Genomic DNA, 240,869 nt, shown 5'->3' on the forward strand with positions numbered 1-240,869 from the left:
CTCATGGTCTGACATATCCCCCACTCTACCATTACCACCAAGCCAGGGGATCAATCCTGGTTCAATGGAGAGTGCAGGTGGGTCTGGGTAAGGTGCTCTTTCGAAGAGTTGGGTGCAGACTCAAAGGGTTGAATAGCCTATTTTTGCAGTGTAGGGATTCTGTGGTTCTATGCTACTTGTGGGTCAAACATCATAAACAGCATGTAATAGACAGAGCAAGTGATTCCACAACCAACAGATCCCACACGAACTGCAGCAGTTCAGGGGCACTGAATGATGGCCCAGCCAGCGACACCCACATTCTCAAATAAATAATCCTCAATTTCTGTTGCAAGCATCTTTTTTCCTCCTTTATCCTCTCCTCTAAGCCCTTGACAGGAGCCTCTGGATTTATCAGATCTACGTTTTCGTGAAGGGAACATTCTTGTTCTGAAACCTCTCTTTGTTGAATGCCTTCCATTGAACTACCTTCAAATAGCTGTTCCTAGTTCACTTTAGCTGAATTATATCTCAGCTTTGTAACATTAGCCTTTCCTCAATTGAGAACTTTTATTCCTCCTCTGTCCTTATGTCCTTTTTTGTAAGTACCCTCAATTTAATTGAGTTACAACCGCTCCCATCAATGTGCTCCCCAACTGATAACCCTTCCATTTGCCCAATTTCAATCCCTAAAACTAAATCCAATCTCTTTTTTTATTAATTTAAGGAACAGGGGTATCACTGGCTGGCCAGCATTTATTGCCCATCCCTAGTCAGCCTTGAGCTGAGTGGCTTGCTATAGGCCATTTCAGAAGTAGTTGAGAATCATCCACATTGTTGCGGACCTGGCGTCACATGTAGGCCAAACCAAGTAAGGATGGCGGATCTCCTTCCCTACAGGACATTAGTGAACCAGATGGGCTTTTCTGACAATCAGCAATGGTTTCATGGTCATCAGTACATTCTTAATTCCAGATTTGTTTCATTGAATTCAAATTCCACCATCTGCCGTGGTGGGATTTGAACCCTGGTCCGCAGAACATTAGCTCAGTTTCTGGATTAAGTCTAGTGCTAATACCACTAGGCCATCGTCCTGAACCCTCTTGTTGGATTTCCTATTCACAGGCTAAAAACTGTTTGAATGCATTCTAAGAATTCTGCTCTGTGTGCCTATCACAATTCTATCCCAGGTTCAATTCCAGCCTCGGGTTACTGTCTGTGTGGAATTTGCATATTCTCCCCAAGCGTGCGTGGGTTTCCTCCGGGTGCTCCCGTTTCCTCCCACAATCCAAAGATGTGCAGGTTAGGTGGACTGGCCATGCGAAATGTGTGGGCTTACGGGGATAGGGCCTGGGTAAGATACTGTGTCGGAGAGTTGGTGCAGACTCAATAGGCTGAGTGGCCGCTTCTGCACTGTACAGGTTCGATGATTAGAAAACTGTTTCTATTTCTTATGTTGTGCCTTCCGCAATAGCTAACGAAGTACTTTCGAAAGGTGGTCACTGTCATGTTGTAGAAAACCTGGCAGCCAGTTAGCACTCAGCAAGATCCTGCACACCGAGTAATGGAATCATAACTGTTTCCCCCCACCATTCTCATTGATGATCAGGACATGGGGGGGGGTACTGTGTGTGTGGGGTGCTGGTGTTGGTGGTGTGCATATCTCCACGCTTTGTCAAGTTCTGCCACAGATTTTAATATACTCACCTGACAGGGCAGATAGTCTCAAACCTACCACCTTCTGCTTTAAGAATAGAGGGTGACCACTGAGGCATGGCAAGTATTCATAAAACCAAGGTGAAAGTTTGACAAAGTTAATGGAGGTGAATAGTCAAATGTCTATTGCACTGTTACACTCATCGATAAATCATATTCTTGATATTATTCAGTTAATGCTGATTTCTGACTGCAGCCAGTCAGTTAATTATTCGGATGGATAAGGATAGCACGATGGTTAGCACTGCTGCTTCACAGCACCAGGGACCCAGGTTCAATTCCAGCCTCAGGTCACTGCCTGTGTGGAGTTTGCATGCTCTCCCCGTGCCTGTATGGGTTTCCTCCAGGTGCTCTGGTTTCCTCCCACAGCCCAAAGATGTACTGGTTAGGTTCATTGGCCATGCTAAATTTTTTCTCAATGTACCCGAACAGGCACTGGAGTGTGGCGACTAGGGGATTTTCACAGTAACTTCAATGCAGTGTTAATGTAAGTCTACTTGTGACACTAATGAATAAACTTTAATTTTAAAAATTTAAACATTGGATAGTGTGCACATTATCAGTTTGTGTATCTCATAAAATATCTTGCTTTGAGTACTAAATCAAAAGTTAAAATGTAAATATTTGTTGAACAAGAGACATGCTGCCAAAGCTTTTTGTCTTTGATTCATCAGGACAGAGGCAAAAATACCAAATTTCAAAGGAAGCAACAATTAGTCCTGCATGAGAAAAGGGTGATTGTTTGCCAAATCAATTGTTTGCCAGGAAGTGATTGTCCCCACTCTTTTACTTCAAAAAGGGCACAATGCCTGGTCGTGTTCCTTTTGCCTGCAGATGACAGGATGAATATCTGTAGCTTCTGGTAAACTTAAGTGAGCTACATTGTAAACCTAACTGATAATCTTAAACTGTTTCTGAGTGTTAACTCTGAGCACACTTGAGGCAGCACTTACTGAATAATCAAGCCACCCCTGACAGTTGTGTGACTAATCAGAGCCTCTCCGTCACTGGAGGAAGAGAATCTGCTCATCTTCAATTTTTGATGGTTGCAAGGCATCCCACTGCAAAAGGATGACTTGGTAACTGAGTTAGTGAGATCTGCAGACATTCAGAGCACCGGGAAAATTGGATTGTTTCCTCCTGGGTCAAAAGACCCCCAGCTGAACAAGTTCACTCCTCAGTGTGAACATGCAGCATAGTTTCAGCTGGTTAGATTCCAGCATGAACCCTGCACAAAGCTGTAGCTCCTTGAACTTACAGGAATGAGGAGTGTGCATCTCGCATGCTAAACTGTATGTGTGGGGAGACTCCTCCCACCCTGCAGCCAGCTGATCAAACCTCCACATTCTTTAACCCTGTTGATAAATGTCCTTCCCATCTCATGTCCTGATTGATTAGGAGAGGCAGTCGACACGTTAGCTCCAGGGTAAAACACCCTCCTCCCTGCCCCTGTGCATTGTGGAACTCCAAAGCCACAAGAGTACAGTGTTCCTTGTGCACCATTTTCCACTGCCCACACCACTCACTCTGTAGTTTGGAATTGGACAGAGTCAGCAAGGAAAATGATACTAGCAACTGAGCAGGAGAAAGCACATGAAAATCCAGCATGGTGACTGCCTGAGAAACAATTCAGTTAGCACAGCTCTCACACTCACTCAAGCCAAACAGAGACATCAGTTTATGAAAAGAAAAGTGTTTATTAACAGCAAATCTTAAATTGGACATCACGTCATGCTACAGAATTATAAAATAACAAATACACAAAGCAACCAAGGACCTTCTTCTGCGTGATGGGGGAGGCAGAAACAGCCTCACCTCCTCTTCTGGAAGATGTTTCCACGGCCCATCCCACGGCCTCGCCCTCGGGCAGCCACTGGAAAGAACCACAGCTTGTTAATCATTTGGTCTTAGCAGCTTTACAAGGTTCCGGGAGCTCCCAGGAACAGATTTTCACTTTTGGCATTATTGTTTGCAAGGATGAGACATACTTGGATAAGCTCTCTCTACACTGTCACCACCAAAACTTTCAGGACAAGTACAGCACAGGCTTAGATACAGAGTAAAGATCCGTCTACGCTGTACCCCATCAAACAATCCCAGGACAGGTACAGCACAGGGTTAGATACAGAGTAAAGCTCCCTCTACACTGTCCCCAAACACTCCCAGGACAGGTACAGCATGGGCTTAGATACAGAGTAAAGCTCCCAGTCCACCATACACATCAAACACTCCCAGGACAGGAACAGCACATATTCAATATAGAGTAAAGCTTCCCCTATTGTCCCCATCAAATTCTCCCAGGACAGGTACAAATGTGATTAGATACAGAGGAAAGCTCCTTCTACACTGTCCTCATCAAACTCTCCCATGACAAGTGCAGCACGGGGTTAGATACAGAGTAAAACTCCCTCTACACCACCCACATCAAACACTCCCAGGACAGGAACAGCATAAGGTTAAATACAGAGTAAAACTCCCTCTACATTGTCCCCTATCAAACACTCCCAGGACAGGCAGACCAGACTTAGATATATTGTTCTATTATTTTCTAACCAGCCATCTCATCCTTCCAGATGTAAAGCTAATGCAAAAACAAAACATTGATGATTTGGACTGAAACGTCTTGTCCAATCTCTCCCCAAGAACCTTTTGCAGATTGAGGAGGATTTGATCCCTCAAGCGACTTCTTGCGTGCTGTGCCCAGCATAGCATCTAATTCTATCTTTTATTTTCGTTCTATACTTTTAAAACTCACTAATTCTTTTAAGTTCTAACACTCTAATTCAATTTCCCTGCTAACTTCTGAACGGACTTACCTCGCATTAAATTGATCTTTCTCTACACCCTAGCTACGATTGTAACACAACATTCTGCACCCTCTCTTTTCCTTCTCTATGAACGGTATGCTTTGTCTGTACAGCGCGCAAGAAACAATATTTTTCACTTTATACTAATACATTTACCAATTATAAAACAAATATATCCAGTGGTGACCCCAGCTGTAGCTGTAATGTGGAAACTGATTCTAGCTCAACCCATGGTCCCAGAACAGGATAGTTCAGCCACAGCATCACATCAGCTCATTGAAGGATTAGGGTTTAAGATGCAGATATACTGACCTTGAGCTTTGAGGATTGCAGCTTTCCCTCGGCCAGCCCCTGTACCCTGGTTTTTATTCTTCATGCTCTTTAACATGGGGGCATTTTTCAGCATGTCCGGCAAGATGAGGAAGCGAATCTTGCTGCCACGGATGTACACCTGCTCCAGCTGAGCCACACGCCCATCGCGGTAGGTGACGGTGATGTTGGACATCTGCAGAGGAAAGAGGAGCAGGGTTCACAGGACCAGCAAAACCCCAGAAGCTTATTAAATACCAAGGCTCCTTCAATAGCATCTTTCAAACTCGAACAGTAACTGCAGGGGGACTATTCATTCAACACTAGAAAGATATCTGTACTGTCAGCATTTATCAAATCAGTAGGTAAGGATCTGAAACCAATGGATTTGCATAACTCCAAACAGATATAAACATAAAATTAGGAGTATAAGTTGGCTTCTTATTGTTAAGCTGCATCTCCGAGTTCTAGTTTCCCCACCAAGGGGAAATACTCTCTCAGCGTGCATTCTGTCAAGCCCCCTCAGAATCTTATATGTTTCAATAAGATCAGCTAACAATATTGTAAGCTGCAGTGGATGCAGGAGCAGCCTGCTGAACCTTGAAGATAGCCCCAAATTACGCAGAGATCAAGACCAGTCCTCGAGACACTGAGGGAGAGTCTAACAGAATGAAACAGTAGAGGAACTGCACCCAATACCAGGAGGAACATGCAGTGAGCTTCTGGCTAAGTGGTGGAATCCTCACCTGAGAGTCAATTGTTCAGCTTTGAAAAGGTGGTGAGTGGGGAAATGTGAGAAGGAGTAAATTGAAAGCCTATAGGTCTCTCGAGTGGATTTTTGTAAAAGCTAAAGTGAAAGAGAAGGCTGCAAACATTGAACACCCCTGACAACAGGAGCCGATTGGCTGAAAGCAATGCGAACTGTGTAAACGTGGAGCAGACTGTGCCATTCTAAACCCTTTTGCCCCACCCCACCCCGGGTTAACACAGCCCGTCCAGACTAATCCATCCCATCGATCCTTGTGGGCTCCAAGGCAGAATCAGTTCCCATTCCAAGCAGCTGGAGAAGGAACCGGGCCTTTAAACATCCAGAGGCGAGATGGGATAGCCAGGAAAATGCAGCCCTCTCTGAACAATCTCCACTTTAATGATGGTAAGATCACCGGGCTGATAATCCAGAGGCCCTGAATAATGTCCCGTGGTCATGGGGTCAAGTCCCAATTTAAATTCAGCAAAGGAATCTGGAATGGAAAGCTGAGTAATGGTGACCATGATTGTTGTAAAAACCCCTCTGGTTCACTGATGCCCTCCAGATAGCACTGTCAGAGCCAAGCTCTGCCACCACAGCGGCCCGGCTGTACATGGAGGGAGAAATAGCGATAGTGGATTCATTAGTCAGTAGAGCAAACAGGTATTTCTGTGGCAGAAGACGTGACTCCAGGATGGTGTGTTGCCTCTCTGGTACCAAGGTCAGGGATCTCACTAAATGGCTGTAGAGCATCTTCAATGGAGGAGGGTGATCATGTTTTTATTAATTATATAGGTAGAATGAAGGATGAGGTCTTGCATCAAGAATTCAGCGAGTTAGTGGATTAAAAAACAGGATATCGAAGGTTGTAATCTCTGGATTATTTCCAGTGACATGTTAATGATTATATAAATAAGAAACTAGGGTAGACGAATGCATGGCTCAAGGATTGGTGCAGGAGGGAGGTTTTTGATTCCTGGATCACTGCACTATATCTGAATAAGTTGAGACATCCACAAGCATGACCATCTCCACCTTAACCAGACTGCGGCCAACATCGTTGTGGGCGGGTTTGCTTGTGCTGATGGGAGGAATTCAAACTAGTTCAGAAGATGGGGGGGGAGGACATAAGAGTTAGTGCACAGCATAACATCGTAAAAGAACTAAGACAGAGAGAGCTAGGCCATGTTCTAAAGGAGTAAGGCAAGCCCAGATGGCCTCTATACTGACACGTAATTGATATGACTGTTGGATATAACAGCATGGATGTTCGGGAACTTGGGGAAATAAATAGTGATGTCTTGAGGAGGGTACATATTACAGAGGAGGTGCTGGGAGCCTTAAAGTGCATCTAGGTAGATAAATCTCCAGGACCTGATGAAGTGTATCCAGGAAAGAAATTGCAGGTACCCTAGCAGAGACATTTGAAACATCGATAGTGAAGGGTGAGATGCCTGAAGATTGGAAAGTGGCAAATGTTGTGCCTTTGTTTAAAAAGGGCTGCAAGGAAAAGCCTGGGAACTACAGGCCAGTGAGCCTCACATCTGTGGTAGGTAAATTGTTGAAAGATATTTTGAGAGACAGAACCTACAGGCATTTAGAGAGGCAAGGACTGATTAGGGACAGTCAGCATGGCTTGTGAGTGGAAAATCATGTTTTACAAATTTAAGTTTTTTGAAAGGGTAGCCAAGAAGGTAAATGAGGACAGTGCAGTTGATGTTATCTACATGGACTTTAGCAAGGCCTCTGACAATGTACCGTGTGATAGGTTGTTGCATAAGGTTAAATCTCATAGGATCCAGGCTGAGGTATCTAAATGGATACAAAATTGACTTCTTCTACAAACACAGGGGGTGGTCATAGAGGGTTGTTTTTCAAACTGGAGGCCTGTGACTAGCAGTGTGCCTCAGGGATCAGTGCTGGGTCCACTGTTATTTGTCATTTATATTAAATGATTTGGATGAGAATATAGGAGGTATGGTTAGTAAGTTTGCAGATAACAAAGGACAAAGAACAACACAGCATGAAAAACAGGCCCTTCCGCCCAACGAGCCCGCGCCAACATTTCAACATTGAGAGTCCCCTCTTCCACCCATGACCCTTGTCTATGCTTATGGCACTCCACATAGGAAACCAGATTGAGGGGAGACTAATTTAGGGACAATTTGTTACACCAATCAGCCTAAGAGCACATCTTTGGGTGTGGGAGGAAACCGGAGCACCTGGAGAAAACCCACGCAAGCATGGGGAGAATGTGCAAACTCCCATAGACACCAGCCCAAATCCATGTATCTGCACAGCAAACAGTGATAGTCACCAAGATTGGTGGCATTGTGGACACTGAAGAACGTTATCTCCGATTGCAACAGATCTTGATCAATTGGGCCAGTGGGCTGACAAATGGCAGATGGAGTTTAATTAAGACAAATGCGAGTTGATGTATTTTGGTAGATTGAATTAGGGCAGGACTAATAGTAGGGCCTTGAGGAGAGTTACAGAACAAAGAGATCTAGGGGAAAATGTTCATAACTCCTTGAAAGTGAAGTCACAGGTGGACAGAGTGGCGAAGGAGGCATTTGGCACGCTTGGTTTCATTGGTCAGAACATTGAATACAGGAGTTGGAACGTCTTGTTGAAGTTGTACAAGACATTGGTAAGGCCACACTTGGAATACTGTGTGCAATTCTGGTCAACCTATCATAGAAAAGATATTATTAAACTAGAAAGAGCGCAGAAAAGATTTACTAGGATGCTACTGATACTTGATGGATTGAGTTAAGGAGAGGCTGGATAGACTGGGACATTTTTCTCTGGGGCGTAGGAGGCTGAGGGATGATCTTATAGAGATCTATACAATAATGAGGAGCACAGATCAGCTAGATAGTCGATATCTTTTAACACTAGAGGGCGTAGGTTTAAGGTGAGAGGGAAAAGATACAACAGTGTCCAGAGGGGCAATTTTTTCCACACAGAGGGTGGTGAGTGCCTGGAACAAGCTGCCAGAGGTAGTAGAGGCAGGTACAATTTTGTCTTTTAAAAAGCATTTTGACAGTTACATGGGTACGATGGGTTTAGAGGGATATGGGCCAAATGCAGGCAATTGGGACTAGCTTAGGGGTTTTAAAAAAAAGGGCAGCACGGACAAGTTGGGCCGAAGGGCCTGTTTCCATGCTGTAAACCTCTATGACTGATGAGTTAAAGATGTGGATTGACACATGGAAGTTTGATATTGTTGCCTTCACAAAAACATGGTTGAGGGAAGGGCAAGACTTGCAACTCAACCTTCCATGGTATAGGATCTTTAGGTGAGACAAGGGAGGTAAAAGAGGGGGTGGAATTGCATTATTAATTATGGAGTCAGTTATTACAGCAAGGAGGGATGATATCTTGTAAGGGTCTTCAAATGAAGTTTTATGGGTAGAGTTTAGGAATAACAAGGGGGCAGTCACATTGCTTGGGGTGTGTTAAAGGCCCCCAAAGAGTCAGCGGGAAATAGAGGAGCAGACTTGTAGACAGTTCACTGTGGTGTATAAAAAAAAATTGGGTCATTATACTAAGTGATTTCAACTTCCCAAACATGAACTGGGATGGTCACAGCGCACAGGGTTTAGAGGGGGCAGAATTCTTGTATCCAGGAGAGTTTTTTATGTCAATATGTAGAAAGTACAACAGACCCAATTGTATCCTTTAGGGTGAAATGTAGAAGCCACAAGCTCAGAGAAACCTGGACGTCTTGGAATATCCAGGGCTGGATAAGAAAGAAAAGGGAGGCTTTTAGCAGGTATAAAGGGAGCAAATCAGCAGAGCATTACTGGAGTAGAGAGCAAAGAGGGGGCATGAAAAAGCACTAGCATGTAAGATAAGGGAGAATTCCAAGAAATTCTATGAATATATTAAAAAGAGGAAAACCAGGGAAAGAGTAGGGCCCATTAGGGACCAAGGGGGCAATCTCAGTATGGATCCAGAGGACATTGGCATGGTGTTAAATGAGTACACTATATCTGTCTTTACTCAGGATGATGATTTAGGTACATAATTCAGGGAAAGGGATTGTAAGCTCCTTGAACAGTGTGGCATAGGGAGAAGGAGCTTTGAGGTACTGGCCAGCTTAAAAGTGGACAAATCCTGATGAGTTGTAACCCAGGCTGTTGTGGGAGACAAGGGAGGAAATTGCAGGGGCTCTAACCCACATTTTTAATTCCTCTCTGGCCACAGAGAGAAGTACAGTAAGTATTCTCACAACATCAGGTTAAAGTCCGACAGGTTTATTTGGTAATAAACGCCACAAGGTTTTGGAACACTGTGCCTTCGTCAGGTGAGTGGGGAGTTCTTACCACAAACAGGGTATATAAAGGCACACACAGTTTACAGAGTACTGATTAGAACGTGAGTCTTTACAACTAATCTGCTATTCAAGGCTTAAAGGTGCAGACGATGTGATCTGCACCTTTAAGACTTGAACAGCAGATTAGTTGTAAAGACTCACATTCTAATCAGTACTCTGTAAACTGTGTGTGCCTTTATATGTCCTGTTTGTGGTAAGAACTCCCCACTCACCTGACGAAGGCACAGCGTTCCGAAACCTTGCGGCGTTTACTACCAAATAAACCTGTCGGACTTTAATCTGGTGTTGTGAGACTTCTTACTGTGTTTACCCCAATCCAACACTGGCATCTCCACTTCAGAGAGAGAAGTACCAGAGGACTGGAGAACAGCTAATGTGGTTTCACTTTTCAAGGAAGATGGTAAAGATAAAGCAGGGAATTAGTGACCAGTAAGGATCACTCAGTGATAGGGAAATTATAGGAGAAAATTCTGAAGGCGAGCATCTGTCTGCACTTGGAGAAGCAAGGCTTGATCAGGAATAATCAGCAAGGGAGGTCATGCCAAATAAACGTGATTGAGTTTTTTGACGGGTTGATCTGTTGTGTAGATGAGGGTAATTTATCTGTGTCACAAGTAAGGCTTACATTAACACTGCAATGAAGTTACTGTCAAATTCCCCTAGTCGCCACAGTCCGGCACCTATTCGGGTCAATGCACCTAACCAGCACGTTTTTCAGAATGTGGGAAGAAACCAGAGCACCTGGAGGAAACCTACACAGACACGGGGAGAATGTGCAAACTCCACAGAGAGTCACCCAAGGCCAGAATTGAACCCGGATCTCTGGCGCTGAGAGGCAGCAGTTATAACCACTGTGCCGCCCTATAAATCTTCATTTCCTGTCTGGGAATCTAGAGATTATAAAGCGAAGGTTTATGGAGCTGGAACAGATGGGCTGTTTTTTAATTTATTCGTTCATGGGATGTGGGTGCCATGGCTGGGCCAGCATTTATTGCCCATTCCTGAGGGCAGTTAAGAGTCAACCACATTGCTGGAGTCTGCATGCGCTCCCGTTTCTGCAAGGATTTCCTCTGGGTGCTCTGGTTTCCCCCCACTCCAAAGATGTGTGGATTAGGTTGATTGATCACGCTAAATTGACCCTAGTGTCCCGGGTTGGGGGGAGAGGTTAGCAGGGTAAATAAGTGGGGTTACAGGAATAGGGCCTAGGTGGAATTGTGGTCAGTGAAGACTCGATGGGCTGAATGGCTTCCTTGATTAGTCAGTGAGGAAGATCTCAGGTTACAGGAAGATGTAGCAAGGTTAGTTAGAGGGACAGATCAGTAGCAGGTGGAACTTAATCCTGATGCACCTCAGAATGAGCAATGAGACAATGAATGTCAGAACGCTAGGAAGCTCAGGGGAATAGACTGCTTGCTCCAGAATCCCGAAAGGCAGCAGGACAGATGAATAGGGTAGTTAAACATAAGAACATAAGAAATAGGAGCAGGAGTAGGCCATCTAGCCCCTCGAGCCTGCCCCGCCATTCAATAAGATCATGGCTGATCTGAAGTGGCTCAGTTCCACTTTCCCGCTTTCTCCCCATAACCCTTAATCCCCTTGCCTATCAAAAACCTATCTACCCGTGTCTTAAATATATTTAGCAAGGTAGCCTCCACCACTTCAACGGGCAGAGAATTCCAGAGATTCACCACCCTTTGAGTGAAGAAGTTCCTCCTCAACTCCGTTCTAAACTGCTCCCCCCCCCCCCATCTTGAGGCTGTGCCCTCTAGTCCTGCTGTCCTTTCTGAGCGGGAAGAACCTCTCAACCTCTACCCTATCCACCCCCTTCATCATCTTATACGTCTCAATAAGATCCCCCCTCATCCTTCTAAACTCCAACGAGTACAAGCTCAGTCTATTCAGTCTCTCTTCATAGTCCAATCCCCTCATCTCTGGTATCAGCCTATTGAACCTCCTTTGCACTCCCTCCAAAGCCAAAATATCCTTGCGCAAGTGCGGCGACCAAAACTGCACACAGTACTCCAGCTGCGGCCTCACCAGTGCCCTGTACAGTTGCAGCAAGACCTCCCTACTTTTATATTCAATCCCCCTCGCTATGAAAGCCAGCATCCCATTTGCCTTCCTGATCACCTGCTGCACCTGTAGGTTGGGTTTTTGCGACTCATGCACAAGGACCCCCAGGTCCCTCTGCACCGCAGCATGCTGCAGCTTTTCACCCTTTAAATAGTAATCCCTCCTACTATTATTCCTGCCAAAGTGGATAACCTCACACTTGCCAACATTGTATTCCATCTGCCAGGTCCTCGCCCACTCGCTCAGCCTATCTAGATCCCTCTGCAGACTTTCTACACCCTCCGCACAATTTGCTTTTCCACTTATCTTTGTGTCATCAGCAAATTTTGACACCCTACACTCGGCTCCCTCCTCCAGATCATCTATATAAATGGTAAATAGCTGAGGCCCCAGCACCGATCCCTGGGGCACTCCACTAGTCACCAATAGCCAATCAGAATAGCACCCATTGACACCTACTCTCTGCCTCCTATTAGACAGCCAATCCTCTATCCACGCTAACACCTTACCCCCAACTCCATGCCCCCTAACCTTTTGTAACAACATTTTGTGCGGCACCTTATCAAATGCCTTCTGAAAATCAAGAAACACCACATCCACTGGTTCCCCTCTGTCTACCGCACTAGTCACATCCTCATAGAATTCCAATAAATTCGTCAGACACGACTTCCCCTTAACGAATCCGTGCTGCGTCTGCTCTATCAAACAATTCTTCTCGAGGTGCTTCGCTATGTCTTCTTTGATGACGGATTCAAGCATTTTTCCTACAACAGACGCTAAGCTAACCGGCCTATAATTCCCTGCCTTTTGCCTGCTACCTTTTTTAAACAGCGGCGTAACATTAGCTGTTTTCCAATCTTCCAGCACTTCCCCAGAATCCAGCGAGGTTTGGAAAATAATCACTAAGGCATCCACTATCACATCTGCCTTCAGAACCCTGGGATGCATTCCATCCGGTCCTGGGTCTATCGAGCACTACCTCTCTAGTGACAGTGATCGCATTCAGGTCCTCAATTCCTACCATCCTTCTATCTTTAAAACCTGGCAAACTATTCGCGTCCTCCTCCGTGAAGACCGAGGCAAAAAACTTATTTAAGGCCTCCGCCATTTCCTCATTCCCCCACCACTAAATCCCCCCACTCATCCTCTAAGGGTCCAACATTCACCCTAGCCAGCCTCCTCCTCTTTATATATTTATAAAAACTCTATCCTTTTTCATATTTAGTGCTAGTTTAGCTTCATAGTCTATCCTTCCCTTCTTTATCAACTTCTTCGTCATTCTTTGTTGATTTTTAAAACTCTTCCAATCCTCTACTCGCCCACTACTTTTAGCCACTCTAAACGCCTCAGCTTTTAATTTAATACTCCCCTTTATTTCCTTTGTTAACCACAGCTGATTATCCCTTCTCCTACAATCCTTCTTTACCATCAGAATAAGTTTCTGCTGAGCACCAAGAAAGATCTCCTTAAAGATCCTCCACTGTTCCTCAGCAGTCCTACCGACCAATCTGTGCCCCCAATCTACATTTGCCAATTCCTCTCTCATCCTATCATACTCCCCTCTGTTCTAACAGAGGACACAGGTCTGGGACCCTACTTTCTCATCCTCCATCTGCATCAAAAACTCAACCATACAATGATCAGTCTTCCCAAGAGGATCCCTCACAACAAGGTCCCTAATTCTACCTGCCTCATTACATAACACCAGATCTAAGATAGCTCGCTCCCTCGTCGGCTCCAGCACACACTGTTCAAGGAAACTATCCCGGCAGCATTCCAAGAACTCTTCCTCAAGCCCACCGCGTCCAACATAGGTCAACCAATGTGTAGATTGAAATCCCCCATAATTATCGCCGTTCCATTTCTGCACGCATCATTTATTTGTGTGTTTATAGCCCACCCCACCTCCAGCTCATTATTTGGGGGCCTATAGACCACACCCACCAGCGTCTTCCTCCCCTTACTGTTCCTTATCTCCACCCACAACGATTCCACGTTCTGCTCTTTGGCGCCTATATCTTCCCTTACTACCACCCTGATACTATCCTTAATCAGCAGAGCTACCCCTCCCCCTTTTTCCTCCCATCTATCCTTCCTAAACACTTGATAAACTCTTGCAACCACATCTTTGTAATGGCCACCAGATCATATCCATTTGTGCTGATCTGCGCCACCAGCTCATTCACTTTATTCTGAATGCTTCGTGCATTCAGATAAAGTGTCTTTATCCCAGCCTTAGGGAGGTTTATGGAACGCTTCCCTTTATCAGTCATGACATTGAGTATAAGAGTAAGGAGGTAACGTTAGAGTTGTACAGAGCATTGGTTAGGCCACTGCTGGAGTACAGTGTGCAGTTCTGGTCACCTCATTATAGGAAGAATGGGATAGCACTGGAGGAGGATACCAAGGAAGTTCACCAGGATGAAGCATTTGAGCTATGAAGGAGATTGGATAGTTTTCTCCAGAGCAATGAAGGCTGAGGGGGCACCATGGCTGAGGTGTATCAGATCATAAGGGGATATGGACAGGATGAATCGGGAGCAGCTGAGGGGTCAATCACGAGAGTTTATAGTTTTGGATATGGGGCAGAAGATTCAGAGGGTGTGGAAATCTGGAATGCACTGCCTGGGAGGAAAATGAGACGCCAGAATTTGTCAATAGGAGAAGATGCCAGAATATCTCATTGTGATCCAGGAGCCACCAGCGCCAAATGGGGAATCACTTCACACACACAATGGACCAAACGGCCTCCTCCTCAATCACTGAGAGTCAACATCAGGGAGAGGAAATCTCCACAATGGGGGGCATGGGGGGGTAAGATAGACACTGGAACCGTGGGGGTGAGAAAGAGGGTGGTGGGATGGGGGTGAAATGGAGCCGGTGGTCACTCCCCGCCGGGCCTCGACCTTCGGTTGGGTCCTTACCTGACAGTTCATGTTATCCTCGGCCTCGATTAGCTTTCCCCGGTAAACCTCTCCGGTGTTGGTCTCGCAGGTCACGACATGGCCCTCGGCCTCATGCAGCACTTTGATAGGAACTCCGATCGACATGATTCCGCCTCACAGCACCGCGCGCTTCAGCTCTAACTGCTCCTCCACTATCCCAGAGAGCACCGCGCGCTTCGGCTCTAACTGCTCCTCCACTATCCCAGAGAACACCGCGCGCTTCGGCTCCAACTGAGCCTCCGCTATCCCAGAGAACACCGCGCGCTTCGGCCCTCACTGATTCCCCCAGCGTCCCAGAGACACTGCGCGCTTCAGCTCTGACTACTCCTCCAGCATCCCAGAAATCACCGCGCGCTTCAGCTCTGACTATTCCCCCAGGATCCCGGAGATCACCGCGCGCTTCAGCTCTGACTACTCCTCCAGTAGTCATGATGTGGATGTGCCGGCGTTGGACTGGGGTAAACACAGTAAAAAGTCTGACAACACCAGGTTTAAGTCCAACCTGGTGTTGTCAGACTTTTTACTCCTCCAGTATCCCAGAGATCACCGCGCACTTCAAGCTCTGACTACTCCTCCAGTATCCCAGAGACCACCGCGCTGTCCCCGGACCGCCTTAAGCGGAAGCTCAGTTTGGTGCACCGCAGTCAGTCCCACCCTTATCTGTCTCCCCCGGTCACTGGCCTTTCAGCTGTTTACTGTTATCTCCCGGCAATGGCCGCCCGGGGTGATTGTTCCCCGGCGGCGCCGCCCTTTCGGCCGGTGAAGAAATAAAGCGGTCGTCGGGGCCTGGGTTGTCAGGGAGAGTGTAGCCGGGAGAGGGGTTCTCCCGGCCTGGGAGCGATCGCCACTATGAAACCCACCGAGAGGGAGAGGCTGAGGGGTAAGTGCGAGCCGGGGGGGGGGGGAGGTCTCCCTCTGCTGTACCCGGAGCCTGGGGCACTGAGTGAGGGTTTAAACACAGGAATTTCCCCGGGGGGGGGAGGGAAATCTTATTGGGCTGCTAACTCAGTCTGTTTCTCTCTGTGTCTCTCTAGATGATCTGGTTCAGTTAAATGTTCCTGTCATTCAGCAGTCCTTTCACTGGGATTGTGGACTCGCCTGTTCCAGGATGGTGCTGCAGTAAGTGAGAGAGAAAACCCATTCCTGTTTAAAGCCTAGTGTACAACCTTGCAGAAAGAATCACTCTCATATCCTAATGGAGGGAGAGGACAGGAGCTCTGGATAAATCCAGGTTAACACTGACAAATAGGGAGTAAAACATTTCCTAAACAGAAAAGTTTCTAAGTGTTAAGATGCTGGAATCTAAAATGAAAATGCTGGGGAATCTCAGCAGGCCTGACAGTATCTGTGAAGAGAGAATAGAGCCAACGTTTCAAGTCTGGATGACCCCAAAGGTCTATTCTCTCTGTACAATCACTGTCAGACCTGCTCAGTTTATCCAGCACTTTTTGTTTCCAAAAGTTTACTTTGTGGCAAGATCTGTAATGCAAGATGATGGGAGAGAGAAGCTGCATAAATAAATAAAGGAGATTGTTTGGTCCATCATAGACTTAATCTTTCTGATGTGACAGCAGGTTTCTTCTATGATTTCAAAAATATTGTCTTTCAAAGTCCAATCTAGATATCGATCAAAGTCCGTTTTGGATATCGATCACAGTTTATGTCAAGTTATGCTTCCTAAGTGTTCCCAAGCTTGCTTTGTATCTTTTGATGCATTGAAATAGTGCTGAATAATGTTTGTATACCTCATATTGTAATCCAGGACCCACTGGTTTACAATCTACCCCAACGCTACATCCTGACCAGCTCCCTACCATGTGTAACTGACGTCAGGAAGGGGGAAGGGTGGGGACCGGAGGAAGGAGGGTGGGGACCAAATGCCTCAGCCTTTCAATCTGCATAACAGGTTTGAGGTTCTTGCTTCCAGTGTGGACAAGAACGAGGGCTGTGAGGTTGGTGAGCAAACTGCACACGGTACAGTAATGCAGACACAGGACATAAGCAAAGAGAAGGTGAAAAGGAATGTAGTAGTAATTGGGGATAGTGTGGTTAAGGGTATTGACACTGTCCTTTGTCACAATGACAAAGTGGACAGAAGGGTGTGTTGTCTGCCTGCTGCTGGGGTCCAGGATGTCGCATCTGGGCTACAGAGGAACCTGGAGTGGGAGGGTGAGAATCCGGTCGTTGTGGTGCATGTCAGTGCCAACGACATAGGCAAAATGCGAACTGAGGATCTGGGGAGGGAGTATGAAAAGCTGGGTATGGAATTAAAAAGTAGAACCGACAAGGTGGTTATCTCCGGACTACTGCCTGAACCGAGTGCAGACGGGCGTAGGGTTGATAAGATTAAGGAAGCGAATGGGTGGCTCAGGGATTGGTGTGGGAGGAATGGGTTTGAATTTATGGGGCATTGGCGTCAGTATTGGGGCAGGTGGGAGCTGTTCAGGTGGAATGGGGTTGGTTTGAACCATGCTGGGACCAGAGTCCTGGCGAATCGTGTGGATAGGACTGTAGATAGGGCTTTAAACTAATTAGTGGGGGGAGGGTGCGAGGGTAGGTGAAATTATGGGGTCAAAAGTAAAGGAGAGGGTACAGGTAAGGGAAGAGGCCAAGGATGTCCCAGTAATAAAGGGAGTAGGGGGCGTGAGTAAGGTTGGTGGTGTTCTGGCAAATAGGGTCCAGGTGAAGGCTGGGATGAAGGCACTTTATCTGAATGCACGAAGCATTCGGAATAAAGTGAATGAGCTGGTGGCGCAGATCAGCACAAATGGATATGATCTGGTGGCCATTACAGAGACGTGGCTGCAAGGTGACAGGGACTGGGAGCTGAATGTCCAGGGGTATCAAGTGTTTAGGAAGGATAGGCGGGAGGAAAAAGCAGGGGGGGTGGGGGCGTAACTCTGCTGATTAAGGATAGCATCAGGGTGGTAGTAAGGGATGATATAGGAGCCAAAGAGCAGAACGTGGAATCGTTGTGGTTGGAGATTAGGAACAGCAAAGGGAGGAAGACGCTGGTGGGTGTCGTCTATAGGCCCCCAAATAATGATCTGGAGGTGGGGTGGGCTGTTAATGCGCAAACAAATGCGGCGTGCAAGAATGGAACGGCGATAATTATGGGGGATTTCAATCTATATATTGATTGGTCGACCCATGTTGGATGCGGTGGGCTTGAGGAAGAGTTCTTGGAATGCTGCCGGGATAGCTTCCTTGAACAGTGTGTGTTGGAGCCGACGAGGGAACGAGCTATCTTGGATCTGGTGTTATGTAATGAGGCGGGTAGAATTAGGGCTCTTGTGGTGAAGGATCCTCTTGGGAAGAGTGATCATTGTATGGTGGAGTTTCTGATGCAGATGGAGGAGGAGAAAGTGGGTTCCCGGACATGTCCTTTGTTTGAACAGAGGGGAGTACGGTAGGATGAGAGGAGTTGGCGAATATTGATTGGGGGAGCGCATTGGAAGGTAGGTCTGCTGAGGAACAGTGGAGGATCTTTAAGGAGATCTTTCTTGGTGCTCAGCAGAAATTTATTCCGATGGTTAAAAAGGATCGTAGGAGGAGAGATAATCAGCCATGGATAACGAAGGAGGTAAAGGAAGGTCTTAAATTAAAAGTGGATGCGTTTAGAGTAGCTAAGAGTAGTGGGCGAGAAGAGGATTGGTAGAGGTTTAAATATCAACAAAGAATGACGAAGAAGTTGATAAAGAAGGGTAGGATAAACTATGAAGCTGGGCTAGCGTTTAATATAAAAAAGGATAGTAAGAGTTTTTATAAATACATAAAAAGGAAGAGGCTGGCTAGGGTGAACGTTGGGCCCTTAGAGGATGAGAAGGGGGACTTGGTGGTAGGGGATGGAGAAATGACTGAGGCCCTGAATAACTTTTTTGTTTCGGTCTTCACGGAGGAGGACGTGAATAATTTGCCGGGTGTTAGCGATGGAAAGATGATAGGAGTAGAGGGCCTGAATGACATTATTGTTACTAGAGAGGCAGTGCTCAACAGACTGGAGGGACTGATTGTGGACAAGTCCCCAGGACCGGATGGAATGCATCCAAGGGTTCTGAAGGAAATGGCGGAGGTGATAATGGATGCCTTGATGATTATTTTCCAAACCTCGCTGGATTCCAGGGAACTGCCGGAAGATTGGAAAACGGCTAATGTTACGCCGTTGTTTAAGAAGGGTGGCAGGCAAAAGGCAGGGAATTATAGGCCGGTTAGTTTAACGTCTGTTGCGCCTCGAAGGGCTAGTTGGCCTACTCCTGCTCCTATTTCTTATGTTCTTAAAATGTTAGAATCCGTGATCAAGGAGAAAAAATAGCGAGGCATTTTGAGGAGAATTGTTTGATAGAGCAGACGCAGCACGGTTTCGTTAAGGGGAAGTCGTGTCTGACGAATTTATTGGAGTTCTATGAGGATGTGTCTGGGGCGGTGGATAGAGGAGAGCCGGTGGATGACGTGTTTCTTGATTTTCAGAAGGCATTTGATAAGGTGCCGCACAAGAGGTTATTACAGAAGGTCAGGGGGCATGGAGTTGGGGGTAGGGTGTTAGGGTGTTAGCGTGGATAGAGGATTGGTTGTCAAATAGGCAGAGAGTGGGGGTCAATGGGTGCTGTTCGGATTGGCGGTTGGTGACTAGTTGAGTGCCCCAGGGGTCGGTGCTGGGGCCTTAGCTATTTACCATTTATATAGATGATCTGGAGGAGGGAACTGAATGTATGGTGTTGAAATTTGCTGATGACATCAAGATTGGTGGAACGGCAAATTGTGCAGAGGAAGTGAAAAGTCTGCAGAAGGATCTAGATAGGCTGGGCGAATGGGCCAGGAACTGGCAAATGGAATTTAATGTTGGCAAGTGTGAAGTTGTCCACTTTGGTAGGAAGAATGGTAGGAAGGACTATTACTTACATGGCAAAAAACTGCAGCATGCGACGGTGCAGAGGGACCTCGGGGTCCTTGTGCATGAGTCGCAAAAACCCAGCCTGCAGGTGCAGCAGGTGGTCAGGAAGGCGAATGGGATGCTGGCCTTCATAGCGAGGGGGATTGAATATAAAAGTAGGGAGGTCCTGCTGCAACTGTACAGGGCACTGGTGAGGCCGCAGCTGGAGTACTGTGTGCAGTTATGGTCGCCGCACTTACGCAAGGATATTTTGGCCTTGGAGGGAGTGCAGAGGAGGTTTACTAGGCTGATACCGGAGTTGAGGGGGTTGAGCTATGAGGAGAGGCTGAATAAACTAGGCTTGTACTCGTTAGAGTTTAGAAGAATGAGGGGAGATCTCATTGAGACATATAAGATGTTGAATGGGATGGATAGGATAGAGGTGGAGAGGCTCTTCCCGCTCAGAAAGGACAGTAGGACTAGGGGGCACAGCCTCAAGATAAAAGGGGAGGGGGGGGCGCAGTTTAGAATGGAGTTGAGGAGGAACTTCTTCACTCAAAGGGTGGTGAATCTCTGGAATTCTCTGCCCGTTGAAGTGGTGGAGGCTACCTCGTTAAATATATTTAAGACGCAGGTCGATAGGTTTTTGATAGGCAAGGGGATTAAGGGTTATGGGGAGAGGGCGGGAATGTGGAACTGAGCCATGACAGATCAGCCATGATCTTATTGAATGGCGGGGCAGGCTCGAGGGGCTAGATGGCCTACTCCTGCTCCTATTTCTTATGTTCTTATGTCATTGCCCTGCGATAAAACGTAGGAGCAGAATTGAGCCACTCAGCCCATCAAGTATGCTCTGCCATTCAATCATGGTTGATATTTTTCTCATTCCCATTCTCTGCCTTTTCCCCATAATCCCTGAACCCCTTATTAATCAAAAACCTATCTATCTGCTTTGGCTGCCACGGCCTTCTACGGCAAAGAGTTCCACAGGTTCACCATTCTCTGGCCGAAGAAATTCCTCCTCATCTCTGTTTTAAAGGATCATTCTTTTAGCCTGAGCTTGTGCCCTCTGGTTCTAGTTTTTCCTACTAGTAGGTACATCCCCTCCTTATCCACTGTATTCAGGCCTCGCAGTATCCTGTAGGTTTCAATAAGATTCCCCCTCGTCCTTCTAAACTCTGAGTACAGACCTCAACCCTTCTTCATATGATAAGCTCTTCATTTCCAGAGATCATTCTTGTGAACCTGCTCTGGATCCTTTCCAAGGCCAGCACGCCCTTCCTTAGATATGGGGCCCAAAACTGCTCACAGTTCTCCAAATGGGGTCTGACCAGACTCTTATTCAGCCTCAGAAGTGCATCCCTAGTATATTCTAGCCCTCTCGAGATGAATGCTAACATTGCATTTGCCTTCCTAACTGCTTGTTAATCTTAAGAGAATCCCAAGTCCCTTTGTGTTTCTGATTTCCTAAGCATTTTGCCATTTAGAGAATAGTCTCTGCCTCCATTCCTCCTTCCAAAGTGCGTAACTTCATTACTTTTCACTTGATTTCCACCTTTTAAAATGGTCAAGTTCCATTTGAACCACAGCTGGCCAGTCCTAAGGGGTAACTACTGCAGTCTCAGCTGGGGGCCATTGAATAGTTGATAAACCATATCTCCCGAGTCCAAGTCCCTTGTGGACAGTGATATTGTGATTCCAATTTAGCTCAATAACTTAAAAAGGAAATTGAAATTCCATTCAGAAGGATAACACCAGAAGATTACACATTTACTGTAATTATGTTTGTAGACAGCTTACAAGCTACAAAAATGGTGCCTTTTAATTTGCACACAAATGAAAAGCCCACTTCCGAGGTACATGCTTTACACCATTCTTTAACTGCTCCATCAATCTTCCCAAACCCAGCCCAAAGTGCTGCTTAGTCCCTGAGTGTTTACTTGCTGTGATGTTGCAAGGAGCTGGAGAGAGGTAGAATTCACTCAGTTCAATCACTCGCAGGCTTTTCAAATACAGAAATAGTGAATGTTTGTTTATTTAAAGGTCTTCATATACTCAGCAAAACAGAAAATGAAAGGAAATTAAAACCCAGCTACCCTTTGGCCTAACTTCATGCACAATATATTTATTTTCAAATCTGGACAGCGAATCCGTTTCCCAGGGAAACCTCCACGCAGTATGTAACAGCGACAGCCCTTCAGGAGGGTGAGAAAGGTCGAAATGCCAGCGAGGGTTCTCATATAGGTCAAACTTCAACCCACACCAGGGTTTGTGTACAGTCTGAGGTCAGCCACAAACACAGCAAATTCTTCACCCTCCTCACATTCACTCAGCTGCCTTCCACTTTAACACAACTCAGTGCTCTGCTTATACAAAGAACAAAATCAGCCTGGGAAACAGGCCCTTCGGCCCAACGAGCCCACGCTGCCATCTCAACACCACCTCTCTACCCATGACCCCTATCTAATGTTTTATATAGTCTGCAAGGCTATACCGCTGATCGTCATTGCACTGATTTCTGAAAGAGGTTTTCCATCGGTCTGCCGTGTGACTCCCTGTTAGTCGGGGGAGTCAGCCTGTATCTGAGAGTTCCAGGGATCGCTTCCTCTCAACATCCAAATAAGTTTCAGTGCAAAACACGAGGACCTTGTATTCAGGTAGAAGAGCTGATTAGCCATCTGACACCCTCTTATTGTGGAACTAAATGGACAGTTTAAAGTACAGCTGACATTCTCAACACCTTCTTGGGAATTTGAAGAAACATGGATGTTGTTGCCATTGTCTGTTTCCAGTGAAACAATCCAGACATATCGTCAATCTTTAACAGACACACAGTCCTGGCCAAGTGTTGGGCAGGTGTCAGAACAGGTCTTGTGAATGCACCCCCCCCCCCGCGCCTTCACTTTCTCTCTAAATTAAAGGAACAGTCCCAAAAATGTAACATTCTTAACAGCGATCAAAGCGGGATAATGACTCATTTCATTACAACCAGCAGATGCCACCACTATCTCAGTTCATAGAAGGTTTGAGCAAAGTATGGCTGAACCAAGTAGATGTGGGACCCAGTCTGGGCTGAGTGAGTTAATCCCAGGCTGCAGCAACTAGCCTGAGTTAAGGATAATGAGTTAGGTACCCTGCTCCTTGAGGCTGTGCTGTGAGATCTTGGTGGGCCCTCCTGACGTTGAAGAATTGGGTGAATGTTCCTTCCCTTAACCATCTGTATATAACCTGCATCTGCGCCCAGCCTCAACCGCCCTCGCTCCCTGCGTCTGCGCCCAGCCCCAAACAGCAGAAAGACCCAGTGCCAATCCTGCACCCACTACTGAACAAGCTTCCCTCACTCGGGTCAACTCCCCAACATTAGGGAGGAGCAGAAATCAGCTGGGACTTTCATTCCTTTTAGTTATCCAGACATCACAGGCAGCAGTGTCTGGGAATAAGGATGGGATGGCACTGAGCTGCCACCTCTCCCAACCGCTGACTCTCTCATCCTCAAGACGATCCCATCATCTTCCGAATCAGTGTGGTGAGCCAGTGATGCACTCCCTCTAGGGCAAATATTTCCCTTCTTAAGGTGAGGAGACCTAAACTCTTCCAAGTACTGCACATGCAGTCTCATCTATATTACTTCAATAACACTCCTTTAATCCTCTACTCATCCTCTCGCAATAAAGGCCAAGAGAAGACCGGAGTGTGTATAACATTTGAGATTTAACTAGGCATTGTACAGTCACTAGTAACTCCCAACTTGTAACTCTCTCTCTCTCGGCCTCTCTTGTGTGTAAAGGTATCTCCATCCTGTGAGTGAGGAGGACTTCCAGACAGCCTGTTGGAGGTTGCAGCTCAATGAAAGTGTCTGGACGATAGACCTGGCTTATCTAATGCGACAGTTTGGGGTGATGCACAGGTTCTGCACACAGACACTGGGAGTGGACAAGGGTTATCGATACCAGGTGAGCTGACACCATAACCCTGGCAGCATCCAATGTTTTATAGAACGTTACAGCACAGTACAGGCCCTTCGGCCCTCAATGTTGCACCGACCTGTGTAACCAATTTAAAGCCCATCTAACCTACACTATTCCAAAAGCACCCCTATGTTTATCCAATGATCATTGAAATGCCCTTAATGATGGCGAATCCACTACTGCTGCAGGCAGGGCATTCCATGTCTTTACTACTCTCTGCATAAAGAGCTGCTCTCTTTGTAAAGTTTCATGGTCCCCTCCAGTCTGTTACATTTTCCACCCTTTCCTGCTGACAGTACATTATTATTTGAAAGCTGGCACACAAGCCTGTTCTTCTCCACTTGTAAACGCCGGCATCTCCACAGCATCACTCCTCCACGTGTACAGGAGTCTTGCTGGGGTTAGGGTTCACTGGCACTGTGGTACCTTGGCAACTTACCCAACTATCCGGAGCTTACCAGTGATGGTGGGGTAATATCCCCCATTCAAACAGACCCTGTCTCTGGTTGGATGTTTGTGTTACTGGGGCAGAAAGATGATTGGTTAAATTTGCTCTTGCCTCCCCAGGGCCACATTGCCTGCTCCATATGTTTCTTTCAGTGTTAATATCTTCAGCATTGTTACAATTAGTCTGAGATTACTGATTGCAGGCAGAGGGTGAGGGGGGGAATTCTTAATTTAACACTGATGTTTGTGAGATTGAACATAATCCTACCAGCTGCAGCAGTATTGCCCTGAGGCCTTGTCCCTCTCACTCACAGCCCCTTCTCTACATCCTCCTCTTCCTCCCCCCACTTTATAACATTCAGCCTGGCACTGGTCCTGCAATGGACAACACCTACACTGGTGTAGTGTTTGTCACTATTTGCTAATCCTTGTCAAACCCTTCATTTCAAACATGGTCTCTTGTACAGATTCACTTAGACTTTCCTGAATGACTGTTGTTTTGATTTCAGAGTTTCTGATCCAGGTCTTTCTGTCCCCTTGTCCTTCCCACGATCCTCCATTTTATTTGGGGCTGAGGGTTTATGCCTTTCTCTTGGGTGTAAGGTTGGACGTGTTTGTTTGATTGTAGTTATTAGTGAGGTGGCTTTTACTGTGTACAGGCAGCAGAGTGATTAGCATTGCTGCCTCACAGCACCAGGGACCTGGATTAATTCCAGCCTTGGGTAACTCTGTGTGGAGATCTTCCCACGTCTGGGTGGGTTTCCTCCGGGCGCTCCGGTTTCTTCCCACAGTCCAAGGATGTGTTGATTAGGTGGATTAGCCATGGTAAATTGACCTAATCACATCCATGAGGTGTCTGAACAGCCTATAAATTCTATTATTCCCATTATTGTCCCTCTGTCTGTGTGGGGAGAATCCAATGGTCTGATCAGTCATAATCAGGAATCCAGGTAATAATGATTGTAATTTCTTGCACATTGACCCCTTTATCTTGTCTGTAATTGAGTAACAGCTGAAAGAATTTACATTTATATTGTACCTTTTGAAACCTCCGGATGTTGTTTATGCTTCACAGCTAATGAAGTATTTTGGAGGTGTGGTCACGGGTAATGTGGCAGCTATAAGATGGCTACAGCAAACTCCCAACAGCAATAATGAAATGAAGAACAAGATAGTCTATTTCAGTGATGTTTGAAGGATTAGAAATATCCTGTTCTTCCACAAATACAGCCATGAGATCCTGTATGTCTAGCAAAGAGGTATAAAATCTTACCTGAATGTTAGCACCTCTGACAGTGTGGCACTCATAATTAGCTCAGGAATATTTGTTAGCGCAATTTCAAAGATTATAATTTAAAAAAAACTCCTGAATTTTACCTGAATTTTCAAGTGTAATAGGCAATTTAAAAAGGATTTATTTTTCAATAACAACCTGCTTTCTAATCTAAAAAAATCAATGATCGTGAGTGGTGCTGAATGCCCGGTGCCGGAGGATTTTCTAACCATCAACAATTAATCATGGCAGATAAGAAATGGGGGCAGATCCCTTGAGCCTGCTCTGCTGTTTCACACAGTCTGGGCTGGCATTTGTCTCAACTTCAATGTTTAAATAAATGTTATTATTGTCACAGCTAGGCTTACATTAACACTGCAATGAAGTTACTGTGAAAACCCCCTAGTTGCCACACTCTGGCATCTGAGGGAGAATTTAGCATGGCCAATGCACCCTAACCACGTCTTTTAGTAGAAACTGAAGCACCCGGAGGAAACCCACGCATACACGGGGAGAATGTGCAGACTCCACACGGACAGTGACCCAAGCTGGGAATCGAACCGGGGTCCCTGGTGCTGAGAGGCGGCAGTGTTAACCACTGTGCTGCTGTGCCGCCCAATGTCAGCACTTGTTGGAATAAATCCAGAGAATTGAATTTCTTTATTGAAGAAATAAGAATTGTCATTTGCTGCTGAGTGAGTGATTCCTGTTGTTACTTCGATTGTCTGGATGAAACTTTACAAATTTTACACGTTGCTGTGAACTGTGGCATTAAAGAAACGCAAAGCTGAATGGATTCTATTTATTTCATTTTATTTGAAACCTTGCTTTGACGTTAGTAAATTCACCACCTGAGAATTGGTGGGCTGTTTGTCGCAAAGGGAATTTTGAGTGATTTGATTGTATTATAGGCTTGTCAATGAACCAGTGTTTACCCATACAATCCTGTTACGTTAGAAATATCTAGTCAGAATGTTGATGTGTGTAACATTTCTGGGTGGTAGGGTGGACGATGTTTTGATAATGTGGATATACCTGTGCCACCTCAGGTCTGGTTATCTCACGAGTGCTGTTTGAAATATGATTTCTCTGTGAAAAGTGACCAGCTCTTTCCTTTCTTTTCCTCAGTCGTTCTATCGGAAGCATTTTGAGACAGAGGAAGACCGGGTGAATCAGCTGTTTGCTCGCGCAGAAGCAAATGGCGTTCAGGTAGAAAAGAGGTGAGAAGCTGGAGTGCTGTGTGCAACTTCAATCTGACTCCATCATCAGTGAGGGTGACTCAGAGCTCTGACAAAGGCTCATCCAGACTCAACACTGGACCTATTCTCCACACAGACTGTCAGACTTGCTGGGATTTTCCAGCATTTTCTGTTTGTGTGTGTGAGGTGGAGTCTAGGCCCTGGTTATTTACAAACGCACAAACTGGTGAAGGGTCCTGAGGGTGGATGGTGTGGGAAATGGGGAGTTTGGCCGATGAAGTTAAGGGAGTTTTTGGGCTAAAAGGACAGCTTTACTCATCACACTAAACTAATTCATTCAAATATCAGATCACTGATCGCTCCTTATTTTCTTTACCTGTATGTATGCTAACAAGGCTGGAAAATGAATGAACGTGAATAAATGGGAGAACATTAGGACTTTGAGTATACATCTGGGTTGAGGCAGGGTCGGGATGCAGTGGGAGCTGGGGGCTGGATCGGGGTGGGGACAAGGGTAAAGTTGCCATGAGCCAGTGTCACAAGAGATTCCTAGTAATATATGCAAGGTTTTGTGTACTGTATGCATTTCTGATAAGATACTTGTTATCCATTATATCGACATCCTGTTGCTGATTTATACATCCTCTAATCTCCTCTCTGCAACATCTCAATCTTCTAAACTGAAAATCCTAAAGTGAAAATAAATGTGTTCTAATTTTGACTATACCGTCTCCAGTTGAGATTGCCCATTTCCATTTCTTCCTCTTTGTGAGCCAGAGATAGAAACATGGCTGCCTCCCATCCATTGACTCCCTCTACACTTCCCGCTGCCTCAGCAAAGCAGCCGGCATAATTAAGGACCCCAGGCATTCTCTCTTCCACCTTCTTCCGTCGGGAAAAAGATAAAAAAGTCTGAGGTCATGTCCCAATCGACTCAAACAGCTTCTTCCCTGCTGCCGTCAGACTTTTGGATGGCCCTACCTTGCATTAAATTGATCTTTCTCTACACCCTAGCTCTGACTGTAACACTACATTCTGCACTCTCTCATTTCCTTCTCTATGAATGGTATGCTTTGTATAGCGTGCATGAAACAATTCTTTTCACTATATGTTAATACTTGTGACAATAATAAATCAAATCAAATCCTGAAGAGGGATAGCCCTGCGGCAGAGAAGGTTCCAAAGCAAGTGGCAGCTGCAAGCGCTGTAACTGTCCCAGTGTTTGTGCCCCCATTGCAGTTAACAATGTCTTGAATGACGGGGCTTTCAGAATTGTCAGGCCATGTAGCAGGTCCTGATGATCAGGGTGAAGTGAGGCTCTGGGGATTGGGAGTCCGTTTGTTGGTGGCTGTGGGATTCGATCGGTGTGTTGAATCATTTCTCTCTTTCTTTGTCCCACGCACAGGTCTGTCACCATCCAGGAGATTCAGCAACATCTGGCCAAGGATCATGTGGTGATCGTCCTGGTGAATGCGGTTCTGCTTGTCTGTGACCTCTGCTCAGCTCCAGTCAAGTTCTGTTGCCTCCTGCCCATTGGACAGAAATGTTTCTGCAGGAAGCCTGACTATCAGGGACACTTTATTGTGGTGTGCGGCTACAACAAGAACTCGGGTTGCATCTTCTACAATAACCCAGCGTATGCTGACAGTAAGTGGAGTTCAGTGATCCACGGAGGGAGGGAGGAGGAAGCTCTCTGAATCGTTCATCCGGACCAGACATGTGGATTTCCAACAAAATACCCTCTTCCCTCCAGTCTCCACTGGAGCCAACCAGAGAAGAGACAATTATCGATTTTTGTGTAATGAGGCAGCGTTAGTTAATCTCTTGGGGAAAGAATCCACTGCAGAAGATTGATCATAATATAGAACTCCACATTGAGTTACTGAGTGACATCATTAAAGTAAAGAAAGTCAACATAAAGTATTGGGGGAGAGTTGGCTGAGGCAGACGGGAAATTAAGTTAAAATGTAGGTAAGTGTTTGTGAGCCTTGAATTTCAATGAGAAATAAAAATCCCATAGGAATAGGAATCCATCTATGACTAGATATCAAAGTGAAGGATGGTATCAGATTAAAAGAAGGGATTTCTAATTTTGTCAAACAGAGGAGGAAGCCTGAGGGTTGGGAGAGTTTTAGAAACCAATAAAGGATGACCAAAAGTTTGCTAAAGGGGTGAAAACAGAAGAAGAGTAAGACAGAAAGAAAGTATAAAAATAGCATGCAAGAATGTAAAAAGGAGAGAATAGCCAAAATAAGTGTTGGCTTCTTGGCAGCAGACACAGGAGAAATTTATCATGGCAATGGAGTAATATATTAAACAAATATTTAGTGTCTTGTCTTGCAGTAGCAAAGACTGTAAGAATCCAAAAATGGGGAATTAAGGGTCCAATGAGAGTGAGGAGCTTAAAATAATATTCGTAGTAGAGAAATTAGAGGTTTTGTGGAGGAGGTGCCCCACCTCTCAGCCAGGAGGCCCAGTTAGAGGTGGTGTTCAATTTAAAAAAAAAACATACAAATTGGCAAGAAAAAGCAATAGACCCTGAGGATTAGGAACAGTTTGAAATTCAGCAAAGGTAAGCTAAGGGATTGATTAAATAGGGAAAATAGAGTATGAAAGTAAGCTAGCAGGGAACATAAAAAAACGGACTGTAAAAATGTCTAGTGGTGTGTAAAGAGAAAGATGACAAAATAAAAGTAGACCCCTTACAGTAGGAAAGGGAGAATTCGTAACGGGGAATTAAATTTGTACATTGCTTCTGTCTTCAAAGGGAGAGATGAATAATGTACCAGAAGTTCTGAGGAAAAACAAGTTTTAGTGAGGAGCTGAAGGAAATCAGTATTAGTAAATTAGTGGGATTGAAGGTGGATAATCTTCATCTCAGGTTGACCCTAGAAGTAATCATTTCCCAAAATTGTTTGGACTCTGGACAGTTCTTACAGATTGGAGGGTAGTAAATATAAGCCCACTATTCAGAAAGTGGGGTAGAGAGAAAACAGAACTATGGAATAGTGAGCCTAACGTTAATACTAGGGAAGTTGCTAGAGTCCATTATCAAGGATTTCATAGCTGAGCATTGGGAAAGCAATGATACAATCAGACAAAATCAGTATGGATTTATGATGTAAAGTTAACGTGCGTGGAATTGCAGCTAGTGTCTTGCGATGGATAGAAAGCTGGCTTGCAGACAGGAAGCAAAGAGTTGGAATAAATGGATCTTTTTCTGATTGGTATGTATGGTACTTTGTAGGTTCCTGGTCAGCCATTCTTTATACGGAATGCTGCCCCTCGAGCTGTAACCACTTGTCTCTGGGGAAGAGATGACTATGATCCCCAGTGAACAATACTGGGATTAAAGGCCAACGAGACCACCCAACCGAGCAGAGATAGAGTTGTAGAAATAGCGGATGTATTGGCTGTGATCTTCCAAATATCCTAGATTCTAAACAGGTCTGTGTGGATTGGAAGGTTCAAATGTAACCTTACAAAGGAGAAAGAGACCCTAACCTCTGACCTAGAAAATACTATTGTTATAGAAGTGGTTACAATGCTCTTAGAATATTATGAAATGGAAATTGCGTTTGACAATTGAATTTTCTTTAGAATCTAGTTAACAGGGTAGATAAGGGACACAGTGTGGTTCGATTTTCAAAAGCCATTCTGTAAGGTGCCGTTCTAAATGGTTCATGAGGTGGGGGCTGAATATTAACCTAGATTGAAGATTGGTTGGCAGACAGTAATGATTAGGGATAACGGATCATTCTCAGGCTGCTAGGCTAAGGGGGTCACCTGTTTGGAACGGAGGCAGTAGTTTAATCACCAGTGGGCTGTGCCAAGATCCATCGTTCACCATTTACAATCTGTATTGATGCTGCAGGTGAACACTGAGTGTAATGAAGCCAAAGATCAAACTAGGTGGGAAAGCCAGCTACAAATAGGTTATGTGAACAAGCTAGAAGGTGGCAGATGGAGTGTAAGGTGAAGAAATGCTTCAGCAGGAAAAATAGAAGAATAGATTTTAGTAAAATGGTGAGAAAATGTTAAATGTTAGTGCTGAGAAGTTTGGGTGTTGTTGTACACAATAGCGAAAGTTAGCACACGGGTAAGCAATCCGGGAATTCAGTGGTCTATTGGCCATAACTGCAGGCACCAGGGCTATGTTCATGCCACACTGTGTACTCCACTTTAGAGTCTGTATTTAAGGAAGGATATATCTGCTTTCAGAGGGGGTTCAAAGCCTGTTCCTTCGATTTAATTACTGGGAAGAGGGGTTTGTATTATGTGGTGAGATAGTGTTGAATGGGCCAATAGACTCTGGAGTGTAGAAGGATGAAAAGTGATTTCAATGAAACATTAAAATTGAGTAAATGAAACAGGGATGGGCGCCCAAGGTGGTGTTTGTGGTAGTGGTGTTGAGGGTGGGGGGGGGGGGGGGGGGGGGGGCGGGGGAGGTGGTGTGTGGCAGCGATGCCACTGATGGGGCAGGGCAGAGGAGGAGGGGCACAGCTCACGGGGTTCTTTTCCACAGGTTGGAGAGCCTAGAACTAGGGATCATAGTCTGAGGATAAGGGGTCACCCACTCAACACCGAGAAATTTCTTCACTCAGAAGCCCTGAATTTTGGAATTTTCCTGCCATGGAGAACAGTGGATGCTCAGTTTGTGAGTATGTTCAAGGTGGTGCTTAATAGGCTTGTGAAATCTTAAGGGAATTGAGGGATATTGGGAGAGCAGGGAAGTTGGAGTTGATGTAGACACTCAGTTACGGTCTTTCTGAAGGTGGATTGGGCTGAGTTGGTTTATGGCTGCCTCCAGTTCCTATTTGCAGTATTCTGTCTGACTCTTGGGCACTCGGTCTCTCTCACTCACTGATCAGGTCAGAAAGATGAGAAGAAGAGGTTGTGTTTATAGAGGATCTTTCAGAACCATAGGAAGTCCCAAAGAATGAAGAACTTTTGAAATGTGACAGGTTTGAGCTTTTCTCTGTAACCAAGCTGTTTCTGCCTGGAATGTGTTTAATGGGATAGTGCCGAGGTAGCTGGATCTCATGGATATTGGCTAAGGGATAAATATCCGTCTGGACACTGGGAGAATCCTCAATCCCATCAAATCCTTGACACCTACCTGAGAGGCATGTGGAAAAACTGGATATTTTACAGGAACTAAGCAATAAGACTGTTATTCTTTTCCATAAAGATTTTGAAATTATTTAAATTCCCATCACTTTGCTTTTCTCAGATTTACTTTCTCAACCAGTCTAACCGTTTCCATGTTCAGTTGTTTCCCTCTCTTGAGTTCTGTAACTTGTGTGCTTCCTATTGGCCTGTAAGTCAATTCCTCAGTCACCCTGTGTTCCCTTCCCCTCTCCCTGCTGCAAGAGTTTTGAACCTTTTTTGGGGGCTGCTTATTTGGCTTAGATTGTGATAGGCCTCAGCGTCCTGAACTAAGGGAGGGGGCAATGTGTGTGTGTCACATTAGCTGAGTCTGGGATTTGTCTTGGTTGTGCCGCCTCCAGTGCTGGAATAGCTAGTCCACACTCGGGTGAATTCTGACCAGGTGAATGGGGCCACGTTCCCAGTCAGGGGCCAGAACCCCTCAGAAATAAAAACGACGGGGGTGGTTTTTGAGTTGTGCTTGGCTGATACTTGCCTTGTTTCTACTCCGCAGGAGTCTGTTGCACGACTGTGAGTAACTTCAACGAAGCTCGCATGAGTTACGGGACGGATGAAGACATCCTGTTTGTTTACAAAGACAGCTGATTACAGAGTATGATTCTGACTCCAGTTCAAACACAACTACCTAAAGGATACAAGATGATGGCTTGGCGATGCATTCCTCACTTCGCACAGCACATTTCTGATCTCAGTCCCTGCTCGGCACCAAGGCTAAATGCCTCGTCCCATCCCTGAATGAAGGTCACAGATTGGGCATGAACTGTTGTATGACCCCTTTCCTCCTCCTCGGAATGTTCTGGAGAATCATGATCTGGAGAAAAGTGACTTGCTTCAGCCCAGGAAGACGGGCCCAGGAGTCAGAGATCACATTAGCTCTCCACAACCTGCTCAGCTTGCTAATTGCAAACTACTGCTTTAAAAACGCCAGAGTCAAAGCTGATTGTTTCCAAATTTTAGATTTTTCTATAGGACTGAGAAGAGCTTTAATTCTTGTAAATGCTTTGGCTCTACCTGCCAAGGATACTGCTGCTATATGTTTTATTTAGGGACACAAAGTTGAGGGACTAGTGGGCACAAGTTCTCTTCATTGAGTACAGTACAGGATATAGCCTCCTGGCTAGTACCCGGTTAACCTCAGGACCAGTCTCTTGCACTTGGGTCACCGGACCCCAGAACCTGTACAAGTCTGTCTGATTATGGGCAGTGTGACGTGAGAGCTGGCCACCGAGAAAGCTCTGGATCTGAGTTCCTGAGCTTGCCCTGTACTGGTGTTTAATAATTCCAAGTCGAACTCCAGTCTGACTGTGGAGCAGACTGCAGCTCAGTCTCGCCCTCTGCTCAGAGGCTGAGGGAAGAGATTTCCTGATTGTTTCCATTGGAGACAACACTGGGATCTCCATCCATCTGCCTTTCAAATACGAATCTATGCATCAACTGCTAAACAGCAAACCATGTGTCTGGAAGCTTTTTTTTTAAAAGGAAAATGATTGCTTACCAGGAAATTTTGAAAAAACTTTATAGAATGGACAATATCCCAACCAATCTGCTTAGGAAATCAAGATCATAATGTAAAAGCTCATTGCATCTCAAAGGGTCAGGATCACAGCCCCAAAACCTGGCCCTAACTGCACCCCCCTCCCCGAGACTCCAGTTGTAATTGATCAAACCTTGTCTAATCTTGGAATGGCTAAAGACAGTCACTCTCTATAGGCTGCTGCCGTCTCCCTCGAGTCTATCAGGAAGTCTGTGCCCAGCACTGACACTGGGGTCTGATTCTGTGCAAGGTTAGGGCCAAGCCCTGGGGCATTGCTGCAGCGCGCTCATTTCTCCTTCCTGTTCATGTTGTACTCTCAATGTTTTCATTGCGTTTACAATAAGTTTTCTTTGAATATCATAGGGTCCAAATAAAAGGTGATTTGATAAGTATTCCAAACCTGATTTCTCAGCCGTCCTCTCTGACAAATATTTCATTACAGTGGTGGGGGAGGGCTTGAGCGTAAACACAGCGAATTTCCACCCTTTAGAACGAAACCATAACTTCTTTTAGGATGTCTGTATAATCTGATTCTTGGTTTGCTCCAACATTCCCACGTAGGTGTCACGTTTGGTTCTGTGAAGTGCCAGCAAACAGAAGTGTTCTGTAAGCACCAATTGTTGTCTAGTTCCTGGCTAAATGTTTGTGTTGTGTGGTAATGGGCACTACGTATAAATGGGATGTGCATAATACCTGGGGGGAAAAAATAGTTTAAATTTCCTTTTAACAAGAAAATAGCTGCACTGTGGCCTGGATTAACAGCAATGTACACTTTAAAAACTTGCCACTCTGATAACAATCGGCTAAAACAGTGAGAAAATACAGCAGATATTGGAAATCTGAAATACAAATAGAAAATGCTGGAACTATTCAGCAAAGTGGCAGCATCTGTGAGAAGAGATCAGATCCAGTTCCGATGAAACCATTGGTTCTGTTCTCTCTCCACAAACGCTATCAGACCTGCTGAGAATTTTCTTTCATTTCATGATGAGATTGCTTTTTAAGTAGAAGAATAGGAATTTTCTGCTGCTAACAAGACCTGGGACATCCATCATCAACTGGCTTGCTCGTGGTTTTAAAAGGAATGACAAGGTGAACTTGATGCTGGACTTAGTTATTGGTACAAATGAATCGTTTGTAGTAATTTCTACCTTGTTGGTCACAGCTCCCTGCTAAATACAACTAGAATGGACCTCCCTGCAATTTTACTAAGTGTTGTAATCTTTGCTGTTTCTGGGTGACAAACCCTGAATTGCAAAGCTCTGACATGCAAGGTATAGCAGGCTGCACCAGGTCTCACTCCACTCCATTTGTTACCCAGGTTCAGATGTGAAGCACTATTAACTTCTGATTCTGTCTTCCCTTGCTTGTGGGTGCAAGGATTGCTGGAAAATGGGAGTATGCCCATGAATTTGAAGGATAGAGCTGGGCAGAAAAGTGGCAGATGGAGTTTAACCCTGATAAGTGCGACCTGATTCATTTTGGTAGGACAAACCTGAATGCGGATTACAGGGTCAACGGCAGGGTTCTGAAGAATGTGGAGGAACAGAGAGATCTTGGGGTTCGTATCCGCAGATCTCTGAAGGTTGCCACTCAGGTGGATAGAGCCGTGAAGAAGGCTTATAGTAAGTTAGCGTTTATTAATGGGGGTTTTGAGTTTAAGAGCCGCGGGGTTATGCTGCAACTCTACAGGACCTTGGTGAGACCACATTTGGAATATTGTGCACAGTTCTGGTCACCTCACTATAAGAAGGATGTGGAAGCATTGGAGAGAGTGCAGAGGAGATTTACCAGGATGCTGTCTGGTTTGGAGGGTAGGTTTTATGAGGAAAGGTTGAGGGAGCTGGGGCTTTTCTCTTTAGAGCGGAGGAGGATGAGAGGCGACTTAATAGAGGTTTATAAGATGATGAGGGGGATAGATAGAGTGGACGTGCAGAGACTATTTCCTCAGGTGGATGTAGCTGTTACTAGGGGGACATAACTATAACGGGAGATACAGGAGGGATGTCCGAGTTAGATTCTTCACTCAGAGAGTGGTTGGGGTGTGGAATACACTGCCTGCTGTGATAGTGGAGTCGGACACTTTAGGAACTTTCAAGCAGTTATTAGATACGCATGTGGAGCACACCAGAATGATAGGAATTGGGATAGCTTATCTTGAGTTTGGACGTAGCTCGGCACAACATCGAGGGCTGAAGGACCTGTACTGTGCTGTAATGTTCTATGACTGTGGGTAGTAGGGAATAGCCACAGTCCTGAATCCACTCAAATCAAAGGTAAGAATGACATTCTGTGTGACACTATGGTAATTCCCCCGTCATTCTGTACACCTTTCTGCAACCTCTACAATAGTCGAAAGCAGCACCATCCTCCAACACTTCACTGTCATCCAGCTGATCCCATTCCTAGTGTTCAGTTATAGACAAAAAATAACCTCCACATACTTCCTGCTTCCATCATCCACCACAACCTCTGCCCTTAAGCCCTCACCCACTTACTGTACATATTTACATTCTCCCTGGTTTATCAAAATGGCTGGGATCTTTAAAAATACCTGCTTCATTGCCATAAAAAGGGGAGTGTGGCTTAACCTCCCCCGTGCTGCTACCCTGAACTGAAGGCCCCAAGAACTCGGTTTGCTCAATGATCATTCAGTCTGGGTCATAAACCAATAAGAAATGTGCAGTTCCTGATTGAGGTAAGTGTAAAGGAGCTGAGTGGACTGAAATTCCGGCCATGGAATCATTCTCCATGTCTCTGTAACTATATATTCCTCCATCTCTTCACTGCCTTTGATTTGTCACACTGCCCAATGTTTAGTCCTGGTGAGTTGTCATTCTCCAAGTTAAACACCATGAAGAAGAAAGCCATCGATTGCAGCTCCCATTACAGACTTGTCACCTATTTCATCCCTCTCCCAGGTCATTGTTGATTCAGGTTCTTGATGTGGAGATGCCGGCGTTGGACTGGGGTAAACACAGTAAGAAGTCTCACAGCACCAGGTTAAAGTCCAACAGGTTTATTTGGTAGCAAAAGCCACTAGCTTTCGGAGCGCTGCCCCTTCATCAAGTAAGTGGGAGTTCTGTTCACAAACAGGGCATATAAAGACACAAACTCAATTTACAAAATAATAGTTGGAATGAGAGTCTTTACAGGCAATCAAGTCTTAAAGGTACAATGTGAGTAGAGAGAGTTAAGCACGGGTCAAAGAGATGTGTATTGTCTCCAGACAGGACAGTTAGTGAGGTTTTGCAAACCCAGGCAAGTCGTAAGGGTTACAGATAGTGTGACATGAACCCATCTGTAACCCCTACGAATTGCCTGGACTTGCAAAATCTCACTAACTGTCCTGTCTGGAGACAATATACATCTCTTTAACCTGTGCTTAACCCTCTGTCCACTCACATTGTCTGTATCTTTAAGACATTACCATAAAGACTCGTATTCCAACTATTATTTTGTAAATTGAGTTCATCTTTATATGCCCTATTTGTGAACAGAACCCCCACTTACCTGATGAAGGAGCAGTGCTCCGAAAGCTAGTGGCTTTTGCTACCAAATAAACCTGTTGGACTTTAACCTGGTGTTGAGACTTCTTACTGTGTTTACCCCAGTCCAATGCCGGCATCTCCAGTGGTATACTGCAGGGATCAGTACTAGTTCTCTTGCTGTTTGTTGTGTACATTAATGATCGATACAGGAATGCGGGGGTGGGGGTTGGTGTGATCAGTAAATTTGTAGATGACACAATTTGATGGTGTGGTAAACAGTGAGGAGGAAAGCCTCGGATTCCAGGATGGTGTAGACAGATGGGCAGAACAGTGGCAAATGGAATTTAATCCTGAAAAGTGTGAGGTGATGCATTTTGGGAGGACTACAAGGCAAAGAAATATACAATAAATGGTAGGATGCTGGATAGTATATAGGAGCAGAGGGACCTCAGGGTGCATGTCCAAAGATCCCTGAAGGCAGCAGGATGGATAGATAAGGTGGTCAAGAAAGCATATGGGATATTTCCCTTTGTTCTAATATTCTAGGTCTCAACTAATAGAGGGGTTATGATGGAGCTGTAGGAAGCACTCGTCAGGCCACAGCCGGAGTACTGTGTGCAGTTCTGATCGCCACACTGTAGGAAGGATGTGACTGCATGGGAAAGGTTGCAGAGAAGATTCACCAGGATGTTACCTGGGCTGGAGAAATGGAGAGAGGCTGGTTCGGCTGGGATTGTTTTAGAGCAGAGACGGCTGAAGGGGGAACCTGACTGAGGTGGATAAAATTATGAGGGATATAGATAGGGTGGATGGGAAGAAACTTTTCCCTTTTTAGTAGAGGGCTCAATAACCAGGGGGCATGGATTTGAGGCAAGGAGCAGGAGATTTAGAGGGGATTTGAGGAAAAGCTTTTTCAGTGGGTGGTGGGAATCTGGAACTCGCTGCCTAAAAGGGTAACAGAGGCAGGCATCAAAGAACAGTACAGCACGGGAATAGGCCCTTCAGCCTGTGCTGACACATGACACCTTTCTAAAGATCTTTTGTTATACGCAGTCCGTATCCCTCTAATTCCCTGTCTATTTATTTATCTGTTGAAATGAATCTTAAACATTGCTACTGTTTCTGCTTCACCGCCTCCTTTGGCAGTGCATTCCAGGCATTTACCACCCTCTGTGTGGGGGAAAAACTTGCCTTTCATATCTCCTTTAATTTTCCCTCATTTACCCTAAACCTGAGTAATTGAGATTTCTTCCCTGAGAAAGACTCCGACTATACGTTCTGTCTTTGCCTCTCAGAATTCTGTAAACTTCGATCACCCCTCAGCATTCTGACGTTCAAATGAAAAGTCAAGTTTAACCAATCTCTCCTCAGAGCTGATACCCTCCAAACAAGGCAACATCAGGCAGTGAGTTCCAGGCTCCCACCACCCTTTGGGTGGGAAGGTTTTTCCTTGCATTCCCTCTAAACCTCCTGCCCCCTTGCCTTAAATTTATGCCCTCTGGTCATTGATTCCTCCATAAGAAGTCTCACAACACCAGGTTAAAGTCCAACAGGTTTATTTGGTAGCAAACACCAGTATAACTTTGTTATAGAAAACATGACTTTTCACTGACTGCCTGTACTGCAGGGCACCAGCGCTTCTCCCAAAGCTTTGTTTGAATAAAATTGTTTTGTCTGACTCTGAAGTGGTGACTTCCCCACAACAGTACGCTGGGGAGACCATGCAGATGCTATGACAACAGGTGAATGAACACCGCTTGACAATCACCAGGGAGTGTTTCCTTCCTGTTGAGGAACACTGCAGCCACGGGCATTCAGCCTCTGATCGTTCCATTCTCCAAGGCAGCCTTCATGACACACAACAACACAGAGTCGCTGAGCAGAGACCGATAGCCAAGTTCCGCACACATGAGGACGGTCTCAACCGGGATCTTAAGTTCATGTCACACTATCTGTAACCCCCAAGACTTGCCTGGGCCTACAAAACCTCACTAACTGTCCTGTCTGGAGACAATACACATCTCTTTAACCTGTGCTTAACGCTCTCTCCACTCACATTGTCTGTACCATTAAGACTTGATTACCTGTAAAGACTCACATTCCAATCATTATTCTGTAAATTGAGTTTGTGTCTCTGTGCCCTGTTTGTGAACACAACTCCCACTCACCTGATGAAGGGGCAGTGCTCCAAAAGCTAGTGGCTTTTGCTACCAAATAAATCTGTTGGACTTTAACCTGGTGTTGTGAGACTTCTTACTGTGTTTACCCCAGTCCAACACTGGTATCTCCACATCACTGATCCCTCCACCAAGGGAAAGGTTTCTTCCTATCCACTCTATCTGTTCCCTTCATAATTTTAAACATCTCAATCTTGTCCCACCTCAGTCTCCTTTGGTCCAAGGAAAACAACCCCAGTCTATCCAACCCTTCTTTGTAGTTAAATCTCTCCAGTCCAGGCAGCAACCTGATAAATCTCTGCCCCCTTTCCAATCCTATCACATCCCTCCTATAATGTGGATTCCAGAATTGCACACACTATTCTATTTGTGGCCCAGCCAATGTTTTATAATCGTTCCAGCATAACTTCCCTGCTTAAATTCTACACCTTGGTTAATAAAGGCAAGAATCCATATATCTTAACCATTTTATCCACCTCCCCTGCTACATTAAGGGACTGATGGACATGTATACCAAGGTTCCTCTGATCCTCAGTGCTTCCCAGGGTCCTACCATTCATCCTATATTTCCCTGCCTTGTTTGTAGTACCTGAGTGCATCACCTCACACTCACCAGATTGAATTCCATTTTCCACTGATCAGGCCAGCTAACCAGCCTGTTTATATCCTCCTGTAATCTAAGCTTATCCTCCTCACTATTTACCACCTCAGCAATTTTCTCACCGTCCACAAACTTACTGATCCCATATTCAATTCTAAATCATTCATGTAAACCACAAACAGCAAGGGCCCCAACACTGATGCCTGTGGGATCCCACTGGACATGGTTTTCCAGTCTGAAAAACACATCTTGATCCTCTGCTTCCTGCCACTCACCCAATTCTGGATCCAATTTACCAAACTTCCCTTGGATTCCATGGGTTCTTACTTCGCTATCAGTGTCCGATTTGGGACCTTGTCAAAAGCCTTACTGAAGTTCAGGTAGACTACATCAACTGCATTGCCCTCATCTGCACACCTAGTCACCTCTTTGAAAAATTCAGTGAAGTTGGTTAGACATGACCGTCCCTTAACAAATCCATGCTGACTGCTCTTGATTAATGCCAGCCTCTCCAAATGCAGATTAATTCTGTTTCTCAGAATTGCTTCCAATTGAAGTTAGACTGACTGGCCTGTAGTTTCCTGGTTTATCCCTTTCCTTCTTAAGTAATGGTACCACATTATCTGTTGTCCAGTCCTCTGGCACCTCTCCTGTGGCCAGAGAGAATTAAAAATTATTACCAGTGCTGGCTATTTCCTTCCTTACCTCACTCAATAGCCCAGGGTACATTTAATCTGACCCTGGAGGTTTATCTACATCTAAGCCTGCCAGACCACTCAGAGCCTCCTCTGTGTCTATGTTATTTCTTTAATCATATCACAGTCCTGATCCCTGATTTCTTTGCCTAACTTGTCCCTCTCACCAACATAAAGTATTCATCTATCTCTTGGATGTTGCTTTGAGAGTTGCCTAGTGCTTCACGGTGTTAGTGTGTGCTTAAACTGGACCATCTGATGGGCAACACGACAGCTCAGTGACTATCACTGTTTGCTGCGCAGATACATGGATTTGGGCCAGTGTCTGTGGGAGTGTGCACATTCTCCCCATGCTTGCGTGGGTTTTCTCCGGGTGCTCCGGTTTCTTCCCAAACCCTCTTAGGCTGACCGGTGTTAACAAATTGTCTCTAAATTAGTCGTCCCTCAGTCTGGTTATAATTCCTTTATTGTGGAGTCCAATAGGCGTAGACAAAGGTCATAGGTAGAAGAGGGCACTCACAATGTTAAAGTGGCAGCGCAGGCTCGTTGGGCCGAAGGGCCTGTTTCCCGTGCTGTGTTGTTCTTTGTATCTATGTCCTCCAGCTCCACACAAATTACCACTGTGGTGTCTAATGGGACCTACTCTTTCCTTTAGGATTTTCCTTTATTTTACCTGCCAGTAAAGCTTCCTAATTTCCTTTTTAAGTTCCCTCTTACACATTCTATACTCCTCTAGGGCTTCTGCTGTTTTGAGCCCTCAATGTCTGCCATAAACCTTTTCTCTTTATCCATTGCTGCATATCCCTCTATCCAGAGTTCACCAAATTCGTTGCTCCCACCCTATTTCTTAATTGAAGTGTGTTGGCCCTGTGCTCTCTCTAGTTCCTTCTTGAATGTGTTTTGCTATTCCAGCTCAGATTTACCTAAAGGTGTCTGCTCCCAGTCTATTCTGGCCAAATAATATCTGGTCTTATTGAAATCAGCCTTCCCCCAGTTTAGAACATGAAGTTCTTGTCCTTTTCCAAAACAATCTTGAATCTAACTGAGTTATATAGAACATAGAACATGATCGCTGTCTGTACAATGCTCCCCCACTGATACTTCAATCACTTGCCCAGCTTTGTTACTGTACCCTCTCTTGTAGGATCTATCATACACTGGCTTAAAAAATTCTCCTGGAAGCATTTTAAGAATTTCGCTCTCTCTAAACCTTTCACGTTATGACTATCCTGGTTAATGTTGGAGAAATTGAAATCCCCCACTATCGCTACCCTGTTACTTTTACACTTCTCTGAAATTTGCCTACATATCTGCTCTATTTCCCTCAGACTGTTAGGGACCCTCTTGAACACTGCCAGCAATGTGATTGCTCCTTTTTGGTTTTTAAGTTCTATCCATCTGGTTTCACTAGAAGAGCTTCCTAAGATGTCATCTCTCCTTACTGATGTCACTGATTCCCTGTTCAAACTTGCAACATCCCTTCTCTTTTACCTCCTTCCATCTCACTTGAAGACCCTATATCCTGGAATATTGAGCTGCCAATCCTGCCCCTTTTCAACCCTGTCTCAGTGACAGCAATGACATATCCTTTAATTTGAGGACAGGATCTTTGGGCATGTGCAATGTGATGTCCCGTGTGGTTCTGGAGATTGGAAGTTGTTCCTTCTCTGCTGCTGCTCTGCCTCATCACGAAGACTGTGTGATTCAAAGTGTGATACAGCTTGATGGATATGTTGTTGCCATTTTGAAGACTGGTAGTGAACTCCTCTCAGTTATTAATGTCAATGCTCTCGCGCTTCAAGGAGAGAATCGAAGTGTCTTTGAAGTGTTTTCTCTGTCCTCTGGAAAATTGGCCGTTTGAAGATTGAGAAAATGGGACCTTTCAGGGGAGAGGCTCTGGGTAGTCTTACAGTGCTATTAAGAAGTGTCAGGATGGTGTGTGTCTTGGGGAGGATCTTGCAGGTGGTGGAGCTGCCGTACATCCGCTGCCCTTGTGTGTCAGTGGTGGAGGCAGTTAAGGTGGTGCCAATGGTGCAGACTGCTTTGTCCTGAATGGTGTTGAGCTTCTTGAGTATTGTTGGAGCTACACACATCCAGGCAAGTGGGGAGAGCTCCATCACGCTCCTGACTTGTGTGTTGGGGAGTAAGGAGATGAGTTACTCACCACAGTATTCCTAGCCTCTGACCTCCTCTTGTAGCAACAGTTTTTAAGTCCAGTTCAATGATAATCCCCAGGCTGTCAATGCTGGGAATTCAGCGAAGGTAATGAAGGTGATTATTACTCACTTCACTTCCCAGTCCCTAGATTGGTTGATAGTGTCAACTGTTCTTTCTCTTCTACTCTCCAAAATTTCTCCTCAAGAAAGCCTTTATCCCTCTAAACTCCTGCACCATCTCCAGCCTCCCTTTCTTTTCCAAACTCCTTGAATTGTCTCCCTAACTTGTGCCGATCTTCCTCAAAATTCCATTTTGGAATCCCTCCAATCAAATTTTGCCCCTGTCTTAGTACTGAAATAGTTGGTACAGAAAGCCGATGATCTACGTTGACCTGACAAAGGCTAAATACCTTCCTCATCCTGACTGAGGGATTTAGGGTTGTTTTCGTTGGAAAGAAGGCGGCTAAGAGGGGATCTTATTGAAACATATAAGATGATTAGAGGTTTAGATAGGGTGGATAGTGATAGCCTTTTTCCTCGGATGGAGAAAGCTAGCACGAGGGGGATTGGTATAGGCTAGTGGGTCATTGTTTTTGTAAATGGTCGGCGCAACATCGTGGGCCGAAGGGCCTGTTCTGCGCTGTAATGTTCTATGTTCTATGTTCTATATTCATCCTTCTCAACCTGTCTGCAGCATTTGATATGGCTCACCAGATCATCCTTCTCAATAATCTCTTCACTGTTGTCCAGCTTCCAGTTTTATCTACAGCCAGAGTATCACTTGCGATGACTTCACTTCCTGTTCTTTCCTCTGCTGTCTTCCAAGGATCTATCCTTTGCTGCCTCCTGTTTCTTGTCTGCGTGTTCCCCCAGCAGCATCTTCTGAAGGCACTACTTCATTTTTCATGTGTGCTGATGACACTCACTCTCCCACTGATGTCTAACCATGAGTCTGTTGAACTGGTATCCAGTACTGGGTGAGCAGAAATACCTTCCAATGAAACAGTGGAAAGACCAGAGCCATGGGATTTGGTCCTGACTACAAGTTTGGATCCCTAGCTGCCATCTCTCTCTCTGTGGCTAAATCAAACAGTTTGCAGTCTGTGCCAGATATGATGTGAAGGTGAGTTTCTGGCCACAGACCCATGTCATCACCTGATGAAGGGACAGTCTTCCGAAAGCTTGTGGCTTGTGCTGCCAAATAAACCTGTTGGACTTTAACCTGGTGTTGTGAGACTTCTTACTGAGGAAATGACAGCAACAAACCCACCTCAATCAACCCTACAAAGTCCTCCTTACAAAAATCTGGGAGCTGGGACCAAAATTGGCTCTCTCACAGACTAGTCAAGCGACAGATCATTCTCAAAATCATACTTCAGAGATCATGTTCCAGACATCACCATCACCATTCCTGGCAAGACAGACCCAGCAGGGGTGGTGGCACCGTGGTATACAGTCAGGAAGGACTTGTCCTGGGAGTCCTGAATATTGACTTTGATCCCAGTGAAGTCTCATGGCCTACATGTGATTCCAGACCCAAAAACAATGTGGTGACTCTTATACGCCTTCTGAAATGGCCTAGCAAGTCATTCAGTTCAAGGGCAATTAGGGATGCCAATAAATGCTGGCCCAGCCAGTAACACCCACATCATATGAACAAATTTTAAAAAAAGTCAGACAAGGGCAAGGAAACGTCCTGTTGATTACCACTAACCTTCCACCTTCAGCTGATGTTGATCACTACTTGGAGGAGAAAGCACTCAGGGTGGCAAGGTCACCAAACACACTCTCTGCCAGAAGTGCTGAGTGGATGATTTATCTCAGGCACCGCCGGTGGTCTCCAGTATCACAGATACCAGCCTTTAACCAAGTCAATTCACCCATGTGATATGAAGAAATGGCTAAAGGTATTGGATACTGCAATGTCTATAGGCCCTCACAATATTCTGGCAATAGTACTGAAAACTTGTGCTATAGAACTAGCACCTAGCCAACACAGAACATAGAACATAGAACATTACAGCACAGAACAGGCCCTTCCGCCCACGATGTTGCGCCGACCAGTTAAAAAACAATGACCCACTAACCTAAACCAATCCCTTTCCATCCATAAACCTATCCACAGATCTCTTAAATGCCCCCAAACTAGGCGCATTTACAACCTCAGCAGGCAGGGCATTCCAATCCCTCACCACCCTCTGGGTAAAGAACCTACCCCTGACATCCGTCCTATAACTACCCCCCCTTAATTTAAAGCCATGCCCCCTCGTGCTAGCTTTCTCCATCCGAGGAAAAAGGCTATCACTGTCCACCCTATCTAAACCTCTAATCATCTTATATGTTTCAATAAGATCCCCTCTTAGCCGCCTTCTTTCCAGTGAAAACAACCCCAAATCCCTCAGTCTCTCCTCATAGGACCTCCCCTCCATACCAGGCAACATCCTGGTAAAACTCCTCTGCACCCTCTCCAAAGCCTCCACATCCTTCCTGTAATGTGGGGACCAGAACTGCACACAGTACTCCAAGTGCGGCCGCACCAGAGTTGTGTACAGTTGCAACATGACGCTGCGACTCCTAAATTCAATCCCCCTACCAATAAACGCCAAGACACCGTATGCCTTCTTAACAACCTTATCTATTTGATTCCCAACTTTCAGGGATCTATGTACACATACACCTAGATCCCTCTGTTCATCCACACTATTCAAAGTCCTCCCGTTAGCCCTATACTCAACACATCTGTTATTCCTACCAACGGTGCTATCGTGCTGTCTTGCTTAGAATAACCTGCCCACTGATGCTCAGTTTGGGTTCTGTCAGGGTCACTCAGCTCCTGACCACATTACAGCAAAACGGGGAAAACTCTGTTGATTGTGGTGGTTGGAGGCTCAGCTCCAGGACCTCACTGCAGGGGTCTCTCAGGATAGGGTCCTAGGCCCAACCATCTTCAGCTGCTTCATCAATGATCTTCCCTCCGTCATAAGGTGCGAGATGGAGATGTTCACTGATGACGTTTAGCCCCATTCGCCATTCCTGTCCAAAAGCAGCAAGACCTGGACAATATCCCAACTCGAGCTGACAAATAACAAGTAACATTTGCATATTGCCAGGCAATGACCATCTCCAACAAGAGAGAATCTAATTGTGCTAATTTACTGTTGTAAAAGGACATTTTAGTTAAAAGTGCTATATAAAATCTGCTGATAGGTGGAGTCCTTGATGCATTTCTCAGTTGTGTGGAAAAGAATAAAAGAGGCCTTCATGTTCTGTGTGTGTGTGTGTGCGCACGCGCATGTGTGTGTGTGTGTGTGTGTGTGTGTGCATGCGCATGTGTGTGTATGCATGTGTGTGTGTGTGTGTGTGTGTGTGTGTGCATGCGCATGTGTGTGTATGCATGTGTGTGTGTGTGTGTGTGTGTGTGTTCTCGATTGCTTACAAGTGATAAAACCAGCCATTTCCTATTCACGCTCAATGTGAATTATTCACTATCAATATCCTGGGGATTACCATAGATGAGAAACTGCAATAGCCATATAAACACAGAGGCTACAAGAGCAGGTCAGAGGCCAGGAACACTGCGGCCAGTAACTCACCTCCTGACTCCCCAAAGCCTGTCCACCACCTACAAGGCACAAGTCAGGAATGAGGTGGAATACTTGACTGGATGGGTGCAATTCCAACAACAGTCAAGAAACTTGATACCATCCAGGCCAAAGCAGCCCACCTGATTGGCATCCCATCCACTCTCTCCACCACCAACATGCAGGGACAGCTGTATGTACTATCTTACAAGATGCACTGCAGGAACTCAACAAGGCTCCTTCGGCAGCACCTTCCAAACCATCACTGTCAACCATCTAGAAAGGGAAAGCCAGCAGATCTTTGGGAACACCACCACCTGACAGTTCTCCTCCAAGTCACTCTCCATCCTGACTTGGAAATATATCGCCATTCCTTCACTGTCACTGGGTCAAAATCCTGGAACTATCTTCCAGACGGCACTGCGGGTGCACCTACAACACATGGACTGCAGTGATTCAAGAATGTAGCTCACCACCACCTTCTCAAGAGTAATTAGGGATGGGCAATAAATACTCACCTAGCCAATGATAACGGCGTACCACAAATGAATAAAAAAGTTAGGAACTAATTATCCTTTGGTACCTGGGTTTCTGGGAGGAGATAATAGAAAAGTAGGGGTGGGGATTATCTCTGAGGATACAGGATGCTGTAAGGACGGTAATGAGGAAGGATCTGGACTTGGAAATGGAATCATTCTGGGTGGAGGTAAGAAGTGAGAAGGCTAAGAAATCTCCATGATTCCTGAGAGTAGGTAGAACATTGGAGATAATATTAATCAAAAAATGAGGAGCTTGGAACACAAATGTGCTGCAACGATTGTGAGAGACTTTAATCATCATATAGAGCAGCCTAGTCAAATTGCCAGAACAAGTTTAGGAAACAAATTAATGGAATACATTTGAGATGGTTTCCTGGAACAACATATTGTAGAACCTTCAGGGCAGAGGCAATTTTCAATCATGTATTTCGTAATTCATAATCTCAGCGAGGGATCATTTGGAAGAGTGACCATAATTTCACATTGAGTTTGAGATAATCTTGTGAGTCTGAAACCTGGAAGTAAAGGCAATTATTCAAAATTGCAAATTGGAAGCTTGATGTCCTCTCTGAAGGAAAAATGTGATTTTATATCCCAGTTCATTCCATCACCAACAGCACTAAATTCAGGCTCTGTAGCATTCTCTACTGTCACCCTTCCGCTGAACTTTTACCCACACTCTATATCCCATTATTTCTTGCTTTTCTTTCCACTGCGCTGCCCAGATTGTGCTCTTCTCCTTTGTGTGAGTAACGTCAACCCCTCCAATAGGTTTTAAAAACCTGTCACTTCTGCCCAGCTTCCAATCACTGGCCCTAAACTCTCCCACCGGCATGGTAATTACACTTGTCCTCCTGCTCAGGGAAATGTTTATGTGGAAGGTTGTGTTTTGAGTGTGGAGTCCTGGGGAGTATCTAACTCCCAGGAAACAGAAGTGTCAGAATTCGTGTTGTTCATCACATGGTCTGTGAGGAGATCCTGAGACAGATTAAGCAGTGAACGAGGGCATAAATCTGAAGCTGTCCCATAGGATTCCCACAGTGCAGAAGGAGGCCATTCAGCCCATTAAATCTGTGCTGACTGTGACGGAGCATCTCACCCAGGTAACACCCCCACTCCCTCCGCAATCCAATCCCTATAACCCTGCCCATTTACCATGACCAATCCAGCTAACGTACACATTCTTGGGGTTGTTGGGACAGCAGGTTTCCATTAGGTTACGTTGGGACGCCCAATGATGGAACTTTTAGTTCACTGTCTATGGTAGACCCGGGGATGAGAGACCCGAATTTGCCAGGGACTCTCACTCTGGTCATGGAACCCTGAAGAGAGAGCTGTTACAGCTGGAGGATGTGATTCATTATGCTCTGCCCCAAAGAACCCTGTAGACCCACAGGATACGGTTTTGATTTGAAACGTTTGAGGTTTTAAATGGTTAAATATTCCAGCTCGGGCACAAGGATTCCCCAGCCTTGCCTTTACCTCCAACTAAATGTGAATGATCTGGCTAATGAGGTGGGCTGTATTCTGGGGGAGCTGGTACAGAATCTTGACTGACGGCTACAGTTAAACATGTTTCAAATTGATGCACTTAAATTTGGTAAATTCATTTCTACCTGTCAGCTATTTGGTTAACCTGAAACCTAAAGATCTAACTGACACCTTGAATGGATTACTGTGATTAAATATGTCCTGCTGCCTGCACTGAATTTTAAACTTGTATTTCAGATTCTCGGAATCAGCACTCAAGGGGTTAACACCCAAGTGTCTCAAAGACCAGCAGTCAGTCAGAAAGGGCCATGCTGCTTCGAGGAGGCCTCTACAAGCTGGGACTTTGAGCAAATACAATATTGTGCTGGAGATATTAATCATTGAATTAATTGAGTCATCACATCCAGCACTAACTTCTCTGGACTGGCTATTCTGAAACACAGTGCTTTAACTGCCTTTTATTCCAGTTAAGCAGCCGAGGAGAACCGCCAGAGACACAGCTTTAGAATCACGGAACTGGTGCAGTGCAGGAGGAGGCCATTCAGTCCATTGAGTTTGCAAACAATTCTTGCTCTGCCCTATCCCCATAATTCCACACATGTACTCCGCTAATCCCCCTAACCTACACAGTTTTGGACACTCAGGGGCATCTTTGGAGTGTGGGAGGAAACCAGAGGAAACCCACACAGACCGAGGGAGAATTTGCAAATTCCATACAGACAGTCACGTAAGCAGGGGATTGAACCCGGGTCCCTGGAGCTGTGAGGTAGCAGCGCTAACCACTCTGCCAACCAGGTTCGAACCCGGACAGCAGCAGCTCTGACATCTTTAAGGAAAGGAAGGTAATTGATTGGTTGGAGTTTTTTCTGATTTCTCGGGGTTTCCAATGACATTGGACGTTGCCTGCAGGGCCACAGCTACCTGCATTTCAAAAGGTATTTTCACAGGGTGTGAATCCAAATAACAGGATTAGCAGTTGTAGACAGAGCGGAAGAAATACACTGTCCTGCTAGGAGGAAATAGGTTGGGTAGACCTTTGCACTATCCAGGGAAGGCAGATGTACGTTAATGTTGGAACTAACAGAAGCTGAGAGGACAGACAGCTAATACTCAGAGAGAATCTCCAAAGGGAAATAACTGACAGAGTTGTTGTGAAAGCCAGAGGCAGAGTCCAGCTGTAAGTCAGTGCAGACCAGAAGCAAAAGTGCAGAAAACCTTTGTGAAGGCAGTTAAAATACATATCTTCACTTAACCGAGAAGAGACATTCCCTAGAATAACTACTCAATCATATACAGGATGGGAACAATAAGCTGGCCTTTACTTACAGATCTATTGGATTGGATATTGTTTGGTCCAAGGTAGACTAAAAGATAGCGTACCAAAAAGATTTGGTACACTAAAAGATAGTGTACATGTTCTTTGGATCAAAAGGCAGTCCAGTCAGTTTGCTTTTCTGAGTGTGTGTGTTCAGTAGTCTCTTGTACGTAAATGTTTTGGATCATTATAGTCCTGTTAGTGTATATGTGTTTTTTCTGTATTGTAATAAATAGTCTTTAATAATGTTATACTATGACTAAGCTGGTTATTGTTCTCACTGGATATCACACGTGGCCTCTCACACTATTCCTGTAAACAAAACTATAAACCTTCAACTGGCGTCTGCAAGCTGGAACACCCTCACAAGTAACATCAGCCGGGTTCATGACAGGCATCAGGTGTCAGTTTCTGACGTTGGGTCCACAATGTGAGACTGGACATCCTGACCTAAATTTTTATGCTCAAGCTGGCTAAACGAGGCTTTGCGGAGAACGCAGACATCTATTGCTCTTGTTGAAAGAGCAGTGACCCAGTGAAAATACAGTTTGATTGACAGCTCAGACTCTCTGATCTTTGTTGTCAATTTCACATTTATCTACACACGGTTAGACAGTTTCAAGGACGTGCAGTGTCTGCTACTGACACTTTCAAAGGTCTGGATGATTGACACTTATTGCCTTGCAGTGAAATTGTTTTTTTCAAACACATTGCAAAATTACGCATTGATTATTTTTAAAGCTTTTGTTTACACATATTATTGTCACACTGTTTCTATACAATGTATAGTGGGTCAACGGGCATGCAAATATCACATTCTGGCAATGGCAGTGCAGGTGAGGGCAATAGCTTAGCACTGGGACATGTGGAACACCCTTCAAAATCACCTTTTAAAAGGCTGAGTATAGGGAGGAGTTGACATGTCAATTTCTGCAATAGAGCCAGTCAGGTCAGTACTGCCGGGTGCAAGTTTTAGCAGCAACTAGTCTACACCTTTTAAAGGCATTCCTAAAAATCAGGCAGCCTGGGAATTGGGTCAGGAATCCTAGAATCCAAAACCATTCACCATGTTGAAAGAGCTCCCTAGTCAGTTTTAGATACCAGATACATAGTGTGAAATTGGATGTTGTGTACCAGTTTGTGCAGTGAGTAGGTCAGATACTCTGTGTTAGGAAGCTTTAACCAGGTACAGTCGCTGGGCTAGTCTGGAATCACCAGTCTCTTTACACAGGATTAGAAATGAGATCCATGCACTTGGTGACTCTGAAACCAAGGAAATACCCGGTGTGAAATCACAGTAATGCCCTTGGACAAAAGGAAGTCAGAATTAAAGAGAGCATGGCTGAGTGAAACAATATATTTCCTGATTAAACACTGTTATTCCCTGGTATTGCCTCCATACTGTGTCCAGGAACATCAATAATCCACCACTATGTTGGGCTGAAACTCAGGGTATGTTGCCTCAGTCAGTTCCGCAGCATACAAGTCAAGTCTTCCTGTCATCTGAGAACAGAAATAAGATACAAGAGTGTCAAGAATAACTGGAGACTGTAACGTCCTGCCCAAACTCCATGAACACTGACTGCACTGTCCAGTCAATTTGCTTCTCTGAGTGATTCAGCATAATGTGACCATGTACAACAACACTCCCCATGACACCCACCCCCACCCCAACACCTCCCCATCTCCAACACTCCCCCTCCCTCCTTCTCCTGCTATTCCACCCTCCCCTCCCCCATCTCCCACACTCCTTCCACTCCCACCTACCCACCCACACATCCCACATTCTTCAACCACTCTCCACCCGCCGTGTTTAGTGCCGAGAATAGCCCGGGGTGCAGGCAGAGAAAAGGGAGCGAGGGGGAGGGGGGACCAGAGGGAGGGAGCGAGGGGGGGGGCCAGAGAGAGGGAGCGAGGGGGGGGCCAGAGGGAGTGAGCGAGGGGGAGGGGGGTCCAGAGGGAGTGAGCGAGGGGGAGGGGGGTCCAGAGGGAGTGAGCGAGGGGGAGGGGGGTCCAGAGGGAGTGAGCGAAGGGGAGGGGGGGGCCCAGAGGGAGTGAGCGAAGGGGAGGGGGGCAGAGGGAGGGAGCAAGCGAGGGGGGGGGGGCAGAGGGAGGGAGTGAAGGGGGGGGCCTGAGGGAGGGAGTGGGGGGGGGGGGCCAGAGGGAGGGAGTGGGGGGGGGGGGGGCCAGAGGGAGCGAGGGGGGTGGCAGAGGGAGTGAGCAAGGGGGAGGGGGTGGGGAGGCCAGAGGGAGCGAGGGGGGGGGTGCCAGAGGGAGTGAGGGCAGGGGCTGAGGCAGTGAGCGGGGGGCCAGATGGAGGGAGCAAGGGGGGGGTGTGTGCAGGGCCAGAGGGAGCGAGCGAGGGGAGGATGGCCAGAGGGAGTGAGGGGGGACCAAGGTGCTCAGTCCCGTGGTGATAGCAGTTGGTTTGGGAATAATTTACGGATGCAGCAATCAGCCGGAGCAGAGATGGGCTAAATTTCAGACTGAACAGAAATAACCATCGTAATGGATTCGCTGTGGAGGTCTAGGGACTGGGGAGGACTGGGGGGACAAGAGAGGGCTGAGGTGGCAGGGGAGGGCTTTGGGGTGGGGGGAGGATGGGGAGAATGGCTGTGGGGGGTGCTGGGGCGAAGCTGATCCAAGGGTTAGTTTGAATGAAGCAGGATTGCATCGCCTTGATGGGAAAGGTTAGAAGTGGGGATTGTGGAACAGGACCGGATAGCAGTACAGAGACATGGAGTGTGTCTGGCTCACCCGGAAGGCCCACTTGTCACTCATCTGCCGACACAGGTTGAGATCGAGCTCAGCAACTAACAGCCCATCCCTGGTGCGAGACAGCCCGGGGGTCCGAGTCCCATCAGGAGCAGCTACATAACTGGAGCCATAGAAATGGCCAAATTCATGATGGGCTTTTGAGAAAAGAAAGAAATACAGCGTTAATACAAAACACAACACCCGTGTCGATGGAAAACCTGCCTCACTCAGCCTTGAATAGATTCACTGAACCACTGCTCTCTGGGAAGAGAATTCTAAACACTAACCACCCTCAAAGGAGAACTTCTCCCCTTTAGAAACTCCAAAATCAACTTTAAATCAGCAAAAACACTGCCATGGGGGAGACCGGAAATTGTAAATCAGGGAGATTCAAATAACTGTAATCCATTAAAGTTTATCATCTTTATTTGTATCCAGTCTGCGTGTGTGTGGGTGTGCGACAATGTGTAAGGTTATGTTTAATCAGGGTGAGTGTGAGAATAATTAGCTTTCTTTATTTTTAAATTCAGGACAGCTTGCTGCTGGATTATTCAGCAGGAACAGACATTTTAATCGTAAGAAAGTGCACACCACTTTCAACACAAACATCCTGATCACAGGCAGCAAAGGTACATTCTCCCCGAGACACTAAATCACGGATTGATTTGATGGGTGGCGTTTGGAGTTTGTGGATATCGGAGGGTAAACGAAGGGTCAGAGACCATGCAAGACACTGATCGACGACCAGAAACAGCAGGGTTGAGCAGGGGGCATTGAGGAGGGGGCGGAGGGGGGGCTGCGGGGGTCCAGGAGGGGGCGGCGGCGGCGGCTGGGGCAGGGGTCCAGGAGGACGTCGAGGGGGGGTGGGGAGGAACAGAACAGCAGTTAGCCTGGCTGGGGAGATTGGGGAGGGGGTTTGATGGATGGTGTGGGAGGCAGCAGGAGTGGTAATCCCCAGGTGGTTTCTGCGGATTGAAAGGTTGCGAATGTAACCTCAATGTCAGAGGACAGTCCTGACAACAGTCATTAGTAAGATGCTAGAATCCATCATTCAGGACATGGTAACAGCACACTTACAAAATCATAATACTGAGTCAATATGGTTTTATCAAAAATATATCGGTGTTTGACAAATCTATTTTTTGAGGATGTATCTATCAGGACAGTTACAGGGGAACCAGTGAATACGGTATATTTGGATTTCAGAATGTATTTGAGAAAATGCCACGAGAGGTGGTGTGTACAATGAGGGCTCGTGCAGCTGGGAGTAAATGTTAACCCGGAGCGAGGACTGATCAATGGACAGAAAACAGAGAGTAGGAATAAATGGGTCTTTTTCAGGTTGGCAGGCTGTAACTAGTGACTCAGTTCTGGGGTCGCAGCTGTTTACTATCGACGTTAAAAGACTGAATTAAACAACATGTTGGATTTCCCCACATTCAGGAGGGGGGTTGGGGGAGGTGCCCACCAGAGGGTGCATCATTTGCCCCTGCAGCTACTTAACAGCTGACTGGGAGATGGTGACGAAGTGGTAATGTCTCTGGCTAGTAATCCAGAGAGAAACCGTTTAAAGTCCAAACTGGTTTATTTGTAGCAAAAGCCACAAGCTTTCAGGACAGGCTGTCCCTTCATCAGATGACTGGAAGCTTGCGGCTTTTGCTACAAATAAACCTGTTTGGACTTTAAGCTGGTGTAGTGGGATTTCTTTCTGTTTTACCCCAGTCCAACACCGGCATCTCCACATCAGGAGTAATCCAGAGAACCAGACTAATGCTGTAGGGACACAGCAGCTGGTGGAAGTTAAATTCAATCAATAAATCTGTAATCAAATGACCAAGGCCCATTGGAAATCTGCCATCCTTACTTGGTGTGGCCTACGTGTGACTCTAATGCACATGACTAGGGAGGTGATGGCCTTGTGATATTATCGTTAGATATTAATTCAGAAACTCCGCTAATGTTCTAGGTATCCGGGTTTGAATCCCACCACGGAAGATGGTGGAATTCAAATTTAATTTTAAAAATGTGGAATTAGGAATCTACTGATGACCATGAAACCATGGTCGATTGTCAAAAAAAACCCCATCTGGTTCATTAATGTCCTTTAGGGAAGGAAATCTGCCATCCATACCCAGTCTGGCCTACGTGTGATTCCAGAGCCACAGCAATGAGGTTGACTCTCAAATGCCTCCAAAGGTAACTATGGATGGACAATAAACGCTGGCCAGCCAGCGACACCCACGTCCCATGAATGAATAAAACAAAACTCTTAACTGCCCTGTGAAATGGCCGAGCAAACCATTCAGTTCAAGGAAAATTAGGGATGTGCAAAAGATGTTGGCCTTGCCAGCGATGCCCACATCCTGTGAAGAAATGTCTCTTTTTAAATGTCCATTAAGCAGGAGGTGGGCATTCTATGTCTCTGGATCAGGAAGTCCCACCTCAGAGAGCCTCTGGCCAGAGGCTGGCAGCTCCCCAGCACTTCAGGATGGAGGCATGAGGAATTGGGTCAGGGTCAGGGTATAGGGGTCTCACCGAGTGCCGAGCAGGCAGGTCCTGGCCAAGGGAGGGGGGCTGCTGGTTTGAGACACCATGGAATAAAACCATAGGGTGGCTCTCCAACTGAGACAGATGGTGTAGAGAAGGGAACTCCCCACCTACCGGCAGACACGGGGGGTGAAATCTGCTGGGTTGCGGTGGGGAGGGAGGACGGTGTGTTGTTCAACACTGATGGGTCAATTGAAGCCCTTCTGGTAACCAAAAGGTGAGCAGTCTACCAGTCACTCCTTCACCCTTGCTGGAAGGTAGGGGCTGGGCACAGACTTGCCAAACTCCCTGCCTTCAAAATCAACTCAATCCTACTAAATGCCAAGCTGCTTTAAGAATTGATATTTATACAAGACAAATACTAACCTACAGAAAGATATGTCTCCTGACGAAAGCGATTGAAACAATTGTTAATAAATTGACACCAGGATAAAACCCAGAAAAGGGAAGAAGAAGCTGGAAAGGTTTCTCCTTACCCTTCTGTCCATCACCGGATGTAAATTCATTCTTGAAATACTCCTGGATGGTAAGAGAAAGAGAGAGGACAGAGTTATTGCAGGGGAAGGGACAGGGTATCCAATAAAAGATTCTTAAGAGGACTACAATCAAAGCAACCTGAAAATCCCAGGCTCCCAGATCAGTAACTGCATCACTCAGTTAGAGAACAAACAGCCCACACTGGGCAATTTAATACTCACAATATTGACACTGTGACTGTTACGTGCACAGGAGTATCGATCATATATTCCCAAGAGAGTGTAGGATACACGTAACTGTCGCTGCCTCACTCCCCTCACTGCTCCCCCTCCCTTGTCACCCATTCCCCTGCCCTCCCTGCCCCACTCTCCTCACTGCTCCCCCTCCCCTGCCCTCCCTGCCTCACTCCCCTCACTGCTCCCCCTCCCCTGCCCTCCCTGCCCCACTCTCCTCACTGCTCCCCCTCCCCTGCCCTCTCTGCCCCACTCTCCTCACTGCTCCCCCTCCCCTGCCCTCCCTGCCCCACTCTCCTCACTGCTCCCCCTCCCCTGCCCTCCCTGCCTCACTCCCCTGCCCCACTCTCCTCACTGCTCCCCCTCCCCTGCCCTCCCTGCCCCACTCTCCTCACTGCTCCCCCTCCCCTGCCCTCCCTGCCCCAATCTCCTCACTGCTCCCCCTCCCCTGCCCTCCCTGCCCCACTCTCCTCACTGCTCCCCCTCCCCTGCCCTCCCTGCCCCACTCTCCTCACTGCTCCCCCTCCCCTGCCCTCCCTGCCCCACTCTCCTCACTGCTCCCCCTCCCCTGCCCTCCCTGCCCCACTCTCCTCACTGCTCCCCCTCCCCTGCCCTCCCTGCCCCAATCTCCTCACTGCTCCCCCTCCCCTGCCCTCCCTGCCCCACTCTCCTCACTGCTCCCCCTCCCCTGCCCTCCCTGCTCCACTCCCCTCAATGCTCCCCCTCCCGTCACCCATTCCCCTCCCAGCACCCCCCCCACTTCCCTGCCCTCCCTGAAACCCAGGAATGGGGTTGGGAATCATGGAATCTGGACCTGTCCACTATTTCTGAAGGACTCCCAAATCGTCCTGCCTTGTTGAAAATCCAGCTCATCATATTTGCAACACTCTAACCCATAAGAAAACCAATCAAATTGGACAATCAGGGTTTGAAGTTCAAGTTTATAGAGTTCCAATGAGTTTATTTTACCAATGGGGGCTTCACCCTCATCCAACATGAGCAGGAAGTCTCCTTTGCCATTTTACACAGTCTTTACAGTTTGCCTAGTCCTTGTCTAACATGTTCCACCTGAGCTTCATATTTCTCATGCTGTTTTTGAAAACCTGTATAGGGTGGTGGGCTCTTTGGATCCAGGGATAGCATTCGTGCAGCTTTTTGGTTTCTTTAGTCTGACAAACTTCCTCACGAACATCAATTCTACTCACTGACAAACCACCTCGTTTTCTGCATACTGGTTGTTACGACCTGGGACTTAAGGAATTCTCTGACGTACCACGGGATTTAGCAATACTCCCTGTTTTTATTTGGAGTCAGACACTAGATCACCATTAGAGCTTTCTTTAGTGCCAGCTTCAGAGCTTTCACCTTTTAATACAGACGCCAAACTATTCTGCCTGGATGTTAACACCGGATATAGAAACAGAAAATGCTGGAAAATCTCAGCCTCTCTGGCAGCATCTGTGGAGAGAGAAGGAGTTAATGTTCCGAATCTGTATGATTTCTTCAAAATCTCCAGTTTTTTTTTACCCGTCTGTAGTTTTATGTCCAAAAATGTTTAAGCCAGCCAATCATCTGAATTGAAATTCACAGCAGCTGAATTTGCTTCATCTGGTTTACATTCAGGATCAATTTTAGCTTCAGGTTCTTCTTCATGATGTGGCCTTCAGTCTTTGTTTCCAGGAGACACATGCTTCACATTGTCTCCTTTAGTGAAAGCAGTTCATTTTCCTGCCAAGTTAAATGCTCTTTAGCTGCTTTGGTTATTTCAATGGTCAGCCAAGAAAGCTTGATAATCCTTTTCATTCAGTTTATGCATTTTCCTACTTGTCTCCTGTTTTTCCATAGCCTGGTGAACGTGAGCTTTGTCTAAGTATGCTAGCAAGGGAGATTTCTTCCTCATTCTGAGGTTTTACTTTATGTTCAATAACATAATTATTTTTCCTCGCAGCTCTGAAACGTCAACACCGGACTCAACTTTTCCACTCTCTTTCAAAGCATGCCTCTTCTCTCTTTCATCATTAACAATGAATACTGCTGGTCTCTGCTTTGCCACACATTGCTCATGCTTCTTCAATTCAGACTGAATTGCCAGAGCTTCAGGACAAAGAGATTGGGTTGGAAAAAAATCTGAATTGTCAATTGTCACGAGTAGGAAATCTAGTAAGACCTGAGTAAGACTCTATTCACACTCTGTCTAGGAAGGGGGCAGTGGGTGGTGGAGGGTGTTGGGGAGATTGCATGCCTTGTGGGGAAGGAAGAGAGCAAGCCCAGGCGCAGGCCTGGGGGAGTGGCCACTCCGCCTTGCCGCAGGCCAGCCCCAGTTGTGGTCTACAGCATGAGCCACTCCCGAAGAAGTGGAACTCTGGGTTGGATTTTCTGTTCCGGGGACTGAGTGCAGTGGTGGACGAGAAAGGTGGAGTGGTTTCTGCAGCCCAGTGTGAGGGGCTGCGGTGGTGGATTATCCGCTTTCTGTCCTCGTGTGTATATAAACGTCCACCTCCCTCCCCCATACCCTCAGCAGCTCTTATTTCTGGGTGCCATATTTAAATGGCACTTGGCCAGGAGTTGCCAGGGTGAGTGATGGCAATGAGAAGACACAGATGCCCTGCACTCAGATTCCGTGGCAATGGACTGCTGGCACTCCTCCAAGCAGCCAGATCCTCGTGATGGGAGCCAGGAGTGAACAGGGGGCTTGAGAGGAGATTGCCTGTGTGGTCAAGCTACATGAACTTCCAGCCAGACTCACTTTCCAAAGAGAACTGAGGGACTGCTGTGTGCTCTGTTTCATGGCAACGCGGCTCACTCCTGCTTCACCGGACACTGCCCTACAACCAGAGGGCTTCTCAATCCATCAAATGGAGTGTACAGTGGCTTCTGCAAGGCTAGGGGAGGTGGGGCCTGCTTCCTAATCAACACCCTGTGGTGCCTAGACATAACAACACTGACAACTTTCTGCTCCCCAGACCTAGAATACCTGACACTAAAATGCCGATGGTACTACCTTCCGTGGGGGTTCACCTCCGTTATGCTGATGGCGCTTGGGGCAGGAAAAGCTGAATGAGGGCATCCATCCAGGACTCTCCTGGGATAGCTAACCACTCTGAGGACCAGATGCTTGAGACCCCATCAGCTCCAACTCCTCAGGCCGAGGGGGCACCTGCAGCAGGAGACTCCAAGCAAGCCGGGTCTACCCAGGCCTCAGCCCCCTCACAGACCGTAGGGCAGAGTGGTTAGCAAGCAATCTCCACCTCCGGCTCGGAGGTCAGGGATGCATCTAGACACAGCATTATAATAAATTCCAAACAGCATGGGCGTTCACAATCTATGTATTATGCACATATTTCTGTGAACTTATCTAATGAATAGCTCTTTGATCAGATGTCATGTTCTGAGATCACGTAAGTGTAACAGAGGCTGCCCCAGCTCATATCTCTCATCGTTTGCTTCAGGTTCTGGTGTCTGGCGCCATCGCATTACAGAGTCGTCTTTCTGTGCACAGCAGAGTCATGAGCAAGGCCTCTGGCTCCTCAACATGTTAATTGGGCAATACATATTGACTGAAGATGTTATCATATGGCCTCATGAGTATAACTGTTGCAATCTGGTTTATTCAGCTGATACATCGGCACGGACGAATGGTTCATGTGATCTGCGTATGCTTGAATATTGAGCCATGTGAGAATCAATTTCAGTTGGTACGTCTTTCAATGGTTTCTTTCAATAACCTCAATGTGATGACTGTCAAGCTTGAGTGCAAGTTACATCTCAACCAATAATTGAGGATCTTATAGGTTCCTGGTGGCCTGGTTGTGTCCGGATTTACAGCGTGATATCAGCCCTATAGCAGTCCCCCTCTTGTCCACCTGCACAATGCTGAGCCGTGGACCCAGCTAATATTTGCTTACTCCCAAAACGCCCCCTTTTGGGTAACGAGGTTTGTATCATACAGGCCCCAGGTGCCATGGAAGGGTGTCTCTCTGGAGACACCCTGGCCTGGCTGGCAGAGCAGAGCAGAGGCAACTCTCCGATGGGCTATCCACATGGGAATGTTGATGGTGGGAATGCTGTCAGTGTGCCTGGCTCCCTTGTAGACACCTGACACTTCCGGAATAAAAGTGTGGAAGTTTGAAATGGGATCAGGGCAAAGCTTCACGACATCATGAACACATGGTGTTAATCAGTTAATTGTAACAGGGATACGGCAGGCTCGAAAAGAAGCCGGCACTGCGGAAAGCGTGGAAACGAGGTGCTGAGGCCCACGCCACGAAGTTTGGAGATGAGTTTTGTGGGAATAATGGTGTTGAAGGCTGAGCTGTAGTCAATAAATAGGAGTCTGACATAGGTGTCCTTGTTATCTAGGTGTTGAGTGCAGGGCCAGGGAGATGGTGTCTGCTGTGGTGGTAGGCAAACTGTAGTGGATCCAGACAGTCCGGGAGGCTGGAATTGATTCGTGCCATGACTAACCTTTTGAAGCACTTCATAATGATGGATGTCAGAGCCACCGGCCAATAGTCATTAAGGCATGCTGCTTGGTTTCTCTTAGGTACCGGGGTGATGGTTGTCTTCTTGAAGCAGATAGGGACCTCAGATTGTTGATCCTCGCAGGATCTGAGTGCTCGTCCGGGTACCCCATCTGGGCCAGTCGCTTTCCGTGGGTTGACCTTCAAGAAAGCTGCTCTGACACCTGCAATGGTGACCCCAGATACAGGGTCATCCTGGGCTTCTAGGATGGAGGGCACGCTCTCACTGATCTCTTGCTCAAAACGGGCGTAGAATGCATTGAGCTCATCAGGAAGGAGGGTGTGTTGGAGCCGGTGATTTTACATGTCTTCATCTTGTAACCTGTTATGTCTTGCAGACCTTGCCATAGTTGGCAAGGGTCGGTGTGGCTAGCCTGGGAGTCTAGCTTAGTCCGATATTGTCATTTGGCATCTTTGATTAGGGTAGAGAGGTGGACTGGTGGTGTTGAGATGGTGCCGCAGACTCGTTGGGCCAAAGGGCCTGTTTCCCGGGCTGATTTTGTTCTTTGTTCTTTGTTTGTCCTTCAGTTGTATCTGGCTTTCTTAAATAGGTCAGTGTCGCCTGACTTGAACGCCTCAGACCTAGACTTCAGCAAGCAGCGGATATCCCTGATCATCCCTGGTTTCTGGTTGGGGAAAACACAGATTTGTTTCTTTGGCAAACAGTCTTCTACACACTTACTAATGGAGTCAGTTACTGTAGTGGCGTATTCATTCAGGCTGGTCACAACGCTTTTAAATACTGACCAATCCACTGGCTCTAAGCAGTCCTGTAGGAGATTGCTCGGACCAACTTAGCACAGCTTTCTCTGATGGATTCTCCCGCTTCAGTTTTTGCTTGTAAGCTAGGAGCAAGAACACAGCCTTGTGGTCTGATTTGCCAAAGTGCAGGCGGGTGACAAAGCGGTAGGCATGTTTGATATTTGTGTAGCAGTGATCTAGGATGTTTGGGCCTCTGGTGGAACAGGAGACGTGTTGTTGGTAACTTGGCAGTTTGCTCTTGAACTTGGCCTGATGAACAAGGCCTCAGGATGTTTCAGTGTATCCTGCACTGCCCAAGACCGCAAGGAACTACAAAAGGTCGTGAATGTAGCCCAATCCATCACGCAAACCAGCCTCCCATTCATTGACTCTATCTACGCTTCCTGCTGTCCTGGCAAAGCAGCCCCACGCACCCTGGACATTCTCTCTGTCACCTTCTTCCATCAAGAAAAAAATACAAAAGTCTGAGGTCACATACCAATCGTCCCGAGAACAGCTTCTTCCCTGCCACTGTCAGACTTCTGAATCTTACACCCCAGCTATGACTGTAACACTACATTCTGCTCTCTCTCCTTTCCTTCTCTGTGAACAGTATGCTTTGTCTGTATTGCGCGCAAGGAACAATACTTTTCACTGTGTGCTGATATATGTGACAACAATAAATCAAATCAAAGGTAGTGTCTGCTTTCTCAGGCCCACAGATGCTCAGGCGAGGCTGCATGGGATGATGGGATAGTCCAGATGCAGGGAGGGTGAAGGGTAAATGTCAGCTGCTGCTAAAACTCACACAAAGGTGGCCTGGTCCACCAGCATGTGGGTGACAGAGGACTGTATTGTAAAGAACCATCTCATGCTGTGGACTCTACGATGACTAGCCCTGAGCATTAATCTTGCATGAGGGATTGCTTCTGGACAGATCCCACAGTCTGGATTCAGATCACCATAGAAATCAGAGAATCCCTACAATGCAGAAGAAAACCATTCGGCCCATTGAGCCTGCACTGGCCACAATCCCACCCAAGCCCTATCCCCATAATTTTCCTGCTGATGCCCTGACATTAAGGGGCAATTTATCACGGCCAATCCACCTAACCCACACATCTTTGGACTGTGGGAGGAAAGCGGAGCACCCGGAGGAAACCCACGCAGACACAGGCAGGAAGTGCAAACTCAACACAGACAATGATCCAAGCCAGGAATCGAACCTGGGTGCCTGGCGCTGTGAGGCAGCAGCGCTAACCCGCTGTGCCATCAATTAGACCTCAGGAATCAAAGCAAGAACCCTGCCCCCAACAACCATTCCCTCCACCCCACCATCCCCACCACACTTGTGTACACACACACACACACACACACACACACACACACACACACACACACACACACACACACACACACATTACTCCACCCCTCTTCCCAGAATGAATCGTGCTGTCTACAAGCAGATTTATAGAATTTTTCTCTGGCATTGCTAACAACTGTGCAAGCTGCAGAATCTTCCGCCACAAAGGGGAGCTACAGGCTCACATACCTACATCCTGTGAGCAGCTAACGGAGCTGTTTGCTGCAGATCCTTCCTTGTGGCTGGAGCAGGAGTTGGCTCTCTCTCTCCAGCTGTTGTGGAATCACTCTGACAGTCATGTCCTTTTGGACTCACCCAGCTCGCTCAGTTATGGGGCTTCTGAGCCTCTCGATAATGGGCACTGAAGTCCCCCACCCAGAGTACATTCTGGGCGCTTGCCATCCTCAGTAACGAGTTCACCAGATTCTCTATCTCATTCCTGTACTCTGTCTCATCATTGCCCTCTTCCCAGTGATGTTCAACATGGAAGAGTGCTGAAGAATGGGGCAGAGGAGCTGAGGATGAAAGTCAGCAGAAGATTTCCTTACCCTTGTTTGACCTGACGCTATGAAACATCATGGAATCTGGAGTCGATGTTTCTGATTTAACTTCATGATGCTGTGCAGTGGGGGGGGGTTTGGGAGTGTGAGGAGCAGTGGGGGGGTTTGGGAGTGTGAGGAGCAGTGGGGGGGTTTGGGAGTGTGAGGAGCAGTGGGGGGGTTGGGAGTGTGAGGAGCAGTGGGGGGGTTTGGGAGTGTGAGGAGCAGTGGGGGGGTTTGGGAGTGTGAGGAGCAGTGGGGGGGGGGGGGTTGGGAGTGTGAGGAGCAGTGGGGGGGGGTTTGGGAGTGTGAGGAGCAGTGGGGGGGGTTTGGGAGTCTGAGGAGCAGTGGGGGGGGGGGTTTGGGAGTGTGAGGAGCAGTGGGGAGGGGTTTGGGAGTGTGAGGAGCAGTGGGGGGGGTTTGGGAGTGTGAGGAGCAGTGGGGGGGGGTTTGGGAGTGTGAGGAGCAGTGGGGGGGGGTTGGGAGTGTGAGGAGCAGTGGGGGCGGTTTGGGAGTGTGAGGAGCAGTGGGGGGGGTTTGGGAGTGTGAGGAGCAGTGGGGGGGGGTTGGGAGTGTGAGGAGCAGTGGGGGGGGGTTTGGGAGTGTGAGGAGCAGTGGGGGCGGTTTGGGAGTGTGAGGAGCAGTGGGGGGGGGTTTGGGAGTGTGAGGAGCAGTGGGGGGGGGTTTGGGAGTGTGAGGAGCAGTGGGGGGGGTTTGGGAGTGTGAGGAGCAGTGGGGGGGGTTTGGGAGTGTGAGGAGCAGTGGGGGGGGGGTTTGGGAGTGTGAGGAGCAGTGGGGGGGGTTTGGGAGTGTGAGGAGCAGTGGGGGGGGTTTGGGAGTGTGAGGAGCAGTGGGGGGGGGGGTTTGGGAGTGTGAGGAGCAGTGGGGGGGGTTTGGGAGTGTGAGGAGCAGTGGGGGGGGGTTTGGGAGTGTGAGGATCAGTGGGGGGGGGGTTTGGGAGTGTGAGGATCAGTGGGGGGGGGGTTTGGGAGTGTGAGGATCAGTGGGGGGGGGTTTGGGAGTGTGAGGATCAGTGGGGGGGGGTTTGGGAGTGTGAGGATCAGTGGGGGGGGGGGTTTGGGAGTGTGAGGAGCAGTGGGGGGGGTTTGGGAGTGTGAGGAGCAGTGGGGGGGGGTTTGGGAGTGTGAGGAGCAGTGGGGGGGGGGGGGTTTGGGAGTGTGAGGAGCAGTGGGGGGGTTTGGGAGTGTGAGGATCAGTGGGGGGGGGGGTTTGGGAGTGTGAGGAGCAGTGGGGGGGGGGGGTTTGGGAGTGTGAGGAGCAGTGGGGGGGGATTTGGGAGTGTGAGGAGCAGTGGGGGGGTTTGGGAGTGTGAGGAGCAGTGGGGGGGGGGGTTTGGGAGTGTGAGGATCAGTGGGGGGGGGGTTTGGGAGTGTGAGGATCAGTGGGGGGGGGGTTTGGGAGTGTGAGGAGCAGTGGGGGGGTTTGGGAGTGTGAGGATCAGTGGGGGGGGGGGTTTGGGAGTGTGAGGATCAGTGGGGGGGGGTTTGGGAGTGTGAGGAGCAGTGGGGGGGGGTTTGGGAGTGTGAGGAGCAGTGGGGGGGTTGGGAGTGTGAGGAGCAGTGGGGGGGTTTGGGAGTGTGAGGAGCAGTGGGGGGGTTTGGGAGTGTGAGGAGCAGTGGGGGGGGGGTTGGGAGTGTGAGGAGCAGTGGGGGGGGGTTTGGGAGTGTGAGGAGCAGTGGGGGGGGGGTTTGGGAGTGTGAGGAGCAGTGGGGGGGGTTTGGGAGTGTGAGGAGCAGTGGGGGGGGTTTGGGAGTGTGAGGAGCAGTGGGGGGCGGTTTGGGAGTGTGAGGAGCAGTGGGGGGGGTTTGGGAGTGTGAGGAGCAGTGGGGGGGGGGGGTTTGGGAGTGTGAGGAGCAGTGGGGGGGGTTTGGGAGTGTGAGGAGCAGTGGGGGGGGTTTGGGAGTGTGAGGAGCAGTGGGGGGGGTTTGGGAGTGTGAGGAGCAGTGGGGGGGGGTTTGGGAGTGTGAGGATCAGTGGGGGGGGGGGTTTGGGAGTGTGAGGATCAGTGGGGGGGGGTTTGGGAGTGTGAGGAGCAGTGGGGGCGTTTGGGAGTGTGAGGATCAGTGGGGGGGGGTTTGGGAGTGAGAGGAGCAGTGGGGGGGTTTGGGAGTGTGAGGAGCAGTGGGGGGGTTTGGGAGTGTGAGGAGCAGTGGGGGGGGGGTTTGGGAGTGTGAGGATCAGTGGGGGGGGGTTTGGGAGTGTGAGGAGCAGTGGGGGGGTTTGGGAGTGTGAGGAGCAGTGGGGGGGGGTTTGGGAGTGTGAGGATCAGTGGGGGGGGGTTTGGGAGTGTGAGGAGCAGTGGGGGGGTTTGGGAGTGTGAGGATCAGTGGGGGGGGGGGGTTTGGGAGTGTGAGGAGCAGTGAGGGGGGGTTTGGGAGTGTGAGGAGCAGTGGGGGGGTTGGGAGTGTGAGGAGCAGTGGGGGGGTTTGGGAGTGTGAGGAGCAGTCGGGGGGTTGGGAGTGTGAGGAGCAGTGGGGGGGGGTTTGGGAGTGTGAGGAGCAGTGGGGGCGTTGGGAGTGTGAGGAGCAGTGGGGGGGGGTTGGGAGTGTGAGGAGCAGTGGGGGGGGTTGGGGAGTGTGAGGAGCAGTGGGGGGGGTTGGGGAGTGTGAGGAGCAGTGGGGGGGGGGGGTTTGGGAGTGTGAGGAGCAGTGGGGGGGGGGTTTGGGAGTGTGAGGAGCAGTGGGGGGATTGGGAGTGTGAGGAGCAGTGGGGGGGTTTGGGAGTGTGAGGAGCAGTGGGGGGGTTGGGGAGTGTGAGGATCAGTGGGGGGGGGGTTGGGAGTGTGAGGAGCAGTGGGGGGGGTTGGGGAGTGTGAGGATCAGTGGGGGGGGGGTTTGGGAGTGTGAGGAGCAGTGGGGGGGGTTTGGGAGTGTGAGGAGCAGTGGGGGGGGTTTGGGAGTGTGAGGAGCAGTGGGGGGGGGGTTGGGAGTGTGAGGAGCAGTGGGGGGGGGTTGGGAGTGTGAGGAGCAGTGGGGGGGGGGTTTGGGAGTGTGAGGAGCAGTGGGGGGGGTTTGGGAGTGTGAGGAGCAGTGGGGGGGGTTTGGGAGTGTGAGGAGCAGTGGGGGGGCGGTTTGGGAGTGTGAGGAGCAGTGGGGGGGGTTGGGAGTGTGAGGAGCAGTGGGGGGGGGGGGTTTGGGAGTGTGAGGAGCAGTGGGGGGGGTTTGGGAGTGTGAGGAGCAGTGGGGGGGGTTTGGGAGTGTGAGGAGCAGTGGGGGGGGTTTGGGAGTGTGAGGAGCAGTGGGGGGGGGTTTGGGAGTGTGAGGATCAGTGGGGGGGGGGGTTTGGGAGTGTGAGGATCAGTGGGGGGGGGTTTGGGAGTGTGAGGAGCAGTGGGGGCGTTTGGGAGTGTGAGGATCAGTGGGGGGGGGTTTGGGAGTGAGAGGAGCAGTGGGGGGGTTTGGGAGTGTGAGGAGCAGTGGGGGGGTTTGGGAGTGTGAGGAGCAGTGGGGGGGGGGTTTGGGAGTGTGAGGATCAGTGGGGGGGGGTTTGGGAGTGTGAGGAGCAGTGGGGGGGTTTGGGAGTGTGAGGAGCAGTGGGGGGGGGGTTTGGGAGTGTGAGGATCAGTGGGGGGGGGTTTGGGAGTGTGAGGAGCAGTGGGGGGGTTTGGGAGTGTGAGGATCAGTGGGGGGGGGGGGTTTGGGAGTGTGAGGAGCAGTGAGGGGGGGTTTGGGAGTGTGAGGAGCAGTGGGGGGGTTGGGAGTGTGAGGAGCAGTGGGGGGGTTTGGGAGTGTGAGGAGCAGTGGGGGGGTTTGGGAGTGTGAGGAGCAGTGGGGGGGTTGGGAGTGTGAGGAGCAGTGGGGGGGGGTTTGGGAGTGTGAGGAGCAGTGGGGGCGTTGGGAGTGTGAGGAGCAGTGGGGGGGGGGTTGGGAGTGTGAGGAGCAGTGGGGGGGGTTGGGGAGTGTGAGGAGCAGTGGGGGGGGTTGGGGAGTGTGAGGAGCAGTGGGGGGGGGGGGTTTGGGAGTGTGAGGAGCAGTGGGGGGGGGGTTTGGGAGTGTGAGGAGCAGTGGGGGGATTGGGAGTGTGAGGAGCAGTGGGGGGGGTTTGGGAGTGTGAGGAGCAGTGGGGGGGGTTGGGGAGTGTGAGGATCAGTGGGGGGGGGTTGGGAGTGTGAGGAGCAGTGGGGGGGGTTGGGGAGTGTGAGGATCAGTGGGGGGGGGGTTTGGGAGTGTGAGGAGCAGTGGGGGGGGTTTGGGAGTGTGAGGAGCAGTGGGGGGGGGTTTGGGAGTGTGAGGAGCAGTGGGGGGGGTTTCGGAGTGTGAGGAGCAGTGGGGGGGGTTTGGGAGTGTGAGGAGCAGTGGGGGGGTTTGGGAGTGTGAGGAGCAGTGGGGGGGTTGGGAGTGTGAGGAGCAGTGGGGGGGGGGTTTGGGAGTGTGAGGAGCAGTGGGGGGGGTTTGGGAGTGTGAGGAGCAGTGGGGGGGTTTGGGAGTGTGAGGAGCAGTGGGGGGGTTGGGAGTGTGAGGAGCAGTGGGGGGGGTTTGGGAGTGTGAGGAGCAGTGGGGGGGTTTGGGAGTGTGAGGAGCAGTGGGGGGGTTGGGAGTGTGAGGAGCAGTGGGGGGGTTGGGAGTGTGAGGAGCAGTGGGGGGGGGGTTTGGGAGTGTGAGGAGCAGTGGGGGGGGTTTGGGAGTGTGAGGAGCAGTGGGGGGGGTTTGGGAGTGTGAGGAGCAGTGGGGGGGGGTTTGGGAGTGTGAGGAGCAGTGGGGGGGGTTTGGGAGTGTGAGGAGCAGTGGGGGGGGTTTGGGAGTGTGAGGAGCAGTGGGGGGGGGTTTGGGAGTGTGAGGAGCAGTGGGGGGGGTTTGGGAGTGTGAGGAGCAGTGGGGGGGGGGTTTGGGAGTGTGAGGAGCAGTGGGGGGGGGGGTTTGGGAGTGTGAGGAGCAGTGGGGGCGTTGGGAGTGTGAGGAGCAGTGGGGGGGGTTTGGGAGTGTGAGGAGCAGTGGGGGGTTCTGGTGATAATGGGCTAGGAACATCCGAGAGATTCAGGGATAAGTGCAATGAGTCTTTCACTGACTTTCTGACCCAGTCACTGAACTTCCATAATATTTCCTGAGTAGTTCACACGAATGGATGCGATGATAGAATTCCAGTAGTGCACAAAGAGACCATTCTGCCTATCGAATCTGCACTGACCACAATTCTACCCAGGCCCTATCCCTATAGCCCCATGTATTTACCCTGCTAATCCCTTGACACTAGGGTCAATTTAACATGGCCAATCAACATAACTTACATATCTTTGGGCTGTGGGAGGAATTGGAGGAAACCCATGCAGACACGTGCAGAATGTGCAACCTCCACACAGACAGTGACCCAAGCCAAGAATTGAATCTGGATCCCTGGTGCTGTGAGGCAGCAGTGCTAACCACTGTCCTGCATTTATGCTGACCCATGAGGCTTATTCAACTGAAGTATTTAAAGGCACAATCTAAATGTGGGATTTAATGGATTCTGGAGCTGGGGTTGGAATTGGTAAATTGGAATCCACACACTGAAACGTGTTATTTCAATCTATTCATTTATGGGCTGGCATTGCGGGCTAGACCAGCATTCACTGCTCATTCCTAATTGCCCTTGAGCAGGTGGTGTCACACTGCCTTCCTGAACAGCTGCAGTCCATGTGGCGTAGATACACTGGCAATGCTGTTAGGAAGGGAGTTCCAGGATTTTGATCCAAAAACCCAAGTCAGGATGGTAAATGGCTTGAAGGGGAACTTGCAGGCGTTGGTGTTGCCATATGTCTATTGAAGAAACTTGGTGAGCTGCAGTGTATCTTGTAGATGGTACCACCATGTGTCAGTGGTGAAGGGAGTGGTGAATTGTGTGCCACTCAATTGGGTGCTTTGCCCTGGATGGTGTTGAGCTTAAATGTTGATGGAGCTGCACCCACCCAGGCAAGTGGGGAGTATTCCATCACAATCCTGACTTACGCCTTGTAGATGGTGAAAATGCTTTTTAGAGTCAGGGGGTGAGTTATTCACCAGAGGATTCCCAGACCGTTATCTGTTCTTACAGCCACAGTATGGCTAGTCCAGTTCATTTTCTAATAACCCCCAGAATATTGATAATGCAGTATTCAATAATGTCAATGACATTAAATGTGAAGGGGAACTGGCTAGAATTTCTCTTGTTGGAGATGTTCATTGTCCGGTATTCATGTGGCATATGTTACTTGCCACATTTCAACCAAACTTGAATGTTGTCCAGGTCCTGTTGCATTTGGACATGGACAACTTCAGTAACTGAGAAGTTGAGAATGGTGCTGAGCATTGTGCAATCATCAACAGATATCCCCACTTCTGACCTTTTGATGGATGGGGTCATTGATGAAACAGCTGGAGATGGTTGGGTCTAGGACACTAACCAGAGGCACTCCTGCAGTGATATCCTGGAGCTGAGATGATTGACATTCAACAAGCACAACTATTTTTCTTTGAACCCAGGAAAGATTCCAAGCAGCAGAAAGTTTTCCTGATTCCCGTTGGCTTCAGTTTTGCTAGGTCTCCTCGATGTCACACTCGATTGAATGCAGCCTTGATGTCACGGGCCGTCTCTCTCACCTCACCTCTGGAATTCAGCTCTTTTGTCTATGTTTGAACCAAGGCTGTGATAAGGTGAGGAGCTGAGCGACCCTGGTGGAACCCAGACTGAACAGGTTATCGGCGAGTGAACATCACTTGATAGTGCTGGTGATGACACTTTCTATCGTTGAGAAGAGATTCAGGACACAAAGAATGTAGGAGATAATGAGAAGTAGTATGGAGGCTGATCCTTTGAGGTTTTTCTGCATCTGAAGGTTCTCACATACCTGAGCAATGGAGGGCTCCCCATTACATATTCAACACAATGATGAAACCTTTCACTGTCTGTGGTGAATCATCTTGTTGGCCGTATTGAAGACCATCTTTAAACTAAGGGGTGGATGAATGCCTAGTTGAGAATGAGATTCAGAGTTATGACAATTGCTTCTCAGCTCCTGAGTTTACAGAATGTTACAGATTTTGCCCATGGGAGGAATTTTTGTTGCGAAGATAAAGCGAGGAACATAGAACATAGAACATAACAGCGCAGAACAGGCCCTTCGGCCCACGATGTTGCGCCGACCAGCTTTTTAAAAAAAAACACTAACCCACTAATCTAAACCAATCCCATTTCGTCCATAAACCTATCCACAGATCTCTTAAACGCCCCCAAACTAGGCGCATTTACAACTGCAGCTGGCAGGGCATTCCAGTCCCTCACCACCCTCTGGGTAAAGAACCTACCCCTGACATCAGTCCTATAACTACCACCCCTTAATTTAAAGCCATGCCCCCTCGTGCTAGCTTTCTCCATCCTAGGAAAAATGCTATCACTATCCACCCTGTCTAAACCTCTAATCATCTTATATGTTTCAATAAGGTCCCCTCTTAGCCGCCTTCTTTCCAGCGAAAACAACCCCAAATCTCTCCTCATAGGATCTCCCCTCCATACCAGGCAACATCCTGGTAAACCTCCTCTGCACCCTCTCCAAAGCCTCTACATCCTTCCTGTAATGTGGGGACCAGAACTGCACACAATACTCCAAGTGCGGCCGCACCAGAGTTGTGTCCAGTTGCATCATGACGCTGCGACTCCTAAATTCAATCCCCCTACCAATAAACGCCAAGACACCGTATGCCTTCTTAACAACCTTATCTACTTGATTCCCAACTTTCAGGGATCTATGTACACATACACCTAGATCCCTCTGCTCCTCCACACTATTCAAAGTCCTCCCGTTAGCCCTATACTCAACACATCTGTTATTCCTACCGAAATGAATTACCTCACACTTCTCCTCATTAAACTCCATCCGCCACCTCGCGGCCCAGCTCTGCAACCTTTCTTAGTCACCCTGCAAACTATGACACCCTTCCTCACAATCTACCACACCTCCGACTTTGGTGTCATCAGCAAACTTACTAATCCACCCAACTATACCCTCATCCAGATCATTAATAAGTTATGAGCAACTTCATCAGGTGAGACTGAGCGAAGCAGACAGCCAAATGATAATTCCAGTTTGAAACTGCTCACTATCTGATTTCATCACACTAGCTGTATGAGATGGATCTGAGGGAAACGGTGCACCCTCAGCAGGAAGAGTGAAGGAGTGTGGGTATATATGTGGGAGACAGCTGGGCTCCAAGATGAGGAGAAATGCAATCCAGACCCTAAAGAGCCAGGTCACTCAGTTCTATTTGTGCATATTGAGAGGGTGGTCTTGGGCTTCAAAACAAGATGCAAACGCTGGGAAATTACACTGAACCTGTATAAAACTGTGGTTAGGCTACAACTGGAGTATTATGCCCAGTTCTGGTCACCACACTTTAGGAAAGATGCGATGTCCTTTGAGACAATACAGAGGAGGTTGACCAGAATAATTCCAGGGATGGGGGGATTTTAGTTACAAGGTTAGGTTGGAGAAGCTGGGGTTGTTCCCCTTGGAGCAAAAGAGGTTGAGGGGAGATTTGATTGAGGTGTACAAGATTTTGATACTTTTAGTTAAAGTGGACAACATTGCCAGGACTGGGGACATGAGTTTAAGTTTTGGGTGAGATGTACAGGGGGATATGAGGAAGCACCTTTGTACACAGTGAGTGGTAATGATCTGGAATTCACTGATCACGTGCAAGCTGAGATGATCAATTATATGAAAAAGGAAATCCAACAGACACGTGAAGGAATAACGTTTGCAGGGCTACAGGGGTAGAATGGGAGAATAGAACTGAAAGGTATGCTTGACTAGAATCAATTGGCCAAATGGCCTCTTTCTGTGGTATACATGACTCTATAATTTCACAATGACAAATAACGGGAGGCATGGATCTCCTGAACATTAGAATTGTTAGATTTGTTGTAAGAGCCGGTGTCATTTCTGAGCTAGTTGTAGGATGTTTTGAGGCCAAAGTGAAGATATTCCAGACTCAATCTGCAGACAGCAAGGTGTGAACACCAAGGGGAGAGTTAGAGCTAACCTATAATGCCTGTTTTGTAGTCCATCAACACCTCAAATTTATAATTCGCATCCTCTGTTTCAAATTTTTTCATGGTCTGTCCCCCTTCCTTTCTCTGTCTTCTCCTGCAATCCTGCAAAGCTTTTCTATGATCTGCATTCCTCTTCCATATCCCTGACTCCACCACTGGTGGTTTTAGCTTCAGCTGTGTTGGTCCTAAGCTCTGGAATTCAAGCCCCAGACCTCATCACCTTGCAATGTTCATGAAAACCTTACTTTAATAAAGCTTCTGATCACATGGTCCTACATGGCTCCATGATGCACCTTTATGACCATGTTAAAGATGTCATAAAAATGTCAATTGCTATCTCCTCTGAGTTAATGCTCCTTTTCCTCCACCTCTTTGCCACTATTCCTTCCCTCTATCATTCTCCTCTTCTGTTCATTCTCTGCTATTTCTTACTAAACTGGAGTTTAGTAGAGCGAGGGCTGACTTAATTGAAAGACCCTGAATGGATGTTTACTCTTGTGGGTAAGTCCAGAACTAGGGTGTACTGTTTTAAAGTTAAGAGTTACCTTTTGGAACAGAGATGAGGAGAAGTTTTCCTCAGAGAGATGTGTGATCCTGCATTAGAAAGCAATGGCAGCGGGGTCACTGGATATTTTTGAGGCGGAAGTAGATAGATTCATTCGCTTAACAAGAATCTAAGTTTATGGAGGGAGGGGTGGAGGGGTAAGATGGGAATGTGGAATCTGAAACACAAAACAGATCAGCCAGGGTCTTACTGAATGATGGAGCAGATCTGAAGGGCAGAATCAAGCAGCAACTTGTTTTCTCTCTAAAGTGGGAAACTCTCCCAGCTAATCTGACAGGGACTGCCCGATTCCATCAGGATTTTGACCTTACTTGGTGCTGCCACTAACAGACTTACCCCTCCTCAGGTCACATTAATGAGTCAGTCTAACAGTCCCGAGACGACAGTGCACTTGGCTCAGTTATTGTTCAGCCCAGTCTCCCCCACACACGGGCCAGCTTCATCTCAAATGACTCTGACCCCAAACATGGCTCATGGAAGGTGGACACTAGTCAGCAGTTGGATAACTGGGAAATATAGGGTGGAGCCCTCTGCAGATAGAAAGGAGATGCTGTGGGCTCTACACTCGTGCCTTGTGAGAAAGATGAGTTAGTTGTGACCATTCTCCCGATCACAGCAGGAACACACTGTACCCCCTGAATAATGGTTCCAGCAGGTATGGGTACAAAGCTTCAGCAGCAGCTTCCCACTGAGATCCATCATGGTGGTTACTGAATTCTGGCTGGGTGAACATCTCAGGTAACAGCTCCCAGCAGACATTGCCTGGAGTCTCACAGCTTCATCATCAACTATATAATGATGTGGGGATACTGGCGTTGGACTAGGGTGCGCACAATAAGAAGTCTCACAGCACCAGGGTAAAGTCCAACAGGTTTATTTGGAATCACAAGCTTTCAGAGTACTGCTCCTGCCTCATCGGATGAAGGGGCAGCGCTCCAAAAGCTTGTGATTCCAAATAAACCTGTTGGACTTTAACCTGAGGTTGTGAGACTTTTAACTATGTGATGGACTTCTACATTCAGTTTGTAGATGTCCTTTTGATTCTTTCAGGCCTGAGAGCATTGCTGGCTAGGCCAGACCAACACTTACTGCCCACATCTGCCTTTGAGAAGGTAAACTTGTATTTACCACCTCGATGTCTGAGTCCAGTGACACATATACAACATATCCATCATAAGCTCTTCAATCAAAGAGCTTGGATGATGAAAAGCCCTAGCTTGATGGCATATTCATCATGAAAGAAAATACATATTGAATACATATCCACCTTCCCCAACCTCAGCATATCCCAAAACATTTAACAGCCAAAGAAGTTCTTTTGAAGTGTAGTTGCTGTTGTATTGTAGGAAGTTTATTCCTGTGCCAAATGCTGTACGTGAGGGCGCAGGAATATCTTGTTCCCATGCTTACTGCAGGCAATGTCCCAGAGGAGAGGCTTCACTTGTGGAAGAAATTCAGGACATGGGTTGCAAGTGAAACAAAACAGAGGCTGGGTGACCAAGGTCCCAAATCCCTTCCTCAGGGTAAAGGCATCGAAATCCCAAGGTCAAAAATTAGCCATAAACTTCCCACACTTTCCGAAAGCCTACAGGGGAGTTAAATAATGTTTAAGGCCCTGGGGAACTGGTTACTCCTCTTAGAAACAGCTTTCTGATCGTGTTCAATTGATCTGTAAATGGCCCCATTAAAATTACACTGCTACACTAGAAGCAATTAGGACTTGCATTTATATAGCACCTTTCACAACTACAGAATGTCCCAAAGCACTTTACACCTAACAAGTACTTTTGAGGTGTAATGTAGGAATCTTGGCAGCCAATTTGTACATAGCAAGATCCCACAAACAACAAAGTGATCATGAGAATCTGTTTGTTGAGGGATAAATATTGGCTAGAGCATTCAACAGAATTCTCGCTCTCCTAAATAATGTCACTGAACCTTATATATTCATTAGAGATATTAACACATCAGCTGAAAGGTGGCATCTCCAACACAGTAGCATTCCCTCAGCATTGGACAGGAATGTCAGCCTAGATTTTGTGATCAACTCTCTGTAATGCAGCTAAAACCTTTTGATTTGATTTATTATTCACATGTATTAGCATACAGTGAAAAGTATTGTTTCTTGCACACTATACTGATAAAGCATACTGTTCATAGAGAAGGGAAGGAGAGAGTGCAGAATGTAGTGTTACAGTCATAGCTAGAGTGTAGAGAAAGATCAACTTAATGCAAGGTAGGTCCATTCAAAAGTCTGATGGCAGCAGGGAAGAAGCTGTTCTTGAGTCGATTGGTACGTGACCTCAGACTTTTGTACCTTTTTCCCAACAGAAGAAGGTGGAAGAGAGAATGTCCGGGGTGCGTGGGGTCCTTAAATTATGTAGAGGCAAAACATTGCTCGAGTAGAGTGTGTTATCAATTGAGCCATGGCTGCACCCCCCACCTTGACACACACACGTGTGTGCACGCACAGACACACAGACACACACACGTGTGTGCACGCACAGACACACAGACACACACACGTGTGTGCATGCACAGACAGAATTTTGCTGTCAGGGAAACAGAAGGTCGTTCCTGAAGGAACTCCCCCCCTCCAGGTGTCCCAGACAGGGGCTGGCTGATTAGTTTCCCAGGGCTGACATGGTAAGTGAGGCTTCCTATTTCTCAAGCCCTGCTCACTAAACTGCTGAGTTATTTCATGCCTCAAGAACAGAATACTACTGTCTTTTAATCTCAGAATGCCTTGTAGTTCCATTCTCGTTTCTGAGTCCAACTCTTGTTCAAGTTTTTCTGCCGATGTGTTGTCTCCGGAAATCAGCCGGTCAGACAATTCACCGAAACCTTTGGTGGATGCTGTTGTTGAGGATGTGTGTGTCGTTTGGTACACGCTGCCTGGCTATGGTATGACCTCACCCTTGCCTCCCCAGCCCCTTCAGCTCTGGCCTGGGGCTTGAGTCGCCCCTGCAGCTGATCCCCTTGAGAATCTAAGCTGGCAGGTGTGCCGGTGGCTTGCTGGCTCTCTGGCTGCTGCTGAATATCCGACTTGGCCTCTGCTCTCGCCTTCACCCGTCCGATTGTCCAGTCCTCCTCACTCTCAGTCCTGACCTCTGGTCAGCCGATCCGCTGCTCCTTGAAAACTGTGCCAGCCTGCCTGGCCCTCACACCTCCCAGCTCCTCACCTGGCTTGGGCAGCTATGCCTTGAACCTCGAGGACTGGATGTGCTGCTGGCTCGCTGCCTGCCCCCTGCTGTCTTTATCTGGCCTGCCCCAGCCAGGCTGGGCCTCTGTCCTCTCTTTGGTTGATTGCCTGCCCACCTTCCTCAGCCTTGATCAGGAGTGTGAAAGTCACCCTGTGGACTCACTGCTCCATCGTAACCCTTTTTAAAAAATATCCCATACATTTATTGTGTCAATGCAAAAACCCTCCCTGACCCCCACCTCAGGGCATCTGTCTCTTGTTCTTAAAGCTGCTAATATCTTGTTGCAACCTCTCACAGCTCTGGTTTAATATCCAATACATTTCTCCTTTTCTTCACCAGTGATGAAGAGTCAAATGGACTCGAAACATTGATTCAATTTTCTCTCCCTACGGATGCAGTCAGACACCGTTCTCTGTTCTTGTTTCAGATTCCAACATCCACAGTATTCTGCTTATATAACTGTTCCTGTTTAAATCTGTGTATGGTCTTACCCCTCACCAGCTCCTATACTCCTCCAGTCTAATAATGTGTCTCTCTGTGCCCATTCAATCTGGCCTTTTCAGCACCTGTGACTTCCTTTTCTCCATCAGTAGCGGCTGTGTCTTTATCCACCGTGGCCCCAACTGGGTCTGGAATTCCTTTATAAAACCTCTCCGCCTCCTACATTTTCGCCTTCCTTCAAAACCTTCCTTAAAAAAGACAGCAAGGTTTGAGCGAGATCTTGGTCATCGCTGCTAATATCTTATTGGGCTTGGCTTCTATTTTTGACTGAATAAGGTCCGTGTCATTTTAAAAAAAATCAGGTGACATTCTAATGCACTTTGTTCTAAGAGCATAAGAACTAGGAGCAGGAGTAAGCCAGCTGGCCCCTCGAGCCTGCTCCGCCATTCAATAAGATCATGGCTGATCTTCTCGTGGACTCAGCTCCACCTACTGCTTACTATAACCCTTAATTCCTTTACTGTTCAAAAATTTATTTATCCTTGCCTTAAAAACATTCAATGAGGTAGCCTCAACTACTTCACTGGGCAGGGAATTCCATAGATTCACAACGCTTTGTGTGAAGAAGTTCCTCCTCAACTCAGTCCTAAATCTGCTCCCCCTTATTTTGAGGCCATGCCCCCTAGTTCTAGTTTCACCCGCCAGTGGAAACAACTTCCCTGCTTCTATCTTATCTATTCCCTTCATAATCTTATATGTTTCCAGAAGACCTCCCCTCATTCTTCTGAATTCCAATGAGTATAGCCCCAGTCTACTCAGTCTCTCCTCCTAAGCCAATCCTCTCAACTCCAGAATCAACCGAGTGAATCTCCTTGGCACCCCCTCCAGTGCCAGTATATCCTTTCTCAAGTAAGGAGACCAAAACTGTACACAGTAACTCCAGGTGTGGCCTCACCAGCACCTTATGCAGCTGCAACATAACCTTGCTGTTTTTAAACTCCATCCCTCGAGCAATGAAGGGCAAAATTCCATTGTCTTCTTAATTACCTGCTGTACCTGCAAACCAACTCCTTGAGATTCCTGCACAAGGACACTCAGGTCTCTCTGCGCATAGTCCATTTTGCCGTTGTTCCTACCAAAATGGGTGACCTCACATTTACCCAACATTATACTCCATCTGCCAGACCCTCACCCACTCACTTAGATTATCTCTATCCCTCTGCACACTTTGTGTCCTCTGCACAATTTGCTCTGCCACCCATCTTAGTGTCATCTGCGAATTTTGACACATTACACTTGGTCCCCAACTCCACATCATGTATGTAAATTGTAAACAATGGCAGTCCCAACACTGATCCCTGAGGCACACCACTAGTCACTGATCGCCAGCCAGAAAAACACCCATTTACCCCCACTTTTTGCTTTCTGTTAGTTAACCAATCCTCTATCCATGCTGATACATTACCCGTAACACCGTGCATCTTTATTTTATGTAGCAGTCTTTGGCGTGGCACCTTGTCAAATGCCTTCTGGAAATCCCCATTGTCCACTGCACACGTAATGCTCTCAAAGAATTCCACCAAATTAGTCAAACATGACCTGCCCTTCACGAACCCATGCTGTGTCTTACCAATGGGACAATTTACATCCAGATGTCTCGCTATTTCTTCCTTGATGATAGATTCAAGTATTTTCCCTACTACAGAAGTTAACCTAATCGGCCTTTCGTCTACCTCCTTTTTCAAACAGTGGTGCCACATCTGTTGAGACACTAATTGGGCAGACGTTTCAGGCTGAGACACTAATTGTTCAGTTAAGTCAGGGATCTTTAATATAGAAACTAGAAGCTGGAGTAGGCCATTCAGCCCTTCGAGCCTGCCCCATCACTCACTATGATCATGGCTGATCATCAAATTCAATACCCTGATCCTCCTTTTCCCATATCCCCTGATCCACGTAGCCCTAACAGCTTTATCTAATTTCTTTCTGATATCAGACAATGTTTTGGTCTCAAATACATTCTGTGATCATGACTTTCCATACATTCACCACCCTCTGGGTGAAGAAATTCTTCCTCACCTCAGTCCTAAAATTTATCCCTTATCCTCAAACTATGAACCCTAATTCTGGATTGCCTTACCAATGGGAACATTCTTCCTGAATCTACCCTATCTATTCCTGTTAGACTTTTATAAGTTTTGATGAGGTCCTCTCTCACTCTTCTAAATTCCAGTGAATATAATCCTAACTGATTTAGCATCTCCTCATAATACCGTCCTGTCAGCCCAGGAATCAGCCCGGTAAACCTTCGCTGTTCCCCCTCTGCAGCAAGCACATCCTTCCTCAGATGAGACACCAAAACTGTACACAATACTTCATTTGTGGCCTCACCAATGCCCTAAACAATTACAACGAAATATCCCTATTCTTATCCTCAAATCCTCTCGCTATGAAGGCAAACATATCATTTGCCTTCTTTACTGCCTGCTGTACCTGCGTGCTTACTTTCAGCAACTGATGCACGAGGACACCATGGTCTTGCTGAATGTCCACCTCTCTTAATTTACACTCGTTCAAATAATAATCTGCCTATTATTGCTACCAAAGTGGATAACCTCATAATTATCCACATTATACTGCATCTGCCATGCAAATACCCACATACTCAGCCTGTCCAAATCATGCTGAAACATCTCTGAATCCTCCTCACGGCTCACCCTCTCATCCAACTTGGTGTCATCTGCAAATTTGGAGACAATTCAATTAGTTCCCTCTTCCAAATCATTTATAATGAGAATAGTTGGGGTCTTGGCACAGATCCCTGCGGAACGCCACTAGTCGTTGTCTACCAATTGGAAAAGACCCAGTTATGCCAACTCTTTGCCTCCTGTTTGCTAACCAGCTTTCTATCCATCTCAAATTACTACCTGCATTCCCATGTGCTTTAACTTTGCATAGTGGTGTGCTACTTTGTCAAAAGCCTTCTGAAAGTCTAAATAAACCACATCGACTGGTTCTCCCTGGTCAACTCCACTAGTTACATCCTCAAAGAATTCCAATAGATTCACCAAGCATGATTTCTCCTTTGCAAATCCATGCTGATTTTGTTTGATTATGTCACTGATTTCCAGATGCTAAGCTATGACATCCTTGATAATGGACTCCAGCAACTTCCCAGTACTGACACTAGGCTCACAGGTCTACAGTTTCCTGTTTTCTCTCTACCTCCCTTTTTGAATCATCATTTCCATAAGGAGCCGCATTCAAATAGGGATTCAGGAAGAATAATGACTGTTTTATCACAGTAAGAAGATTGGCAACCAAGGGCAGAACGAACACAAGCCAAAGAAAAATCTTATTATAATTTGACAAAGACCTCTGAAGGTTTACAATTCAGGATACCCTTCATCCGCACATTGTTCTGTTCAAGTATTTTAACAAGTGCTATGGAAAATTTGTTTGATTCACTAAAGCTCTAGCAAAATTTGAGTGCTAATGTGTACCGTGGTCCTGTCCCACTGACCTGGCAGCAGTTGAAGGTTAAATCAGAAGGTGTTACTCACCGTCCCTACTCGGTTGATGGCACACGTGAAACAGTGATTGGCAATGGCAGCATTCCTGGCTTCAATGGGCCACATGGGTTCACTGAAACAGTTACAATAACAAGCTTAAAGAAGCACGTCCTTTCCAGGTCCTTCCACTGCGTCAAGAAATTTGGAGAACTGCCTATTAACTGTACCCTGTTAGTTATATTTATCATTCGTAACAACCTCCAAAAGAAAACTCTCGGGATAAAACAACTGGGATGTAAATCATAGAGCAGGCAAAAAGCACAAACTCTCCTGTTTAACAATATATTTGTGAGGGAAACGAAGAATAGCTCTCTGAGATTTAGCATGGTATTGGTCTCTTTAATTTTGTCATGGCGCATAATGAGTTAAAAAGCAGATTCCCTCACACAGAAAAGTTCCAGCTCAATTTATTATGTTAACTGGCTGATCTGATTGAAAATAAATGTATAGGAGTGTGTGATACATACTAAGTACTAACTTATTTATCAATACATGTTGTTTCTCTCACAGACAGGGGCGGGGATGGGCAAAGGTATATAAATGCAGCTAAACGTTGTGGGATTGTCAGCAAACAAGCCTCACGCCTTACCCAATGATAGAGCGGAGGGCAATACTGGAGACGTTTGGACCCAGGACACTTCCCGGATGATGTCTTGGGCCTAGATACCTGGCCTCTGACAGATGTAGCCACCTTCTTCCTGGTGATAACACACTCAGTTAGATAGCCCTTGATGAGAAGTGCAGTCACTCCCACCTTCATCTGATGTCTTTGTCTGGACAGAGGCTCTGGAACAAGGTAACTCTGGCTCAATTGGAGCTGAGTAGCTTATGAGTGTGAAGGAGTCACTTGATAGCAATATTGGCAATTCCTTCACTGAACATTCGGAGAGGCTGATAGGGCAATAATTGCTCGGATTAGAGTTATATACATAGGCTACAGCCAGGCAATAGCCCACATTATTGGTCAGCTGTCAACATCATAGCTGCACTGAAATATTCCCGAGACTGTAATCAGTATTCCCTCTCATTTTACTCTGGAATGCTGAGTGATTTCCTTCCGCGCATGGACCCTTGACATTATTTTTGTGTGGTAAAATGTCCAGATTGTGCATGGTCGCACCAGGACCAGAATTCAGACAGAACATTGACTGTAACCCACGAGACAGCTAAAACCTTCTCTCAGCAGTGGTATCATGGAGATGGTTTGAGTTTATGAGAAGCAGTTTAATCTAACAACTAATCTACTGAAAACCAGGCTAGTAAATCCTGACATTGAAATGTGTCTTTCCTGACCTTTTTCAATCAGTGCTTATGGAATCCTCCTCCAACCACACAGTCAGAACGACAAAAGGAGCAAATATTAGTGACCTAAAAGCCAATATAAAGGTTACAGGGCTGACTTAAACATAATACAGCCCTTTACTGACTGACTCACACACCTGAAATGTATTTTGATCAGATTAATAGAAAGCTACTTACCTAATCAAAACGTGTCACTCCTGAGCCCCACTTTCACTGGCTTCTCCTCTTAAAAGATCTCTTATCGACTGCAGGATATTAATAAATATCCTCTGTATAGCACCACCACCACCCCCACCACTACCCTGCGTTGTCTTGTCAACTGTCCAAATTATTTTAAATGAAGCAGCCTCCCATACTGTATCAATGAAACACAATACAAGTTCAAGGTGCAGGAGGTTTTTCTTCAATTAGGCACTTTGCAACCTTCCAAACTCAACACCGAGATCAGCAATTTAAAACCCTAACCTTTATCCCTCTGTCCTTGGGGAGCTTTTGGTGGTAATTCCCCTTTTCCCATTTAACCCTCAAAACCTACTCTTTCATTTTCTTTACTCATCCCGTTCCCATCTCTTTTTACCTTGCACAATCATCCCTTTTCTTATTTATTATTGCTACAATCCCAGATGATTTTGTCATGAGACAAGTCAGAATGACGCCTGGTTTGATAGGTCCCAACACTGTTTGAAAGTGAGGAGGGAAGGAACTGAGTAAATTCACAGGAATCTGATGAACTTTTAACAGAAAGAATATAACATTTATTAAACAAGAAAGATGAACTATATTACACCAGACAAAATGGTTGGGAAAAAACTCGATATAAACAAAAGAAAATAATTCTGATATTCAATACTCCTTTATCCCAGCTATAGTTTTACTGACAGAAATTAGGAAAGGTAAATCAATTCACCACATCCAGCTTACACTCTAACATTCAGCATCCATGTGAATTAACGGGAGAACTGTATACAGACACACTGTACTCCAAAGTAAATGACAGATGCGACCAAAGCAGATTCTATGGATTTCCCAACAATCCATCCAAATGCTCGTCATGCTGTGATCCAATCAATCTCACTGAAACTTTGTCTGTCTGGCAAGGGTTCCCAAACTCCAAATGTGAAGAACACGCCTTGGAATTCTCTCCAAACCTGGCTCCCACCTGGACGGCTACAAGAACCCACCTCCAAGACTTTAATCTCACCGTCTGAGATTCCTTTCCTACAAGGTTCAAGTCAGAATTGCATGACTCTCATCCAGGTCAAAGTAGAATGGAGGCCCTAACAGGAATTGTGTGGTAGCTGGGCATTGACAAGGAAATAGAAAGGATGGTTGCAAAGTTCAACAGGCTTTACCACCACTCGTGAATTTGTATCCATGGGAGTGGCCAGGCTGACCATGGGTGAGGTTACATATAGATTTTGCTGGGCCATTCATGGGTCATATGTTTCTTGTGTAGGTAGACGCACAATCCAAGTGGTTAGATGTGCAATCGACGAAGTCCACAACAGCCACGGACACCATTGACAAGTTAAGGAAGATATTTGCTATCCATGGCATTCCAGATGTGGTGGTGTCTCACAGACAATGGCACATCATTCAGGACGGAAGAGTTCCAAAATTTCTTAAGTCCAATGGCATTTGCCATGTGAGGGCGGTACCTTGCCACCTAGCATCAAATGGGCTGACAGAGCAGGCGGTGCAAACATTTAAATCATCAATAAAAAACAAGTAAACTTTATGACTTTGCTTGTCCCAAAACCATGAAATCGCACCCAAGGTCAACGGACCTTTTCACGGTCCACCTCTCGTCTGCTCTAATTCCCGTGGTGGGCAGGGCAGTAAAATTCTGGCACTGTCTTATAACACCACCCCTAACATGACCACAGGGATCACACCAGCTGAGATACTGATGGGAAGCCATTTAAGAACATGACTGGATAGGATATTCACAAATTTGGCAGGGAAGGTGGAGGTTGGGCAAGCTTTTCAGAAGGAAAATCATGATTCAGAAAAAAAACAGAGTTTAATGTGGAAGATGCCATTGTTGTTAAAAGCTTTGCAGTAGTTCTGGCCTGGGTAACTGGTTAAATAGTGGCGAGAACAGGACTGGTCTCCTACAACTGGAGATACAAGGCTGTCGGCTTAGGAAACATGTAGACCATCCAATGAAGAGAGCAGTAATGGACACAGGGGATCTACAGGTGACCCCTGCAGATAGTTTGAGGATGAGGAGGTTATTAGGATTTCATTCAGAATGTGGGAGCAAAGATGGAGGAGCCAGAAGCTGCAATGAGATCCTAGATTAACGAGTCTGTCTTTCTCATCTGTCCCATCAGGTCCTTTAAATGTAGAAGAACCAAACCGAGACCAACCACAAACTAACGCCTACTCCCTGAACTAGTGGCCTACTCCCCCCCAAACTGAGGCTTACTCCCAAATTGAGGCCTACCACAGCCCAGAGTGTCTGGACTGATTAAATCTCTGCTGAGTTTTCCAGTGGTTTTTCCCGTTACCTGTTTTCTCCAGAGTCTATTATGAACCTTAAATCAAATCAGTGTTTTTACAGATTTAACGTAAACTGCCTTACTTTTGTACTCTGTGACTCTAAGAGCTGGTCATTGGGATTAGCCTGGATAGTGCTTTGCCAGTCAGCACAATAAGAACATAAGAAATAGGAGCAGGAGTCGGCCATCTAGCCCTTCGAGCCTGCCCCGCCATTCAATAAGATCATGGCTGATCTGTCGTGTCTCAGTTCCACATTCTCGCCCTCTCCCCATAACCCTTAATCCCCTTGCCTATCAAAAACCTATCAACCCGCATCTTAAATATATTTAGCGAGGCAGCCTCCACCACTTCAATGGGCAGAGAATTCCAGAGATTCACCACCCTTTGAGTGAAGAAGTTCCTCCTCAACTCCGTTCTAAACCGCCCCCCCTTTATCTTGAGGCTGTGCCCTCTAGTCCTACTGTCCTTTCTGAGCAGGAAGAGCCTCTCCACCTCTATCCTATCCATCCCATTCATCATCTTATATGTCTCAATGAGATCTCCCCTCATTCTTCTAAACTCTAACGAGTACAAGCCCAGTTTATTCAGCCTCTCCTCATAGTTCAACCCCCTCAATTCCAGTATCAGCCTAGTAAACCTCCTCTGCACTCCCTCCAAGGCCAAAATATCCTTGCGTAAGTACGGCGACCAAAACCGCACACAGTACTCCAGCTGCGGCCTCACCAATGCCCTATACAGCTGCAGCAAGACCTCCCTACTTTTATATTCAATCCCCCTCGCTATGAAGGCCAGCATCCCATTTGCCTTCCTGACCACCTGCTGCACCTGTAGGCTGGGTTTTTGCGACTCATGCACAAGGACCCCGAGGTCCCTCTGCACCGTTGCATGCTGCAGTTTTTCGCCATGTAAGTAATAGTCCTTCCTACCATTATTCCTACCAAAGTGGACAACCTCACATTTGCCAACATTAAATTCCATTTGCCAGTTCCTGGCCCATTCGCCCAGCCTATCTAGATCCTTCTGCAGACTCTCCACACCCTCTGCACAATTTGCCGTTCCCCCAATCTTGGTGTCATCAGCAAATTTCGACACAATACACTCGGTTCCCTCCTCCAGATCATCTATATAAATGGTAAATAGCTGAGGCCCCAGCACCGACCCCTGGGGCACTCCACTAGTCACCAATCGCCAATCCAAATAGCACCCATTGACCGCCACTCTCTGCCTCCTGTTTGACAAAGTATGGGCTGAGTGGTCTCCCTCTGTGCTGTAAATCTTATCGTGAAAATCTGTTTCTTTAGCAAAGCTTCTGGTCTCTTGCCTTAATAATTTATGTGCCTCAATGTCAAATTTGGTTTGATATTAATCCTGTGAAGTTTGACTCTGTTGAAAACTCAGTCTGATCTCCATCCCAGTTCCAGCGAAGGGCGCTACCCTCCACTAACTCTCCAGGAACCAGCGATCCTCACGATACAACTCCTCATATTGATTGCAGGTTCACGGCATAGCCAACATGCACAGCTCATACTGGACAAGAGTGTAGAGGTCTTAGCAATTAAATGTCAATGTGAACATTGCTCTGCCAACATCATCTTGCAGCAGCTGAGAGATACAATATGTTTGGAAATGTGATTTAAATCTGATAATATGCTGACATAGATTTAGAAAGATTCCATCTGGTGAAGTGGACTTCCATTTGTACCTTGTATAGTTTCCTGTTAATGTTCTCATCTGCTTAATTGGATTTGCATTACAGGCTAATCATGTATATGGGTTTATAGTTTCAAACTAAGTACAAATACAGAGAGATCTCCACCCACCCATCATACTCTAATTTGAAAAATTTCCAATATTTGGGGATGTGGAAATTTAGAAAACACAACAAATTTTTGCTATTTTGAGAAAATATTTTTCAAAGTTCATGATTAATTCAATCACAATGAAAGTCATGGCCATCTGTTCTACCTAATACTGGCATAATGAAAGTAATCAGTGGAAGCAATACACTATGTTACATCAATAACGATTTGGCTAGAACATCATAAGGTTCTTGCCAACTGGAGAGTGAAGTGTGACCACAGATATCATTAAAATCAGTCACACTGTTCTCTTACCTCAGATCCCCGACAGTAGCACAGGGGTTGAAGATAATCTCAGCTCCGTTAATACTGTACATCAACCAGTTCAAAGGGTGGTGCCGACCAAAGCAGATATTTACAGCGATCCGTCCAAACTGAGTTTGAAACACTCTGTGTCCCGTGTTTCCCTCCATGTAGTACGTAGACTGTGAAGAAGGAAAGACATCCGTAACTAGAATTAATGCGTGTTAAATACTTTGTCAGGGACTCAAAAGGTTGTTTATTAACAAGGGAAAACTGCAGCGGCTGGCATCCCCATCCTACTGCCCCGAGCAGCCCACCAACTGCCCCAGTCCCTACATGTTTCAGACCATCTTCTGCTTAAAAAAAAGAGCTCCACCCCCTAGGATGATTATCCACTATGTGTAGATGCCGGCGTTGGACTGGGGTAAACACAGTCAGAAGTCTCGCAACACCAGGTTAAAGTCCAACAGGTTTATTTGGTAGCAAACGCCACTAGCTTTCGGAGTGCTGTCCCTTTGTCAGGTGAGTGGGAGTTCTGTTCACAAACAGGGCATATAAAGACTCAAACTCAAATTTACAAAATAATGATTGGAACGCGAGTCTTTACAGGTAATCAAGTCTTAAAGGTACAGATAATGTGAGTGGAGAGAGGGTTAAGCACAGATTAAAGAAATGTGTATTGTCTCCAGACAATACAGTGAGGTTTTGCAAGTCAAGGCAAGTCGTGGTTATTACAGATAGTGCGACATGAACCCAAGATCCCGATTGAGGCCGTTCTCATGTGTGTGGAACTTGACTATCAGTCTCTGCTCAGTGACCCTGTGTTGTCATGTGTCGTGAAGGCCGCCTTGGAGGACGTTTACCTGAAGGTCAGAGGCCGAATGCCCGCGACTGCTGAAGTGTTCGCCAACAGGAAGAGAACACTCTTGCCTGATGATTGTCGAGATGTGTTCATTCATCTGTTGTCATAGCGTCTGCATCGTCTCCCCAATGTACCATGCCTCGGGACATCCTTTCCTGCAGCAATAGGAACATTGGCCGAGTTGCAAGAGTGTGTACCATGTACCTGGTGGATGGTGTTCTCACGTGAGATGATGGCATCCATGTCAATGATCCAGCACGTCTTGCAGAGGATCCAGACACACGGAACAGCCATGGGGACCAAATCTGAACCTCAAATATGCCAACATCTTCATGCACAGGCTCGAACAAGAGCTCTTCACCGCACAGGATCTTCAACCGATGCTATACGCTAGATACATCAATGACATTTTCTTCCTTTGGACTCATGGTGAACAATCACTGAAACAACTATATGATGACATCAACAAGTTCCATCCCACCATCAGACTCACTGTGGACTACTCTCTGTATTTGGCTGCATTCTTGGACACATGCGTCTCCATTAAGGACGGTCACCTCAGCACCTCACTGTACTGCAAGCCCGCAGATAACCTCACGATGCTCCACTTCTCCAGCTTCCACCCTAAACTTGTTAAAGAAGCTATCTCCTACGGGCAAGCTCTCCGTATACACAGGATCTGCTCAGATGAGGAGGATCACAACAGGCACCTCCGGATGCTGAAAGACGCGTTCATAAGAACAGGACATGGCGCTTGACAGTTCCGACACACAGTGCAAAACTGCTCCAACCTCCTCAGAAGACAAACGTGGTGGACACAGTACCCTTTGTTGTCCAGTATTTCTCTGGAGTGGTGAAGCGACAACATCTTCTCCAGAGTTTTCAAGATGTTATTGATGAAAATGAACATCTCACCAGGGCCATCCCCACAGCCCTACATCTTGCCTTCAAACAACTGCACAACCTCAAACAGACGACTGTCTGCAGCAAACTACCCAGCCTTCAGCAGAATAGTGACCACAACACCACACAACCCTGCCACAGCAACCTCTGTAAGACATGCCGGATCATCGACACAGAAGCCATCATCTCACATGAGAACACCATCCACCAGGTACACGGTACATACTCTTGCAACTCAGCCAACATTGTCTATCTGATACGCTGCAGGAAAGGATGTCCCGAAGCATGGTACACTGGGGAGGCCATGCAGACGCTATGACAACAGATGAATGAACATCGCTTGACAATCACCAGGCAAGAGTGTTCCCTTCCTGTTGGGGAACACTTCAGCGGTCATGGCGTTCGGTCTCTGATCTTCGGATAAGCGTTCTCCAAGGTGGCCTTCATGAAATGCGACAGCACAGAGTCGCTGAGCAGAAACTGATAGCCAAGTTCTGCACACATGAGGACGGCCTCAACCTGGATTTTGGGTTCATGTCACACTATGTGTAACCCCCACGACTTGCCTGGGCTTGCAAAACCTCACTAACTGTCCTGTCTGGAGGCAATATACATCTCTTTAACCTGTGCTTAACGCTCTCTCCACTCACATTGTCTGTACCTTTAAGACTTGATTACCTGTAAAAGACTTGCATTCCAACCATTATTTTGTAAATTGAGTTTGTATCTTTATATGCTCTATTTGTGAATAGAACTCCCACTCACCTGACGAAGGGGCGGCACTCTGAAAGCTAGTGGCTTTTGCTACCAAATAAACCTGTTGGATTTTAACCTGTTGTGAGACTTCTTACTGTGATTATCCACTCTCTGTCCCATTTTGGTCACTGCTGCTGTGTGGTCCATAAGGGCATTATCAACACAATACCAAGATCACACATTTCAATTCCAATGGAAGGTTCAAAATCCAAAATGCCTCCAAATCATTCTGATCTGAGACATCGACATCAACATCACCATTCCTTCATCTCTGCTGGCTCAGAATTCTGTCACACCTTTCACTAGTAGGAGCAATGCAGTCTGCCTTCCTGCTAGCACCTTCAATCACGACTATTCTATTTTAATTTAGAGGTAGCAACATTTAAATATCAGGAAATGGAATATAATTGGAAAATTGAGCTCTGAATATAGAGGTGGACCACATCAGAGTTTCACTTTTAGAAGAGCTATTGAAGATGTTTACCTTCTTTCATCAGTGCAGGAAGGTTATACAGAATGTACAGCACACAAACAGGCCATTCAACCCAACTGACCCATGGTGGTGTTTATACTCCATATGGGTCTCCTCCCGACCCACTTTTCATCTCTCCCCCATCAGTATAATCTTCTATTCCTCTTAAATGCATTGTGACCATTTATCTCAATAACTCCATGTAACAGCCAATTCCACATTCTATTCACTCTTTGGGAGATGGTGGGGCATTACTAATCCAGAGATCCGGGCTAATGCTCATAAAAAACCGCACGATAAATACACAGCATTTCATCACACCCTCTTGTTTTGAATTTTTATTAGTGTGAGGGCATCCAAAACAAGGTGGCATAAATATTAAGATATTCACTAATAAATCCAATGCGGAATTCAGGAGAAACCTCTTTATTCTTTCACAAGATGGGACAGGGTTTCAAATCCCAGCACAGTAGAATTTGAATTCAGTAACAGATCTGGAATATAACACTCATCTCAGTCATGGCAACCGTGAAAATATCAATTGTTGCAAACAGCCATCTGGTTCACGAATGGAAGGAAATCTGCCATCCTTACCTATTCTGACCTACATGCGACTCCAGGACCACAACAATGTGGTTGACTCTTAATACCCTCTAATGACCTAGCAAGTCACTCAATGCAAGGGCAATTAGGTATGGGCAAATGCTGGCATTGCTAACGATTCCCACGTCTTGTGAAAGAATAAAGTAAAAAAGTTTCTCCTGAGCTCCCCGTTGGGTTTATTCGTGAATATCTTAATATTTATGCCACCTCGTTTTGGATGCCCTCATACTAATCCAAATTCAAAACAAGAGGGTATGATGAAAGTGCGTAAATGCTAAGTATTTATCGTGCGTTTTTGTGTTTCAGGAAAATGTTTCAATGTTCAGGGTTTTTTTCTACAGATAGCACGTCTGGCAGGAATACAGCTCAGATGCTAAGAAACAAAATAATTATTCATTTCAATATTGCAAGTAATTATGTTAAAACTTTTGTTTTCTTAAGTTCCGCTGGGATTTCGGCTTAGAGTGATTGACAAGGTCATGTGATGTGGTTTGTGTGCAGTCCTGCGCCTGCAGCAGGAACAGGTTTTGGAGTTTGGCTGTTCTGATTGAAATTGGGATAATTTAGTAGGCTTCTGAAAGCTCTATATTTCTTTGAAAACGCCAAGGCTGTCTACACTCGTTATAGCAAGTATATTTGTGATTGTTAACTATATTTAAAGAGGGTTTTTAAATCTGTAAGAAAGATGTTATTTATTTGGAACTAAAATAGTGACAAATTAGAAATTAGAGTTGTTTCTTTCCATGTTTAAAGATTGTTCAACTGTTAGGAGTTAAACTGTCCCAGTTATACTTAAATTGTGTTATGAATACAAGTTGTTTTGATAAAAGATCCCTAATTTGTCGGTGGAATTACTCAGTGTGAAGCATTTTATCCTCACATTTATGCCAAAATAGAAAATTGTTGGCGTCTAGTCTGGCTTCCTAATGTCATTTGGGACTCTGGGCCAGGACCCTAATAAGAGAGGCAGAAAGCAGGAAACTATAGGCCAGTTAGGCTAACATGTGTCACAGGGGCAATGATGGAATCCTTTATTATTGATGTAATAACAGGACATTTAGAAAATCACAATACAATCAGGTAGAGTCATTTTTTGTAAAAGGAAAATCATGTTTGCAACATTTATTATTGTTCTTTGAGGATGTAACAAGTGGATGGATAAAGGGGAACTAGTAAAAGTAGTGTATTTGGATTCTCAAATGGCTTCAATAATGTGCTAAATAAAAGGTTACTACACAAGATAAGGGCTAATGGTGTTGAGGATGATTAGCATGAATAGAGACTTGATCAACCAACAGGAAGTAGATAGTGGGGGAAAATGGGTCATTTGCGAGTTGACAAATTGTACATAGTGGTGTGGCATGGGGATTAGTGTTGGGGCCTCAACTATTTGTAATCTATTATTGATAAGAATAATGTTACAGACTGTGAGGTAGCCACATTTGCTGATTATACAAAGATAGGTACAGAAGCAAGTTATGATGAGATTACACTCTGCAAATAGATGTTAAGTTAAGTGAGTGGAGAAAAAAAATGAGCAGATGGAGAATAATATGGGAAAATGTGAACTTGTCCACATGCTGAGGTATAGAGGGATCTGGGTGTCCATGTACATGAACCACTTTAGCATGTACCTATAGCAAGTAATTAGGAAGGCAAACAGAACCTTTAAAGCAAGGGTCACCTAGACTCAAAACATTAGCTCTGTTCTCTCTCACCAAATCTGTAAGGATAATATAATTCACAGCAATATCATGCAGGCAAGGCAAGTACCATCGATGGAATGACACACATGGAAATTTGAGCAGGACCTCTAACAGGTGATCCATACAATATCTGCTGGACTTGGCAGAGCTCCTCAGCATGGTGGGAACTGGCTATAACCTTAGCAGCAGTCATTATGCCATTATATCTGGGCTCAGCGTAAAATTAACTCCTACACTTGCAGCAGTTTCAATAGAAGCGGGCTTGTTTTTTTTTTACAGAACACAAAGATGCTTTTTCAGCTGATCGAAAGTACACCAAAGATATAAAAGCGTCATAGTTACTTAATGTAAACAGTTGGATATAAAGATTATTGAAAAGCTATCACGTGGAGTGGCAGCAAAGTCAATTAGACACCTCCAGAGGTTTTCTGGCTGTCACATAGTACAAAGTTAGTCGTACACTAAAAGGTTTAGTCTATTTTAATGGGCCTATTTAACTCCTTTCCATAAATCAAGGCACATTGAACCTCCTTTAAAAGGACAAGCTACAAAATAGAATTAACTGCTTTAATGATTTTTCAGTTTCAAAAATAGGGGTTATTATTCCTCACACAACAGTGTCCTTTCACTCAGCAATCTTACTCTCTCAGTCTGCCATTATTGAGAGTTTGAAATCAAATCCATTATGTGAAATTATTGGCTTTGGAGAAAAATTAAAATTCAAAAAGTCAACGTGGAAGCTAAGAACAAACTTGGAGCATTCCTGCAGTGAATACAGAAAAATAAACTCACTCTGTACCTGTGGGCTGTCTGTGTTACATTTCACTTGGAGAAACAAGCTCCAGGGGAACAGCTGTATAGCACCCAGAGTTACACATGTTCCATACCTTCTAGAAATGAACAAGATGGTGCAGCCCGTGAATGGTTTGAAGCACATTGTGCTGTCAAGATGTGTTTAGTTTCCAATCTTGGCCATGCAAGCTTCCATACAGGGACAAAATCAGGCACTTCCCCATCAGGAGGAAGAATGAAAGGGAAAGAGCCGAATTGTCTTGGAGTTGCCCCATGTTACAGTCCAGCTGTTGGCACAACGGGGAAGTGATTTGCTATTAAATGAAAGTTTCTTAACCAGCAGATTAAACATCAGGAGCCTAACCATACGATTCAACTTTAATTATCCCTCCTAGTGTCAGTTCAATGGGCTGGATTATACAGGGTGGCGTAGTCTCCACACCCCACAGCTCAAAGGTTAGAGGCTGAAGCCTACCCACCATCCCGATAACTTCCCCACAGTAATGGGAGGGGTGTTCATTGCTTTAAGGTGAAACTTCTGCCCCCGTCCCAGGAGGAAGCCCTGCCTTAGGGAGGCGCTGGCCAATCAGATGGCTTAGCTCTGTCTATAATCCCAGTCAGGCATAATGGCTGCTGCTAAGGTTATGGCCAGTTCCCACCATGCCGAGGAGCTCCACCAAGTCCAGGCTCAGAGATGGCAATAGGTGGAGGCGGGGGTGGGGGAGGGGAGGCACAGGGAGGCGGGGGCTGGGCTCAAGAAATTGGCTGGGGGAAGGGTTAAAGGTGGGGTTGATCATGTGGAAGCACCTCCGATTGTCCCAGGGAGCACCCATTCCCTCATACGAGACAAATTCCAACTCTCCCCACCCCCCACTCCCCTCTCCCTCATCCACTCCTCACTGCCGCCCCCCCCCCCCCCACACTCACTTCCCCCCTCCCCCATCTTACCCAACACCAGCCCACATTGCGAAAACTGCCCGGCCTCCTGCTTGGCTTGGGCCTGATCCAGCCACAGCTAAAATACCAGCGGTGCCTGGATGTGGCCATGTGGGGCAGTTAAAGCTCTCAATAGGCCCAAGGGTGGGTGGGCCACCCACAATCTCCCCTGTGCCCTGTAAAATTTCAGATAGAATCATAGAAGATAGGAGCAGGAGGGGGCAATCTGAACCGTCGCGCCTGCTCCGCCATTCATTACAATCATGGTTGATCATCCAACTCAATAGCCTAACCCTGCTTTCCCCCCATAACCTTTGATCCCATTCACCCCAAATGCTACATCTAGCCACCCCTTGAATACATTCAATATTTTGGTATCAACCATTTCCTGTGGTAACAAATTTCACAGGCTCGCTCCTCGCTGGGTGAAGAAATGTCTCCTCACCTCCGTCCTAAATGGTCTATGCCATGAGACCCCTGGGTTCTGGACTCCCCCACCATTGGGAATATCCTCCCTGCACCTACCCTGTCTAGTCCTGTTAGAATTTTATAAGTCTTTATGAGATTCCGCCCCCCCCCCCATTCATCTGAACTCCAGCAAAAACAATCCTAACCTAGTCAATCGCTCCTCATACTTCAGTCCCTGGAATCAGCCTGGTAAACCTTCACTGCACTCCCTCCAGAGTAAGAACATCCTTCCTCAGAAAAGGAGACCTAAACTGCATACAACTCTAGGTGTAGCCTCACCAAGGCCCTCTATAATTGCAACAACACATCCCTGTTCCTGTACTTGAAACCTCTCGCAATGAAGGCCAAGATACTATTTGCCTTCTTTACTGCCTGGTCAGGGAAGTTCAAGAAGACCAACTGCTGGATTTTACTTTACCCCCCCACCCCCATGAAGCCCACTAGCGGGGGAATGTAAAATCCAGTCCCATGTGAAAGCAATCCCAATGGGCAACCTTCTCTTCCCGTGTCCTGTAATGTTTTGTGCGTCCAGGTAAGTTCCTGTACATTTCCCAGGTTCTGAAAACACTCGATCCCTGAAGACACTGTTAATTCAATCCCACACACATCTGTATTTTCTGGTACCTTGTCCAACTGGTGGTGGGTAGGGATAACTAAATAGTTGCTGTTAACGGTTGAGTGTCCCACAAAAAGTCTGGAGTCTTGAATGGTCGAATGTGAAGTGTTAACTGTTACCCCGTCTACAATCATGTGGCTCCGCACATGGGCAGTACTGTTCTCCAAGTCCCACGTTAACCCTCGATCTGCCAATCATCCTTATACTACACCAACCAATACACTTCCCCAAGGCAAGAACACGGCTGGAGACCAGCATACTGACTGACAGCTGAAAACAACAGGAGTAAGAGCCAGAGAAAACCTAACCATGTATCAGTGTTCATATAGCGGGAAGGGTTCAAAATTATTTGGAAAAGGCAAGAATAGTTGAATATGTTGTTTATGGACTGTATCTCAGCAATCTACTGAAGCATACCTTGCATTGCTTCACTCTGATTTTTCCTTCTCCATCTCAGTCAGGTTCCAATGGACTCACACTGACTGCTGCATGTTGTTTATACAAATGATATTACATCATATATAAAATAAACAGATTAGGCAGGAATTCAATTCAATATGTTTGCCAATGTTAACAAAGTGCAGCAGTGACGCATTTGGAGATGACAAGCTGCTGTCTTGCTGCCACCTATTCGTTATCCTATATTTAGACCCCATTGCACTCAAGGTAGACAAATGTTCATTGTAGGTGTCTGGGTGATAATTGCTTTTGCCTCTGGGCTCAGTCACGTCACAGTGCAGATATCTCACGGATGACATTTGCTATAATCCATCTGTTAAAGGTGTAAAGTAATAAAAGTCCATGCAATACGAGTTCACTAATGCTTCAGTAAGTTTATTCATTGATCAAAAATATTCCCTGGCCTGATGAATTTGAGTAACAAATAGTATAGAAGCTGCAGCTGAGGCCTAATGATCCCACATCACGTTTCTGCTCACTTTCACCTTTACGTTCTTTCACCTATGCTGGCTTCTCACTCCTTGTGCCCTGGATTTAAAGTTCTCGTGCTCCTGTTGACATTCCTTTGCTGTGTCACTCTTCCCTATCCCTGTAACCTCCTCCAGTCCCACAACACTCCCCACTTCCCTGATCTGCATTCCCCTTCCTTTCACCCCATCACTGGTGGCTGTGCTTTCAACCGAGACCACAGGCTCTGGAAAATAACACTAAGACATTCTTCTGCCACTTGCCCTGTAAGAAAGTAGACAGAGACAGAAGAATACATGTCAATAATCTTACTGGCTTTTCCCTCCAAGACAGGAAAAGGGTTACCAGAAATTGAACTGGACCAGCCATATAACTGCTGTGGTGACAAGAACCAGTCAGAGGCTGGGAAGTCTGTGATGAGTAACTCACCTCCTGACTCCCCAAAGCCTGTCCATCATCTACAAGGCATAAGTCAGGAGTGTGATGGAACAGTTGCCCTTGCCTGGATGGGTGCAGCTCCAACAACACTCAAGCTCAACACCATCCGGAACAAAGCAGCCCGCTTGATTGGTACCCTATCCACAAACATTCATTCCCTCCACCACTGACACACAGTGGCAGCAGTGTGTACCATCTACAAGATGCACCGCGGGAACTCACTAAGGTTCCATTAATAGCATTTTCCGAACCTGTGACTACGACCATCTAGATGGACAAGGGCAGCAGATACCTGAGAACACCATCCTCCAAGTCACTCACCATCCTAGAGTCATAGAGGTTGACAGCATGGAAACAGGCCCTTCAGCCCAACTTGACCATGCCGCCCAGTTTTTATTATTAAGCTAGTTCTAATTGCCCGCATTTAGCTCATATCCCTCTATACCAATCTTACCCACATAACTGTCTAAATGCTTTTTTAAAAGACAAAGTTATACCCGCCTTTACTACTCCTCTGGCAGCTCATTCCAGACACTCACAACTGTGTGTGTGAAAAAATGCTCCTCTGGGCCCTTTTGTATCTCTCCCTTCTCACCTGAAACTTATGCCTTCTACTTTTAGACTCCCCTATCTTTGGGAAAAGATGTTGTCTATCTTCCTTATCTATGCCCCTCATTATTTTATAGACCTCTATAAATCACCCCTAAGCTTCCTGTGCTCCAAGGGAAATAAGTTATAAGTTATAATTATTAGGGATAGGATTTATAGTTATTTGGAGTGTAATGAATTGATTAGAAATAGTCAGCATGGTTTTGTAGCAGGTAGGTCGTGCCTTACTAACCTTATTGAGTTTTTTGAGAAGGTGACCAAAGAGGTGGATGGGGGTAAGGCAGTTGACGTGGTATACATGGATTTTAGTAAGGCGTTCGATAAGGTTCACCATGGTAGGCTTCTGCAGAAAATGCAGATGTATGGGATTGTGGGTAATCTAGGAAGTTGGATCAGGAATTGGCTATCAGATAGGAGACAGAGGGTGGTGGTGGATGGTAAATATTCATCATGGAGTGCAGTTACGAGTGGTGTGCCTCAGGGATCTGTTTTGGGGCCACTGTTGTTTGTAATTTTTATTAATGATCTGGATGAGGGTATAGTTGGGTGGATTAGTAAATTTGCTGATGACACCAAAGTTGGAGGTGTGGTAGATTGTGAGGAAGGGTGTCATAGTCTGCAGGGAGACTTAGATAGGTTGCAGAGCTGGGCCGAGAGGTGGCGGATGGAATTTAATGCGGAGAAGTGTGAGGTAATTCACTTTGGTAGGAGCAACAGATGTGTCGAGTATAGGGCTAACGGGAGGACTTTGAATAGTGTGGATGAACAGAGGGATCTAGGTGTGTGTGTACATAGATCCCTGAAAGTTGGGAATCAAGTAGATAAGGTTGTCAAGAAGGCGTACGGTGTCTTGGCGTTTATTGGTAGGGGGATTGAATTTAGGAGTCGCAGTGTAATGTTGCAACTGTACACTACTCTAGTGCGGCCGCACTTGGAGTACTGTGTGCAGTTCTGGTCCCCGCATTACAAGAAGGATGTGGAGGCGTTGGAGAGGGTGCAGAGGAGGTTTACTAGGATGTTGCCTGGTATGGTGGGGAGGTCCTATGAGGAGAGACTGAGGGATCTAGGGTTGTTTTCGTTGGAAAGAAGGCGGCTAAGAGGGGATCTTATTGAAACATATAAGATGATTAGAGGTTTAGATAGGGTGGATAGTGATAGCCTTTTTCCTCGGATGGAGAAAGCTAGCACGAGGGGGCATGGCTTTAAATTAAGGGGGGGTAGCTACAGGACGGATGTCAGGGGTAGGTTCTTTACCCAGCGGGTGGTGAGGGATTGGAATGCCCTGCCTGCTGCAGTTGTAAATGCGTCTAGTTTGGGGGCGTTTAAGAGATCTCTGGATAGGTTTATGGACGAAAAGGGATTGGTATAGGCTCGTGGGTCATTGTTTTTGTAACTGGTCGGCGCAACATCGTGGGCCGAAGGGCCTGTTCTGCACTGTAATGTTCTATGTTCTATGTTCTAAGTCCCAGTCTATCCAGCCTCTCCTTACAACTCAAACTATCAAGTCCTAAAAGCATCCTAAGCAAATCTTTTCTGCCCTCATTTTAGTTTATTAATATCCTTTCTATAATAGGGTGAACAGAATTGTGCACTATATTCCAAGTATGACCTTACCAATGTCTTGTACAACTTCAGCCAGATGTCCCAATTCCTGTGTTCAATGTTCTGACCAATGAAACCAAGCATGCCGAATGTCTTCTTCACTACCCTGTCCACCTGTGACTCCACTTTCAAGGAACTATGAACCTGTACCCCTAGATCTCTTTGTTCTATAACTCTTCCCAACTCCCTACCATTAACTGACTAAGTCTTGCCATGGTTCAATCTACCAAAATGCATCACCTCACATTTATCTAAATTAAACTCCATCTGCTGTTCATCAGCCCACTGGCCCAATTGATCAAGATCCCGTTGCAATCCTAGATAACCTTCTTCACTGTCCACTATGCCATCAATCTTGGTGTCATCTGCAAACCTACTAACCATGCCTCCTAAATTCCCAGCCAAATCATGACAATAAATGACAAATAGCAGTGGACCCAGCATTGATCCTTGAGGTGCACACCGCTGGTCACAGGCCACCAGCTTGAAAAACAACCCTCTACAACCGTCTGTCTTCTGTCATCAAGCCAATTTGGTATCCAATTGGCTACCTCACCTGGAATCCATGAGATTTAACCTTGGGCACCAACCTATCATGTGGTACCTTGTCAAAGGCTTTGCTAAAGTCCATGTAGACAACATCAACTGCACTGCCCTCATCCACTTTCTTGGTTACTGCTTCAAAAAAACTTCATCAAATTTGAGAGACATGATTTTCCACTCACAAAACCATGCTGACTGTCCCTAATCAGTCCTTGCCTCTCTAAATGCTTGTAGATCCTGTCTCTCAGAATACCTTCTAACAACTTACCCACCACAGATGTTAGGCTCACTGGCCTGTAGTTCCCAGGTTTTCCCATGCAGACCTTCTTAAACAAAGGCACAGCATTTGCCACCCTCCAATCTTCAGGCATCTCACATATGGCTGTACATGAATCAAATACCTCTGCTAGGGACTAACTTGGAATCAATGTTCATTCCCTCCCTAACAGCACTGTGGAAGTACCTAGACCTTAGGGATTGCAGCTGTTCAATAAGGCAGTTCACCGCCACCTAAAAGGGATAGGTAACAAATATTGGCCTAGCCAGCGATACCCACAATCTTGAGTACGAATAAAAAAAGAACAGCGTTTTCTCCTCATTATTGACACAATCTGAGCGAATGAATTGCAGAAAATGTTTGATGTTCCAGAAATATTAAAACAGCTGAAAAGAAATCAATCAGCAGGAAATGATGGTAATTATTATGAAGTGCTATGATAAAGCAGAAGGAGATTTGTGAGGCACTGCCAATTATAATGATCTAAGTAATGGAGAATTAGCAGTCCATTAGAAACAGGCTAATCTGGTGAATATTCCAACTGTGAGGTAAAGCAGACCATAGGTAATTACAGATCTATTCGCTGCACATTCATTCAATGTGAAATGATGCAAGTAATTATCAAGAGTAAAGTTGAAGACAGTCTGAAAAGTAATAACTTAGGCGTGAGGTTCCACACCCCACTTGTCTCCCTACAATCCCCCAAATCCCCCTTCACCATGGAGGGGGTGTTAAGCAATTGAAACCTTTGTTCAGGTTGGTGGGACTGGAAGATATGAAGGGTTGGAAAATTCCAGCTTTGGTATACAACTTCCAGTCTGCAATTCCCAATCCACAATTGCAATAGCACTGCTGCCCCGCAGCACCAGGGACCCGGGTTCGATTCCCAGTTTGGGTCACTGTCTGTGCGGAGTTTGCATGTTCTCCCCGTGTCTGCGTGGGTTTCCTTCCGGCCCTCCGGTTTCTTCCCACAGTCTGAAAAATGTGCTGGTTAGGTGCATTGGCCATGCTAAATTCTCCTTCAGTGTACCCAAACAGACGCCGGAGTGTGGCGACTAGGGGATTCTCACTGTAACTTCATTGCAATGTTAATGTAAGCCTACTTGTGACAATAATAAATAAACTTAAACTTAAAAACCACAGCAGGTGGGAGCAGGGACTCTTTCCTGGAGCAGAGATAACGGTGTTAACAGTATCTCAGTTACGCTGAAGCAGCTCAGCACGGAGCAGCGATTCCTTCCTTCCTCAGTTGGCTGTAGTTTACCCCACTGAGATACACAATCTTCTATAACGAATTTTCCAACCCTTCACGCGGGCAGAATCTTCCAGCAAACAAAGATTTCAATGGCTCGTCAGTCCTGTCGGTGAGTGGCCCCACAAAAATCTGGCCAACGTTTCTATTTTGACTGGCCAAAAAGACCAGGACACGGACAGAATAGTCCATCAGTGCAATTCTCTGTACTTTACAGATTGAAATACTCAGTTCATTAACTCCATGTTCTTACCTCATTAAAATCTCCAACCCGGGGAATGTGGTTCTTCCTGGTCTTGCCAATTATATTGCCAGTGTTGGAAATCACCACTGCAGTGTTCCACAGCGTCCCTCCATGAACCTCATCTCGCTCCAAGATTGGGGACACCACAACCATGTTATATTTTCTTGCAAGCTGCAGAGAGAAAGAAAGAAAAAAACCCCAAGAATGTATTAGGACTAGGTTAATCACTGGCGACAGGCTATTGGTCTGAAATAATACCTCATTTTCTCTGTCCGGATGTTGCCAAGACTGCTGAGCTGTTTCTTCATTTTTTGATTTTTATTTCAGATTTCTGGCATTGGCAGTTATCAAGTTTGCACCAACTCTCCAACAGAGCATCTTACCTAGGTCCCATCCAATGTATTTAACCCCAAATATTTACCCCACTAATCCCCCTAATTATACATCTTTGGACACAAGGGGCAATTTAGCACGGCCAATCCACCTAACCAGCATGTCTTCGGATTGTGGGAGGAAACCGGAGCACCTGGAGGAAACCCACGCAGACACAGGGAGAATGTGCAAACTCCACACAGACAGTGACCTTACGTTGGAATCGAACCCAGGACCCTGGAGCTGTGAGGCGGCAGTGTTAACCACTGTGCGCCTGTTTTAGATTTGTAGCTTTTGTCGAGTCAATGAAACACTTCCACACGTACCAAATTTTATCAACTGTAACCTTACCACGATAATATCTGAAACAGTGATAGCATAAAGCACTAATCTACCGTGCCACTGAATGGGAAGATGTGATTGGACTGTAATCATTGTCTATTGACAATTGTCAGTCTCCACTTCTGTTTTATTCATTTACAGGATGTGGGGGGTGTTGCTGGCTAGGCCAGCATTTATTGCCCATCCCAGATTACCCTCGGGAAGGTGATAGTGAACCACTCTCTGAATCCTGCAGTCCCTGTGGATTATTTTTTTCAGCCTCACTCGGCTATTTCAGAGGCAGTTCAAAGGTCTGGACTCACATGTAGGCCAGACCAGGTAAGGATGGCAGATTTCCTTCCCTAAAGGACATTAGTGAATCAGATGAGTTTTCCAACAATCGACAATGGTTTCATGGTTATCATTAATGAGGCCAGTTTTTAAAAAAATTCAGATTTATTTACAGCTATCCTTCATTTAGTATTCGTAACATGTTCCTAAAACACGGTGTGCTATATGAAAATGTGCTTAATGAAAATAATCTTTTCATGAGAAATCATGCCGTAACCTGTAATATCTACATTAAAAACCTAATGGCTGCCTTGAACCTAACTGGCTCAGAGCTTCTTTCACTAACTCTTAATAACTTTTACTAACTTACTAACACATTCTCCTGCTCATGGCTTCCCCCAGTCCTCCCATACCCTCTCTATGAGAAACAGCTCCACACACGATGGTGAGAGGGAGGAAATGAGAGGGGTTGCAGGGAGCGAGCGGGAAGTATGGTGGGAAGCAGCAAATAGGGATGGCAGTACGAGGGAGGGCCAGTGAGATTATAGAAAGTAGAATGTGGGACAGCAGCCAGGAGTGCCTTGGAATAGATAAGGCTAGAGGTAACAAAGGCACAGCTGAGAGTTTCAGCAGCAGATGAGGTTAGTCGATGTTATGATGCTGACAATGTCCTCCAGCTTGTCACCTATACCTTGAAGGAGGAGGAAGGAATATACAACAGTTCTTTGCTGTGAGTCTCTTTAGCACTCATCAGGGTTTATAAAATCCCATTTCCCTGCACTGACAAAAACAGCGACTGGACTCAGGAAAACCTCATCAAAAACAAAATGACACACAGGCGCAGGTTTGGTCATGCTACATTGAGGGGTAATTTATAGACTAGGTCACTGGCACATGAAGAGCTGTTATAATCAGTGAGCCAGATACATGACTTTAATGAGCCCGATCAGAATGAAATATGGGAACTTAATGGAAGTGATGTTTCTTTCCAATTTAGAGATTACAAAATTGCCTGAGTAACTGTGAAGTACACAGATATACGATGTTTGCTAACTGCCATCCCTTCCCATTTTCCTCCCCCTGATGATGCAGAATCTTGCCGGGATAAGATCCCAAAAGCACTGGCAGCCACTTCTTGTGTGGCTCTAATTCACTGGGGAAGCCAGACAGATTGTCATAAAATTATTCAACTGTGGAGCATAAATGCCAACTTCACTGAGTTTCTAAATTGCACATTCTTGATATATGGGTGTCCCTAGCATTTATTGTCCATCCCTAGTTGCCGGGTACAGCTGAGTGAGTCATAAAGTCACTTGAGGGTGACTCAGAATAAAGGCTGTGGGTCTGGAACGAGACCTGTGTGTGGATAAGGCTGCTGCCTGTCCCTCACAGACATTCCAGATCAGATTTTGCCGACAAGCTGATTGCTTCAGGCCAAGATTAGCAATAGGAGCAATTTCTCAAAGTGATTTCAAAATGTGAAACTAGCAAAATGGAAAATGAAATGCAATATCAAGTTGATTATTCAACACACACACACTCACACGCACGCACGACCCCTTCGCTCTCTCACTCTCTCTCACACACACACACTCTCACAGACACGCTCCCTCTCTCCCTCACCCTCGCAGGCACGCTCCCTCGTTCCCTCGCAGGCACGCTCCCTCGCAGGCACGCTCCCTCGTTCCCTCGCAGGCACGCTCCCTCGCAGGCACGCTCCCTCGCAGGCACGCTCCCTCGTTCCCTCGCAGGCACGCTCCCTCGCAGGCACGCTCCCTCGTTCCCTCGCAGGCACGCTCCCTCGCAGGCACGCTCCCTCGTTCCCTCGCAGGCACGCTCCCTCGCCCTCAGAGGCACGCTCTCTCACTCTCAGAGACACGCTCCCTCGCTCTCTCACTCTCAGAGGCACGCTCCCTCGCTCTCTCACTCTCAGAGGCACGCTCCCTCGCTCTCTCACTCTCAGAGGCACGCTCCCTCGCTCTCTCACTCTCAGAGGCACGCTCCCTCGCTCTCACAGACACGCTCCCTCGCTCTCACAGACACGCTCCCTCGCTCTCACAGACACGCTCCCTCGCTCCCTCACTCTCACAGACACGCTCCCTCGCTCCCTCACTCTCACAGACACGCTCCCTCGCTCCCTCACTCTCACAGACACGCTCCCTCGCTCCCTCACTCTCACAGACACGCTCCCTCGCTCCCAGAGACACGCTCCCTCGCTCTCAGAGACACGCTCCCTCGCTCCGTCACTCTCACAGACATACTCCCTCACTCTCACAGACACGCTCCCTCGCTCCGTCACTCTCATAGACACGCTCCCTCACACCTCATTCTCTCACTCACTCACACACACCCCCACACTGCAACCCTCCCTCTCTCCCTTTCACTCACCCTGTTTCTTTCTTGTTAACATAGAAACACAGGAATTAGCTGAAGTGTGCAAATTCAGCCCTTTGAGCCTGATTCAATCAGATCATGGCTGATCTCTCCCTGAGTTTAAATTCATCTCCCCACCTGTTCCCTATATCTCTTAAACCCCATGTTGTATCAGAAATATATCTATCCCCTGCTTGAAACCATTTAATAATTCAGATCCCACCGCTCTATGGGGCAGCGAGTTCCACAAATTCACCACCCTCTGTGAGAAGTAGCTCCTTCTTATCTCAGTTTTAAATCTCAACTCCTGTGACCACTTGTTCTAGATTGCCCCATAACAGGAAACATTTGGTCTACATTTACTTTATCAATCCCTTTTAGTATTTTATATACCTTGTTCAGATCCCCTCTCATCCTTCTAAGCTCCAGCGAGTATAAGTTCAAACGGTTTGGTCTCTCCTCATACGTCAACCCTTTCATCCCAGAATCAATCTGGTGAACCTCCTCTGAACTACCTTCAATGCCACCACACCCTTCCTCAAGGAAGGAGAATGAAACTGGACACAATACTCCAGATGTGGTCTCACCAACACCTATACAATATTATATTGCACATTATTACGCATCCGATGACAAGACAAAGTACCAGACACTGAAGTTCTCTCTAGAGCAAGTCTACTGTCAGTCCACACACTGCTGATGAGAGCGCAGACCCGGTGGGCAGGTCATGTCATCCGTATGTCAGACGAGCACATACCCAAGCAGCTCCTTTTTGGGGAACTCGCTGCTGGAAGACGCTCACATGGAGGGCAGAAGAGACATTACAAAGACACACTCAAGGCCTCCCTGAAGTCGCCTGACATTGACACGATCACCTGGGAAACGCTGGCACAAAACTGCCCTACCTGGCACTGCTTCATCCATAAAGGCTGTCAAGCTCACGCAGCAAGGTGTATTGCTGAAGCACGACTTAAGCACAAGCTGCACAAGTCCACAGCCAGCAGCGCAACAACTACAGTGTCTACACAAGTCTGCCCAATATGTGCCAGGACATTCCGTGCCCGAATTGGCCCTGATCGGTCACCTTTGGACACACCGCAACCAGCCTCAAAATGACTAATGGTGTCGACACTGGACGAACGACAATACAACTGCAACACTTCTCTGCCTGTTTGTTTCCTCTTGGCGTTGGTGGACTTTCTTAACTGTAGCGTCGGCTTGGAGAGGCCAGGACAGGTTAGGTTTTTGGTGATCTGTCTACCTAAAACCTTGAAGCTCTTGAATATTTCCACTTCATCACTGCTGATGTGGACAGAGGCATGTTCTTCACAATGCTTCCTGAAGTCGATGACAATCTCCTTTGTTTTACTGACATTGAGAGAGAGATTATTGCCTGTGCATCAGTTCACCATGAAAGATTTGCATCTTTTAGCAGTTAAAAGAAAGAAGGTTTAATTGTTGGTGAACATTGATTTACACAATGCCCTGTTTAGGAAATGTGCAGTTAGGGATAGCACTGTCAATAAAGTACACAAAAATGATTCCTCACAGTGTCACTCACATCTATAAAGCCCTCAAAGGAAGGTTGACTGCAGTGAACCAGTGCAGAATTACTGATATGATTGACACCATACCCTGTTTAACAAGTGGAAAGATTTCAATAAAGTGAGGTAACAGAGTGATCAAGTTACAGCATCTCAAAGATGAGACATTTCTGCTACCTTTACTGAGTGTTCTGTTCTATCGCAGGCTGGATCTGGTAAGTGAGATTGCCTTGAGGCCAGTGACTCATTGTCTTCACTTCACAAAGAATGACAGCGCTGTAATGGCTATATCAATGTTCTATGCCAATTAAAGGAGATTAACTTCTATCTTGCTTAGGGCCTCATTTTATATTCTATCTTGGCAGCTTTCAATTGAATAGTGCTAAACAGTCAGACCTCAAGGAGGAAAGTAAATTATTTTCATAGTAGCTAAGAACATTGGTGCTATGGAGATGTTCAACTAATTAAAACTATTGGAGATGCAAGTCTCATTAATCACAATTCTTCAAAGTGTCTGTCAATTAACTACACCTCCACAAAATACTTTAATAACACTTACTTTTAACTTAATATAAGGCAAGTAGAAAAGGAATAATAAAAAAGGGTAAGGTCTCTTCCTGTTAGTTAAATAAGTGAGACAAACCAGGAGCAAGAGAAGAAAGGCCATGACAAAAATGTATGAATTTAATTCAGATTTCCAACTACACATTCATGTTCAGAGACAAGGTCTCAGTATTACAGGAAGGTAGGATGAAGAGTACAACAGGGGGCACAGTGGCTAGCACTACTTTCTCACAGCATCAGGGACTCAGATTCAATTCCGGTCTTGGGTCACTGTCTGTGCAAAGTCTGCATGTTCTCCCCAAACCTGTGTGGGTTTCCTCCAGATGCTCCAGTTCCCACAGTCCAAAGATGTGTAGTGTGATTATCCATACTGGACTGCCCCCTGGTGTCCAGGGATGTGTGGATTGGGTAGATTTATCGTGGTGGGTGCAGGGGGTAGGGGGGGATAGGTGGTGTGCTCTTTCAGAGAGCCGATGCAGACTCGATGGGCTGAGTGGCCTGCTTCTGCGCTGTAGGGACTATAACAGCAGTCACAAATAAATCAAGTAGATAAGGTTGTTAAGAAGGCATACGGTGTCTTGGCGTTTATTGGTAGGGGGATTGAATTTAGGAGTTGCAGCGTCATGTTGCAACTGTACACAACTCTGGTGCGGCCGCACTTGGAGTATTGTGTGCAGTTCTGGTCCCCACATTACAGGAAGGATGTGGAGGCTTTGGAGAGGGTGCAGAGGAGGTTTACCAGGATGTTGCCTGGTATGGAGGGGAGGTCCTATGAGGAGAGACTGAGGGATTTGGGGTTGTTTTCGTTAGAAAGAAGACGGCTAAGAGGGGATCTTATTGAAACATATAAGATGATTAGAGGTTTAGATAGGGTGGACAGTGATAGCCTTTTTCCTCGGATGGAGAAAGCTAGCACGAGGGGGCATGGCTTTAAATTAAGGGGGGGTAGTTAAAGGACGGATGTCAGGGGTAGGTTCTTTACCCAGAGGGTGGTGAGGGATTGGAATGCCCTGCCTGCTGCAGTTGTAAATGCGCCTAGTTTGGGGGCGTTTAAGAGATCCGTGGATAGGTTTATGGACGAAAAGGGATTGGTTTAGGTTAGAGGGTCATTGTTTTTTTTTAACTGGTCGGCGCAACATCGTGGGCCGAAGGGCCTGTTCTGCGCTGTAATGTTCTATGTTCTATCACAGTGTCAGGAGACGCTGAGGCAGGATCCTGACAAGAGGCCCAGGGTAGGTGATTTCAAAGAGACTTTAATGAGGAGTAGACCTATCCCAGCAAGGCACCTTGGGCTTCCTCACCCGTATCACCGACTTTTCCCAATCCCCTGCTACTCATAATTGACCTTGCAGGGGTCATTTCCATGAGCCTCTGGTGTGGACTGGTTGAATAGCTGCCCTGAGTGTCAGGGACATTATTACTGCAACTTCAGGTGGGGCTGAATGGTGCAGTCAGTAGCAGAGAATACTGTAACTCCCACTGGAATGATAATAATTTGACTGTTTTTAATCAGTATTGAGCTGTGCTGTTTCATTTGTTTCTTCATTAACCTGCAGATGGACCTGAGTAATTATTTTAAACCTCCACATATGGAATTGGACAGATGTATCTCCATTCAGAGGGAGATCAGCACTGACTGAGTCGGACGTTCCTGGGATCAATTCCTAGTCTGTGGTCTTGAGCACAAACCCTGGGCTGACACTCTGAGGCACTGCTGAGGGGTGCTGCACTGTCAATGGTGCAGTCTCCTGGATAGGAAGTTAAAGTAAAGCCCTCGTCCGTCCCTCAAGTGGATGTCAAAGATCCAACAACTCTATTCCCTGGTAACCTTGGGATGAGAGGACAGCTGGAAAAAGAACGAGGGAAGAGGAGCGGAGAAGAGTGAAGAGAGGAAATGCTTCAGCCGCCAGTGATGGACCACCCCGACTCCAACCCCCTCCGACCCGCACACCCCCCCCCATCCCCGCCAAGCCGATGGACCCCACGCCTCCATTGACGATGATGGACCCCCCCACCCCCAACCCAAAACCCTGGCCACCAATGGGCCCTGTGCTTCTGCCGCCAGGACCCCCCCACCCCGACAATGGCAACAGACACCGTTGGCCCCACCTTCAGTAACGGGACCCCCCCCCCACCCACTTCCGATGATGGATCTGTCTGCCTCCAGATAAGGACCCCCTCCACACACACACAGACCTAGGTTATGGTCCTTCATAGGTTGCGGGTGTCGCTGGCAAGGTGGACATTTGATGGCCATCACTAATTGTCTTTGAACTAAGTGGCTTGTTAGATCATTTCAGAGGGCAGTTAAGGGTCAGTTTGTTGCGGGACTGCAGTCACATGTAGGCCGGGTAAAGATGGCAGATTTCCCTCCCTAAGGGGCAGATGAGCTTTTCTGACAATTGACAATAGTTTCATGGTCATAATTACTGAGCCTAACTTTACAATTCTAGATCAGTAAGTGAATTTAATTCCACCAGCTCCCATGGTGGGTTTGGAATCCTTGTCCTCAAAGCATTATCTTGGACTTTACCTCCTGACTAATGCCTCCCACATCCCAGCTCCATCTCAGCCTCCCATTCTTTCCAACCAGTTCTCTAGTGTTTGGTGATTAGAGGGGGGTAACCTCTCATTCATCATCCCCTGTCCACACCACCCCCCACCCCACCGCTGACCCTCCCCACCACCCCCCCCACCTTACATTCCAAGCTTGGAGGGAGGGTGGTCTGAATCATTCTGATTGGAGAATCTGTTGCTGATTTGTAGACGTTGAGGAAACAGATTAGCAAATCTTTAATTTTCAAAATCAATTTTCCCTCACTGGTAATCACTCTCCTCCAGCTCACAACTTCCGAAATCAGTGAAACAACCGAACAACATGTCCTTCTCAAATCATTGAAACAACCTCATTATCCAACAAGCTTCCTCTCAATTTAAATTCACTTTCCCACTTCTCTTTTCACTCACACACTGACCGGTCTGGACAGTACCCTGCACTGTGTGGATGCTGACCACCCTACCCCTACCTCCCCCTCCCCAATGTGGACACTGCCTCTCACGTAAGGCTGTGGTGTGGAGTGTTGAAGGGTGTGGGGGCGGGGCAGAAAATCTCCCAAATCTGATCCCTGCCCAAGAAGACGCGATGAAAATTGAACACGTTTGAAGAGCGGGCATGCAAATTGGCACGATGCTACCCGCAGCCTGACAAAACACTCAGACCAGGGCCAGGCAATAAAACACGGCCACAGGCGTGACCCAGGATACAGCATGTAGAAACTCCAGTGATGTAATCAGTAGATCTCTTTCCCAGGATAACTTCCACAGCTCCAAGGTGCCTTTTATAAAAGAACATATTTCCCCAGAGAGACGGGGGGGAGAGGAAGGAGTGAATTTTGGAGGTTTTGTTGACATTGGGCTGCTTGCGTCCACATCCAGCAGTCAGCTCCAGTAGCAAAGTGTTTAAATCAGCGGCCTCATTCTCCCATCAGCCACTTTGAGGGAGATAACAACTTCAATGCTTATAAAATCACTTGTCGATCAAAACTAAACTTGGGTGATAATTTTCTTAAATTACAAAGATTAACGAATGTGATAAAAAACAAAAGGACAATGTGTGCACGGGAGCGATGAACGCTGCTCACATGGAGGGAGCAGAGTGAATGAATGGATATCATTAGCAATTCACTGCACAGATCAGAGGCAATCAGTAAAAAGCCCAGCGTGTAACACTACGTGATAAACTGCTCGTCCCAGTGCAGATGCCTGGCAGTCTAAGCAGAGATTTATTCACTTTTCTGCCTCTCATGGTCTTGCAGCTTGAATGATATCAGAAAACATGTAGGAACCGGTAGGCTTCAGGGAAACAATTTATGACTTTGGAATAAATGTCCACAAGTTTAGCAACACTGTGATGGCAAATAATTTATCCTACAGTTTTACTTAAATTCCTTTCACATCTAGCGATGGCACTATACAGGGTTAAAAAGAATCACACCATCATCTCCTTCCCCGATTTGTCAAGATTATGGGTTTGCTATCCACTATTGGCATTCTCAACAGAGTGGGACTGTTTTTAAAACAACAAGGGGAACAAACCAGTCGCTTTTCAAAATGGATCTTGAATTGCCATTGCTGAAATGGACAACAGCCCTCAGACCCTAATCTGCCATCGTGGTGGGAGGAACACGGACAGACAAAAGTCAAGAGTAAAGTTCCTAGAGAGGTGGAGGAGCAGAGGGAGCTGGGTGTATCTGTGCGCAGATCATTGAAGGTAGCAGGAGAGGTGGAGAGAGCAGTTAATAAAGCCTATAGTATTCTGGGCTTTATTAATAGGGACATAAAAGAGTACAGGAACAAAGGAGATTGTACTGAACTTATTTAATTTTCAAGTTTGCTGACGACACCGCTGTTGTCAGTCAGATCTCAAACAATGATGAGACGAGTACAGGAATGAGAGAAAACGGTGAACTAATGCAGTAGGAAGAATGGTAGGAAGGACTATTACTTACGTGGCGAAAAACTGCAGCAGGCGACGGTGCAGAGGGACCTCGGGGTCCTTGTGCATGAGTCGCAAAAACCCAGCTTGCAGGTGCAGCAGGTGGTCAGGAAGGCGAATGGGATGCTGGCCTTCATAGCGAGGGGGATTGAATATAAAAGTAGGGAGGTCTTGCTGCAGCTGTATAGGGCATTGGTGAGGCCGCAGCTGGAGTACTATGTGCAGTTTTGGGTGCCGCACCTGCGCAAGGATATTTTGGCCTCAGAGGGAGTGCAGAGGAGGTTTACTAGGCTGATACCGGAGTTGAGGGGATTGAGCTATGAGGAGAGGCTGAATAAACTAGGCTTGTACTCGTTAGAGTTTAGAAGAATGAGGGGAGATCTCATTGAGACGTATAAGATGATGAATGGGATGGATAGGATAGAGGTGGAGAGACTCTTCCCGCTCAAAAAAGACAGTAGGACTAGGGGGCACAGCCTCAAGATAAAGGGGAGGCGGTTTAGAACGGAGTTGAGGAGGAACTTCTTCACTCAAAGGGTGGTGAATCTCTGGAATTCTCTGCCCGTTGAAGTGGTGGAGGCTGCCTCGCTAAATATTTTTAAGAAGCGGGTTGATGGGTTCTTGATAAGAGAGGGGATTAAGGGTTATGGGGAGAGGGCGGGAAAGTGGAACTGAGCCACAACAGATCAGCCATGATCTTATTGAATGGCGGGGCAGGCTCGAAGGGCTAGATGGCCTACTCCTGCTCCTATTTCTTATGTTCTTATGTTCTAACAATAATCTCTCCCTCAATGTCAACAAAACAAAGGAGATTGTCATCCACTTCAGGAAGCGTAGTAGAGAACATGCCCCTATCAATGGGAACAAAGTAAAAATAAAAATGGTCAAAAGCTTCAGGTTTTTAGATGTCCAGATCACCAACAACCTGTCCTGGTCCCTCCATGCTGACACTACAGATAAGAAGTCCACCAATGCCTCTACTTTCTCAGAAGGCCGAAGGCATGTGAGTTATGCCTCTCACTGACATTTACACATGCACCATAGAAAGCACAAAAGATCGTGAATACAGCCCAATCCATCACACACACCAGCCTTCAGCCCACTGACTCCGTGGGCTCTTCCCACTGACTCCGTGGACTCTTCCCACTGCCTTGGAAAAAAGCCAGCATAATTCAGACCCCATGCACCCCGGACACTCTCTCTTCCACCTTCTTTTTTTTTGTTTACTTTATTCCAATCCAATCAAGTCAAATTAAAGCCAATTTAGAGTCCCAACAAGTTGGGACATTCCCAATCCAAGCTGACAAGACAGGGCTCTCACCTCCTGTCCTGGGCTTGACCAAGGACATGATCCAAGCTGATTGGAGTAGGCATAGTTCCTCCTCCAAGGCTTGACCTCATTTGCATCTCAGCTAAAAGGCCAAGATGCACCTTTAAAAAATTGCTTCAAATGAAGTAACCTAATAACTTCAACCAAGTGCAACATGTCAATACTACACTTGATCTTGGCCAAAAGGCCAAGAAGAAAAAGATACAAAAGTCTGAGCTCACGTACCAACCAACTCAAGAACAGCTTCTTCCCTGCTGCTTGTCAGACTTTTAAGTGGACCTACCTCACACAAAGTTGATCTTTCTCTAGCTATGATTGTAACACTACATTCAGCACTCTCCTTTCATTCTCTATGAATGGTATGCAGTCTGTATAACGTGCAAGAAACAATATCTTCACTGTTTGTTAATACATGCGACAATAATAAATGAAATCAAAATCACTAGTTAGCTCTCAGTTGCAATACTGTGTACAATTCTGGGTGCCACACTACAGGAACGATGTGAACACATTGGAGAGAGTGCAGAAGCGGATTACAAGAATGGTTCCAGGGATGAGAAACTTCAGTTATGAGAATAGACTGGAGAAGTTGGGACTGTTCTCCTCGGAGAGAAGAATGCTAAGAGGAGATTTAATAGAGATGGTCAAAATCATGAGGGTGCTGGCCAGAGTAGGTAAGGAGAAACTGTTCCCACTCGTAAAAGGATCGAGAACGAGAGGGCAGAAATTGAAAGTGATTTGCAAAAGAAGCAAATATGATGTGAGGAAAATTTTTTTACCTGGCGAGTGGTTGGGATCTGGAATGCACTGCCTGGAAGTGTGGTGGAGGCAGCTTCAATCAAGGCATTCAGAGGGTATTAGATGATTATTGAATGGAAACAATGTGCACGAGTACAAGGAAAAGGGAGCAGAATGGCACTAAGTCATGATGGTCATTTGGAGAGCCAGTGAAAACACGATGAGGGACAGCACAGTGGCACGTTAGTTAGCACTGCTGCCTCACAACGCCACAGGCCTGAGTTCGATTCCTGGCTTGGATCACTATCTGTGTGGAGTCTGCACATTCTCCTTGTACTGGGTTTCCTCCAGGTGCTCTGGTTTCTTCCCACAGTCTAAAAGACGTGCCAGTTAGGTGCATTGGCCATGCTAAATTCTCCCTCAGTATATCTGAACAGGCACCGGAGTGTGGTGACTAGGGGACTTTCACAGTAACTCCATTGCAGTGTTAATGTAAGCCTAATTGTGACATTAATAAATAAACTTCAAAAAGGGCTCCTTCTGCACTGTTTTCTAATCTTGCTTCTCTCTTCCACCTTCAAAAGTGACCTTTCAATCTCAAATTTTGTCGCATCTTCCAACTCTCCCACTTCCTGTTCAGGGACCACATCCTTACACTGCAATATTAATAAATATCAGAAATTTTGCCCATCCAAACAAATTCTCCTTCACTCTGCCAAGTTAATCACGTAGCTAAAACAAGTGCACATCTCTCAATTTTACTTGGATAATCCTTCCTGACTGTAATTATATCCTATTAAGCCTGAAAAATTGTATAGAGCAGTGAGCCGGGGAGGAGCATCATCTTATTCTAGCATACTGAGACTTTAGTTTTAACTTTTAATTATCTAATCCACGCCTGGCAATGTTTCAATAGCCACTTTTTGCAAGATGGAACTGCACATCCTGGCTGTTTACACATGTATAGATCTTGTCTCATGCAGATTTTCTTTAAGATCCTTAATGGCTACTTAATGGCCTTTCCCCACTCCGTCTCAATTTGATTTGATTTATTGTCACATGTATTAGTATACAGTGAAAAGTAACGTTTCTTACATGCAACACAGACAAAGCATACAATAAAGCATACTGTAGAAAGGCAGAGAAGGAAGAGAGTGCAGAATGTACTGCTGCAGTCATAGCTAAGGTGTAGAGAAAGATCAACTTAATGCAAGGTAAGTCCATTCAAAATCTGACAACAGCAGGGAAGAAGCTGCTCGAGTCAGTTGGTACGTTTCCTCAGACTTTTGTATCTTTTTCCTGATGGAAGAGAGAACGTCCGGGATATATGAAGTCCTCGATTATGTTGGCTGCTTTTATGAGGCAGTGGGAAGTGTAGACAGAGTCAATGGATGGGAGGCTGGTTTGCATGATGGACCTTGGTCTGAGCAGGAACCATACTAAGCTGTGATACATTTGGAAAGGATGCTTTTTATGGTAAATCTGTAAAAGTTGGTGAATCTTGGCGTATATGCCAAATTTCCTTGGTCTCCTGAGAAAGTAGAAGCATTGGTGGGCTTTCTTAGCTATAGTGTTGGTGTGGAGGGACCAGGACAGGTTGTTGGTGATCTGGACACCTAAAAACTTGACGCTCTCACCCATTTCTACTTTATCCCCATTGATATAGACAGGGGCGTGCCCTCCACTATGCTTTCTGAAATCGATGACTACCTCCTTTGTTTGGTTGGCATCGAGGGAGAGTTTGTCTGTTTAAAGACACATTCAAATTTGGGCACCTTCCCCTCAGAGACCTGGGAACTTCACCCAGCTCTTCTTTTGTAGTTTCTGTTGACAGCCCAAGGCAGCAAATGTTAATGAACATGAATTGGCTGTTAATTATATTTCAGTGGAAGGTGTTCACTGGGGATTCAGCTTTGCTTAAATAAACAAAGGCAGTCTGAAAAAGAGGGCCAAAATATAAAACAAAGTGCTGGAAAAATCAGCCGAGCATCTGGCGGAATCTGTGATGTGAGAAACAAGAGCTAATGTTTTGAGTCCAATATAAATCTCTGATAGATGGCTGTACTATTTAAAAATGCACAATATGCAATATGTACCCTTGCAAATAAAAGCTGAATTAAGTATCCTATCCCTCACTGCTTAACTATTGAGAACCCAGAAGATTGAGAGATAATCAAGTTTTATCATCTCACAATGTTGTGGTGGATCATATTTCACCTTACGGATCTCATTACTTTTAGAAAGTAATATATTTCAGATGAATGGGATATGTGCAGCAAATCTGGAATTGCCCATTTATCCCAAGGAGTATAAAGTGATGTTAGACTTTGGCAACACTCGCTCATAGCATAATATTATAAACAGTAAGATCCTAAATGAATATTTCTCATCAGTATTTACTGTTGAGAAAAACATGGATGTTAAGGAACTTGGGGAAATAAACAGTTATGTCTTGAGGAGTGTACATATTATAGAGAAGGAAATGCTGGAAGTCTTAAAGCACATCAAGGTAGATAAATCCCAGGGACCTGATGAAGTGTATCCCAGGACATTGTGGGAGGCTAGGGAAGAAATTGCAGGTCACCTAGCGGAGATACTTGAATCATCAATAGTGAATGGTGAGGTGCCTGATGATTGGAAAGTGGCAAATGTTATGTCTTTATTTAAAAAGGGCTGCAGGGAAAAGCCTGGGAACTACTGGCCAGTGAGTCTCACATCTGTGGTAGGTAAATTGTTGGAAGGTATTTTGAGAGACAGAACCTACAGGCATTTAGAGATGAAAGGACAGATTAGGGACAGTCAACATGGCTTTGTGAGTGGAAAATCATGTCTCACAAATTTAACTGAGTTTTTTGAAGGGGTAACCAAGAAGGTAGACGAGGGCTTTAGCAAGGCCTTTGACAAGGTACCACATGGTGGGTTGTTGCATAAAATTAAATCTCACGGGATCCAGGGTTAGATATCTAAATGGTTACAAAATTGGCGAGGATGGTTGTAGAGAGTTGTTTTTCAAATTGGAGGCCTGTGACCAGCGGTGTGCCTCAAGGATCAGTGCAGAGCCCATTGTTATTTGTCATTAATATAAATGATTTGGATGAGAATATAGGAGGCATGGTTAGTAAGTTTGCAGATGACACCAAGATTGGTGGCACAGTGGACAGTGAGGAATTGCAGCAGGATCTTGATCAATTGGGCCAGCAGGCTGACGAATGGCAGATGGAGTTTAATTTAGACAAATGTGAGGTGATGCAGGGCAGGACTTACTCAATTAATGGTAGGGCATTGGGGAGAGTTACAGAACAAACAGATCTAGGGGTACAGGTTCATAGCTCCTTGAAAGTGGAGTCACAGGTGGACAGAGTGGTGAAGAAGGCATTCGGCATGCTTGGTTTCATCGATCAGAACATTGAATACAGGAGTTGGGAAGTCTTGTTGAAGTTGTACAAGACATTGGTAAGGCCACACTTGGAATACTGTGTGCAATTCTGATCACCCTATTATAGAAAGGATATTATTAAACTAGAAAGAGTGCAGAAAAGTTTTACTAGGATGCTACCGGAACTTGATGGATTGAGTTATTAAAAAAGACTGGACAGACTGGGACTTGTTTCTCTGGAGTGTAGGAGGCTAAGGGGCGACCTTATAGAGGTCTATAAAATGAGGGACATAGACAAGTTAGATAGTCAATATCTTTTCCTAAAGGTAAGAGAGTCGAAAACTAGAGGGCATAGATTAAAGATGAGAGGGAAGAGATACAAAAATGTTCAGAGGGGCAATTTTTTCACACAGAGGATGGACAGTGTCTGGAACAAGCTGCCAGACGTAGCAGTGGAGGCAGGTACAATTTTATCTTTTAAGAAGCATCTAGATAGTTACATGGGTACGATGGGTATAGAGGGATATGGGCCAAATGCGGGCAATTGGGATTAGTTTAGGGGTTTTAAAAGAAAAAGGGCGGCATGAACAAGTTGGGCCAAAGGGCTTGTTTCTATGCTGTAAACCTCTATGACTATCACCAGGCTGGCAGGGCTCGCTCTGTCACTGGCAAACAAGCCAAAATTCTGGCAGCATCAGTCTGTCCACAAAAGCCACTGTGGATCAAACAGTTGCCCTCAACGTATGGAACTGTGCTCATGGATATGCAGCTGCAGTCACATCAAGCAACTTAGCCATTTCCACTCACATATGGAAACCCTCATAACATTTAAGTAGCATCTAGATGAGAATTTGAAATGTCAGAGTATACAGCGCTATGGGCCAAGTGCTGGAAAATGGGATTAGAATAGATAGGTGCTTGATGGCCAGCACAGACATGATGGACAGAAGGGTCTCTTTCCGCATCGTAAAACTTTGAGTTCATGGGAAGGCAATGACTTAATGGTATCATTGCTAGACTTATTAATCCAGAAACTCCGGTAATGTTCTGGGGACCCAGGTTTGAATCACGCCACGGCAGATGGTGCCCGGGTCACCAACAACCTGTCCTAGTGCCGACGCGAAAATTAAGAAAACCCACCAATGCCTCTGCTTTCACAGAAGACGAAGGAAATTTGACATCAGCTACAACGCTCATCAGCTTTTATCAATGCACCATAGAGAGCATTCTTTCCGGTTATATCACAGCTCTGTCCAAGACCGCAAGAAACTACAAAAGGTCGTGAACGAAGCCCAGTCTATCACTCAAACCTGCCTCCCACCCACTGATTCCATGTTCACTTCCCACTGCCTCGGAAAAACAGCCAGCATAATCAAGGACCCCACCCCGGATATTCTCTCTTCCACCTTCTTCCATCATGAAAAAGGTACAAAAGTACCAACCAACTCAACAGCAACTTCTTCCTTACTGCTTTTAGACTTTGAATGGACCTACCCTGCATTAAGTTGATATTTCTCTAGCCTAGCTATGACTCTAACACTACATTCTATACTCTCCCCTTTCCTTCTCTATGTACGGTATCCTTTGTCTCTATAGCACGCAAAAAAAAATACTTTTCACTATATGTTAACACTTGACAATAAATCAAGTCAAATTTGAATTCAATGAAAAGTATCTGGAATTAAGAATCTACTGATGACCATGAAATCGTTGTCAATTGTCAGAAAAACCCATCTGGTTCACTAATGTCCTTTAGGGAAGCAAATCTGCTGCCCTTATCTGGTCTGGCCTACGTGACTCCAGAACCACAGCAATGTCCAGCTCTTAAATGCCCTCGTGCAACTACAGATGGGCAATAAATGTTGGCCAGCCAGCAACACTCACGTCCCATAAACAAAAAATGCAATTGAGTATAGCTGTGTTGATCTGGACACATTGTTCACACATCTAATTATGGACTCCCAAAGCTGTCTATCTGCAGTCTGGGAATTACAACAGAAGTGGGGCAGGTGAAATGCTTCAAAGACATACTGAAGAAGAACTTAAATCTTGCAAGATTAACCTCAACAACTGGGAAGACATAGTCACTGGCAGTTCACAATGGCAGCACACCTGAGTGAGTTTGAAGCTGCAATGTTGTTGGATCTGACACCAAGTGCTGGAACACAAGACAGCTCCCCCTCCTGCAATGTCTGACTTTCAATGCAATATGTGCAGGCAGGATGAGACTCTCCTTCCATTCTCGTACACTTCATAACTGAGACTCGTGGACAATAATAGATTGTTTGCAATTATCCAGTGCCATACACAACCTTCTACAAGCAATGAAGTATTTTTTGAAGCTTCTGTTAAAATGTAGGAAAAGCCAACTCGTATGAAGCTTTGAAAAAGTCACCAGGTAATCTTACCTACAGCCCAAACTATTCACCTAAAATATATCTGACAAAGTGCTGCAGTGAGAGGACTGGCAGTACGAAGTTCATTTCAACACCCGAATGATTGCACACAAACAAATGTTATATTCTCCTGTTTATTCATCCCAAATAATTGCTCTAATTATGAGCTAAGTTATCGTCGTAACCTAATCTATTCCATCCAGGTTCAATTTCATGGACACCGGGTTATTCCTGCAGCTGTTGCATTAATATCAGGGAAATATAATTGGTAACCATCTGGTAAGTAATGGATTGTTTACTGAAATATTTGTACCAAAGGTTATAATTAATCAGAAGGTTTCAACTAAACATGATTGGCATCATAATTGCTATTTTCCCTTCGCAATACATCATTTATTAAAATATTTACCTCATTACAAAATGAGAATCATTGAATCCCTACAGTGCAGAAGAAGCCATTCAGCCCATCGAGCCTGCACCAAGTCTCTGATAGAGCATTGCACCCAGGCCCTCTCCCCGACCCTATCCCTGTAACCCCACATATCTACCCCACTAATCACCAAACCTACACATCTTTGGACACTAAAGGGCAATTTAGCATGGCCAATCCACCTAACCTGCACCCAGAGGAAACTCATGCAGACACAGGGAGAACGTGCACCCTCCACACAGACAGCGACCCAAGGCCGGAATTGAACCCGGGTCCTTGCTGCTGTGAGGCAGCAGTGCTAACCACTGTGCCACCATGCCCTAGAAAGCAGAATGGAGATTACAAACACATTCTCCCAGGTGCTGCTGATTTCTCTTGTGGCTTTTTTTTAAGAATAAGATACTGATTAGAGTTTTTCAATAAAATACTTGACATGGGCCTGAATCTTGCTAACACAGCGAGTCCCTGATCAGTGGGCCCAGAAGCGGATGTGATATTCATTTCTTGTGAAGTTGAATTTGTGAAATTGGAATTTGATGCTGGTAAAGGTGTAAAAAATTGTAAAAATCCTAGAGGGAAAAAATGTTACAGTGTTCTTTAAAAGCTGATGTTTTGCTTCAGTGCTTGGAGGTTTAAAAGGCAAAGTACATACAGAGTCCAAATTAACCATTTGTATCAAAAAGTCAAGCAGTTGTCTTGACAAGACAAGCTATTTTTTTGAATTTGGCCCAATCAATTTAAAACGGGCACTCAGCTACCTATAAAATTTGAATTTGATAGTGCTGCCATCAGCCCAATCCTATTGTAGGAAAATTGATAGGCCATTAGAGGTATAAAAGAGAGTCCAGGGGGCAAAATCAGCAGAGCAACAGAAAATCAAGACAGCAACTGAAGGACTGCCATCTCTCAAGCCTCGAGAGGGAGAGAGCAGCTCTCAACTCTGCCACTTCATATATCTCTTAAGAGAATGAACCATCTAACTAGCAAAAGGTACCAAATTAGTAAGAACTTACAGACAGAGGAATCAATAGAGGAATGCCAAAAGATTCCTGGTTGTATTTTTGAAAATGACTGAATTCTATTATTATATATTTTTTAGGTTAATGAATGGATATTGTATTTACTTGAACAGCATTCCACTGGAATCTTATGTGATTCAGTATGTTAATTGTTTAGTTAAAGTTCCCAGATAGTTAAATAAATAAATTGTTAAGTGTTCATTTTAAAGTGAGTGTCAGGTATTTCTGTAACCCACTAAACATGACTGAAGGACAGTTCACACCTTCCCACACACTTCTAGCAAATTAAGATGCGAGGTATTCCTCTTTGGTGTTACTTCTTAAAAGGTCAACCTCCACATCATAATACACTGCCCACGCAATCAGATCCAGGATATGATTTCACGCACCCTGACATTGGTACAGATTTGTCAGTGGGGTGGGAGCTTGATGGGTGCCAGGTCCAATGGTGACCCAGAGAGGGATCTATAAAGAGCACAGACTGAAGACTGACAGGAGTCACTGAGGAGACTCAGTTGTCCACGAGAGATGTGCAGACTTACTGTTTCAGAGGAGTAGTGGCCTCAGCACCTGCTGAATATGGCAGACAGGTGGGCAATAACAATGGGAACAATGGGTACTCTGCCCCTGCGCAATTTTATGAGGGCATTGAGTGCCTGGCATGACATCCTCATGCTGCAGAATGGCAAGAGGAGGTTACTGCACCAGACAAAGGAGGCCTGGTGGCTGCCCTGGTGAGCGGGCACAATGTTGTGTATCACACATGGATCCATTACTGCTGCCAAAGGTTCAATGATCTTCTGTGCTCCGGCAGGGTGACTTGACATTGGACCACATTCTTTGTGGTACTCGGGTGTGAGATGCAGAGTGCCAAATGGCGTTCCTGGTCAAACCTGGGAGATATGGCCACTTGCCTTGGGTGAATAGAAGGCTGTTAAATCTGATATGCACCACAGCCTGTGCCTCCTGGGGAGGTGGTCTAGGCTGGTATGATGTTGTAGGTGGAAGGCGGACTAATGAATGCACTTTTATCTAAACAGGAAAGGAGAGGCTGGCATGCACACAAACCAAAGGATGGCCAATTTGCTGATACACCGGAGTTTGAAATGGAAATCCCGGGCATGGGGCGTGAACAAGGTTCACTGGTTGTGGAAATGCAGCGCCTTGGAGGGTAGCAAGAACTCAGTGAATAGGGGAGATACTGGGGAAATGTGCAAGAAATGTAGGTCCCTGCCATCTGTAATGAGAAGCTCCCCATTGCTCGCCCAATCACAATGCCCCAGTGAGGTAACTGCCCACTGTATCTAGATATTGTCGTGCACGTAGTCACTTTGAGAAATTCCACCCCTTGATACCCGAGAAGCTACGGACAGCTGCATCCACATCACATCCTCTGAACCAAATATCAGCACAGATACAGCTGCGTCAGCAGGCAATAGTGCGTTGATCAAATGGGTAGTGCACCGAGGTGAGGTCACATCACACTGGCATGTGGAGCTGGTGGAGGCAGAGAGTGCCCAGGGTGCCAGTAATGAGTGGACTGCTGGAGATCATGCTGAATCTGAAGCAGGAATGACCCTCTGGAGTCATCCATCAGGATAGACACCCACTGGATTGCCCATGAGGATCTGGCGGAGATCCCAGAGGGTATGGGGCCATGGGCTCTGCATTGGGGGAAACCATGTGGAATGTGAGCACTACTCTGCCCAGGAGCTCTCATGGAGAGGCATCTTCAGGGACAGAATCAGAGCTTTCTGAGGCTGTGCTTGGATATGAAACTCAGACACTGGTAATGTGAGAGATAAATGAGGCACTGAGTCGCTGTTAGCGCCAGCTCATCAATGGTGGGCACGGAGGTTCAAGCCAAATCCCCTCTCAGGGTTCTCCAGACGAGGGCAGTGGTTCCTCCGCCCGTCACTGCCCATGGTATCTGATGACACTGTGACACCTGTGGAGTGTCCAGCCATGATGCCGGAAGTTCCCTCCGAGTCAGTACCAGCCAGAGGATGGCTGCCAAAGTCATCAGGGCCGACAGGCTGCCTCCAATATTGCTGCCAGGAAGGAGGGGGCAGCAAGGTCCAGCACTCTCAAGTGGAAGTTCAAAGTACTGTGAACACAAGAGGGATTGTCATGGGTGATCAAGCATGTACTCCGTTTAAATTGTGTTTACACTGTCACCAAATAAAAATGTTGTGATATGTCATGTCCTGAACGTGCTTTATGTTTTTATAGGTGCTGGGAATGGGAGTGGCCAATGACTTGGGGAAGGGCTAAAATCTTTATTTCAGAGGCAGTAACTTGACATAAAGACGAGGGGATGGCCTCGTCAAGAACACTCATTAGGGTGCCGCCACCTTTTCCCTCATTTTCAAGCTATGCCCTGTATGCCGAGCTAAAGAACAGAGAATGCAGGCCTCCCTACCTCCCAAAAGGTTCCTCACTTCTGCATCCACATACTCACCTTGGGTCTCCTTCAGCTCCTCAGAGTCATCACTTGAGTTGTCCTCTGTAGCGTGCGGAGCAGCCTTGCTATCTTCATGCTCCAGTGGCTTCCCTCTTTAACACAGCCACATTGTGCAGTGTGCAGGAGACACCAACAGTAAGTAAGACATGCTCTGGAGGATACTGCAGTTCTCCCAATGATTGGCCCAGGCAGCACTGCACTATCCTTGTAGAGCCTGACATTTCCTCGTGCAATTTCGGGTCAACCATGTGCACAACGTCTAAAAGTTGTTTTTCAAATCAATGATATGTTTGCACATCTGATTGAGGGGAAGGTCACATCCTTCCCAATGATAACCAGAACTGCACACGGTACTCTAGCTGTGGCCTCATCAAAGTTTGATACAACTCTCGCACGACTTCCCTGCTTTTGTAATCTATGCCTCGGTTGTTAAAGGCAAGTTTCCCATCTGCCTTCTTCACCACCCTACTAACAGGCCCTTCTTTTACACCACTGGACACTAGCTTCCAGTCACTCACCCTTCTGTCCTCACCTCTGTTTCCTACAACTGAAGCAACTTTGAACCTACTTTATTAAATGATCTGTATCCCATGTGCATTTGTCAACCCATCAGGCCCTCACAGAATATGCTATATGCGAGGTTCACCATCATTGAGGATGGGGAATGGTCATGGTGGCTCTCCTCTGGTTAACTGTTTAATTGGGCACCATCGTTCATCGCTGGATGGAAAGCTTTGAATTTTTCTGATGGTTGTGGGATTGCTGAATTCAGCCTATCACATGCTGCTTTCATGGCATACAGGCAGTCCTGCGATGTAGTTCCAGTACATTAGTATTTCAGTTTTAGGTACGCCTGATACTGCTCCTGACGTGCTCTCCTACACTCCTCATGGAACCAGGGTGGCAGAGTGAGGAAAGTGGCAGGATACAAAGTTACGGTGGTTGAACGCGATTCTGTTGTTGATGATGTTTCACAGTGCTTCATGGATATCCAGTTTTAAGTTGCTAGATCTGTTCCAAATCTATTCCATTCAGTGTTGTGGTAGTGTCACACAACATGATGGAGAGTACGCTCAGTGTGAAGAAAGGACTTCATCTACACAGTCTGGTCACGCTTACCAATACTACCATGGACAGATGTATCTGAGACAGGGAGATTAGTGAGGGTGAAGCTGGTTCCTTTCCCCACTGTTACAGACCCAGTCTAGCAGCTACGTCCTTTAGACAACTTGGCCGATAGTGGTGCACTGAGTCACACTTGTGTTGGACACACCCAGTGTACATTCTGCATCCTTGCAACCCTCAGTGCTTCCTCCAAATGATGCTTAACATAGAGGAGTATGGTTCATCGGCTGAGAGGGGGGAAATGGGTTTCCTCCTCCATGTTTGACCTGACACCATGAGGTCTCATGAGGTCCAGGGTCAGTGCTGAGGATTCTGGTGGTTGCTCTTAATTGTATATCACTGTGCTGCCACCTCTGTTTGGCCTCTTTAGCGTGTGGTTTAGGACATACCCAGGGATGATGATGGAGGTATCCGGACATTCTATCTATAAGTCATGCAAGGAATTTTGAAACCTTGCTTCATGTGATTGTTGATAAATGTTGTTTGTGTTATGACCCGGATTAAGATTTAATTCCCTCACTCTCTGTATGTCTCCATCTGATCTCCCTCTTTGGATCTTTCACTTTCATTCCCTCGCTATGTGTTCCTTTTCTCCATTCATCCAATCTTTTTTTTAAATCTCTCTTGCATCTCTTTACTTTGTCTACCTCAATCCTTCCTCTCGTCTCGCTCATTCCCCCTCTCAATACGTCTCATGCTCTTTCCCATCTCTCAGTTCTTTTCTCTTTGGAAAAACAAGTTCTGTTCTGTGAATGTCTGCTGCTCAAGTTAAACCTAGGTGCCTTCATGTCATTTCTTTGTTACGGTTGCCTGTAGATCTGAAGGGAATTGCTTTTGTTGGTGGCAACAATGTTATTCCCATTTACGCTGGTGTTAGGTGAGGATGAACATTGACAGGATGTGGAAAGCCCATCAAATATTGGTACAGCCTGTTTGGCATCCATTCGGGTACTACAACAGGCAGGCACACCTCAGTCAAACAACCCACCTGCAGGGTGACACCTCTAACACTTAGAACACCAGCTAGGTTGTGCAATCAAATGATGCACTGTGACACACTAAAACCATGACTTTCCTATTCAGAGAGAAGTACTGCCAACAAGCCAAGCAGAAAGTTTCAATTAGCAGAATGAAGGCGGTTATATGGTTTATCATGGGAATGAACAGGGAAGGAAAAAGTTCTCACTTTTCTAAAAAATGACTCCAATTACTCCCAAAGCCCAGAAACTGATCATGTCACTATTCATTTACAAGGTCTGAATGCACTCAAACCAACTGTACCACAGTCACTGTCCTTCAAATAACTCAGTGTCTGTGTGAAGCACTAACTGCTGGAAAAGATACAAGAGAAATGCTAGTTTCATTTTAAGGAATTTGTTGAAACAGACAATTTCGATGTGTTTAGATGTCCAAAAATGACAAAATAATGACTGCTGTAATGAAACTGCCATTTAGTGCAAATCGGGGCTTGCGGAAAGGGAATCCACAAAAATGATGGTTATATTTATTTGCCGATGAAAACTCTGGAATGGACTTGTTACAGAATAAGCCACTTTGTAACATTATATTTGATTTATCCAATTTGAACCCGGGTCTCATCAGTTAGACTCTGCTCTTTAGGTTGGTTGGTCTAGAACTCAAGAGGAAAATTGAAGCTCCTAGAATAGTAAACGGCTTCATTGCTTTGTCTATGATAGAAAAGAAATGAGGTGGGAATGAAGTTACACAGACTGCTGTGAGTAATGTGAGATAAAACTTCTCATACTCATTGAGAGTATGGTGTTAGCAATTCTTGAGAGTATGGAAATAGATAAGTCCCCTGGGCCGGATGGGATTTACTCTAGAATTCTCTGGGAGGCTAGGGAGGAGATTGCAGAGCCTTTGGCTTTGATCTTCATGTCATCATTGGCTACAGGTATAGTGCCAGAAGACTGGAGGATAGCAAATGTTCAGAAGGGGAGTAGAGACCATCCTGGGAATTATAGACCAGTGAGCCTTACTTCTGTTGTGGGCAAAGTTTTGGAAAGAATTATAAGAAACAGGATTTATAATCATCTAGAGGGAAATAAATTGATTAGGGATAGTCAACACGGTTTTGTGAAGGGTAGGTCGTGCCTCACAAACCTTATCGAGTTCTTTGAAAAGGTGACCAAAGAGGTGGATAAAGGTAAGGCAGTTGACGTGGTGTATATGGATTTTAGCAAAGTGTTTGATAAGGTTCCCCATGGTAGGCTACAGCAGAAAATGCAGATGCATGGGATTGAGGGTGATTTAGCAGTTTGGATCAGGAATTGGCTAGCTGATAGAAGACAGAGGGTGGTGGTTGATGGGAAATATTCAACCTGGAGTTCAGTTACAAGTGGTGTGCCTCAAGGATCTGTTTTGGGGCCACTGCCGTTTGTCATTTTTATAAATGACCTAGATGAGGGTGTAGAAGGATGGATTAGTAAATTTGCTGACGACAAAGTCGGAGGAGTTGTAGACAGTGAGGATGGATGTTACAGTTTGCAGAGGGACATAGATAAGCTGCAGAGCTGGGCTGAGGTGGCAGATGGAGTTTAATGCAGAAAAGTGTGAGGTGATTCACTTTGGTAAGAATAACAGGAGTACAGAATATAGGGCTAATGGAAGGACTCTTAGTAGTGTTGACGAGCAGAGAGATCTCGGTGTGCATGTGCATAGATCCCTGAAAGTTGGCACCCAGGTTGATAAGGTTGATAAGAAGGCGTACGGTGTGTTAGCTTTTATTGGTAGAGGGATTGAATTTCGGAGCCGTGAGATCATGTTGCAACTGTACCAAACTCTGGTGCGGCCGCACTTGGAGTATTGCGTACAGTTCTGGTCGCCATATTATAAGAGAGATGTGGAGGCATTGGAAAGGGTGCAGAGGAGGTTTACCAGGATGTTGCCTGGTATGGTGGGAAGGTCTTATGAGGAAAGGCTGAGGGACTTGAGGTTATTTTTGTTAGAGAGAAGAAGGTTAAAAGGTAACCTAATTGAGGCATACAAGATGATCAGAGGGTTAGATAGGGTTGGACAGTGAGAGCCTTTTTCCTCGGATGGTGTTGGCTAACATGAGGGGACATAGCTTTAAATTAAGGGGTGGTAATTATAGGACGGATGTCAGAGGTAGGTTCTTTATTCAGAGGGTAGTAAGGGCGTGGAATGCCCTGCCTGCAGCAGTTGTGGACTCGCCAGTGTGCAGTTTTGGGCGCCGCACCTGCGCAAAGATATTTTGGCCTTGGAGGGAGTGCAGAGGAGGTTTACTAGGCTGATACCGGAGTTGAGGGGGTTGAGCTATGAGGAGAGGCTGAATGAACTAGGCTTGTACTCGTTGGAGTTTAGAAGAATGAGGGGAGATCTCATTGAGACGTATAAGATGATGAATGGGATGGATAGGATAGAGGTGGAGAGACTCTTCCCGCTCAAAAAAGACAGTAGGACTAGGGGGCACAGCCTTAAGATAAAGGGGGGGCGTTTTAGAACGGAGTTGAGGAGGAACTTCTTCACTCAAAGGGTGGTGAATCTCTGGAATTCTCTGCCCGTTGAAGTGGTGGAGGCTGCCTCGCTAAATATTTTCAAGAAGCGGGTTGATGGGTTTTTGATAAGAGAGGGGATTAAGGGTTATGGGGAGAGGGCCGGAAAGTGGAACTGAGCCACGACAGATCAGCCATGATCTTATTGAATGGCGGGGCAGGCTCGAAGGGCTAGATGGCCTACTCCTGCTCCTATTTCTTATGTTCTTATGTTCTTAAGGGTGTTCAAATGGTCAGTGGATAGGCACATGGATAACATTGGAATAGTTTAGGTTAGAGGGTCATTAGATTGGTTCCACTGGTTGGCGCAACATCGAGGGCCGAAGGGCCTGTACTGCGCTGTAATGTTCTATGTTCTAAAACGAGACAGCGAGAGAACAGAGTTCCTTTCAATGGCTTCCCTTCAGCCACAGAAAGAAATGATAAAACCCACTCTGTGAAAATTGGGCGAAAAGGTAGTTGATTTTAACTTGCTGTCCAGGTGTTAAACCAGTGCTACACATCAGCTACTTGTCACAGAAACCCTCTGAGGATCACTAATCACTCCAGTGGAAGTGGCTATCCCTCTTGTCCACACTGACTGTTTCACTAGTGATAATCTACCCATTGCTTTCAATCTCATGATCATTCTCAATTTCCAGAATGCTTTCAGAATCTTCATGTTGATATAAATTCTACCCATTATTTGAGACAGCCAGGGGAATGAGTGAGCAGAGGAGTCTGAATAACAACTCAAGTAGTGTGTGTGGAAGCTCAATGGAAAACTTCCAGAGAATCAAATCCAATGCGACTCTCATGCTGCAATGTGGGATTCAGCTGAAGGGCACTGAGCGCCTGTGTATGTGACTGATTAGATCCCCGACTTCCATTCAATAGGAAATCAGAGCATTACATAGCTGAAGGGGTCATAATGGGATTAGAGTAGATAGGTGCATGATGGCTGGCACAGAGATAAATGGGCCAAAGGGCCTCTTTCTATGCTGTATGCCTCTATATCAATACAGTCATGCTAGACTAGGCTCAGGTTTTTGTTAAGATCCAGCTAGGGACCAATAATGTTTTGTTTAAAATAACAAAGGTTTCTATATTTGGCAAGACCTGGGCAATGTCTAGGCTTGGGCAGATAAGTGGAAAGTAACATTCATACCAAACAAGTGCCAGGCAATGACCATCTCCAACAAGAGAATCTAACCTATTCCCCTTGACGTTCAATGGCATTACCAGCACTGAATGCCCCTTCACTGTCAACACACTGAGGGGGGAGGTTACCACTGACTAGAAACTGAACTAGACTAGCCATATAAACACTGTGGCTACAAGGGCAGGTCAGAGGCTGGGAATACTGCGGAAGTAACTCACCTCCTGGCTCCCCAAAGCCTGTCCACTATCTACAAGGTACAAGTCAGGAATGTGATGGAATTCTCTCCACTTGCCTGGATGGGTGCAGCTCCAACAACACTCAAGAAACTCAACGCAATCCAGGACAAAACTGCCCAATAATTGGCACTTCATCCTGACTTCGAAATATACCACTGTCCCTTCACTGTCGCTGGGTCAAGATCCTGGAATTCCCTCCCTAACAGCACTTTGAGTGCACCTACTCCACAAGGGCTGCAGCAGTTCAAGGCGGTAGCTCACCACCACCGTCTCAAGGGCAATTAAAGATGGGCAGTAAAAGCTGGCCAGCCAGTGACGCCTGCATCTCATGAACAAATACAAAAAAACTACCACAACTATCGATGGCAGAGGAGTTAAACAGATATTTTACATCTGTCTTTACGGTGGAAGATACTTCAAACATTCCATTATTACTAAAGAATACAGGGGGGAGAGAAATTCAGTGCTAGCACCATCACTAGAAACAGTATTAGACAAACTAATGGTCCCCTGGCCCTGATAGTGTGCACCCTAGGATCCTTAAAGAAGTAACTACAGAGATAGTGGACGCATTTGTTACAATTTTCCAAAAATCTTTGGACTCTGGACAAGTACTGGAGGATTGGAAGACTGTAACACCTCTATGCAAAAAAGAGAGGCATATAAACAGTAAGTATAGGCAGATTAGCTGAACATCTATTGCTGGAAAAATGTTGGAATAAATGATTAAGGGAGTAATAGCAGCACATTTAGAAAATCATAATCTAATCAAGCAGTCGGCATGGTTGAGTTTTTCAAGGAAGTCTCAACCAGAGTGGATTGAGGGGAACCAGTAGGTATTATATTTGGACTTCCAGAAGGCGTTCGATAAAGTACCTTACAAACATTATAAGAGCCCATGGTGTTGGAGGTAGTATATTGGCATGGATAGAGAATTGGCTAACGGGCAGGAAACAGTGAGTGGGGATAAGGGGTTCTTTTTCAGGCTGGTGACCTGTAACCAATGGGGTTCCACAAAGATCAATGCTGTTTACAATATATTAATGGCTTGGAGGAAGGAAGCGAATGTACTGCAGCCAAATTTTTAGATGACACAAAAATATGTGGAAAGGCAAGTTATGAAAGGGATACAAACAGTTTACAAAGAGATAATGATAGGTTAAGTAACTGGGCAAAAAGGTGGCAAATGGAGTATAAAATGGGAAAATGTGAAGTTGTTCATCTTGGAAAGGGAACAAAGAACAGCCTTATTTAAATGGGGAAAAACTGCAGAAAGCAGCAACATAAAGGGACTTGGGGTAATTGTGCAGGAAACATAGGAAGCTAGCACACAGGTCCAGCAGGTAATCAGGAAGGCTAATGGAATGTTGGCCCTTATTTCATGGGGGTCTTACTGCAACTGTACCAGGTAATGGTGAGTCCACAACTAGAGTACTGAGAGCAGTTTTGTGCCCCTTATATAAGGGAAGCTATTATTTAATTGGAGAGGATTCAGAGAAGGTTCATTCAGATGATCCCTGGTATGGAGGGATTGTCTATGAGGAAAGGTTCAACAGGTTGGAACACTATTCATTGGAATTTATAAGACTGAAAGGTGATCTCATTTAAACATACTGGATTCTAAAGGGTAAATAAATGCTGAGAGGATGTTTCCCTTTAGAGTCTAGCACCAGATGGCATAGTCTCAGAATAAAGAGGTGCCAATTTAAGACTGAATGAGGAGGAATTTCTTCTCTGAAGGGTTGAGAGTTTTTGGAACTCCTTGCCACAGAGCAGTAGGGGCAGAGACCTTATGCTTATTTAAGGCTGAGATAGATTTTTGATCAGTAAGGATTATGGGGGAAAGGGCAGGAAAGTGGATGTTAGGAATGTTGGATCAGCCATGATCCTATTGAATGGTGGAGCAGGTTCAAGGGGCTGAATGACCTATTCCTGTTCCTATTTCTTATGGTCTAACAGGTAATCAATGGTCAAATGTAAACCTTTAAATTGCACCTTAAATGGCTGATAAAACTTAAAAACAGGTATTACAAATTGGCTCAAACAGTCCACTCAGATTTTGGTGATCACACCCAGTCACAAATTTCTTCCAACTTTGTCTTCCACATGATGAGTTTAAGTTCCTCCCCTGCTGGGGATTAGTCTGATTCACTTGCTGACAGCAGCGTACGACCTGGGGTCTTTATCACAAAATGGCACACATCTGCAGAAACCGCTCAACTTGGTCTGGAAGGGGTAAACTCGCCAATGTTCTCTTCCAGTAACAGAAACAGCTGCAACAACTTACTCTCAGCTCCTCGATGCGGAGTCCAGCATCCCCAACGTGCCTATTCGGCACCACGAGACTGATCACCTGCTACTGCTCAGCTTGGACTGATCTGTGTCCTTTTATACCTTTCAAACAGCTTCAATTTGCCAGACATTTTGGTTTCCAAACTTGTTTGTTTTGTTTCTTTACAAACTGAGGAGGTCAGTTTTATTTCTACCTTTACTTGCTCTGTTCACTTTACAGTTTAGTTTCTATTTCAATCAGCATCTACCTCAAAACTATCAATTTAAGGACACGCATTTCCATATAACTACTTCAACATAATATACCACTACTGTGAAACTAAGCACTCTTAAATCAAGGTTATTTCATGGCTGCCAAAAGGGATTCATTATTAATAACATCTGTTGCTTTGGTACAGCTAACCTGATTTTTCTTTCATTACTACTTTCTTTGGACGGACTTCAATTCACATTTTATCACTTTCCTGTCAGATATCAGAGGATGTCCAAATAATGGAATGTGAACTGCTCCAAACACACCGAGGCTGTCTGATTTCCCATAAACTGATGTTGTCACTTTGGTTTTTGATGTGGAACGTCAGACAGGATGTTAAGAACAAAATTCACAAGATGTTCTGTTGGGGAGAGGAGAAAATAAATAGTGCTGCTTTGGAGACCGGCCAATGCACCTTTTCAAAATAGCTGAAATGTACGATTGAAAAATACGCACCTACTTTCAAATGTTGTGATTTAGGTTTAAATCAGAGTGGTTAAAGTCTTTGGAAGGAGCATTAACAAAGGTTGGCGACATGAGAAAGCAAATCAGGGTGAGCATGAGCTGTTGTTGGTAAAGACTGATAACTGCAGCTGGGATGGAATACGACAGAAGAGTTTTTAATATCAGAAAAAAACAATGTAATAGGGCCGCTGAGTTCTTGCACAAGAAGCTTTACAGAAAGTCAAGATATGATAACTGGCCATTTGGCCCATCAGATTTGATTCCCAGTTCTCCCTGGCCCAGATTCAATCTCTACAGTCAAGCCCAGAAAGTTACTCCGGATGTTTCTCAAGTAACATTTTGTAATGGTCAAATTCCAAATCACCAGTTCTAAGCATATGATCACTCGATCCACTGACTTTTGCAATACTGAGTTCACTGTACCTATTCCTTTACTTACCCTGTTCAAGTTTGGTTCCCTTTGCAATTTGCTCTCTACATTAGAATCCATCAGTGCTGAATGAGAACTGTTTGGCCCATCATGTCAGTACTGGCTCTCGGAAGGAGCAATTAAACTAGGCCAGAATTTTATATATGAGTGAAATCGACACAGGCTCGACCTGAACTTCCATGAAATCATGCAGGCGGCCATTGTATGTATGTCTCAATGTCACCACGCGTGTGTGTAATACCATCAGTGGGTGCATGTAGGAGTCGGTGCTGCACCTGCCCACAATTAAATGGCCAATTAAGGCCAGTAAAGACCTTATTGACATTGATTTTACGCTGCCTGTGAGATTTTGTGGTTGTCACATGGCCAACACATTTTTCAGGGCCAGCAGGGAGTTCAAGGCAGAAGGATCCACAGCAGCCAGAGTGTCCAGGCAATGCTCCGCCATCTCAGTGTATCTAAGGTCCAGTGTCGAAGGAGGTTCCGTCTCCCCAGGGAGTGTGTCATCATCACGTGGCAGATAATTGGGCTGGGTTAGATAATTGGGCAGATAATTGGGCTTCAACCATCTGGGTGGCCACCCAATGCTGCGGCTCTGATGGTCACAGTGGCCCTCAACTTCTACACTTTCAGTTCTTCTCAGGGGTCAGTGGAGAATCTGTGTGTTCCAAACTGCTATCCACAGTTGCGTCAAGCTTGTTCCTGATGCTGTCTTCAGACAGGTCACGATGGCATCCATTCAATATGGAACAGACAAGGCCAGCCAGGTTGAGAGTGCCAGAGGCTTTGTAGCTATTGCCGGCTTCCCCCGTATCCAGGCCGTCATTGACTGCCCTCATATGACCATCCTCATGTGGCTTCCTATTGCTATCCCGGGCATCAAGGCTTCATACCTGGCACTTGCCTGGCATACCTGGTGGGGCAGGGGGGTGATCAGGCAACATGCCCACCAAGTGCTGAGGCCAGTGCAAGAATCCTTCTTGTTATTGTTGAGCTTGCTCCCTCAGCCTTCCCTCAACCTCTGGCAGCCTTCAAGGAGCTGCTGTCACTTTACAAATCCTACAACTCATTTGCCCCCACCCAGGCAGGCTAACCAGAGAAAGCACTCCACACAGAGTGGGTTTTGCCAGCATCAAATCATGTTTACTGTGTGACTGCATCAGGAGCAGATTCTACATCTGTGTCCTGGCCCACCAACAGGGTCCTTGAGGCACTCCCCCCACCTTCCCATAGCCCTGTCCATTCTTCCTTTTCAGATAATAATCTTTGGAATGCTTCAATTGAATCTGCCTCTACCACACTGTCAGTGCATTCCAGACCCAAGCCAGTTGCTGCAGAAAAACCTTTTTTCCCCTCAAGTTGCTATTATTTATTTTGCTAATTACTCAAATCCTTTCCACCAAGGGGAACAGTTTCTCGCTGTCCAGAGCCCGGATAGCTTCACCTCCAGGGCAGGATTCCCTCAGCTACAGTCCGTCCTGCTTTGTACCTATATGGTTATTTATGCTGCTTCAGAGCAGTCAGTGTGTTTAGAAATAGGAAGTCCTTATGACCACCGCAAAAGGATCCTGCAAGTGTTGCAAGGTTTCAGGGCAGCTGAATTCCTGAGGAGACTGCCTCGGGTGGTGTTTTCAGTATAATGCAGAGATATGCACCAGACCTGAGAGTTAATGCATGTTCCTTGAGAATGTCATCTGTTATTTTAATCAACTCCTTTAGAAACAAAATCCACCTTGTGTCTCAAGGTTTGTTAGACTGTCAGTTTGGAGAACCTGTTTCCAGCAGAAACGTGCTTCAACTAGCTGGAAGACCCTGGTCGGACCCGTCCATACATTTTCCCAGTCACTCCTTGCTGCTGTCCCTCTCTGTAGGGGACGTGATTCTGTACAGCTTGTGGATAAATCATAAACAGAAAACATTGCCAACATTTAGCAGCTCAGGCAGTGTCCCAGACCCACCTGCTGAATATTTGCAATATTTTTTGTTCAGATTTCCTGTAGCACGTTGCCTGTGTGAAGCCATTTCTCTTCCTCGCTGCCCAGCAGATTTTAAAAAAACTATTTTTGTAAATGTGGGCCCTCTGGTTACTGACCCTCCTGATTTCATCTATCAAAACCCCTCAATTTCTCAATATGATAAAATCAAACACCGCAACGATGGAACTAACACCTTCAACATTTGACAGAGTGGTTCTGGTTTCTTTACCTCTCAGCAATGAGAAATATCAAGTCAGGTAAAATCTAACTCCACGCATGAGAGAAAAGACTTTCAGAGAGACAAATGAGCTCCCCAAACCGTTTCCTCTCTGGCAGTCATGACCCAGTGCATTATTAGAGTAGGCAGAATTGAAAATAAATGAAAATACTGATGGGAACGATTCGCCGAAATGCACAAAAGTTTAAATGACTGCTAAATTACAATTTGTTCCCAGAGCAATTGTTATGGAATCGGCACTAAATATCCATCAAATCACGAAGCTCAAATTGGAACATGTACCATGTGTTGTGGCATGGAGCCAAAAACATCAGCAGAGGCCAGTTTCAATCTCCAGTCCTTATCGTTAGCTCTACATCAGGCTGAGAGAGGAAGATAAGAGTCTGGATTCCAGATCCTGAACAAGGATGAATTTAGAAAGCTCAGGATAGGAAATGATAAAAGGAAATAACAGAAACAAAGAGAGAATATGAATAGAGGCTGGCAGTTAATATAAATGAGAATCCAAGAGACTTCCATCGGCATATAAAAAGTAGTAAGTGTCAGAGGAGTGGGCCCAATTAGGGGACCAAAAAGGGGATCTATGCATTTAGTCGAGGGGATGGCTAAAGTACTAATGCGTACTTTGCATCCGTCTTACCAAGGAAGAAGATACTGCCAAAGTGACAGTGAAACAGGTGGTGTTGAGACATGGGATGGACTAAAAATTGATAGAGGTGGCAATTAGAAAGGCTGTCACTACTTACGAGATAAGTCAGCAGGACTAAATGATATGTATCTGAGGGTACTGAGGGACAGAGCGGGCTGGTGAGGGTGATGGGGATTTGAAGTGGTATATATAGACCTACAAATGGCTTTAAATAAAGTGCCAAATAATGGGCTCATCAGCAAAGTTAAAGCCCATGGAATAAAAAGGACAGTGGTAGCACGGGTACAAAGTTGGCTCAGTGACAGGAAACAGAGTGTGGTGTGAATAGTTGCTTTTCTGACCAGAGGATACAGTGGGGAACCCAGGGTTCTGTCAGTCGAACACACACACTAGTTCTCAGCATAAACAGTTCAGCCAGTGCCATTACCCCACCTTTATATTGTATTCTTGCAATTTCTCTCTCTTCAGGTGCTCTGCTTTTCCAATTCCATTCTGAAAGCCACGATTGAACCTGCCTCCACCATACTCAATCCTAACCACTGAATCTGTAAAATAGCTTTCCCTGCTTTCGGTTCTTTCACCAATTACCTTAAATCTGCGTCCCTAGTTCTCAGCCCTTCCACCAATGGGAACAGATTTTCCCTTTCTATTCTGTCCTAGACCCCTCGTGATTTTGAGCACCTCAATCCAAACTTCTCCTAATCTTCATTCCTCCAAAAAGAACAGTCCCAGATTTTCTAATAGAGCCACATAACTGAAGTCCCTCATCCCTCTGAGCCACATTGTAAACCTTTCCTGCACTCTCTTTAAAGCCTTCACATCCTTTCGAAAGTGTGGTGCCCAGAATTGGGCTCAGTACTCCCGTTTAGGCCGAACTAATGTTTTTTTAATTCATTTACAAGATGTAGGTGTCATTGGCTAGACCAGCATTTGTTGCCCATACCTAGCTGCCCTTGAGAAGGTGGTGCTGAGCTGCCTTTTTGAACTGTTGCAGTCCCTGAGTTGTAGGTATAACCACTGTACTGTTAGAGAGGGAACTCCAAGATTTAAACACAGTGACAGTGAAGGAATGGCCAATATATTTCCAAGTCAGGTTGGTGAATGACTTGGATGGGTACTTCCAGATGCTGGTATTCCCAGATATCTGCTGCTCTCGTCCTTCTATATGGCAGTGGTCATGGGTTTGGAAAATGGTGTCTAGGGAACCTTAAGAGAAAGTGCTGGAAAATCTCAGCAGGTCTGGCAGCATCTTGGGAACCTCGGTGAGTCCCTGCAGTGCATCTTGTAGATGGTTATACATGGCTGTAATGCTGTCGGTGGTAGAGGGGTTGAATGTTTGTGGAAAGGGTAGCAATCAAGTGGGCAGCTTTGTCTTAGATAGTGCCAAGCTTCTTGAATGTTGTTGGAACTGCACTCATCCAGCAGGTGAAAAGTATTCCATTATACTTTTGACTTGTACGTTGTAGCATGCTTTGGAGAGTCAGGAAGTGAGTACTTGTTGCAGAATTGCTAGCCACACAGTATTTATATGGTTAGCTCAGTTCAGTTTCTGGACAATGGTAACCCTCATGATGTTGATAGTGGGGAATTCAGCGATGGTAATGCCACTGAATATTGAAAGGAAGATGGTGATATTCTCTCTTGCTGGAGATGGTCACTGCCTGGCACTTGGTTGGTACGAATGTTATCTGCTACTTGTCAGCCCAAGCCTGGATATTGCCCACGTCTTGTTGCATTTACACAAAGAAATCCCACAACACCAGTTTAAAGTCCAAACAGGTTTACTTGTAGCAAACGCCGCAAGCTTTCAGGACAGCCTGTCCCTTTGTCAGGCGGCTGGGACTTTAAACTGGTGTTGTGGGATTTCTTTGTGTTTTACCTCAGTCCAACGCCGGCATCTCCATATCATTGTTGCATTTTGACATGGACTGCTTCAGTATCTGAGGATAGTACTGAACATTGAACAATCAGCGGGCATCCTCACTTCTCACCTTATCATCGAGTCCCTACAATACTGAAGGCGGCCACTTAACCCATTGAGTCTGTATTGGCCACATCCCAGCAAGCCCACATACTTACCCTGCTAATCCCCCTGACACTAGGTCAATCAAACTAACCCGCACATCTTTGGACTGCGGGAGGAAACCGGAGCACATGGAGGAAACCCACACAGATATGGGGAGAATGTTCAAACTCCACATAGACAGTGACCCGAGGTCTGAATTGAACCTGGGTCCCTGGCGCTGAGCAGCAGCGCTACTGTGCTGTCCACATGACTCCAACCAGCACAGAGTTTTCCCCCTGATTTCCGTGGACTCCGGTTTTGCTAGAGCTGCTTGATGCCACACTCGGTCAAAGGGCACTCACTCTCACCTCTAGAATTCAGATATTTTGCCCATGTTTAAACCAAGGCTGTGATGAGGTCAGGAGTTTGATCGTGAGCAGGGGCTTCTCGATAGCAATGTTGATGATCCCATCCGTCACTTTACTGATGATTGAGAATACGCTGAGTGGGCAGTAATTGGCCAGGTTGGATTTGTCCTGTTTCTTGTGCATAGGACATACCTGGATAATCTTCCACACTGACAGGTGGATGCCAGGATTGTAGCTGTGTCAGAAATAAGGTTCACCATGACCTCCTTGCTTTGTACATAATCACCTGAACTCTCAAACCTGTGTCGAGAAAATTGCCAGTTCCTCAAACCCCACTCGGGAGAAAATGTCCAAATGGTCAGGTTTTCATTCTGCAGTGAGGGATGTTAATGGGACTGGGCCTGCCTACACAGAGACAGCTGCCTCCACACAAAGTATAACCTGCCCCCAGTTTTCTCCTCTTGCAAAAATGTAGGTGCCAGATTCAAGGCAGACTTCCAGAATCACGCCTCCAGTGCCATTTCAGATAAACTGGAGACTCCCTTTGTTGCAAAGGCTCTGGCCCATGCCTCGAGTTTTAAAGATTAGGATCCTGAATGCCTTTAATCATTCTCTCAATCTGCTCAGTCACCTTCAACAATCTGTGCACATACTCCAGATCTCTGTTTACTGCACTCCTTTTAGAATTGTATCCCTTGTTCTATATCGTCTCCCCTTGCTCTCCCTAACAAAATGCATTAATTCACACTTCTCTGCATTATATCTCATCTGCTGGTGGACATTCCACTAGTCTGACTATATCCTCTCTGAGATTTATCACTATTCTCCTCACAGCTCATAACACTTCCACGTTTTGTGCCATCTGCAAATTTTGGAACTGTGCCCTTGTTCACTCAAATCTAACTTGTTAAATTAGATCAAGGAAAGCAGTGGTCCCAGTACTGATTCCAGAGAATGCCACTATATGCTTTCCTCTATTCTGAGAGACAACACTTTACCACTACTCTCTGTTTCCTGTCACTATCAGCCAAATTCCTAAGCATGTTGTCACTGATCTTTCATTCCATGAGCTCTTCACTTTCTTCTGTCTTTTATGTGGCACTTTATCAAAGGCCTTCTGGAAGTCCATGTACACCACATTAACAGGACAGCTGCTGTTGACTTCAAGACTTCTGTACAAACTAGCTACTCCCAGTCATCAGGGTGAGCACTTCCTTTGCAATACAGCCGGACCTGGAAAATGCAGGCAAACCAACAACGCAACAGCCACAAGCCGGAGAGATCACTTGTGCTGACGTCTCACGAGTAATGTTATGGGAAATGAATTACTCTGTAACAGATCAGAGTAAGTGTCATGCTATATATTTAACCACACCCAGATGTCAGATCTATATTTCTGATCCTTTAGTCCCTGAGTGCCGCAGTGGTAGTGTCCCCACCTCTGAGCCAGAAATCCCACATCAGGACGTGTTGGCCATGGAAGGAGTGTTCATGATGTAATTCAACGAGCTGATCATCATCCCAGGAATCCTTCTACCACCTCCGCAATATTCACCAAAGGGAATGAAATGTGTGTGAAAAAACATTTAAAAAATGAATACCCCAGCTCCTGATTTGTACTTCCCTGGCACAGTAGAACAACATTATTACAAGCAAATTGGAAATTTGGTACCATAGGTATTGTCATTGTACTTTGGTAAGTTTACTCAAGAGTAATTCACTCAGAGCCGATTAAAATGTGCAGAAGCACAGAGTCAGCCAGCATCCCTTTCTTGGACAACAGGGCATGTGCTTATAAAGACATTCAGTAGTCTAAAAGTTTTACTTATTTGGCAGGGCCAAAAGAAAATGACAACAACATTCCTATGGACACTATCCAAGCAGTAAAACCATGTAACCATCATTAAGAATAACAGATTGGGAAGACATTATCTTTGGGCCTCAGCAGGACCTCCATTTCCTGCCCACCATTTTGATCACTGGCAATTGTCCCTAAGCTATGAAAGATCCCATCCAAGTGTGGAGTTGACCCCGAGATGAGTTTTCAGCCACAGATCTGTATCAGCGCTAAGACTGCCTACTTCCGTCTCGACAACACTGCCCGATTCTGACCCCATCTCAGCTCATCTGTTACCGAAACCTTCATCCTTGCCTCTATTCCAACCTGCGCCTGGCCAGCCTCCTGTCTTCCACTCTGCGTAAACCTGAGCTTACCTGCTTGTATCTTACCTCACCTCAAATCTCATTCAGCCATCACCCTCACTGACCTACAGCAGCTCTCTATCCGATAATGTCTCAATTTTAAATTCCTCATCATTCTTTTCAAATCCTTCCATGGCCTTGCCTCTCCCTATCTCTGGAATTTCCAATATCGCACTCCTCTAATTCTGGTCTTCTGTAACTCCTGGTTTTAATCACTCCATCATTGGTGGCTTTCAGGTAGTTTGGCTCCAAGCGCTGGAATCCTCTCAGACTCCCCTCTATTTTCAAAATCTACCTTCTCAAACAAGTATATAGTCACCTGTCCGGGTATCTCCTTCAGCAACTCAATTGCAAAATCACTGTTATTGATATTGCTCGTTAAATACCTTGGGACATTTCACTATTAATTTGCATATACTGCATTTATACAGCATAATTTTGTAAATACTTCTCAGTAATTTGAGGAAACCACTCACCTCTTGGCAAAATCGAGTGGTTGGACCATCCTCTGCAGATTCAGCAAACTCTGTCCACGGCAACTTTTCTCTGGTGCAGAAGGCAAAGGGCATAGCTACAAAAAGAAACACTGCAATGATTTCCAGCAAAGAATTACGACTGAGCACTGGTCCAAATATAGAACATAGAACACTACAGCACAAACAGGCCCTTCGGCTCACAAGTTGCGTCGATCACATCCATAACTACCAGGCCATAGAACTATCTGTAACTCCCAATCCCATATACTCATCCAGAAGTCTTTTAAAAGACCCCAGCGAGTTTGCCTCTACCAGCACCAATGGCAGCCAATTCCACTCACTCACCACCCTCTGGTTGAAAAACTTACCCCTGACATCTCCTCTGTACCTGCTCCCCAGCACCTTAAACCTGTGTCCTCTCGTAGTGACCATTTCAGCCTGGGGAAATAGCCTCTGAGAATCCACCCTATCTATTCCTCTCAACATTTTATAAAGCTCTATCAGGTCACCTCTCAACCTTCGTCTCTCCAGGGAGAAGAGACCTAGCTCCCTCAACCTACCTTCAGAAAGGCATGCCTCCCAATCCAGGCAACATCCTTGTAAATCTCCTCTGCACCCTCTCAATAGCTTCCACATCCTTCCTGTAGTGAGGTGACCAGAACTGCGCACAGTACTCCAAGTGGGGTCTGACAAGGGTCTTATAAAGTTGCAGCATTACCTCCTGACTCCTAAACTCAATCCCTTGATTAACGAAGGCCAGTACACCATATGCCTTCTTGACCACATCCTCCACCTGCGAGGCTGATTTAAGAGTCCTATGGACCTGGACCCCAAGATCCTTCTGCTCCTCAACACAGCTAAGACTCCTACCCTAGATATTGTACTCGTTCATCCCATTGGTCCTGCCAAAATGGACCACTACACATCTATCCACGTTGAAGTCCATCTGCCACTTCTCCGCCCAGTCTTGCATCCGATCTATGTCTCGCTGTAACTTCTGACATCCCTCCAGACTATCCACAACACCACCAACCTTCGTATCGTCGGCGAACTTACTAACCCATCCCTCCACTTCCTCATCCAGGTCGTTTATGAAAATGACAAACAGCAAGGGTCCAAGAACAGATCCCTGGGGCACTCCACTGGTGACCGACCTCCATGCAGAAAAAGACCCATCCACAACCACTCTCTGCCTTCTGCAGGCAAGCCAGTTCTGGATCCACAAGGCCAAAGCCCCTTGGATACCATGCCCTCTCACCTTCTCAAGAAGTCTTGCATGGGGAACCTTATCAAACGCCTTGCTGAATATATGTTCAAAAAGATGCCTAGGACACATCTGGCACCTGGGTGGGGGTCAGGGAGGGAAACAGGGACACATCGGACACCCGGGGGGGGTGTGGGGGGGTGTGTGTTTGTGTGTGTGTGTGTGTGTGTGTGTGTGTGGGTGTGGTTTGGAGACACAGTCATCCAGGATAGGAAAGAGATGAAGATATGTCAGAGACCAGGCGGGGTGTATTAGAGTCATGTTCAGCAAGAGCTCAGAGAAGGAAACACTAATCAGCACATCGATCATCACTGCTTCCTCTTCTGAGGAGACATGAGTTCCACTGATTAGATTTCTATCACTCCTCAACTTCAGAAATAGCCAGATTGAGTTGGAGTAGTTAAAGGCACTGCCTGCACATGGAGTTATCCACATCACACAGAGCATCAGGGAATTCCCAAAAGCAACTGTGGCCAGTGGATCTCACTTGTCCCATCAATCTCAAGCCTATCTACTTGTATATGTTTTTAGTTTGGTACGCTAAAATACTCCTCACTATTGTTTGATTATTTATGTTTACCAGATATGCTCATGTAATTTGGATTCCTTTAACAATGGTAGCCTCTATTTATTTAATCCTAATCCCTTTAATCCAATTAATTTTCTGCTCATTTACATATTTACTGTTATCTCTTAATTTAAATTACTTAATTTGCTGATTTATATTGCAACAATTGACCAACAGGGACACTAGGGAACTGTTTTATAAACACGAGGGAGGGAATGAGCACTTCACCTTAACACAGGCAGTATGAGCTGCAGATACTAACTACAACCCAACCTGACTAGTCTTTGCAACTGTCTGTCCTGAGGCAGCAGATCTTAACTGTGTGCAGTGGGTGAAATTCTTCCAGTAAAAAGTCTGACAACACCAGGTTTAAGTCCAACTGATTTATTTGATAGTACACTCACTAGCTTTCGAGGTTACCCCCTTTGTCAGGTGAATGTTTTTAATGTGTTTACCCCAGTCCAATGCCAGCACATCCACATCATGAAATTCTTTCCTCAGCATAAAAATCCCAGTCTGTAAGCCCTGTAATGCTGAGATGTGCAGTTGGTAAGCTGTGTTTTATAGATTGAGGAATCACCCCTTAAAGCTACAAACCGTGTGAACAGAAAGGAAGGAACTTGGATTATTTCCCAGGGTCAGGTTGTCCCAGTGCTCGACAGGACTTTTTGAAGTGTCATCACTGCTGTAGCAAACACAGCCAACTCCCTCAAAAATGAGATAATGACCAGATAATCTGTTGTTTGAGGGATAGATATTGATCCGGAGACTGACAAAAACTCCCCTTACTCTTCATCAAATATTGCTAAGGGATCTTGTACATCCATCTGAATGGACAGGCAGGGCCTTGGTTTACATCTCATCTGAAAGGTGGTAGTGCAGCGCTCCCTCGTAATGCACTAAAGCCTCAGTCAAGATTACACGTTCAAGTCTCTCAAATGAGACTTACAACCTTCTGAGCCAAAGATGTGCGGGTTAGGTTGATTGGCCATGCTAAATTGCCCCTTAGTGTCCGGAGATGCATAGGTTTTGAGGGATTAGTGGGTAAATGTGTAGGGATATGGGGGTAGGGCCTGGGTGGGATTGTGGTCACTGCAGACTCGAGGGGCCGAATGGCTTCTTTCTGTACTGTAGGGTTTCTATGATTTCTGTGAGCCAAAGGTGAGGGTGCTCCTCATGAGCCACAGATTTGAAGACATCTTTGATGGTTTTGAAACTAGTCGGAAGACTGGCAGTAAAATGGCCTTTTGTTAGGTAGCTGCTAAATCTCTAGTGGTCACGTCACTATAAGAAGGATGTGGAAGCATTGGAGAGAGTACAGAGGAGATTTACCAGGATTCTGCCTGGTTTGGAGGATAGGTCTTCTGAGGAAAGGTTGAGGGAGCTGGGGCTTTTCTGTTTAGAGCAGAGGAGGATGAGAGGTGACTCATAGAATCCTACAGTGCAGAAAGAAGCCCTTCGGCCCATCGAGTCTGCACCGAACACAATTCCACCCAGGCCCTACCCCCATATCCCTACATATTATACCCACTAATCCCTCTAACCTACACATCCCTCGACACTAAGGGGCAATTTCTTAGCATGGCCAATCAACCTAACCCGCACATCTTTGGACTGTGGGAGGAAACCGGAGCACCCGGAGGAAACCCACGCAGACACGAGGAGAATGTGCAAACTCCACACGACAGTGACCCGAGCCGGGAATCGAACCCAGGTCTCTGGAGCTGTGAAGCAGCAGTGCTAACCACTGTGCTACCGTGCCGCCCGACTAAGGTGACTTAATAGAGCTTTATAAGACAATGAGGGGGATTGATTGAGTGGACATGCAGAGACTATTTCCTCAGGTGGATGTAGCTGTTACTAGGGGGTATAACTATAAGGTTCATGGTGGGAGATATAGGAGGGATGTCCTTGGTAGATTCTTTACTCAGAGAGTGGTTGGGGTATGGAATGCACTGCCTGCTGTGATAGTGGAGTCGGACACTTTAGGAACTTTCAAGCGGTTATTGGATAGGCACATGGAGCACCCCAGAATGATAGGGAGTGGGACAGCTTGATCTTGGGTTTGGACGTAGCTCGGCACAACATTGAGGGCCGAAGGGCCTGTGCTGTATTGTTCTATGTTCTAAAGACAAGCAAATAAATTGCACAAGAGAATGTGTCGTGTGGGCACTTGTTATACTTTACAAAGGCAGGACCACTTACTCCAAGCTTCCTGCAGGCAAATGATATTCACTCCACACATGGCAGCCACTTCCATCATGTCTCCAATTCGTTTGTGAATTGCTGCAACCTAAGGGTTTAAAATAAAAGAAAAAACAATGCCGTTATTGGCTGTACAGTAAGGACAAATACATGCTTTACCTGTTGCTGCTGAAAGGTGGTGAAGGGGACTTTCTAAATAACAGTGCCGCTGTGATTACAGCCCCATTATCGATATTATGTTCCTGGAAGGCCTGTTCTAAAGCTGTGCGGTTACCATGGTTTCACAAATAGGGATAGGCAATAAATGCTGATTCACATGCCATAAATGAATTTTTCAAATGGCTGTCATGAATATAATAGTCAAAAAGAAATGTCACCCCACCTCCACACAGTGCTCACACACTCTCTATATAAACTACATTTCAATATCAAATACCAGAATCAAAAGGCCAATAGTTTTGAGAATTTTATTTGTATGTGTCACCATCAGTTGAAACCAGAGACACGAGGAAGAATTCTAACTGCCTGTTACCATTGGTGAAAACAAAGAACAGACTCACATCAGGTGTCAGCACCCTCAGCTCTGACAGGAAGGTGTAGCTTCAAGTCCCGTTCCAATGTGTTAAATATTTAACCCAGGCTAAAACCGCAGTGCAGTAACTATAAAATCATATCATACCTACAATGCAAAAGGAAGTTATTCGGCCCGTCAAGTCTATACTGACTCTCTGACAACGTATTTTACCCAGGCCCAATCCCACCCCATCCTCTTAACCCCGCGCATTTACCCTGCTAATCCTCCTAACCTACACATCTTGGGAAACTACGGGGCAATTTAGCATGACCAATCCACCTATCCTGCACATCTTTGGGAGCGTTGCACCTTTGAGGATGTCGTCTTTCCAAAGGGATGTAGGCAGAGGCAATATATAGAACATAGAACTCTACAGCACAAACAGGCCCTTCGGCCCATTAGTTGCACCAATCACTTCTATACCTACTAAGCCATAGACCTATCTATTACTCCCAATCCCATTAGATCCCATATACTCATCCAGAAGTCTTTTAAAAGACCCCAGCAAGTTCGCCTCCACCACCACCGACGGCAGCCGATTCCATTCACTCACCACCCTCTGAGTGAAAAACTTTCCCCTAACATCTCCTCCGTACTTGCTTCCCTGCACTTAAATCTGTGTCCTCTCGTAGTGACCATTTCAGCTCTGGGAAATAGCCTCTGAGAATCCACCCTATCTATACCTCTCAACATTTTATAAACCTCTATCAGGTCACCTCTCAACCTTCGTCTCTCCAGGGAGGAGACCTAGCTCCCTCAACCTATCTTCATAAGGCATGCCTCCCAATCCAGGCAACATCCTTGTAAATCTCCTCTGTACCCTCTCAATAGCTTCCACAAATATATTGATGGTCCCGTACTAAAGAGTGTACAGGGACAGAGGGATCCTGTGTATAGATTGTAGAAGGTGACAGGACATAGTGAGAGGTTGGTTAGCACAGCATATGGAACTGTATGGGCAAATGATGTACGGGGAGGATTTGAGAGGAACAGCTTTCTTCACGGAGTGATAATAACCTAGAACAGTGGTTCCCAACCTTTTGTGTGTCACGGCACACCTCTATACTGTAGAAAATATTTTGAGGCACAGCTATTTTCTCTATCTTCTTCTCTTACTGGGAGCTTTGTTTTCAAAGAATGGCTCAGTGGTTAGCACTGCTGTGTCACAGCGCCAGGGATCCGGGTTTGATTCCAGCCTTGGGTGACTGTCAGTGCAGAGTCTGCACGGGTTTCCTCCCACGATCCGAAAGTGTGTGGGTTAGATTGATTGGCCATGCATCCTAGTCACCTGATGAGAGCTCATGATTCCAAATAAACCTGTTGATCTCTAACCTGGTGTTGTGAAACTGCCTACTGCACCCACCCTAGTCCAACGCCAGCTTCTCCACATCATCCCCCTTACTGTCAGGGGAGGGGGGGGGGTCTGCAGGGTAAATACATGGGGTTACAAGAATAAGCACTGGGTAGGATTGTTGTCAGTGTAGGTTTGATGGGCTGAATGGCCTCCTTCTGCACTGTAGGGATTCTATGGAACTGCCCCCTGTCCTCTTGCCTGATTTATATTAATCTCTTCCCTATCTTTCCCGCTTTTCCCAGGGTTTTTGAACACTTTGAGTTTTGCCTTTTGAGAGGCACATGCCGCCTTTGTCTTTACCTTCAAGTGCTGTCGGCCATGCGCATGGACCTGCCCAACACAAACAATCTAAACCACACACATGTGGCTTAGTCCCAGCCATTTCCCCAACTGACTGGATGACAGTGATGGAACGGGGGCAATGGAGTGAAATGTTCTCCAGGGAGACAATGTCAGCTCAATGGGTCAATCTGTCTCTTTCCATGTTTTAACAATGCTGTCTCCATGTTAAACTCAGATCCTTGCTGCTCTCTCTGGTGAGCACAAAATATCCCATGGTTGGAATTTTCCGATATTTTGGCAAAGTGTCAATTTGTCACGTGGCCCGCCGGAGACAGCTTTTCCTACTGTAGCTTTAAGACAGAAATTTTTTTCTCGGTTTCACGATGCCTCTGTGGTGGGCAGAATCTGATTCACTCGGTCCACCATCAGGCTGACTGCTATAATTACTGGGCCGTTCCAGTGAAACACCTCCCCAGCACCTGCTCCAAGTTCAAAGCAGAGGAAAGCTGTGCTAACTTGTCAGGCGGAGACCTGACCAGAATGCTGGATGCGGTAGAGAGACAATCCTTTATCCTCGGGCGAGGAGGAGATTCTCCAATAGGGAGTGTCCGGCCCATCTGACACCCTCTTCTGTGACTGTTCCAGTCTCGCACACACCAAGGAAGGCGGTGCTACTGAGATACAGCGCATTGGGGCCTGCTTTGCAGAGGATGCCTGCCAAAGTCATCACAGATAACATGGCGTGTAGACAAAACACTTCCTCTGCTGTGGATCCTAACCAGACACCAAGTCATAGAGGTGAGTTTTGGAATGTGACGAGAGTTCAGTTGCAGTGAATGGATACTGGTGCTGGTAGGCAATTGTAGAAAACAAGCACTTATGTAAGGATTAAAGCACCTTTGTCAATGTGTTAAACCTCACTTTTTGCACCCTGTTTGTGTCTGCCTACCCTCTGACCCATTGCCTGAGCACAATGGTCACCTGTGGTACACATACGCAAGTACATACATGAAGCAGATGGGACCTTTGTCTTCCGCTTCTAGTGATATATGTATGCGTGCACACACAATTTCTCTGCTAATACTTCTTAACTGACCATGGAGTTTGCATACTTCCAGACAGCACAGTGAAGCTATTTCACACACTGATCACTATTATTGTGGAATATACAGCAGAGAAACAGGCCAGTCAGCCCAAAGGACACATGTTGGTATTTATAATTCAGCCTCCTGCGTTCCTTCCTCATTTACCTGTTGGAATAGTCCTCTGTGGCCTTCTCTCTCATCTGCTTAGCTAGTCTTCTCTTAAATACCTTTCGTTTTTGAACAAGTATTTGCATGTGTCTTCACAATAGAAGACATTAAAAGCCTCCCAATAACAGAGTAAAATCAAGAGGCAAAGCTCAGAGGAGAATTAAAAACAATCATAATCACTAAAGAAAACTAATGGGACTGAAGACTAACAAGTTCCATGGACCCGATGGTCTGCATTCTGGAGGAGGGGGTACGGGGCGGGTGTGGGGCGCAGAGTAAGTCCACAATCAAGATCACAGTAATGATCTTACTGAATGCTGGCAGAACAGGTTTGAGGAGCCTACTGATGCTCCTATTTCTTATGTAAATGGCTGCAGTGATAATCGATGCACCTGGTCAAATCTTCCAAGACTCCCTGGATTTTAGACAGACCCATCAGATCAGATTGGAAAATCACAAATGTAACGACTCTAATCGAGAAAGGAGAGAGACAGAAAGCAGGAAACTATAGACATGTCTATAACAATAGCCTCTTGAGAAAATGCTGGAATCCATTAATGAACAGCTAGTGGCAGGACATTTAGATAACCATAATACAATCAGACAGAGTCAACATTGTTCGTGAAATGGAAATTGGGTTTAACAAATTCATTAGAGTTGAGGATGCAACAAGCAAAGTGGATAAAAGGGAGCCAGTGAATGCCGAGTGGGATTATTCTCCCTGTCTGCGGTCTGTTTCATGGCAGCAGGAGGCAATGCACCGCTCGCTGGTGGGAGGATTTGATGGTCCCACTGTTGTCAATGGGGTTTCCCACTGAATGCACCCCTCACTATTGGGACACCATTGGTGGGACTGCAAGATCCCGCTGGTGGAAACATTGGCAAGATTTCAGGGATAATATGTTTGGGTTTTCAAAAACCTGATCAATGTTGCTACTGCACAAAATGAGAGGTTGTGATTTTGGTTGTCTCCATAATCGCTTGATGTGATTGACATTTAGGAATCTATCATTCTCTATTTTAAAAATACTCAATGAGCACGCTTCCACTGCCCTCTGGGTATAGAATTCCAAAAATTCACAATCCACTGAGTAAAGAAAATCTCCTCTTCCGGGTCCTAGGTGGCTTCCCCCTTGACTTTTAACACTTCTCCAAATGTTCCCATCCGATCTGTGACAATACCTGTCCAGATGGGGGCTGGAAAATCCTGCCCAAAGAGTCTGCAAAGGGACATAGACAGGTTAAATGAGCATAGAAAACATTGGCTGATGAAGGCTAACGTGGGAAAATGTGAGCTTGTCCACTTTGACAGGAAAAATAGCAAAGTGAAATATTATTCACAGAGATAGAGACTGCAGCATGCCGTGGTACAGAGGGATTTGGATATCCTACTATATGACTCACAAAAACAGGTACAACAAGTATTTAGTAAGGCAAATGGAATGTTGACATTTATTGCACAAGGGATTGAGTATAAAAATAGAGAAGTGTTATTACAACTGTACAGGGCATTGTTGAGACCCCTAGCTAAAATACTGTTTATAGTTTTGGTCTATTTAAGGAGTGATATTCTTGCTTTGTCAGCAGTTCAGAGAAGGGTCACTGGGCTGATCCCTGGGATGAAGGGGTTATCTTATGAAGAAAGGTTGAGCTGTTTGGGCCTGTACAATCAAAGGTCTTTTACTGAAACTTACAAGATTCTGAGGGGCATCAAGCCCATCAGACCAGGGTAGATGCTAAGATGCTTAGATGCTAAAATCAAGAACTTGGGGATAATTTCAGAATAAGTATCTCCCATTTAAGACAATGACAAAGGGGAATTTCTTTTTTTTAAAGAGGGTGGCTAATTTTTGGAATTCTCCTCCCCAGTGAAGTGGAGGTTGATTCATTGAAAAAATTCAAGACTGAGTTAGCCAGAAGTTTGATTTACAAGGGTGTTAACAGCTATGGGTCGCAGACAGGAAAGTGGAGTTAAAGCCACAATCAGATCAGCTACAATCTTAATGAATAGCAGAGCAAGTTCAAGTTCTCCCACTGTTTTTATTTCTTATATTCTTATGCAATATTCACCTCAACCGATCCCCATGGTAGAGAGGTCCACATTCTTAGCACGCTCTGAATAAAGCAGTTTCTTCTGAATTCCCTATTGGATTTTCTTGGTGACTGTCCCACATTGATTGCCTCTAGTGGAGCTCTTCATAGATTCCTTACAGTGCAGAAGGAGGCTATTCAGCCCATCGATCCTGCACTGATAACAATCTCACCCAGGCCCTATCCTGACAACCCCAAGTATTTTCCTTGCTAATTCCCCTGACATCAATCCATCTAACCTGCACATCTTTGGAACGTGGAAGGAAACTGCAACACCCGGAGGAAATTCACGCAAACATGCGGAAATGTGCAAATTCAACACACAGTCCCCAAAAGCTAGAATTAAACCCGGGTCCCTGGCTCTGTGAGGCAGCAGTGCTAACCACTGTACCACCATGCTGCCCTTTCTCACCAGGGGAAACACTTCCTCTATTCATTCCACCAAAACAGTTTCAACTCATGTTTCAATCCTTTTCCCACAGCTTAAAACATTCACAAATTATTACAATGCAGTTCTAGGCCATTTGGCCAATCATGTCAGCACTGGCTCTCCAAACGAGCAATTCACTTAGTACCATTCTCCCTGTAACCCCTGCACATTTTTCCTTTTTACATAACAATCCAATCCTCTTTTGAAAGCCTTGATTGTGCTGGAGACAGGCTCATTCTCAGAGACAGCATTTTAGACCTCCGCCGCTCACTGCGTGAAAATGTTCCCTCTCACATCGCTTTGGCTTCTTTTGCCAATTATTTAAAATCTGTGCCTTCTCACTCTCGATGCTTTCATGAGTGGCAAAACCATCTCCATATCCACTCTTGTTAGACCCCTCGTGATCTTAAATACTTCCATCAAATCTCTACTTTATAAAATGCTCCATTGAACCTGTCCAAATATCTCTGTCAGATTAACACTCCTGTCAAATACCACAGGACATTTTATTACTTTAAAGAAATTAAACTAACGCAAATTATTCATTCACGCTGCAGTCCACTCATCCCCAAAATAATGTCGCCTCTCACTGTTACCAATTGCCCTACCATGTTGTGCATGCCATCACAGAAAGTTGACTTTAAAACTTGATTGTACATTATAAAAAAGTCAGTGCATATGATCCAATAATCCAATCTCCTTATTCTGTTGGCGTTTAGCAACTGTTTGAATTTCACTCTTGTAATTTACTGTCTCTCCCTGGGGCCACTAGATGGATCACTGACCGTCAGACAACTGCTGCTTAAACCCCAGGCACAACTGAAAAAAAACAATTAATTTCCCAGCTGTTAAGCAAAGTTATTAAATTGTTTAGCATGTTTTTTTCATTATTAGACTCTATTTTTATCAACATTACAGATTCACACACCATTAAAAATAGCACAGCAAGTTAAAAAAAATCATTCAAGGACGATGGCAGGGCCTTGCAGTTCACTGAAAGGGATAGAATTGAAGTTAAACTAGTGCACATCACCCCGTTCTGGACAGAACGTTATATCCCTCTCCGCGACCTGTGGTTTGTAGACGAGGGGGATGTTTTGACCATAGAATTTCTCAGATGATCTACCGACTGGGTCCTACCTATCTAGACCTCTCTGCAACTTTACACTAGGACAGGCAAAACTTAAGCTGGCCCACTCGCTCTTGCCCCAGCTAGGGCCCTAAAGTGGTTAATTCTTGACCTTCTATGGGGCATTTCCATGCTGGTGAGGGGAAGCCTGAAAATTCACTCTGTTCAGGTCTCGGTCAGGGAAGGGTGGTGGGGCTGCCACCTTGAGCAACCTTCTCAACATTGGACCTCCCCTCCCCACATGTCCATCAAGGGACCTTCCCCATGCGGGGCTCCATCCGCCTCTCCGCTGACACCCCCAAACGCTCTTTGCCCAGCCCTCCTCCCCCATGAGGTCCTCAGAACATGGCTGGTCAGATTGGTCAGCACCTCTGAGGCAGGACTTCCTCCTGAGTGAGGGATAAAAGTGCTGCCTCCAGCCAGTTAATGCTGATTGGAGCGTGAAGTCGCTGCTGGGGGATGTGGGGAAGGATGTGTTTTTATCCAACTCCTCAGATGGCAAGAAGGGAAGCTCCAACCAAACAAAACGTCATGTTCCATTTTACCTAAAGACACTGGAGAGAGTGCAAAAAAAGATTCAAGGGTGATACCAGAACAGAGATGTTATACCCATCAGGAAAGACTAAACAAGCTAGGGTTAGAACCATAGAACACAATAGCACAGAAACAAGCCTTTTGGCCCTTCTTGTCTGTGCTGAACCATTTTTTTGCCTAGTCCCACTAACCTGCACCTGGACCATATCCCTCCACACCCCTCTCATCCATGAGCCTGTCCAAGTTTTTCCTAAATGTTAAAAGTGAGCCCACATTCACCACTTCTTCTGGCAGCTCACTCCACACTCCCACCACTCTGTGTGAAGAAGCCCCCCCTAATATTCCCTTAAAACTTTTACCCCTTCACTCTTAACCCATGTCCTCTAGATTTTTTCTCCCCTAGCCTCAGTGGAAAAAGCCTGCTTGCATTCACTATCTATACCCATCAAAATCTTATACACCTCTATCAAATCTCCCCTCATTCTTCTACGCTCCAGGGAATAAAGTCCTAACCTATTCAAACTTTCTCTGTAACTCAGCTTCTCAAGTCCTGGCAACATCCTTGTAAACCTTCTCTGCACTCTTTCAACCTTTATTAATATCCTTCCTGTAATTAGATGACCAAAACTGTACATAATACTCTAAACTCGGCCTCACTAATGTCTTATACAATCTCACCATAACATTCCAACTCTTATACTCAATACTTTGATTTATAAAGGCCAATGTTCAAAAAGCATTCTTTACGATCCTATCTACCTGTGACGCCACTTTTAGGGAAATATGTTACGTACTCCCAGATCCCTCTGTTCTCCTGCACTCTTCAGTGTCCTATCATTTACCTTGTATGTTCTACCTTGGTTTGTTCTTCCAATGTGCAATACCTCACACTTGTCTGCATTAAACTCCATCTGCCATTTTTCAGCCCATTTTTCTAGCTGGTCCAAATCCCTCTGCAAGCTTTGAAAACCTTCCTCACCGTCCACTACACTGCCAATCTTTGTATCATCAGCAAATTTTCTGATTCAATTTACCACATTATCATCCAGATCATTGATATAGATGACAAACAACAATGGACCCAACACTGATCTCTGTGGCACACCACTAGTCACAGGCCTCCACTCAGAGAAGCAATTCTCCACTACCACTCGCTGGTTTCTTCCATTCAGCCAATGTCTAATCCAATTTATTACCTCTCCACGTATACCCAGCGACTGAAACTTCCTAACTAACCTCCCATGTGGGACCTCGTCAGAGGCCTTACTGAAGTCCATGTACACAACATCCGCTGCCTTCCCTTCATCCCTTCCTGGTAACCTCCTCGAAAAACTCTAATAGATTGGTTAAACATGACCTACCACGCACAAAGCCATGTTGACTCCCCCTAATAAGTCCCTGTCTATCCAAATATTTGTAGATCCTATCTCTTAGTACTCTTTCCAATAATTTACCTACTACTGACGTCACACTTATTGGCCTATAATTTCCGGGATTACTTTTGTAAACGACGGAACAACATGAGCTATCCTCCAATCATCTGGCACCTCACCCATGGACACCGACATTTTAATTATATAGAACATAGAACATAGGACATAGAACATTACAGCGCAGAACAGGCCCTTCGGCCCACGATGTTGCGCCGACCAGTTACAAAAACAATGACCCACTAGCCTATACCAATCCCTTTTCGTCCATAAACCTATCCAGAGATCTCTTAAACGCCCCCAAACTAGACGCATTTACAACTGCAGCAGGCAGGGCATTCCAATCCCTCACCACCCGCTGGGTAAAGAACCTACCCCTGACATCCGTCCTGTAGCTACCCCCCCTTAATTTAAAGCCATGCCCCCTCGTGCTAGCTTTCTCCATCCGAGGAAAAAGGCTATCACTATCCACCCTATCTAAACCTCTAATCATCTTATATGTTTCAATAAGATCCCCTCTTAGCCGCCTTCTTTCCAACGAAAACAACCCTAAATCCCTCAGTCTCTCCTCATAGGACCTCCCCACCATACCAGGCACCATCCTAGTAAACCTCCTCTGCACCCTCTCCAACGCCTCCACATCCTTCTTGTAATGCGGGGACCAGAACTGCACACAGTACTCCAAGTGCGGCCGCACTAGAGTAGTGTACAGTTGCAACATTACACTGCGACTCCTAAATTCAATCCCCCTACCAATAAACGCCAAGACACCGTACGCCTTCTTAACAACCTTATCTACTTGATTCCCAACTTTCAGGGATCTATGTACACACACACCTAGATCCCTCTGTTCATCCACACTATTCAAAGTCCTCCCGTTAGCCCTATACTCGACACATCTGTTGCTCCTACCAAAGTGAATTACCTCACACTTCTCCGCATTAAATTCCATCCGCCACCTCTCGGCCCAGCTCTGCAACCTATCTAAGTCTCCCTGCAGACTATGACACCCTTCCTCACAATCTACCACACCTCCAACTTTGGTGTCATCAGCAAATTTACTAATCCACCCAACTATACCCTCATCCAGATCATTAATAAAAATTACAAACAACAGTGGCCCCAAAACAGATCCCTGAGGCACACCACTCGTAATATCTGCCAGGGTCCCTGCAATTTCAACACTAGTCTCCTTCAAGGTCCGAGTGAATACCCTGTCCGGTCCTGGGGATTTATCTACTCTGATTTGCCTCAAGACAGCAAGCACCTCCTCCCCTTTAATCTGTATAGGTTCCATGACATTCCCTACTTGTTTGCCTTATTTCCGGAGATTCCGTGCCAGTTTCCTTAGTAAATGCAGATGCAAAAAACCCATTTAATATCTCCCCCATATCTTTTGGTTCCATACAAAGCCAACCACTCTGATCTTCAAGAAGACCAATTTTATCCCTTACTGTCCTTTTGCTCTTAATATACCTGTAGAAGCTCTTAGGATTATCCTTCACCTTGACTGCCAAAGCAACTTCGTGTCATCTTTTAAACCTCTTGATTTCTTAAGTAGTTTCTTGCACTTTTTATACTCCTCAAGCATCTTATTTGTTCCCTGTTGCTCATACATGTCATACACCACTCTTCTTCTTTATCACAGTTGCAATATCCCTCGAGAACCAAGGTTCCTTATTCTTATTCATTTTGCCTTTAATCCTGACAGGAACATACAAACTCTGCACTCTCAAAATTTCTCCTTTGAAGGCCTCCCACTTACCAATCACATCCTTGCCAGAGAACGGCCTATCCCAATCCACGCTTTTTAGATCCTTTCTCATTTCTTCAAATTTGGCCTTTTTCCAGTTTAGTATCTCAACCCGAGGACCAGATCTATCTTTATCCATGATCAAGTTGAAACTAATGGCGTTATGATCACTGGAACCAAAGTATTCCCCTACACACACTTCCGTCACTTGCCCTAGTTCATTTCCTAATAGGAGATCTAATATTGCTGCTCTCAAGTTGGTACCTCTATATATTGATTTAGAAAACTTTCCTGTACACATTTTACAAACTGCACCCTGTCTAGACCTTTAACAGTATGGGAGACCCAACCTATATGTGGAAAATTTAAATCCCCTATATTTCCGGCAGTTGTCTGCTATCTCTCTGCAGATTTGCTCCTTCAATTCTCACGGACTATTGAGTGGTCTATAATACAACCCCATTAATGTGGTCATACCTTTCCTGTTTCTCAGCTCCACCCATATGGCCTCGATAGTCAAGCCCTCTAATCCGTCCTGCCTGAGCACTGCTGTAACATTTTCCCTGACTAGCAATGCCACCCCTGCACCATCCCTCTGCCTCTATCACGTCTGAAACATTGGAAGCCTGGAACATTGAGCTGCCAGTCCTGCCCCTCCTGTAGCCAAGTTTCACTAATAGCTATAATGTCATAATTCCACGTGTCAATCCACACCCTCAACTCATCTGCCTTCCCCACAATACTCCTGGCATTGAAATAGACACACCTTATAGGATTATTTCCACTACACACACCCCTTCTATTTGTGATTTTGCATGAACTATTAATATAATTTACTTTCACACCCGCTCCACTATCTGCTCTGGCACTCTGGTTCCCATCCCCCTGCAAATCAAGTTCAAACCCTCCCCAATAACACCAACAAACCTCCCTGCAAGCATATTGGTCTCCTTGTAATTCAGGTGTAACCTGTCTCTCTTATACAGGTCCCATCTGCCCCAGAAGAGGTTTCAGTGATCTACAAATCTGAAACCCTGCCCCCTACACCAGTTCCTCAGCCTTTTCTATAGAAAAAAGGCCCAGTGGTGGGTCAATAGAAGTCTTTAAAATTATGAAGGAAATTGATGAGTAGAAACCGAGAAAATATTTCTGCTTTTGGGGAGTCCAAAACTAGCGGTTATGATTGTAAGATAGTCACTAATAATTCCAATCAGGGTCTCAGGAGAACCTTTCCTATCCACACAGTGGTTAGGATGTGGAACTTCCACAGGAAGTGGTTAAGATGAAAAATGATAAAAGGGAAACTAGATAAGTGCACGAGGGAAGACAAGAATAGTGGATTTGTTGATAAACCGGGAGAAGCATCAAGATAGACTAGTTGAGCCTGTTTCCATGTTCTATACAGTTCTACATTGCTTACGAAATGTGCTTGTATTGGTTTGCCCATTGTATTGGTTTTCATTTAAACACTGAAGCACACTCACATACTCTCCGCACCTGCTCAGATACAGGGGAATCAGTAGGCAGGACAATCTTGTTCTGGACTAATCCCACTCGGACAACTCGAGGCTGACGGAGCTGCTCAGAAGAGGCCTCAAACCCATAAGCTTTTAGCTGAAAATCCTTTTCCAGGGATGCTTCCATTGCAGACTTCCGCACATCCAGCTTTCTGAAAGAGAGTCAAGCCAACATTTACAATCACTGTCTGATAACCTGAAAGTCTGGCTTTTCATTTGTAATTATGTTACAGCGTCTGTCCAAAATCTTAGTTTCCGAAAGATAGATGCCCATGAGGGCCAGAGTAAATCAAAGCTTCGAGGATTCACATGCAACAAAAATCACCTCGTGCCAATGATTTCAGTTGTGGAAACAGCAGATTGATTTGCTGTGTCCCAGAGCAGGATAATCATAGAAACCCTACAGTACAGAAAGAGGCCATTCGGCCCATCGAGTCTGCACTGGCCACAATCCCACCCAGGCCCTATCCCCATATCCCTACATATTTTACCCACTAATCCCACCAACCTAAGCATCGCAGGACACCAAGTGGCAATTTTAGCCTGGCCAATCAACCTAAGAAAATTGGATTTCCATTGTTAGAACATAGAACATAGAACATAGAACATTACAGCGCAGAACAGGCCCTTCGGCCCACGATGTTGCGCCGACCAGTTATAAAAACAATGACCCACTAGCCTATACCAATCCCTTTTCGTCCATAAACCTATCCAGAGATCTCTTAAACGCCCCCAAACTAGACGCATTTACAACTGCAGCAGGCAGGGCATTCCAATCCTTCACCACCCGCTGGGTAAAGAACCTACCCCTGACATCCGTCCTGTAGCTACCCCCCCTTAATTTAAAGCCATGCCCCCTCGTGCTAGCTTTCTCCATCCGAGGAAAAAGGCTATCACTATCCACCCTATCTAAACCTCTAATCATCTTATATGTTTCAATAAGATCCCCTCTTAGCCGCCTTCTTTCCAACGAAAACAACCCTAAATCCCTCAGTCTCTCCTCATAGGACCTCCCCACCATACCAGGCACCATCCTAGTAAACCTCCTCTGCACCCTCTCCAACGCCTCCACATCCTTCTTGTAATGCGGGGACCAGAACTGCACACAGTACTCCAAGTGCGGCCGCACTAGAGTAGTGTACAGTTGCAACATTACACTGCGACTCCTAAATTCAATCCCCCTACCAATAAACGCCAAGACACCATACGCCTTCTTAACAACCTTATCTACTTGATTCCCAACTTTCAGGGATCTATGTACACACACACCTAGATCCCTCTGTTCATCCACACTATTCAAAGTCCTCCCATTAGCCCTATACTCGACACATCTGTTGCTCCTACCAAAGTGAATTACCACACACTTCTCCGCATTAAATTCCATCCGCCACCTCTCGGCCCAGCTCTGCAACCTATCTAAGTCTCCCTGCAGACTATGACACCCTTCCTCACAATCTACCACACCTCCAATTTTGGTGTCATCAGCAAATTTACTAATCCACCCAACTATACCCTCATCCAGATCATTAATAAAAATTACAAACAACAGTGGCCCCAAAACAGATCCCTGAGGCACACCACTCGTAACTGTACTCCATGATGAATATTTACCATCCACCACCACCCTCTGTCTCCTATCTGATAGCCAATTCCTGATCCAACTTCCTAGATTACCCACAATCCCATACATCTGCATTTTCTGCAGAAGCCTACCATGGTGAACCTTATCGAACGCCTTACTAAAATCCATGTATACCATGTTGGTTGAGTTGTGTCTATTAGAGAGGAGGCAGTGCTGGATAATTATCTTAGCGGGGCAGAGGGTGGGTGTCTGAGAAACGAACGACAAAGTGGGTGCTTTGACTTCAAACTGAAGCTAGAATAGGTAAACGTGAGAGGAGTTATCCTTTCAGTATATCTGTAGTAGCCATACACTGTTTAATAGAACATAGAATCCTACAGTGGCCCTTCAACCCATCGAGTCTGCACCGACGACAATCCCACCCAGGCCCTATCCCCATATCCCTACACATTTACCCACTAATCCCTCTAACCTACACATCCCAGGACACTAAGGGACAATTTTAGCACAGCCAATCAACCTAACCCGCATATTTTTGGACTGTGGGAGGAAACCGGATAATGGGAGGTACCATGTTGATATACATGCTGCCCAGGCACCCACCATGGAGAGATCACTTCAGTGACAGGGAAACACCATTTTAATTTGTGAATGTTACTCAGGAGATCTGAGATCCTTTGGCCCTCAGTTGACCTCAATATTTGTACAGCTGCTGGCAGCCTTTGATGCCCCAGTTTCAGTAAAAGTCTCATTCTCTCCCAATCTGATTGTTCACACAGCATGGCACTAGTCTTCGTTTCCTTGTCCACAAGGTAACAAGTGTAGAACATATAGAACATAGAACATTACAGCGCAGAACAGGCCCTTCGGCCCACGATGTTGCGCCGACCAGTTACAAAAACAATGACCCACTAGCCTATACCAATCCCTTTTCGTCCATAAACCTATCCAGAGATCTCTTAAACGCCCCCAAACTAGACGCATTTACAACTGCAGCAGGCAGGGCATTCCAATATGTAGAGAGAGACTCCGCAGACAAAACTGGCCCCATTCCAGGATCACCAGAGATAAGTATAATTTCTCTCTGTCCCTAAACTTCTCAAACTCTTTCCTCCTTCCATCGTCACCTTCAAGAACAAACCACATGAACTTGTCCATTAAGGTCCCGATTATGTTGCTGATGGTGTTCCCCAATCCTACAATTCCCTACATGTCAAACCCACGCTCTTACCAGCGCCCACATCACACCAGCACCTGCCTATGCTCAGCTCCCTCAGTTTCTGTCATTTCCCCCGATGTTCATCTTGTCAATCAGATCTCTCGAGCCTCAAAACTTTGAACGGCTTTGTTCCCCTTATCTGAGGAAAGATATCCCGGCACTGGAGGCAGTCCAGAGAAGGTGAACTAGGTTGATCCCGGGTATGGATGAATTTTCTTATGAGGAGAGATTGAGTACGTTGGGTCTGTGCTCACTGGCGTTTAGAAAAGGGGAAACTCTACTGAGACATAGGATTCTTGGGGGCTTAGCAGGGTAGATGCTGAGATGTTTCCCCTTCTGGGAGAGTCTAGGACCAGAGAGCATAATCTCAGAGTAAGAGGTCGCCTATTTGGGAGAGAGATGAGTGAGGAATTTCTTCTGAGGGTGGTAAATCTGTGGAATTCTTTACCACAGAGGGCTGTAGAAGCTGGGCCATTAGGTATGTTCAAGGCTGAGATAGACAGGTTTTTAATCAGTAAGGGAATCAAGAGTTATGGGGATAACGTGGAAAACTGAGGATCACGTCAAATCAGCCATGATCTCAATGAATGGGGGAAAGGGACTCCATGGGCTGACTGGCCTACTTCTGCTTATGGTGTTACTAAACTGCTCATCACCCAACTGTACAAGGTTTTAGCGAGGCCACATCTGGAATACTGTGTACAGTTTTGGTCTCTGTCGTTAAGAAAGGATACACTTGCACTGGAGACAATAGTGAAGGTTCACTAGTCTGGTCCCTGGGATGAGGTTGAGTAAATTTTCTCTGAGTTTAGAAGAATAAGAGGTGATCTCATTGAAACTTACGAGATTCTGAAGCGGTTTCACAGGGTGAACACAAAGATTGCTTCTGCCGGTCAGGGAATCTAAAGCACGAGGTCACAGTCTTGGGATAAGGGGCCCATCATATAGGACTGAGATGAGGTGAAATTAAAATGATAAACGGGAAGATTAGCATTGAGGTGAGGTGTTAGAACGTCAAAAATCTGAATCCTGCCCCCAGAGGCTGTAAGAGGCAGGCAAACAACAGAGTCACAGGAAATGGGTTGATATTTGAGTTTGTGTAATTATCATTTTAAATTTGGATGGTTGGGTTTTCCTCCAATGGTATTGCCCTCATTTGGTTCAACTCTTATCTATCCAATCATAGCCATAGTATCTCTGAGAATGGCTTGTCTCTCTGGAGGTCCCAAGTTCTCCTTCAGCCTGAGCAACATCAACCACATAAATATCCCCTCCTCACCCAGCCCCGATACCTCTCTCAAACTCTTCGCTGCCCAAGGTCTCACTCTGCCTGTCCTCCAATACACAATTACCAGACCAGTCATAAATTCATCCAGATCAAAACCATCATCTTCTGCACGGAGGTGCAATACACATCCAAGCAACAACTTGTATTTATATTGCAGCTTGAAAATAAAACATCCCGAGGTGCTTTCACAGGAGAGTTATAAATCAACACCAAGTCACAAGAAGAGCTGATGGACATAAACTTGATCAAAGTGGTAGATGTTAGAAGGCGTCATACAGGAAGAAAGAGAGGGAGGGGGGGAGAGGAGGAAATTCCAGAGCTTGGGGCCAAGACAGCTGAATGAACAGTCACCAATGGTGAAATGATCAGAAGTGGAGATGCTCAAGAGGGCAGAAATAGAGGAGCATAGATATTGTGGAGCTCACGGGGTTGGAGGAATTTACAGAGATAGGAAGAAATGAGGTCATGATGGGATTTGAAAACAAGTCTGAGAAACTTTTTTTTAAGAATATGTTTTATTCAAAGTTTTTCATTTTTCATGTGCCACAAATTGCAACAAATTCATAAAATCTAGTAATCATTATTCCACACAAACATACAGAAAAGACCAGAGAACATTCACACAAATGAGTCCAGTTATCAGTCATTGCAATCATTGGAGTCGGCATCTCCTCTCATCTGGATAAAGAAAGGATGTGAAGAAAATGGAGAATCTCAGGCTAACACCACAGGCACATGATCCCATGGTTCACATTCTTCTTCACAGGATAATAGAGACAGAGCTACACAATATACCAGATCCCTTATGGGATAACATATAACCAACTGGGACATAACCAGCATAGAGATCCCAGGACCTCCGAGTAGTGGAAGGATAACACAGAAAAGGGGGAACACCAGGATACTGTTATTGGTACAGGATTTGCAGCGTACACTCTCGAGTGCAGGAACCAATAGGCCAAAGACTCATACACCTCACCCCAGCTTGCAACAGAACAAATCACTCTCCTCTCCAGCCATGGAGGCACTGAACCAGCCCCCATTACCAGAAAAGCGTTGAGCAGTTAGTCCAGTAGTGGCTGAGTATATCTGGGTCAGGTGGAAGGTATGTTAGACACAGGAATAGCTTGCCCTCCCCCTTGACATTCCCTTTTGGGGGCTTCTGGACTGCTCTCCAGTTGGAGAGTTGGCTGGTCAGAGGAGTAGGTGCAGTGTTGCTACAGGCTCTGACTTGTTATAGTTAACCCTGGAGGTTTTCCCTTGTCGAAAGGAAGAAAGTCATATTTTTCCCCCGAGATACCCTGTGGATGGTGTGTCTTGAAGATTCTTCTGTTTGTTGGTAGGGTTTCCCTGGTGGAAAGTGGTTTACTAACAGTACCATATACTACCTCAGTGAAAATGCAAGGATTACAGCACTGAAAACAAAACAGATAAATACCATACAGCCCTCATTTCATACAACTCTTCAATGGAAAGGAGACCCACAAACAATTAAACTACAGCATTCTTTGTTCCACCATCAGAGCATGTCAGTTGATGAATACCATCAAAAAAAAACCAGATCGTCCAGATTTGCGTAATAACACAAGATAACAGGTGAGAAACACCTCTGCACTCATATACCATACACCCTGACACTAGGGTGATTTAGCATGGCCAATTAACCGAACCCACACATCTTCAGACTGTGGGAAGCCAGAATCTCAAAACCAGGAGTATAATCTCAAGGGAACAAAGTTCAGGATTAAAGATGAGTTGCAGGATAATATAACCACCTACAGAGCTTGAAAAGGCCAAAGCCACAACAGGATCTTTGAGCAACATCCAGAATCCAGCCAGAGTTTCACTGAAGCTTCTGCACCTCCACCATGTGGCCATCCCAGACCCCTGGTAAAGAAAAGCCTCGGTCCTGGCCGACGGAGAAGACCCATTGCGGTGGGCCGCCTCCATCCTTTCACAAACATCAAAGACAAGACAACGCGAGACCAGTGGCCTGAGTCTTCGACCAACCCCAGGCCTCAAAGACCATATACAATGTGCTCCATTGAAGTCAAAATGCCCAGTCTTCAAATCGAGATTGTGAAAGCATGGCAACCAGTTCTCAAATTTGGCTGGGAATTCATCCCCAGCACCCCTCAGGAATCTGCATGCACGGATACACTTTCTCTGCCCCCATCTCCCCAAATCGACCAGGATGGTCGACAGGATTTCCAAGGACTAAAGGTGAATCTTCATTGAGGAGACCACCCTCTTCATTGACAGGATTTGTCTCTTCACTTTACCTATTCCCTTTAGGATGTCTCGTAGCTCACCAGAATGAGCATCAGATATTTGTGCCGGACAGCTGAGACTGTTGTCCACCTCTTTGCTCATAATAGCAGCCATCATCTCAACACCAACAGCATCACTGAAGCGTAGGCCCTCTCACCAGTAAAACTGCAAACTGGGCCCCACCCCAGCAAGGCCTGGAGTCAAACATTATCACGGAGATGGAATTAGGTGATCTTAGAGGAGCATGGCTGTGTTTCTGTAAGCTTAACGTGTGGTCCAGTCCAGTTCATCCTCCTGCCAGGGAGACTCATGGAGTCAGTGGCATTAGTTTGTAGCATGGATCAAAGACAATGCCTACAGCATTCCCAAACTCTGGAGCCAAACTCCATCCCCTTTCTCATCCTTGCCTCAGGTTGACACAGGAAACTTTGTTCACTCTATTTGACCCCATCTGTTTGATCATAGAAACAGCCCCTTGCCATTCTCGGCCCAAGCCTCAGCCTCTCTCACACTGATGCTCCCAGCCTCATCACGATCACTTCCAGACTCTTTTCCAATACTCTCCTGGCTCAGCCTTCCAAACCCCAGTCTTCTCAAATCTGAGTTCATCCAAACCTCTGCTGCCTGTATTATGCCCTGGTCCACAAGGACACCAGGGCCTGTTCCCTTAATAGTACTCGCTGACCTACTCCAGCCCCCAAATCCTCAAATTTCATGATCTTGCCCCTCCCTCAGCCCTATAGCCATCAATTGCCCCGACTCTGGCCTTTTATTCATCAGCCCAGGGAGTGGTGGATGGGTGGTGTGGGCAGGGCCAGGAGAAGTGGGGGGCAGATGAAGCAGGAAGATCGAGCTCTATGTTGTAAACCGTTTCTTGTTGTCCAACCCCAAGCTGCCAGAGCCACAGAGGTGAAAAATCAACCAACAAAAACAGATCCGTTAGCCCAAGTTCTGATATTTCATCTTCTCTGTCAGTAACGGATCAGTTTCACTCGGTCACTGGGGTGGCTTCCAACTTCAGGCTACATCGTAATTCCAATTTCCTTTCGAAAAAAAGCCCACCAGAAAACCACAAAGCTAACTTAAAAGAACTGAGAGTGTTCCTGCTTCAAGAAAGATCAGACAAATCCCTGTACTTTTACAATCAATTGGATGCTATGTGGGAGGGGAGGGGTAGAGGGGGGCTGAGGGAGTTTGTCGGGGTGTTGGGGGAAGGTTAGGAGGAGGAGTTCGGGGGGTTGGAGGCTGCGTTGGTGCTGGGGGGAAAACAGGTTAGCTACAGAGTGCATTGATTTGTAAACGTAGCAATTTATTTGCAGCCACTTTCCGAACAGCAGTTAATTCCTCTGTGATTAATTATCCTGCGAGAATCAGCAACAGGCCTCCAATTCACTCTGCCAACTGCACACAGCTGAAAGGAAACTGAAACAAAACCTACATTCACATAGAACCTTCCAAAATGTCCCAAATCACTCTACAGCCAATTAAGTACTTTTGCGTTATAGTTATTGGTATACCGTCGGCATTGTTATCAAATGGGGAAGGTGGTTCCAGGGGCTGAATGGCCTACTCCTGCATGTTTGTATGCTATTCTGGATGAACTGGGCAAGGTGGACTTTGTCATCCAGAACTAGCTGTGAGCAGAGGCTGGAGTTCAGTTTGTTTAGTTACTGGTGAAAGTTTACAGTGAAATTGCCAGGAGTATATAATGGCTCACAGTGAATCAGTAAACTGTCTTACACTGTGCACTATTCTCAAAGTTATTGACTTCAATCTTGTCATTTTATCTATTTACCCATGACCTCACTCCATCGAGATGCTTTTTATGAGTTTTTGAGATATTGAAATGCGGTAATAAAGTTGTGTTGCATCATAGACATTAAAAACATACTGCAGTCTTCAGATCTGCTCAAAGGAAAAACGGACATCTCTGTGAACCATTTTGTCCTCTGGCTGAGGGCCTCAATGCATCTCACTGACAGTGAGGAGCTATGTTGATCAATAATGCCACTTTCTTGCTCAGGAGTTATTTGATCTTTCTACCTTATCAAATGATTGATAAAGTAGAATCTAATTACACCCCTTCTTTGAAATAATTATATTGCATCCAGGCAGGAGAACGTCTTCTACAGAATGGAAAAGATCTTTGTACAGTTTATCCAGGTTGCAAGTATCGAATCTTTCCCCCAATTTACTGACAGCACGTCCATGTGGTGCAATGAGCAGAACATGTTAACGAAAGTTGAGGCAGTCACCAATATCAGTGTTATTATACTCACAGTGTTAGAAATAACCAATGGGGTATTTTCCTTTCAAATTAATAATATCGCACGATGCTGTTAGGGCAAAATTTGTACTTTCTGGTTTGTTTAGTAGTCACACACAAACTAACACTTATAACACACTATTACCATAAGACTTAGGAGCAGAATTAGGCCACTCAGCCCACTGAGTCTGCTTCGCCATTCAATCATGACTGATATTTTTCTCATCCCCATTCTCCTGTTTTTTCCCCATAACCCCGATCCCCTTATTAATAAAGAACCTATCCATCTCTGTCTTAAAGACACTCAATGACCTGGTCTCCACAGCCTTCTGCAGCAAATAGTTCTGCCGATTCACCATTCTCTGCCGAAAGAAATTCCTCCTCATCTCTGTTTTAAAGGATCGTCCCTTTAGCCTGAGGTCGTGCCCTCTCTGGTTCTAGTTTTTCCTACTAGTGGAAACATCCTCTCCGCTCTATCCAGGCCTCGCTGGATCCTGTAAGTTTCAACAAGATCCCCCCCATCATCGTTCTAAACTCCAGCGAATACAGATCCAGAGTGCTCAACCGTTCGTCATACGACAAACTCTTCATTCCAGGGATCATTCTTGTGAACCTCCTCTGGACTCTTTCCAAGGCCAGCACATCCTTCCTTAGATATGGGGCCCAAAACTGTTCACAATACTCCAAATGGGGTCTGACCAGAGCCTTAAACAGCCTCAGAAATACACCCCTGCTCTTGTATTCTAGCCTTCTCGACATAAATACTAACATTGCATTTGCTTTCCTAAGTGCCAACTGAACCTGCACATTAACCTAAAGAAAATCTTGAACAAGGACTCCCATGTCCTTTTGTATTTCTGATTTCCTAAGCATTTTCCCCATTTAGAAAATAATCTATGCCTCCATTCCGCCTTCCAAAGTGCATAACATCACATTTTTCCACATTGTATTCCATCTGCCACTTCTTTGCCCACTCTCCTAACCTGTTCAAGTCCTTCTGCAGCCCCCTGCTTCCTCAATACTACCTGTCCCTCTACATACCTTTGTAGCATCTGCAAACTTAGTAACAGTGCCTTCAGTTCCTTCCTCCAAATTGTTAATGTATATTGTGAAAAGATGTGGTCCCAGCACTGATCCCTGAAGCACACCACTAGTCACTGGCTGCTATCCTGAGAAAGACCCCTCTATCCCCACTCACTGCCTTCTGCCAGTCAGCCAATCCTCTATCCATGCCAGGATCTTATCCTTAAATAAGTTAAGGGCCCATGGTGTTAACAGTCTCCTATACCCTTGTCAAAGGCTTTCTGGAAATCTAAATAAATCACGTCCACTGGTTCTCCTTTATCTAACTTCCTTGTTATCTCCTCAAAGAACTCTAACTGATTTGTCAGACATGACCTCCCCTTGACAAAGCCGTGCTGACTCACTCCTACTTTATCATGCACTTCCAAATACTCTACGATCTTATCTCTAATAATGAACTCTAAAATCTTGCCAATGATCAAAGTCAGGCTAGCTGGCTTATAATTTCCTGTTTGCTGTTTAAGATAAGAGGGAGGCAGCAGTGATACATTAGCTACTCTGCAGTCCTCTGCTACCCTCCCTGCCTCCAGTGATCCCTGAAAGATCACCACCAATGCCTCCACAATTTCCTCAGCTATCTCTTTTAGAACTGAGGTGTAGTCCATTCGGTCCACATGATTTATCCACCTTCAGATCTTTCAGTTTCTCCAGAACCTTCTCCTTAGTAATGGCCACTACACTCACCTGTGCCTCCTGATTCTTCTGGAGCTCTGGCATCCCACTGGTGTTTTAAATCGTGAAGACTGATGCAAAGTAACTATTCAGTTCTTCTCTTATTGCTTTGTTTCCTATTATTACTTCTCCAACTTCATTTTCTAGTAGTCCAATGGCTATTTTTGCCTCTCACTTACTTATATATTGAAAAAAAACTCTTCCCATCTTCTTTTATATTACTAGCTAGCTTACACTTGTACTTCAGCTTCTCCCCCCTTATTGCTTTTTTAGATGTCTGCTGCTTGCTTTTAAAGGCTTCCCAATCCTCACTACTTTGTGTGCTTTTCATTTTGCTTTTATGCTGTCCTTGACTTCCCTCTTCAGCCTCATCCTCCCCTCAGCATGTGTCCTCCTCTTTGGGATGAATTTCTGTTGTGCCTCCCAGATAACTCTCAAAAACTCCTCCCATTGCTGTTCCACTGTCTTCCCTGCTGGATTCCCTTTCCAATCAACTCTGGCCAGCTCCTCCCTCACTTCTTTGTAGTTAACTTTATTTCATTATAATACCGTTACATCTGATTCCAGCTTCTCCCCCTCAAACCGCAGGATAAATTCTATCATATTGTGGTCACTGCTCCCTAAGGGTTCCTTAATAAGGTTTGCCTCATCAGCAAAGCCAAAATTGCCTGTTCCCCAGTAGAGTCTGCCACAAGCTGCTCCAAAAAAAACCATCTGAGACATTCCACACATTCCTTTTCTTGGGATCCGTTACCTACCTGATTTTCCCAGTCCATTTGCATATTGAAGTCCCCCGGGATTATTGTAATATTGCCTTTTTTATTTGCCTTTTCTATCTCCTGATTTATTTTCCGCCCCACATTACAACTGCTGCGAGGGTACCTGTACATAACTCTCATCAGGATCTGTTTACCTTTGCGATTCCTCAACTCTACCCACAGAGATTCCATGCTTTCTGATCCTATATCACTTTTTGCTATTGATATAACTTCATTCCTTATTAACAATGCAACCCCACCCCCTTTGCCCATCTGCCTGTTCTTTCAATAAGACACATATCCTTGGATATTTCGATCCCAGCCCTGATCTCCTTGCAGCCACGTCTCTGCGAGGCGCATAACCTCATAGCAGCCAATTTCAATGTGCGCAACAAGCTCATTTACCTTGTTCCGTAAACTGTGCGCGTTTAGGTACAACACCCTCAGTCCTTTATTGACCACCTCCCTTCTCATACTGGTCACCATTGCCTCATCTCTGCCCAGATGAAGTTAGATTCCCACCACCTTCTATACTCTCTGTTCTATCATGTGGTTTGGAAACTTTACTAACCCCTCCTGAGCCCTCAGTTCAATTAACCTGCACCACTTCGCTCTCCTTTAACTCTGATTTTCTAATTCTCCAAACAACCGAACCCTCTCCCCACTATTTAGTTTAAAGCCCTAGTTATATGATTTGCCAAATCTCTGGTCCAGCATGATTCAGATGAAGACCATCCCATTGGAACAGGTCTCTTCTGTCTCAATATTGGTGCCAATGTTCCATGATTTCAAACCCATTCCTCCCATAAATCTCTGAACCACACATTTATCTCCTTAATCTTATTGATGCTGTGCCAATTAGCCCGTGGTTCAGGTAGCAATCCAGAGATTATTACCTTTTTCGTTCTGCTTTTTAATTTAGCTCCTAGCTGTTCATACTCCCTTAGCAGAACCTTTGTTCCTGTTCTACCTATGTCATTGGTACCTACAGAGACCACAACAACTGGATCTTCACCCTCCCACTCCAAGTTCTTCTGCAGATGAGATATCCTGAACCCGAGCACCAGGCAACACAACCTTCGAGATTCTCAATCCTGGGTCACAGAGAACAGTGTCAATGCCCCTAACTATACTATCCCCAATTACATTTCTTTCATCTCCCCCCACTTGAATGGCTTCCCTGTACCACAGTGCCGTGGTCAGTTTGTTCATCCTCCCTGCAGTAGCCGTTCCTGTCCACACAGGGAGCATGAATCTCAAACCTGTTGGACATGTTCAGGACTGAGGGTCCTGTAACCCTATCTCCTGGATCTCTCTACCTGCCCGACTCACAGCCACATCCTCCTGTCCCTGTCCACTGGCCGAACTCAAAGTATTTAAACTAAGAGGCGTGGCTGCCTCCTGAAACACAGTGTCCAGGTATCTCTCACCCTTCCTGATGTGTCACAGTGTCCAAAGCTCAGAGTCCAGTTCATCCACTGAGTTGGAATTCCTCAAGCAGCTTACACTTATATAGAACATAGAACATTACAGCGCAGAACAGGCCCTTCGGCCCACGATGTTGCGCCGACCAGTTACAAAACAATGACCCACTAACCTAAACCAATCCCTTTTCGTCCATAAACCTATCCACGGATCTCTTAAACGCCCCCAAACTAGGCGCATTTACAACTGCAGCAGGCAGGGCATTCCAGTCCCTCACCACCCTCTGGGTAAAGAACCTACCCCTGACATCCATCCTATAACTACCCCCCCTTAATTTAAAGCCATGCCCCCTCGTGCTAGATTTCTCTATCAGAGGAAAAAGGCTATCACTATCCACCCTATCTAAACCTCTAATCATCTTATATGTTTCAATAAGATCCCCTCTTAGCCGCCTTCTTTCCAGCGAAAACAACCCCAAATCCCTCAGCCTCTCCTCATAGGACCTCCCCTCCATACCAGGCAACATCCTGGTAAACCTCCTCTGCACCCTCTCCAAAGCCTCCACATCCTTCCTATAATGTGGGGACCAGAACTGCACTCAGCACTCCAAGTGCGGCCGCACCAGAGTTGTGTACAGTTGCAACATAACGCTGCGAGTCCTAAATTCAATCCCCCTACCAATAAACGCCAAGACACCGTACGCCTTCTTAACAACCTTATCGACTTGATTCCCAACTTTCAGGGATCTATGTACACTACAGACATGCTCACTGGGAACCATAATGGGGTCCACCAGCTCCCACATCATGGAGGAACAACATGTTACCTGACCCTCCAGCTCTATTTTTAGTTAAGTAGCTTTAATTTGGGTTTTAAAATTTCATTTATTTTTTTTTTAAATTAAGTATCTCAATGCAATGTCCAACCAGTAAGTTAAATGGGTTTTCAAATGTAGTACAGTCCTCCTGTGACGTTGCTTTTAAGTTTTTTTTAGTCCAAACTCATTGTCAGTTTCAGAGAATCAGGAGTAACCATTACTGACCAATCAGCATTCTCCCTTACAGTCTCTGCTGCCTGTTTCACCCAACTCCAAAAGCACTCCTCACAGTCAGGCAGCACTCACTCTGCAGTCACAGCAGCACTGTGAGGCCTTTATTTTTATAGGCACAACTTACAAAGCCCTAGACCTGCTTTTAAGTAGTTGTACAAACAACCAGCCAAGTTCAGTTGAGAGCTGACTCAGCTCTCGTGCAGTCAGGTTTGCCAGGAACTTTCTGTGATTGGTGAATTGTGAAAGGGGAAAAATGCATTACTGAAGGGGATGGTGTGGGGAATAAAGAGCCCAAAAACAGCAGCACCAGAGACCATTCGCATACACACGGGTCAAGGTAGGTGTAGGAAAATGCTTTGTTAAGATGGCGGCGTGGGCTCGTTGGGCCGAAGGGCCTGTTTCCTGTGAGGTGTTGTTCTTTGTATGATTGTTCTCCCTGTCCCTGGGTGTTGGGGAGTGGACGTGGACATGTTTGGAAAGAACAAAAGAAAGGGTGAAAATCAGTGCTGGGGAAAGTCAAAGGCTTCCTGCAGGGGTCTAGAAGGAGCACTCTTGCTTCTCCTACCCAGAAAGGTTGCTAAAGTGTACACAAAGAGCCATTTACCTTGCAGAGAAGCAGCTTTGTCATCAAGTTTTTGGAACTCCTGGGAAATCTGCACAGTGCCAGTTAACTTCAAAATGAGGCAAGACTGGAGGAGCCCAGTCTAATTATATTAACAAGCTTCCCACCACTCCACAGTGCACCACACAGGTACCCCAATATCTGTACAACATCCAGAGTATGTGTGGTATGACATGGATGTGTTATTTACCTTGCTTCCTCACCCATCAAGTAGGTTTACTGAATATTGCCTGCATGAAACAACCCACTTCTGAGGCCTAGGAGAGAGTTGTGACTGAGGGAGATCTCGGCATTAAAAGGATGTTTATAACGTGCACCCTGAAACTCAGCTAGTGACATGTCACAGAGTCATAAATGGTCTCCAGCACCCCAGTGGAAGCACCTGTCTCTGCCTTGTCCTCCGGACATGGGCAGCACAATGGGTAACGCTGCTGCCTCACAGCACCAGGGACCTGGGTTTGATTTTGTCTGGAGTTTCTATATTCACCCAGTGTCTGCGTGTAGGTTAGATGGATTGGTCATGGTAAATGTGCAGGGTTACGGGGACAGAATGGAGAGGAGGGCCTGGGTAGGATGCTTAGACTCGATGGGCCGGAAGGCCTCTTTCTGCACTGTAGGTTCTATATGGCATCCATTAATAGGCAACTTTGAACGGTTAGATGGCTCAGTTGGTAGTTCCAATCTACAAATGAACCCTCACTCACTTATCCAAAACTTTAAACATGTGAGGTTTGCAGTAACTGTGGGAACCTAAAGTGAACAGCTACCTTCATGGGAACACAGCTGCCAAAGCCACTTGGATCTGGTCTTTTATTCAGTCCTTCCAAAAACTCAAACACTGGTGCTTAAAACTCCCTGTCACCTTATCCTGTTTGCCAGCACTCTCTCCATAGAGCTCTCAGCCTCTCTTTCTACAAATCAAATCTTGAGAACTTCATCTTCAACCGTGCTCTCAATCTCATGCTTTCTAATTCATCGTCCATTCTCAATGCCCGGTGCCTCGGAACATTGTCAACTTTAAAAAGATATTTTACAAGTTTTCATTATACAACCGTGCAAAGGCCAATAATTTCATCAAAACTGTGGAATAATTAAAGTCACTGGCACAGTTTTCAATGTTTCATACTCTGGACTGGGTGAGGGGAATCAGTAAATATCCAGTTAATCTGTAAACTCAAGATTGATTATTAACAATATCAGTTTTAGGGTCAGTTTAAGATAAACACTTTGAACAACAATTTAGAAGGGCATTGAAATTTTGAATGAAAGGAAGATATGCATTTATACAACACTGTATATTCTACATTCTCAGGATATCACAAAGCATGCTGCAGCCAATTCAGCATTCTTGGAATGTAGTCACTGTAGGACACGTGGAAGACAGCTTCTGCACAGCAAGATCCCACAAACAGCAACACAAATGATGTTAACTGACATAAATATTGGTTTGGCTGGTGTTGTTTTTGTTAGAACACAGAAGGCTGGCAGGGGGAGAACCAGATCAAGGTCTACAAAATTGTGAGGGACAGGGATGGGGTGGATAGGAAGAAACTTTTCCTGTTGGTAGAGGGGTCAATAACCAGGGGGCACAGATTTAGTATAATGAGAGGAGATTTAGATTGGGTGAAAAAGTTTTTCCTCATATCCTGAGGGTGGTGGAAATCCGGAATTCACTGCCTGAAAGGACGGTTGTAAGAAATCCATGGAGGTGAAGGGCCCGTCACCAAAACTTACTTTATATATACACAAGAGATATTACACAACAGTGCTCCCTGCTTCAGCAGGCAGAGAAACTGACACACCTGCTTTAAATAGGGAACATGAAGCTCCCTGATTGAGTTCTAATTGATGGCCCAATCATAGATGTCTTTTTGTGTTGAACAAAATAAACTAAATCAAACTAACTTAAGGACAACTCAAAAAAGGAAGGGAATCACCCAAAATAAAAGACAACATGGAAAGGAAACTTAAAACATCAAATTAAAATGTAATTAAAGGGGTCAATAATAACCCCAATTCCTACAGTGCCCAGCAGGCATCAAAAGCTTTAGTGGTGCCCTCGGACACCACATGCTCCCTTTCCAGAAACAACTGGCTACAAACGTAGCCATAGTAGAGGGACAAAGAGTCAGGTTGGACGACCCCCTCGATCGCCTGCTGCCTGGACCTGTAGGGGACTCAATACTCCAGCAGGCCAACCTCATTTGTGTGACTGAAGTCATCACAGTGATAGAGGCACGAAACCTCACATTTGAGAAACATTCAGATGAGCATTTCAAATGCCACAACATACAAGGCTACAGACCCAAGTGCTAGAAAATAGAATTAGAATAGCTAGTTGCCTGATGTCCCACACAGTCACAAATGGGCTGAAGGGCTTCTTTCTGTGCTGTAAAACGCTATGACTCTATTAACTGTTCTGTGTCATAGGATCTTTGACAAGCAACCAAGCAGGCAGATGGGATCTTGTTTCAATGCCTCATCTGAAAGATGGCATTTCCAACATTGCAGGGTGGGGGCAGGAGATGGTGATGAGAAAGCTGCATTTCGACAGCACCTTTCACAGCCTAATTCACCAATGTGTTTTACAACTAATGGAGCAATTTTAAAGTGTGGTGTTGTCAAATCGGAAAATACAGACACCAATTTGCAAACTGCAATGATAATCTGTGTGAGAGGCAGAATCATAGCAGAGGAACAGATAGGGAGGATTACATTAAATACACTCCCTTACTACTGGAGTTCTGTGTTCTCCCTTATTCTGGAATTCTGTGCTTATTTTTACCTGGCTTAATAGAAAATTGAGTGGGTAAGTTTCTGTCAGTAGCAGAGTGTTACATAGAAACTCTACGGTGCAGAAAGAGGCCATTTGGCCCATCAAGTCTGCACTGACTACAGGCCCACCCAGGCCATACCTCACATCCCTACACATTTACCTGTTAATCCCTCTAAGCAATGCATCCCTGGACACTAAGGGGCAATTTCTTAGCACGGCCAATCAACCTAACCCACACATCTTTGGACTGTGGGAGGAAACCCACACAGACACGGGGACAATGTGCAGATTCCACACAGACAGTGACCTGAGCCAGGAATCGAACCCAGGACCCTAGAGCTGTGAAGCAGCAGTGCTAACCACCATGCTGCCCAACAGTGTTGCTGTTTATTAAAGGAGCCACAGAACTGGGCTGTCTTCCAGGGTTTGGCCGGCCCGCGGTGCTGTCTGGGTGATGTAGTTCCCTCACCCGCAATGCAGAGCGGACGAGGCTGCGGCAGGACTACATTATCCACAATGCCCCGCGATGTCCCCGGGAGCTGCAGTCCCACAATGCCCCTCACTGCGCGACCCGCGGTGCTCTCTGGGAATTGTAGTTCCCTCGGCCCACACTGCGCACCCGGCGGAGCGGCTGAGGGAACCACATCAACCACAAGGCCCTGCGGCGCGGCCCCCCCCGCTCCCACCTCAGCTCTTTGCCGTACAGCATGGTGCGGAGCTGCCGCAGCTGCTCCGGCGGGAGGTGCTGCTCCAAACACTCCTCCACCGAGCTCATCTCTGCCGCCTCCATCTCCACCCGCGCCGCCGTCCCGGAGCCGCTCTCCGCCGCACAGCAGCCGGTGCCCCGCCCCCAGACCCGCTGATTGGTCCAAACCCCACAGCCGTCGGTGCCCCGCCCCTCAGGCCCACGGATTGGTCCAAACCTCACAACTGCCGGTGCCCCGCCCCTCAGGCCCGCTGATTGGTCCAAACCAGCCGGTTCCCCGTTCCCAGGCCCGCTGACTGGTCCAAATCCCAGAGCCGCCGGTGCCCCGCCCCACAGGCTCTCTGATTGGCCCAAACCCCAGCAACCGGTTCCCCGCCCCCAGGCCCGCTGATTGGTCCAAATCCCAGAGCCGCCGGTGCCCCGCCCCACAGGCTCGCTGATTGGTCCAAACCCCACAGCAGCCGATGCCCCGCCCCCACGCTCGCTGATTGGTCCAAACCCCAATCTGCTCCATGATTGGCCCAGCCTCTGCCCCGCCCCTTAACGGGGGCGGGACCTTACATTTGTGTAGCGCCTCTTACAACCTGGCAGTCCTGCTGTGCTTTACAGTCACAGTGCGCATTTAAAGAGTTAATGTGGGAAACAGCAACCAATTTGTGCACAGCAAGCTCCCACAAACAGCAATGTGATAATGGCCAGATAATGTGTTTTTGTAATGATAACTGAGGGATAAATCATTGACAGTGCAGAAGGAGTCCATTCAGCCCATCAAGTCTGCACAACCACAATCCCACCTAGGCCCTATCCCCATAACCCCAGCTAGTCTCTTTGACACTAGGGTTAATTTACCATGGCTAATCAACCTCACCGCACATCTTTGGATTGTGGGAGGAAACCGGAGCACCCGGAGGAAACCCACGCCGACACGTGCAAACTATTCGAACATGAATAGTTAAGCCAGAAATTTAAGCTGGGAATTGAACCTGGGTCCCTGGCGCCGTGAGGCAGCCGTGCTAATCATTGTACCACCAAATATATCACAGAGGGAGACATGGGGTGTGGCGGTACGGGGGTATGAGGACAAAAAAGACACTAGGACTAGAGGGCACAGCCTCAAGATAAAGGGGAGGCGGTTTAGAACGGAGTTGAGGAGGAACTTCTTCACTCAAAGGGTGGTGAATCTCTGGAATTCTCTGCCCGTTGAAGTGGTGGAGGCTGCCTCGCTAAATATTTTTAAGACGCGGGTTGATGGGTTTTTGATAAGAGAGGGGATTAAGGGTTATGGGGAGAGGGCGGGAATGTGGAACTGAGCCACGACAGATCAGCCATGATCTTATTGAATGGCGGGGCAGGCTCAAGGGCTAGATGGCCGACTCCTGCTCCTATTTCTTATGTTCTTATGTTCTTATGACAAAGGAAGGTAGAGAGGATACAGTGAGGAATGAAAGAGAGAATGAGAGACTATCCCCTACTCAAGACTGCCATCCTTTCTCATCTATATCTATCATTGTAACCCTCTATTCTCTTTTCCTTCAGTTATCTAGTGTCACTTTAATTGTATCTATATTTTTCACTTCAGCCACTCTGGATTCTCATTACTGTGTAAAGAAATTACTTTTGAATTCCCTTTCTGATGTTTTGGCGACTGTTTTACATTGATGGCCCCACAAGCTGGAACACTCTTTTTCTATTCCCTGTATCAAAACCATAACTTTAATAACCACTACTAGGTTGATCTTGGCCTTCTGTTAAGGCTTGTTCTTCCTTTTCTGAGATAGGTATAATCTCATATTTGGTCTATCTTTCTTGCACACCTTCCACTGCCTCTATATAAGAACATAAGAAATAGGAGCAGGAGTCGGCCATCCAGCCCTTCGAGCCTGCCCCGCCATTCAATAAGATCATGGCTGATCTGCCGTGGCTCAGTTCCACATTCCCACCCTCTCCCCATAACCCTTAATCCCCTCTCTTATCAAAAACCCATCAACCCGCGTCTTAAAAATACTTAGCGAGGCAGCCTCCACCACTTCAACGGGCAGAGAATTCCAGAGATTCACCACCCTTTGAGTGAAGAAGTTCCTCCTCAACTCCGTTCTAAACCGTCCCCCCCTTTATCTTGAGGCTGTGCCCTCTAGTCCTACTGGCCTTTCTGAGCTGGAAGAGTCCACCTCTATCCACCTATATCCTTTTATCTTTCTCCATTGTTCGATTCTATCCGTCTAGAAATAAACCGTAATGTTTGGTTTGCTTTTTAAATTGCCTGGCTAAGCGGTGGCGGAGGTTATAGTGATTTATATGTTTGTCTGCACTGATCCTCTACCCCATTTTAGACGCCTATTTTCCAAGTAATGTGTCCAAGATCTTTACTTTTCTCACCAAAATGTAATAACTCCACTTTTCATCTCTTTACTGAAATTGTTATTGCCAATGAGAGAGGCACTTGAATAATAAGAGAGAGGGGCATTGGGAATCGGGAGAAGGATGGATGAGAGTCACAGGGGAAAACAAATGATAGGTAACACCAAAGTTGTGAATTTTATATCCGTACCGGCTAAAATGATTCGCCTGCCTGAAATCGATCAAGGCTCCTGCTAAAAGTTTGAAGTTTATTTATTAGTGTTACAAGTAGGCTTACATTAACACTGCAATGAAGTTACTGTGAAAATCTCCTAATCACCACACTTGTTCCAGTACAGTGAAGAAGAATTTAGATGGCAAACGCACTTAACCAGCACATCTTTTGGACTGTGGGAGTAAACCTATGCAGACACAGAGGGAGAACATGCAGACTCTGTACAGACAGTGACCCAAGCTGGGAAAAGAACCCGGGTCCCTGACGGCTGTGAGGCAGCAGTACTAACCATTGTGCCACGGGACATGGACATTGTGGAAGTACAGGGGGGCACAAAGGAGAGTGGAGTGCAGGAACACAGCACTGTGTGAGAGGGGGGGTCATAGAGAGATGCACTGAGATTGGACCCTGTGCATTTGAACAGATCCACTTTGTTGATGACCAATTTACCTGAATGAATGAGATTGGAGCCTGTTTGTAACAGATAGGTCAATTAAGCAAGTTGTCAAGATAAATGTTGGCCTACATTTGGCTAATTGTCTTGTCAGACAGAAGAAGTGGATTTGGATCTGGGGGGGCAGCACTTTGAATGATCAGCTTCTTCTCTCCGGTATGGAGATCAAAGATCAATTGATATTGAGTCAATGCCTCTGGGATCTTGGAATGATCTCAAGCTTCCAGCTCCAAACCAACCGCAACAAATCTCTGAAACTCACAGCTCCAAAAATCACCTCTCTTCCAAGTCAAATTGGATCTCCTACACCACTGCTTTGAGCAGGTCTCAACTCTACTGTTGTAACTGGACGGAGCCACCTTATTTGAAACAGTCCTGAACCGTGATAGCGAGGGGTTTGCAACTAAACAGTGGCTCAATGGTTAGCACTGCTGCCTCACAGCTGTCAGGGACCCGGGTTCTTTTCCCAGCTTGGGTCACTGTCTGTACAGAGTCTGCATGTTCTCCCTCTGTGTCTGCATAGGTTTACTCCCACAGTCCAAAATATGTGCTGGTTAAGTGCATTTGCCATCTAAATTCTCCTTCACTGTACTGGAACAAGTGTGGTGATTAGGAGATTTTCACAGTAACTTCATTGCAGTGTTAATGTATGCCTACTTGTAACACTAATAAATAAACTTCAAACTTTTAACAGGAGCCTTGATACGCAAGGATATTTTGGCCTTGGAGGGAGTGCAGAGGAGGTTTACTAGGCTGATGCCGGAGTTGAGGGGGTTGAGCTATGAGGAGAGGCTGAATAAACTAGGCTTGTACTCGTTAGAGTTTAGAAGAATGAGGGGAGATCTCATTGAGACGTATAAGATGATGAATGGGATGGATAGGATAGAGGTGGAGAGGCTCTTCCCGCTCAGAAAGGACAGTAGGACTAGAGGGCACAGCCTTAAGATAAAGGGGGGGCGGTTTAGAACGGAGTTGAGGAGGAACTTCTTCACTCAAAGGGTGGTGAATCTCTGGAATTCTCTGCCCGTTGAAGTGGTGGAGGCTGCCTCGCTAGATATATTTAAGACGCGGGTTGATAGGTTTTTGATAGGCTAGGGGATTAAGGGTTATGGGGAGAGGGCGGGAATGTGGAACTGAGACACGACAGATCAGCCATGATCTTACTGAATGGCGGGGCAGGCTCGAAGGGCTAGATGGCCTACTCCTGCTCCTATTTCTTATGTTCTTATTGATTGATTTCGGGCAGGCAAATCATTTTAGCCGGTATGGATATAAAACTCAGAACTTTGGCATTATTAGTATCACGTTCTAATTCTGCGCTCGTCAACCAGCCCTGAGCATATTCCAGTTGTCGAGATCCAAGTGAGTGACATTAGAACAGGATAAAAGCGGAGTGAACAGTCTCGAGTGCAACTTGTTAGAAGTGGCCTCAATCTATTTGATGGGATCTGTAGATCGAAATGACACACAACTGACTTGCCAATCTAGCTATGTGGGAGATGGAACGACCACTCTGGCACAGGAGGACAGATACTATGTTCATTCAGGCTGGATCTCCCTCTCACCAATTCCTTCCTAACTGAAGAGAGCAGATGTTGCTGGGTCCTGATGATCAAGAAATAGGAAACATCCAGAACTGGATGAAACCTCTTCTCTGTTTGACTGGAAAATGTAAATTGCACGGATGATGGCATTGTTGCATTAGGAACATCAATGCCAGAATTGGATTATTTGACTACAAGCAGATGCAAAACAGCCTGAAAGTTTACGATCCCACACACAGCAACACAACCATGCAGATTGGGTTGATTCCTGGGGGACTGAACTTGTCCAAAAACAGCAACATTCCTCAAATCCCACTGCGGGGATTCCATGCGTTCACCACCACCATAACGATATTTGTGGTTCACTGTCTCTCTGAGAACTCAGTGCTCGAATTCACTGACTCACAATCCTCTCCAGGAATTTGGGGAAATCAGGGTAGATTCCTTATTCATATCTGTGCACTTCCAGGACTCCTGTGACAAAACCGAGAATCTTTACCCTACAATACAACAGTGACTAAACTTCTATAGAACCCTACTGGCTGTAAAGTACTTTGGGAAGTTGTGAAAGGCAGAATAGGAATACAAGTTGCCCTTTTATCCTTCAGTCATCAGGCTGACTAATCTGACTAACAGATGTGCTCCTCGATACCTCAACTATCTTCCCAAGAACCCTTATATTTTTAAACGCAAGTGAATTGTCTTCAGCCTGTTTCACTCACTGCTCCACATGTTTTGAGCTTGCTTTAGGGTAATCTCATAAATGTCATCTTTTACTCAATCATTTGTTACTTTCATTCGAGCTGTTCCATTAACAGAACCACTTTACAATCCCAGCTTCAGTCATAATTAGAAACATATTGAAACATATTGAAAAGTTTCCCTGGTATTTATACATCGTTGGGTCAGGGATGAGGTGAATTTATCATAAACCATCGTTCTGGGAAGCCAGCGGGATAAGGTTGAAACTTAAGTGTTTCACTCTGTCCAATTTAACTCCCCACGGAGTTGAAGATGGAAGTTTCAGGTTAAATGTTGACCAACCTCAGTGACTGGCAGGCTTTGAGGGGGAGAGTGGCTACAGGGATGAGGCTGGATAAATTGCTCTTGCAGGGAGCCCAGCACAGACATGATGGGCCAAATGGCCTCCGTCTGATAGGCCTGAAAGCAGTGCAGATTAAAATAAAGCTTAAAGTCTATTTGTTAGTCGCAAGTACATAAGAAATAGGAGCAGGAGTTGGCCATCTCGCCCCTCGAGCCTGCCCCGCCATTCAATAAGATCATGGCTGATCTGAAGTGGATCAGTTCCACATTCCCACTCTCTCCCCTTAATTCCCCTGTCTATCAGAAACCTATCACAAGTAGGCTTACATTAACACTGCAATGAAGTTACTGTGAAAATCCTTTAGTCGCCACAGTCCAGCGCCTGTCCGGGTACACTGAGGGCAAATTTAGTATGGCCAATGCACCTAACCAGCACATCTTTTGGCTAGTGAGAGGGAACCGGAGTACCCGGAGGAAACCCACACAGACACAGGGAGAACGTGCAAACTCCACACAGACAGTAACCAAGCCGGGAATCGAACCCAGGTCCCTGGCGCAGTGAGGCAGCAATGCTAACCACCGTGCCATCGTAACACACCACTGCCTTCCGATGGAAGTTAAGGCCAACATAAGGTGCATCTCAGTGCTAATTTTGTAACTGAATGGCTGCATGTCTTAGTTCATGTGAGGTTAATACCTCTTAAAGATGGCATGTACTACACAAAGTGGAGTCCCAGTCCAACTGCAAAAAGCGCTGGAGGTGTCTGCATTGGGAAAGAGAGGCTGTTCTGCAAAAAAAATTGATAAATGACGCAGCAGGGCAGAGAGTGCGTTCCGAGGATCTCCAACACTGGCGGGGAGGCTGAGGAGAACAGAAGGGGAGCTGGTCCTCCCTCCGCAGGGGGCAGGAGACCCCCTCCAGACAGACCATGAAGGGCAGTGTGAGCAGATACCCATCACAGTCAACCCAACACAGGAGCCTCGCTCAGAGGTCGTAGATTTTTGGTTTGATTTATTGCCGTATGTACTGGTATACAGTGGAAAGTATTGCTTTTTGGACAAAGCATACCATTCATAGAGTACATAGGGGAGAGGGTGCAAAATATAGTGTTACAGTCACAGCTAGGGTGCCGAGAAAGATCAGCTTAAGATATAGCAGTCAAAAGTTTGATGGCTGCAGTGAAGAAGCTATTCTTGAGTTGGTTGGTACATGAAGGGTGTCGAAATTTGCTGATGACACCAAGATTGGGGGAACGGCAAATTGTGCGGAGGGTGTGGAGAGTCTGTAGAAGGATCTAGATAGGCTGGGCGAATGGGCCAGGAAATAGCAAATGGAATTTAATGTTGGCAAGTGTGAGGTTGTCCACTTTGGTAGGAATAATGGTAGGAAGGACTATTACTTACATGGAGAAAAACTGCAGCAGGCGACGGTGCAGAGGGACCTCGGGGTCCTTGTGCATGAGTCGCAAAAACCCAGCTTGCAGGTGCAGCAGGTGGTCAGGAAGGCGAATGGGATGCTGGCCTTCATAGCGAGGGGGATTGAATATAAAAGCAGGGAGGTCTTGCTGCAACTGTACAGGGCACTGGTGAGGCCGCAGCTAGGGTACTGTGTGCAGTTTTGGGCGCCGCACCTGCGCAAAGATATTTTGGCCTTGGAGGGAGTGCAGGGGAGGTTTACTAGGCTGATGCCGGAGTTGAGGGGGTTGAGCTATGAGGAGAGGCTGAATAAACTAGGCTTGTACTTGTTAGAGTTTAGAAGAATGAGGGGAGATCTCATTGAGACATATAAGATGATGAATGGGATGGATAGGATAGAGGTGGAGAGACTCTTCCCACTCAAAAAAGACAGTAGGACTAGGGGGCACAGCCTCAAGATAAAGGGGGGGCGGTTCAGAACGGAGTTGAGGAGGAACTTCTTCACTCAAAGGGTGGTGAATCTCTGGAATTCTCTGCCCGTTGAAGTGGTGGAGGCTGCCTCGCTAAATATTTTTAAGACGCGGGTTGATGGGTTTTTGATAAGAGAGGGGATTAAGGGTTATGGGGAGAGGGCGGGAAAGTGGAACTGAGACACGACAGATCAGCCATGATCTTATTGAATGGCGGGGCAGGCTCGAAGGGCCAGATGGCCTACTCCTGCTCCTATTTCTTATGTTCTTATGTTCTCCAAATTTTGTATCTTTTTCCCGATAAAAGGTGGAAGAGAGTGTGTCTGGAGCGCTTGGGATTCTTGATTATGCTGGCTGCTTTTCCGAGGCAGCAGGGAATGCAGTCGGGGTCAATGGATGGGTTTGTGAGAATGAATTGGGCTACATTCCCAATCCTTTGCCAATTCCTATAGTCCTGGTCACAGAGCAGGAACCATACCAGGCTGTGAAACAACCAGAAAGTATCTGTAAACATTGGAGAGAGCCATAGCGAATATGCTAAATTTCCTTAACCTTCTGAGAAAGTAGTGGGCTTTCTTAACCATCGCGTTGGCATGAAGGGACCAGGACATGTTGTTGGTGATCTGAATGCCTAGAAACTTGAAGCTCTCCACCATTTCCACTTTATCGCCATTGGTGTAGACAAGGGCATGTTCTCCACTATACTTCCTGAAGTTAATGACTATCTCCTTCGTTTACTGACATTGAAGGAGAGATTATTGTCACCGAACCACATCACCAGGTTCTGGATCTCTTTCCTGTCTCTTCATTCTTTGAGATCTGACCCATCACAGTGGTGTCATCAGCAAAACCGAAAATTGATTTGGAGTGGGATTTGGTCACACGTTCGTTAGTGGATAAGGAGATACGTAGGTGTACATGTAGTCCCAAAGAAGTTCAGTAACCTCACAGGGATAGTCAAATTAGTAAATTCATCCTCAAATGTCACATTCAGCATGGTGACATGGTGGTTAGCTTTACCCAGGGACCCAGGTTCGATTCATAAGAACATAAGAAATAGGAGCAGGAGTCGGCCATCTGGCCCTTCGAGCCTGCCCCGCCATTCAATAAGATCATGGCTGATCTGAAGTGGATCAGTTCCACTTTCCCGCCCTCTCCCCATAACCCTTAATCCCCTCGCTTATCAAAAACCCATCAACCTGCGTCTTAAAAATATTTAGCGAGGCAGCCTCCACCACTTCAACGGGCAGAGAATTCCAGAGATTCACCACCCTTTGAGTGAAGAAGTTCCTCCTCAACTCCGTTCTAAACCGCCCCCCTTTTATCTTGAGGCTGTGCCCCCTAGTCCTACTGTCCTTTTTGAGTGGGAAGAGCCTCTCCACCTCTATCCTATCCATCCCATTCATCATCTTATACGTCTCAATGAGATCTCCCCTCATTCTTCTAAACTCTAACGAGTACAAGCCTAGTTTATTCAGCCTCTCCTCATTGCTCAACTCCCTCAACTCTGGTATCAGCCTAGTAAACCTCCTCTGCAGGATTCCCAGTTTGGGTCACTGTCTGTATGGAGTCTGCACATTCTCCTTGTGTCTGTGTGGGTTTCCTCCAGTATCTTTCCAAAGTCTGAAAGATGCTCTGGTTAGGGTGCATTGGCCGTGCTAAATTCTCCCTCAGTGTAACCAAACATGCACCAGAGTGTGGTGGCTCAGGGTTTTCACAGTAACTTCATTGCAGTGTTCATGTAAGCCTACTTGTGACACTAATTATTCAGTTTTAAAACGTTAAAATAATCTTATTCCACCAACTGCATCAGACATCTATCTCAGTGCTCAATGCACTGTGTTTGGGGCTGTGGATTGTACATAAAAAGATAAAGACAAGGTTTGTACACGTAGATTCAAACTAACAACAGTAGATTTATTAAACATAAGAACATAAGAAATAGGAGCAGGAGTCGGCCATCTAGCCCTTTGAGCCTGCCCCGCCATTCAATAAGATCATGGCTGATCTGAAGTGGATCAGTTCCATTTTCCTGCTTTCTCCCCATAACCCTTAATCCCCCTGTCTATCAGAAACCTATCTACCCGTGACTTAAATATATTTAGCGAGGCAGCCTCCACCACTTCAACAGGCAGAGAATTCCAGAGATTCACCACCCTTTGAGTGAAGAAGTTCCTCCTCAACTCCGATCTAAACTGCCCCCCCTTTATCTTGAGGCTGTGTCCTCTAGTCCTGCTGTCCCTTCTGAGCAGGAAGAATCTCTCTACCTCTACCCCATCCAACCCTTTCATTATCTTATACGTCTCTATAAGATCCCCCCCTCATCCTTCTAAACTCCAACGAGTACAGACCCAGTCTATTTAGTCTCTCTTCATAGTCCAACCCCCTCATCTCCGGTATCAGCCTAGTGAACCTCCTCTGCACTCCCTCCAAGACCAATATATCCTTGCGCAAGTACGGCGACCAAAACTGCACACAGTACTCCAGCTGCGGCCTCACCAGTGCCCTGTACAGTTGCAGCAAGACCTCCCTGCTTTTATATTCAATCCCCTTCGCTATAAAGGCCAGCATCCCATTTGCCTTCTTGATCACAAAGTATTGCCTGTATAAATTCTGCAATACCCTAATGACATCACTATCGAATAATGTGGTCAGCTCTTAAAGCAACCTGCAACCACTTAAATATATAGAATCCCTTCCCCTTTACTTCTGTAGTCATGACAACAAATCACGACAATGTTTATAAACAGGATCAATAATACTCTAGAAACAGTACTAGGCTCTATTAATCATTACACACAGCCACGAAGGTAATCGATGAAGAGGATGTGTTCCTTTGTTTAAGAAGGGTAGCAAGAATAATCCAAGTAATTACAGGCCGGTGAGCCTTACATCAGTGATAGGGAAATTATTGGAGAGGATTCTTGGCTCATTTGTGGTTCTGAGGGAGGTGGGACACATACAGGCTGGACAGGCTACACCTCAACAGAACTGGAACTAATGTCCCCTGGGCAGTTTGCTAATGTGACTGAGGTGGGTTGGCAATATATTATCATCTCTTCCCCATCGCTGGGTTACAGTCCTGGAACTTCTCCCTAACAGCACCGTATATACTCTCTTCCACCTCCTACTGATGGGAGAAAGGTATGAAAGTCTGAGGATATGTACCAATTGACTCATGAATAGCTTCTTCCCTGCTGCCATCGGACATTTGAGGTGTGTCAGGATTTGGAGATAGTGGCCACAGAGCTGAAGATATAAGTCTTTTTTTTTGTTTTATTACAACAGTACAGTTGGGGAGTCTTCACAACACACCGGGTGGGAACCGCTGGTGTAGGGACTTTCTTATCTTTTTCCCAACAGTAGAAGGTGGAAGAGAGTATATAAGGGGAATGTGGGGCCCTTGATCATGCTGACAGCTTTTCCAGGGCAATGGGAAGTGTAGACAGAGTCAATGGATGGGAGGCTGGTTTCCGTGATGGACTGGGCTTTGTTCATGACCCTTTGTAGTTCCTTGTGGTCTTGGACAGAGCAGGAGCCCATACCAAGCTATGATTTGGTCGCCGCACTTACGCAAGGATATTTTGGCCTTGGAGGGAGTGCAGAGGAGGTTTACTAGGCTGATACCGGAGTTGAGGGGGTTGAGCTATGAGGAGAGGCTGAATAAACTAGGCTTGTACTCGTTAGAGTTTAGAAGAATGAGGGGGGATCTCATTGAGACGTATAAGATGATGAATGGGATGGATAGGATAGAGGTGGAGAGGCTCTTCCCGCTCAGAAAGGACAGTAGGACTAGGGGGCACAGCCTCAAGATAAAGGGGGGCGGTTTAGAACGGAGTTGAGGAGGAACTTCTTCACTCAAAGGGTGGTGAATCTCTGGAATTCTCTGCCCGTTGAAGTGGTGGAGGCTGCCTCGCTAAATATATTTAAGACGCGGGTTGATGGGTTTTTGATAAGCGAGGGGATTAAGGGTTATGGGGAGAGGGCGGGAATGTGGAACTGAGCCACGACAGATCAGCCATGATCTTATTGAATGGCGGGGCAGGCTCGAGGGGCTAGATGGCCTACTCCTGCTCCTATTTCTTATGTTCTTATGTTCTTTGTTCCATTGTGAGGAGCTTTGTTTGATAGCACATTACTGTTTAATGTACGGCCATTTTTTCCTGGAATGTGAAAATGATACTGGAGTATAAATGTTAACTTGTTAATAACGTTATGTTCTGACTCCCTGTTACATTCACATTCTCGCTTCTCCCCTCTACTGCAATCGAGAAGTAGAATATGCGAAATTACATCTGAGACTCAGGTCAAAGTCATTCAGGACATTTACCCTCAGCTTTAACCAAGTGGGCAGACCATTAGCCTGCTCTCTACAACCTGCTCAGCTACTCAGTCAGAGAAGCTCAAATCCGCTGGGTAACGGTTGCTCCTTCCTTCAATTTCCAACAGGGAAGTAGCAGCATCTGCCCTGTGTTACTGCAATCGGCAATCCCCTGAGACAGTGCATCCCACTGCCTTGGATAATAACTAACTGATTTCCCATATTGCTACTCATTCTGTAAAGAGAACATAAGAACATAAGAAATAGGAGCAGGAGTCGGCCATCCAGCCCTTCGAGCCTGCCCCGCCATTCAATAAGATCATGGCTGATCTGTCGTGTCTCAGTTCCACATTCCCGCCCTCTCCCCATAACCCTTAATCCCCTCTCTTATCAAAAACCCATCAACCCGCGTCTTAAAAATATTTAGCGAGGCAGCCTCCACCACTTCAACGGGCAGAGAATTCCAGAGATTCACCACCCTTTGAGTGAAGAAGTTCCTCCTCAACTCCGATCTAAACTGCTCCCCCCTTATCTTGAGGCTGTGCCCCCTAGTCCTACTATCCTTTCTGAGCAGGAAGAGCCTCTCCACCTCTATCCTATCCATCCCATTCATCATCTTATACGTCTCAATGAGATCTCCCCTCATTCTTCTAAACTCTAACGAGTACAAGTAAAGAGAGATCAGGATTTATTCAGTGCCTTTAACTTCGGGGTCACAGTTTGGGAGGGTTCACCCCCAGTGAAGGGGAAAGTGGGAGCAGCAGAAACCCGGCCAATTGCTGAGAATGGACGTTAGTGCAGGAGCAGGATTTCTCCCACGTTTTGACGTTCCTGACAGCGACGGAATGAGTTTCCCTCGGGCCATCGCGAGTGGCTGCCGGAGAGTGACTAAATCGTCCTTTAAAACACTTGAAATATGTGTGGAATTCAGCAGCAACTGTGAACTAACAGCACACTTAATTCTGTGACCAAGGCTGTCTGGTGATTCTTGTCCTCTGGGAATGAAGACACGAATGCGCTCACTGTAAGGAACCCAGTTGTTCTGTCCACATTGCTGCATAATGAAATGGGTAAATAACACCAGTGTCCAGTGGCCACACACTCCACCCTCTTCTGAAGGCCTCCTTTCTTACTCACTCAGCTGCCCACTGTTGGTATGTGAACCTGGATGGGTCAGATTTGGATATTTCTTTGTACGCTTAAACTGGACCAGCTGATGGGCAACACGACAGCTCAGTGACTATCACTGTTTGCTGTGCAGAAACATGGATTTGGGCCGGTGCCTGTGGGAGTTTGCACATTCTCCCCGTGACTGCGTGGGTTTCCTCTGGGTGCTCCGGTTTCCTCCCACACCTCTCGAGGCAGAGACTGGGGGTTAATGGGTGCTATTCGGATTGGTGGTTGGTGACTAGTGGAGTGCCCCAGGGGTCGGTGCTGGGGCCTCAGCTATTTACCATTTATATAGATGATCTGGAGGAGGGAACCGAGTGCAGGGTGTCGAAATTTGCTGATGACACCAAGATTGGGGGAACGGCAAATTGTGCGGAGGGTGTGGAGAGTCTGTAGAAGGATCTAGATAGGCTGGGCGAATGGGCCAGGAAATGGCAAATGGAATTTAATGTTGGCAAGTGTGAGGTGGTCCACTTTGGTAGGAATAATGGTAGGAAGGACTATTACTTATGTGGCGAAAAACTGCAGCAGGCGACGGTGCAGAGGGACCTCGGGGTCCTTGTGCATGAGTCGCAAAAACCCAGCCTGCAGGTGCAGCAGGTGGTCAGGAAGGCGAATGGGATGCTGGCCTTCATAGCAAGGGGGATTGAATATAAAAGTAGGAAGGTCTTGCTGCAGCTGTATAGGGCACTGGTGAGGCCGCAGCTGGAGTACTATGTGCAGTTTTGGTCGCCGTACTTACGCAAGGATATTTTGGCCTTGGAGGGAGTGCAGAGGAGGTTTACTAGGCTGATGCCGGAGTTGAGGGGGTTGAGCTATGAGGAGAGGCTGAATAAACTAGGCTTGTACTTGTTAGAGTTTAGAAGAATGAGGGGAGATCTCATTGAGACGTATAAGATGATGAATGGGATGGATAGGATAGAGGTGGAGAGACTCTTCCCGCTCAGAAAGGACAGTAGGACTAGGGGGCACAGCCTCAAGATAAAGGGGGGGCGGTTTAGATCAGAGTTGAGGAGGAACTTCTTCACTCAAAGGGTGGTGAATCTCTGGAATTCTCTGCCCGTTGAAGTGGTGGAGGTTGCCTCGCTAAATATATTTAAGACACGGGTTGATGGGTTTTTGGTAGGCAAGGGGATTAAGGGTTATGGCGGGAAAGTGGAACTGAGCCCGACAGATCAGCCATGATCTTATTGAATGGCGGGGCAGGCTCGAAGGGCTAGATGGCCGACTCCTGCTCCTATTTCTTATGTTCTTATGTATATTTAGAGAGATATTGGAAGAGGCGAGGAGAAAGGGAATGATCAGGTGGCAAAGTGCTCAGAGAAAACAGAAGCCAGCAGGTCCCGCACCTCCCTCTGCAGCAAGCAATAGAGTAAAGAATTCCAAATCCAATACGGACGGTGATGGACAATGAAACAGCTCATTGGAGGAGAACGTTCTAGAGAAATTCCCATCCTCAATGGGGGAGCCCAGCACATCAACGCAAAATCCAAGGCATTCGAACATTCTCCAGCCAGAGGTGCCGAGTGGGTGATCCATCTCGGCTCCCTCCAGTGGTCCCCGCCGTCTCAGATACCAGTCTCCAGCCAACTCGATTCATTCCACGTCAAGAAATATCTGAAGGAAACGTTTCTGGGCTCTGATAACATTCCAGCTGAATGTTGACTGAATAGATTGAAGACTTGTATTCCAGAACTTGCCCTAAGCAAACTCTCCCAGTACGGTTACAACACTGGTGTCTACTCCTGGCAATGTGGTATATCCTGTACACAAGAAACAAATCCAACCTGGCCAATTACTGCCCCATCAGTCTACTCTCGATCATCGGTAAAGCGATAAAAAGTTTGTCGACAAACACCACTGCAATAGTTTGATCAGTTTGGATTCTGCCAGGGTCACTCAGCTCCTGACCTCATCACAGTCTTGGTTCAAACATGGACATAAGAGCTGAATCCCAGAGGTGAGGTAGGGGTGACTACCCTTGACACCCAGGCCACAATGGACCAAGTGTGGCATCAAGGAGCCCTCGCAAAGCTGAAGATAATGGGAATCGGGGAAAAGTCTCCGTTGGTTGGAGACATACCTGGCTCAAAGGAAGATGGTTGTGGTGGTTGGAGGTCAAACATCTCAGCTCCAGGACATTGCTGCAGGAGTCCCTCAGGGTAGTGTTCTAGGCCGAGCCAACTTCAGTCAGGGTGGGGGAGGGTGAACTGTGACGAGGATGCAGAGGTCCCTCAGAATGATCTGGACATCATTTAGTTTACAGGGAGACTTGGACGAGTTGCAGAGCTGGGCCGACAGGTGGCGGATGGAGTTTAATGCAGAGAAGTGTGAGGTGATTCACTTTGGCAGGAATAACAGATGTGTAGAGTATAGGGCTAACGGTAGGACTCTGAATAGTGTTGATGAACAGAGGGATCTAGGTGTATGTGTACATAGATCCCTGAAAGTTGGGAATCAAGTCGATAAGGTTGTTAGGAAGGCATATGGTGTCTTGGCGTTTATTGGTAGGGGGATTGAATTTAGGACTCGCAGCGTTATGTTGCAACTGTACACAACTCTGGTGCGGCCGCACTTGGAGTACTGTGTGCAGTTCTGGTCCCCACATTACAGGAAGGATGTGGAGGCTTTGGAGAGGGTGCAGAGGAGGTTTACCAGGATGTTGCCTGGTATGGAGGGGAGGTCCTATGAGGAGAGACTGAGGGATTTGGGGTTGTTTTCGCTGGAAAGAAGGCGGCTAAGAGGGGACCTTATTGAAACATATAAGATGATTAGAGGTTTAGATAGGGTGGATAGTGATAGCCTTTTCCCTCGGATGGAGAAAGCTAGCACGAGGGGGCATGGCTTTAAATTAAGGGGGGGTAGTTATAGGACGGATGTCAGGGGTAGGTTCTTTACCCAGAGGGTGGTGAGGGATTGGAATGCCCTGCCTGCTGCAGTTGTAAATGCGCCTAGTTTGGGGGCGTTTAAGAGATCCGTGGATAGGTTTATGGACGAAAAGGGATTGGTTTAGGTTAGTGGGTCATTGTTTTGTAACTGGTCGGCGCAACATCGTGGGCCGAAGGGCCTGTTCCGCGCTGTAATGTTCTATGTTCTATCACACAAACCAGCCTCCCAGCCACTGACTCTGTCTACACTTCCTGCTGCCTTGGAAAAGCAGCTGGCATAATTAAAGGCCCCCACGCACCCCGGACATTCTCTCTCCCACCTTCTTCCTTCGGGAAAAAGATACAAAAGTCTGAGGTCCCGTACCGACCGACTCGAGAACAGCTTCTTCCCTGCTGCTGTCAGACTTTTGAATGGACCTACCCCGCATTAAGTTGATTTTTCTCTACACCCTCGCTGTGACACTACATTCTGCACTCTCTCCTTTCCTTCTCTATGTTTTTGTCTGTATGGTGCGCAAGAAACAATACTTTTTAATGTACGTTAATACATGTGACAATAATAAATCAAATCAAATCAAATTGTTGGGCGGGTGGGCAAATCAATGGCAGATGCAGTATAATTTGAATAAGTGTGAGGTTATTCACTTTGGAAGCAAAAACAAAGCGCAGATTACTACCCGAATGGCTGTAAGTTGGGAGAGGGGAGTGTGCAGAGGGATCTGGGTGTCCTTGTGCACCAGTCACTGAAGGTAAGCGTGCAGGTGCAGCAGGCAGTAAAGGTGGCACATGGTATGTTGGTCTTCATTGTGAGCGGTTTCGAGTACAGGAGCAGGAATGTGTTGTTGCAATTATACAGAGCCTTGGTGAGGCCACACAGAGTATTGTGCGCAGTTTTGGTCTATTTTTCTGAGAAAGAATGTTCTTGCTCTCAAGGGAGTGCAGTGAAGGTTTACCAGGCTGATTCCGGGGATGGCGGGACTGATATACGAGGAGAGATCGTGTGGGTTAGGATTGTTTTTACTGGAGTCAAATGAATGAAGAGAGATCTCATAGAGACTTATAAAATTCTAATAGGACTAGACAGATTAGATGCAGTGAAAGTGGGAGAGTCCAGAATCAGGGGTTACAGTCTGAGGATTCAGGGTAGGCTATTTAGGATGGAGATGAGGAGACATTTCTTCACCCAAAGAATGGTGAGCCTGTGGAATTCATTACCACAGGAAGTAGTTGATGCCAAAACATTGAATGTATTCAATAGGTGGTGGATATAGCACTTGGGGTGAATGGGATCAAAGGTTATGGGGAGAAAGCAGGATTAGGCTATTGAGTTGGATGATCAGCTTTGATTGTAATAAATGGTGGAGCAGGCTCGAAGGGCCAAATGGCCTTCTCCTGCTCCCATCATCTATATTTCTATGTTGTTTCATCAATGACCTTCCCTTTATCACAAGGTCAGAATGTTTGCTGATCATTACATAGTGTTTCAGTTTATCTACAGTAATAACATACGCTAAACTATATATTACAGTAGCTGTGATGTATATTCCAGTTTAGCTACAGCAATGATGTATGTTGCACTATATATCACACTAGTTGTGATGTATGCTCCAGTTCTCAGGATCACAGGATTGTCATGGCACAGAAGGAGTCAATTTAGCCTACTGAGTCTGCATTGGCTGCACAAACAAGCATCGTGACTTAGTGCCATTTCCCCGTACCCCCGGCACATTGTTGCTATTCAAACAATCTTCTAATATCCTCTTGAACGTCCCGGTTGAACCTGCCTCCACCACATTTCCAGGCAGGTATGAAAAGGTTTCTCCACACGTCACATTTGCTTCTTTTGCAAATCACTTTAAATCTGTGCTCTCTCCTTTTACAAGTGGGAACGTTCCTCCCCAACAGTTCTGCTCCCCTCATGATTTTGACCATCTCGATCAAATCTCCTCTTAGCATTCTCCTCTCCAAGGAGAACAGTCCCAACTTCTCCCGTCTATTCTCATAACTGAAGTTTCTCATCCCTGGAACCATTCTTGTAAACTTTTTCTGCACTCTCTCCAATGTGTTCACATCCTCCCTATAGTGTGGCACCCAGAACTGTACACAATATTACAATTGAGGTCTAACTAATGTCTTGTATAAGTTCAGCACAATCTCCTTGCTCGTGTACTCTATGCTACTATTAATAAAGCCCAAAATACTATATGCTTTATTAACCGCTCTCTACCTGTTCTGCCGTCTTCAATGATCTTTGCACAGATGCACCCAGCTCCCTCTCCTCCTGCACCATGTTAAGAATTGATTTATTTTGTACAGATTCTCCATGCTCTTTGTATCAAAATGCATCACTTCTCCTTATTGAACTTCATCTGCCACCTATCTGCCCACTCCATCAACTTGTCTATATCCTTTTGAAGTTCTACACTATCCCTTTCCCTTTACAATACTTCCAAGTTTCAGATCATCCGCAAATTCTGAAATTGTCCCCTGTACAACAAGATCATTAAGATATATCAGGAAAAGCAAAGGTCCCAGTACCAATCCCTGGGGAACACCATTACAAACCTTATGGATATGGTACGATAATAATGCTTTCTCTTTTAATTCACAGGTTTTAAGTCGGTCCGCCTTGTTGTCCAACGAGGGGCATACACGCGATGGGTCGTACTGGGGCTGCTCTTGGTTGTTCGAGATTGGCCTAGTGCTTCATGTTGTTAGTGTGTGCCTAAACTGGACCAGATACTGGGCAAGACGACAGCTCAGTGACTATCACTGCTAGCTGTGCAGACACATGGATTTGGGCCGGTGTCTGTGGGAGTTTGCGCATTGTCCCCGTGTCTGCGTGGGTTTTCTCCGGGTGCTCTGGTTTCCTCCCACAACCCAAAGATGTGCTCTTAGGCTGATTGGTGTAACAAATTGTCCCTCAATTAGTCTCCCCTCAATGTGGATGGCCATAAAACAATAGACAGGGGTCGTGGGTGGAGGGGGGGACTGGTGGTGTTGAGATGGTGGCGTGGGCTCGTTGGACCGAGGGGCCTGTTTCCCGGGCTGATTTTGTTCTTTGTTCTTAAAAATATCCTCTCTAGTTCCCATTATTCAGTCAATTTTACAGCCACGTTGCTCCTGTTCCTTTTATTTCACGAGCTATACATTTTCTCAAGTCTGTTGTGTAGCACTATATCAAATGCCTTTCGAAAGTCCACGTACATCACATCAACCCTTTCTATTACCCCCCAGAAAACTCCAGCAAGTTAAAAACAATTTCCCTTTTACAAATCCACGCTGACTCTTTCTAACCAACACACTTTTTCCAAGTGACTTCGAATAATATCCCAATAAGATGTAGAAGTTTGCCCACCATTGCTGTTAAACTGACTGCTCTGTAATCACTGGGCTATCCATACATCCTTTCCTGGACAAGGGTTGTAACATTTGTAATTCTCCAGTCCTCTGGCACCTCCCCTGAGTCTGGAGAAGGCTGGAAGATTCCTTCCATGGGGCGAGACGGTAGCACAGTGGGTTAGCACTGCTGCTTCACAGCTCCAGGGTCCTGGGTTCGATTCCCGGTTCGGGTCACTGTCTGTGTGTGGAGTTTGCACATTCTCCTCGTGTCTGCGTGGGTTTGCTCCGGTTTCCTCCCACAGTCCAAAGATGTGCGGGTTAGGTTGATTGGCCGTGCTAAGAAATTGCCCCTTAGTGTCCAGGGATGTGTAGGTTAGAGGGCTTAGTGGGTATAATATGTAGGGATATGGGGGTAGGGTCTGGGTGGGATTGTGTTTGGTGCAGACTCGATGGGTCGAAGGGCCTCTTTCTGCTCTGTAGGGTTCTCTGATTATGACCAGCGTTCCTGCACTTTCTATTCTCACTTCCTTCAATATCCTTGGATGCATCTCATCTGGTCCTGGTGTCTTGTCAACTTCCAGTATTCAATGCCTCCTCCTTATCAACTCTGGACCATCCTCGGGACAGAGTTCCCTCGTCTGTCGCCACATCCTGGGTAAAATCTACCTCCTTATTTAATACCTCAACCCTGCCCTGATCTGGGATCAAATTCCCTTTTCGATCCCAAATCAGCCTCACTCTCCCTTTTACTATTTACATTCTGATCGCAGACTTTGGGATCTGCTTTATGTTGGCTGCCAGTTTTTTCTGATAATCCGTATTTTCCACCTGACACCGATCATACGCACACTTTTTCTTCCTTGTTTTAATTTCTATCTCCTTTTTCAGCCAGGGAGCTCTGGGCTGGATTCCCATTTTAGGGGAATAGACTTTGACTTCTGTTTTGAAAGTAGCCCATTGTTCGGGTACAGTTTTAAAAAAAGAACAACAAAGAACAACACAGCACGGGAAACAGGCCCTTCGGCCCAACGAGTCCGCGCCGCCATCTTAACAAAGCATTTTCCTACACCTACCTTGCCCTCTGTCTATGCTATGGTACCCCTATTGGAAACCAGATTCAGGGGAGAATAATTTAGGGACAATTTGTTACACCAATCAGCACATCTTTGGGGTGTTGGAGGAAACTGGAGCACCCGGAGAAAACCCACGCAAGCACGGGGAGAATGCGCAAACTCCCACAGACACCGGCCCAAATCCATGTACCTGCACAGCAATCAGTGATAGTCACTGAGCTGTCGTGGTGCCCATCTGCTGGTCCAGTTTTAAGCGTACACTAACGACGCGAAGTACTAGGCTACTCTCGAAACATCCAAGAGCAGCCCTCGCACGACCCACCGTGTGCATACCCCTCGTTAGACAACAAGGTGGACCGATACACCTGCGGAGTAAAATCATCAACACATGAAGCATTAGATTTCCAGTATCGTCCCGAGGCTCTGACCCTTATTTAAAACTGTCTCCTATAACCCTCCATCCCTGTTTCGCCCATGTGCCTATCTAAGACTAGAGGGCACAGCCTCAGGATAAAGGTTTAGAACGGAGTTGAGGAGGAACTTCTTCACTCAAAGGGTGGTGAATCTCTGGAATTCTCTGCCCGTTGAAGTGGTGGAGGCTGCCTCGCTAAATATTTTTAAGACGCGGGTTGATGGGTTTTTGATAAGAGAGGGGATTAAGGGTTATGGGGAGAGGGCGGGAATGTGGAACTGAGACATGACAGATCAGCCATGATCTTATTGAATGGCGGGGCAGGCTCGAAGGGCTAGATGGCCGACTCCTGCTCCTATTTCTTATGTTCTTATGTTAAGTAAACCTTAAACAAGTCCAGCGTGTTTGCCTCCACCACCTTACTTGGCAGGGCATTCCATACCCCCACTACCCTCTGTGTGAAAAACCTCCCTCTGACATCCAAATGATACCTCTCCCCCCTCACCTTTAGCTTGTGATATTTGTCTCCAATCTAGGAAAAAGCCTGCCAATCTTTTAGTCTAACCCGCCCAGCTCTCTTCGAGCCACAGTGAAGTCAGTTCCCCTCCAGTTAATTATTTTTATGCTTAATTGTCCATTTCTCTTTCTCACGGGTGATCTAAGTTACACTCTGTATTACACCAGCTGTGATGTGTTCCAGTTGAGTTGCGGAGTTGATTTGCACGGAGAAGGTTCAGTTCTCTCCTGAAGGAATTCAGTAAACCAGCCTTCAGTATATTCCACAGATCAACTCCTCGATATTACTTGCAAACCTGACCCCGGTCCTCTTAACATATTAGCTGAAATCATTGGCCTACATAAACAGAGTCTGGTTCCTTTACTATTTTGTGGGCTAACTTGAGTTGCTTTTGCAATCCTCTGTGCTGTAACCAGTCCACGATCCGGTATTTGTCTAGCAGTTGTTGCCTCTTGAGAGAAATGGAACCTTCTCAAGCATTGCTAAGCCATCAGGATAAAATGTACCCTGGGGCGGCACGGTAGCACAGTGGGTTAGCACTGCTGCTTCACAGCTCCAGGGTCCTGGGTTCGATTCCCGGCTCGGGGTCACTGTCTGTGTGTGGAGTTTGCACATTCTCCTCGTGTCTGTGTGGGTTTCCTCCGGGTGCTCCGGTTTGCCCCCACAGTCCTAAGATGTGCGGGTTAGGTTGATTGGCCATGTTAAGAAATTGCCCCTTAGTGTCCAGGGATGTGTAGGTTAGAGGGATTAGTGGGTATAATATGTAGGGATATGGGGGTAGGGCCTGGGTGGGATTGTGTTTGGTGCAGACTCAATGGGCTGAAGGGCCTCTTTCTGCACTGTAGGGTTTCTATGGGAGGTATAAATCCCAGTGGCTGGGGAGTTGGCAGTGTTCCTGATGTTATTCAGCCTGACTGTTCCGAGACGTTCCTCCTTATCTCTTTATTGGAATCACTGTCTACACAACCAGATAGCTCTCCCCCCCACAATGTAATAGCTTCTAACCTCTGACATTTGCTAGGAATGATCAGATCCAGGCTGCCTGACCTGTTGTGTGATGGTACAAAGCCTACAGCCTTCCAACTCCCAGGAAACTGGTTAACTCGCTGGAGCACTCCCACTTTGTTACCATAACCTCAGCACAAACTCCCCTCATCGGTACAGAGCAGGCAAACCTGTGCAAGGTCTCATCATCTGCCCATTGAAAGGTTATACTGGATGGGGTTCACTCAGGCAGCAAACCTTTCAATATTATTTAGTTATCAATTACTGTCACAAGTCGGCTCACGTTAACACTGCAATGAAGTTACTGTGAAGATCCTCTAGTCGCCACAGACTGTTTGGGTCAATCTACCTAACGGACACGTCTTTCGGAGGAAACCGGAGCACCCGGAGGAAACCCACGCAGACACGGGGAGAATGTGCGGACTCCGCACAGGCAGTGAGCCGAGCCGGGAATCGAACCGGGGTCCCCGGCGCTGTGAAGCAGCAGTGCTAACCCATCAATATGGAGACGGCCAAGGGTCTCACACTCACGTGTAGACCTTTCTGTGGGTCGTTCACAATAAAATGGAAAAATAAACTTTGAAGTATTTCCTGGAGCGCTGGCTTTCCTCCTGCCTGTTTGATCTTACTATTTAGAGCATTCAGCTGCAGCCTAAAACCACAATGTTTCTGCGTTACGTTCTGCTGATACAGCCCGTCACTAACTTCCTCCCTTCGTTCACTTCCCACCCAACACAAAACATCTTGTTTGTCTCCCTGACTTCACTGAGGGTCAGTTCCTCCATGAGGACAATGAGCCTGAGAATGTGGGATAATGGGGAGTATCCCTGGGGAGTGTGAGAACAGCATGACCAGTTCTCACAGTGAGTCTTACTTCAATGTTAACTGGCGGCAGGAATTGTCGCTGCGTAAACCTTCCGGAATATTCTCTGCGTTGCTGCTGGAGGCACCCAGGAAGATCAATGACTCCTATTGATAAAAATCCAGCTCAAAATGCTGTCACGTAGCCACTCGTTCAACATGAAAATTGCCACAAGGACACCAGGATTAAGTTAACGCTAATCTCACACCGGTGCGGGAGGGACAGAAGTGCCTCAGGGAAGATGAGGCTGAGTCATATTTCTCAGGTGGCACGCTGGTACAGTGGTTAACGCAGCTACCTCACAGTGCCAGGGAACCGGGTTTAATTCCCAACTTGGGGTAACTGCCTCTGTGTGGAGTCTGCACATTCTCCCTGTGTCTGCGTGGGTTTCTTCTGGGTGCTCCGGTTTCCTCCCACACGTCAAAGGTGGATTGGCAATACTAAATTGCCCCTTAGTTTCGAGGGGACTAGCTAGGGTCAATCCATGGGTTTATGGGAATAGGCCTGGGTGGTGCAGACTTGATGGGCTGAATGGCCTTTTTCTGCACTGTAGGGATTCTACGCTCCAAGCAGAATCGAGGAAATTTTACATCTCCCTGTGCTGTATCCGACCTGGGAGTTTATCTCCCGCCTCAATCACACTCAGTGTGTTCCTCTCATAAGAACATAAGAAATAGGAGCAGGAGTAGGCCAACTAGCCCTTCGAGCCTGCCCCGCCATTCAATAAGATCATGGCTGATCTGTCGTGGCTCAGTTCCACTTTCCCGCCCTCTCCCCATAACCCTTAATCCCCTCTCCAATCAAAAACCCATCAACCCGCGTCTTAAAAATATTTAGCGAGGCAGCCTCCACCACTTCAACGGGCAGAGAATTCCAGAGATTCACCACCCTTTGAGTGAAGAAGTTCCTCCTCAACTCCGTTCTAAACCGCCCCCCCTTTATCTTGAGGCTGTGCCCCCTAGTCCTACTGTCCTTTCTGAGCGGGAAGAGTCTCTCCACCTCTATCCTATCCATCCCATTCATTATCTTATACGTCTCAATGAGATCTCCCCTCATTCTTCTAAACTCTAACGAGTACAAGCCCAGTTTATTCAGCCTCTCCTCATAGTTCAACCCCCTCAACTCCGGTATCAGCCTAGTAAACCTCCTCTGCACTCCCTCCAAGGCCAAAATATCCTTGTGTGAGTGCGGCGACCAAAACTGCACACAGTACTCCAGCTGCGGCCTCACCAGTGCCCTATACAGCTGCAGCAAGACCTCCCTACTTTTATATTCAATCCCCCTCGCTATGAAGGCCAGCATCCCATTCGCCTTCCTGACCACCTGCTGCACCTGCAGGCTGGGTTTTTGCGACTCATGCACAAGGACCCCGAGGTCCCTCTGCACCGTCGCCTGCTGCAGTTTTTCTCCACGTAAGTAATAGTCCTTCCCACCATTATTCCTACCAAAGTGGACAACCTCACATTTGCCAACATTAAATTCCATTTGCCATTTCCTGGCCCGTTCGCCCAGCCTATCTAGATCCTTCTGCAGACTCTCCACACCCTCCGTGCAATTTGCCGTTCCACCAATCTTGGTGTCATCAGCAAGTAACCTCAAGTCTGCATCACACCCACCCCTCGATAACCTATCACCTATCCTGTTAATTCTATTCACCGTTGCTTCCACTGCCTATTGAGGAAGAGAGTTCCAAAGATCTGAAACCCTCTGAAAGAAAACAATTCTCTTCATCTCTGTCTTAACTGAGCAACCCCTTCTTTTTAAACAGTCACTCTTAGTTCCAGATTCTCCAACAAGAACGTAGAACATTACAGCGCAGTACAGGCCCTTCGGCCCTCGATGTTGCGCTGACCAGTGGAACCAATCTAATGACCCTCCAACCTAAACTATTCCAATGTTATCCATATGTTTATCCACTGACCATTTGAACGCCCTTAAAGTTGGCGAGTCCACAACTGCTGCAGGCAGGGCATTCCACGCCCTCACTACCCTCTGAGTAAAGAACCTACCTCTGACATCCGTCCTGTAATTACCACCCCTTAATTTAAAGCTATGTCCCCTCGTGTTAGCCATCACCATCCGAGGAAAAAGGCTCTCACTGTCCACCCTATCTAACCCTTTGATCATCTTGTATGCCTCAATTAGGTCACCTCTTAACCTTCTTCTCTCCAATGAGAATAATCTCAAGTCCCTCAGCCTTTCCTCATAAGACCTTCCCACCATACCAGGCAACATCCTGGTAAACCTCCTCTGCACCCTTTCCAATGCCTCCACATCTTTCTTATAATGAAGCAACCAGAACTGTACGCAATACTCCAAGTGCGGCCGCACCAGAGTTTTGTACAGTTGTAACCTGACTTCACGGCTCCGAAATTCAATCCCTCTACCAATAAAAGCTAACACACCGTACGCCTTCTTAACAACCTTATCAACCTGGGTGCCAACTTTCAGGGAGCTATGCACATGTACCCCGAGATCTCTCAGCTCGTCAACACTACCAAGAGTCCTTCCATTAGCCCTATATTCTGTACTCCTGTTACTCTTACCAAAGTGAGTCACCTCACACTTTTCCGTATTAAACTCCATTTGCCACCTCTCGGCCCAGCTCTGCAGCTTATCTATGTCCCTCTGCAAACTGTAACATCCATCCTCACTGTCTACAACTCCTCCGACTTCAACTCCTCCAAAAAGGAAACATCCTCTCCCCATTCACCCTGTCGCTCCTGCTCAGGATCTTAATGGTTTCAATCAAGTCACCTCTTAATCATCTAAATTTCAGTGGATACAAATCTGACCTCTTCAATCTTTCCTCATAAAACAACCCGCCCATTCCTGGTGTTAGTCTAGTAAACCGTCTCTGAGCTGCTTTTAACGCATTTAAATCCTTCTTTACATAGGATGGCCAATACTGTACACAAACCCCAGATATGGTCTCACCAACACCCTGTACGACTGAAACATAAAACTTCTGTATTCAATTCCCCTTCACAATAAATTATAACTTTCCATTATCTTTCGTAATCACTTGCTGTATCTGTACACTAACCCTTTGCGATTCATGCACTAGGACACCCAGATCCCTCTGTACCTCAGAGCTCTGCAATCTCTCACCATTTAGATATGTTTCTCTTTTATTCTTCCAGCCAGAATGAACAATTCCACATTTTCCCACACTATACTCCATTTAGCAGATCTTTTCCCATTCATTACACCTATCTATATCCTCCTTATGTCCTCTTCACGATTTTCTCTCCTATTTACAGCAACTTCAGCAACCATCCCCTCCATCCCTTCATCCAAATCATCTGTATAAATTGTAAAAATTGAGATGCCAGCACTGATCCCTGTATTACGCCTCTTGCCAAGCTGAAAAAGACCCATTGATGTCTACTTTCTGCTTCCTGTTAGCCAGCCAATCTTCAATCCATGTTAACCCTACACCCTGAGCTTTTATTTTCCACAATAATATTTGATGCGGCACCTTGTCAAATGCCCTCTGAAAATCTAAGTACAGTCCGTCCACTGGCTCCACTTCACCCACAGCACTTCCTCAAAGAACTCCAATTGGTTCAACCTGATTTTCCTTTCACAAACCATAGAACCATCGAAAATTACAGCTCGGAAACAGGCCCTTCTTGTCTGTGCCGAACCATTTTTTGCCTAGTGCCACTGACCTACACCTGAACCATATCCCTCCACACCCCTCTCATCCATGAACCCGTCCAAGATTTTCTTAAATGTGACCCCGCATTTATCCAGCAGCTCATTCCACACTCTCACCCTCTCTGCGTGAAGAATCCCCCCCTAATATTCTCTTCAAACTTTTCACCCTTAACCCATGCCCTCTGGTTTTTTTCTCCCCTAGCCTCAGTGGGAAAAGCCTGCTTGCATTCACTCTATCTATACCCATCTCACCTTATTCACCTCTATCAAATCTCCCCTCATTCTCCAGGGAATAAAGTCCTAACCTATTCAATCTCTCTCTGTAACTCAGTTTCTCAAGTCCTGGCAACATCCTTGTAAACCTTCTCTGCACTCTTTCAACCTTATTTACATCCTTCCTGTAACTAGGTGACCAAAACTGTACACAATGCTCTAAATTCAGCCTCACCAATGCCTTATACAACCTTACCATAACACTCCAACTTTTATACTCGATACTCCGATTTATAAAGGCCACTGTACCAAAAGCACTCTTTACGACTCTATCTACCTGCGACACCACTTTTAGGGAATTCTGTACCTGTATTCCCAGATCCGTGTGTTCTCCTGCACTCTTCAGTGTCCTATCATTTACCTTGTATGTTCTACCTTGGTTTGTCCTTCCAAAGTGCAATACCTCACACTTGTCTGCATTAAACTCCATCTGCCATTTTTCAGCCTATTTTTCTAGCTGGTCCAAATCCCTCTGCAAGCTTTGAAAACCTTCCTCACCGTCCACTACACCTCCAATCTTTGTATCATCAGCTGATCCAATTTACCACATTATCATCCAGATCATTGATATAGATGACAAACAACAATGGACCCAGCACTGATCCCGTGTTGACTCTGCCTGATTACCTTGAATTTATCCAAATGTCCTGCTACAGATTCTTCATTAATTTGAGCATTTTCACCGGACAAATGTTAAGCTAACTGGCCTGTACTTACTCGATTTCTGTCTCCCTCCATTTCTGAATAATTGGAGTTCTGATCTCATGGGACCTTTACTGAATCCTGGGAATTTCAGAAAGCTAAAACTAACACATTGTTTATCCTACTGGATATTTCTTTTAAGACTCTAGGATCAAGTCCATCAGAACCCAAGGATTTGTCAGTCCAAAGCTCCAACTATTTGTTCAGTGTCACTTTCCTGGTGACTATAATTTTTCCTGAGTTCTGCCCTTTCTTCCGTTCCCTGCTTATCGCTGCTCTGGGATGTTACTTGTATTTGATACAGCGAAGACTGATACAAAATACCTGTTCAATTCATCTGCTTTCTCCTTGATTAATTCTCCAGACTCATTTGAGAATTAACACTCCACCTCCTTTCGTTTTTAAAATGTTTACAGAAACACTTGTTCTTTTATTATTTCTAGTTAGCTTTCTCGTGTGCTAATTTCTCTCGGAATATTGTGTCCAATATTCTGACCTTCCGCCTATTTTCGCACAATTATATATCGTTATCCTTTTGAATTAACCATCGATGGTGTGTCTGTCTGTTGGACATTTTTTTACATGTTGGAATATATCTATTCTGCGTATTCTGAAATATCCCCTTCAAAGTTTGCCACTGCATCTCTGTAATTCCTTAACCTCGTTCTGCCAACTCACCTGAGCCAACTTTGCATTCATACCCTCACAAGTATCATTAGTTAAGTTTAATAGCCCCCCCCAACCTCCCGCACCCCGCCCTCTAGCACCCCTAACCCTCCCCGTGCCCCTCTCTCTAGACCCCCAGCGCCTCCCGCTAGCCCGTCAACACCCCCACAAACCCCCCAGACCCTTCCGTCTAGACCCCCAACACCCCACGCCCCTCCCTTTAGACCCCCAACCCCACTGTGTCCCTCCTTCTAGCCCCCCAACCCACCCCCATGCCCCTACCTCCAGCTCCCCGAGCCCTTCCACGCCCCTCCCCCTAGCCCCCCCCAACCTCCTCACACCAATCCCTCTTGCCTTCCTTAACTCCCTGCACCCCTGCCTCTGCCCCGCCCCCTCCACACCCTCCCTCTGGACCTCCTCCAACTCCCTCACCCCCTCTCTCTAGCCCCCCCCTACCCCCGCGCCCCTCTCTCCAGCCCTCCCAACCCTCCAATCCCTGTGTCCCTCCCTCTACACTCCCTCTCGCCCCTCCCCTAGGCCCCAACCCACCCCACACTCCCCAAGCCCCACCATGCCCCTCTCTCTAGCCCCCCAACTCCCTCACGCCTCTCTCTCTCTCTGGGCCCCTAACCCCCTCCTTCTTGTCCCCCCCATTCCCCTTGCACTCCTCCTTTACGTCCCCCCCTTAACACCCCTTGTGCCTCTCCCTCTACACTTCTCTGGCATCCATGCCCCTCCCCCTAGCCACCCAACCCCCCCCTGCCTCTAGCCCCTCGTGTCCCTCCCCCAGCACCCCCAACACCCCCTCGCCCCCTCCAGGCCCCCTGCACTCCTCCTTCTAGACTCCCCAATACCCCCTCGCCCCTCCCCTAGCCCACAACCCTCTCACGCCCCTACCCCTTTGTACCCTCAGCACCCTCCCCTAGTCCCCCTAGCACCCTGTGCCCCATCCTAGCCCTGCCCCACCCCCCTCTAAGCCCCGCATGCCCCTCTCACTGGCTCCCCCTCTATCCCCCCCACACCCCTCCCTCTAACCCCTCAAACCTTCCCGTGCCTCTCTCTCTAGCCCCCCCCCACGCCCCCTCTCCAGCCCCCCAAAACCGCCACCCCCCCCCCCCCCCCCCCCGTGCTCCTCTCTAACCCCCCAAAACTCCTTTGCACCCTCTGTAACCTACCCAGATTGGTGGAACGGCAAATTGTGCGGAGGGTGTGGAGAGTCTGCAGAAGGATCTAGATAGGCTGGGCGAATGGGCCAGGAACTGGCAAATGGAATTTAATGTTGGCAAGTGTGAGGTGGTCCACTTTGGTAGGAATAATGGTAGGAAGGATTATTACTTACGTGGAGAAAAACTGCAGCAGGCGACGGTGCAGAGGGACCTCGGGGTCCTTGTGCATGAGTCGCAAAAACCCAGCTTGCAGGTGCAGCAGGTGGTCAGGAAGGCGAATGGGATGCTGGCCTTCATAGCGAGGGGGATTGAATATAAAAGTAGGGAGGTCTTGCTGCGGCTGTATAGGGCATTGGTGAGGCCGCAGCTGGAGTACTGTGTGCAGTTTTGGTCGCCGTACTTACGCAAGGATATTTTGGCCTTGGAGGGAGTGCAGAGGAGGTTTACTAGGCTGATGCCGGAGTTGAGGGGGTTGAGCTATGAGGAGAGGCTGAATAAACTAGGCTTGTACTCGTTAGAGTTTAGAAGAATGAGGGGAGATCTCATTGAGACGTATAAGATGATGAATGGGATGGATAGGATAGAGGTGGAGAGACTCTTCCCGCTCAAAAAAGACAGTAGGACTAGGGGGCACAGCCTCAAGATAAAGGGGGGGCGCGGTTTAGAACGGAGTTGAGGAAGAACTTCTTCACTCAAAGGGTGGTGAATCTCTGGAATTCTCTGCCCGTTGAAGTGGTGGAGGCTGCCTCGCTAAATATTTTTAAGAAGCGGGTTGATGGGTTTTTGATAAGAGAGGGGATTAAGGGTTATGGGGAGAGGGCGGGAATGTGGAACTGAGCCACAACAGATCAGCCATGATCTTATTGAATGGCGGGGCAGGCTCGAAGGGCCAGATGGCCTACTCCTGCTCCTATTTCTTATGTTCTTATGTTCAAACCCCTCCCCCATCCCTCTTACCTCCCCAAATCCATAGGCCTTCTCTCTAACGTCCCCAAACCCTCCCCCCACCCCACTCTCTAACCTTCCCAAACCCCCTCACCCAATGTTGATCATTGCGGTCAATACATGGGGCACCTTAGATTATTCTTTAGGGCCAATAGACAGAGGATAAGGAGAAACCACAGATTATACAGATGATTATGGGCCGAATGGCCTGTTCTGCGCTGTAATGTTCTGTGTTCTATGTTCTATACTGTGGTCAATATGTTGAGTCCAAACGTATAACTTGATGCAGAGCTTAACCTCTCCAGAGATCCCAATACAAAAATGTTTGAGCAACTTGTGATATTACTAAAGGAACAATTTCCTCTCCGTAACCACCTGTAATCATGTATATATCAGTGACTATCACTGTTTGCTGTGCAGATACATGGATTTGGGCCGGTGTCTGTGGGAGTTTGCACATTCTCCCCGTGCTTGCGTGGGTTTTCTCCGGGTGCTCCGGTTTCCTCCCACACCCCAAAGATGTGCCCTTAGGCTGATTGGTGTAACAAATTGTCCCTAAATTAGTCTCCCCTCAATCTTCCCCAATAGGCGTAGACAAGGGTCATGGGTAGAGGAGGGTGCTCATAATGTTAAGATGGCGGTGTGGGCTCGTTGGGCCGAAGGGCCTGTTTCCCGGGCTGGGTTGTTCTTTGTTCTTACGTATCAGTGGTAGTGGTGGGCAGGGGTGAGCACAATCAAGAAACCTATAGATTTAAGAGCGTAAGGTGCTTCAAATGCCATATCCACATTCAACACAGAGACAGGAAGAACCAATAGCGAGGCAAACACAAAGAAAAGAACTCTGGTGTGCGATATAAAGAGAGACTCCCAGAGTGACTCTGAAGACAGGTCCGCGGTGTTACCATTTAAACGTGTGTAAATCAGTCCCCGTGGTAATTGTGTTGTTGGTAAATGGCCTTCCACCTACATGTGCTGGGAGAACGCACCGATAAATATTTGAAGGGTGGCATTCAAGAGATGAAGTTATAGAGTCACAGAGGTTTACAGCATGGAATCAGGCCCCTCTGCCCAACTTCTCCATGCTGCCCTTATTTTTAAAACCCCTAAGTTAATCCCAATTGCCTCCATTTGGCCCATATCCTCTATACCCATCGAACCCATGTAACTATCCAAATACTTCCCAAAAGACAAAATTGTACCCGTCTCCACTACTACCTCTGGCAACTTGTCCCAGACACTCACCACCCTCTGTGCGACAGTTGAAGGACGTGTCAGCGCGATGAGTTATATATACAGGCAAATCCTTAAAAATATTAGATGCAACATCTGTGCCTGTGATGTAATCGTATCAATTGGCTCAATCGCCTGGCATCATTGTGAACAGCCGGGAGCCCAGCCTATTGGGATAAGATCGGTTGAGCTAGATAAAATTATATTGGCCGGAAATCTTCAGCAAAACTGACAACAGAACATAAGAAATAGGAGCAGGAGTCGGCCATCTAGCCCTTCGAGCCTGCCCCGCCATTCAATAAGATCATGGCTGATCTGAAGTGGATCAGTTCCACATTCCCACTTTCTCCCCTTAATTCCCCTGTCTATCAGAAACCTATCCACCCGTGACTTAAATATATTTAGCGAGGCAGCCTCCACCACTTCAATGGGCAGAGAATTCCAGAGATTCACCACCCTTTGAGTGAAGAAGTTCCTCCTCAACTCTGATCTAAACTGCACCCCCTTTATCTTGAGGCTGTGCCCTCTAGTCCTGCTGTCCTTTCTAAGCGGGAAGAATCTCTCTACCTCTACCCTATCCATCCCTTTCATTGTCTTATACGTCTCTATAAGATCCCCCCTCATCCTTCTAAACTCCAACGAGTACAGACCCAGTCTATTTAGTCTCTCTTCATAGTCCAACCCCCTCATCTCCGGTATCAGCCTAGTGAACCTCCTCTGCACTCCCTCCAAGGCCAAAATATCCTTCCGCGAGTGCGGCGACCAAAACTGCACACAGTACTCCAGCTGCGGCCTCACCAGTGCCCTGTACAGTTGCAGCAAGACCTCCCTACTTTTATATTCTATCCCCCTCGCTATGAAGGCCAGCGAACGATTGAACGAACTTGGGCTGTTTTCCCTTGAGAGACGTCGGCTGAGGGGGGATCTAATAGAGGTTTATAAGATTATGAAGGGGATAGATAGAGTAAATGGTGGTAAGCTTTTTCCGCTATTAGAAATGGATAGAACGAGGGGTCACGGGCTTAGGGTGAGGGGGGCTAGGTATAAGACAAATATTAGAGGGCAGTTTTTCACGCAAAGGGTAGTGGGGGTGTGGAATGCACTGCCGAGTAAGGTGGTGGAAGCAGGCACGCTAGGGTTGTTTAAGAGTCACTTAGACAGCCACGTGAGCGGTCTACATATAGGGGGATATAGCAGGCCTTACTAAACATTGTAGGCTTGGGATTCCGTTTTTGCCTCAGGTATGTTACAGTCTTTGCCTGTTTAATAATGAATTTTTTGTCTCCACAGGCATTTAAGTCCAGCAAGGGGCATGCACGCGGCAGGTTGTAGTGGGCTGCTCTTGGACGTTGCTTCGGGAGTTGCCTATTGCTTCATGTCGTTAGTGCGCTTAAACTGGACCATCTCGAGGGCAACATGACAGCTCAGAGACTATCTCTGTTGCTGTGCGGACACATGGATTTGGGCCTGTGTCTGTGGGAGTTTGCACGTTCTCCCCGTGGTTGCGTGGGTTTCCTCCGGGTGCTCCGGTTTCCTCCCACATCCCCAAAGATGTGCTTTTAGGCTGATTGATTGGGTAACAAATTGTCCCTATATTGGACCTCCCTGATCCTCGCACATTAGGCGTAGACTGAAATCATGAATAGGACACTGAGACAATGGGACGGCGGCGCGGGCTCGTTGGGCCGAAGGGCCTGTTTCCCATGCTGTGTTGTTCTTTGTTCTTTGTTCATCCCATTCGCCTTCCTGACCACCTGCTGCACCTGCAGGCTGGGTTTTTGCGACTAGTTTCCAAGAGATGTTAAGGAAAAGCCGAGATCTTTGTTAATTTGGACTCCACTCCCAAATGTTTTTGTGCTCAGCCCATGCCCTGTGAGTCAGGATGGAGATGAAGAGGTTAGAGAGTTGGGAATAATAAGAGCAGTACAATTCTCAGAGTGGGTGACCCCCCCGCACTGTCCCTGTGGTGTAGCCAACTGCAAATTAATCCCGAACCAAGTCACCGATCTTATCCCAATAGGCTGGGCTCCCGGCTCTTCACAATGATGCCAGGCGATTAATGTGGTTACATCACGGGTACAAATGATGCACCTAATATTTTTAAGGATTTGCCTGTATACATAACGCATCTCGCTGACACGTCCTTCAACTGTCGCACAGGGGGTGGTGAGTGTCTGGGACAAGCCCACTGTCCCTGTGGTGTAGCCGACTACAAATTAATCCCGAGCCAAGTCACCAAGCTGGATGGTTACCCAATCACTAAGAATCAGGACCTATATGCAAAGTTAGCAAGAGGACAAAGATTCATCAAACTCAGCATGAGCCACGCTTACTGGCAGTTGGAGCTGGATGAGGATTCAAGGAAGTATGTGATAGAACATAGAACATAGAACACTACAGCACAAACAGGCCCTTCGGCCCACAAGTTGCGCCAATCACTTCTACACCTACCAATCCATAGACCTATCTATAACCCCCAATCCCATTAAATCCCATATACTCATCCAGAAGTCTTTTAAAAGACCCCAGCGAGTTCGCCTCCACCACCACCGACGGCAGCCGATTCCACTCACTCACCATCCTCTGAGTGAAAAACTTACCCCTGACATCTCCTCTGTACCTGCTCCCCAGCACCTTAAACCTGTGTCCTCTCGTAGCGACCATTTCAGCTCTGGGAAATAGCCTCCGAGAATCCACCCTATCTATTCCTCTCAACATTTTATAAACCTCTATCAGGTCACCTCTCAACCTTCGTCTCTCCAGGGAGAAGAGTCCCAGCTCCCTCAACCTATCTTCATAAGGCATGCCTCCCAATCCAGGCAACATCCTTGTAAATCTCCTCTGCACCCTCTCAATAGCTTCCACATCCTTCCTGTAGTGAGGTGACCAGAACTGCACACAGTACTCCAAGTGGGGTCTGACAAGGGGCTTATAAAGTTGCAGCGTTACCTCCCGACTCCTAAACTCAATCCCTCGATTAATGAAGGCCAGTACGCCATACTTGATGATAGATACTCGCAAGGATCTGTACCAGTTACCCTTTGGTGATTCATTAGCATGTGTCATTTTCCAATGACCAGGTTTAAGTCCAACCGATTTATTTGATAGTAAACTCACTAGCTTTCGGGTTACCCCCTTCGTCAGGTGAATGGAGAGTTCTGGCCTCAGACAGAGCATATAACAGCACACACAGTTTACAGATTACTGATTAGAATGCAAATCTTTACACCTAACCTGCTGTTCAAGTCTTAAAGTGGCCGACAATGTGAGTGGAAGGAGCACTGATCACAGGTTAAAGAGATGTGTATTGTCTCCAGACAGTACAGTAAGTGAGGTTTAGCAAACCCAGGCAAGTCACCGGGGTTACAGATAGTGCGACTTGCCTGGGTTTGCAAAACCTCACTTACTGTACTGTCTGGAGACAATACACATCTCTTTAACCTGTGCTTAATACTCCTTCCACTCATATTGTTAGTCACTTTAAGACTTGAACAGCAGGTTAGGTGTAAGGATTCGCATTCTAATCAGTAATCTGTAAACTGTCTGTGCTTTATATGCTCTGTCTGAGGCCAGAACTCTCCATTCACCTGACGAAGAGGGAAACCTTGAAAGCTTGTGAGTTTACTATCAAATAAATGGGTTGGACTTTAACCTGGTGTTGTCAGACTTTTTACTGGGTTTACCCCAGTCCAACGCCAGCATCTCCACATCATTTTCCAATGAACCATGCAGGGTATATCTAAGGTGTCGGTATACCCAGACAACGCGTTGGTCACAGGGATATCCCAAGAGAAACATTTGGTGAACCTCGAGGAAGTACTGAAGAGGTTTAAGGATACAGGAGTAAGGCTCAAATGGGAGAAATGTAACTTTCAGGTCTCTGAGGTCGTGTGTCTGGGTTTCAGGTTCGATGCTCGAGGATTGCGTCCTTTAGCGGAGATGATCGAAGCTATCGAAGTCTTTCTCGGGCATGGTAAATTATGGGGGCTTCATATATAATCTGTCCAATAGCACCTCAATATCAGCTGCTGGAAAAATTATCAGCGATGGTATTGGGACGAAACCAGGAACTCCTGACCGAGACCCCAAACTCAGCTCCCAAATAAACCAGCGTGTCACATAATCTTTCAGGAAAATGTCCCTTAAAAGGCTCCGATTCCACATTGATCGCCAGCCGAGCTGGGACTCACTCAGACTCGCCTGGGTTTGTTCCAGGAGTCAGGGTTATGGGCCATAAACTCCTACCGTATTTGGTAAAAGCAATTGTCTTGCTATATATTGATTATAATCAATGAGATCAACACTCTATTCATACTTGTATCAGTACCTGATTGTTAATACAATCCCAGGTCTATAATGCGGAAAAGTGTGAGGTAATTCACTTTGGCAGGAATAACAGATGTGTCGAGTATAGGGCTAACGGGAGGACTCTGAATAGTGTGGATGAACAGAGGGATCTAGGTGTATGTGTACATAGATCCCTGAAAGTTGGGAATCAAGTAGATAGGGTTGTTAAGAAGGCATACGGTGTCTTGGCGTTTATTGGTAGGGGGATTGAATTTAGGAGCCGCAGCGTCATGTTGCAACTGTACACAACTCTGGTGCAGCCGTACTTGGAGTACTGTGTGCAGTTCTGGTTCCCACATTACAGGAAGGATGTGGAGGCTTTGGAGAGGGTGCAGAGGAGGTTTACCAGGATGTTGCCTGGTATGGAGGGGAGGTCCTATGAGGAGAGACTGAGGGATTTGAGGTTGTTTTCGTTAGAAAGAAGGCGGCTAAGAGGGGACCTTATTGAAACATATAAGATGATTAGAGGTTTAGATAGGGTGGACAGTGATAGCCTTTTTCCTCGGATGGAGAAAGCTAGCACGAGGGGGCATGGCTTTAAATTAAGGGGTGGTAGTTATAGGATGGATGTCAGGGGTAGGTTCTTTACCCAGAGGGTGGTGAGGGATTGGAATGCCCTGCCTGCTGCAGTTGTAGATGCGCCTAGTTTGGGGGCGTTTAAGAGATCCGTGGATAGGTTTATGGATGAAAAGGGATTGGTTTAGGTTAGAGGGTCATTGTTTTTTAACTGGTCGGCGCAACATCGTGGGCCAAAGGGCCTGTTCTGCGCTGTAATGTTCTATGTTTCTATAATTAACACTGTCAAAGGCATATAGATGACACAGAGTTTAAATTGTTCTGAATTGAAATACCTCCAGTAACAATTACATTCAGAGGGAGGCAGACAGACTAATGATTTAATTGTCTTCCTGACAATCACTGATAGATAATACATTCTGCAGACAGAATCTATTGACATTTCCATCCAGTCTTTCTAAATGTTTCTAACATCCCACATAATTTGTTCCAATAAATGTACAGATTCCAGCAATGTGCTATTCTTCATGCTGAACCTAATCAATAAAGTTATTCACATAAGAAATAGGAGCAGGAGTCGGCCATCTAGCCCCTCGAACCTGCCCCGCCATTCAATAAGATCATGGCTGATCTGAAGTGGATCAGTCACCGTTGGTGACTAGTGGAGTGCCCCAGGGATCGGTGCTGGGGTCTCAGCTATTTACCATTTATATAGATGATCTGGAGGAGGGGGCTGAGTGTAGGGTGACGAAATTTGCTGATGACACAAAGATAAGTGGAAAAGCAAATTGTGCGGAGGGTGTGGAGAGTCTGCAGAGGGATCTAGATAGGCTGAGCGAGTGGGCGAGGACCTGGCAGATGGAGTATAATGTTAGCAAGTATGAGGTTATCCACTTTGGCAGGAATAATAGTAGGAGGGATTACTATTTAAAGGGCGAAAAGCTGCAGCTTGCTATGGTGCAGAGGGACCTGGGGGTCCTTGTGCATGAGTCGCAAAAACCCAGCCTGCAGGTGCAGCAGGTGATCAGGAAGGCGAATGGGATGCTGGCCTTTATAGCGAGGGGGATAGAATATAAAAGCAGGGAGGTCTTGCTGCAGCTGTATAGGGCATTGGTGAGGCCGCAGCTGGAGTACTGTGTGCAGTTTTGGTCGCCGCACTTACGCAAGGATATTTTGGCCTTGGAGGGAGTGCAGAGGAGGTTCACTAGGCTGATACCGGAGATGAGGGGGTTGGACTATGAAGAGGGACTAAATAGACTGGGTCTGTACTCGTTGGAGTTTAGAAGGATGAGGGGGGATTTTATAGAGACGTATAAGATAATGAAGGGGATGGATAGGATAGAGGTAGAGAGATTCTTCCCGCTTAGAAAGGACAGCAGGACTAGAGGGCACAGCCTCAAGATAAGGGGGGGCGCAGTTTAGATCGGAGTTGAGGAGGAACTTCTTCACTCAAAGGATGGTGAATCTCTGGAATTCTCTGCCCATTGAAGTGGTGGAGGCTGCCTCGCTAAATATATTGAAGTCACGGGTAGATAGGTTTCTGATAGACAGGGGAATTAAGGGGAGAAAGCGGGAAAGTGGAACTGAGCCACTTCAGATCAGCCATGATCTTATTGAATGGCGGGGCAGGCTCGAAGGGCGAGATGGCCGACTCCTGCTCCTATTTCTTATGTTCTTATGTTCCTGCTTTCTCCCCATAACCCTTAATTCCCCTGTCTATCAGAAACCTATCTACCCGTGACTTAAATATATTCAGCGAGGCAGCCTCCACCACTTCAACGGGCAGAGAATTCCAGAGATTCACCACCCTTTGAGTGAAGAAGTTCCTCCTCAACTCCGATCTAATTCACATCGTTCACATTCCAGCTGTTCACAGTTTGTGAAATAAAAACCACTTCAACATTTAAAAAGTACCTAAATCTCCTAGTATGGGGAAAAAGATGTAAAAATCCACATTTCTAATAATATGAGGAAAGCAGTAAATTTCCCTGGATGAGAACGCCATTGGGAAGCATAAAACTTGACAGCAAATGAAAAAGAGTAGAGAAATGATTCAGAAATGATACATGATATGTGGCACACCTTCTATCATGCTGATTGTTACCAGGATCTATAATGCTGTCTGTTACAAGGTACATGGTTCGGGAGGAGTGGTATTTCTGAAGCTCACTCCTCCATTTTCATCCCACAACATCGCTGCTGAGTACGGCTAAATCTCACACAAGGTCGGAAATCCCAGCAGGAACTGGGGACCTGCAACCCAGGAGCACCTCCACATCAATGTTGGCGACAAGCTGCAAATGCTTAAACAGACCGATTAATTAGCAGTAGTGAAGGACCGAAACCTTAGCGGCACGGTAGCACAGTGGGTTAGCACTGCTGCTTCACAGCTCCGGGGTCCTGGGATCGATTCCTGGCTCGGGTCACTGTCTGTGTGTGGAGTTTGCACATTCTCCTCGCGTCTGCGTGGGTTTCCTCTGGTTTCCTCCCACAGTCCAAAGATGTGTGGGTTAGGTTGATTGGCCATGCTAAAATTGCCCCTTAGTGTCCAGGGATGTGTAGGTTAGAGGGATTAGTGGGTATAATATGTAGGGATATGGGGGTAGGGCTTGGGTGGGATCGTGTTCGGTGCAGACTCGATGGGCCGAAGGGCCTCTTTCTGCACTGTAGGATTCTATGATTCTTAGGGTGGACACGAGGCGGGTGTTGGGTTCCTGTTTGAATTACTGGTTGTGGACAAATTGCTTTGTGGGTCATGACCAGTACTGTATTTGGTCTTTTGATTGTCTACTTTGCATCCCTTAGCCTCACCCTTACGGTGTCTTGGCGTTTATTGGTAGGGGGATTGAATTTAGGACTCGCAGCGTCATGTTGCAACTGTACACTACTCTGGTGCGGCCGCACTTGGAGTACTGTGTGCAGTTCTGGTCCCCACATTATAGGAAGGATGTGGAGGCTTTGGAGAGGGTGCAGAGGAGGTTTACCAGGATGTTGCCTGGTATGGAGGGGAGGTCCTATGAGGAGAGACTGAGGGATTTGGGGTTGTTTTCGCTAGAAAGAAGGCGGCTAAGAGGGGATCTTATTGAAACATATAAGATGATTAGAGGTTTAGATAGGGTGGATAGTGATAGCCTTTTTCCTCGGATGGAGAAAGCTAGCACGAGGGGGCATGGCTTTAAATTAAGGGGGGGTAGTTATAGGACGGATGTCAGGGGTAGGTTCTTTACCCAGAGGGTGGTGAGGGATTGGAATGCCCTGCCTGCTGCAGTTGTAAATGCGTCTAGTTTGGGGGCGTTTAAGAGATCCGAGGATAGGTTTATGGATGAAAAGGGATTGGTTTAGGTTAGTGGGTCATTGTTTTGTAACTGGTCGGCGCAACATCGTGGGCCAAAGGGCCTGTTCTGCGCTGTAATGTTCTATGTTCTTCCTGTCCGAACTCTTGCAATATCATAATTGGTGGAGGACGAGGGCCTAAGCCATGGGTTGTTACGGAGACCACGGAGAGACGGACCTCTTTATTCAGCAGCTTGCTCTGTGGTGCCGTAGGACCATAGAATCCCTACAGTGTAGAAGGAGGCCCATTGAGTCTGCACCTACCCTCCCAAAGAGTATCTGATCCAGACCCACCCCCCCTCCACCCTATCCCTGTAGCCCCGTGGCCAATCCACCAAACCTACATATCCGGGGACATTAAGGGGTAATTTAGCATGGCTCACAACCCCCCACCCCCAAACCTACACATCTTTGGAGTGTAGGAGGAAACCCACGCAGACACTGGGAGAACGTTCAATCTCCACACGATCACCCAAGGCCAGGATGGAACCCGGGTCCCTAAGGCAGCAGTGTCTTAGTGCTGACTGCTCTCCCAGGATCGTACAATGCAGAAGGAGGCCATTCGGCCCATCAAGTCTGCACTAACCACAATCCCACCCAAGCCCTATCCCCATGCGTTTATCCTAGCTGACACTAAGGGGCAATTTACCACGGCCAATCCACCTAACCGGCACATCTTTGGACTACTGGGGTAAACCGGAGCAGCCGGTGGAAACCCACGCAGACACGGGGAGAATGTGCAAACCCGACACTGACAGTGAGCCGAGCCGGGAATCGAATCTGAGTCCCAGAATGTTAACAAGTGTGCCACCCCAACACCTCTCTGTCTTTTTAATACTGGCTGCTCCTATCCACATTACTATAAAATTCAGGGACTTACAGGGGAACAGCCCCTACAGGGGACACCACAACCACACAACATCACCCTGAGGAGCTGCCCGGGGTCCTCCAGGGAGCATTCCGCCCCCCCAACCTCCACCACCACCCCCACAACCACTCCCACCCCCACCCCCACAACCCCCACCCCCACCACCACCACCCCCACAACCCCCCCAACCTCCACCACCACCCCCACCCCCACCCCCACAACCCCCACCACCCCCACCCCCACCCCCACAACCCACACCACCCCCACAACCCCCACCCCCACAACACCCACCCCCACCACCACCACCCCCACAACCCCCCCAACCTCCACCACCACCCCCACCCCCACCCCCACAACCCCCACCACCCCCACCCCCACCCCCACAACCCCCACCACCCCCACAACCCCCACCCCCACAACCCCCACCCCCACAACCCCCACCCCCACCACCACCACCCCCACCACCACCCCCACCCCCACAACCCCCACCACCACCCCCACCCCCACAACCCCCACCCCCACAACCCCCACCACCACCCCCACCCCCACAACCACCCCCACCCCCACAACCACCCCCACCCCCACAACCCCCCCCAACCCCCACAACCCCCACCACCCCCACCACCCCCACAACCCCCACCACCCCCACCACCACCACAACCACCACCACCCCCACCACCACCCCCACAACCACCCCCACCACCACCACCCCCACAACCCCCACCACCACCCCCACAACCACCCCCACCCCCACAACCACCCCCACCCCCACAACCCCCACCCTCACCACCACCACCCCCACAACCCCCACCACCACCCCCACCCCCACCCCCACCCCCACAACCCCCACCACCTCCACAACCACCCCCACCCCCACAACCACCCCCACCCCCACAACCCCCACCACCCCCACAACCCCCACCACCCCCACAATCCCCACCACCACCCCCACCACCACCACCACCCCCACAACCACCACCACCCTCACCACCACCCCCACCACCAACACCACCACCCCCACAACCACCCTCACCACCACCCCCACCACCACCACCACCCTCACCACCACCCCCACCACCACCACCACCCTCACCACCACCCCCACCACCACCACCACCCTCACCACCACCCCCACCACCACCACCACCCCCACCACCACCACCACCCTCACCACCACCCTCACCACCACCCCCACCACCACCACCACCCCCACCACCACCACCACCCTCACCACCACCCCCACCACCACCACCACCCCCACCACCACCCCCACCACGCCCACCCTCACCACCACCACCACCATCACCATGAGCAGCTAACAGTCGTCTCTATTGGGGATGAGCGGACTGTCCAGGATGGGCCGCATGGCCAGAATTCACCATCTCTACTTCCCCCCAGAGGCACCACACACAACAACAGCACCACAGACACCCTGGCACCCAGGTTAGAAACAACCAGGTACACGGCCAAGGATCCACTGTCCTGGCCCTCGATGGAAAGGGATGTTTCCAGATGTGCATCGTGCAATGCTCTCAAGCTGCATCAAGCGAAGGGAACAGTGTACGTAGATAAGGTCCCGGACCTCCCACAGTCACACACAACATCTTCACACTGAACGGTAAACAACATTTAATCTTAGTTGATTCATATTCTGGCTTTGAACTCGACTACCTGCCAAACATGACAAATAAAACAGTCATCGTCAAGCTTAAGAGACACTTTGCCACACACAGCGTCCCTCAGAGACACATGACAGATAATCTTTCAGTGTATTGTCTCATTAATTGCCTTAATCACCTCATTATCTGGAAGGTGGGCAGGCTTCCTATTTCACTCCCCTCCAAACACAGCACTGATTTTACATTGCGGGAGGGGAGGGGGCGGTTTGGCTGGATATGACTTTATGAAGTCAGTGGGAATCAGGGGAACCAACCCCCCTCCCTCCCCCCCCTCCCCCTCCCCTCCCCCCCTCCCCCTCCCTCCCCCCCCTCCCACTGTTGGGAGTCACACCGAGCACCCAACCACCTTTAGCTGCTCCATCTGTGACCTTCCGTCCATCATAAGGTCAGGAGAGGGGGGGGTGACGATTACACAATGTTCACCACTCCTCAGACACTGAAGCTGTGAGGAGAACACAGAGGTTGTAAAAAGACATAAATAAGATACCAGATGGAGTGGGGAAGTGTGAAGTTGGGTAGGATGTCTTTTCACATTCACGGGATGTGGGTATCACTGGCTGGGCCATCATTTATTGCCCTCCAGAAGACCTTTCAGAGTCAGCCACTTTGTTGTGAGTCTGGAGTCACGCGTATCCCAGACCAGGTAAGGACATTAGTGAACTGGATGGGTTTTTACAACAACTGACATTTTAATTCCATAGAACATAGAACATAGAACACTACAGCACAAACAGGCCCTTCGGCCCACAAGTTGCGCCGATCACATCATCACCTACCAACCTACAGACCTATCTATAACCCTCAATCTCATTAAACCCCATATACTCATCCAGAAGTCTTTTAAAAGACCCCAGCGAGTTCGCCTCCACCACCACTGACGGCAGCCGATTCCATTCACTCACCACCCTCTGAGTGAAAAACTTACCCCTAACATCACTTCTGAACTTCCCTCCCCGCACCTTAAACCTGTGTCCTCTCGTAGCGACCATTTCAAACCGGGGAAATAGCCTCTGAGAATCCACCCTATCTATTCCTCTCAACATTTTATAAACCTCTATCAGGTCACCTCTCAACCTTCGTCTCTCCAGGGAGAAGAGTCCCAGTTCCCTCAACCTAACTTCATAAGGCATGCCTCCCAGTCCAGGCAACATCCTTGTAAATCGCCTCTGTACCCTCTCAATAGCTTCTACATCCTTCCTATAGTGAGGCGACCAGAACTGCGCACAGTACTCCAAATGAGGCCTGACAAGGGTCTTATAAAGTTGCAGCATTACCTCCTGACTCCTAAACTCAATCCCTCGATTAATGAAGGCCAGTACACCATACGCCTTCTTGACCACCTCCTCCACCTGCGAGGCCGATTTAAGAGTCCTGTGGACCCGGACCCCAAGATCCTTCTGCTCCTCAACACTACTCAGACTCCTGCCCTTGATAGTGTACTCGTTCATCCCGTTGGTTCTGCCAAAATGGACGACTACACATTTATCCGCATTGAAGTCCATCTGCCACTTCTCCGCCCAGTCCTGCATCCTATCTATGTCCTGCTGCAACTTTTGCCATCCTTCCAGATCATCCACAACACCACCGACCTTCGTGTCATCAGCGAACTTACTTACCCATCCCTCCACTTCCTCATCCAGGTCATTTATGAAAATGACAAACAACAAGGGTCCCAGAACAGATCCTTGAGGCACTCCGCTGGTGACTGACCTCCATTCAGAAAAAGCCCCATCCACAACCACTCTCTGCCTTCTGCAGGCAAGCCAGTTCTGGATCCACAAGGCCAAAGGCCCTTGGATCCCATGCCCTCTCACCTTCTCAAGAAGTCTTGCATGGGGGACCTTATCAAACGCCTTGCTGAAGTCCATGTACACTACGTCCATGGCACTTCCTTCGTCAATGTGTTCAGTCACATTATCGAAGAACTCAACTAGGCTTGTAAGGCATGACCTGCCCTTGACAAATCCATGCTGACTATTCCTGATCATGTCAAACCTCTCCAAATGGTCGTAAATCTTGTCCCTCAGAAGCCTCTCCATCAGCTTACCAACCACTGAGGTCAGACTCACCGGTCGGTAATTTCCCGGGCTATCTCTGTTCCCTTTCTTAAAAATAGGAACTACATCCGCAATCCTCCAATCCTCCGGAACCTCTCCCGTCTCCATTGACGACGCAAAGATCATCGCCAGGGGCTCTGCAATCTCTTCCCTTGCCTCCCACAGTATCCTGGGGTACATCCCATCTGGTCCCGGCGACTTATCTACCTTGATAGAATTCAAAAGTTCCAACACATCCTCCTCCTTAATATTCACGTACTCAATCCTTTCCATCTGCTGGAAATCCATAACAAAATCTCCCAGATCGGCTTCCACCGTGAATACTGAGGCGAAGTACTCGTTAAGCATCTCCGCCATTTCTTCTGGTTCCACACAGACCTTACCCCCTTCACCTTTTATAGGTCCGATCCCTTCTCTTCTTATCCTTTTACCTTTCACATATTTATAGAAGGCCTTGGGATTCTCCTTAATCTTACCCGCCAAGGTCTTCTCATGACCCCTTCTGGCTCTCCTAATTTCCCTTTTAAGTTCCCTCCTACAGTCCTTATACTCCTCAAGATCTTTAACATCTCCTAATTCCCTGAACCTCTTATACACCTTCCCTTTCCTCCTGACTAGGTTCAACACATCCTTTGTGCACCACGGTTCCCTCGACCCACCAAAACCCCCTCGTCTCATCGGAACGTTGTCATTCAGAGCTCCAGACACACATTCCTTGAATATCTGCCACCTTCCTTCGGTACTTTTCCCTAAGAACGCCTCCTTCCAGTTTATTTGTCCAAGTAACTTCCTGACTTCTTCGTATCTCCCCTTACCCCAGACAAACACCTTCCAGTCGTTTTTTTTTTACTGAATTAAAGTTTTATCATCTGCTGTGGTGAGGTTGGAACCTGGGTCCCCAGGGCATTACCCTGGGTCTCCGGATCACTAGTCCAGCAACAGTAACATTCCACCACCCCCACAGAGTCTGAGATATATTTATACAGGGAACAAAGGATGCAAGTATAACAAGAAATTAGGAAGCCAAATGGTGTGTTGACTTTATTGTAAGGGGATTAGAGCACAGAATTGCGTCGGTACATTGAAGTGTTGGAGGCTACCTCGCTAAATATTTTTAAGACGCGGGTTGATGGGTTTTTGATAAGAGAGGGGATTAAGGGTTATGGGGAGAGGGCGGGAATGTGGAACTGAGCCACGACAGATCAGCCATGATCTTATTGAATGGCGGGGCAGGCTCGAAGGGCCAGATGGCCGACTCCTGCTCCTATTTCTTATGTTCTTATGTGCACCACACTATTCATACTGTGTGTAGATTTGATCTCCATATTTAAGGAAGGATAGATACATTTGCAATGGGAGAAGTACAGCTAAGGCTCACACAGTTCCCTGAGGGTTGTCCTGTGATAAAAGGCTGAGTAAATTTACTCTCTGGAGTATAGAAGAATGGGAGGTGATCTCATTGAAAGATTCAGGATTATGAAGGAGCTCGAGAGGGTAGATAAGATTAAAGAAGCTGGAACAATGAGAGCTCAGGGTACGGGCTTTAGGACTTGAGATGGGGAGAAATGTATTCACTCCAAACAGTTGTGAATCTTTGGAATTCTCTTTCCCAGAGGATTGTGGATGTCCCATTGTTGGATATATTTAAGTCTGAGATAGATAGGGAATTAAGGGAATGGGTGGGAAAATAGAGTGGAAGCTTAGGATCAGCCCTGATTGTATTGAATGGTAGAGTAGGTTTGGAGCGAGCGATCAACTCCTCCTCATCTTGGGTCAACTTTCCAAAACGAAATGGAAATGAGCTAATTAGAAGACCTGGAATCATGAACGAGGGTCATCGAAAAGGATCAAAGATCATTGCCCCCCCACCGAGTGTTGGGGACTGTGGTGGAGATTCCTCAGTGAGGAGGAGAGTAGGAGAAGGAGGGGGGAAGAAGTTAGCTGGTGATGGGCAGCAGTACCCTGCCAACCAAGCACACGAGACAATGGTCACACAAAAGGATTGAATCCTCCAATAGCAACTCCCTGGGGATTAACATTGACCAGACCTGGACTAGCAAGTCAGAGGTTAGGAATCTCGTGGCAAGTAACTCACTGACTCCCTATTCACCATCTACAAGGCACAAGTCAGGAATGTGATGGAATATTGTCTGGATGGGTGCAGCTCCAACAACACTCGAGAACCTCAACACCATCCAGGACTAACCTGGTTGCCACCAACACTAACAGCCGTGTGTACCATCTACAAGATATACTGCAACACACCAAGATCCCTTGGGCAGCACCTTCCAAACCCTCTATCATCTAGGACAAGGGCAGCAGATATCTGGGAATATCGCCACATTCAAGTTTCACTCACCATTCTGATAGGGAAATCGATCACCATTCCTTCACTGTCACCTCTGGAATGCCAAGGGGTTAGACTTTCCCTGGTCGGAGATGGTCATTGCCTTGTGTAGTTTAACTGTCAATTACCTTGGTCCTGGTCTAGATTAGGAACTCCCTTCCCAACAGTACAGGGAGCGCAGAGAAGGAAGCTCGCCACATTCCCAGGGGCAAATAAGAATGGACAATAAAGAACAAAGAACAACACAGCACGGGAAACAGGCCCAATAAATGCTGACCTTGCCAGTGACAAATTGAAAAAACAAATATAAAAGTGTTTAATTATTATGGACAAAAGTAGCGTCTGTATATATTATTGAGAATACCAGCCCTGTGTATATTTGAGAATAGCACCCCCTGCTTATATGATAGAGAATATATACAGAATAGCAAAGTCTACCATATAGTTGTTGCAGACTCAGTCCCGGGATCACTGCAGAGTTCCGCAGTGTAGTGTCCCAAGCTCAAACCACCATCAACTGCTTCATCAACGACCTTTCCTCCAATAGCTGTTCCAGTACAGTTACAATATTAGCATTGACCCAGCAATGTCAATTCTAACAACCTCCTCCACAAGAGGCTAGTCAGGGTTAGCCATTACTGTCCGTCTCCGACACCCATTTACAATAGGCACCAGCAGACCAGCATTGAACATGGAACACTACAGCATAACCAGGCCCTTCAGCCCACAAGTTGCACCGATCATATCCCTACCTACCAGGCCATAGAACTATCTGTAACTCTCAATCCCATTAAACCCCATATACTCATCCAGAAGTCTTTTAAAAGACCCCAGCGAGTTCGCCTCTACCACCACCGATGGTCGAGGGGTAGTCGGACTCTGTTCCAATGACTGTGATTAGTAAACAAGAAATCCTGCCGTTCTGCAGGAGGGAGGATGTGATGGGGGACACAAGGGAGGCCACTGCCTCACTGCAAACAGAGCCCAACTCACCCCCAGTGTCCACCCCTCAGCAGCTGTCCTCTGGGCAGACGCCTTTCAGGTCGGAGTCCCCTGCCGCGGTGAGTGAGGCAGAGGGCTCGGACTCGCCAACCAGCCCTAACTCCATCCTGATCCACGATAGAGGGTTCCTCCTCGGGCTCCTCCTGTGGTTCTGGGCCAGGTGGTGGCAACAGCTCAGACCTCCCCGCTCCACCCCAGACACCGGGTCATCCAGGAGTCCAGAGAAACCTCCAGGCATAAGATGGAGGTGCCCAGCACTGAAGGTTGGGGCAGAGATGGGGGGGCCCTCCTCACCACCACCACCACCTCCGCATAATTTCCGTAACCAAGAATGACACAAATTCACACTGCAGAACAGAATGTCGAAGACTCTCACTGAAACCCTCACTATACCTTGTCATCCTGTCTGTAGCCTTTGAAACAGTTACTCCATTCTCCTCCAGCCCCTCACCATTGTTGTCCAGCTGGGTGGGACTGCTCCCCCTGGTTCCAAATCAGAGATTCATTGGCAATGCCTTCTCCTCCTGCTCCCACACTTATCAACTCACCCTTCTGCTGCCTGTGTGCTAACTTTGCAGCAAGAAATGGAAGGCAAGAAGTGATAGAACTGGCATTTTTTTTCTACTTGCCACTGCAAGACTCCGAGATTGCATCGGAGTTATTTAACAAGAGCCAATTCAAGCAGCAATGCTTTTAATGCTGCTGGGGACAGACTGGTACAAATCATATTCCACTCAAACTCTATCCAATAAACAGAAAAAGCAAATGACAAAGATTCTGAAGGCCTTCCACCTGGAATCCCAAGTGAATGTAACTTATGAACAGTATGCATTCAATATTGAAGTTCAAGGTGAAAAAGAATCAATTGATGCAGACACATAGCTCGTAGAATCCTATGAATTCAAGCAGCTAAAAGATCTCATTAAATTTAGGACGGTCTTAGGCATAACCGATCCAACAGTGAGAGCACATATACTGAGAAAGAATAGGGAAAAAAAGGAGACATGTGAAATGTGGAGGTTGTAAAATGTGAAGCTAGAACACGTGTGTCAGAGCAGACGAGGAGATACATTACACTGAGAAACATTTCGGGCTGGAAGATCGGAGCAATAACGGAGAAAGCAAAAGAGGGATTATCCAGTGTGAGCAGTACTTTAAACACAGGAAGCAGAATCATTTCATGTACAAGTGTTTGGCTAGAGAGAAATAAAATGATGATTTTGTTTCAAGATGATCAGAGGGTTAGATAGGGTGGACAGTGAGAGCCTTTTTCCTCGGATGGTGATGGCTAACACGAGGGGACATAGCTTTAAATTAAGGGGTGGTAATTATAGGAGGGATGTCAGAGGTAGGTTCTTTACTCAGAGGATAGTAAGGGCGTGGAATGCCCTGCCTGCAGCAGTTGTGGACTTTAAGGGCGTTCAAATGGTCAGTGGATAGGCATATGGATAACATTGGAATAGTTTAGGTTAGAGGGTCATTATATTGGTTCCACTGGTCGGGGGAACATCGAGGGTCGAAGGGCCTGTGCTGAGCTGTAATGTTCTATGTTCTAAACTAAACTGATACAGACTGGACTGATATCAGCTGAAGAGTCTAATGAAGAATTATACACAACAGTTTGGCCCCGGCAGGTCTACAGGAGGTAAATGGTTTGAGACTGTTATAGTGGTGACTGCAGAGAAGGAGTATAATGTGAGCAGGAAGTGTTAGATAGACACTGGTGCACCGTGACCTGCAGTGACACTTTGTGAAGTGCCTCAACATGACAACCCAAAAATGAAACTCTCAGAAGTAAGATTGAGGCCATACAATAGCACGATATTCATACCCAGAGACTGCATGCCCAATGCAATGATTTTTTTGTTTCTGCACTCTGGGGGTCACTGGCCAGATCGGTATTTATTGGTCTTCTCTAGTTGCCCTTGACGAGGTGAGAGGTGTAGTGTGATGTAGCAGCCAGATGTGAAAGCAATGCAACGACTTGTGAATCATTTAACGAAACTCTTTGTCTAACTGGGAGCAGGGTGTGAACCTTCTCTCACGCTTGCTGCGCAGGACACGCAGTGTTATTGGGGCACAGCTTCTTAGTGCTCACTAAAATTAAACAGCTCCTGACCACAAGATCGCTGCTGAAATGCTGTGACGTCAATGAGGAAGTGTGACACCAGTGGGACAGGTCTTGAGCAACGCCAACGCGTCAAGTACAACATTTTCATCCTGGGACTAATGCACGTGGAATAATGACACATACAGATTGAGAAATAGAGTCTATTGTTCTCGCTTGTGAGCATTTTCATTACTTGGGAAAGACAAAGTAACAGTGGACTCCGACCATAAGCAATTTCAAAACAATCTTCACAAACTGCTACCATCTGCTCCAAGTCATCTGCAGAAAACGTTATTGCTCAAAGTGATATCATCGGGATGTGACATACGAGCAAGGGAACCAGATGTACATTGCAGACATGCTGTCGAGAGCAGCACTCCCCATTGTAGAAAGTTGAGGGTGAAACCTTCCAATTTCAGTCTGAAGCAGCAGCTTGCCATCATCTGGAAGTCATAAACCCAGCAGAGACGATGAATGTGACAGACCAAGCCACTTGTTCAAACACCCAGCAAGAGGCAACTCTCCAAGTACAACAAGAAGTACATAAGAACATAAGTAGTGATGAAAGTATGTTCCAAGGACACACCTATGCTCACAAGAGCATATTCAGATGGCATCTTGCACAAATGAAATTGAGTCATCATTCCAAAGGTGATGAGAAGGAGAGATGCTGATTCCAGGCGAGCCAATAAGGAATTGAATTCAGTCTGAGAAAGGCAAGGGAGGTGATCTACTGGGCAAACCTGAGCAAAGGAAATGAAGACCATATTGACCAATGCTGTATTCATAATGAGTGCCAAGCAAAACAAGCTAGAGAGCCATTGATAATGCATGGCTCCCAGAGTGACCATGGTTGAAGCTGGATTTGTCGTCTTCACTATAGCAGCAACTGATTATCTTGTCACTGGAGAATACTAATCTGACGACTGGGAATTAGACCAACTGGATTCGATGATGACAGGAGAAATAGTAAAATGCCTGAAAGTACACTTCAGCTCTTATGACATTTTGGACATTGTGATGAGTGACAATGGCCCTCAGTTCACAAGTGAAGAATTCAGTTCTTTCACAAAACATTGGGAAATTCAATACTATATATCATCTTTGCACTATCCCCAATTGCATGCCTGGTATATTAGTGCTGACAACCAGCGCCCATGTATGCCTGGTATTATAGTGCTGGCCATGAGTGCCAGCAGGGTACAGAAGGGGAAGGGTGGTGTAGGGAGATCATTGTCAAGGCTGATCCTGTGACACGAGGAAACACTCCAACAGGAAGCCTTTGGGATGTGATCCAAGACAAGCTGTTTCTGGCAGAATCCATTCAGGAACAGAATCAGAATATTTGAGCCAGACCATTCAGGAACAAAATTAGGGGACACCTTTTCACAGGAAGGTTGGTGAAATCTAGAATATTCCTTACAAGAGATATTGCAGGCTTGACAACATTTTGCATTGGGAAGACTGAGAATAAGATGGATTTATGAAAGGAAAATCATGTTTGACAAATTTATTAAAATGCTTTGAGGGTGCAACAGGCGAGGAGGATAAAGGGGAACCAGTAGATGTGATGTATTTGGATTTCCAAAAGACTTTCAATAAGGTGCCAAACAAAAGGGTATTGTGCAAGTGCGGGGGTGATATGTTAGCTTGGATAGAGGATTGGCTAATAACAGGAAACCAAATCAGGGTAAATGGATCAGTTTTAAGTTGGCAAACTGTAATATTGGAGTGCATCAGAGATCAGTGCCTAGGGCCTCAACTGTTTCTAATCCATATTAATCACTCAGATGGAGGAACTGACTGCACTGTCACCAAATTTGATAAGAAGATAGCTCGGAAAGCTGTGAGGAGGATACAAAAGGTGGAATTTAATGGCCCCTCCCTCTGGTAGAATCTTCCAGCAGCGGAGTTTAAAACAGCTACATTTTCTTACCCCAGGCAGCAGTGGGGGGGCTGGAAATTATTATATTCAAGGCTGAGATTTTTCATTCACAAGGGAACCTCAGGTTACGAGGAACAATCGAGAAATGGAGTCAAAGCCACAGTCAGATCCGCCACGGTCTTGGTAAAAGGGATTTATTTGATAGTAAACTCACAAGCTTACTGTCAAATAAATCGGTTTACTATCAAATAAATGGGTTGGACTTTAACCTGGTGTTGTCAGACTTCTTACTGTGCTTATCCCAGTCCAACGCCGGCATCTCCACATCTTGGTAAAAGGCACAGCAGGCTCGAGGGACCATATGGCCTAATCCTCCTCCTATTTCTTCTGATGTTTTATCTGACAGGCTATTAAATCAAGAGGACTGAGGAAAACATAACCATTTTAAAAAATCCACCCCCTAACAACATCAAAACAGAAACATTCTCATCCAAGGCAAATGAGATCCCGGTTGCAACAGCAGTGAGCCTGCGCTCATTCCCTTCTTGTACAGACAGTTTGCCCTTTAATACTGAACGGTGTTTTACTGGTCCACATCGCAGCAATGCACATACCAACACTTGGTCAAAATGCAATCTGACGGTTGTTATAGTTACTTTGACTGAAGGCATTAATACATCTCCTTCAACCTTTCCCGAAAAAGAGAATATCTCCTCCTCCATCTGGACTTGTCACACTCATTTCAGCATGAGGAATATTTAAGTACATAAGAACATAAGAAATAGGAGCAGGAGTCGGCCATCCAGCCCTTCGAGCCTGCCCCGCCATTCAATAAGATCATGGCTGATCTGAAGTGGATCAGTTCCACTTTCCCGCTTTCTCCCCTTAATTCCCCTGTCTATCAGAAACCTATCTACCCGTGACTTCAATATATTTAGCGAGGCAGCCTCCACCACTTCAACGGGCAGAGAATTCCAGAGATTCACCACCCTTTGAGTGAAGAAGTTCCTCCTCAACTCCGTTCTAAACCGTCCCCCCTTTATCTTGAGGCTGTGCCCCCTAGTCCTACTGTCCTTTCTGAGCAGGAAGAGTCTCTCCACCTCTATCCTATCCATCCCATTCATCATCATATACGTCTCAATGAGATCTCCCCTCATTCTTCTAAACTCTAACGAGTACAAGCCTAGTTTATTCAGCCTCTCCTCATAGCTCAACCCCCTCAACTCCGGCATCAGCCTAGTAAACCTCCTCTGCACTCCCTCCAAGGCCAAAATATCCTTGCGTAAGTGCGGCGCCCAAAACTGCACACAGTACTCCAGCTGCGGCCTCACCAATGCCCTATACAGCTGCAGCAAGACCTCCCTACTTTTATATTCAATCCCCCTCGCTATGAAGGCCAGCATCCCATTCGCCTTCCTGGTGAGTTGGGTGTATTCGATTAGGGGAGCCTGCTATTTAGGGGGCTTTGCTGTTGAGGAAATAAGACCCCTTTCTCTCAACTACCACCCAAGCTGGAATCAGGCAACTCAACGGGGAAGTTTTTTTGCTTCTCATTGACTGGGGACAAACACGGAGATATGGAAAATCCCTGACTTGCTGTGGAGGAGGGGAGTTACAGAGTCAGAGTTCAAAGGCAGTCCTGGAGTGTCACACTCAAAATAACCAGAAACAAGTACAATGTGGGAAGCTGGGCACAGCTTTGATGATTAGTGATGGATCGGGCAGGCGGCTGGATTTGACTTTGTTCCATTCTTACGTAGTTAAAATGGAAGCTGGCTTTCCTTATCCGTTTCAAAATACAGCTCTGGAACCAGACACATTTGATGGAATTGAAGATTAGCTAAGATCTGGCACTGGACGTTGATACAATTTCTAATGTGTTTACTTTCTGGTTGGATTCTTATCAAACTGTAATCCAAATAAGCCAACATGCATCCACTCACAAGTGGGATAAAGAACAAATCTGAAAGATCCCATCTCCTGTTGACTTTTGAAAGTTTCAGATATGAGACATTGGAAATGTAATTTACACGTCTTGCAACACAATGACTACAGTAGATATGATAACTGAATCCCTCTGGAATATATTGCCAGCTCTAAAGAATCTTTTAAGAATCTTTGAGGTCGGAAACAGATACTGAAAGACTGCAACAACCACCTTTCTCTCTCTCTATTGTGGGAACGTTACTCACGGATATTACAAATATTCTGCGAAAAGGAACTTATTGCAAACTAAGATCTTTTTGGGATTAAACTTGGGAATCTGCTCCATACAGCTACATCCAGGAAGACAATGGAACAAAACAGCCACAATGTGAATCACTGCATCCAGACCAACTCAAGGAGACATTGTTTATTTTCTGCAGGAACTATAAAAAGTTGATCCTTGTATTATATCATCTGTGCTAGCTCGCATGTATGTATGCGTGTGTGGGCTCAGGGAATGTGTGTGGCGTATAAATGAGGTTTATGATTTACCTCAATTTTGAATTCGGGAAGTGGAGTCAATAAACTAATTAATTCTTTGATTTAAGCTCAGAAAAACCTATCTGATTTTTTTTATTATCTGAATGCGTACAGTGTGAGACTCCTGCAGTATTGGCCATGCGCGTCCTTGCTAAATTCACAACAAAACTCTTTACAGATCTGGAGTGGTCATTTAGGAGAGTCAGTTTTTACCCTATCTCACGTGGCCATCATTGTGCTAGTTTAACATTCTGGTCATTGGCTGGGATGTGTATAATACACAATATCAGTTACCATTGTGTTATTGATTGAAGATGATTGACAGGTCTGAATTCAGAAGCATTTGAAATGATTACAGTGACTACAACGTGGCCAAACACTTGCTGGTTCCTTGGAGATGGGCAACAGAGATAAACAGGTTTTAACAGTAGGCAGTTAAGAATTGGCTGGGGGATCAGGAGGGAGACTGAGATGCTTCAGAAACCTGTCAAAAGGCAAAGAGGTGGAAATGGGAGGAGTTTATGGGGAAAGTAAAATTTGAAAGGATGAGAATGCAGCAAACTGGGAGTAAAGTGACAGGTACCATAGAACCCTACAGTGCAGAAAGAGACCCTTCGAGTCTGCACCAAATACAATCCCACCCAGCCCCTATCCCCATATAATATACCCACTAATCCCTCTAACCTACACATCCCTGGACACTAAGGGGCAATTTCTTAGCCTGGCCAATCAACCTAACCCGCACATCTTTGGATTGTGGGAGGAAACCGGAGCACCCGGAGGAAACCCACGCAGACACAAGGAGAATGTGCAAACTCCACACAGACAGTGACCCGAGCCGGGAATCGAACCCAGGACCCTGGAGCTGTGAAGCAGAAGTGCTAACCCACTGTGCTACCGTGCCGCCCCTAAATAGTAATGGGAAATATTCAGAAAAAACATTTATATAAAAGATGTACCTATTCCCCAAATAGTTAAAATTCTACTTGTGCTGTGAAACAACCACAAATCATCGAATGAGGTAAGGGAGGGTATCAGATTAAAGGAAAATACTGACACAGAACATTAGGACGTTTAACAGTCAAGTGAATGTGAGAGAGATTATAAAACACACAGGATCAAATCGGAGCTAACATTAAAAAGTTTTTTCTAAATATCAGGGGAATGTTAAGGACAGATTCAGGTGACAGCGTGGCAATAAATCTGTGATGGACTCGTTAACTGACAACTTTGATTTCACAATGGAGAAAGAGGACAAAATACCGGTGACACAGGAGACCATAAAAATACGTCAAGAGGACACATTTATTAGATTAATGTATTTTAAATTGGTAATTCAGAAAATAATAATCTCCAGGACCTGACGGTCTCCACTCTAAGTATTGAACAAATAGGTTAAGAAATTGAAGCTGTGTTACTCCCAGTTTTGCAATATGTTCTAGATGTGATAACTGCGCCTCTGGATTGCAAAATAACAATGTCATTTTTCGAGGAGATGGGGAGAGAAAAACCAGGAATGGAATTTTTGGCCCCACGTTGTGGATGGGCAGAGAGTCGTACAAAGCAAATTCTGCAACAATAACCACCACGAAAAACACCCTCATCCCATTTTCCAGCCCTTGTCCCATATCCCTGAATGTTATGACGTTTCAGGTGCTCATCCGTATATTTTTTCACGGTTGCGAGGTTTCCAGCCTCTACTACCTTCCCAGGCAGCACACTCCAGATTCCCAACACCCTCTGAGTGAATAAATGTTTCCTCAAATCCCCTCCGGACCTCCTGCCCCGCACCTTACACAATCTCAGGGCTGCCCCGCTTATCCAAAGGGAACAACTGCTCCCTATTTCCCCTGTCCCTCATAACATTATACACCTCACCCTCTGCTGGAGAGAAAACAATCCAAATCTAATCAGTCTCTCCTCATACCTTCATCCCAGACATCACGGTGAATCTCCTCTGTACCCCGTCTACTGCAATCACATCCTTTCTATAGTGAGCTTAAAGTTTATTTATTACTGATACAAGTAGGCTTACAGCAACACCGCAATGGAGTTACTGTAAAATCCCCTAGTCGCCACACTCTGGCACCCGAAAATGAGGGAGAATTTGACAAGGCCAATGTGTGTAACCGGCACATCGTTTTGGACTGTGGGAGGAAAGTGGAGCACCCGGAGGAAACCCACATGCACACAGGGGGAATGTGCACACTCCACACAGACAGTGACCCAAGCTGGGATCAAACCTGGCGCTGTGAGGCAGCAGCGCTCACCACAGTGCCACCGTACTGCCCAGCACAGGTGGGTAGAACTGCACACAGTACTCCAGCTGTGACCGTTTCGTACATCTCCAACATTACCTCCCTGCTCTTATCTTCTGTGCACGGAGGATAAATACTCATACAGCCAGTCAGTGTCCTGGGTTCCCTGTCCCATTGTCTCAGAGGCAGGGTTCGATTCGGAAGGATGTGCCTGTCCATACCATCTGAATTATGACAATAGGCAGCGTAACTTTCAGGTCATTCTGATTGTTAAGCTGCCTGCTTGCCGTATTACTGGTCACGGGCATTTGGCCTCTGGCCTTCGGGTAAGCATTCTCCAAGGCGGCTTTTACAACACACGACAGCGCAGAGTCGCTGAACAGAGACTGATAGCCAAGTTCCGCACACATGAGGACGGTCTCAACCGGGACCTTGGGTTCATGTCGCACTATCTGTAACCCCCATGACTTGCCTGGGTTTGCTAAACCTCACTTTCTGTACTGTCTGGAGACAATACACATCTCTTTAAACTGTGATCAGTGCTCCTTCCACTCACATTGTTGGCCACTTTAAGACTTGAACAGCAGGTTAGGTGTAAAGATTCACATTCTAATCAGTAATCTGTAAACTGTCTGTGCTTTATATGCTCTGTCTGAGGCCAGAACTCTCCATTCACCTGACGAAGGGGAAACCCTGAAAGCTAGTGAGTTTACTATCAAATAAGTGGGTTGGACTTTAACCTGGTGTTGTCAGACTTCTCACTGGGCACAGGTCAGGGGTGGGTAGGAAGGCTGAAAACACACTTGGCAGGGAGGTTTCACCCAATGGGCTTAAATGGCGAAGGGGAATAACCAAATCGAAAGGTAAATAACTCTCAGCTTCATTACAACAATGCTGGATGGTTACTTTAGTGAGGTGTTTGACAAGTCCCACATGGCAGACTGACACAAAAATCAGAGGGGATTTGGGGCGGGCTGGCGGGATGGAAACAGATCTCGCATTTGATTCTAGAGGACAGAGATTAGCCGTGGAAGGGTGTTTTCCACAAGGGAGATCTGTAGCTATGGTGTTCCGCAGGGATCAGTGCTGGGATCCCGACTGTTTATAGTATATATAAATGTCGGGAGTCTGATGAGTGAGATGACACAGAGCTATTGGAGTGGCTGCCAGTGTCAGGGGATATAACAGGATACAGACAGATCGGAGACCTGGGGCTCGATTTGACCATTTTGATTCGAAGTGTGATTCAGATCTGATGGGTAAACCCTGCTCCCAGGCACACTCAGCCTGGAAACACATCGCAGATCTGAATCGGGCTTATCACACCCGAAACACTGCTACTCCAATCAGAGCCTTCAACTGCACACACCCAATAAAAAAACACTTTCAAACATGTTCTCATTTCCGGGTCGCCCCCCCCGACAGGCATCACCCCACCCCCACAACATAACTGTCCCCCTTATCCACCCACCATCCACACCACCGAGACCGATCACGACCTCCTGCCCCACCTCCCCCCCCACCGATCACCCGCAGAGTGGCTGTGGAGACCCCCCCCCAACACCGGCCCCCCACCATCAGAGATCCATCTAACCCGCCTCCTCCTCCCCCCCCCATAGAGATCCATCTGACCCACCTCCTCCTCCCCCCCCCAATAGAGATACATCTGACCCACCTCCTCCTCCCCCCATAGAGATCCATCTGACCCACCTCCTCCTCCCCCATAGAGATCCATCTGACCCACCTCCTCCTCCCCCCCCATAGAGATCCATCTGACCCACCTCCTCCTCCCCCCCCCAATAGAGATACATCTGACCCACCTCCTCCTCCCCCCCCCATAGAGATCCATCTGACCCACCTCCTCCTCCCCCCCCCAATAGAGATCCATCTGACCCACCTCCTCCTCCCCCCCCAATAGAGATCCATCTGACCCACCTCCTCCCCCCCCCCCATAGAGATCCATCTGACCCACCTCCTCCCCCCCCCATAGAGATCCATCTGACCCACCTCCTCCCCCCCCCATAGAGATCCATCTGACCCGCCTCCACCTCCCCCCCAAATAGAGATCCATCTGACCCACCTCCTCCTCCCCCCCCCATAGAGATCCATCTGACCCACCTCCTCCTCCCCCCCCATAGAGATCCATCTGACCCGCCTCCACCTCCCCCCCAAATAGAGATACATCTGATCCAAGGAAACTCAGACCCGGGGACACTCGGACCCGGGGACTCTCGGACCCGGGGACACTCGGACCCGGGGACACTCGGACCCGGGGACTCTCGGACCCGGGGACACTCGGACCCGGGGACTCTCGGACCCGGGGACACTCGGACCCGGGGACTCTCGGACCCGGGGACACTCGGACCCGGGGACTCTCGGACCCGGGGACACTCGGACCCGGGGACACTCGGACCCGGGGACTCTCGGACCCGGGGACACTCGGACCCGGGGACTCTCGGACCCGGGGACTCTCGGACCCGGGGACACTCGGACCCGGGGACTCTCGGACCCGGGGACACTCGGACCCGGGGACACTCGGACCCGGGGACACTCGGACCCGGGGACTCTCGGACCCGGGGACACTCGGACCCGGGGACACTCGGACCCGGGGACACTCGGACCCGGGGACTCTCGGACCCGGGGACACTCGGACCCGGGGACACTCGGACCCGGGGACTCTCGGACCCGGGGACACTCGGACCCGGGGACTCTCGGACCCGGGGACACTCGGACCCGGGGACACTCCGACCCGGGGACACTCGGACCCGGGGACTCTCGGTCCCGGGGACGCTCGGACCTCTACAGGAGTGATGGTCTACACCTGAATCAGAGGGGAACCAATATCCTGGGGGGTAAATTTGCAAAGGCTATGCAGGGGGGTTTAAACTGATTCGGGGGGGGGGTGGGATCCTGAGTAGAGGGGGTGAAAGTGAGGGGGGCATAGATGGGGACTGCAGTGCACGGCATCGTGGGGGTGGGGCGGAGCAGGGTTTGAAATGCGTATACTTTAATGCGAGGAGTATTCGCAATAAAGTGGATGAACTTGCAGCGTGGATCAGTACCTGGGACTTTGATGTTGTGGCCATTTCAGAGACATGGATAGAGCAGGGTCAGGAATGGTTGTTGCAGGTCCCGGGGTTCAAATGTTTCAGTCGGAGCAGAGAAGGAGGTAGAAGGGGGGGAGGGGTAGCATTATTGGTCAGGGACTGTATCACAGTGTCAGAGAGGAAGTTTGATGAGGACTTGTCTGTTGAGGTAGTATGGGCGGAGATTAGAAATAGGAGTGGAGAGGTCACCCTGTTGGGACTCTTTTATAGACCTCCTAAAAGTTCTAGAGAGGTTGAGGAAAGGATTGCGGAGACGATCCTGGATAGGAGTGAAAGTAATAGGGTAATTGTTATGGGGGACTTTAACTTTACTAATATTGATTGGAATTGCTATAGCTCTAGCTCGTTAGAGGGGTCAGTTTTTGTACAAAGCGTGCAGGAGGGTTTCTTGACTCAGTATGTTGACAGGCCAACTAGAGGTGAGGCTATATTGGATTTGGTGCTGGGAAATGAGCCAGACCAGGTGCTAGACTTGGAAGTTGGTGTGCATTTTGGTGATAGTGACCACAATTCGGTTATGTATGTCCCTGTCAGGCAAGGAGGTATTGGTCGAGCTAGGGAACCGTGGTGCACTAGGAAAGTTGATTCGCTGGTTAAAAAGAAAAAGGAGGCTTATGTCCGGATGAGACTTGAGCGCTCAGATAGTGCACTAGAGAGCTTTAGATTGGCTAGGAGGGAGTTAAAGAGTGAGTTAAGAAGGGCTAAAAGAGGACATGAGAAGACTTTGGCTGATAGGATTAAGGAGAATCCTAAGGCGTTCTATAGGTATGTTAAGAACAGAAGGTTGGTTAGGGCAAGAGATAGAGATAGCAGTGGGAATTTATGTGTGGAACCGGAAGAGATTGGAGAGGCATTGAACCAATATTTCTCTTTGGTGTTCACGCAGGGGGACATAAATGTAGCTGTGGAGAACACTGGGTTGCAGAGTTGTAAACTGGACAGTATTGCAGTTGATAAGGAGGATGTGCGAATTATTCTTGAGGGCTTGAAAATAGATAAGTCCCCTGGGCCGGACGGGATTTACCCTAGGATTCTCTGGGAGGCAAGGGAGGAGATTGCAGAGCCTCTGGCTCTGATCTTCAGGTCGTCGTTGGTCACCGGTATAGTGCCAGAAGATTGGAGGTTAGCGAATGTTGTCCCATTGTTTAAGAAGGGGAACAGAGACTTCCCCGGGAATTATAGACCGGTGAGTCTTACTTCTGTTCTAGGTAAGGTTTTAGAAAAAATTATTAGGGATAGGATTTATAGTTATTTGGAGAGTAATGAATTGATTGGAGACAGTCAGCATGGTTTTGTGGAGGGTAGGTCATGCCTTACTAACCTTATTGAGTTTTTTAAGAAAGTGACCAAAGAGGTGGATGGGGGTAAGGCAGTTGACGTGGTATATATGGACTTTAGTAAGGCGTTTGATAAGGTTCACCATGGAAGGCTTCTGCAGAAAATGCAGATGTATGGGATTGAGGGTGATTTAGGAAATTGGATTAGGAATTGGCTGGCGGACAGGAGACAGAGGGTAGTGGTTGATGGTAAGTATTCGACATGGAGTTCAGTTACGAGTGGTGTGCCTCAAGGATCTGTTTTGGGGCCACTGCTGTTTGTAATTTTTATAAATGATCTGGATGAGGGTATAGCTGGGTGGATTAGTAAATTTGCTGATGACACCAAAGTCGGAGGTGTGGTAGATAGTGAGGAAGGGTGTCTTAGTCTACAGGGAGACTTGGTCAAGTTGCAGAGCTGGGCCGAGAGGTGGCGGATGGAGTTTAATGCGGAAAAGTGTGAGGTAATTCACTTTGGCAGGAATAACAGATGTGTAGAGTATAGGGCTAACGGTAGGACTCTGAATAGTGTGGATGAACAGAGGGAGCTAGGTGTATGTGTACATAGATCCCTGAAAGTTGGGATCAAGTAGATAGGGTTGTTAGGAAGGCATACGGTGTCTTGGCATTTATTGGTAGGGGGATTGAATTTAGGAGCCGCAGCGCCATGTTGCAACTGTACAAAACTCTGGTGCGTCCGCACTTGGAGTATTGTGTGCAGTTCTGGTCCCCACATTATAGGAAGGATGTGGAGGCTTTGGAGAGGGTGCAGAGGAGGTTTACCAGGATGTTGCCTGGTATGGAGGGGAGATCCTATGAGGAGAGGCTGAGGGATTTGAGGTTGTTTTCGTTAGAAAGAAGGCGGCTAAGAGGGGATCTTATTGAAACATATAAGATGATTAGAGGTTTAGATAGGGTGGATAGTGATAGCCTTTTTCCTCGGATGGAGAAAGCTAGCACGAGGGGGCATGGCTTTAAATTAAGGGGTGGTAGTTATAGGACGGATGTCAGGGGTAGGTTCTTTACCCAGAGGGTGGTGAGGGATTGGAATGCCCTGCCTGCTGCAGTTGTAAATGCGCCTAGTTTGGGGGCGTTTAAGAGATCCGTGGATAGGTTTATGGATGGAAAGGGTTTGGTTTAGGTTAGAGGGTCATTGTTTTTTAACTGGTCGGCGCAACATCGTGGGCCGAAGGGCCTGTTCTGCGCTGTAATGTTCTATGTTCTATACTCGGACCCAGGGACTCTCGGAAACTCGGACCCGGGGACACTCGGACCCGGGGACACTCGGACCCGGGGACTCTCGGACCCGGGGACACTCGGACACTCGGACCCGGGGACACTCGGACTCTCGGACCCGGGGACTCTCGGACCCGGGGACTCTCGGACCCGGGGACTCTCGGACACTCGGACCCGGGGACACTCGGACCCGGGGACTCTCGGACCCGGGGACTCTCGGACTCTCGGACCCGGGGACTCTCGGACCCGGGGACTCTCGGACACTCGGACCCGGGGACACTCGGACCCGGGGACACTCGAACCCGGGGACTCTCGGACCCGGGGACTCTCGGACTCTCGGACCCGGGGACTCTCGGACCCGGGGACTCTCGGACTCTCGGACCCGGGGACTCTCGGACACTCGGACCCGGGGACACTCGGACCCGGGGACACTCGAACCCGGGGACACTCGGACCCGGGGACACTCGGACCCGGGGACTCTCGGACCCGGGGACTCTCGGACCCGGGGACACTCGGACCCGGGGACTCTCGGACCCGGGGACACTCGGACCCGGGGACTCTCGGACCCGGGGACTCTCGGACCCGGGGACACTCGGACCCGGGGACTCTCGGACCCGGGGACACTCGGACCCGGGGACACTCGGACACTCGGACCCGGGGACTCTCGGACCCGGGGACTCTCGGACTCTCGGACCCGGGGACACGCGGACTCTCGGACCCGGGGACACTCGGACACTCGGACCCGGGGACTCTCGGACCCGGGGACTCTCGGACCCGGGGACACTCGGACTCTCGGACCCGGGGACTCTCGGACTCTCGGACCCGGGGACTCTCGGACTCTCGGACCCGGGGACACTCGGACTCTCGGACCCGGGGACACTCGGACCCGGGGACTCTCGGACACTCGGACCCGGGGACACTCGGACACTCGGACCCGGGGACTCTTGGACACTCGGACCCGGGGACTCTCGGACCCGGGGACACTCGGACCCGGGGACTCTCGGACTCTCGGACCCGGGGACTCTCGGACTCTCGGACCCGGGGACTCTCGGAATCTCGGACCCGGGGACTCTCGGACCCGGGGACTCTCGGACTCTCGGACCCGGGGACTCTCGGACCCGGGGACACTCGGACACTCGGACCCGGGGACTCTCGGACACTCGGACCCGGGGACTCTCGGACACTCGGACCCGGGGACTCTCGGACTCTCGGACCCGGGGACTCTCGGACCCGGGGACACTCGGACCCGGGGACTCTCGGACTCTCGGACCCGGGGACTCTTGGACTCTCGGACCCGGGGACTCTCGGACTCTCGGACCCGGGGACTCTCGGACCCGGGGACTCTCGGACACTCGGACCCGGGGACTCTCGGACCCGGGGACACTCGGACACTCGGACCCGGGGACTCTCGGACTCTCGGACCCGGGGACACTCGGACTCTCGGACCCGGGGACTCTCGGACTCTCGGACCCGGGGACACTCGGACACTCGGACCCGGGGACACTCGGACACTCGGACCCGGGGACTCTCGGACTCTCGGACCCGGGGACTCTCGGACTCTCGGACCCGGGGACACTCGGACACTCGGACCCGGGGACTCTCGGACACTCGGACCCGGGGACACTCGGACACTCGGACCCGGGGACACTCGGACACTCGGACCCGGGGACTCTCGGACCCGGGGACTCTCGGACTCTCGGACCCGGGGACTCTCGGACACTCGGACCCGGGGACACTCGGACACTCGGACCCGGGGACTCTCGGACCCGGGGACTCTCGGACTCTCGGACCCGGGGACACTCGGACCCGGGGACTCTCGGACACTCGGACCCGGGGACTCTCGGACTCTCGGACCCGGGGACTCTCGGACCCGGGGACTCTCGGACCCGGGGACTCTCGGACTCTCGGACCCGGGGACTCTCGGACTCTCGGACCCGGGGACTCTCGGACTCTCGGACCCGGGGACTCTCAGACTCTCGGACTCTCGGACCCGGGGACTCTCGGACTCTCGGACCCGGGGACTCTCGGACTCTCGGACCCGGGGACTCTCGGACTCTCGGACCCGGGGACTCTCGGACCCGGGGACTCTCGGACCCGGGGACACTCGGACCCGGGCACACTCGGACCCGGGGATTCTCATAACCAGGGATGCTCGGACCTGGGGGAAATGCAAAGTCCGGAGGAAAGCCTGAAATAATAGATGGAATGAAAATGCAGCTGTTCCCATAAGTTGACTGGGGCCTTGTGGGTAAAGGAGTCCAGCTGTGACCTCTGACTCTGTTTGATGTCTGTTGCTGTTGTTTTACCTTTCCTGTTGATATTGTTGAATCTGTTGAAGTGATACCAGGCTGGGAACGGAATTTTATTGCAGCTTCCAGATGGAACTCGCTTAGAGCAGGGAATGGTTTCTAACGACAGTGAATCTCAGTCCCGGCAATGCTCTCTCCACTTCAAACATAACATACTGCCACTTCCAGCAATCCTGACAACAAGGACAACTTTCCAATTAGCAACTGTACTGAGGTTAGCAATAACTTGCTGCTGGTCTTTTCTCAATGACTATCGGGATTCAGAGTTCTTATGACTGGATCTGTACTTGTTGGAGTTCAGAAGGATGAGGGGGGATCTTATAGAGACGTATAAGATAATGAAGGGGATGGATAGGGTAGAGGTAGAGAGATTCTTCCTGCTTAGAAAGGACAGCAGGACAAGAGGGCACAGCCTCAAGATAAGGGAGGCAGTTTAGAACGGAGTTGAGGAGGAACTTGTTCACTCAAAGGGTGGTGAATCTCTGGAATTCTCTGCCCGTTGAAGTGGTGGAGGCTGCCTCGCTAAATATATTTAAGTCACGGGTAGATAGGTTTCTGATAGACAGGGGAATTAAGGGGAGAAAGCGGGAAAGTGGAACTGATCCACTTCAGATCAGCCATGATCTTATTGAATGGCGGGGCAGGCTCGAAGGGCTAGATGGCCGACTCCTGCTCCTATTTCTTATGTTCTTATGAGTTGAAAGATCAATGTTGCCTTCTCTCTGATTTAGGGATCGATTAGCCACGGATTCACCTCACTGAAAAATATTCACTACAACAACCTGTGTTGATGTAGTGCCTTTAACCCCCGTTGGAAGGGGAATTAGGAGCTTCACAAAGGTGCAATGAGATAAAGGGGACCGACACATGGAAGGAGAAGACATTTACAGCATGAGGCTGACGAAAACCCAAGTGAAAGAGTTGGCTTGAAGGAAGAGTTTTTAAAGGACGTGGGGGATTGAGAGAGAACTCTGGAATGACAATCTGACAGCTGGGTACACAATAATCAGCACTATTCCTAACCAAACAACACATTGAGTAATCTGATAAACCTTTAGCAAGCACGTCTAGACAACTGGCATTGGGTAATTTAGCTCAGTTTGGTAGCCACTGCTTAGATTTCAATAGCTACAGTATTGTTAATAAATGGGTGGAATCCACTGTGCCCACAGAAACCAACTGGACCAAAGGGAAGGTTCAGCACACAGTATTGGTAGAAGCTCTCTCTCTGTTTAGCAGCTTCCACAGCTCCCTTTACCACAATGGATTTCACCTTGAAGATGGTTTGAGGTCGCGATGTCTGGGTTTTTGCAGCTTTTACTCAGTGACTCACTGTAGAAACACTACACCACAGCGATAGCATCAGCCACAGGGATGGGGTCAACTTCAGTCCAGCACTCACAACCGCTTCACACAGGAGATAGAGGAAAAGCAATCTCCTTCATAATGGTGAGGGTAAAAATAGATACAGCACCTACTTAGCCCTGTTCTGTCTGATATGTACAAATGACTCAAACTTATGACCTTGATGGAAGCTGGCTGATTGATGGTGACATCTTTCCCCTAAATTAAACCTCTCGATGTAACCTTATCTTCCTCCACTCACCTTGTCATGATCAGTTCAGTGGCAGTGCGGCACTTATTGCCAAACCACACCCAGACCTGACCTCTCTGGTGCCTTCTCCTCTCTTGAGCATCTGATCTTGTTCCATCCCTTCACCCCCTTTCAAATCCACATTCGTTACCGCCCACCCATGGTAAAAATGTTCATGGAGATCTTGGGTAGCACAGTGGCGCAGTGGTTAGCACTGCTGCCTCACCGTGCCAGGGACCCAGGTTCAATTCCCGGCTCGGAGTCACTGTCTGTGTGGAGTTTGCACATTCTCCCCACGTCTACGTGGGATTCCTCCGGGTGCTCTGGATTCCTCCCACAGTCCAAAGATTAGGTTAATTGGCCATGTTAAATTACCCCTAATGTCAGGGGATTAGCAGGGTAAATATGTGGGGTTACTGGGATAGGGTCTGGGTGGGATGGTGCAGATTCGATGGATCGAACAGCCTCCCTCTACACTGTAGGGATTTTATGATCTTCATCGCTTTCCTCCTCAAGTCTCTGCACTTCTCATCTTTCGTGATTTAACCTCCATCTCAGCTCATCAGGTTCGCTCTCCTTTGAGTTAACAGCCTTCTTATCCTCCCTAAACCTTTCCATGGAAACTCCCAACCCATATTCACTGCCACCTCTTTGACCATATCATCTCACATGGCCTTATCAGTTCAATTGTTGCAAAAGTCATCTCTAATCACTTCCTTGTATCACTCATCACCCTCGTATATTCCTCTTTCACACCTCCACCACCTTCTGTGTTCATCCCTGCAAAAAGCTATGCTTGAATTCACTTACAATGGCACTCTGACCCTTGTTTACCACTGATTGCCATCAGCTACTGAATTACTCAACCAACTCCTCATCTTCACCTTTGATGTCCTACTCCCCAGTAAAACCATTGCTCTCTCTCACCCTGGCTCTTAGCCCTGATCTCTGCTTCTTTAAGTCCAAGGGAAGCATTTGGTTTATCCATCCACAGACAAACCTAGCTGAACCACGTAAAGCAAAGTCAGGTCCTGCACTCATGTGCTAAAAATAGCTCAATATTCCAAGATCATTTCTAACGCAAACCATCTACTTAAAGCCCTCCGTCCCAGCTCCTCCACCCTCACTACCAACACAAGGACCTCATCCACTTCTCTGATATTAAGATCTAGATTGTGCAATCAGCTGTCTCTGCCGTGTCTCTCCATTCCACCAGCCCAGATTTCCTCTGCCCCATCGTTAACTTGCATCTTCCTTTAGTCTCTCTCTTCGCATTCTCCGTGAGCTCAGGACACTCACTTCCTGCTCCCTGACTCTGCTCCCATTAAACTGCGGATCACCCAACCTCCTCTCCTGTTCCTCACCTTATTATTAACAGTTCTCTTTCTCTTCAGTCTCCCTCCCTGCTGTCATCACCCCACCTATGACACCACCATTCTTGCAAACTACTGTCCCATCTCCAATTTCCCTTTCCTCTCCCAAGTCCTTGAGTATGTTGCTGCTCCCAGATCCATTCCCATCTCTCCACAAGTCTGAACTTGGCTATCAGTTTCTGCTCGGTGATTCTACTTTGTCGTGTGACTGATAGCCATGCTCCGCACACGAGGATGGCCTCAAACGGGATCTTGGCTTCATGCCACACCACCTGTAACCCCCACCATTTGGCCTGGGCTTGCAAAGTCCTACTAACTTTCCTGGCTTGAGACAATTCAAAGCTCTTTAACCAGTGATTATCCCTCTCTCCGCTCACATTGTCTATACCTGTAAAGACTTGATTACCTGCAAAGACTCACATTCCAACCATTATCCTGTAATTGAGTTTGTGTCTATATATGCCGTGTTTCTGAACTCAATTCTCCAATTATCTGATGAAGGCTCAGTGCTCCGAAAGCTCGTTATACCAAATAAACCTGTTGGACTTTAACCTAGTGCTGTGAGACTTCTTACTGTGCCCAACCCAGACCAGCGCTGGCATCTCCACATCACGCCTCTGAAACAGTTAGCCATACCATTCTCCACCAGCCCCTCACCATTGCTGTCCAATTATGTGGGACTGCTCTCCCCGGTTCCATTCTTATCGATCTAATCAGAGTATCACTAACAATGGCTTCTCTTCCTGCTTGCACACCGTTATCTCTGGTGCCCTCCTTGGCCCTCTCTTGGCAGTGGGTTAG

At 46.8% G+C, this 240,869-nt stretch overlaps 3 protein-coding genes and 1 pseudogene across 4 annotated transcripts; 1 reads left to right on the plus strand and 3 right to left on the minus strand.

The window, feature by feature from the left end:
• Positions 1-3,372: 3,372 nt before the first annotated feature.
• Positions 3,373-15,139, minus strand: LOC145356026 (small nuclear ribonucleoprotein Sm D3). The gene is made up of 3 exons (XM_080208601.1): positions 14,902-15,139; positions 4,815-5,007; positions 3,373-3,568 (listed from the first exon to the last, which is right to left on the minus strand). The coding sequence occupies exons 1-3, from the start codon at positions 15,025-15,027 to the stop codon at positions 3,507-3,509; spliced, it is 381 nt and encodes a 126-aa protein (XP_080064727.1). The 5' UTR covers positions 15,028-15,139; the 3' UTR covers positions 3,373-3,506.
• Positions 15,140-15,233: 94 nt separating this feature from the next.
• On the plus strand, positions 15,234-34,256 carry gucd1 (guanylyl cyclase domain containing 1). Its single transcript, XM_080208600.1, has 6 exons — positions 15,234-15,802; positions 15,957-16,041; positions 23,580-23,745; positions 26,609-26,700; positions 28,085-28,326; positions 32,342-34,256. Exons 1-6 carry the CDS (start codon positions 15,772-15,774, stop codon positions 32,431-32,433), a joined length of 708 nt encoding a protein of 235 aa, XP_080064726.1. The 5' UTR covers positions 15,234-15,771; the 3' UTR covers positions 32,434-34,256.
• A 12,631-nt stretch (positions 34,257-46,887) lies between these two features.
• On the minus strand, positions 46,888-172,658 carry upb1 (ureidopropionase, beta). Of its 2 annotated transcripts, none has more exons than XM_080208603.1 (10): positions 172,529-172,658; positions 154,792-154,963; positions 142,465-142,552; positions 138,428-138,522; positions 99,332-99,493; positions 85,329-85,498; positions 79,399-79,480; positions 55,209-55,251; positions 52,186-52,340; positions 46,888-50,931 (listed from the first exon to the last, which is right to left on the minus strand). In XM_080208603.1, the coding sequence occupies exons 1-10, from the start codon at positions 172,612-172,614 to the stop codon at positions 50,845-50,847; spliced, it is 1,140 nt and encodes a 379-aa protein (XP_080064729.1). In that variant the 5' UTR covers positions 172,615-172,658; the 3' UTR covers positions 46,888-50,844. The 2 variants fall into 2 exon arrangements, with proteins under 2 accessions (XP_080064729.1, XP_080064728.1); XM_080208602.1 differs by having other exon boundaries at positions 172,511-172,658.
• Positions 110,637-110,811, minus strand: LOC145356216 (U2 spliceosomal RNA; annotated as a pseudogene).
• Positions 172,659-240,869: the final 68,211 nt, after the last annotated feature.

This window comes from Carcharhinus amblyrhynchos, chromosome 20, assembly GCF_965287045.1.
Source record: "Carcharhinus amblyrhynchos chromosome 20, sCarAmb.v2.hapA, whole genome shotgun sequence".
In the NCBI taxonomy this organism is placed as follows: domain Eukaryota; kingdom Metazoa; phylum Chordata; class Chondrichthyes; order Carcharhiniformes; family Carcharhinidae; genus Carcharhinus; species Carcharhinus amblyrhynchos.

Bases quoted from the DNA above. Each gene is read 5' to 3' on its own strand.
- LOC145356026 (XM_080208601.1), bottom strand. From the start codon at position 15,027: ATGTCGATCGGAGTTCCTATCAAAGTGCTGCATGAGGCCGAGGGCCAT. The intron at 5,008-14,901 runs GTAAGGACCCAA...TTTCCTCTGCAG, and splicing joins AGGATAACATGAACTGTCAG to ATGTCCAACATCACCGTCAC. The intron at 3,569-4,814 runs GTCAGTATATCT...GGTTCTTTCCAG, and splicing joins TGCAATCCTCAAAGCTCAAG to TGGCTGCCCGAGGGCGAGGC.
- gucd1 (XM_080208600.1), top strand. From the start codon at position 15,772: ATGAAACCCACCGAGAGGGAGAGGCTGAGGG. The intron at 15,803-15,956 runs GTAAGTGCGAGC...GTGTCTCTCTAG, and splicing joins CGAGAGGGAGAGGCTGAGGG to ATGATCTGGTTCAGTTAAAT. The intron at 28,327-32,341 runs GTAAGTGGAGTT...TCTACTCCGCAG, and splicing joins TAACCCAGCGTATGCTGACA to GAGTCTGTTGCACGACTGTG.
- upb1 (XM_080208602.1), bottom strand. From the start codon at position 172,614: ATGGAGGCGGCAGAGATGAGCTCGGTGGAGGAGTGTTTGGAGCAGCAC. The intron at 79,481-85,328 runs GTAAGAGAACAG...TAACTGTTTCAG, and splicing joins GCTACTGTCGGGGATCTGAG to TGAACCCATGTGGCCCATTG. The intron at 50,932-52,185 runs GTGAGCCAGACA...TTCTGTTCTCAG, and splicing joins GTGACAAGTGGGCCTTCCGG to ATGACAGGAAGACTTGACTT.